We start from the raw sequence: 268,670 nt of genomic DNA, 5'->3' as shown, positions 1-268,670 counted from the left end.
TATTGCTCAAATTTGTTACTCCGTATTTTCATGAATTTATAAGTGGTAGAAGTTAAAGAATTAGTAACTGGTTGGTTCTATGTGAATTATAAAGTTTTGGTGTACCTGCTGATAATATCCACGTGAGGTTAACTGTAAGATACTGATATTCAAGTGAAGCTTACGAACTTTTTACACGGTCTTGACAGATTTTCGGCCATTTCTGACTGCCGGTTTTTGCCTGCGTTTGCTAATAACAATAAACAACTACCGTATTGAATCTCTCGTATCTGTCGTCTGCTAGAACCAGTAGGCCTATTGAATTGTGACGTCGATTAACTGATAACGGTAAGAGAGAGAAAGTGTTATCACTATCTGTCAATAGACCCAGCGCTTCACAGCTGTTCAACTTGTTGTTTGTTACCTCTAAGCTTAATAAATGAGTCAACAGATAGATTTAAAATGAAACTTTTCAACTGGTTAGTGAAAACACCAATGTATTCTATACAAGAGTTCTTGGATTCCAATATGATTATTGATGTTTGATTTCTTAAAGCTTTTCTTTCTTGTTTTAACATTTTGACAGGCCTTGTTTGTACTGTTGTTTGTATAGTGATGAATATGAATTCTTCTGGGCTTACTTTAGATGTAGTTATGTTTATGTGTTTATATTTATGTATATCGTATATACTTTTAATTATATTAACTTATAACCTTCTGACTTGCATAATGTTAGTATAGTTTTGACTTTGTCTATTGCCAATGTTGCTTAATGACAATAAAATGTATTTATTTATTTATTTATTATTTATTGTTAAGTTACTTTACGTTACTCCACGTTACTTACGTTATCTTTATTCTTTCGTGCTAGAACATACATTTATTATTATGGGTCATGGATAGAATTATAGTTTGAGAAAAACTGCATTGAGTTCTAATTTATTATTCCAATTCATTGAAAACACACAAAACAAGGCAAAACCAAATAGCAAAGAATAAAAAAACAAATAAATACAATAAAATGTTACAAATATAGAAAAAACTTTAATGTCATTTATAATAACGATGACAACTACAATTCTCATTTTTCGAATCAAGATTGTCTTTTCCAAACACAACAAATTATCAAATTATTGTCCTTCTGTTTCCAATTGTGTCGATATCAAAATATGAAAAATTGAAGAAAAGGATGTGTGGTTTCCTGAACGTAAATAATAAACTCTTGTCATAATAATAATAAGCGATCGATATGGCTTGAATGAATTTTATATCAATTCCCTGTCTATGAGATCACAACAAACTACGAGATTTTTCATGGGATTTTTCAACCAATAATTCAAAAATCTGGTGTGGCGAACTCACACAGCTTCCCTTGCAAATGCAAATGGATCACTGACGCTAGTGTTCACGCGCATCTCAAGTCTACTTATAAACTAAGATCTGAGCCAGCTGGTGACAGGACAATAACGTGGGAGACATACGAGGTCTGCTATCTCTTCATAGTGAATCATTTTTTGATTAAACATTAATTGTAGAAATTTTCATACTGAATCTTTTTCACTTGAATTTCTGTGTTTAAATTGTATCTGAAGCCTGATAATTGGGAATCTGAAATCAAACTTTGCATAGATGGGGCGGAGCTCCTGAAATTTTTACATATATGGGACTTGTGGCAGTTGATAGAGCTCATTGATGACTTTTTTGGTATGAATTTGATCAAAATCGTTTGGGCCGTTTTCATGAAAATCGCGTAAAACCTTGTTTTTGACAACATTTTCGCCGCCATCTTGAATTACATCTGATCGAAATTGTTCGTGTCGAATGCTTATATTGTAAGGACCTTTAGTTGCAAATTTCAAGTCATTCCATCAATTAGGAGATGAGATATCGTGTACACAGACGCACATAAACCCATACACACACACACACACACTGATGCTCGTGCAATTCTAATTTCCAATCAGGGAAAGAAGAGGATTACATTGATTGAGTGATGGAATCATTGTGAAAGTAATCACAATGATCCTACAAAAAAATCTATGGAATATGATTGAATAATTAAGTGATTACTTAATTGTAACGGGTTAGTGCGTTTCCATACAAACATTTGCACAAAACTCTGGCGAGAGGCAGCACCTATAAAGTCAGTTATAGAGATATATTCTGTACCAATTGCATTGAAATTCAATCAGTGAGCTCTCTACGCATCAAAGAAGGTTTCTTGATGATAAAATTTGCAGAATTTATCTCTTAATTCGATGAAAAAATGTGATCATAGTTGCACCGACGGGAAATCTAGTAGAGAAAAGCTTAATGTAGTTGGAAAGTGGGACGTTAGATGGCACTGGCAGCGAGATACTGTATCATTCGACAAGCAACGGAAAATGAGGTCTTTGCTTCTCGGGGAATCCTAGAAGAAGAAGACGGCTGAAGGAGAAGTGAAGGAGAAGGTGGAGGAGAAGGAGAAGGAGAAGGAGAAGGTGAAGGAGAAGGAGAAGGAGAAGGAGAAGGAGAAGGAGAAGGTGAAGGAAAAGGAGAAGAAGAATGAGAAGGAGGAGAAGAAGGGGAAGGAAAAGCATCAGTTTTTTGTTACTCTGGCTTTGAATTTTTATATGCAGAATCTAGAATTATTAAGATTGAGAAGTATCATCTCTGAGAGACGTTTCTACACTGGAGACAATCCAATCCTCAACCTGCCTGAATCTATAACATAATAAAGGAAAGAACTGGCTTATACGTGCATGTCGCTGGCCCGGCCACATTTGAATTTCACCAAACAAACTATGCCAAGATTTACTACCTATTTTCTACTATTTTCTACCTCCAATAACCGATTTTCTACCTCAAAGATAGCAGAGATATTGAATAAACTAAAGTGCCGGGCCAGGGACATGTTAGCCCGGCCATCTCTGAATTTCACCAAACAAACTATGCCAAGATTTACTACTTATTTTCTACTATTTTCTACCTCCAATAACAGATTTTCTACCTCAAGGATAACAGAGATATGAGCAAAAATATAGAAAGGTCAATGACCTCTCAGCCCGGCCATCTTTGAATTTGACCAAACCAAATATGCCAAGATTTACTACCTATTTTCTACTATTTTCTACCTCAAACCAAACTGAAATCGAATCACGCATAATGGAGATATTGGCTAAAATATGTATAGGTCACGTGCATGTCGCTGGCCCGGCCACATTCGAATTTAACCAAACAAACTATGCCAAGATTTACTACCTATTTTCTACTATTTTCTACCTCAAACCAAACTAAAATCGAATCACGCATAATGGAGATATTGGCTAAAATATGTATAGGTCACGTGCATGTCGCTGGCCCGGCCACATTTGAATTTCACCAAACAAACTATGCCAATATTTACTGAATATTTTCTACTATTTTCTACCTCCAATAACCGATTTTCTACCTCAACCCAAACGGAGTTATAGGGGATTGTAAGTTTTCACCCACCCCCCTCGCCTATCACCACACACGAAAACTCGTTTCTAGTCTTGCCATGATTGAATTTCTGAAAAACTAAATGAGCCAATATGTAGTACACAAGCTCTGCTATCATATTCCACAAAGAACGGAATCGATAGCTCATCACTAGACAAAGTTATTGAGTGTTTAAAGATTACCCCCCCCCCCTCGTAACAGCATGTCTCTGGCCGGCCACATTCGAATTTAAACAAACCAACTATGCCAAGATTTTCTACCTATTTTCTACTATTTTCTACCTCCAATAAAAGATTTTCTACCTCAACCCAAAGGGAATTATAGAGGATTGTAAGTTTTCACCCACCCCCCTCGCCAATCACCACACACGAAAAAACGTTTCTAGCCTTGTCATGATTGAATTTCTGAAAAACTAAATGAGCCAATATGTAGTACACAAGCTCTGCTATCATATTCCACAAAGAACGGAATCGATAGCTCATCACTAGACAAAGTTATGAGTGTTTAAAGATTACCTCCCCACCACATCGTAACAGCATGTCTCTGGCCCGGCCACATTCGAATTTAAACAAACCAACTATGCCAAGATTTTCTACCTATTTTCTACTATTTTCTACCTCCAATAAAAGATTATCTACCTCAGCCCAAAGGGAATTATAGGGGATTGTAAGTTTTCACCCACCCCCCTCGCCAATCACCACACACGAAAACACGTTTCTAGTAATATTTTCAAACTGTCCAAAAATCCACTGTTTCTTACTCAGCCGCCAATTTGTTACTCACACTACTATCTCAACCAAGGAATCTCAGACAGTTTCAAAATTATTTGTAGATTAATTTCGTACCCTGGAACAGTGCCTTGAATATTGGTAGGAAACTTGGGATAATTGGTAGTGGTTGATTTTAAAAATAAGCATGTATTGAACTATGTTTTGAATTGTTTCTGATGAAATACCATATAACAAATAATAATGTTGGGAAATAAACATAAAACAACTTATTACATAAAAAATGCATTGCAAGACGTACCTTTATTTCATCAATAACTATAATTGAACATATGATACACTAATTAATATTTGAAATACCTTTATAAAATCACAACTAATTGTTCACATTCTGCAAACAGAAAGGAGAATAGAAAAAACATCTTTATTTGCAATGGAGGAAAATCGCAAACTATATGAACATATGATACACTAATTATATTTGAACTACCTTTATGCAATCGAAACTAATCGTTCACATTTTGCAAACAGAAAGATTAGAAAAATCATCCTAATTTGCAATGGATGAAAATTGCAAACTATTCGTTCATAAGATACACAAATTAATATTTAAAATACCTTCATACAATCGAAAATAATCGTTCACATTTTGCAAACTGAAAGAATAGAAAAAACATCCTTATTTGCAATGGATGAAAATCGCAAACTATATGAACATATGATACACAAATTAATATTTGATTACCTTTCGAAACTAATCGTTCACATTTTGCAAACAGAAAGATAAGAAAAATCATCCTAATTTGCAATGGATGAAAATTGCAAACTATTCGTTCATAAGATGCACAAATTATTATTTAAAATACCTTCATACAATCGAAACTAATCGTTCACATTATGCAAACAGAAAGAATAGAAAAATCATCCTAATTTGCAATGGATGAAAATTGCAAACTGTTCGTGCATAAGATGCACAAATTAATATTTAAAATACCTTCATACAATCAAAAATAATCGTTCACATTTTGCAAACTGAAAGAATAGAAAAATCATCCTTATTTGCAATGGATGAAAATCGCAAACTATATATGAACATATGATACACTAATTAATATTTGAACTACCTTTATGCAATCAAAACTAATCGTTCACATTTTGCAAACTGAAAGAATAGAGAAATCATCCTAATTTGCAATTGATGGAAATCGCAAACTATATGAACATATGATACACAAATTAATATTTGAACTACCTTTATGCAATCAAAACTAATCGTTCACATTTTGCAAACAGAAAGAATACTAGAGAAATCATCCTAATTTGCAATTGATGGTAATCGCAAACTATATGAACATATGATACACAAATTAATGTTTGAACTACCTTTATGCAATCAAAACTAATCGTTCACATTTTGCAAACAGAAAGAATACTAGAGAAATCATCCTAATTTGCAATTGATGGTAATCGCAAACTATATGAACATATGATACACTAATTAATATTTGAACTACCTTTATGCAATCAAAACTAATCGTTCACATTTTGAAAACAGGAAGAATAATAGAGAAATCATCCTAATTTGCAATTGATGGAAATCGTAAACAATATGAACATATGATACACTAATTAATATTTGAACTACCTTTATGCAATCAAAACTAATCGTTCACATTTTGAAAACAGGAAGAATACTAGAGAAATCATCCTAATTTGCAATTGATGGAAATCGTAAACTATATGAACATATGATACACTAATTAATATTTGAACTACCTTTATGCAATCAAAACTAATCGTTCACATTTTGAAAACTGAAAGAATACTAGAGAAATCATCCTAATTTGCAATTGATGGAAATCGTAAACTATATGAACATATGATAAACTAATTAATATTTGAATTACCTTTATGCAATCAAAACTAATCGTTCACATTTTGAAAACTGAAAGATTACTAGAGAAATCATCCTAATTTGCAATTGATGGAAATCGTAAACTATATGAACATGATACACTAATTAATATTTGAACTACCTTTATGCAATCAAAACTAATCGTTCACATTTTGAAAACTGAAAGAATACTAGAGAAATCATCCTAATTTGCAATTGATGGAAATCGTAAACTATATGAACATATGATAAACTAATTAATATTTGAATTACCTTTATGCAATCAAAACTAATCGTTCACATTTTGAAAACTGAAAGAATACTAGAGAAATCATCCTAATTTGCAATTGATGGAGATCGTAAACTATATGAACATTTTATACACTAATTAATATTTGAACTACCTTTATGCAATCGAAACTAATCGTTCACATTTTGCAAACATAAAGAATAGAAAAATCATCCTAATTTGCAATGGATGAAAATTGCAAACTATTCGTGCATAAGATGCACAAATTAATATTTAAAATACCTTCATACAATCGAAAATAATCGTTCACATTTTGCAAACTGAAAAAATAGAAGAAACATCCTTATTTGCAATGGATGAAAATCGCAAACTATATGAACATATGATACACTAATTAATATTTGAACTACCTTTATGCAATCAAAACTAATCGTTCACATTTTGAAAACTAAAAGAATACTAGAGAAATCATCCTAATTTGCAATTGATGGAAATCGTAAACTATATGAACATATGATACACTAATTAATATTTGAACTACCTTTATGCAATCAAAACTAATCGTTCACATTTTGCAAACTGAAAGAATAGAGAAATCATCCTAATTTGCAATTGATGAAAATCGCAAATACTAATCAATATTTGAACTACCTTTATGCAATCAAAACTAATCGTTCACATTTTGCAAACAGAAAGAAGCAATGGATGAAAATCGCAAACTATCTGAGCATAAGATACACTAATTAATATTTGAACTACCTTTAAAAAATCACAACTAATTGTTCACATTTTGCATACAGGAAGAAGAATAGAAAAAACATCCTTATTTGCAATGGATGAAAATCGCAAACTATACTATCATAAGATGCACAAATTAATATTTAAAGTACCTTTATGAAATCACAACTAATTGTTATCATTCTGCAAACAGAAAGAAGATTAGAAAAAACATCCTAATTTGCAATGGATGAAAATTGTAAACTATGTGAACATAAGATACACTAATTAATATTTGAACTACCTTTATGCAATCAAAACTAATCGTTCACATTTTGCAATCAGAAAGAATAGAAAAAATCCTTATTTGCAGTGGATGAAAATCGCAAACTATCTGAACATAAGATACACTAATTAATATTTGAACTACCTTTAAAAAATCACAACTAATTGTTCACATCTCGCAAACAGAAAGAATAGAAAAAACATCCTAATTTGCAATGGATGAAAATCGCAAACTATCTTAACATAAATGATACAGAAATATTTAAACTACCTTTATACATTTTCAACTTAAACTGTTCTCATATTCTTAACAGCAACAGTATTTCTCAATTTTCAATTACATAATTTCACCTGTTTTTTCGGTTCTACCTAATAATGATAGTTTGTATAGTGCTCAGTGCTCTTAGTGCAGTCTTGTCTCTAGTGCAGATCGTGAGGACTGGTCATGCAGTTTCCACTGAAACATAAGAAGGAATTATCATTGTTGTATCTTTAATTGTATATCTTGCACTTGATAGAGCCTTGATAGGCCCAAAAGATGAAAAAGATCTGAGCCAGAAGTGTTTTCTTCACTATGTGACAAATTCGAGAGCATTTCTAGAAAATTATCTTAGATATGAAAAAGTGTTACAGAAGCAACTTCTAGGTGAATTCATGAGTTTTAATTCTGTATTTGATAAAAAAAGTAGGAAGTTTTTACTTCATCTCATTTTTCAGATGTTCTGACTATTAATGTTATTTCCAAAACAGTGTTAGAAATAAATTTAAAATATGAAATAATCATAATGAAATATATAACTTCAAATAAATATTACCTCAAATTTTTTATTCATAATAAGGTGTGTTTTTATATTAATATGATTTATTCTTCAAAACTGCTAATTTTATTGAATAACTCAATAGTTTGTTATTCATATACAGTCTTTGAAAACTAATTATATTATTTGAAACCTGTTCTAATTCCCCTCTTCAATTGCAACCCATGTATTGAACTGTACTCATTTATTTAACCAATAGTTAACTGTACAGCAACATTCAAATTGATAATTTCTTACAAATATAGGCCCAATTGCTTGATGGAATAGTAATTTATTGATAACATTGAGCAGATGTAAACTTTAAGAAATTTCAAAAAAATATCAATTGAAGCCTACCTGGTATCAAATTGTATATATTAGAAGTTGACACGGAACTGGTTTGTTCTGGGAAACAGACATCTTTGACTCTTTGGTGTCATCGTACAACTCCCATGTCTCGTTGCACCTTCTGACATATGCCACATAGTGTCCAATGTTTGTAATGCTGGACGTCCTCCCACAGAATCCCAAGAACCCTCTTAATGTGTATTTAACATTATCAATATCCAAAACCACAGGGATATCACACGGCTTTGTCTGAAAGTGAAACACAATGAAATTATAATGTATTTATTCATGAATAGTTTCGGTTTTTATTTGAAGTACACTAATATTGGAACTACTGAATTTGTTTGTGGTATACAAAACGCATAAAATGGCTAATATCAATAGAACATTACTAGTTGTTATTAGTTTTGCAAAAAAAAATCAGTTTACCGGTATTATAAGGGTACACTAATATTATTGATATGGATATAATCATAGAAGACAAAAACTTGCATAAGGCAGTTGCACCCAATCTTATTGAGCGGAAGTATCCATAAGAAAACTAAGCACAAGATATTTGATACCATCGTGAGAAGTGTAATGACTTATGGTGCAGAAGTTTGGGTGACAAACAAGAAAACAAAAAGTAAAATAAAAGCTTTTGAAATGGAGTTTTAGAGAAGGTGCTGTGCATTGACTAGAATGGATAAAGTGAGGAATGAGGTAATCAGGGACAGAATGAAGGTGGAGTCTGATAATATAATGAAATTCATACAAGACAAGAGGTGTGTGTGTGTGTGTGTGTGTGTGTGTGTGTGTGTGTGTGTGTGTGTGTGTGTGTGTGTGTGTGTGTGTGTGTGTGTGTGTGTGTGTGTATGTGTGTGTGTGTGTGTATGTCTGTGAACACGATAACTCCATTCCTAATTAACCGATCGACTTGAAATTTTAAACTTAAGGTCCCTATACCATGAGGACCCGACAATAAGAAATTCGATAAAATTCAATTCAAGATGGCGGAAAAAATGGCGGATAATTACTAAAAAACCATGTTTTTCACGTTTTCTCGAAAATGGCTCTAACGATTTTCTTCAAATTTATATCATGGATAGCTATTTATAAGCCCTATCAACTAGCATAAGTCTCATTTCTGGGAAAATTTCAGGAGCTCCGTAATATTCTTGAGAAAAATGGCGGAAAATGACTGAAAAACCATGTTTTTCACGGTTTTCTCGAAAACGGCTCCAACGATTTTCTTCAAATTTATACCATGGATAGCCATTTTTAAGCCCTATCAACTGGCATAAGTTTCATTTCTGGGAAAATTTCAGGAGCTCCGTAATATTCTTGAGAAAAATGGCGGATAATGACTAAAAATCCATGTTTTTCACCGTTTTCTCGAAAACTGCTCTAACGATTTACTTCAAATTCATACCATGGATAGATAGATATTCATAAGCACTATCAACTGGCATGAGTCTCATTTCTGGGAAAATTCCATGAGCTCCGTAATATTCTTGAGAAAAATGGCGGATAATGACCAAAAACCAGGTTTTTCACGGTTTTCTCGAAAACGGCTCTAACGATTTTCTTCAAATTCAAGCCATGGGTAGCTATTCATAAGTCCTATCAAATGACATGAGTTTTTTCCTTGGAAAATTGCAGGAGCTCCATAATATTCTTGAGAAAAATGGCGGTTAATTACTAAAAAACCATGTTTTCACGATTTTTTTAAAATAAATTGACCGATTTTTTTCAAATTCATACTCTGTATAGTTATTTATCAGCTCTATTAACTGGCATGAGTCTCCTTTCTGGGAACTAATGGGGGGTCCACCCCATCCTTGAGAAATGGACTTTGTAACCTCCTTCTCGTGCATGAGTAGGTAGGTAGAGCAGTTCATAAAAAGAACACATAGTCGAGATATTTCATCTGTAGAACAGCTGTTTTTAAGACTTTAAAAAATGACGACTAAAAAAATCATTGAATTTCACAATTTACACAAAGAAAAAGTACTCTGAAAACAATTATATATACACATATACAAAAATCTGATCGTAGTTTCGAATATGAGCAAGGAAAGTTGTGTGAGTGTACCATACCAGATTTTTTGGATTTCAAATAGCCATAAAAATTTATCAATTGAATTTATCAATTGGAACTCATCTGTTCTATATTCAGGTTGACCTCCTCTGCCTAGAACTCTCATATTCGAGGATCTTAAAGCATTTCTCTGTGTTCTGCTGACAAAATACATTTTTCTAGTGGAACTTGGAAGAGCATTTTTTCATATCCATTTATTTCGACTATTTCAATGGAACTATCTTTATTAATCTCCAGGAACTGTAGAACTATCGATTCTGCATCCAGAACTGTCAATTTTGGATGTACTTCTAGGAAATGCTCTTCCAAGTTCACACTGGCGAGAAGCACAGCTTTATTTTCTAAAGCGTTTACTCCTGTTGAATAGAAGCACTCCCAGCTGGTCATTGAGATTGGAGACTGGAAGACTACGGTTGAGTAGTTTTATATTCGTCAAGTCAATTAAATACAATCTGTAGAGTTATGTCAATGGCTAACGGGAGATACCCCAGAGAATGCATTGATAGATTATACGAGTTGGCGCAACAGGATCAAGATAACCAAGGTAACTGGGTGTGTTTGTTGAAGAATCAGTTGCATCTGACGGGTTGCAATCTGGTTGGAGATTGGCAGGACAGAGGAAAGTTTTCTTAAGTCTTACAAGTTGAAGGAAGGAAAACTAGTACAAAACTGAAAGAGAAGGAATATGTTGAGCATTTTCTGTTAAGGTGCCCGATGTATGGTGGAATAAGAAGACACTATTTAGAAAAATTCACTACAAATGTGGTTACTGACGATGACAAACTCATGGTTTTACTTTCGAACTTTACGGAGCAGAAAATCAACCGTTTGTATGGGTATACAATGAAAGCAATCGAAATCAGATCTATGATAATAAACACTTGAATAATGTCCGATAATTATAGTCAGGGACAGAGATTATCATTGAAAATATTAAAAGTATTCGATGCTCATTTTAGACGGTTAAATGAGGAATGCAGTGAGCTGAATAAAGTAAGTTTGATGGGGATAGATTGAGCTCTAAAAATAAGATAGTTGGAAGAGATTATTGTATGTGTGACGGATTATTATATAAAAATGTATTATTGGATATATTTGTCTAGAATTGATTATTGTTGAAGTTAATACTGTTATTACTCGTTCGTTTATAAAATAGGAATAGGTAGATATTGAAAACTGGAATGTTATTATTGTTGATTACTATAAATGGTTTTTTTTAGTATGTGAGAAATGTAGTATTGGATAAATTTTACAAAAATTCATTATTTTTGTAGTTGAACTGTTATTGCACGTTTATAAAATATGTATAGGTATATATATTATACGGGAGTGCTATGATTGATAGATATGGGATTGTTATTACATGAAAATGTACAGATAGATATTTATTTTAAAATTTCAAATTTGTCGAATGTGATAGATCTATTCTTCTGTATATTAGGAACATATATACTTACTAAAGTACTCTTACTTGTGATATATATTTAAAGCATGATTTAAGACATACCAGTAATGTGATATCATAGAATGTAATGACTGTATTCAACTCAACTCGTTTGTATTAGCATATGTGCTTGAAACAAATAAATTTATTCTATTATTTTATTAAATCTTCAATACGTTACTCTCACATACATTGATTCATTGACTTGAATCAAATTTATAATTATACTAGGTAGTTCAAATATTAATTTGTGTATCATATTTCATATAGTTTGCGATTTCCATCAATTGCAAATTAGGATTATTTCTCTATTCTTTCTGTTTTCAAAATGTGAACGATTAGTTTTGATTGCATAAAGGTAGTTCAAATATTAATTTGTGTATCATATGTTCATATAGTTTGCGATTACCATCAATTGCAAATAGGATGATTTCTCTATTCTTTCAGTTTGCAAAATGTGAACGATTAGTTTTGATTGCATAAAGGTAGTTCAAATATTAATTGTGTATCATATGTTCATATAGTTTGCGATTCCATCAATTGCAAATTAGGATGATTTCTCTATTCTTTCAGTTTGCAAAATGTGAACGATTAGTTTTGATTGCATAAAGGTAGTTCAAATATTAATTAGTGTATCATATGTTCATATAGTTTGCGATTTTCATACATTGCAAATAAGGATGTTTTTTCTATTCTCTCAGTTTGCAAAATGTGAACGATTATTTTCGATTGTATGAAGGTATTTTAAATATTAATTTGCGCATCTTATGCACGAATAGTTTGCAATTTTCATCCATTACAAATTAGGATGATTTTTCTATTCTTTCTGTTTGCAAAATGTGAACGATTAGTTTCGATTGTATGAAGGTGTTTTAAATATTAATTTGTGTATCTTATATGTTCACATAGTTTGCGATTTTCCTCCATTGCAAATAAAGATGTTTTTTCTATTCTCCTTTCTGTTTGCAGAATGTGAACAATAAGTTGTGATTTTATAAAGGTATTTCAAATATTAATTAGTGTATCATATGTTCAATTATAGTTATTGATGAAATAAAGGTACGTCTTGCAATGCATTTTTTATGTAATAAGTTGTTTTATGTTTATTTCCCAACATTATTATTTGTTACATGGTATTCATCAGAAACAATTCAAAACATAGTTCAATACATGCTTATTTTTAAAATCAACCACTACCAATTATCCCAAATTCCCCTACCAATATTCAAGGCACTGTTCCAGGGTACGAAATTAATCTACAAATAATTTTGAAACTGTCTGAGATTCCTTGGTTGAGATAGTGTGTGAGTAACAATTGGCGGCTGAGTAAGAAACAGTGGATTTTTGGACAGTTTGAAAATATTACTAGAAACGTGTTTTCGTGTGTGGTGATTGGCGAGGGGGGTGGGTGAAAACTTACAATCCCCTATAATTCCCTTTGGGCTGAGGTAGATAATCTTTTATTGGAGGTAGAAAATAGTAGAAAATAGGTAGAAAATCTTGGCATAGTTGGTTTGTTTAAATTCGAATGTGGCCGGGCCAGAGACATGCTGTTATGAGGGGGGGGGGGGTAATCTTTAAACACTCAATAACTTTGTCTAGTGATGAGCTATCGATTCCGTTCTTTGTGGAATATGATAGCAGAGCTTGTGTACTACATATTGGCTCATTTAGTTTTTCAGAAATTCAATCATGGCAAGACTAGAAACGAGTTTTCGTGTGTGGTGATAGGCGAGGGGGGTGGGTGAAAACTTACAATCCTCTATAATTCCCTTTGGGTTGAGGTAGAAAATCTTTTATTGGAGGTAGAAAATAGTAGAAAATAGGTAGAAAATCTTGGCATAGTTGGTTTGTTTAAATTCGAATGTGGCCGGGCCAGAGACATGCTGTTACGAGGGGGGGGGGTAATCTTTAAACAATCAATAACTTTGTCTAGTGATGAGCTATCGATTCCGTTCTTCGTGGAATATGATAGCAGAGCTTGTGTACTACATATTGGCTCATTTAGTTTTTCAGAAATTCAATCATGACAAGGCTAGAAACGTTTTTCGTGTGTGGTGATTGGCGAGGGGGGTGGGTGAAAACTTACAATCCCCTATAACTCCGTTTGGGTTGAGGTAGAAAATCGGTTATTGGAGGTAGAAAATAGTAGAAAATATTCAGTAAATATTGGCATAGTTTGTTTGGTGAAATTCAAATGTGGCCGGGCCAGCGACATGCACGTGACCTATACATATTTTAGCCAATATCTCCATTATGCGTGATTCGATTTTAGTTTGGTTTGAGGTAGAAAATAGTAGAAAATAGGTAGTAATCTTGGCATAGTTTGTTTGGTTAAATTCGAATGTGGCCGGGCCAGCGACATGCACGTGACCTATACATATTTTAGCCAATATCTCCATTATGCGTGATTCGATTTCAGTTTGGTTTGAGGTAGAAAATAGTAGAAAATAGGTAGTAAATCTTGGCATATTGGTTTGGTCAAATTCAAAGATGGCCGGCTGAGAGGTCATTGACCTTTCTATATTTTTGCTCATATCTCTGTTATCCTTGAGGTAGAAAATCTGTTATTGGAGGTAGAAAATAGTAGAAAATAAGTAGTAAATCTTGGCATAGTTTGTTTGGTGAAATTCAGAGATGGCCGGGCTAACATGTCCCTGGCCCGGCACTTTAGTTTATTCAATATCTCTGCTATCTTTGAGGTAGAAAATCGGTTATTGGAGGTAGAAAATAGTAGAAAATAGGTAGTAAATCTTGGCATAGTTTGTATGGTGAAATTCGAATGTGGCCGGGCCAGCGACATGCACGTTTTGGAGATTCATGGTGTGCCGGTGTCGCGTGATGAGAACGTTACAGATCTAGTGATAGCAACGTGTAAGGCCGTCGGAGTAAATATAGGCGTCACGATGTGACTGTTGTCACAGATTGAAGATGGGATCTGGTCAACCGACTCCTGGTATAGTTGCGAAGTTTGTTCGTCGTGACGTTGCGGATAGGGTGATCACCGGCAAAAAATCAGTTAAGAAACTTTCTACTCGTCATGTGGGGTTACCGTGTGATGATCAGCCTGTTTACGTCAACGTATCATTGACCGCTAAGCGAAGGAGAATTCTGAATATGGCTAAAAAACATCAAAGGGAACGCGACTTCAAGTATGTATGGGTTGACCGAACAGGGAGTGTGAGGATTCGCCCTGTACATAATGGGCAGGTTTTTGTTATTAATACTGAAAAGGAACTTGAGAACTTCATAAATGGATGAGATAAATAAGATTCATTGATTGCTATCGAGTGTTTTTTTTTTTTCCTTTTTATTAGTATAAGTCAAATCAAATCAAGTTTCATATCATATAAGTTTTGTTCTTTGTTATTTCTTTTTATCAAGTGCTCATTTTTCGCTTAATTATTGTTTTTCTTTTTTACACAGTAGTATTTATCTTGTTATATTTCAAAGATGTATTTCACTTGTTTTGTACTCACCTTAGCTTCACTATTTAAAGGGAAATAATTTTGTTTTTCTCTGATTGAGGGAGGAGAGAGTGTTCAGCATTAACTTAACGTATTAGCGTTTTTATTCTTCACTCTAAGTCTAATTGGCCTTATGCTGACTATTCTAAATGATTCAGTGAAGATGATTATCGAGAAATGATTACTTTATCAGTGGTAACGGGAACAGCAGATACTATCTGTTGAAAATTTTAATTTTATAGTAAGCTCAAAGTTTTAACTGTGTTGAGCTTTTTGCAAGCTGATTCTGCTCACCATAGTCTTCCATTATCATTGTTATCTTTCTCTCTTGTTTTTGTCATTTGGTGCGCATTATTGATTTCTATTACTACTTGGCATCACGCTTCGGTATGAAGTATGTCACTATACTTCTATCTCGTCGGCTATATTTTGGCTGTTTTGCTGCCATCTCCCCTCTCAATCAACCGGTTTCTCTCTTGATTTTCTCCTTTGTTTTTTTTTTCTCTTAAATATCCTCTTAAAATTATTGGTTCATAATTATTGGCCTGAATTTCAATTCAGATTAATTTTATCATTATCATTGAATGGTGGTGAATGACTGTTAATTTCGCCTCTTTCCCGAAATCTTTATTTGTCCTAGCCCTCTTTCATATCGTACTTGTATCTTTATTTCACTTATACCTCATTGTCACTTCATGATAGAATAACCAGTATTTTTCATTGGATTTCTATTCACTCATTCTACATTTCTTTCTGCATAGTTATAGAACTTCAATATTTCACTCTCCTCTTTCTTTCATTTAATTTCTATGAAAAATCTCCGTATCCACTCCCCACTCTGTGACAGAGTAAATCATCTTCTCTTTATGGCGTTTTCCCATGCCTCATTCTCATGTTTTTATTTTCATCACATCCATCCACACACTTTTATTCCATTCCTTTCCCATTATTCTTCTCCCCAAGCGGAATCAAAGTCTCCCATTCCACTCACAGGCTCAATCAATTTGCTTACTCGATTTTCCGAACACAAACTCTCTCTTCCTAGCTCTCTCACTATCTATCTTATCTCGAATTGCTACACTCTCTCATTTTCTTTCTTACTCTATTCATCTCTGCTATTTCCTTCCAATCCTTCCAATCAGTCTGCTACTTCCTTTCAATACCATCACCATTTATTCTCCTTCCCACCATAGCACCGACAATTATCATCTCTCTCCATCAATACAGAATCGTTGAAACCAGAAGTTGGAAAAAAGGGGCGAACTGAATAATTGATGCCAATCGGTTGCGAAAGCTGGAGTTGATACGCAGACAATGTCTTTTTTAAAATATTGATAATTAACTCCACCCCAATAGGAATGAGGCAGGCGGCGCTTGTATCTCGAGCCGACAGTTCAATTCCAATTTTTTCGAATGTCTCAGAAAATGTCCCTCGAGCACGCACAGACCGGGAACAGATCAAAGAGTAACCGACGGGACGGGACGGCGGGACGGAACGGCCTCTTACCGGCCGTTAGCTGCTAAGTAGCCTATTTACGGTCATTACAACTTCCTTTATCGTTCCAATTGCTATGATACGCGACCGGCGACCCTATACCGAACACCGAAAACCAACTCGCAAAACTGAATGGAGGGAGTTTGGTTGTAAAGATTGAATGAGCCTCTAATATTGAATGAATAAAACAAAAATTGACCGATTAGTTGATGTCTATGGTGAACTTCGAAAAAATTAGCAAATTATAAGTGGAATATTAGTTTTTGTAAATTGATCAACTAATAAACAAAATAATCAGTGAATTAGAAAATCAATAATTTCAGATAAGGCCTAATAGTTGAATTAACATCATTTTACAGAATTAAAAGCACTGTAGAATGATACAATTCAGAAGATTGAAATTATCTCTATATATAAAAGCGAATAGCACTGATTCATTCACTTACTCATTCATTCATAATCAACAGAACTGGAAATCCTCTGGACCAAATACGTTAAAATTTGGCATATTATGTTCAGTTGGCCATCTAGAGGCGCACTAAGAACGGATTTGAAAAAAAATACGCCCAAAATCTGCGTTTTTCCAGCGTTTTTATGCATTTTCTCAGCTTTTTCACCAACTATTTGTCAAAAATATTCAAACTTGGTACACAGACTCAGCTGAGGTATAAAAATGTTGTATTGGAAGTTCTGCCTAAAGTTCAGAGGCTCAAGTTCCGCCAAAGATCAGCGGTTTTTGAGCGTTTTGCTGCGTTTTCTTGGCCTTCTCAACAATTTATTGAAAAATCATATTCAAATTTTGTACTGATGTTCAGCAGAGGGCTAGAAATTTATTCTTAAGAGGGCTCAGAATTAGGCCAAAGATACGCCAAAGATAGGTGGTTTTACTGCGTTTCCTAGCATATTTTCTGCGTTTTCTTGAATTTTGCATGAACTAATCTATAGAAATTGTTTAAATTCTACACATGCTCAGGTGAGGTATAGAAATACTGTATTGGGAGGTTCTTGGAATAACGCACAAGTTCCGCGGTTTTTGAGCATTTTCCTGCATTTTTCTGCATTTTCTACGCAGAATCAACAAAATTGTGGTGGGTTTATCATCATTCAATAATATATCATGGAATCTTAGGCCTAATCCGTAGTGTGAATCTTATTGTGGATTGTACCCACTAATCCGCTTATCCGAGTTGTAGAGTTATAAGGAGAGATACACTGGTTGAAAGTTCAAATCAAGTTTTATTCAATGATATCGCTCACAAGACAAATTCTATTATACAAATGATATTACAGATCATTGAATACAATACTGTTTGCTTAAGAAAAATCTTGTCTGCGAACAGAAGTGAAATACATTCACACAAATACAGTTGATTGCAATCAATCTTTATTGTTAAGTTACTTTACGTTACTCCACGTTACTTACGTTATCTTTATTCTTTTGTGCTAGAACATACATTTATTATTATGGATCATGGATAAAATTATAGTTTGAAAAAGCTGCATTGAGTTCAATCAACAATTGTATTTGTAACGACATAAAAACCAGTTCATAAAACACCTGAAAAACTGTAATGAAATAAAATGCACAACAGCAAGTCGAACTGATTTATTAGTGAGTTGATGAGAGAATAAGAAACCAAGAATGAATTCTTTTACAGCAATTGGCAAGATTTAATACAAATAGGTTAAAGAACCTGAGATAGTGGTTCAACATTGACTCAACATCTCTGTTCTGAGCTGCAGTCAATAGAATCCAGATTGCATTGATGATCGCCAATCTCCGTCGCGGAGCCGGCATATAGAAGAAGAAGAAGAATACAAATAAAGAAATATAAAAAATCAGAATAGAGAAAGAAAAAGAGAAAGGACGAACATGACTCAGTTTATGAACAAATGACTTCATGTTCATTCAGAACATGACTCATACTCTATGACTCAGTTCGTGATCCAATAATACTTATATCCCCCAAGTATTTCGAAACATAAACTATGGTTATCAATGAAGAAAAATAAAACAGTTATTGATTATCAGAGTTGAAAAATACAATTAATTCATCATTATATTATGTATAGAAGCACTCAATTTCATTCCGATGGTGTCATTTTTACTTCAGTCAGTAAAAATGGTTTGTAGGAGTGGATGTAGAAACAAAAGAAATAAGCTTTATTATCAAAGTATTGGAAATTTGCAAGTATATCCAACACTTTCCAAGTATATCCATAACTCATGTAACTATCAAAATTATAATGATGATGATGATAACTAGGAACATCTCATAATTAGTACATTCTGTTCCTGGCCTACATCCTAATCTCAGGATAGTACAGAGAGCTTTCAACAAATTTAGAATGGAGGTGAACTCCACAATGAGAGGTTGTAGTCTACTCTCCGCTATGAGAAAGACAGCTGATAGAAAGTAAGATTTGTTCGAAAGTAGAATCATTATTATTGCTTGAATCTTATTTGCAGTAGTGCCATGGTTAGTCCACAGTTGAGTTTACAGTAGCCGACATGATAAAAATGCATTGACATTATAATGGTCTACTTCATAGTGACACTTGGGATAGTTTATGGAGCGTATAATCCAGTGATATGGATTGAACGTCCAATGTGAAGTCATAAACTTGTAATTTATTCGGTTTTGCTCCTTCTCTTGCGCGAAAAGCAATTCTAATTTACAAGTTCGACCTACATAATCATGCCAAATGCAAAAGAAACGCTTTATTCAATTTTCAGGCCTTCTGAACTATATTTCAATTTGTTCAAATTCAAACGTAGGAACATTTTGTTCACAAGTAATGTGAACATCTATGTGCTGCTAAACATAATTGGAATATCAGGAATTTTGAATTCAGTGTTCAACAGTTTTGACAGTAATATAAATTTACTGGTGTAGTCTTACTTCGACTCGAATTTGTCAGAGCGCCATATACTCCATTTCCAAACAGAAAAATATTACAGAACTGAAGTTGAAACTTATTACACAACACTTTGTGTTCTATAAACCATTCAGTTGGGATACAATTCAGATATGTAGGTGTACTGAGAGACTTTTCCTCACTTTACTGCATGTCAGTTAATACACAGTGCTATTCCATTGGAATAATTTCCATGCTATTTTAATTAGAAAGTGTCGGTTCTACAATCATGCATGTTTTTGCATTCAACTATATTTCAATGGACTGCATGCTATGTACTGCACTCCGTTCTATTTTCAAACAAGCCATTTATCAAACTGACTGATATTTTGACAATAATTTACTCCAAAGTAATGAAAATTCCACTAAAAAAATATCCATCAAGTAGACGATATTTATATTTATACTGTACTCAACAATGAATAAGCAGTAATTAATATGAGTAATTAAAAGCCAATATTCGTTCTATCACATGCTATATTATTGGTCCATTCTCTCACCATTGGAACATGTTCCAATGTTCTGCTTTGAACGCTTCTTATTCTGCTAGTGCCTATTCGTTCCGAATATCAGCGATCAGCCTGACTGTGGATATCTTATTGACCGAACGTAGTGAGGTCTATGTTTCAACTCGAATTACTTTTGTCTGTCTGTATGTAACACGATTACGGCCAAACACGTTGATAGAATTCGATGAGATTTGGCAGGAATATTCCTTTTTCAACTGCGCGTCGATGTATACACAAGGTTTTTGAAATTTTGCATTTTAAGGATAATATGAAAGAAAAAGGAATTCCTCTATACTCTGATATCACGATATAATATAATTATCATCTACTTTGAAGATAGGATCAATCAGACTATAGATTTATTCATAATCAATCAGCTGACAAGTGGATTATTCATTGCATGCATTACACAGATGTCTGGCCGTGTCTATTTCTATAAGGTAGGGTTTCAATATTTTTTATGATGCGTGCCCATCGGTATCAATATTCTCACGTTTGAAAAACAAATTTCATAGGTGATTGAAAATAAAATAAAAAATGATTAAATGAACTGAATAATTCCGAAGAAATTATAATATTCTTGATTGAAAAAAATTTATTTTAAAATAGTTGAGAACTATTTTTATCAGATGGAAATATTATTACGGAACTGGATAAATCATATGGGATACAAATTCAAACGTGAACTGAGTTTATTAACATAAGTGAATTTTTGATCTTGGAGAAAACAAATAACAATTTTTAAGAGTAAATTATGATTCAACTTTGAACTTTGATTCAACTGAACCAACTAGAACAGGTGACATCAGATACTTGTGGATGAGAAAACTGCGTGAGGTCTACTGTTCACAGAACTACTAGTTTACAGCCATCCTGGAAAGGTATGTTGTAGTTAACAACGCTGATTAGCTGAAATGGATTTTGAAATACAAAAATTTGCAGTATTGATTCCTTACATTCTCAAAAATATATTATTATTAATGAGAGAATATTCGAGTGATTGTGAGTGAGAACAGGCCCAAGTCTCAATTCAATTGAAAGAATGAAACTGAACAGTTCAGCCGTTCTTATTACTTTTTATTTCCCTTGGAAGAAATCCTTTGGGGAGACTTAAATCCTTTTTTCGTGAATCTCTGCAATCACAATACAGTACAAATATAAGGAGCTACTTATATATTTTTAGTTGAGGATTGATATGCGAAATTTCGCGGAACAAGAAAATGTTTACCAGTGTCAGTGCAAATGGTTTCTTGCGGATGGGAATGGATGAAGAAAGGTTTTTATTTACAGGATTTCAGAAAATATCCCTTTCAGCGACAGTGATCTTGAATGTCTCCAAAGAATCGATTAGTTAGGTCGACATTGATCGAACTCTGTTTATCCGACAACAGAGATTTGTTCAAACAAATAGACGGAGTAAACAATCGTGAGAAAGAAACAGAATACGAGAATAGAAGAGCTGAATGATGCTTGAAACAAGCAAATACCAGAAGTTTGGGATTCGTTTTCAAATCCTCTTTGGACTTTTCTACTATCTCTTCAGTGGTAGATACTGAATACACTCAATGATAGTCGATGATTGACAATATCCATCTCTCTTTTAGTCTTTCATTACTCTGTCGAAATCTCACGAGAGAGTTTTGGTGAAGGATTCGAAGTTTACAATGTAAACCTTCTCATTTATCAATGAAGAAAAGGTCCATCAATTAGAGTGGGCGTCTAATTCAGTAGTACTGATACTGTAATAAAAAATATGCTTATCGTTGATATGGTATCAAAAATGAAGTTATAAGGAGTAAATAAAGCATGAGGAGAATCTAAGCATTACATTTTGTTGTGGGGAGGACAAATAATTAAAGTTTATTGATATTCGACAGCAAAAATCTTGAATTACAAATGATATAATCATAATATTAATCACAATAATTCGATGAGTATTTATCACTTGAAATTTGTCTATCAAACTCATATTAATTTCAACTGTTGAAATCATTGATGATCTATCGTTGAAGGCTATTTTTTCTTTGTAAATTTCTACTTTTTCTTATTTCTTACACTGTGCTCAACATTAATATCCTCAACACAAAGCAGACACGTCGAGGAAGGAGTACAATCTTCCTTGTCTTATAATGGCTTCTTTGGGAGAAGCATTGAGTACTTAGTATTGAGTTCTTAGCCAGTACTGATAGAAACGTCAAGTAAAGAGAGGATCTGAGTGAGAGTTGAATCTTATTTTATTCACCTCATCCCACAGTGAGGGAGAAATATTTACTGTGAAAAATCTATCATTAAAGGTGGTAGAGTTCTCCAGCATTTACTTATTCTTGGAAAAGTGAGAAACAACTTTATCTAAGATGTCCTTTGATGAGTAATAAGTGTACAGGCTCGTATATAGCTGCTCTACTTCCACTCCTAAAACAGTGATCCACGACCTGGGGAAGACAAACATTAGACAACAGTGAAACTAGAAATACAGTAACTACTGATAGACCATGACCATATTCTAGCTTTTATAGTCAACAATAAACTTCTATCATACTACAGCATGCAGTTAATACAGCAGACTAAACATATACAAAGTTGTGTCCCGGAAAACATAGAATGTGGTCCGCATACATCCGTTTAGCCACATTTAATACTCTTTAAACGATGCATCATTAAAAATTAAAGCTCATAGGCAGATGCTATTGTAAATATTATGTAGGATGAAATGACTAAATGTTGATAAACAACTCCACATTTGACCAATAAAAGCAAACTGGAAATAGTAATAAAGTAGTAATATTCGTTCATAAAATGAATGTTTTTTCATGAATGTACGTGAGAGCTTTTCTACATGGAATATACAGTTTTGAACTAGATTTTTATAGCGTATTCTCATGAGTGACTTACTGGCGGTAATATACTGGCTATCCTAATTACCATATATTAACTAAAACTCTGTTCACCTTCTAATTTCACAATAATAATGATTTTATCACATCACTTACCTTACTGACAAATCACTCACCTGATATGTTAATATCTAATTATTGTTGTAATGGGATCAGAAATGAACAGCCAATTACATTTTCCTGATGACTATTACCAATTTTATTCTAGCTCTCACAAATACTTTAGAGGTAGATTGTATTTAAAAACTACGAAAGGAAAACAGTGGGTATACATAGAGGAATATCACTTATGAGAATAACAGACTGAAAAGTGTATGTTATCGAGGATTAGAAGACGTTGGAGGGAGAAGAACTAAACCTGGCTGTAGGTGATAAAAGAGCTGGCTGGAAATTGGTGAAGTTCTTTTGAGAATGGATGTTTAGCACCTACAGAGGTGGTTGCTCACTAAATGGGGAAGAAGGTGATCACAGTTTCCCATTTCTCACCGCTGTCTCTTTTTTGCTTGTGTGTGGGAGGAAGGGGCCGGTAGATATCTCGTTGATCTGTTTGACGTCTAAATTAATTTCGAAGGTATACCAGCTAGCCACGAGTGGGGCCTGCAATGGGGCAACTTTACGCCCCTCCTGGGTATTATGGCCGGTCTGTCGGCTGTCTTTCCATTTGGCTTGTTCACTTCTATCTTTACGACAAAGCAATAATATAACTTTGCGATCTAATCTGCGGGCCTGGAACTACCTGGAATTGACTGTGAGCCTTCGTCGTAGATCCGGTATACTGGATGACTGGAACGCCGGCTGGGAGCTGTAGACCGGCTGCCTAGATGACATCATCATTGTTTCAGCTTCTTCTCTATCAGTTTGTTATTGGAATTCAGACAATGCGAGAAATATGTAAAAAAAGTGGAAGAGGCTGTGAATATTTAAATTGTATTACTGCATATCACTACTTGGAGAATCATGCAACTTAAAAACTTGAATTTATTATAGAATGTATGGTCGTGAAAAATCTGCTTTGAAAAACGTGGAATTGCTAAGGTCTACATGCTTATTCTTCTCCTCTCATTTGATATTGTATTGTTTTAGTGATCCTTCTTGTTATTGATCATTTGGCAATGGTTTTTTAGGTTAGCATTGTTTCATAAACAAGGTATTAGCATAGAATAAGCATACCTACAAGAAAAATAAACATACAAGTGTATGCTCGTTTCTCCATGGTATTAAGCTCTGAATCTCTACAGAATATGGGATGTGGAAAAAATTGTTTTTATACCCATTTCATCAATGGAACAAATAGAATTCGAGATCGGAGATGTTCTGAAGCCAATGATTCAGAATTATTCGAATGCAAAATGATTCGGATGTAACGATAGTCATAAGCTGTATTAATTTGATTTATACTCTGTACAAATTAACTTCTGACTTGCGAGGGGGGGGGATCTGCGCAGCAGAGAAGGGATACAACGGCTGCGAAATTGCCGTTCTAACCGGCCAGCATCTTCTAATCTCTCGTGAGTATTCAAGCGCTCATGTTAAACTTAAGGAGTTTCCTGTCTGGAATCCTTCAGTCGACTGACTGTAATCAACAAATTGGCAACTGCGCTTCTATCTATCACTCTATTCTTCACTGTAATTGGCTGATCTCCCTCCATTTCTCTGCGCCGCATATTCCTCCAAGTCTGGAGTTAATTTGTACATACAGAGTATAAAGTAGTTTTGCAGATGAAATACTAGTAATTCACATAAGATCATCCTCAATTAAGTTATAACACAAACGAATGTTATAGAGTTGACCATTCAAAATATTATTAATCAGTGGAATCACCAAGCTGAGTATTATACTACAAACAACAGTTTACAAAAGCTTGGGATGGATGTGAATTCAGTTTTAATATTGTATGTGAGGTTCACCTGAATATATTACACCGTGTAAAGTGGTAAATTGCCAACTATTCCTATGTGGCGCGGTATATTTGATATGGACTGGAGCAATTGCTGAAATCCCTATTTTGCAAATAAATTTGCAAAAACTTAAGGCCGTCCGGCTCGCAAATATGCTGGGTTCAGACCGCAGCTCTAGCTCAGTAGTAGATGCATGAATATTCCAAATATAATTAATCACCACAGGGTTCAATGACTGGTGATCAATAATTCTTACCGCTGCTTCCGTGAAGTTATGGAAGAATACCAATAAGGAAGTCAAAAAGATAGTTGGCGACTGATTATCAGTAACCATATATTCAATCGAGAATGATGAAGACCAACTATGGTTTTTCTAGTTGATCTTTAAAACGCTTGTCATGAATACAGGTATTCTGACGTTATTTTTTAATGAATAACGATTTGCCTCGGCTTGGCTGCAATCGGTAAAGCATGAGAGTTAAAATATATAAGTCTGGTCGTGGTTTTATAGAATACAATTTCGCTAAAATCTTCATAGGCTCGCTCAGGAGTTCCTGCAGTTTATTGCTTTTGAACAATTTATAGAAAATCTTTGGAATGTATTGTTTCCAAAGAATTTAATCAACAATGCAACATACTGTTGTGTAAACCAGCTTATTCCATTACTGATAAAATTGGATGGTAACTCCCTTAATAATTTAATACTGATAATTAATAAATAGATATGAGATTTGTCTTGCGTGGTATTAGGGAATAGAATAAATGGTACACCATAAAAAATTTGATACATATATTGTATGAATAAAATTAAAGTCAGATAAATATGGAAAATATATAGAGCAACAAAACATATACAACAAATAAGAATAAATATATATCAAAATAAAATATCACAGACTAGTACACTATTCTTTAGCTCTTTAGCACGAAACATTACCATGTGCTTTTTTAATTCATTGATAATATGCCTTCATTTGTATGCAGCTTAGGTATCGACTTGCTGTTGCATGTCGATTTAGGCAATCTCACTTTGTATCTTATTCCAAAAATCATAGGATGATAAATTGATAAATCAGGAATTATAAATATATTATTTTTTGTGGTTTTCAGTATATTTCTCAATATATATATATATCTCAGGGCATAAGGTTCGGCCTCTGATGGAAATAGATAAATCAACTTATCCAGTGAACAAGAGCTACATTATATTATTACAAATTATTATATAGAATCAATGATTGAGTGAGCGTTAATATTACAAGATTAGAATTGAATATTCCTTTAATTTGTGTACCTTTGGATATGTAAATTGACTTATTCTTATTTAATAAAATATTTCTTATACCTTCTTAAGACTTGCACAAGTTTTATATTAATTTTTTAATATTTATAACCTTTCCGACGAGCTAGCTTTTATATTTGTTTCACTCGAAGCACTGAGGGCGCCCTACTTTATATATTCGACTATTTATCACTCACGTGCTGAATTTTTATAAGCTGTTGGCGACGATCCGAATTTCCTGGTAGTCCTAGATTTTTGGTGGCCGAAGTCGTCTTCTCCAAGGGATTAGATAAATATTTAAATGACTTTCGCTTTAATGCAGCATCACTAAGTCTTATAGAAAATTAATAAATGGATTTAAACTTTAAGTCTTTAAAAAGTACAATGTAATAAAGGGTTTTGTGCTCTACAAATTTTAGTGTCCTTCCATAGTGGTGTCTCGCAGGCAAGTGGGTAGGTTCTACTTTCATTTCCACAATTTTCATTTCTGACTTGCAAATTTACATAAATTTAAATAATCCATTACTACGCCATTTAAAGGTTCAAATAGTCCGTGCCAATCTATTAAATTATTACTTGTATCCTAGGTCTAATATTTTATACTTTCTCGGGCCATATCCAATACATAAACTGAACAGTAATAATTCATAAAATCTTATCATTTATAGAAATATTTATAAATACATTTGAATCGGCTCTCTATTGCCGCCCGATTACTACAATTTGATTGGTTCATGCAAATTTGCTACAGTATACATGCGCCTATGAACCTCCTACTTCCTTAATATTCTAATTTATTTTTATTTGGTGGTTTAAGTACATTTATTACATATAGTCTATTTTTATAAGGTTTATAAGTTGGTTCTCCCTCTACAACAATTAGCCATGTGCTTTTTTAAAGTCCTCTAGTTGCATACCATTTAAATACAATAAATTTCTGCCAAGGTGTCTGGCTAGATTTTACGTTATGCGACTTGATCGATCAGTATGTCGCCAATCAGTAGGTTTTTTAAGCCTAACCTCAAATTTTCCAATACTTTATATAATATAATATAAGTAGCAAATAACTTTCTATTTCTATTTGGCTGTTCTAATTTTAGCCGTGATACCTGATATTATCTAATCTTTTTATATGTTATCGCATTTGGCGATACTAGACGATTTTTCCACTTCAGACCTATAAAATTCTTCCAAATAGGGATTTTGCTTGCCCATCATATTTTAATATGTTACAGTATGCACCAATTTACCCTTTTGAAATTCCTTGGAACTTACAACACCAGTTCTTGAAGTTCTCTGGATCCCTATATGATATACTGTAGAATTATTAATGTAACTATCAGTAAGATTTTTCTGACTAAATAGTATTACTATCATCAAAGGATGATAAGTAGTAAATGTTCTGAATAAAATCAATATTAATTAATTCACTGATTTTTTATGCTGCAGAAGAATATTGCTTGGTACCAAGACAGCTCAAACTGTATATCACGAGATGAATTAGGAAATAATAAAAAACTCCAAGATTATGTATACTGACATAAAACATGAAATATATTCCCATAAAATAATATATATATAAAATATTCTTATATCTATGATATTCTTTAAATAAATAAATTTTCCTATATTTGAATAATTATCACATGGTTTACTAGCATTCACAATATTGTGAACTGTAAAAATATATATGTATATTTAATACTGATATGTGGACTTCAAGTCAGTTCAGAACTAGACAAATTGGAACCTGTTCAGAATATAGATTCACTAGAACATACTTTGATCAATGAATAATAATTAATAAAAAATAACAATTTTAAAATCTCAGGGTTTATGAGTTCGTGCCGTGCATGGAAATAAGCTTCCTACATATAAAATTCATAAAAAAGTTCTTATAAACGATATGATAGTATTTAACACGTTGCGAATTTCTCAAACTTGAATAAATTTGTATAGCGCTTTGATCAATCCCCCAATTCACTGATAAAGGCCTTATTATTAAATGAGCTCATTTAAGACAAATTTTGCACACTCACTATAATGATGTTCTTGAAGTTCTTGTAGAATAATTAATTATCTTCAATAATTAATTAGGCAGGTCCTTTTCGTCTCCGCTGGACTCGTGTATGGTCCAGATTTCTTATTAATTTCTATCAGTATTAAAAATATATTTACGGGAATAAGTTACAATTAAGAACTCTTTAGCAACACTGAGTTCACAAATAATCAACAGTAATTACATATACTTGACATTTAAAAAGGGATTGGCTTGATGCTTTCAAAAATTAATTGGAAGAAAGAACCCTAATCTCCATGTGCTCCTCACAGGTCGAGATCACAAGCCAGAGAGAGTGATTTTCAGAAGAATTTCATCTCTTCCATAAACAATTTATAAGCTTTCTTCTGATTGGCTTTCTAATCTTAGTAAGACATGATGTAATTGGTTACTTAAGATTCAGGGTTTTCCCAACTTTGTTATACAAAGGTAAATAGAAGTTTCTAAATAAATAAATTATGTAATAGTCTGAGAGTATCCCAATAAATAAATCTCGATATATGATGCTATAATATGATATACATTTAATTTTTTACGTGAGTTTTATGTACTCTTGGTTTTCATACTTTTTTAGATTTCAATAAATACTCGTGTAAAAATAATAGTTGTCCTTATCTATTTACATAAACCTTCCCTAGTATATATAATATATATATTTCATGAGTGAAAAATATAATTCAATTCGTAATAGTTGATTGAGCAATCAGCTGATTTGTTAGGTATCGATTCAAAAAACTGTCAATTGATCCTAGATCGATTGATGTATTAAATCAAAACAAAGGATTCTAACCTCAAAATGTACATGCAATCTTTTATTTTTATAATCTGCCAATAATAAACAAGCCGCTTTATAATTTTATTTACTGCCAAAGAATTCTCATTATTGTTGAATTACAATTTTGCTTGGTTCTCTTATCGCTTTAGATAATATGACTATTCTTTATCATAAATAACATTCGATTTTACCAGAGCGGTACCTTGACTAGGCTATCTATTCTTTCCATTTTACAATTCTACTAAAGCTCAGTAGTTTATTTCAAAAGTATTTTATGGTGCTACAACACCACGTCACAACCGGTTCCTTACTTCAAACTTTTTATAGCATGCTAGGTACTTCTGCATGTGCTGGTGCATCTATGAAATGAGATACAGATAGTGGAATCTGCATTAAAACATAGTGGAAATTTCTGTCTACATTGTAAAGAATACTTATCAATTTATTAGTGTACTCATTAACGTTATAGTTCTCATTTTATTAAATCCTTGATTATCTTTATTTCCACGACAAGATCCTCCCCTCAGCTGACCTGTTGGTAAAGACGATATCAGATCGAACGTTACGTAATCAGCAGATCGATAGTAGAGAACCAGCAGAGATTCCGTGAGTGAATTCTCAGCTCGCAGCTCGCCGGCGGAACGTGAGAGATAAGAACTGGTAAACCACTCACTGAAGTAGGAAAGGAGCAAAGAAACCTGGAAGATTGTCGTGTTTATTTATTTATTCATTTATTATTCAGAATAGGGTGGGAAAGGGAATGGAAATAACAAGCCGGTAATGGCTAATGGCTGATGCCTGGTGCCGTGTCACATTCCACACCAAAATAAGATACGAAGCAGGTAGGTGGGAGGGGAGTGATAAAGGCCACCAAAAGAAGAAGAAGTTGTTGGCCAGAGCTTGGTCAAGTTGTTGCTCTGCATGTCGCAGGGCAGAAGGCCTTCAAGCCCCAGGCGCCTCGTAAAGTGTGTCCAGTTTATGTTGTCGGATCCTGACTCTGCTCTTGCCCGGGCTCATTTTTCTTGGTCAGCGATTGATGACCGTCATACAAAATCCACATCTGCCAAGACTGGAATCATAGAAATCGTATGTTGTGAGATATGGAACATGAAAATAGAGAAGTTTTTAACTGGATGGTGACAGTAGTATTATTGATTATTTGTAATGTCTTGTAAAAATGTTGGCGATGATGATGATATGGCGAGGTGATATGAGGATTAAGATGTTCTCTATGTTCTCTATAGTAAATGGAATATTGTTTGTGACAGTGGAATGCAATTGTCCATGATAAAGTGGAGTGACGTTTCTGATTGATTTTTCTGCTTTTTTTATTGAAGTTGTCTGTGAACGTACTTGAGAGAAAAAATGTTCTTTTTTCAAATTTACCAGATAGTTTACAATGACGCTTAAGGGATATCAATGCGAAGAAACAAGGAACAAGAAAAATAAAGTCGTATTTCATTTCAAATTTACATCTTTATGATAATAACATGAATCACTAGAGCTTCAAGAATATAGTGCAGTATGTGGAATACGATCAGTTCAAGTAGGCTGCAATAATGCGTTTAGGATATTGCAGGATATTCCAATGAATTTATTATACTTGATTTTTGGCTTTTTCTGTTCTATTATCTGTTCTATTACAGAGCCCACATTGGTGCCTGATCCAGAGATTACATTATTTGGAAGAGCTGTTGACTTTCTGGGACTTGAAATATTTCACAGAGGGATAATATAAAAGAAAAGTTACAATGAATAGTACTGAAGAAAAGAAGTAATGTTCTTTTTACAATCAGCTTGGTTCTACTCCCTACTAATAGATTGACAAATATTCAATAATTTACTCCGTGGGTGAATTTAGTAATGATTGAGTCTTAATTCCATTTTATTCCACTAATTGAATAAAGTTCTGATCCACAAATGAAATCATTATCATCATCGTTATTCAGATAATTTCATTTCCCATTAAACTTATTTTTCCAAATGATGACTAATTGTTCTCCACTCAAATGTGTTGCTTTATAGCTTCTAAAATCTTTTCTCAAAAAATTGACGTTTCATAAGTTCGATGATACGAGCACAACAATAATTTCGACGCCGTTCTACCCAGAAGTCTCAGTTGGGAGACCAACAATGTGAATTTATGACGTTGCGTGTTAAATTCTACCAATAATGCGGGAGGGCCTCTCACACTGAAGATGCTGCGACTGAAGATGTAGCTTGGAGAATCTCGTAAATAACACAGATATCCTCGCGTTTAGCGCAAATAACGTTGGGAGCAAGGATGTTCTGAACGCGGGCCACCTGTGGATTGGAGTAAGAAAACCACCTCGAAGTCCTCTGTGAAGTGTATTCTAATTAATATATACTAACGAATACCGCACGTAAGACAGCATATCACTTGGGGAAGGCTCCCAGTGGGCCTGCTCTCAGTCAGCGAGCATCATTTTCGAATTGCATCTCATTTTCCCAGCACCTCTTCTTATTAATATGGTCTCCTGCCTACTATGCTATGACAGCAACAACTCCATTCTGTCTTGTCTTTTTCAATGCTATAAAAATAAATCAAATACGTACCTAGTATTGTTGATCTGGGGAGAAGAATGCTTCTTCCCCTCTTAAATCAATGATGGTGTAAGGTGAAGAGTTATTTTCTGTTTATTGGATATTCTGTAATATTAAACACCCCTGGGGAAGTTCATGTTGAAAGAGTGATGAAACTGAAACTGAGTTAATTATTGCAATTATATTGTATGTTACAATATGTTATTACAATCTAGCTGGTATCGATTCATCTTCAGAACAAATAAAAGCAAATGAATAGAAAAACAACCACTTAAAGATATCGAGCCTAGTAATTTCAAGCGATTGAATCTGTTCATGATTGGATAGAATTGTCCCACTTCAATAAAAAAACTTTTTATTCATAAAGTTGATTACAGTATTGCCTGGAGAGCTTCATGATTGGATTATCGATAGGAAGGATCGAACATTAGATGAAAGAGGAATAAAATAACAAACGAAATAACAGACAAAATACTAACAATATTTTGGAAAATTCATCTACACCAAGTTATTAATACTTGGATTACTGGTAACAATTGGTTTATTTGGTTATTATTAATTACTATATCAATTTCTATAGCCCAATGAGATTTCTCAAATTTCTAAATATATAAAAAAGTTACACTATATGACAGGTTGTTAAGATGTAAATTTTTGCCTGTAAAATACCACGTCACAAGGTATATCAACATTAGATGATGCATTATTTCGATGTATTCATTATAATTGCAAATATAAAATGAACTATTGGAATAATCAAACGTCATAAACTATTGAATCTCCTCACATAAATTATGTATCATTCAATCTCAATACGAACAAATATGTAAGTTCACAGTAGAGTTATTTCAAAATACCGTATTTCAACAGAACACCTTTTTGTTGGAAAAATATAAAAAGAGGCTTCCTCGATGTCATCATCAGAACATTTTTTCGAAGACAACTTCCTCCATGAAGCCTCTCCATCGTCGTCAGAGTTCTTAATTTGCTTGTTTTACTCGATGAATATGCTAGCTGTGAAATTCAACGCTTCCTCAGGATCGAGTGAAGCCTAAGCCAAATCATAATCACTGCAGCAGTCTCCGAAAAAACTCGAGGCAATAAGATTCGTTAGAGAAGATTAGGCAATCAGACTGTCTTCTTAGTAGCTGCACACAAAAACCAGCCGGATATTTACGATCGTTTTTATGACTGTATCAAATGAATTCTCATTCTCGTACCCTGTTCGTGTCAACCCTCGCTTTCTCGCAGCCGCGAAACTCCTATCTGACGATAGCAACCGCCCTCCGCCCTCCGCCCTCTCCTTCTCACGCCCCCTTACACACAATTTACTCACTATTATAACTATATCACATGGATATCTTGGATAAATAGTACAACAGATAATATCCTAGTGTAGAATACAAAACATGAACTGATTCTTTGAACACCCTGCGTTGAATAAGCCATTAGGATAAAGTATTTTGTAAGCTCCTGGAGAGATACTTCTGTTTTCTGTATTTTCTCTCACAGATTCTATTTAGAATCTTCAATGTTTTTGAGTTAATTAGAAGCATTTACTGGAATTTGTGATGATACATTAACATGAACTTTTGTTTAGTTTGAGACTAACTAAAAAGGCTTAACAACGAATATTCCATTTTGCGAAATTTATGTTGGAATATTGTTGATATTCATTTTTGAATTAATCTCAATTATTGGTACTCGAAAATATTTTGAAATTCGAAAAACCTCACTATTATTTATGACACTTTGATTGCTCTCTTGCCGATATGTATAGTTCGGAGAAATGTACAATATTCATTTTTTGTGAGTCGCTCGTATTGGCTTCTCGAACAATATTGTCGTGCACTATATTGTAATAATTGTTGATTACTGTGGAAAATTCTGAATGTAATGTCTCAACACAAACCTCCTTGCTCTTTGACAAATGTGTGGCTTGTTTCGGAATAAGGCTCAACTGGGGATTCTTAGTTACCTTGTAATAATTATATCTGTAACTATGGTAATTTCATGCTTTGTATATACTGTAAAAAATGGAAAATAAATTGATCTATTATTATTATTGGAAAAAATACTATCATTGTGAAGAAATTACAAAGGTTTGAATTGTTTTCGGATGGATTTGAAGTATCTCACATTGTAATATCATTACAATGATTTCCAATTGATAGGTGTTACAAAAATTCAAACGTCGTGATTTTAAATTCGGCCTAATATAAAAGTCCATTCATGTCTTAAGAGCGTGAAACACGACTTCATTGCTTGAGCAAAACAGTTTATGGATATCTTGAATACTGGATGGTGAATATATCATGATATCTGTGTCTTTTTATACATTTTTTCTTCTTTCTCAGCGATAACTTTTATTTTTATCTCCTTTTATTCACATGGAAGAGATGAAATAGCAATAGCAAAAAAATCATTAATTTTGTATGATTCAGGTTCTTCACCATTCACTAGTCCTTATTAGCTCTGAACCTGTATCTCAGAACAGCTTCACTACAAGTATATCACACCTCAATTTTCAAAGTGTGGGACAGTAATAAACTGACCAATAAAATTCATTCGGAAACTACACTCACACTACTCAGCCCGTAATAGGTTGGAGCTGGAAGAGGATTTCCGTGTCGGATGAGATAAAAACAGAAATAACGAGACTCGAATATCACACAGGCGACTAATTGACCACTACAATACACTCCCGCCTCAATGAATCGTAAACGTCGAGGTGTGTTTGTATTTTTACGTCTTACGAAGAAGAAAAAGTAAATTGAGAAGTAGTTAAAGAATAAGACCAGATAGAGGTGGAAAATAATAATAATATCTTCTCAACTTTTATTGTCAAAAGTGGTCTCTGTTGTGTGAGTTGGATTCTTGTACACAGCTATCTCACTCACATGTGCAGGCGTTCAAAATTGCCTTGTTAAAGCCGTAGAAATGAAAATTCCCAAACCCAATCGTCCAAACACACACGTAAATACAAATAAATAAGCAGGTGCGGGATGGGGAACAAGCATGGAATCTGGAGAAGAAGCAGTAATAAAATAAGATGAGGATGGTTATGAGATAGGAGAAGAATGAGGAAAGGAATCGTGGATTGGAGAGCATCGGTGCTTTGTCCATATAATCCCCACGACGAAGATGTTACCCGTGAATGTGAGCATCCGACTTTCCGCAATGCAGGTATCCCCGGTTACCAACCGCTAATCGTCTAAATTTACGGTCCGATCTGGCTTCCCGGGCCTGTTCCAATGCAATAAAAATGTTTGCTATCATCCTCCTCTGCCGGCTGTATAAATGTTATAAGCCTTGTTGTTTATTGTATTCCACTATTAGCACGTTCACCCCTCCTAAGCCCCGGGTTGGCAATTTCTATGTGATTTTCTCATAATATGCTACTATTGTGAGCTGCTGGAGATTTCCTCTGCGGAAAAAGTTTCATCTGTTAGTTTAGTGGGTAGTAGATAGAACTAGAATATATGTGAGGTATTTATTCAGTGGGGAATCCAGTCCCTAGCCACGAAATGTTTCGTAAGTTTGAAATCGTTGTTTGTAGTTGAATCTTGTATCAGCGAACACAAAACCCTCGTGGGGGGGGGGGTCCCAGATCAAATCTGAGGTTGGAGCTAACTGTTGGAGACCATATATTTCAAAGTTGATTTAATCTAGAGAACATATGATTCATAGTCCATTTCATTCCAACACTCAACAATTAAAAGGGAACTCCAGAACAAAGTTTGACTATAATTGCTATGAACTATTTTGATAACTTTTCAATTTTCGGTTTCACACTATATTCATACACGTTTTGGCTTATCAAAACTCTTGAGAATGTAGTTAGGAAATTCGTAGCATATTTGAAACAAGGCCTGATAATATAGTTTTGAACATGGACGTGAAGGAGGAGATTCTATTGAATCTGGATACTCTAAATCGGAGCTGCTCGATTGTCAAAGAACCCTGAAGAATGAGCTTCAATTCAATTTTCACCATCGGACCGGAATCGAGGACACACAGTTCTAGGACCTGAGCGTATGTATTGAAATCAACAAATCATGAAGTGGGAGTTCTCTACCAACCCCTTCACTACAAAACACATTCACCTCCCACAACACTTTTCAAAATTTCCACCATCGCCCCTCGATTATTGACAGCTTGAACAAAAATGTATTATACCTACACCCTGCACAAAAGTGTACTTGGAGGCCGAATGCCACATCTCCCACCACTTTTTGGAGAAATAATCGTGTCATACATCAGTCGGTTTACCAACAGCTGAACACTCTCAACCCCAACCCCAACCAATCACGTGAACGCGGATTGACACGCGTTCAATATTACGCTCCCCCCGCAGCCACCCCTCGCGATTCCAACCTAAATGACGTCATAGCTAGTATTTCAACGACCCACCTCATTGGCCCCCTGAGAGCGCGGCTTGTATGGAGGCCTGGCGTCCTCTTAGAAGCTATTTACATAAAGACACGGACCCTTCGACGTTTATTACAAGAGTTATCTCTCTGTTTCCAACTCCCTTCAACCGGCCGCCATACCAACAAAATTTATTCTACAACTTGTTTTTTTATTTATTAATTTATATTTATTTGTCACAAGTGACGCCTCGACAAATGTGTTTGTGTTTGTGTACAGGCGGGCACTACTAACATACGAGTATGTCTTTATTAAAAGTCAGACGTCCATTGAATACGGCAAATTTATATTGGCATGTAGATGTAGCTCGAGCGTATAATAAACTGTTCCACGCCCAATGTCTAGCGACTTACATTCTAATTGAAGGCCTGACACAATAAATAACAATGACAAACTGAATTGTTTGCTACAAACTGTAGCGGTATGATTTAGAAGAGGCTTGGCGTCTTGCTGCGTTTCTTTCAAATTGAGCTAGTTTGAAGGGTAATTTTTCCAAATTAAATCATGAATAAGCATAATAAATCTTGTCTAGTGAAGAGGCCAGGTAAATAATTAGAAAGAGCACAATGTCAAAACCAGAATACTATCCAAAATGTGGGAGGAATCATGAGTTGAAGAATAAAATAATATCAGTAAGTTGATCGCTACTCTTCTTAGTGCTATCGACAATAATAATTATGATTACTTCTTCAGCAATAACTACGAAATTCAAATTTGAGAAATTATTCCTCATCCTCTACTTTCAGCTCTCAATACCTTTTGTCTCAATATTAGAATTGTAGACGTCTTGAGAGTGGTTGACGTTGGTAGCTGCCGGTCCAGGCAGCTTGTGGACCAGGTCCACTTATATGTATGGACTTCAAAATCATTTCCCGGTGTTCCGGAGGGCTCATTCATTATCATCATTATTCCATTCACTAACCCGAATTTCAAGACAGCAACATTCCCAGAAACAAAATCTAATGGAACAGAAAATATGTGTGTTACATTTATTGTATTTCGAAGATTTCTATGAGAAATATAGAAGTAATTGGTGGAAATTTGAAGAGTTTTACAAAAGTCAATTATTGAAATGTTATCTTGAAGTTTTTTTTCTCGAAAATATGAGTTCTCAATATTGAAGAAGCAATTGGAACAATATATACATACACACTATATCCCTATATTCACTATTGACTTTATAATGTATTTCTCAATAATTATAATCATATTATATTTAAACGAGTTTAGATTACAGCTTTAGACGTTTCTTGCATCTCACTGTATTGACTATACGTCATACTCTATCACTATAATCAGAGACAAAAATAGTGAACAGTAAATTAAACGATAAGAATAATAATTTTCAATTAAATAATCAAACAAGAGGAGAAGAGTTCTTCTCTCTTCCTTAATCAATACAATTGAACGATATCTTTACTCTATGCTATAATCCACTCTTATTATATGAATACATCCCATATTCACTAAAAAAAGTGGAGAACAAGAATCCATACAGACAGAAACTCTCTCTATTAAATCCAGACACTCTGGAGTTGAAATGAGTTTAATTTGGAGTATGGATGGACAGTATATCAAGCGGATAGATGTAACCTGTCTGTTTTTGTTGATGGACTAATCCTCGTCTCCACCAATTTACTTATCTTCTCCAGTTGCTAACGATTGACACCACAAAATCGACTGGAACTGGTTCAATTTTCAACGGTCAATTAATTGCAGCAGCCAATCGTTGATTCAAATTGGTGTCCGTGTCTACCGTCACTCTGCTCCTACTTCTTCCGCTAATACTTCATTACTTCTTCTTTCCTCAACTGTTTATGTTTTTTTTTTAATTCTCACTCCTCATTCCCTTCTCCTTGAGGGAAACTCTTCTACGCTCCTCCTCTTCCTCGTTGCCTTTTTTCATCCTCCTACTCCTACTCCTCCTCATCATTCCCTTCTCTTTCGTCTCTTCCTCATCATCCTTCTTCATCATTATCATCTCCCATCTTCTCCAACTTCCTCTCCATTTCTGATACTCTTCCTTCGCCTCCTTTTTCTTATTTTCCTCCTACTACTCCTTCACCTTCTATTTCCCCTATTATTTTTTCCCTTCTATTTTTTACCTTCTCCTACTCCTGTCTTCTCCTCTCCATCCTTATCCTCACCACCTATCCTCACTTCTACTCTCCACTCCTCTCCTTTTCCCTCCATCATCTTCTTCTTCTCTCCTATGCTTCTTCTTTTATTATCTTATTCTTTTATTCTCCTCTCATCTCCTATCCACTCCTTCTTCTTCTTCTTCTTATTTTCAGCGTCTTAAAATCTTGTTTTCTTCTCCACTTCTCCTCTTCTCTTCTTCTCCTCTTCTCCTCTTCTCCTCTTCTCCTCTTCTCCTCTTCTCCTCTTCTCCTCTTCTCCTCTTCTCCTCTTCTCCTCTTCCTCTTCTCCTCTTCTCCTCTTCTCCTCTTCTCCTCTTCTCCTCTTCTCCTCTTCTCCTCTTCTCCTTTCTCCTCTTCTCCTCTTCTCCTCTTCTCCTTTTCTCCTCTTCCCCTATTCTCCTCTTCTCCTCTTCATCACTTCCCATCTCCTCTCATTCTATTCAGTTCTAATACTGTTGGTCTCTCTGCCACTGTCTTACCACTTCCTCCTCCAATATAGACTCCAGCTAGCTCTTGTAGGCTGTTGACACCGTCAACTGCTCCTTGTAGGCATTTTCACAGCCGCCTCAGGGTGAGAACAGAGTACAGAGCACAGAACGCAGTACACAGAGGAGCATCCATCACACGTCCGTGTCACATTGGCATTAGCGCACACAGCACACATGTAACGCATTTCAATTCGACGACAATCGTCGGCCAGTTAATTTATTCACCAGCAGATAAGATCGATTCCCGCCTGGCCGGCGTGAATTATATTTTAATTGGCCGCCAAATGAAGATCGAAGCGTTGTAAGAGTCACTCTGATTGGCTGCCGGAGAGTTGTAGGCCACCACTTTCTGTTCGCCTGTCGCCAGCTCGATTCATGTAATGTCTGTCTTTGGTGTTCTGGCTGAGTTGTGTAGGAGGCGATTTTTCAATGATCGCTTCATTTTGCTCTTTTTTGGTTAGCTGCTGCCTCTGCAACATGTTCGAAAATTACCCTTCTTAATCAATGCTTACATTTGAAATGAGTTTTTTCATAAACAGCAGAGATTTCTCAATGATTTACTTACTATATTGCTACTCATTTCATACCATCTATATGCCTTGTGTTTTTTCAAAATTTCAGTGATAACTTGTTTTGGAAAATTTTAAAAATGTACTCATTATAACTAACGCTGAATATTTATAACTACCTTAACTAGCTTAAACTGACTAACCACCTTAGTCTTAGCATTAACTGACTATCTTAACTAGCTGTCATAGCTAATAAAAGAGATAGAATCTGTCACGATATCCTTCTTTTTAAGGAACTAAAATTGATAAATAAATTATAGGAAATCAAATTATAGAAAATAGAAATATTTCTATCATGAGAAGCTGCTGTAAACCAATACAAGACCTAGCTAATATAACTACTGCTATTATCTCACCTTATGTTTATAATGTTTCACTATGTATCTTATCTTGTATGTCACTTATAAATAATAATGAATTTATTGTGCACTCTTTTCCATATAAAATTATAGTTATGAATAGGAATTAATAGAAAACTAACCTTATTTAGTCAACATGTTAGTCAATATGTCAAAGGAGCACAGCCTCATAAATTATTCACCTGTCAATAAGACGAGAAGAATGTTCTTTATTTTTCATATTTGAATTTATAAAATATATTGAAGATGTTGAATTAGAAAATATTGAAAGACAACATGCAATAAAATGAATAAATTAAAGTTGTGTTTACTCACCGGTATATAGTAGTTGAATTGTGGTTATAAGCAGACAATCACCTGTCAAGCGCTTATCTTTGTACCGTTATTATCAAATTAGCCTCCTATTGCTTTTTTTTCTTTCGTAGAATTAAAATGTATTTTTTGTAATTATTTTTTATTTCCTCGCACTTCACATCACTGTATAACATAGCTTGTGCCAATGTTATTGTAGGTCAGTGATTCTTGTAATCACCACGTGAATGTGATGTCTGATAAGGGAAAAGCTAGCTTCATACGGTATGTTCTAGTGATAAGAGGTTCGACTTTTGTTTGTATTAAAAAATATCCCAGTTTCAAATTTATGTAAATTGCTGATTTTGAATCACTACATCTGGGAACTACTTTCTTTATTTGCAAACGTCATTGTGACGAAAGCCATTTTGAATTAAATCAACCTATCAGAAGCCCGGATTTATTTATTCAAGGGTGTATGAACTTAAGTATTTTCAAGAATAACCACTTCCCAGATGATCATCTAGCGGTAGACAACCATGGTTGTATGTTCCCCGTTTAATTGTTTTAAATGTTAGAGTAAATGTTCAAAAATAACTGTAAATCAGCACCAAATACCGTCTCTTATATATTTTTGATTAATTACGGAGTGAAGTGAAATATAAAAAATTAAGATGTCACCGAACTTAGCCGCCGACACTCTGCCTGTGCCACAACGTGAGCGATCCATATCCGAGGTCCAGTCAATTTTCATCCGAAGACATCGAGTGAGTAATTTCATTTCATCATTTTGTATTGGGCCCAATGCACAGTGCAGTGCATCGATAAAATATAACAAAGCGCTAACGACGAATTATTTGAAACTGAGAGTCTCCGACAATACATGAAATTTGTATTAATTGTAATCTCATTCCTTGCTTTCCACGCCAGCCCCCTGAGTCTCAGTCGCTCAAGGCTAGTAATTAACTTATTTTTCAAATATTATCAAATCTCTCCAATTCAATATCTGGACTTTGTTCAATCAAATATCCTGCTAAAAACTTTAAATATAGTAACTCTTCAAATTATCATCACAGTGTTGAATGTGTTGTACACATTAGACTGTGATTTTTTGTATAAAGTGTGGATTTTTTGTGCGCATTATATTTGCAGTTTATTATCAACTTATAGCAATTCATTTTATCCCGTGTTTGGCAAACTCACAAGGTATAGTTATAAGACGAGCAAAGGTCTCCCTGAACTATATTCTTGGCTGTGGGAGTCAGCCGGAAGTGTTGAGCTTATTGATATATTCGCAAACGCCACGTTACACCACATTCCATCATTTGTGATTGGATATTATCTTTATATTTTTTTTGAGTTCTATGAAGACGGTGTAGTCGAGTTGAAAGGAGAGAATAACTACCTCCCAGACCGATTACTCCGGACTCATTCCACTCTTTCTTTGTATTGGCCTTCCTGCTCCCGGGCGGAGGTGAACCTCAAACAACGTGGAGATTATTACAAGAGGTAACCCCCCAGGAAGCCCATTACAAATCTTAAAAATGTATTGTGAATATGGATAATGAAGCTATATAAAAATTAATGGGAGGATTAATATTGACGTAGGTGGATTCACACATTTTTTATTGCGGTATATGTCCACATGAGCATTTAGCTTGTGCATGGGAAATGGGGTGAGTGATGTTTATGAGATGATCAAACGTCCATAACTACTAGCGGGATTCGAACCCACGATCAGGTAGTGCTAGCATACTGAAATGTGAAAGGTCTTAGTCGTCTCGTTCAACCTGGCTGGCAAAGGAGGAGCACAATAATTGCATGGCTCATTTGGCAGAAAGAGACTATTGGGAAAAGTGGAAAAATTGTAAAAACTGCAAAAATGGTAAGGAAAGAAACGCTTATTTATGGAGAATTTATTGTGTGTGGTTTCTTGTAACGATTCCCATCCAACAATACCAATATACCTGTCAAAGCTCATTAGACATGAAAAATGTATTTTGATGTCATAGATTTGTGTTACAAGTTACAGTTGGATAATTATTGAATGTTGATACTTCTAGATGTTTCCAATAATTTAGAAGTTAGGAGAAGTACAAATATTCAGTGAAAATTTAACTGTTAATTGCTTTTTTGGATTCAAATTGAATTCATAAACGGTAATAATGTAGTCGAGTAAATAATTGCAATCAACTAGAATCAGCTCAATCTCAAATAAACTGAGTAGGTGATTGAGATGTAGTAGCAAATTGTTATTATCATTACCATCATTACAATAATTTCATAAATAATTATCAAATCAATTGAACTGGATACTGACGTGTATTTTAGTAAAATTTTGAAGGTGTTTTGAATCCTTTAGCAAAGCTCAAACAGGAACTAGTTTCATGGAAACTTGAGGGAAAATTGATCAATATAATGTAGATTATACAGGCTGAAGAAAAATAACAGCTTTGCTGAGAATGAAGCATAACCATTAAATCACTTGTGGTAAACTCATTTTTCTTTCACTCTGTATATGTGAGAGAGTGTTAGTGAGTGTAGGTATGCGCTCAGTACATGCCCAGCCAAGATAGCCGTGTAATTGCAGGGAATTTTCATGCAAATAACTTCATTCCGTCTCTCGCTGACCGATAATTTCAAACAGCAAGGGAACAAACAAAATCCAGTCACGTGCTCACATTAAATTAGATCTTTATCTCGTGAGAGAGAACACCGTCCAAGTAAAGAGAGAGAGAATAAAAGTGAACGAAGAGAGTGAATGAAGAGAAAAGGGGAAGACGAAGATGGGAACAGTAAAGTGGGAGAGGAAGGGTCAAAGATAACGACGCGCTATTGAAAAATTGGAGTCCGTAATTTGGATTCGGCAACCCTCTATTTTCGAGTACCGCCATCGTCGACAAACTTTGTCGTAACGCAAATTTTTTTCTATCATTATACAAACAACTAACAAATAGTAATAGACTTTGTTGAAGCTACACAATTAGATGTCAATAGTGGTTTCAAGTGGAGTTTCATCGCTTTTTAGATTTGAAATCTGTAGAAGTTGTGACGTGAGCCATGAATTGATATTAGAATGATGAAATAAAAAGTTTACACCTTTTTTAATAAAAGTTACTTTTTTCAATAAATTACTACAACCAGTTGACTACAAGGTGGAATGCCAGATGATCGATTCCCATTTGGCCGAAATTATTTTGTCGCAAAAGATCGAAAATTGAAGAATCCCAATTGGTCGAATTGAAACTTGTATTTTCCCAAATGGTCGATTACCAAATGATCAAAAAGTTTTAATAGTACTGTAATCCCATTTGGTTGTAAATGTCAAAGGTCGAAGATTTGATTTCCCCAACTGACCGATTCCCATTTGATAGAAAAGTTCTGTAGTGTGTCGCAAATGATCGAATCAGATCGGCTAGATAGGATTCGACCAAATGGGAAAGTATACTTTTCGACCATTTGGGAATCGGTCAGATGGGACACCACTGACCACAATAGTCCAAACCCTCAATATGCATTCAACAGGAATCACGTTTTATCAAGCAGTAAATAAATGCATCTTTGTAATAAATTATTGTAATAGATTATGAATTATGTTGAGTTTATAGTGATTAGCAACATTATTCTTCTTATTCATATATACAATATATCCCTTTATCCTCCATACTTACTCTATGATATAAAAACCACCATATCAACTCCACTACGACTACGTAAAACTGAGAATAAACTTTCCCAATTCAAAGAACAAAAAAAAAGAGTGGTTTGATTCCAACTCAATCTGATTATTCGTCGGTGAAAAAACGGCAACATTGCAGTTTTTCCAAACTTAGTAAGCCCTCATGACATTTTAATAGCAAATCGCTATTAAACATGATACAACTTCTAATCATTGTTGAAACATCGATCAAGTGACTCAAAATCTTTTCTGTAAGGTATTCATTCAATACACCAGAATACCATGGATATTAGATAGAAACAGATATCCAATTTATCATGATCAGGACATCACTTATGTCTATAGATAACATCACTGTAGCATTGAACTCGCAACTGAAGAGCAGATGGGTAGATCAGGCCGAGCATTGAACAGCCACATAATGTTTCATTTCTTGTACAACTTCTTCCCTGCTCAGCCACAGCGCAGCCACCCTTGCAACGTTGAACAGATCTCACCGAGCGTTAATAACGCGCACATCATTAAGTCTTTATTCTCCGTCAATAAATAAGTTACGTCAAGATGGAACAAGCAAAGGGAACACTCATAACGCCCTTGCAATAGTGACGATAATAAAAATGGCTGCGTTCACATTCTGAGGTTCACAAGCGGTGCTCAATGGAGCGTTAAGACATATGCCTGTAAATGTATGAATAATAGATGCTAAAACCCTATGCTGGTACAGAATCATCCAGCAACCTATCTCGAAATTTACAGACTGACATTACCAGTTCACACGCCGCACAGCACACCTACACACCAGCGAATTTTAGAAAAAACATTGCCTCTTATAGAACATCACACACACAAGATGAACGATGTACCTTCTATCGCAGCTCTGTGAAACACATTAACGAGTAAATTGAACGAATTTACCACTATCACTATACACATAATTTAAATACAACCTGGATGACCAGTTTCCTTGCCGCAGCCGCAGTAATGCTACAAGAGCCATTAGTTTTATTACATGCAGCCATGTGCCAAGTGGAAGTGTATGCATAAAAGTCAGAAATGCAGTCAAAGCTGATTTTATTACTATATACAGTAAAGTACTTAGCTGAGAAATTCATTCGAATATCACCTGTCCGATATGCTTATCTGCCGGTCAAAATATTGCTGGTTAGTTTGAAAATATTTATTGGAAGTTGCTTTTAATGATATTTGTTTTTGAATTCTTGGAGTTTTATGTGTTGACTGTATTTGAATGTCAGTGTATTTATTCTATGTGGAGTTTTCACAGGTGCTTTGTACTAACAAAGTGGTTTCTCAATAATAGCATTAACGTTTCTCTCCTAAAAGTATCCGATTATTGGAGATACATGAAAATAAGTACAGTTAACAGTACCGTAAGAAATGGCACCGTACAAATCATAACAAAAAGATCGAAGATGTTCCAACCATTTTAGCTGTGTGAGCTTTTAAAATTATATTAAGGTGTCTATGAACAACTATACAGATGATTCAAATATCGAGAATAAGGCTCAAGCACCATACTTTTTATTATAGTTGAATAATTTCTACTATGAATTTGTAATTTTTACGTAAGACATATCACTGAGGTTCTTCACTAGAGTAAATAGGACAGGAAGTAGACAAAAGACAGAATTAACTAGTAATCATCTGAGCCATCTTTCAAATAAAATCCGAGACAAATATTGAACCATATTGTCACCAGTTTTAACCTTGTTTCGACCACTTAAAGCCATTCAATCACCAAAATATAATGAAAACCCTGTGAAAAATACTTCAATCTTGATAGGATAAGGAAAAATCTATTAAAACACATACAACTATACAAATTAATGAAAACGTACTTGACAATCCATATTGAATTACTCAAAACGTACTCAACAGTCACCATATTAGCAGCTTTTCTCGCATATTTTAGGATTTTACCATGAATTGGATAAATTCTTCCCTCAAACCTTTTCCATCAATGAACACTCACTCATTTCTTCAAATTAATTATACCAGATAAATTTACTCTTTCTAAAACAGTTCTTGCACCAAATAAAATATAAATTAATATTCATTACATAGAAATAATATCCTCTTTTGATTTGCACTCACGAGTACATGTTCTAGATGCAATGTAGAGTGCACTAAAAGCAAACACGAGGAAACCTCAGATCCCTGTTCTGCCGACCTGAAGGTGGTTGAAGACATAAAACAGAGAGCCGTCACGGACTTTCGACAGCTTCCTTCGTTAGCGAGGCAAAAAGCAGCCAACCACCGACATCGTAATCAAACAACGCCCTGGCCCGTTGTCGGCTCTGGCTGCCTGATGAAAAATCGGCTGCAGTCCAATTATTCGACAAACGCAATAACTCATACAAAACCAACACGGGTTGCTCTGCTCTGCTCCTGGCAACACATTTCTCCAGAATGGGATCCGCTCTGGGGCAAAAACACCGACACCACTGTCGACAAGCTGCACATGTTTCCTGCAAGGAATTGGGAATCTCTCGCCTCAACACCAAACCTAGGTGAAAGGTTCTGCCTATCCGAGATTTATACTCCGATTCCCTGCTCATTAAGTAACCCCACACCGGTATGTTTCTCCCCAGGCTCCTGAGCATTCATTCGCCTATGTGGCAACTAGGGTGTTGAGCAAAGATGCTACATCATAACCTGCTAACCTGCTGCAAGCTATACCTGCATAATATTTTCAAGATATCTCAAAATCATTCATCATCAGTGAGACATATTTTTTGTTGAGAACTTATCATTTTAAATTCCCTAGTCAGAATCTTAGCGTCATATTGATTTGTGATATCCACAAGTTAACATTTGATTTAGCATAATTCTTTTTCAAAATGTTAACTTTGTAGATTTATAGTTAAACAGAAATACGAATTATTATCCTTATTATTTTTCTATTTCTTGGGAAAGAATTTTCTGTATACATGTGGATTGTACTATTCAGATTTATGCATTTTCTACAATGAATCATAACATTAATTGTTAGTGCTGCTTATATGCTTTCAATACAGTATAATAAGTTTTTTTGAGAAATGTTAAGCAAGTGTTAATATTATTCAACATATAAGTAGGCTCAAACCTCAACTCTTGGGTATCTGGCCATAAGCTATATACCTTAAAGACAGGACACTATGACATGATTAGAATTGGAATGAAAATGTTTAGCATGTGACCAAATATGCTGCTTTGTTTGATAATAAATTCATGTTAGCAGTGAAACCCGTCAATAATGCTGTTTGCGTAAGTTATGTGTTTTCACTGCATAACACAATAGAACTCTTGAAAGCGTCTGAGCATCACACAAATCATATAAACTCGTTGGTAGTTTTACGCTCTAGGCATTATAATCTTTATTATATTAAAGCTGCATATGCATAGAAAAACTCACTATTGAGCTCCAAATATTACCTGAATCATTAAATTCAGTCTAGTGTAGTATGTTCCTGAATTCCCTCTCTAGCTCCCTTTCTGAATGAAGATGAATAGAAGAGCAATTTTCAAAACATATTTTTTGTGGAGATTGAGCCTTACAATTTTACAAGGAGAAAACTTTGTGTATTTTGCTCGATCTTGTCCAAAATATACTGAAGTCAGCTTCAAGCATAACTTTCTTCAGAACTATTGACAAGAAAAATGTATTTCCATAAAATTAGAAGAAACACGAGTGTGAAACAGACTTCTATCGGTCGTAACATTTTTGTGACCAACTGCAGACGTTAGAAAATGAAGGGAGAAGCTATCACTATCCACCCCAACCCGGCCATTAATCAAAACCCAAAACAGATCCTCTTACTATCCCTTTTGTGGCGCGGTAACTAACGTCATATTCGCCATGTGTCTAGTCAAAGAAACCGCTTAACAGGAAACCGTGAAGAAGATCTCTATTTTATTGCTCATCAAAGAGCAACCAACTAGATTGGAAACATAAAATTCAGAGGAGTTAACACCTTACAAGCTTGTCTGATATACTGTATAGCACAGATCTTCTGTCGTCAGAGGCTAAACGGTCAAACGCAACAAATCCCGCATGGTTTAATCATTCAAAGAATTATTTTTTTAAACAAAAAACCGGAATTCTTGGAGAACAGGTTGAATTTATGGTAATTCTTTGATGCATTTTGATATTGCTTCCAATGCAGCGGGTTGAATCCAACCTTTCATGCATCCAAGTGAAGACAATTTTTAAGATTATTCAATCAAATGTTGTTTTTTGTGTACAGTTACACAGTCTTTTTTGTGTGTAATTGCGTATGTAATTTGCTCGTATTGAGCTTTTCTTGCCGATGAAATGATTTAATGGAAATCGAGTCATTCTCAATTCCATTAGATTACCTGCAGATTAATACACTAGGAGTGAATTCTTAAGTTTTTTCTATGTGACTGAATCTTATGAATCGACCGAAATCGCGGACATTTGCGATACAACATGAATCAAAACTCGACATTCCGTAGTAGCTAAGAGCATGAGATGAAATATTTTGTTTTAATTTGGAGTATGTTTCTCGGAGAGATCTAGCCTTTAAACTGTGTAAAAAAGTTGTCTTTTGTTTTTCTGAAGGGAATTTATGTGCAAGGTCTCTAGAAAGATTCTCTAGAGAAGTTCTTTAGGAACCTTGATCAATGTGTTGTTGTTCATCCATGAAGGATCATATTTTACTGCGCTAACTAAATCTGACAAAAACTGTCTTGTTTTGTTTCTCAAGTGACCGTTTTATTCTTATTTGGTAATGTTTAACGTTTTGCAAATCTGGGATTCCCGATAGTCTAGCGTTGTGTAATGATCGGAATCATGAAACAACTTCCGGCGGCGGCATTTTCTAAGCGAAACCACCTCGTTAATCGGCCGAATATCTTCTTCGAGTTGGACTTGTGACACGTGAAACAGCCTCCATTCACGAAAGGATACAAATTAAAGCGAACAGTGGAAAAACAGCAAGCTAAATTTAGAAACAAAATCTTGCTGTGGGATGAGACCGCTTTGTTCGAATTGTAATTGGTAACACGTCACTCCAGCTTGTTTGAAAAATAATTATCGACGTCAATATCATTTCCGTTTTACAATCAGTGATGAATCAATCAGGACTACTTTTCAGTATTTTAGTAGAGCTTCTCAGCTTTGATTCGCATTTAAGGCTGAATATACTGCCGATTCTATATTATCATATTGCAGAGTATTATCAGAATCTGAGATTTTGTATTTATCTATCACGAGTGTGGATTATGCGTTTTTTTATCCATTCTGAAAGTCCCCATTAACACTATTACATGAATTTACTCGGAAAAACGATTTCCGAACATTATGTTGATATAATCAATTAAATTGCTGGATGTCGTTTTTGCTAGTGTTTATCGTTGTTGTCATTATCATGTTGCTGTCGAGATACTCGACCAGGTACTGAAGTAACTTGAGAGAAGATGCGCACCGGAGTACCATGTATGAACGAGGTGTACGGAGCTCAGGTATTCGATGGTATAACCTGTTGCCAACCCACTTAAAAGAGTTAGCAGGAAGGAAATTTAGAATTCAATTAAGAAGGAAGCTGCTGACAATTGGTGCATATTCAGTGGAGGAGTTTAATGAATATTAAAAATCTCAAGTTAGAGGTTTAAGAGGATAGCACACATTTTCTTGTGGTATGAATTCGACAAATCCATAAACCCCTTTTGTAGAAGGCCTGTGTATGAAATGAAATAAATAAATAGTATTTTTCTCTAGTTCTCAGCATATCCAAGCTGATAATGATCAATAACCATTCGATTATTTTGAATAAATGCAATGGTTTGGTTAAATTTCGTTTCCAATTCACGGCCACAATCATCTCACTACTTCTTTGATCCTGTTTCAAACCTACACAAAGTTTTTTGGCAGATTATGAGAGTCTTGAAGAGTTTCATTCACCTTGTCTTTACAATCGATATACAGTATTAGAGATACTATGAATATAGAGAAGACTTTGATAAATCAAAATCAAAATTGAATGTGGAGAAATTGTTTGAATATTATTGGTATAATCTTATCTTTGTTCCGAACTACTTGATAGTACGCTTACAGTAGTAAGCGACTAGTAATACTGGACCGAATCATTTCATACATGGATCTATCGAGCTTCTATCTCTATTGAAAGAAGATTCACTGTTGAGCATGGTTGATTTAAGTTTCTACTCTAGACGGGAAAAATGGTCCCAAGTAAGTGGAGAGACATCAAAAATGTTATCATGGAATTTCAACTCGCCGCCATCGGTGTTGTATATTTTGTATGATTGAGACAAAAATGCCGGTCTAGCATTATATAAAGTTGTAGCGTAGTGTTAATTCAAGCACAGACATAGGCCGTCTACCTCCCTACCCGCCTACCTACCAACCTAGCGACCTGTTCAGGTAAAAAGACGAATGATCAGATCCGCCGCGCCGATCTAATAACAAGGACTACAACCTGATAATTACACAGAGAATTGGGGAGCTGCCTTGTTAAGAAGGCCCGCCACAGCTACGGCTGATGTTTGGCCAAAAATCTCGTCAGCTGAAACCGGTCATCACGCATGTGATTGGCCTCATCTATAATGATTCATTTTCGGCATAGTTTACAGAGACAGCAAGCAACTGTCTTGTGACCTAGAGCGATTTAGTATATCAAGGATAAAATAGATAGACGGGAAATACTTTTTTTGGGAATGAGTTGATTTGGGATTTCCAGGATGATTTGAAAGTTTCTAATAGAGAATGAATGAATTCCCAAGATTATTTCACAATAGAGTAATTTCAAGGAAATCTTATAGATGTTTTAAAATTATTTGATGAAGCTCTAGTCACTTGGGGAATATAGGAAAAGCATCAGCGTCCAAACAAACGTATATTTCTCCCGAGTGAAATTACATATTCATTGAAATGCCCTATTACATTGTCTATATCCGTAATTTGAGAAGATAGTAGAGGATTCCTTCGAAAAAAAAGTTATTGAAAATCTATTCAATACTGAATGTTATATTCATATATGATGAGCTTATTATATTATTCCTGATGTTGAACTCTATCTCGTCAACGAATAATGAATAAATGAGTTCCACTCTATCAAGTAACTGTAGATAGAAGCTAAACATAGCCTACATGTTTAGTTTCCCAGTCATCTTGGGGGTATAATCAGAGTAACATTTAGTAATTACCATACACAGTACTAGAAGCAAATCTGTGATAATATTCTTTATTTTTCTCAGTTTATGAAAACGGTTTTCTTATATTTCATATAATATAATATCTCTACTTCCTTGCGAGGAGACTAAACCTCATTGCAGAGAGTATATTTTCATTATAAGTGCATTCCCTGCCAACATCCTTCACACAGCTTTGTGATGCTAAAAAACCTAAAGCATGATAGAAAATATATTCGACTTTTTTAAGATAGCAGCCTGCCTGGTGCACCATAGTTAGTTTCTTTATCACTAAAATCAATTACAAAGATGAAATTTTTTTCTCAATTTTATAAATTTCAAACACAATCTCCAACATTCTAGTAGGAGCTTTTTGGTCCTTGCAGCCATACAACTGAGAGCATGTGATAACAGAATATTCAAAAGCGACTTGTTGAGAGCTCATTCTCTCTCCGTATAACAAAATATCTTCACACACCTTCCATCCTTGGTACTGTACCGTATTGAACAAAGTGAACATTCTTCTCGAAGGTCCATGATCTGATGATGGTGAAGGGGGAGGAGAGGTGGGACCTCTGTGACCGGCCAAGCGTTAAACGAATCTATTTTGGATGGTTTCGGGTTTCGGATTTTGTTGGTTGGCTTCTGCAGCTTGCGGCGCTTGTAAACCGCAGCTCGATTGGCGGCAATTACCGCGCATTACCTGCTCAGGAGACCGCTGGACCTGTTGACCGCAAATGGACCGCCAACGCCAACCCTGTAAGGGGCGCAAAATAATTGACTGGTGGCCAGTGTTTGTTCTCACGTGTCATTGAGATTGTAAGGACAAATAATAGAAATTGTGTTACGGAAAATATGGTTTATTCGTAGTGTGTGTATCCTACAGCTTTCTAATAAACACTATTGGTGTGATAGTTTCAAAAACCAAAATATTATTGGTATTATTACTGAGTTTTGCGTCAATAAATAGATTTTCAATGTGTTGAATTAATGAGTAAATTGATAAGCAGAATAAGCACGAAAATCATTTGCAGACTACATTAGAACCCAGAAAGCTATATATATATAGAAAACATATATATAAAACAAGATATAGAAACCTTTTTACCACGAACGTGGCTAGGAAGGCAACAAACCAACAAAACGTCAACCACCTACCACCAAAACTCCACAATCTTCTTTCTGCACACATCAAGATAATAGGAAACCTATTAATATTCAAAACCGCCGTTAAAAACTGGATTATGACAACTGGAAGACTTAATAGAAAACATAATTTCAAAAAATATGTGAGCTCATTTAACCAATGTATTTTCACCCCCATCCAAAATTTAACACCTGCTCTAGTACATCAGTTTTCCATAGTTGAGTAGGTTAATTTCCGAAAAATTACATCTGCTGTATATTTTGTATTTAATTTCAAATATTATGTACTTTCTATTAATTTCATAGCTTGTTTGTATTTTGAAGGTGATAGAATCTATGTATCAATTAATATACAATAATCTTGCTAGATGAGTGGTGGCTAGGTGATTTTTTTACTACATGCGTAATACAAGTAGTGAAACTATTAAAACTACTATACGGTACATCTGTGACAAGCATAGTAGTGTTCTGCCAGATTTATTCTTTCTATTGAATATCACTTTGTTCACATTCATAGAGTTGTTGTGGAAATGCAATAAAAATAAATACCCAAGATTTATGGTGAATTGAGACATTGTATTGTATATTTTTGCTATTATCATCGTCTTTAATTTGTCTTCGCGGAAAATTGATATGAAATACTTTTCGGTGTCACACGTTTGTTTCTCAAGTCTCTCATTACAAAGATACTCAACCAATTCAACTTTGTTTGTGGTTGTGAAGATGATACACTCTGGGATACTCTGGTAGACATCCATATTGAAATAAAACATTCTCTAGAGATTGATGATAGTGTAACAACCGAGACTACACTTGTAATAAATTTAAAATTACAATAGCTTATGTAATTCAGGTTTTTATAAATTAGTGGTTTTGACAATATAAAGTCGTTCTTATTCAACTCATCAACCTTCGACTGGGATATAAAATTATTATTTGTATTATTCAGAGTTCTTCAACCTATATCTGAGTGCTGCAACCTATAGAGTGCAAAATATCTATATCTTGAAAGTCTATTGGTAAATTTTGGTATAAGATGGTGGAATTATTTCCCACTAAAAGTGTTCCTACTACAGTATCAAATTCCAATCCCCAAATGAGATTAAGTAGATAGTGTGGTAACACATACTCACAGCCTCTTCTAGATCAGCTTATTCAAGTAGCTCCAGTACTACTGTATATTTTACTCGAGAGTGCAGCCTGTAATTTGCTAGTGGCTCTTGTTATTTTCACGGTTGGCATTGTGTTTTTAATTTGCACTAGCATGTGCCACTTCCGGTCACTGCTAACTTTGTCAGGTTTGTTAGTAAATCGCAGAGGCATGTCTGCCTATCTGAAACTCCCAGATCTGAATAACTGAACTGAATAAGGAAGGAGCATTGAGTTGCGACGTGCCAACTTGCAACCTGTGTTTAACGCCAACTACTACTGTTTTACCGAAAGGATAACGATGAAGATTTGCACATTAATCTTCTTGTTCTTCTTCCATTCTTATCCCTCACCTACTCCGGTTCCTTCTTCTCCCCATTGGTCATGGATCTTCTGCCTCACACTAATCTTTTTCTTCCTCCTTCCTATCCTTCATTAATATTTTTCTCCTTCTACTACCTGTTCTTATGCTTCCCATTCTCATTTTTAATTCAGAAAAATATTTTTTATTAGTATATTTTCCTATCTATTCTTTTTCTTCTCCTCCCTTTTCTTTCCCTTCTTCACCTTCATTTTCCAATCCCTCTTCTTGTTCTTCTTTCCCCTCAGTTCCCACTCTGACGATCATTCTAATTCCATATTTTCGTTCTCTACCTCTTCTCCATTGTTCTTCCTCTTTAATTTCCCTGCTTTACGCGTTCTTGTTGTTCTCTGCTTTTTGATATTTTGTGTTTCTTGTTCTCGTCCTATCTTATCATTCTCCGACACGTTTTTCTCTTTGTTCCTCATCTATTTCGTTCTTCAATGACGTATTAGCTCATAATACCCTTTGAATGTTTAAATTTTCTTTTCGATCCCTATTTTATTTCCTCGTCTCTTGATTCTCGCTGTTCTCCTCATTTCCAACGCAAATTCTTTTTTCTCGTTGCTCTACCTCTTTCATTCTTCTATTTATTAGCAAACTGCTTCTAGATCTTCTTACCATACTTCCAAATCAGTTGAAAACGTCATTTCATTGCAGCTTCTGTTTCCATTATTCAGCTCCTTCTTTCCCTACTATTCTACTTATCTTGAAGAGGATGCTCACTTTGAACTTCGTCTTTCATCTCCTTCTCCAGCTCCAACTTATCATATACTTCTTCTTCTTCTTCTTATACTTATTTTCTTTCTCTTCCTCTTTCTTTCCTTTCTCTTTTTGGTTTTCTTGTCTTTCTTTTTCATTTTCTTCTTTTTTTTCTTCTTCTTAATATTCATCCTCTCCCTCCTCTTTTTCTGCTTCCTCTTCTTTCACTTCCTCTTCATTACTTATTCGTATCATTCCTCCCCTCTTTATCTGAGAGACTGTTTTGAATTGAATAGAGTAGCAGTACTGTGGTTTCTGGCAGCAGACAGCTTTGCTCTGCTACCAATTAGACGCGCGTTCCATACACTGCATCTGCGGCTGACATTCAGATAGCAGGGTGCAGGGATCATTCAATTAGATTAACACCACATAAGCCGTATTTTGGACACTGAGAGCTGGATGGACTGAGTGCCTTTCAAGCATCAAGGAACGTTATAATGGTTATTCTATGTTTTCAAGTTACATGCTCATGTCAACTTATAACGTCTCTTCTAAACCTCTAGACACTTGATTTAAATAAACAAAGAAGGAGAAAATGTTGTGGATCTGCATTGCATTGGTTGTTTTGTTGATCGTGATACGGCAGAATGCACGAACATCATGGCATGTTGCTGCCGGATCCTGTGCTTGTTGAAAGCAATAGATTGCTTAGAAAAATAGAAAATTGAAAGTTCAGTTCCGATTCCCACAGGAAAAATGTCTATACATTTGAACTACGCTGATACTGGTAGGAGAATGGAAGTCTGTTTAGTATGTGTGTTTGGTTTGGAGTCTTGTTTGATCTTCTGCGGGTGCATTTGATGTAATTCTGTAAGGTTCTATCGGAAACAGTATAAAGACTCTGAATTTACAAGTAAGGTGCGTTTTGATACAAGTCAGGGATATAAACATCGGAATTCTCTCCTTGATTAGTGCACAAAACAAGAAAGAAAAAAGGTGAAACTTTGATTCCTCGAGGTTCTTCTACAGAATATCCAATGAATCTGACTATATGAATCTTTACTATAATAAAGGAAAGAACTGGCTTATACACGTACGGGATAGGAAAATTATGTTTGACGCATCATCACGTCTGAACTACTGATCTGATTAACTTGAAATTTTGTTTATAAATTCTTTATTAACTGAGGATGGTTATAGGCCTATTTTATATTCTTCAAGATTTCGATAAGTCAAGTTTACAGTTTGACGAGTTTTTAATTTGACAGTTGCGGAGTACGGGTTACCTACCAGTTAAATATAAATCATTCAAAAAGTCAATCTCACAGTGACATTATTATATTGGTCTAATTCCTCCAACAATGTCATGCAATTCAAAGTATCATTTGAATTGAGTTTATCTTTATGGAATTTCATTAATTTTGCAATCAAATTAGAGCCTTAAAATCAAAAGTTCTTGAGAAGAGACGGATAATTCATAGAAATCTATTAGACATTTTACAATTCATGCTATGACAAGAGCAGTAAGGTTGAAATATGAGCATGAATGAAAATGATTATATTGAATGAGTGTGATAAAAAATGAATGCACTGATTAAATGAATAAATTATATTGAATGAGTGTGATAAAAAATGAATGCACTGATTAAATGAATAAATTATCATTATAGTAATGAGTGAATTCAATCTCGTAATCAAAAAATAAATAAACAATAATCAACAATCTCTATATTCAATTACAATTCCTATTTATAAAACCCTATTTATCTCAACACTACTCGATGCCTTTGTATCAAATGAAAAGCTACCAGCGTTGCATATGCATGGTCGCGTATCCAATTTTGTAGCCGAGGAACTCACGTTGTTCGAAGATGGGGCATCCAGCATCCAGCATGCGTGAGCGTGAGCGTGAGTTGTTGAGCGGCCAATTACTGTCGTGGGAGAGAGGCCACAACTGCGGTCCACGGTTCCACAAGAGGAAAAACTGTGAAGAAATGATTATCGTCGCCATCTTGCACGCCTTTATCAGTCTCTCTCATACCCTCTCACATTCCTCTATCTCTCTCAAACTGTCTCTCTCATACCCTCTCATACTTACTCACTCACCATCACCCTCTCTCTCTCTTATCCTCACTCCCTCGAAGTATCACACTGCCTCTCGCAAGCTCTCTCTCACACTCTTCCTTTCTATAACATTATCTCTCTCTTGATTTCGTGTTATTTTCTTTGTTGACCAAAGAACCTGTTGATGAAGACATTCAGAGACGTTGCCTTTTGACTGTCCGTGTACAAGGCTGCTGCTGCTGTTTGGTCCAGGTCCACTACCTTCTCGCCCTTGTATGCCTTTGCCTACACATCCTTATTATTCTCATCAGACTTTTTCAGACTCCCAAGATCCTCCTCATCAATCTTGCCCAACCTGCAGTGACTAGTTTCACACAGCTACTGTCACTACACTGTCATCAGACCTCATTGCACTCCAATGTAGGATTTGGGAGACGAAAATTCACACCTGGAAACAACCGAATATATTGATAGATGAGACTTCTTACTGTGATTATAAAGATCGGAAAAGAAATAAAAAAATTCCCTCATTTTTTTCAGTTTCAACGTTGATTTTCCCAACGAAAACGTGTGACACTCACCTCACGATGGGGAGGAACTAGTGAATTTTTTCACTCAACTACTCTCATTAGGGACTAGATGATTGATCATGAGTGCATGGACAATCATTACCTACTAATAATATGTTATTAGGCACGAATGAATGCATTGTCAAAACAAAAATTAGCTCATATGAAAATTCCTTATTTTTTCAGTCACAATGTTGATTTTCCTAACGAAAACTTGTGACTCACGACGGAGAGGAAATAGTGAATTTTCACTCCACTACTCTCATTAGCAACTTAATGATTGAACATGAGTGCAATGATATTACCTACTAAAAATATGTTATGAGCACTGGCATGGATAAATGCATGGTTGTTTTTATATGGAATCTCCAACTACTGAATTGGAGAACGAAAAACTCTCATTTTCAAATTATCTGAAGATGATTATTTATTTATTCAATCACAGATGAGCTTGAGGTTTGAAAATTCAGAAAATTCTTCTAATTCGCGAATATGCTTTTTACTTTCCTTGCCCTATTACTATAGGTAAGGAAAGTATTGCTTTCCGAAAAAAATTAAGGTAACCAAATTTCTAAATTTCTATACGTTTCAAGGTCCCCTGAGTCCAAAAAAGTGGTTTTTGGGTATTGCTCTGTATGTGTGTGTGTGTGTGTGTGTGTGTGTGTGTGTGTGTGTGTGTGTGTGTGTGTGTGTGTGTGTGTGTGTGTGTGTGTGTGTGTGTGTGTGTGTGTATGAGTGTATGTGCGTCTGTGTACACGTATACCTCATCTCCCAATGGTCATTTCAATATAAGGATCCGACACGAACAATTTCGATCAAATGCGATTCAAGATGGCGGCTAAAATGGCGAAAATGTTGTCAAAAACAGGGTTTTTCGCGATTTTCTCGAAAACGGTTCCAACGATTTTGATTAAAGTTATATCTGAAATAGTCATCGTTAAGCTCTATCAACTGCCACAAGTCCCATATCTGTAAAAATTTCAGGAGCTCCGCCCCATCCATGAAAAGTTTGATAGTAGCTTCTCAATTATCAGGCTTTAGATACAATTTAAACAAAAACTTTCGAGTGGAATAGATTGAGCATGAGAATCTCTACAATTAACATTTTCACCTAAAATTAAAAATAAACTCGAAATTCGAGAAAATGTGATTATTCAATTGCAAACTGTTGGCAACTGTTGATTCATGATTCACTATGAAGAGATAGCAGAACTCGTGTGTCTCCAGCGTTATTGCCCTGTCACCAGCTGGCTCAAATGTTTGAATAGTAGACTTGAGATTCGCGGAAACACTAGCGTCAGGTGATCAATTTTCATAACGGTAAGGAAAGTTGTGTGAGTGCGCCACACCAGATTTTTTCATTCTCAAATCAAATTATTTCCAAAGTGATAGAAGTTATGAGTCATATTTTCAAATTGGCTTTCATACTCCAAAAATTGAATCTATTGGGAGTTTTTTAAAAATTGAGAACTCTACATTGATGTGTTGTTAAATTGAATATATCCAGTCGTATGGACTTGCATAAAAAGATTAAAATTCCACACAAATTGGCAACACCCATATTTTGTTCAAGTCTTCATTTGTTTTATTCAGAGTAGAGATGACGATCTCATTATAAGCTAATTATTGTCAACTTTAATCTGTATCTATATATCTGTATGAATATTTGTCTCCAATAGATATCTTTATTATAACTATAAATGAAAGTATATCAACAACACTCCCCTTCAATAAATCGGTTCTTGGAGAATATTAATTCCAAGTACTCTTTACAGTTTCATGTGGTTTTCTGGAAACGCATGATACCTCACGCTATTGTGCAATTAAAGCAAAAAAGCATAAACTTGAGAGAATCTGGGTATAGTACAAACAAGTGCAATATACTTGTGAACTGTTACCATGAGCTCTACATCTGAATTTCTCCATTCACAATTCCAAAATTATCCGCAAGAGTCTTTGTGGTGAAATACCTTTCTTCTTTGTGGTGTAGTAGCCTACAACTTATTCTTTGATTGTTACAATGAGCCCAATAGATTGTACAATAAGTACAGCAATCAAATTGGTGGATTACACCCATAATAGTGGTAGTGAGTAGGCCTAACTGAATCATACCAGTGATGCCCTAATGGCTGTATATCTTCATGGAGGCCACATTTCCCCAGGGCCCTCAACGAAGGTATACCGTATAACTTTTCATGGCCACCTCGATCGCCGGGCGTTCAATGATTATTACATGCATCTAACCAACCACCTATCATCCAGCAATCGTGCTGGCTCAATCTTCTCCTCTTCTCTTCCGTCTCCCGCTTTATCGTGCTTTTCTTCTCCTGTTCTCAAAGAGGGCCCGCCCAAAAATATCTTCTCGCTGTATCCACATCTTTGCCCACCAACACCATGCACAAAAACATAAACATCAGCCGCCTTGAGAAGAATGCTCAGCTCAGAGCACCACAACTAACCAAAGGATGGATGATAACTATATTAGACTAAATTACTGTGTTACGACGTCAGATTACTTTTTCTCCGTCCCTCATCTTCAACCATCAATCCTCCGTCCTTTCATTTCCACGTCAATTTCCTTACTATGTCTACTACTATCATCAGACCCCTACTCCACGACCTCTTCACTCTCACTCACTCACTCTCTCTCTCTCTCACACACACAGATCCCCTCTTCCCTCTCTAATCTTCTCATGCTGTACACTGAACCCTTATCGTCCCGTCCTCTTGAGTAGTACAGTCGAGATATGAACTCGATCGACTGTGTAGTCGCTCATGTTCCGCTCGCAATACAAATGGTACAGTTACTTGGGATATAAATTTATGAAGTGAGTGTAGGATGGGATAATTTATGTTTCTTGCCGTAAATCATATTATCATGTATCATCATTTGTGTTCGTGGTGTCATTATTATAATAATTTGTGGTTGATCTTAAAATTATTTATTGATAGATTTATTCCATCTGAGGTTTGATTGAAACATTGCTAGTGGCTACACCTTGGAGAGATATAATCGATTATTATAAACGTTGTCACATTTAAATCACCCAATGCAACAGAATCGTGTATGAGAAGTTTACTATGGTACTACTAGATTTACTAGACTCTGAAACTGGGAGAGGTTCGAGGCTTACCCAATCGTCCCAATAATGGAAGTGGTTGACAAAATCTAATTTGTTCTATTCTTTATTAGGAATTACGATAATATTATTCATTCTGTATTTTATTTCTTATTGAGAAATCATTGATAATACACCTAGATTGTACGAAATATTTTCCGAGAACCAATCTGGATGTATCGACTCAGCATCCATCATTCCATTGAACTGGGACTGTGTCCTGTACAAGAGCATAATATAATAACGGTATAAGGGTGTGAATAATCCCAACTTTATTAACGGAAGAAGGAGGAATTAGGAAGATAAAACAACGGACTCTAAAGAGGTAGAGAGGTTGCTCTCATCTAAGTTCGACTTCTACCCACACCTGTTAAATGCGTCTCTCGGCATTAAGTCATTAACAAGCCTTCGGGGGTCGAGAAGAAGTCCGAAAAGAGGAGAACGACAAGGAAAACAGTGGATAACAGAGAGGGAAGACAAGGAAAATAGAAGAAAAAGGGTAGAACCGGTTACAGCTTCATCCTTCCAAAAGAAAATAATATGAATTAGAGGATGAGGAGCAGAGAAAAGGCCCGGCGCAGGCGCGGTTCACGCGCCCAAACTGTGAAGAACGATCGAGATTCTGGTGGTCCACCGCCACCACAGCTTATCCTCATGAAATCTAAATTCAACATTCAACAAGATAGTTTGTAAACAAACCATTCGAGCAAGATTAATAAATTGAAGTTTTCTACGAAAGAGTTTCCACTCACAGCTTACAGTAGAACCTTTAATGAAATACAGTTTTTGCTGGAAGTCTAATTGGAATAGGATTATTACTATACAATAATAATTATATATATTAATAAAGATAATCATGATTAATACTCTGAATAGTACTCTGAAGAAACTAATACATTGTTTACAAAAAATATTTACTCTGGTGAAAGCTGAGGAGATTAAAATACCTGAGATTATTCAGAAAGAGATATTCATAATCCTGAATGATAAGATGGTTGATTATATTTATGGTCAAACCAACAGGGTTATCGAACTATATGTTCTGTACCATTAAATTCTTATTAGTTAACTATAATTTTAATTCCGTAATTTGAATAATAAATTATTATCGAATTTTGTCTGTTTATAGTTCATAAAAGTTTTATACTTTTGTATTTTGTTTTGCAAGTTGGTAAAACTGCGGTTGAACAGCTGGTCTGTTACGCTGTATTCTCGGCTAGATGCTTCTTCACTCACTTATCTTTTGGATTTTGGCATTGTCTGACTCAAAATTTAAGAAATGGTTTCTCCATATCGTTCAGTATTTAATTATCTTCCAATATGAATTTATTTTGCCAAAATAGGCTTAGGCCTTCTTTACTTTATGTTTTGATTGAGTCTTGTTTTTTTAACCCAGATGGATAAGTTTAAAACCTTTTTCTAAATTTGTAGATCCTGAATTAGCTTGTAGATTTTTATTACTTTCTCATGTACTTGTAATGTCATTTATATTAATTTTAATATTTTGTTATATTTCTTTATATTCTGATCTTTATACCGAATTCATTTAATATATTTTATTCTCATTATCTAAAGTCAAATTTACGAAACGTTATAGTTTTTCTATTTTATGACTGGACCTAACCTGTTCTACTGTCCAATGACCTAATTCTCAGTTATTTAATTTTTTTATTATTTTACTTCTGTTCTTTCTTACCTTTATAATGTCTCTAAATTTATTTTATTTTCTGAAAATCTCGCTCTAAATTTAATATGTATCTTTCCTGTAATTGTTACCTTCTGATTTAACAATCTCAACATAGCTATCTTGTTTTAACGAGTAATAAGTTTGTATGTAGAATTATCAGATTGCTATTTGTCCATACAGGTTTTTTGATTTATGTTAAATATGATTATATTGAAGATGTCTTGAAGCACTACCGGCTTGTACAAAATATCTAACTACTGGACCATGGAATTTGAGTAAACTGGACTAAACATCATGAAGATACAACACAGTAAAGTACCTACGATATATATTTCTGCTAAATTCCGGTAAGCTGCATCATCAGATTTCTACATTCTCTTCAACTACATATTCTCTTCTCTTCGCAAATTGATAACTTGGAAATTTTCTCATAACGTCGAGTGAAATATTAAAGGGGTAGCGCTATTTCCTAAATTCATGAACTCTAAATTTAAATCTATATCAATCTTTTGTAATTCTGTACTTTGTAACTATCATAGTTTCTTCTTTATTTCCATATTTGTTTCGTGGAATATATATTATTTTCTTGACTCTCTCAAATTTGGATTTTCTTAACCTTACTTCTTTCATGATGTTGAGCTGCTGGCATGATCCGCCGACTCTGGGGCTCATTGCATTCTTTCTCTTGTTTGCAATTAGTTTATTATTAAACTGGTTGTAACAAAGATATACTTTGTACCCAAAGTAGGGTATAGTCTATCCAAGGTAGATGGATACCTGTCTATCCACCTCCACTCAAACCAACTTCAGTTCTTCTACTCCTGAAGCTGAAGAGGTTGTGTCTTACAAAATTTAAAATTATTTTATTCATTTACATTTACATCTATGGAAAAAGTATAACAACATATTATAAAAATTAATACAACAAAAATATGTGGCTTGGTACAAGACCTACCAATGCTATTGTCAAGCAACTCTTGCTTCAAGCCACAGATATAGGGGCAAAACAAGCCTCATTGAATATTTATTGGCTACAGTACAGAACTAAATAAATAAGTAAGAAATAGGAAAAAATAACAATAATAGTCAGGAACAAAATTAAAAATAGAAAATGACACAAGACAAAATTTTATAGAACAACTAAAAATATAAAGAGATAGTAGATCTACTTGAAGAAAAATAAAATAAATTTGAAAAAAATATTATGGAATTATTGTTTAGTTGAAGTTTGATTATAATAGAATCACTAATACATATCGTTTTTTCCATAAGACCGTAACCGTAACAGATAGGTATTCACCAGGAAATAGTATCATATTAGAGTAGCTCACTAACGTTTATCATAGAGTGATTATCTGAACTATTGTAAAGGCTCATAATACACGACAGATATAATGAATTATTGAAGAGTTTTCAACAAGAAGTTGTACAATGATTGAATGGGGAAAATAAAGCAAATAGAATGTCATAGAATGACTGACTAGATGAGCTGTCATACACTTATTACACTGTCATACACTGATAACACTTATTCTATAGTCATCGCTGGCAATATATCAACAACAGAAATCCATCAACAATCTCTGATAGATGGAATGTGGCTTTTGATAGATGAGCTCTTCATGTCATGTCTCCAATTGACAATCCTCAGAGTCATTGACAGTTGTTATGAAATCTCATATGACATAATATGTAATTGGGCAGAGTCGAAAGCCATCGCAGCAAATATTTCTGTAGTGGCGAATACTGTATATCAATAGGGGCAAGTATTCCATGCCTTTCTAGAAATAAATTTGTAGGAAATAGTATTATTTCACCATTCAGGTGAATGAACGGATAACATGTAAGAATCAAGAGTCATGAGGGAAAAAAATTCTTATCTGTCAATTTTAAAGTTTAAATTGCGTTATTGAACTTCAAGTTTTATTAGTATCCGATATAATTCAATACATCCGATTACAATATTGTATTCGATGAATAGAGTTAAGTTTGGAAGAATTAATGAATGGAACCAATAATGGCACAAAATAAATTGAGCCATCATGAATCTAGTTTGAACAGGATTGCAAACTTTATTAATTTTTTATTTTTCGACTTTATAGAAAACCTATTGAATCTTGTTCCAACATCAGAATTCTGATTAGAAACCAGAATACTTTGGTAAAACATTTCTCAACGGTCTTGGAATAAAAGTCTGGAACTTGAACCGCGAAACCTTGAAATTGTTCCTTTTATAAAATCTCAAACCAGTGCTGAACTATTTTTTTTCATTTCTGGCAAGTAGTAAAGCCTAATTCATTTCACTCAAATTAAGATTGATGGCACTAAAAACTGAATAAATTGCAAATCCATCATCCGTTCTATGGACATTTCCGGTATAACACATTCATAAAATCTTCCATCAGATTCCTGGGGAAATGTCCGTGGAAATTGACTCTCCTCATCTTAGTAGAGACTGTAAATATTCCGAGATTCGGCTTCATAACATTAACCAGGGAAGAGGAAGGCAATCTCAATCTCAGAGCTCAACACTAAAATCGTTTGGAAGCCAGAAAATTTCACTGAAATTGGCATGTTTCGAATGCTTTAACTAACTTTTTGGTATCTCTCGTTCTCTTTCCCTAGTCATTATTTGTCTCTGTCACTCACTCATTATTTCTCCTTTTTCCCTCTTCCATAAACTCATCTCCAATATTTAAGGTCTTTCACTCCAATATCCTTTTACCCTGTCGTGATTGTTCTACTCTTCTATCTTTTCTTCCGCTCTCAAAACATCCTCTATGTTCCCTCAAATTTTCTCCTTTTCTCTCCCTTCATTACTCTAACAATATTATCTTCAACTCTCACCATCTTCACCAACTCTGTCTCCAGCCAAGCTGACTTCATTGAACTTGGATGAAAATGTAGCTATTTATCAACAAATAAACTGGAAAAGAGTATAATATGACCACAGAAGGCAGCTTAGAAAAGCCATATTATCTTTATTAAGATGGACAGAGCGATGGAATCAAAGATGAGAAAAGGCAAGAAGTATTGAAGAGAATTCGAGAAATTCATAAGTAAGGAAGGGAGATGATTCTAGATGAAAGGTAAGATGAGATGAAGTCAGTGTTTGTGAAGAAGGACTACAGCGATGGTAATAAAGATTTAGAGATGAGATTGGATCTGGAAAGCAGTTCTTGAAGCGCTGGAACAAGCGAGTTAACACTGGCTAAGCTATAGCGAGTTTTCTTCAGACTGTCAGCATTATTTCAATTAGAAGAATTGATGCAAGATATTAGAAATGCTGACGGTTTCAAGTGAATCTCACTATAGAAGCATGATAATGAAGTGGTCAGATAGTATGGTGAGTGAGTGAGTGAGTGAGGTACTCTGTACCCTGTCATAACCCCTCAACCACCCGTCCCACCATGAGATACCTCTCAGCTGCCTCAAACTTCCAGTATGCCATCTGCTTCGTTGAAAAGTAATAAACAGAACTTTGCTCCAGAAACTGAGTACTGATTGAACATGATAAAAGATGGTTTTGTTTGAAAATGCAGTGATGGATTTTGAGAGATTCTTGATTTGATAATACAATAGTTACATCATCAGGTGAAATTTATCAAGTAAAATCATCGAGAGTACTTTGGAACAAATATAGAATTAGAGATTGTGAATTATCTAAGGTTCACGTTGAAGTCTTAGTTATTTGGAGCTCAATCCAGTAACAGAAAAAAATTAAATGAGAAGTTCAATTCTGCAAAAATAAGAAAAATATGCATTAGTCAAAACTTGAAATTGGATCATTCTTCATCTCCCTTGAATCACCTCATGCATACTATCAAGTTAATGTGAAGGTCTCGTTAATTTGAAGCTGGAATCAATGTGAATCTATTAAAATTTATGCTGCTAATCGTATTAAAAAGGAAATTTTTGTTCTCTCTGCATTTAATCACAAATATCTTGCCTGACTCATGGAAACGATAGTAGGTATAAAAGCAAACACTATAAACCACTTTAGACTGCTTTTCATCTCTTAACAAAATGAATCTTCATGTGGCTTCTATAAAATTGTGGAATAGAGATCTGACTTCCTATAAATTAACAGTACTTTCAACTCAAGCTTTAAAACTTCAGTTGGCTTTCTTACTCATTATTATAACTTTTTAATCTGTGAAACTTAAAAATTGTCAAATTGATGTCTTAATTTTGCAGAACTTCACTCCCTTACTTTCTCCTTTCACGGTTATAAAATCCAAACTGAAACAGTAAAGTAAGCACAACTGGAAACCAACTATTCACATTAACTTATAGCAGAACAGACCCGATGTGAATACTAGAACTATAACAGTAAATAAATAGCAGGAAAACTAGAACGTTTCTACTTTTATGTCTCAATCAACAAAGCACCGGAAAATACCGCTGGAGAGTTATGTGTAAATATAATATTATTCTTTTAAACTTTAAATACAGTGTAGGAAATTCATAATAATTCTAATTTTGAAAGTAATGCTCAGTAGACTTGATAAGTTTTACTGAGACTCATGTTTATTATCAAAATTAGAACTTGGAAACTACAGCCTCTGCTAGTTACGTTTATGTTGGAGATTGTTTAATGATAATGAATTACTGGTAAAACAGTTATGCTTTATCCTTGTACATGCTTTGATAAATAATTCGCGAGAATTATTAATTTTAAAGATCATAAAATACTATATCATAATTATGATTCACGGTTTTCAGGGTGTTTGATTGTTCACGCTTCACGGTTTAGTTCAACTCAATTACATAGCATTTTATGCCTGAACAGAATGCTAAAAATATTTTTTTATGACTGGAGAACGTGTTTTAAATTTTAAAATGATTGGATAGAATAAATAGGCTAATAGATTAGAATAAAATATTCTAAAGAATAATTTCATCAATTTGAAATATTGAAAGGTTCTTCTAATTTATATTATTATTTTTTTATTTTTTCACTTCTATTTATGATTGCAGTGATGATTTCAGTTCTTTTTTAAGATGATAATATAGACTTCCTATGTTATTGATGGTGGAGCACCTTTATGATTGCTCAATGAATGATAAATGCAACGATTCTATGAAATTTGGATCTCTATTTCATTCTCAGAGTTGATTTCTTATACTGATCATTTCAACTACTTACAATTTGTACTGCTTGCAATTTGTATCTACACTTATTCACAAGATACTGATGGGCGACAAGTGTTCATACCCCCAACAAAGCTGAGAAAAGTGTAAGTATCACTATCACCAAAGATTTCTGGAACAAAATCTAATAAAGCGATCAGCACGTCTTTTTTGTATTTTGTGACCATGCATATTCTCGTCTGAAGGAGAGGAGCTGGAATCAGAATAGATGAGTTTTTGGTTAGAATGATTTTGAAAGAGATAGAATGAATATTAGGGTGGGGAAGTGTGAGAGAGTAAGAAAGAGAAAAGAGTACAATATTTCTGACAATTTGACGACCCATAGTTCCAGGAAACACCCCCAAGGGAGAGCTGCCTTTCTAGAAACTAGAAAAGGCGCTTCTATTAACGACAACCTTGAAGCTTTTCGGGTAGCATCTAAATAATGGCAAAGTCTCCTCAAAGAGACGTGTGATGAAGAGGAGACCATAAAGGACACGATAGAGGGAAGGAGAAAAAAGATGGTATGGGTGCACGGTGACACATTTGTTTGCATTCCTGCGCTGCCAACGATGAAGGCGGCTTCCAGAAAGCACTCAAAGGCTCGGTTGCACAAAGACCTGTTAAATTTTAATCATGATTAAATTCTACAAGAACCAATCAGAGTACGGATTTCTAAGAAGAAGGCTTCTCTGATTGGTTCTCTTGGCATTTTATCAGGATTAAAAATGTTGACAGACTTTTGTGAAACCGGGTGAAAGTGAGATAAAGAGCAACTGGTTTCTCTCGATATCAACTGATAGATAACTAATAGAGCTATAGATCAGGAGGGTTGAGAGCGATATATACGGTATATTATAACTGTACTATATAATTACAATATGTTTTGAAAGAGTGTTTTTTTTTTCATTTCTGTATCTACTAGATCTGAAATATATTACTGGAACTAGAGTTCTTCTTACATTCATTCCAAATCGCATTCGATTTCAACAAACTATTGAAATGATGGAAATTAAAATTTTCAAATGTCATAAAGCCTGAGTAATTAAGTCGCCTGATTTCCTTATTAGTCATGCATCATTACAGTATTGTAATAGTTTGAAATTGGGTGGGTATTATTGTAGTTGTTTTTTGTGTCTTCTATTTCAGTTAAGCGACAAAATTAAATTTTTCAAGTTATTGAAATGGAAATCACTTTGATTCTTACTTCGAGTATTGTGGGAACTGACTACATCTTGTTTGAATTTGCTAATTTGTTGCATAGTTGTCCAATTAATTAAAGTTATTTTCGTGCATTTTCCAAATACAGTTCAATTTTATGTCGATAAAGCTACTACATTTGGTAATTGTACGAGCATTGACCTTTTTGAAGCTTTGGCTTTTTCTCTGGAAGTTGGGCTCAACACTCGTTGAGGGGGAATAATTTTAGTGAAAGGACCGCAGTTCGAATTGAGAGGTAAATGGGGAAACATGTAACGGTGTGCAAGCCTCTGTCCTCTGAATGAGTCTGTTTCCCATCCAAAGGGACGAATTGAAAAGTTTTCCGTTATCAGTAATTTTGATCCAGTGTAAATAGGAAACCAAATTCATAAGAATTAGTAGAAGTAAAATTAGGAGATTAATTGCTTGGGTGAATCTAAGTAAAGTGAAGTTAGTTTTGTATACGTCGTATATTGAGTATAGTATAATAAGTTTCTCATAAGTCGAAGTTAAAATTTTGAAATTTTGAGAGCCGGGCTTCTATTGTTACTTTCCTTGCCCTACTACCATAGGTAAGGAAAGTATTGCTTTCCAAAAAAATTAAGGTACCCCAATTTCAAGTTTTCTATACGTTTCAAGGTCCCCTGAGTCCAAAAACATGATTTTTACTTTCCTTGCCCTACTACCATAGGTAAGGAAAGTATTGCTTTCCAAAAAAAATTAAGGTACCCCAATTTCAAGTTTTCTATACGTTTCAAGGTCCCCTGAGTCCAAAAACATGATTTTTGGGTATTGGTCTGTGTGTGTATGTGTGTGTGTGTGTGTATGTCTGTGAACACGATAACTCCATTCCTAATTAACTGATTGACTTGAAATTTTAAACTTAAGGTCCTTATACCCTGAGGACCCGACAATAAGAAATTCAATAAAATTCAATTTAAGATGGCGGAAAAAATGGCGGATAATTACTAGAAAACCATGTTTTTCACGTTTTTCTCGAAAATGGCTCTAACGATTTTCTTCAAATTTATACCATGGATAGCTATTCATAAGCCCTATCAACTGGCATAAGTCTCATTTCAGGGAAAATTTCAGGAGCTCCGTAATATTCTTGAGAAAAATGGCGGATAATGACTAAAAAGCCATGTTTTTCACGGTTTTCTCGAAAACGGCTCCAACGATTTTCTTCAAATTTATACCATGGATAGCTATTTATAAGCCCTATCAACTGACATGAGTCTTATTTATGAGAAAATTGCAGGAGCTCCGTAATATTCTTGAGAAAAATGACAGTTACTAAAAAAACATTTTTTCACGATTTTCTCAAAAACGGCTCTAACGAATTTTTTGAAATCCATACCCTGTATAGTTATTTATTAGTTCTATCAACTGACATGAGTCTTTTTCCTGGGGTACTAATGAGGGGTCCACCCAATCCTTGAGAAATTGACTTTGTAACCTCCTTCTCGTGCATGAGGTAGGTTGGTACACGGTTTTTACTTTTTCTTCTTCCATATACCGTGGGTAGGTAGAGCAGTTTATAAAAAGAACACAGTCATAGTCAAGATATTTCATCTGTAGAACAGCTGTTTTGACGAATTTCAAAAAAAATCATCGAATTTCACAATTTACATAAAGGAAAAAGTACTCTGAAAACAATTGTATATACACATATACAGTAGTCTGATCGTAGTTGCAAATATGTTGCCATCAATCGTCATTATGTTATTCTCCTAAATTATTCTCGTTTGATAATGAGGCTTATAGTTCAATGAGCAAGGAAAGTTGTGTGAGTGTACCACACCAGATTTTTTTCTTATTAAGCTCAAAATTCAGTTTCATAGGAGGACGAGGCCCAAACTTAAATGCAACAAGTTAGCAAGTTCCCAAAATGTAAAAATTGAATATACTACCTATGAATTCAATATACGATACCTTCTTGTCCTTAATCAATTGCTGAGTCACTTTGTTTGAAAATTTGACATGTGACATGACTTCTATTGATTCGTTTTGATTTGGAGTTCAACCCTTTAAATGTTCAATAAATCTGAAGTTAAATTTTAAAAGTATTTTTCATTGAAGTTCCTGGCTCGTAGTTACTAGTTGCTAAAATAGTTGACAATTAAATATTGATGAGAATCTGTGAATTGGGATGAACGAATCCACTTTAAGCTACCAACCAATCAAGGATTCAAACAGATGTTCAATAGTAATATAATTTCAGCAAATATTACAGAAGAGTAAAATGCCCCTCTCCGTTTACCCAATCATTACTATCCAACTGATAGGTATTGCAATACCTATTGCAATGCCTATCATCATTCCTAATAAACTGTAGAAAAATAATATTTCATTTATGTGATAATATGCATGATCATACAAGATATAAGCCTATGTGCTGAAGATTCTCTTCGCGAAGATGTAGTAAAGATCCTCTATGGTTTTCTCTAGATCTTCATCATGTTTATTATTATATACCATTTTCATTTGAGGGATGGTGTTGAAGCTCGTATCAATCACTTGTCCTGTTCTGGACCTCTTTTAATAATTCACCATGAAACTGTTGACGTTGGATGTGGGTGCTGCTTGTCCTGGTGCTGCTGCAGGCTTTCGGAGACAAGTCACAAACGATTATTTGAGAAGGGTCCACTCCTAGTTGTCGCTACACAGAACTCACTTTCAACTGTCAGCATACCTTGAAAATACCATTGATGCTTTCCATTTAACCAATGCTGACAGCTGAGTATATGCGTGTCTCGAACCGACCCCAGAAAACTTGCGTGAAATCCTAAACCATAACAAATTAAGATTTTAACAGGCCAACCTATTAATGCCAGCTCCAGTACAAACATTAGATCCCATCTTCTGTGGGAGGAATGGGCTACCTGAGGAAAGAACTACCGTCCCTTTCCATCTCAAATGTATGTACTTTTCAAGTAAATGTTCTCTGAAAATTCTCGAATGAATAGTAATATGCAACTCAAGGTCATTTCTTGCAATAAGGCTAGTCAAATTATAATATGATCATTATATTATAAGATCACACATCTAGCAGACTCGGGTCACGTCAGGTCACGTCATGTCGCGTCTCAGTAAGCGACTCGCCTAAATGTAACAGAGTGATCATGTTCAGATCAACTATTCACTCAATTTAACCACGAAAATTGTTCCACCACAAATTTATCATGAGTATTTGTTGAATTCTTTGCACAGTTGTTTGAAAAAAACCACACGGCTCTTCAAGTTCCACTACGTCATCTATGTTTTGTTCATAAATCCATGAGACTTGAATAACTCATAACCTCAACGAATAACTTAAGTTCGTATTTAATTCTTTTTATTTAGCAAAGGTATCAGTTGTTGACGTAAGTACGAGTATAGAACTAATGGAGTTCCAATTTTTGTAATTATAATACTTCTTCAAAATACTCTCAAACATGATGTGTGTCAATCTCCACTCGACTCATTAAGTCGTTTGCTCATCAAATTTCAAATTGATTTAAGATTCAGTTAGCGATTCAATAGAGGTTCAAGCTGGAGATTTATACTCTGTCCAAAGAACGAAGATATTATAATATCCTTTTATTTTTTTAGCTAGAGATTTAATATCTCTCTGAATGGATAACCTTCTATGAACCACCACTGAGAGTAGTATAAGAAAGTAGAGAGAATGAGAGAGAGTGAGAAAAGAGTGTAATCATTATAGATTCATCAAATTTCCACATAAAAATCTCATTGTATGTTAACTCTCAATGTGTATGGTTGGTCATAGATATTTTTTGTTATTTGGAATGATTGTTTATTAATTACCTCCTGGCATTCGTTTGGAACATTTAGCAGCTCCTCAATGCCTTTCAAGCCTAGCTACATTTTGAAAATGAGATTTACTTGAAAATACAGTACATTCTTATGTAGTAATGCTGGGAGTTGTTGGTAGTTTGGTGAGCTTCACTAAAACAAAAGAAGAGATGGCGAAGGAGGGAGAGAAGAAATAAATTGAATGCAAAAGGCGAATATTCTCGTTTTGTATTTGGATGGTGAAGAAGACGTCACCATTTTAGGAACGAGCGGAACCGTCTTTTGCCGCCAAAAGGTTAATACCACGAAAGAAAAGAGAAGATTTCGAGTTGAAGTGAGAGAAGAATATTGAAGATTGTAGAGAGAAGATAGGAAAGTTGGGAGATGGAATGAGACAAACGACAAAGTCAAAGACAGATGTAACAAGAAATGCCTCACTTATCCCAACTCACTGATAGATAAATCCCTGATAACGAGGTCTCAGCTTGTCAAGCATGTCCTCAATCGTCCCACTCCTTCTTCGGCAGCCATTTTGTTGCTCAGCCAGTCACTTCAAACCAGATTGACACGTGCCACTCTCTTACATTTCAAATTAATTGTCCGATTCAGTTTTGACTTTTCTTGCTGGTTTTGAATGTGAAGTAGATATATCAAGTTTTCTTCTCTAATCAAGTTGTATCAAATTTATATTTATGATATTATGTATTACATTATTATACTTTATTAATATTCGCAATGAAACTCAGATTCTACCTTCAAATTGCATTAATTCAGTGAGGATGATGAGCCCATGAGCTATGGACTTGTGCTTAGGTAATAAAAGGGATGATGTATAGAGAACAGTGGAGTGGATATATTGTTACGGGATGCTTCGAAACAATAAAATCAAATCAAATCAAAATTGTTTATTTATCCTTAATAATTATAACAAAAGATAAAAAACTTAGAAATTAGGAATACATTATAATAATAGTACACAGTATTGAACTAAATAATACAATAAAAATGAGGAAGGTCCCCGCAAGGTTAAAAACCTGTGCGCAGAGGCCGAGAGAATCATATTATCAATATGAAGTTTTTCTTAAGAATTAAAAAAAAATTGTAGAAGAGTAGAAATAATTTAATCTGTATTATTGGATGCTCGACTACTCCTTTTACAGTATTTATGGAGTTGTGCGATTGTATTTATTAATTTATAGTATTATATGATATATTTATCATTGAAGAGAAACTGCCTTGTGTTCTAAGATACCTCGCTAAAGTAAGTATTTTCCATAGTCAGTCAGTATACTTTCATTTAATGCAATAGTGTAATGTAGTTAGGACAATGACAAGATGAGAGAGTGGACTTGAGGGATTCTAATGAATAATAATTAAGTTAATATATCATTAAAGTGCTGATGATAGGATAAACTATTTTTTCTACTTATCTGGAGAATGTAACTGTCCGAACTATCCGAATAGTCAGATTATAAAAACAATAAGATTATAGTTTCCATATTACTGAAATTGAGTTCTAGATGTCAAGAGATATTTGTCAATGAAATCAAAGTATTATTACCCGTTTGATCTACCCCAGGTACTATCGAAATTATAAGGCTACTGTATAGGCTACATTAACTACATTGGCCAAATCTAGAAGAATGATTTTTCAACCTCTTATCTAAAGAAGAACGTTCTTGAAACGTCAGGGGTGTTAAAATATAGATTGATACAATATAGAAATGTAGCCTTGACTGTTTCTTGACTTATGATGTGTGAGATGTGCGCATTTTACCTGAAAAGGTGTTGCCAGCAGGGATGAAGTGTTCAACTGTCAATTCGCTGCTTCTTTGAAAAATAATGGAATGGTGAGACGAAGAAGAAAGATAGAATGAGGAGAAGGAATGATTTCGAGGATAAGGAGAAGTGGGTGAATAAAGATGAGAAAACATAGAATAAAGTTTTTGCGAATACTAAAAGAAGAAGAAGAAGAAGAAGAAGAAGAAGAAGAAGAAGAAGAAGAAGAAGAAGAAGAAGAAGAAGAAGAAGAAGAAGAGAAGAAGAAGAAGAAGAAGAACGTGGGGGTGTGGAGGACCGTAGCATGATATTCCAAGGTCAACCTTATTTCCACCCCTCTGCAGGATAGCTCGGTATTTGATGCTTTCAACTAGCAACCTGTCCTCCTGACCTTATTTATAGCAGTTTGTTCCCCCTACAGATATAATCATAGTAGATGAGAGTAACAAACAAAAATCACAAGCCCTATAAGGTCTGGCCTACTTTGAGTGATCCCTCCTGCTAAAATATGATACTTTAGCTTACTGTATGAATCTTGTATTTTTCAAAATGAGGGTACAGTATTATAGCAAAAAGCTGGAAAAATATGATAATTTGATTGAATGCTTGCGAAATTACATGATAATTGATTACTTCATTTGTAAAAGAATAGGAATGGAAATGGCTTTCAATGTCATTCATTGCACTCATGTGTTCCAATTTCCATCAGACTATTTTCGTGCGGTTTACTATTGTATAGTCTCCACACGTTTATTTAGAAATTGGAACAGATGGGTACGGGCGGTGAGGAGGTAGTCAGCCGTTCCAATTTCCATCATATTATTTTCGAATATTATTTATGGTCAATAATTATTATTATTCAATTATTTATGACTATAGTATAGTAATTTCTCATGTGTACTTTTCAAGTAATAATATGTATGCTGTGGGTTTCATGAATAGTTGTTCTTATTCTTACAATCATTTGTAAGAAAAGGTTTGAGCAGTATTATAAGCAATTTTCCAATTTTGTATAAGCTCCTAAATTTTGTATTCTACCCATCCTCTTTTCGAGGGTTACATAGGCGTATTAAAATCCAGTAGAAAGCAATCCATAACAGCTTGATATCCGGCGTTCTGTTACGAAGCACCGGTTAACCTATGAAAGAGCGTGCATGATGGAGCATTTGTTGAGCAACCGTTGGGCAACTGGAGGATGAACGTCAATGTAATTGGGGTAACTAACAGTGAAGACATGTTCTGAAAGGGGAGGCTGACAGAAGAAAAACGTCCGACTATAAAATAACATGGTACTGCCTGCTACCCAGTCAAAGCCAGAGCTAGTCAAATTCCGCCGAGTCATTGTTGAACCGATTGTTAAGTGAGTTACGCTTTGACTGCCTGCTATAATATCTTGTCATCATGTATTTTTTGTCTCCATATTGGAAGTGAAGTGATGCAGTGAGGTGATATTTCATTTAACTTATTTTCGTCTAAGATGATAACAGTCCACATTATTATACAAAAAGTGGTTTCACCAAAATTTTATATCAACTAAATATTTTTGAAAAACTATAAAAACTATCTTTTAAAATCAGTAAGTTTGATTTCAAATCCTTCGTGTTTAATCAACTCAATTCAACTACCTTCAGATCAAGTTTGATTTCGAATATGTTTTATCAACTCGAATCATCTTAACGTATAATTCAGCTTGCTCCAAGTTAAATCGCTTTAGAGATTTGAGCTACACCAAAGCAATAACGCTACAAGATAATTAACACCTCATTTTTTGTGGCCACTTTAGAAGCGATAAAACTAATGAATTAGTTTGAGTGTCATTCGGAAAGATGATTGGGAAATGGTCAACATAATTTACACAATCTGAGGGTCAGGTAGAAACCAAAGTGCCCTTAGCTATGCTAGCCTAAAACGATTCCCTTGTACTTTTGGTCATTTACGCTCACACATTTTCTGCTTCATGTGGCTTTCCCAAGAGCTTGGTCCACTTGTTCAACGTCCGCCCTTCCATATCTCTCTTGTCACATTTTATTACCCACAAATTCTGGCAGTCTGGACATCCAAGATGTCTCTTTCACGCAACCAGAGCTTCACTCATCAATTTACTATCCCTGTTTCTGTTTCTGAAATGTTACCTTCTTCTACTGCTACTCTCAAACAGAATAACTGAAGCTGACTTATTTACTGCAGAGTAACCGATATTTTATAGACAATATGAATTATATTTATAGTCAATTATTGTTCTATTTCTAGTTACAACAAACAGTCCAAATGAACTCAATTTTTTTCTGCTTGTAATTTTGAAAATTATACGAGGTAAATAACATTGCAAGTAACTTGCTTTCGAACTCTCAATAAGTTATTTTTACAGCTTCATCCATCTTTCTAAATTAACAGTCACTCTCACTTCATCTGCTCATTCCCAATAATTTTTCTTATTTTCAGTTGCACCCTGCCACCTCTGTCATTCGTTAGTACAGTGTTTTTAGCTGTTGTATGCTTTTTTATTGCCCAGTTCTAGCCAGAGATCTTCAGAACAGAAGTTTTGTTAGCTGCTGTATCTTTTTTCACCCAGTTCCAACCAGAGATTTTCATAACAGATTGTAAATTCATTTCTGTCTTAATAATTAGTGACTAACAGAATACTAATGTCTATTAATAAGAAATGAGTCTCACCAAAGACATCCCTTTTCACAAGTCTCTCTCACCTATTTCTTTGCACGAACAAGTTATTTATTATTTTTAGCAACACGTTCTCCACTCCCACTAATTCTCTTCTTCTTTTCTTCCAACCCTTCAACATCATTATCTCCACGATTATAATCATCATCATCATCATCATCCCTGAATTAGTGGCACCCTCGGATATCTGTTCCTTTCTAACCTTCCAGGTGATTTACAAACACGTTGGTTGGTTCTAGCCCACAACAATAACAATAGTCGAGCTATATCATCCCAGTTACGGGTTTATGTCTTAATTGAAGAAAGCAGTCATGGTGAGTTCAGGATCAAACAGGTATCGTTCTCTCAATCCTTCTCTTCCTTACACCTCCCGCTCCTCCCAACATTCTCATTTTTGTTGGTTCATCCTTCCTGTCTCAAGATACCTCTAAATCTCTGCTTGATAGCTCAATCGTCATCCCCACCTATTGTTGTCAGCCATCAAGTTCCTCCTTACTTTGATCTGTGATCCTCCACCACTTTAGTTTAGTTTGAGTTTTTTATCAACATATATACCATTAGTCATGGCTCTGTTGTTATGCTCCAGACCATCCATTCTGTTGCAGATGATGCTTGAATGTTTCTTTCCTGTGTTCCCTCGAGAGTGTTCAGTATTTAAAATGGTTGCACGTAGAATAAATTATTGGATCATTGATGTTCAGTTTACTTCATTTGTAAATTATTAAAAAGAACTTTCGGACCATAAAATTCTGGAGTGTGAATTTTAGAAATAATTGAAATTCTGGTGTCAACTATTTAAATATGCAAGTTTCAAAAGGCTTGGATATCAGCGATATACATCGCACATTATTTGTGTATTAGTATTTCCAAGAATAGATTATTGAGCAGTAGAACAGTAGCAGCAGTAGTAGAACAGTAGAGGAGTAGCTTCTATAAGTCATAAAAATATATGAGACATTATAAAAATATGTATAAATAATGAAGATTTTGTGCGATTGATTGGTTCATGCCACACAAAATTAATAACTTTAATGGATTCATAAGTTCCTTCTATCTTTCATCTAAAGACCAATGAAGTTTACTTCTCCCAACATTTTTAATTCAGTATGTATCGAATTTTTTTTAAGAATTGTGATTTGTCAAATCTAGATCATTTACAGGGAAAGTAGTTTCCTTTCACAAACTATTTACTATTTACGCTGGACAAGCATATCGAAATCTGAAGGTAAACTGCTTCCAACAAGTTGCCTTCAATTATTCTCAAATATTGAGTCTACAATCTTTAAATGTTTGCTATAAGTAGACTACCTCTTTGTATTTGATGAGCGAGAAGCCGCGTCTGAGGCAGGGTTCACTTTCCTGAATGAAGTGTTTGTCCAGGACTTGCATCCCAAATGTTTGCACTCATTCAACAAACTGTTTATCGGTTCAATATTAGTTCTACAGAAGATCATCTCAGTTAAACAAGCCAATAGATATGAAGTGAAAGTGGTTTTCTATTGCCACTGTTTGTTCGTGATACGTCTATTGAACAATTAAATATTAGTTGGAAACGGCAACCGGCAGTTCAACTTCTATACATATAGCTCTTTCAAAGGATTGGGCTGTAGCTTTTGCAGATTGAACAAAATTTTATTGAGTGTTTCATAAAAATTACATGTTTGGAACAGTGATATGATAGTAAAAGTTAATACAGCATTATTATAAATGAATACAGCTATAATTATACTGTTTTGAATATTAATGGAATGAAGACAGAATTGTGAAAAATAAAATTGTATTTAGTACCTCATCAGCAAGTGAATTCTAAATAAGTCACTCAATCACTGAATCAAACTCTTATTGACAATGTTTTATAAATTACAATTGAATTTTTATTTTTATTCATGGAATTCTTGAACCGAAGACGTATCCTATTTTATGGTCCAATGGGAATTTGAAGAGAACTTTTTGGGAGACTATCGAAATTTGAGAAAATAACTGTTCAGTTTGTTCTTTCTCGAGCATAAAATCTCATGATTTTCGATTATTCAATAAATAATTAAAATTATAAACAAATCAATTGAATAGGACGAATTTCGTTAGTTGCTTTGCTCTGTGTATTTTGATTTGTGACTCATTATTAGAAATATAGTTTGGATTATATTATTCAAGCCATTGATTAAACTCTGTCGAAATCTTTATTCCCACACAGCCAGACACAACTTTAAAGCCTGTGACCATATTTTATTGTCGGCACTTTTTCAAACAGAGTTAGATCTATTCTAAAATTTGAACGCAAGATGACAAAAGGTAATTGCAGGCTTCTCTAAACGCTCGTTTGTAGATTGTTGCCTGCCCTTTAGCGCGGCTCGGGACAAATAGATGCTTCAAGACTCATTACGGTTTGAACATTTCAATCCGACGATAAATACATTACGGGGATGGAATTCCCATTCAGAGAAGAATAAAATCGAACAAGAGTGGAAGAACAAAGGTTGGTAAAAGGAAAGGAAAAACAAAGACATCGATACCTCGTGCCTTGGACCACACCCTTTCACGATTATTCAAAGGGTAAATAATAAGAATGAGGTGGATTACATTTTGAAAAACGACTTTAATTTCCTCAATCAGCCGTTCTTTGTTTGAAGCTCTCCTGTGGTTAAAGTCTAGTACTGCACACGAATATAAATATTATGAGTAAAAAGGGTTGAGGTTGAATCTTGCTGAGGGAATAAAGATCTGCGGGTTGTCAATGAGAAGTTCTCAGCTAACGACAACACCAGCCAGTAATGGTCCATTGTGTTGTGAGGGGCGGAGGGCGGCCCACTTATCAAGCCGTGATTCTCAGGGGCTGATTCCGATCTGAGCAATGGTCTGGGTCAGGTGAGGTCTACAAAGACTTGAACTGGTGAGCACTGTCCAGGGGGTCATGGGAGCTTCCCTGGTGGACCCTGGAGAGACAGTGTCTCACCTTGACCTCCTAGTGGGGGAAGCATTTCGTTAAATCGTCAGGGGACACAATTGTTCAAAACAGAAGAATGGAATACAGTAGTTGATTTCTCCGACCATCTTACCCTTTATTATGTGCATTCCAATACTGGTTCACTTATCATTATTATTGACACGAATGCAATTACACACAAAGTGGAAAATATGATGGAAGGTAATCTCCTTCCTCTTGTTTGTGAAAGGATCATTGAACAACTTGACGTACCGTACATTCGAAAAGGCGAAAAAATGACGCAATGTGCAGTACACGTGTAATATATTTTTGTGTTGAATAAAATAGTAAGTCATCATATTCCTACATACTAAATGTGAAATAGCTTGATGATTGAAAATTTATCAAATAGTATATTTTTAAGTACTGTGTAATGTACACATCAATTAACAAAAAATGAAAAGAAGAACTCTAATTTGGTTCAAAGCTATAAATGAACTTACTAATATCGCTGGAAATTGTAATTATACACTTGCTAGGAATCAAGCTCTCAATAGTATCTAATTTGTAAGGTGTTTGCTGATCAATTGAATAAATTGTAGAAATTACTCATTTCCCCATGTATACAAGAACAACGTAGCTGCAACTTTGATAAGAATGACTGTCGTCAAGAATATAATGTGTATTTAATAGCATTAAATAAAAATATAACTGTGAACTTAGTATGATAGCTTTTGTTATGGAGGTTTGGAAAAATCTAGAACCTCATAGAGGTTAGTCGGAACTATATAATTCAGAACAAGCCAGCATTATTATTCAAGCCATTGTCAATTTAAGCATAACCCAAGCTTGTAATGAGGTGAATAGGGGTGAAACCGCTTGCAGCCAACTTGAAATGAAACCAGGGACCCTGTGGTCAGTGGCAGTTTCACGAAACACAAGAAACAGAAGGGAATCTTCAGAAACAAGATGGATAACAAAGAACCGCGAAACTAATGTAGTAAGAAAAACGTAAAAGTGACATGATAACTAATGACACTCCAGAAAACGATGAGATGGATGGAAAGAGGATCCGTTCTCGAAATTTGGAGGAAGCAGGGCTACAGGTGTTTGGTCAAAATAATGACACAGTGGCAGTCCTACTATTCAAGAAGTATAGAGATGAAGAAAGAGGAAGAGTACAAGAAGAATAGAAGAGAAAAAGAGGAGAAGAATCAAGAAGAGAGGAGACAAAAGTAGCGAAGATGGCCTTGTAAACTCCTGCTGGGAGAATTTTATTTTTTAAACTAGGCCTGCGTAACTTTCAATGCTCAAATAAATAGCGTGCTGAGTTTTGGGACAAAGACTTTCTGCGTTTTGAAGCAATGAAATCTAAGTTCCTAGAGGCAATTTGGACTGTATCATTCATTTTCTAAACGCTACTTGGGCTACAATCAAATTATATTCAGAGCATATTATTATCATTTTTCTCGAAAATCTCAGCCACTGGTCCGAGATAGCAAAAATGTATTGCTCATGTGTGTTATTCATGGACTTGATTGGCTAATTGATAAACGCGTTTCGAAGCAATGATCTACGTTTCAACTCTCATAACGACATATGATTGGTGTAATGCCTGAACGACACACCTGGTACACCTATAAAATCTCCTTATAGAATAGAATAGAATAGAATGGCTGCCTTTATTTTTACCTAGGAGGGCGGAGTTAGGGCGCAGCCGGCCCTCTCTTACACTCAACCCTCCAATACAACGCTAAATAATTGCTAGATTAAACAAATCAAATTAAGAAAAAAATATATATACAATATATACAAACAAGGTGAATAAACATTATTGAAATACAAAAAATAATCAATGATGAAAAAAAATAACAAAACCTAAATTATAATCAAGATATGAATAGAAATCAAAGAATAAAAACTGAAAAATAATACAAAAGAAGTTACAAAAGAAGAAGTAGAAGTAGAAAAAGAAGAAGAAGAAGAAGAGGAAGAAAGAGAAATAATAAATATTTAATTTTTTTGAGAAAAAGAAAGAAAAACTGGCCAATGAACCATGTACTAGGTCCAGCCTTATAGATAGGAAGGAGAAATTTGAAATCCAAAAGATGTATGAAAACTTAATTCATCATTATCTGAGTAGCTTTTCCCTAATAATTGTTTATCTTTAGATTTGAAATTTTATTATGTGGATTACCAAATTTAGGCAACCATGCCATCAATATTTCAAACAAAATAGATTTTAACAACATGGTGGAGCTGAAATTATTTTGAGAAAATGACGACGGTAGTAGAAAATACGGAAGTTATTAACCATTAAATGGTGGTACACTTTGATAGGTTATGATTGAACAGGATATTATCAATACTACATTCGATTCCATTATCGAATGTGGAATTGACATTATCTTGTTCATTCAACAACTTAACATGGAGAAGTTCAACAACATTCTGTTTCACAGTGTGAAAGTTTGACACTATAGGCCTATAATTCTAAACTTTAATCGGTGGAATTGAAATACATCTATTGCTATATATTCACAGACCTTATCTTGAAATTAAAAACTAGGTACTTTTTATTCAAAAACTTTCAGTTTAAAAAAGTTTTTGAAGAAAGGATACCGTACTTAAATTTTCAATATCAAGATAAATAACAGTATGCTAGACCTCACCAGAAATTTAATATTCATAGATCTCTATGAATAAATCGTTATCTTGAAAAACAATTTGAATCGGATTGATTTTCCACCTCCAAATTAATAAAAAAAGGAACGTTATTGACAACAGGTTCAAATTGATTTCTCCACAAGAATTGAAAGATAATATCTACCTTCCCAAATACTATGTCAGAAAAAGTATGTTTTCATGTGTGAGGCAGAAAAACTGCTTCGTAAAAACAAGGTTTTAGAGCCGCTGAAATTGGGAGGAATCTTAATAGCAGTGATGGGTATCAGCGTGAAAATTGCGCTTCATCTCAAGAGGAAAGAAATTGGCCTGTTAAAATTCTGCTTTTGGCGTTCAAAGAACAAGACATCAAAATTACCGAAGCATTTTAATTGTGCTGCTCAAAAATGCCGACCGGCTTATCGTGTACATCGAATTTGCATAGTAATCACTCGGCTGTCCTGAGATGAGGTGAAGTGTTTGTCCAGTTAGGACAGCTGCGTCAAGTCAACTTTCCCAAACAAATAATAATTATTGAGAGCGATCTCCCCTACACATTATTCGATAATGTATCCATAATATGATCACAATCATGATAATGATAATTATTGTCTACAATGATAACTGTTCTGTTCGTGGGCGTGAGGTCAGTTTTTGGAAATTAAATTAAAGGCGAAGATTTCAATTACTTTGGAATCAACATTACAGTACCCTACATTCTATGGATTATGAAGGCCATGATTGAATTCAATTCAATAAGTTATTTATCCCTTATAATGTACATTGTAGTTTAATCATTATCATATATATTTCATTTTTGAGGATGAGGATTGAGGATGTGTCTTCTATACTTTCATTTCTCTAGACTGTAAATCAATAGAGTATGAAAAGATCGGAAGGCTGATTGGCTGGCAATTATTACTTTCCATTTCATAGGTGGAATTCTTTTATGAGAACTAGAGCTGAGATTTGATCTGTTTTGTCACCTAAATATTGTGATAAATACTTATCTCTAAATATTGAAATTTAGGGATTGCCTGCCAATATCTAGACAAACCAATAAAACCAACAAATCAATATCCACCAGATTGAATCATTTCTCTACTTCTCATAACAGATAAAAATCCATGAAATGGAAATTAGTTTCCATGCTTCAGAAGTTTTCCAGCAATGGTTGTTTGGACTATGAATAATATAAGAAGTGTCTTAATAATCATTATACTACTACTACAGTCTTAGATCTGATTCAACTATAAATTCTTTGGGTCATCATTTCAATTGCATGAAAACCTGGCCTATTTAAATACAATAGAATGACTTTAACTCATTGGTTGAATTTTGACTATATCTCTATTCATATTTTTTGGGAACATAATAAATATCAGTCGTTATTGTCACACTACGACTATAACCTTTATTCTCTTATAACTAATTCTCATAACTAGTACTCTCTTATAGAGAATATACACGTCATGATGAAATTGCATAAGGTCGGAACAATACAAAGCATATTGATCTGTCATTCCTGAGACATTCATGTAGCTCCTCTGCAAATACATGACTATTTTATTCCACTTCGTAAAGTACAGCTTTGCGCACGGCTTTGTAGCCATATATTTCCCTAGAACTTACCTCTTGCAACGAGAATATAATAGGTTTGCGACTAGCCTACCGGTCAGTGAGTCCACATATGCAAGACCGTTAATAAGTAAAGTTCACATATATATGTGACAGTTCTACCATTTACTTGCTTGTATTAGACCACGACTCAGGCCAATAATATTGTAATTTATGTCGAGATGAAGGTCTTGGCTAGACATGGACGTGACTGAATAAATTTCAGTGTTAATAATAGATAAACAATATTTATTTGGACAATAATTCAACTCGTGCAGGACTTATTCTACTGTGCTGGGCCTCTCGATGTTCAATGCAACCCTTAGCCTCCCAGCAGAAACCCTAGGCTTCTATCCTCATTATTATGATTATCATCATCATCATCATCATCATCATCATCATCATATTATAAGTCTACTCATATCAGCAATATCATTACTATAATCTATAATAATGTTTAGCATTAGCTTATATAATTTATCCATCTTTATCGTCTCGAGTTTTCAGTTTTCATATAATACTCGTATGAAATCTGAAATGTGAATACTATAATTCACATGTAGTTTAGATCAGCTTAATGCGAATATATATATATATATATATATATATATATATATTATATATATATATATATATATAGAGAGAGAGAGAGAGAGAGAGAGAGAGAGAGAGAGAGAGAGAGAGAGAGAGAGAGAGAGAGAGAGGGAGAGAGAGAGAGAGAACATAACAGAAGACACTTTAAAGTTTGTAATATAAATTAAAACAGGAGACACGATATAAATAGATTGAAAACACTTAAAAACTTACATTGGAAATGGGGGAAATTTTCGGAGACTGTGTATCCTTTCTCAACCGAGATTAACTGCAGTCTTCTCGGTTGAGAAAGGAGACACAGTCTCCGAAAATTTCCCCCATTTCCAATGTAAGTTTTAAGTGTTTTCAATCTATTTATATCGTATCTCCTGTTTTAATTTATATTACAAAGTTTAAAGTGGCTCCTGTTATGTGCTATATATATATATATAGCACATAACAGGAGACACTTTAAAGGTTGTAATAATATATATATAAATTAAAACAGGAGACACGATATAAATAGATTGAAAACACTTAAAAACTTACATTAGAAATGGGGGGAAATGGACTCAGTCTCCGAAAATTTCCCCTCATTTCTAATGTAAGTTTGTGAGGATAACATTTCTCCACAAAGTGCGAACAACAAGAGGGTTTGGATAGGATCCAGCCAATTTCTTGAAATTGACCAAATAGGGGTTTGATATTCAATTATCTATTGTCAACGACCCAGGGATAAATTGTGAACGAAACCTGTCAATATTATTGGTCTGGCCAGAGCATTTTTGAATTCTAGCGCCAAATCCCAGACTACAGTTCTGCCCGTAGCAGGCTTGCGCTCTAGTGTCGATCGTCCAGCTGTTTTGGTTTGTCGAGAAAAAAAAGCCCGAGTCATTCTTGTTCAGTCGTTGTTCTTGATTTATCAGCCCGTCGTCTTGTGCAAGAGCAATTTTGTATTTTGTCATGTAATTTCCATCGGAAATTTCTAGTAATTGATTGTTTAAGTGTCGTGTGTGTGAATTATAAATATAACAGCGTAAATAGTGTTAAATTGAATTAATTTGCATCAGTTTTGAATTTATAAAGAATCAGTTTGAGCTTCGTTCAAACATAGTACAGAATTACAGCCTGCAAGTTGAACGTGAAAAAACCAGCCTGGAAGCGAAAACCTATCTTTTTCCCAGCTTTCTTCCCACCTCGAATCTGACCAAAACACCTAATAAAGGCTTCGAAGGGCAAGTAGACAAACTTGGATTAAATCTGGTGAGTTTTTGCTCTTTTTATTGTTCATTAATGCAGAGTTTGACTGTACCAATAACCTGGCTCAAATTGAAGACCAAATTTTGCTCCTTGTTAGTATTTGATAAATTGAATAGTAAATTACAGTCCTCTAGTAGCTCTAGCCTGAGCTTTGTTCAGAACATTTCTGGGCCTCCGAACCGTGATGAATTAAATTTGTAATTGTTGATTAATTCACACACATTAGATTTAAGCAGTCTTGTAGTTGTCCAGTGTTGGCATGTTGAGAATGGTCTGATCTATGCTCAACTTGAGTTTGTTGTAGCCTTGTTCAAGAGCAAGGTTTCTTGTCAATTTGTATTTGTCTGAAATTAAATTTATTTCAGTTAAAATTGTAATTTTCCTGAAACTAGGCTCATTGTGCTCTTTTCTCAGGAATTTGTTTGTTGGATTTTGTATTGTCCATTTTGTATTGTACATGTTAGTGAAGGAATCATGCACCTGCATGATTTTGTTTGTTCAATTCAACAAGTTATTGTTTGTTTGTGAGTTTTTGGAAGAACATTATCTAATCATAAGTAACTTGTCTTGTGAATTGATAATCAAAGTTTAACTTTGATAACTTACTAGTCGTGATTCTTCCTTCCATTTAGTTTTTGAACTCATTCTTGTTTTATTGTCTATTGTTTTGTATTGTCGGGGCTGAATTGTTTTGTGTATGAGTTCAGGATGGAGGAAAAATTACAGAAACAAATCAGGGTTCATCGCGCTAAACTGGAACAATTGTATGCCAGATTGCAAAAAATTTATGACCTGTCTAAAAATGTCTCTGATCCAAAAGTTGCTGAGCAATTTTTAGTGTTGTATCCTCGGGTGTCTCAGACCATTTCGGATTATGAAAAGACAGAATTAGTGGTTAATGAGTTGGAACTTGAGTTGAATAAAGACCATGTTGTAGCATTCAACGACTCACATCTAGATCTGTTCAGTATATTGAAGTAGCGGCTAACACTATCAAACAGAAAGAGGCCACTGATGCTATTGCTCAATCTTCGGCAGCTCCAGCAGCTAGTGCACAGCCGGTCGTGTCCGAGTCAGTACTGCCCAAAATCGACCTTCCAAAATTTGATGGGAACCAGACTCAATGGTCGGTGTTTTATGAATTATTTAAGGCATTGGTACATGACAACAAGAGTTTGAACGATCAGCAGAAGGTCCAATATCTTGTAAGTAGACTTACTGGACAAGCAGCAAATATTTGTCGTCATTTGCCACCATTGGCTAATAATTATCTAATAATTTGGCAGGCATTATTGACCCACTATAACGATCCACGAGCGCAAGTCGATGCCTATTTCAAACAAATTTTTGAATTTCGTCCAATAAAATCAGAATCAAAGGCAGGTTGTATTGCGATTTTGGATGGGTTTTGCAGTTCCATCAATGCAGTGAAGAGATTGCGACTCACTGATTTGTCAGACTCGATATTCCTCCATCATGGCTTGAGATTGCTGGATCCAAGTTCTCGTAGAAATTTTGAATCGTCCGTACGTGACAAGGCTATGCCAACTTATGCCGATTATGTCAAATTCATTGAAAAGCAAATTAAGACTCTTCCTTCTGATGAGAAACAGACTGAATCGTTTAATATGAAGCACAAAAAAGATAATAAATCAAAGGTGTTTGTGGTTCAATCCAATGATTCATCTAACGATGCATCTAGTAAAAATCCCAATTGTCTGAAGTGCTTAAAACCGGGTCATCGGTTAGTAGATTGTGCTAGTTTCTTGAAAATGACTCCTTGGGATCGTTATTGTTTGATTAAAGGAAAGTTTTGTTGTTTTCGTTGTCTTGATGTGGATCATTTGAGTAAAAATTGTCGTAGTAAAACTCAGTGTGCTCAATGTCGAGAATCTCATCATTCTTTATTGCACTTTTCCAGATCAAGTTCCAATGAAGGTGTTGCGTCCTCGTCGAACTCCAAGGCAGGTGGCACATCACCTATTAGTTGTTGTTCTACATCCAATGATGTAGAAAATTCGACCGTTGTGTTGTCGACCGTCACTGCACATATTCGAGATTGTAATGGTCAGCTTTGTGATGTTCGTTTCTTGATTGACACCGGGAGTCAGTGTCATTTTGTTACAGCCAAATTGTGTCGGCGTTTGAGACTACCATTCCAGCCCATGAAAACCGTTGTTCGTGGATTCGGTGGTGGTACTAGTGAAGTTCGAGGTCGTACTTGTGTGTCGATTCAGTCGAAGTTGGATCCTACCGTCAAGTTTTCGATGGATGCCACAGTGGTAGATAAAATCATCGACAAGTTGCCTTCTTGTGAAATCGACAGATCCAAACTTCATCATCTTGAAAATCTCACACTGGCTGACGACAAATTCTACCTTCCTAGTAGAATAGATGGCATCATTGGTGCAGAGTTAGTTCCTCACTTGCTACGTGGGAGTCCTAGTACAGGTGAATCGCACGAATTGATGACTGTTAATAGTGTCTTTGGTCACATTCTGATGGGGAGAGCGCCGATTCTCACTTCAACAAAGAATGTGTCGAATTGTTTTACAGCCATCTGTAGTCCATTCGTTAGTAGTCCATCATTGGATAGTTTTGTGGAACGTTTTTGGGAGTTGGAATCGTGCCCTGCACCAAGCTGTCAACTGAAACCGGACGAGTTGGAGTGTGAGGTAAATTTTCGGAAGTCTGTACATCGTGTGAATTCTGGTCGTTTTGTTGTTGCCTTGTCATTTGCGGAGCCGCCCAGCAGCTTGGGAGATTCGTATGCTGTCGCCGAACGCCGACTGCTGAGTTTGGAGAGACGACTAGAGCATGACAGCAATACTCGTATTTCATATCATGAAATATTGATTGATTACCTACGTCAGGGTCACATGTCGTTTGTAGCAGATCAGACAGACCGAGGTGGTTACTACATACCGCATCACGCCATCGTGAAAGCAAGCAGCACTACCACGCCCATCCGAATTGTATTTGATGCTGGTTCCAGAACATCATCGGGTTTGTCATTGAACCAGGTTCTTCATGCTGGTCCCAAATTGCAGACTGACATTTTTGTTTTGTTAGTTAATTTTCGTTTGTTCCCAATCGCACTAACTGCCGACATTAAACAAATGTATCGACAGATATTAGTGGAGGATTCCTGCCGTCGTTATCAGCGTGTATTGTGGAGATTTTCGCCGGAGGATCCGATCGAAATTTATCAGCTCAATTGTGTTGTTTTTGGTGTTTCAAGCTCTCCATATTTGGCACTTCGCACCGTCCACCAGCTTGTAGAGGAGGATGGAAATCGTTTTCCAGCAGCCAAGGCGAGAATACCAAGAGACATGTTCATGGACGACTTAGTCACATCTGTCGCCACAGAGTCAGAGGCCGCGGAGCTGTATCATCAGTCCAAGCAGCTGTTTGAGGGAGGAGGTTTCTCGCTCACAAAGTGGACGTCAAATTCACCATCAATGCTGGAGAAATTCTCGGAGGAAGAGAAATCGTTTTCGTACAAGGATTTCGAAGCAGACAACTCCTTGGCTATCTTGGGATTGAATTGGCAACCTAGTACTGATCTGTTTCAGTTTTCCATCAAGTGTGGTGAGGTCGTCGCTACTAAGCGTTCTATTCTGTCAGTGATGGCTCGTATCTATGATCCACTTGGTCTCTTGTCACCGTTTACATTATTTCTCAAGTGTCTTGTCCAGAAACTGTGGAAATTAGGAGTGGATTGGGACGAGAAGCCGCCTGAGTCTATATGCACTCTTTGGGAGAATTGTCAAAAAGAGTTGCCTCTATTATTAAAATTTGCTGTTCCACGTCACGTTGGTTTGTTTCAGGATTCTCACATCAGTTTGATTGGTTTTTGTGACGCATCATTGTCGGGTTATGGTGCAGTTATCTATGTGAAGTCGCAGAAGGAGAGCGAGGAGTCAAGAGTTGTATTATTGTGTTCCAAGTCCAAGGTAGCACCATCTAAAGTTTCAATACCTCGTTTGGAGTTGTGTGCGGCACTCTTGTTGGCAGAACTCATGAATTCAGTAGTCACTATTATTAGTGAACGTTGTCATGTGTCTCGTATTGTCGCACTCTCTGATTTGACAGTCACCTTGTGTTGGATTAATGCTCCATCCGCAAAATGGCAAACTTTTGTTGGTAATTGCGTCGCAAAAATACAGGATTCTTGTATACAGGAGTGGATGCATGTTGCCGGAATTGAAAATCCCGCTGACTGTTTGTCTAGAGGTTTATCACCAGTTGAGCTTGTGAACTTTCTGTTGTGGCTCTCAGGTCCATCATGGTTAGCAGAGGACGAATGTGATTGGCCTGTCCAAACTCAAATGGAAGAGATCGTGGATCCACCGGAGGCGAAAAAACCGTCAGTGTTGACAGTCACAAAATCTCCTGATTGTAACAGCAATGCAGTATATTCATTGATTGGTCGTTGTTCGGATTATGGTCGTCTTTTGAGAATTGTAATTCTTGTTCTCAAATTCTTACGAATCTTACCCCAATCAGAGGAATCAGATTTCGATGTTGCTGAGAGGTATCTATGTAAAGTGGTGCAGAAGATACATTTTTCATCTGAATTTGTGCAATTGGAGAAGGGAGAAGATTGTTCTATGCGCCTTTGTCGCCTGTCTCCATTCATTGATAAAGGCATGATTCGCGTCGGCGGTCGTTTGTCTCATGCTGGACTGGAATTTGAGACTTGTCATCAGATGATCCTACCAAAATCCGACGCTTTCGTATCGATGTTGATTGATTATCATCACAAGAAGAACTGTCATGCTGGACCTTCGTTATTGTTGTCCTTGATCAGACAGAAATTCTGGATACTGTCTGCTCGCTCTATTATTCGTATTTGTGTGTTTAAGTGTAATCGTTGTTTCCGTGTTCGACCTAGTAATAATGCAATCATTCCAAAAATGGGTGACCTGCCTGCTTGTCGAGTGTCAAAATGCAAACCATTTGAAAATTGTGGTGTGGATTACGCTGGTCCTTTGCGTATTACTATGACGAGACGTCGTAATCCTTGTATTTTGAAAGCCTACATTTGTCTGTTTGTGTGTATGGCAACAAAGGCGGTACATATTGAGTTGGTATCGGATCTATCAACGCCCATGTTTTTAGCCGCATTTCGTCGTTTTTTGTCCTGTCGTGGACCCTGTCGTGTGATGTATTCCGATTGTGGTACTAATTTTGTAGGTGCCAAGGAACAGTTGCGAAAGATATCTCAACTTTTGAGTTCGTCCGAGTTTCAAACCACATTGACTAGTCAACTCGCCGAACACAAAATTGAATGGAAATTCATTCCCCCTGGTTCACCGCATTTTGGAGGTCTGTGGGAGGCAAATGTCAAATCTGTAAAGTTGCATCTGTTCCGAGTAATTGGCAATCAACTTCTCACCTATGAGGAACTGAACACGGTATTGGTGCAGATTGAAGGTGTCCTGAATTCCCGCCCACTGTGTGTACTGAGTGAGGACCCGTGTGAACCACTGGCTTTAACCCCAGCACACTTTTTGACACTCACACCGTTGAAATCGTTTCCCATGCGGGACGTGGACAGTGTCCCTGTGAATCGTCTCACCAGGTACGAATTGATTGGTCAACTTATTCAATCGTTCTGGAACCGATGGCGAAGAGAGTACCTACACGAACTCCAAAGTCGTAAAAAATGGTTGAAATCACCCACTTCTATCAGTGTGGGAACGGTTGTGGTAGTGGACCAACCAAACACACCTCCATTGCAGTGGCCACTGGGTGTCATCGAACAGGTGTTTCCGGGAAGTGACGGCGAGGTTCGAGTGGCGAGTGTTCGCCTAAAAACTGGTATTTATAAAAGACCAGTTACAAAACTGTATCCACTCCCAACTCAATAGTTGTTGTGCTTGTTGCATTTTTTCTTTGTGTTGTTTTTTTTTTTTGTGTTAGTGTTTTTTTTTTTGTTCTTCTTCGGCATGTCTGGATTTTTTTTCCTTTCTTTGGTTTTTCAGTTTTTGTAACTTGGCTGAAAAATAGTTTTTCAGAGGCGGGGGTATGGTCTGGCCAGAGCATTTTTGAATTCTAGCGCCAAATCCCAGACTACAGTTTTGCCCGTAGCAGGCTTGCGCGCTAGTGTCGATCGTCCAGCTGTTTTGGTTTGTCGAGAAAAAAAAGCCCTAGTCATTCTTGTTCAGTCGTTGTTCTTGATTTATCAGCCCGTCGTCTTGTTCAAGAGCAAATTTGTATTTTGTCATGTAATTTCCATCGGAAATTTCTAGTAATTGATTGTTTAAGTGTCGTGTGTGTGAATTATAAATATAACAGTGTAAATAGTGTTAAATTGATTTAATTTGCATCAGTTTTGAATTTATAAAGAATCAGTTTGAGCTTCGTTCAAACATAGTACTGAACCAGCCTGCAAGTTGAACGTGAAAAAACCAGCCTGGAAGCGAAAACCTATCTTTTTCCCAGCTTTCTTCCCACCTCGAATCTGACCAAAACACCTAATAAAGGCTTCGAAGGGCAAGTAGACAAAATTGGATTAAATCTGGTGAGTTTTTGCTCTTTTTATTGTTCATTAATGCAGAGTTTGACTGTACCAATAACCTGGCTCAAATTGAAGACCAAATTTTGCTCCTTGTTAGTATTTGATAAATTGAATAGTAAATTACAGTCCTCTAGTAGCTCTAGCCTGAGCTTTGTTCAGAACAATTATTAAAGAATATTATTTATCTTGACTGGAGTAAACATGTTTATAAATAGCATTGAATTATGGAAAATGGGAATATAATAATTCAAGAAAAGGGAGATTGAAATTTAGAAATAACTTGAGCTAGTTGGTTCCAAAATTTAAAATAATCTAGCAATTGTCTAGTAATCTTGGGTTTGCTCTATAGAAGCGTCAAAACGCCAGAAGAGGAAAAGCGGCATTGAACTGACGGTGAAATTGAAACACTTTTGCTCTACTTTTGCTGTGGATCAGCACCCCACCTGATGGAGGAGTCAGTTCTACCATTCTAACTCACCACTAAATACCACAACGGCCGGTAAGCTAACTGACCTAATAAAAAGAGGGATCTTGCGAATAAAAAACATATCATGACCGGTACAACATGTATTAGCACTCAGGCAATATTATCAACACATACAAATCTCCCCCATAATAGACCCTAATCCATATATGCATGGAGGCTGAATTCGGTATTCTGTATTTTATGGGAATGGGATACAGTCGAATTATTTGCTGCACTATAATACCAAGAAGCTGCCGTCGACATCTCCATCTACGCCTACGAGTATTTTTTTATAGAAATCCTCAGTTCGACACTCAGATATCTATAGATATCTATATCTACACCCAGTCACCTGTAGGCGTCTTTATCTAATTCCGAAGGCTTCGTTTTTTCGTCGTTTTCGACACCTCGGGGAGACGTGTGAAAAGTAGAAAAACACAATAAACGATTGGGAAAATGTGGTACCTGGTACCGAGGGCGACGAACAAAGTCATTGTGTGCGATTTTGTGCCTCTCTTGGTTCTTTTCGCGGCATTAGTAGCCGTGTAAAATGTTTACTGCTGCGCCATAACACCTGGAAAATCTTGAGCTTACGCATCTATCGCATTTTTGTCGCTTCTGCTGTGCCATTGTGGAGCAGCCATTGAACACTTCCTAAATAGGCTGTCGCATACGGTTCACCTTTGGACACCTCGCTAGCATTGATTCGTTACGCTTTGCTTCTGTTTGAATTCAGCACCATTTTTCTCCATGTTCTTATGCTCCTGCTATTTTCTGATATCGAACAAGCTTGTCAAATCCAGGTTAACAATATCCGTTTTTACATTTTCTTCACCACCACATTCATCATATGCAATTTTATCTTTGGTGTTCTAATCCTCTAACGTTGAGCTATGTGTTAGTGATGGGATAAAACTGATGTAAACTATTCTATATTGGGAGAGTTACATGAAATCAAGAGCTTATAGTGAAATAATTACAACGTTTAGCAATGATTAGCAATTAAAATTTAATTTTGTTACAATCTTCAGCATTTCATAATGAAGCCAATAATGGTCAACAAATATAATTGTATAGCTCTTTTGAATCTATCATTTGTATTGAAGCATTGAACATTTGAAAATTGAATATACAGTATCACCACATTCTTTGAATACATTCCTGTTTGGCACACTTCTTCAAACATTTGACAGAAGAACTGAATATTCTATTTATTGGATTATTCATTTGATACTTGGACTCTAATCACTTGAATCAATTCATTGCTATTTATAAATCATTTGATCAAGCTACTGGTTCAGGATGAATTTTAATAAAAGTTTGATTTATTTGGAAGAAGTAACAGACTCGTACCAACCATCGTGGAGAATTAATTGGCTACATTCTTATGCATAGGTCCTGTGGCTCTTATTTTGTAGGCTGCCACAGTATGATTGAATTATTACAAGACCTCCAATCAACAGGCACATCATTTTGATGCATGGCATCAATTTTTTATTGCTTTCTCTTTCTCCGTCCTATCATTTGTTGCCTATCATCTTTCTCTTTCCTGCAGCCTGGAAGGTATTATCCACGCCTGACTGTAGTTTTATTTGTTTTCTTTCATTTGGCTGCATAGCTGAGACGCTGACTGCTGTCTTAATTAACAGTAGGATATGTTTTAATTAAAATCTCAGGTTGCTGTTGTCGAAATGACACCATGGCTTGTTCGCAGCTCATGGTCACTCCTTTGCCCTCTCTCCGCACTCATACTCTTTCTCTTCTTTCTCTGACTCGACACGTCGTTTTCTCTCCCAGCACACCCACAATCGCTGCTGGAGTCCCGAAGCCAAAGTTGCCTCCCTCAGAGACAGAGTAGAAGTGGATGTGTGGTGGATCCTAGCATTGTTGAATTTTCGACTACCGCTGTGATCAACATTGCTAACTTCATCAAAGCACAAGTAGTAACAATGTCGATGAAATGCTTGAAAATCGAAGAAAAAGGAAAGGGAGGGTGTAGCCTAGTAGAAGAAAAACAACTGTAATAACTCTGGATTCACATATAGCTGAGAACTGTAATTTTGATTACAGTACTTAGTTATTCAGTTATGGTAGAAGTATCTCAAATTTATGATGAATCAAGAGATTTAGAATCTCTTAACGGTTGAAGTCTTGAAGATGATAATAGTGTTTCAATTTAAGTAGGTAGTAGTGTAAAACTCTTTGAACTTCGCTGATACAGATAATACTGTGGTGCAGTACAGTAATTTTGTTACAGACAACGGATTATATCATTTACTGGAATATTCATCTATGAGGATTTACAACATTTACTTTGAATAAGAATGCTCAAACCATTCTGAATGATCTTCAAACTATTGTGTTTTATACAGAGTGGTCAATTTTGAAGTGAAATAAGGCTTTATCGATCGATATCTATCGAATTCAAATTAACTTTTTAGTTCTCCATGACTTGTAATGATCCGAAAAAGCATAAACTGTCACACCTACTATTTCTTGCTTGTTATTATAATCATAGACCTAAGTCTTTTTGGTCTCTCCAACAAAGCCATGCGATGGAGAAATTACTAATATTCAGAAATAATATTGCACAATGGAGAAAATAATTCGAATTTTTTATGAAAGAATTCATATTGTTTTTTCCTATGATCTGAATCAAATCTCTACTTTTCCTCTTGCAATATTTTTTTGCTGTCCCAATATTTATTGAATCTAGAAGAATTGTTCAACTGTTGAGGGATATTACTACACGATAATCGAAATTATAGTGCCTGATCTGAATCTATCCACCGCGACCTCTCTCCTTGCGATTTCTTGATATCGTCTACTCCAGATAAACTGTTGAGCTGTTTATGGAAGTCGAGCCAAAGCGACAGTCGCCGTTGTTCGCACTGCTGAAGTACATGGAACCATGGAACCATCAGGCAGGGGCAACAGGGCTGGAGCTGGTATTCCTGTCACGTAACTGAGCACAAATGTACCCGAGGATGCTGTGCGCAGCATCTTAAACCGGTTCTTTTCGGGTTCGGGTTCGTACTCCCGGGGGCTCGAGCACTCCTCAACAGGTGGTGGTAGTTCGATCTCACCTCACGCACTTATGTCTCTCACACTCGTCCTGTCTCCCTCTTTCGCCCCTCCCCCGCGTTTATCATCCTCTCCCTCCGTTTCGCGGTGGCTATAAATTAAGTCACAAATATAGATTCCCGCCGTGCAAGGTACGCTGAGTTAGCCAATAATTTATCGACTCCTCTGGACTCACTGCTTAACAGCTCCCTTGCCCCCCTCCCATAGCTCCCCCCACCCCCTAGGGCACTTAATCCGGCGGCAGGCTTCAATTGATTTGTTCCGGTCCTCTGCGAGGCTCCACGACGACCTCTCAAGCCTCTCACGACCTCCTTCTCCCGGCCACGGCACTTGTGTTCGATCACTTCATCAGCACAAGACGCGTTCGGCGATTGGCGATTCTCCACTTGTGTTGTTCTTCTGACTCAGTACTGATGGACTTCCTCTAAAGAACCTGTGAAAAGTTCAAGACAGTCCAAAATTGTGTTCTGAAGGCTATAAGGACTCTTTTTCATTAAAATGATGTCAGAGTCCTGAACAACAACATGAAGTAGTTCTCTATCATTTATCACCTCCTCTCTTATTCATCCATCTGGATATCACGAATAGATGAGTTTGTTCATTCTTCTACTTCTTCCACCACTTAAAGGTTTGAGTTTCACTCACCAATACTTTACACCACTTGGCTAAAATTACATGTATGAATCGTTTGCTCAATGAAAGCTAAATTGAATTACATAGCACAAAACTAAATTACTAAATGGTTCAATTTTGAAATGAATCACATCACAGCAAATGAGACTTGATATTTATTTAGTCCAGTTTAAGCTGGCACTGCTCAAACGGCCCTTATTATTGTTTTATTCTGAATATCGTTTCTTCATAATTATATAGAATTGTCCTATTGATCATAAAACTTCAATAGAAACCATATAAATAACAATCTTTATTACTACAAAATTAGTGATGATAATGATGTCGCATGTCAATCCATGAGAGTTCATATTCAAAAATTCATATTCCAAGTATTATTGAGGTTAGCATTGGACAAGAAGTCCAGTTACAGACATGCCAATTTTTGGTGCAATTATTCTGGAGTATTGGACAGCTGAAATACAAAAAGTTTCTAGCCCTGAAGCCTTTTCTCCAGATAATAAAATTACGAATGAAATTAAATGAATCGAAGCTCTCTATCGTCATTAAGATTAACAATTTTCCGAAAACGAGTCAAATTTTCGAAAAAAATATCATTGTTCTCACATTGGGATTTAGAATGGTTTACCTGGTCTCAGGATGTGGAGCACAATATTACACCCAGGGGGATTTTGGATCATAAATTCAAATATTGAAATTATGGAGATTTATAGTTGAGTGTAAACGGGAATTCCTCCAAATTTCGAAAATTTAGCATGTTTGTAATTAATTCCCCAAACGGTTCTTTTTCTCAACCTCGACACTGGACCAACGATCTATATATAGGTCTAACAACTAGTATTATATAGATGGACTAAAGCAGAGAAAACTTCTATAAGCTTACTTCTATAGATTGTTCATTCTGAGACTGAAGACAATAAGTTAGTAAACTACCATTTAATACAGTATTTCCTCAAATTTGGAGGATGGAACCGTTGAAAGAAAGAAATGGCTGGATGTGTTATCTGGTAGCTGAAACGGGACATCAAAATGTTTTAGCATCTTTTGAAAACTTTCCAAACCCCTCTCAGAATTTGAAACAAAGCCTAATCCACGTCAATAGTCATGTCTCGCCAAAATGCCAACCTAGTCTAGTCTAGGGTACCGTAATAACGGGTTCCAAACAAACTCTTTCCAAGAACAATATGAAAGTGACTTCTGGACCTTTTCGTAAACTTTTTCGTTCAACTCGTTTTGGAGAAGTCTCTGAATAGAGGGTATGAAGTTTGTTTGTCTTCTTCCAGTAAAAGAGCTGAAATATATGACAGCAATATAACTTAACTGAATTTTCTATGTTGTAGAGAACAAAGACCAAGAAGCAGTTCTCAATCCTATCAGAATAGCTAACAATTCAGTTGTCCAAACTCCAGATACAATCATTATTTTCTCATCCGTTGATATTTGTTTTACTGATAATGACAAATTTTCATGTCAATCCCTGACAAAGTATGTTTAGATTTTCAAAAGCTCAAGAAGTTCGGAAGATTGAGAGAGAAATGAGTTGTTTCCTTTCCATAACAGTCAGTGTAGGTATTAAGTGAATATTAGAGTAAAAATGGGTAATTTGAAATTCATGTTAAAATTTTTAGTTTTGTACTAAAAACCAGGGTGAAAAAATTACAGGTGTGATAGAAAGTATTCTTTAGAAAACTTTGTAACACAAATTTTACCAGTTCGGTCCCACGGGATCTGAATATTAGTGACAACTGAAATAAAGACGACCGACTTGAGAAGGGTCGTCTGTCGGCGACAGCAATAAAAATGACAACAAACCAAAATAAGAAAAAGAAAGAAAAGAGAAAAAATGTTGAAGAAGAAGCTTTCGGGACAGGTCCTTCCGGCTGAGAGGCACTTTTCTGGTGTCAAATTTCGACGACGGGCGCCGTACCATTACATCGTCAGTATGTAAATGAATTTGATGGAGAATTTATCAAACGAACGTTGAAAAACTCGGAAAAATGGAACAAAACTTACAAAAAAACGTGGAGGCGGTCAGCCGCTACACTTAGCGGTCGTGCTAACTGTCCTAAAATTACCTAATCGTTTCAACCACCCAGGGCGGTGTCGTCTTTCAACAGCGAATTCCTTCAAGTAACCTTATCAGCATCAATAGAACCCATACACTAGGTCAGGGCGGTTAATTGAAATGCTGTATGTGTAGACAGTATGAACATCGAGCCTTATAAAAAACATGTACAATATTTCAAATGCACTGCACGATATACGTATTCCATTTTCGTGAAATTCTTTTACATTACGTCATTTACTTCATAGGAGATTTTGTTCTTCTGCCATCATTGTCTTCTAACATTGGATGAGAATTGTTTTGTAGATAATCACAAATAGTTCTTGTTTTCTTCTAATTTATATTTTTTAGTAAAGCACTGGTTCGGATCAACATCATTCTAGTTCTTGTAAAAGTACTAACTATTTTTACGATTAGTACTTTGAAACATGGAAACAATAACGATTACTAAATAATAATAACAATAATTTACTAAATTGAAACCAACATAGGCATACCTTCACCATAGGCTTTCACCATTTATGCCAACAATTCACCCTTCAGGACCAATAACGTGACGGCTTGAAAAAAACTTCAAAATCTGGGGTTTAACTTTTAATAAATTTGGATCTCAATTCAATTGAAATCGAATTGAATTGGAAACGAAATCAAAGGCAAGATGTTAGTTAAATTTCATCCAAACCCAGATCCAGGATGAATGATGTGAATGGATTTTGAAGTTCGTAGGCTAATTCTCTGTATTGTCCAATAAGAATTTTGTTTATTATAAGAATCTTGAGCAGAAACAAATTTGAAATACGGGAATTTAAAAGAACAATCCTGGAAATACATAAACCACTTTTTTGTAGCATAGAATAAAACAATCTTAGGTTTTTCTATATTTTCTCTATAACGTATTAGTTCTCTCTGGATGTAGTTACAGCCTCTGCAAGAACTAAACGGCCACTTGACTATTGTTGGAACAAGTTCAAAACATATTTTTGGAGCATATAGGAGCAAATCATTGGAGCGGAAAGAACACTGCATGAGAAGCTAATGCAATAGCTTTTTATTATTCTGATCATTGTACCGGCACAAAGGCGCTGTCCATTTTGGCATCTCTATTTATAAAATAAGATAAAAACAACACATTCCTAGTAGCAACTCAGTTTCATCTTCGAGGTAGAGTGAGAGAGTGTGAGGAGAATCAGTCATTTAGCGATTTGACACATGCCAGAGTCTGCTACACTCTCTGGTTTGTCTCTTGACTGACAAGAGAACTTCACGCTCAGCTCTCCGGAATGAATAACACCCACTGTTCAATCTGATGGAAGCTGATTTATCAATCCAAGATTTACAGTTTTGTTCCTTGAGCTGCCCGTCATTTAATAGGATCAAAACTCGCCCCATCCATGAAGAATGCTTCTGCATTTTGTCTAGAATGTGCTTGATGCCGAGAAGTTGAAACGTCTTAATCAAAGCAATTTGTTGCATACAACTAGTTATTCCTACTATAACACTAGCTTGATATAGTTGTGAGAATAAAAATCTAAGACTAATATTATAAGACTGAAAATTTGTGGATTGAAAGCACAGTTATCAAATAAGAATAATTTTGATTGCCGGAGATCATCCGAGTAACCATAAGGTAGTGAGTATAGAATGTACACTGCCGTAAGGTGAGAGAGAGGCTTCATAAGACTGTATTATAAATTATATCTCAATTGGGTAAAGAAAGTTTTGAGTTGATCCTGTTAATTCTATCCCAATAATTGATGTGATTTTGTTTGGGAAAAAAAGAGTAAATGTAATGAAATTTAGGGAATGCTTGAAATGTTATTATTTCACCACTCTTTTGTCTACCAAACTGTAAACTGTTGTTGTTTTTCTGCAATTTACAGACATGGATTGACATTGAATAGTAGAACCGTCACTATCAGTTTGAAAGATCAGAAATTCGCAGTAGACTAAAAAACGGTAAATATATTGAGGGGGTATTTCAATAATTTGTTATTGTAAGGTAAATTTATAGGATTGAATACTATATATAATTCTCATTATTTCATACTGGAATATCAAATATAGCCTACTGTGTAGGAAAGGTTTGTTTTAGTTCTTGTGAAATTCATAACTCACGATAAACTTACTGTTCAAATGAAAAAATCTGGCTAGCCTTTTATTGAGGTGCATAGTACAGTACTCCGAGATCACATTGATAGCAAAATATGGTCAATAATTTGTTATTGTAAGGTAAATTTATAGGATTGAATACTATATATAATTCTCATTATTTCATACTGGAATATCAAATATAGCCTACTGTGTAGGAAAGGTTTGTTTTAGTTCTTGTGAAATTGATAACTCACGATAAACTTACTGTTCAAATGAAAAAATCTGGCTAACCTTTCATTGAAGTACATAGTACAGTACTCCGAGATCACATTGATAGCAAAACATGGATGAGTTAATGAATTATTTATGCATCATCTTGATTCTTTGGGATATGATCAACTCCTCACTCACCTTATTTAGATAATGAGGCATTCCATTCATTTTCCAAATTATTATGAGTTAGCATCACCACCATGGGCTTCAGTTGTGACTGAAGCTGTCATTGATGGAAAGCATTTATAGTAAATGCATTATAAGAAAAAAAATAGCATGATTCAAAGTAGGCCTACTGAGCAGAGTTGTCTACTCAAGCAAGTACAAAAGATCTATTCAGTACTAAATGAATAATGAATGATACGAGAGTTCATACTCAGTAGTATTATATTGTATGTCAGGTCATAGCCTCTGACTCAGAGGTCAGTGCAAAAAATATCAGTAGGTGAAAGTTCCCTTGAAAGGTTGTGTTATAGGAAGGACACGCTACTCTTTCTATTACTAACAAAATTATAGGTATATTACTATTACTAACGAATTTCATATTATAAAAAGTGAAGGGGTTCAATGTAATCAATTGCAGCTCTCAGAAAATTATAATAATGGCGGAATCAAAAATCCTGTATTTTGGAATTATGGTGATGATACAATATTAATCATAAGTGAATAGTATTGAAATGCATACTGCAGCTCAAGTTACTAAATTATGTTATCAAAATGATCGAATTATTTTAAGTATCCTTAAATTCTTATCAGAGCATTCAAGCAAACTGCAGTTCAAGAATACTATTAGTTGATATTTTTATCTGTCAAATACAATTTTCTAATCTGAAATCTCCAATATTTAATGGAAATGCTCAACTATATTTGGCTGTGGATAACGGACTGAAGCCATGTGGTTTTTAAAAAAGCAATTTTATTAACTGTATAGAGAGGTTTTATTCCCAAGTACACGGCGGATAGCTTTTGAAGAATGACAATAAATTGTGTTTTATTATAGTAATTAAAGTACAATGAATTCTTCCAAGACGAAGAACAATAATTTCACACTTTGTTAAGGCATGGGGAGTGTAAAATGGTGACTGGTATATGAATAAATAATAGCATAAGAACGCCCGTTTTGTATTATTCTTTGAAATTTTGTTTTTGTTTCCTTATAGCCTCAGCCATATTTACATCAATTTACTACTGAGATATGGACATGGTTCATCGGCGACTGGTAATTTTATCTGAATCCTATCAACATGGAGTGTCTCTGTGCAATGGAAAATAGTTGAGTTACTTAGAATCGATTATCAATGAATATTTCAAATCTTCCTAATAGTGATTGTTTAATGGTTTTCAAATATATACATACCTATGAGCATTTGTGGGAGCATGCAAATATATATCTTTCACTAATACAGTATTCAGTAAAATTCTTCTCAATCGCAAAATTCCCCCTCTATTTTTATCATTAAATAAATTGCAATCATTTTATTCTGATCGATAGGAAACCGGTAGGATATGAGTAGGCCTATGTCACACCTCCAGTCCAACTTATCAAGAAAACATCCACAAGACCACAGCCTGTAGTGAGATCTACGTGATAAAGTCAGCAATAAATTAATGCATATTAGTGTTGCTATCCTTGTCTTTCATTCAGGCACGGTCCTAGGGACTTTGCCGCCCTAGGCGAAATCGACAACCGCCCCCGCCCACCACCAACAGTTGTGCCCCCCCTCTAACTTTGTGTCTCCTCTGGGATGCGATCGCGTCATTCGCACCAAAGTGTCTCAGTAAACTCATAAATAATTATGTACTAGTAGTCCCAAGTGTAAATTGCACATTTTAAAATTATTTTCGCTTCATAAACTGTTTTATGTTTCCGGTTGCAGATATATTTTTTATAAGCCGACATGAAAATTTACCCGAAGTTAAATTGTAAGGGTAAGCTGTTTAAGTTACAATAATTGACATTTGATGAAATATTTGACAAATATAAATATTGGGGAACAGTAACACAATATCTCTGAATAAACTATCTACATGTTCGGAACAGATACACTATAAGAAAGCATTATTAAGACGGTAGTTAAATCAAGAGACTGCAAGAGAGTATTAGGCCTACTTAAAACATTTAAAATAACGGTACATGATCTCACAGCAAGTTAAATTTTGGTGGAACCTGGAATTCCAAGTTTTCACTCAATTTAGAAGAATTAAATAGGTGGAGTGAGGAGTAAATTGATAAAATTATGATCAGGAACTAGGAAATTGACCAATCAATTTCAAATAATGATCGATTGATTGAATTGATTGATTGAAAATTTGATAAATTTATATTTTGGCCTGTAGGCTATCATCAGGAACTCCTATATACCAAAGAAGTCCTGGTATAGTCCTGACAAGGTAGTATGTAGAAAGTCCTGCTATCATGTACAACTATAAATATACAGCTTCTTCTCTATTAAAAGAGAGCTCTTTTTTGTAGACTTTGTAAGATGAATAATATGATTTTCCAATATCATTCATGGACAAAATGTTCGAAAACCTAACCGTAACCAACAATTTAGTGGAGGATATCTGTACGTTTACTGGCATCATTATAAATGCCAGCTATTTTGTAGAAGTCTGCCAAGAAATATTTCATATGAGTGGCAGAGACTCAGCATTTTTGATATCAAGTTGTTGACAATGTTAATGGTTTGGAAACAGGAGCGTACACCTTAATGCCAAATCATATCAAAACAGCGGCTCGTTTCATTAAGTAGATGTCTTTCAGAGTTTCCGAAAAGACTATCTTAGAAAATTATTTCGCGCAATTGCATACTTCTCGTTTTAGCTCAACTATGGTACATCCCACTCCACCCTCAGTTACAGTAAATATAATCTGAGAAAAATGTGGAAACAGAAAAATATAGCCTATATTCATCATAACAGTTTTACCTGAGCAAATACAACAGATGTTGTAAACATATCTTCCAAGCTGTCATTATTTGCTGTTCCTCTGGAAGAAGTGATGTACAGAGTACATTAACTTACTGTTTTAGCTGAAAAATATAAGACTGTTTCAATCCTTGAATAATAAACTAATTGGAAATTGAATTGAACATGTTTTTAGCTTGGCTGATTGTCTTCAGAGGCATTGGCGATTTGGCGCATTACCTCCACACTCAAACTACTAGTCCAGTCAAATGGTCGTTTTCCAGGAAACAGCCCCGAAACAGGGGCGCTGAATTCGAATCTGAAATTTTCTGATACGCCAGAGGGCTTGGCTGATTTTGGCACACCCAAAACCCCCAATCCTGGATGTATCCTTGTGTGTAACCCCCACTGGGAAATACCGAAATTGAATGTATCTAACAGGTGATTTTCATAGAACATAACCCTCGTAAGATGATTTCAGTCGAAATATGTATTTTTCTGTAAAGAAGGCCTTGAAAAGGTATTATAATGAAAAATTTTTATTTTGGCTTTAGAACATGTTTTTGTATTTTTAGGTGTATTCCCCCTCCCCACCACTAATTTCGAAAACTCCTAAGGAATCCAGTTCAGAATTAATTGATCTTTCACGTTATGTGTGGTTTCTTATAACCACAACTTGGAAAAACATCCAAGTTGTATAGGGTAGAAGTGGAAGGTTTGCATAAATTTGAAAACCCCTTGAAAAATACATTTTTTTAATTCGTAGCTCCGGAACCAAAAATGGTAGAGTCCTGTGCGACCACTCAATTTATTAGAAAATTTAATATCTTCAATTTTGTAGAGAATGATTTTTCTTCAAAAACTTGAAGTTTTCGCGATTGGATAGAAAAATTAAGTACAAAATTTTGGGGGTTTTGGGGGTGAAGCCGCTCTCTGGCGTATCAGCAAATCTCAGAATCGAATTCAGCGCCCCAAAATACATATAATACCGTCGAGAAAAATTCTTTCGGCGCTGTTTCCTGAAAAACGACCATTTGACTGGACTATACATTGTATTGTACGGTAATGTTTTCTTGTTACTGAGGTGCTCTCTGGTTAGCATATTCAAGAACATTTCAGTCCAGATGCGATACTGTACGGTTCATAATTATATATACGAAACAATCATGGTTTTAATAGATTACAATGCTGTAATAATTTGCTCCCAATTAGCTCTTCCCATCAGTAGAACAGTATTAGAAATAAATTTGAAAGATATTTCAAGAATTTTCAAAGATTGCAATTCAACAAAAATGTATGCAAACTGCTCAAACTCTCCACCCTCAACAAAGTTCAACTTTCACAAAGAAATTTGAAAATTTCTCCCTAAAGCCCAAGTACATGAGTAAATAAGTTGATACAGTACTTATGGCAGTAGGGGCGGGCACGAGACCAGAGACTGCAGAAGAGAAGAGAACATGTGGCGAAGGAGTTTCTCAAAAGAAACAGGGGATAAGGACAGAAAATAAAACGAAATAAAAAACTGATGAGATGAGGTCCGTGTAGAATATAGACATAGTAGTGAAACGCTCTTCTCACATAGGACGATGAGATGGTTGTATTTGCTGCGGTGGAGGGGATGACTTGTGAGTGTGTGCATCGATGGAAATGGTAATGGTGGGAGAGAGAGAGGAGATGAGAGAGAGACAATTACATGGCAGTGCAGCCAACACGACGAAAATGCGTCCCAAGAGAGCTGAGTGAGTTGTAAGGCAGGCCAACCCCTGTCAAGTCTCGCTGGCCGGAGCTGATCAGTGCATTTTAAACCATTGTTCGATTAGCACGTGTTAATATAAGCATTTTGTCAAGTTTTGTCGTGTTTTAGCGCGTGGTTTGGAAGGTTCAACGTCGCAATTGGTAATCACGTGACTTTTGGTGGATAATTCAGATGCAATCATGTTGTGGATATCGTGGTACTTGTGGTGTGGAAAACGATAGGCATTTTTTGGATTTAACTATTTGGAGATAGCCGGTGCTCGTGCGTTTGACACTCCGCGGATGACCAGCATTGCACCTCAATTTGGTAAGATCACTCACATTCTTACTTATTATTATCTTTTACTCTTAACAAGGTCCTCCATATTGCATCTCAATGATATTCATCACTTTCTACTTCAGAATAATTGGAAAGTGAAGAAGGGAAACCCTGGTTCCCTAGTTGTCATTACATAGTCTTCCAAGGCTATAATTTCGAAAGGGATTAATAATAGATAGAATTATTCAGTCTCAGTCTCAAGGCAAGGTTGTCATTGTTGACTTCCATGGTTTTCAATGATTTCTTGACAAATTCATCAATTCTTTGCATGCTCGAGCGCGGCTATTCGGCGGTAAAGATTTAGAACATCAGCAAATCACCTGTTTCTTATTCGATCCTGCGAGATCGAACTGACTTTGGAATTCGAGATCTTTTCTGCGTTCTACCGCCATGCAGTAAAACTTTAATTCCCAATCAATCCTGGATTTCAAGGTTTTAATATAGCTGTACTAATTTTCACCATAAAAAACGTTCTCACAGGAATAAGTTTCATTTCTCACATTCTGATGGAATAAGTTAAGCCTCTATTTGAATATCTGGCAACTCCAATCGGAATTCAAATTGTAGTTAAGCTCACCTTATTTTTGATACCGGTACCTTAAAATATTTAATCAATTAATTATTCAATATTGTAAATTTGTCAGTTGCTCAGTTCTGAGTTGACCTAATGGCCTATTGATATGATATTTCTTATGGTCTTTTAATATTATCATAATTTCATTATCTGTGTCTCAAATATTCATTGATTATTCTACTTTTCCAATCAGTCATAATACTATGAAACAGTGACTTCAGTGGACACTTCATCAATTTGATTGACAGGGAACATTTGGCAAACACAGAGACATGGGCAAACACTGTGATAGATCTACTATCTTTAAAATATGACCATAGAGGATTTTTTATTTGTCACGCTCAATCAATTAATAAGAAATTTACCTATTCTTCTATTCTCCTTATATTACTAGAATGTCTAGCATTAGTGGCAACTCTTGAATGATTTATAAGGTTTGTCATATGAAATGTGCTTGAATGAGTAATAATAATAAATTAAGATAGGGTTGAAACTTGAATATGTGTATTTATTTAATGGGGCAGAAGCTGATATAAATGGAAACAAATTGAATGAAAATAAATTATCTGGTATAAATTCACAATTTTCGTAAGAAATAATTAATGAGCGTAGAACATAAAAATCCTGCTAAAATTGAGAAGAAACATAATATTTCTTAATTTCTATCAACCTATCATTATTGCAATTTGTAAATTGTAATCTTACAAAAAGGGAATACATTCCAGATGTGCCTTTGCATTCAAAACATTCAATCTAAAATCTGCTTCAACGATTGGGCCATTTCTTGGAACATTCTTTGGCCTGAAAATTTACTTGACTTTTTTTCTCTCATTTTTATTACTTTATTTCCCTGAATTCAGTGAAAATGGAGTAATAAGAATGAGAGAAAATAGTCGAGTTACTTTCAGGGCAAAAGAGGTTGAATGTTCCAAGAAATGGCTCTTAATTATTAATAACGAAATCCCAATTAAACCCCAATTGAAATCCCTGTAAATCAACCCGAAGACTTCTGCTAATGCAAATATTGACAACAGGGTAGACAGCTAGATGGTAAACAGCTATAGTAGCGCTCATCGAATTTCCATCTAGCTGTTTACCCTGTTGTCAATATTTGCAGTAGCAGAAGTCTTCGGGGTGATTTACAGCATTTAATTGGGATTTCGTTTAATAATAATTATCCATTAATTAGCATTTGAACCAATGCAACTTCCAATTTATTTGGAACTTCCAACTTCCATCTGTGAAATGGCTCTTATGTTTGAACATTTTCTGACTAATCATGATTTATGAAGAATTCAGTGAAAATAGGTAAATGCACAAAAAACTACAGTTAGCTGTAATCAGAATTTGTACAGTAAACTGATATTTCATGCAACAATAATGCAATCACTTCATCCCGGTGAAGTAGTGCAATAAGAAGAAATTAGAACTTGAAATTGAATTTGATTCAATGATGGTTGGAAATATATTATAACCAATCCTTGTTGATCGCAGAGGATCATACCCTACACATTGGCATTTGAAACAATATATAGGCTTCAGGCCTAACGAAAATATTAATTCAATGATCAAAGACAAGAACTATTAATTTTTTCATCTTTTAAATCCCAATAATTCTAGAGTAGTGCTTTCATATCAAAATCCAAGCTTGCTTAATTTAAACCAAGACAACGTTACAAATTGAATGAACCATTGCAATTATGCAAATACATTGAACTGCTTTGAGGAGTTTGGTAGCCTATAAGAGATATAATAAGCTTCCTGTACATTTAAAGGGGATAGAAGTGTGTAATTTTAAAAGAACCAAGAAAAAGATTTTAATAGAAATATGTCTATATAGAAAAGAGGAGTTCCTGATTTGAGGGTATTTTGTTTGCTGTTTGTATGCTTGTATTTGAATTTTTATTTCTTTGAATGTAAATCCTTTTTATTCACCATGTTTTATTTATGAAGATGCTATGCATTTGTGTACAAATGTTTTCTGCAATAAAGAAATCTTGAATCTTGAAATTAATGCTGTGAAATGAACATTTTACTGATGTTCATATAATTTCCTTTATTAAATTGTCAGGTTCCCACTTTTCAATATTGAGTGGTCAATAATCAAAAGCTACCAATTTCAATTAGCGAAAACAATAACGAAAAGCAAATGATCACCACACAGTTAATCATGAGAAAAAAATCAATAATTACTTCATGTAACTTATTATTTATTTTCTGACCTAAACTTTGGCAAAAAATAGTTGCGTTCTTTAGAACAATAGATAGATCCTAAATTGTTTCAATGTTGACGTATTATTTTAGTAAATAAATTGGAATAAACAAATAACCGATCAATCTATACAGAACCAGAGTAAAAATAACTTCACATACCTCAATAATTCTCTACGTTTACTGGCATTTTTTTATCTATATTAACTGGCATCTTTTTTCACCTGTGACATTACTATTCCTTAATTCTGTATTCTGCGAAATATTTTTTTGGTATTCTTATCTCCATAATGTTTTATTGCCATTTAATCATTATAATATTTGAAAGGTAATTTACCCTTCATGACAAGAATAGAATATGAAAATAATGAATAGTTGGCTTTAATTTTGTAGAGCAAATTAGAACTTCTCATTCATCAAACACCTCTCATAATTACACCGGGTTTATGAAAAATTAGCCCTCAAATTTCATATATTGATGGCAACTATTTAAAGCAATTAATTTATAGTAATAGTAATAGTCGGAATGGTTGATTCTATCGAAAATTGGACCCTGGCATTGGGCATTAGGTGGAGCAGTTCCGTCGCAAGCCTCTCTTCTTCCTAGAAGAACGGAAATAGACTTGGTTTGGAAATAGACCTTCCAGTGGATCGGCAGTCTCACACCATTCTCTCAAACTGTGACAAATACAAACACACTTAGCTTTCATTAGAAATGAAATGCTGTCATTAGAAATTCCGTCCTTTCTTCAGATTAAAATATTCTTTGTTGCTACTGTTTTCTGCTATTATAAGCATTATAATCAGCTCCTATTGTTTCCTGGGATTAATCTATATATTCGAATATTGTTATGAACATTCATAAATTCTGGTTTTTTGATACTCCTCATACATTCCAAGCATTTACAATCATTTCTGGAACTGGGCCTCTCTGGAACTTATTTTGTGTGATGAATAATCAATCATTTATTGTCATTTTTGAGCTGTTCAATTAATTATTTATTTATATGTTGCATAATGAAATGAAAATCATGACTAGAGAGATCATTATGTATTCCATTTAGATTTTTTTATTTATTAGTCCCTATTTGAAAGGAACCATTCAATCGCATCAGCCTATTATCTGGATGATTTCTCGAGAATAATGGTTTTGTATCAATAAATAGACGAACAAGTTAGCTCTGTTATGTGGACAGAAAATTGTTTTTTTTTTTAATATAGACTTATTGCACGAAAATTACGGTCCTGTACTGACTCATAAATTAACTTAGCTCTAAATAGAATAATTGGAGAGAAAACGATTAAAGTGGTGAATGGTCTTGCATTTTTCTGACCAAACCTGTGGTATTTTAAAGTCATGGATGATGAATCACATTTGATTAGATATTTTCATTATGTGAAATTCCAAGCTATGAGATTAATGACAGATATATTGATGGATATTATACGCATCAGCTTGCCTTACATCACAGGGGCATCTGGATTTATTGAGTTTCCTAATCTTCCATTCAGGGTAATGAATCATCCTCTGTACTCTACAATATTCTTAAATAAACTGTTGGATCTTGGATGGAGTAGAATCGATAATGTTTCAAGTGTACTTCACTGTGCAAAACGTTCCTGTGGAAAATTCCACTTGACTCAAAACACATGACTAGACAGAACATTCCTCTCAACTCCATTTATCACCATCCATCATATGGGCTCAATCATTGTTCCAGTTCCAGGAATTATTCTGATGACAATTGTATTTCTGTGACAGTCACCATTGAACTGTACGTTCCTATTTCTATCTAGTCACTACCTGACCTGTCCATACTACAACACCAACATTGTTCGATTCCACGAACCTGGAGACAATGACCATTTCGGCATTCTATTTCTGGCGTGGCGAACCATGCGTAGTTGTGTTGATGTACGTACGTGAAGTTATTATGAAGATATTAGGCGAGTTGACCTGGCTGCTGTTGGATGGGTGATGATGAAGACATTATTCCGATTGCCTGTTCAGAACACTCTTATGATGGTGGGGGGAAGGGATTGTTGGTAAGGGGGAGGAGGGATTCTGTTGTCTGGTGGCTTGCTCACTCCAGCAGCGCTAGAACCACTTCGCAAACCTGATGTTGCCTTGTACAGAGGCGCCGTCTATGGCTCGAATTTCAAACTAAACAGGTCCTGCGTACTCGACGAAGGATATCAAACAACTACTTTATTATTGGGATACTTGGTAGTGGATGCACTCTAACCAGCGGCACTGAGTGGTTGGAGTTTGGTGCGGTTTAGACATCTGGGAAATCCAAATTTTCACACAATTCTCCTTATCCAATTTGTCTTGTTTCCTTTGAAAAAATTCGGTAGGAAACCAAAACTCCTTAACTTTTCCATTATTCTAATCCCATGAATATTTTGATTTTGAATGTCTTGTTGCACAGTGTAGATTGTTTTTCATGTTTTAGGCCTTATCTACTGTATAGTATAAATAGTGGATAAATATTCTATTCTTTTCAATTCATGTATATGTTCAGTTTTCGCCTGACTATACAGAGAGCTCGACTACTAAAACAAAGATTGACATTCTCATAGCTACTAATAATACCTCCAATATTATTCTCTTCTCCACCGTTTGAGTACTCCTTCTCTTTACTCCTCTTATGTATTTCATATAGGCTTAAATAGAGTTCATCCTTATCCTGGGTTAAGGCAGAGTCAAGTCAAGGATTCGATGGATGAGACATTCTGAAGTTAGAAGTGCACTCAAAACTACTATGGAATCGTCTTTATCCAGAATGCAATGACTTCATTGTTACTCTAATATCGGAATGTTTTTTATACCAAGGTATGATCTCGATACTAATACTGTATTACCTATTGAAAAGTACCGGTTAATTTGTCTCATGAAAGATAGTATTACTCTTTTACTTGGAAAAAATTATTCTTATTCTACTTTCCTTTATAGAAACTTTTCATCAATTGAATCAAACCGCCTTTATTCAGATTAGAGTGACTTTATTGGAAAATGATCATAGATCAGCAAGATAATAATTATTATTAGAATATTCTTTGGAATATCATTAAATTCTTTGAGGCTATCATCAATAATAATGTATACTCATCTTAATAGTTATAATGACGTACTAAATAAGAGTTCACTTTGAGTCTTGCGTTGAAATAAGAAATTTAAATGTATAATAGACTTGACAGTCTCATACCATCATCTACCATAAATTTGAGAAAAGCACACCATTGTGCCTTTGGTGGAGGAAGCACCAATCCGGTGTGAGAACACGACAGCCAATGCACGTTACAACTTTCTCGGCGTGTGTGAACAATAGATATGAATGTTAAATTATTCATAAGCTTGCCTATTGCACAGTATGTTCATGGACTCTGTGGTCATTATGGATACAGCAACTCGCCATAGGTGGACAGAGGCGCACTTGGATACAGGCGCCTTCAGCCACACTTTTCTCTCCAGTTTAGACACTAGAGTTGAAGTTTTCTCTTTGCTCAGTTATACACATATCTCAATAGTTATTATAAGGTTTTAGAAAAGAATCCACCATCAGTCTTGCTGTTGAAATAAGGAATTCTTACGTATAATGAACTTGGAAGTTTCATACCATCATCAGCCACAAATTTCAGAAAATCACACCATTGTGCCTCAGTAGAGAAAGCATTAATCAGGTGTGAGAACAGGACAGCCAGAAGAAGTTATGTTACACTTGAGCTAAAGAATTCCATGTTCTCAAATTTCAAGCATCTTGAATGCTTGATGCAAAAAAAAAAAAATTGCCACATTAATATTGCTCTGTTATTGTTTGTGCTTAATCAATGATTTAAGGATAAGTGTTCTGTTCGAGTTGATCCTAGATATTTATGCTCCAAGCCTTTACTCTGTTGAAAAGGAAGTAGTTTGAGTTACAATTCATTTATCGTACAGCTTTTCAACATTCTAGGCGCTGAAATGTCCAAGAAACGAAATGTTTCTCAGAGTATAGCTTGTAGATGTTCCTCAATTTCTTTAAGTATACCTTAGTAACCATGTACTAAATCTATAATAAAGCATGTCATTCTTCGCTTTTCTCAAATATCTCAATTCTTAAACTAATGAATATTACAACCTAGCATTAGACCTAATATTCGGTTCAAATGAATGCAAGTTATACAAATAAAATACAATTTACCTGAAAGTTGAATGTAAATAGCTTTTGCAAATACCGTATTACATAAATTTAATAAAATATGGGAGAAGAGCAGTTTAGGCTTTTAGGATGAGCCTGTTGCTCTCTTCCAGTGATATCTACATGATTTGTATCAATAAATTAATGGCAATTATTAAAGGGATCTTAGTCTTCTGATTTACAGTTTCTATAGATTAGATTAGTTTCGATAGATTCCTTTTATCAATTGGAATTAAATTTATTGTGCTTATCCCTTATCACAATTCTCCGGTGAAAGCATTACGGTGAATGTTTGTTAACGAGTTTTATTTCATTAGTTATAGACTGGTTGATGAATCAAGGTTGCTGAGCTTATTATTATAGTTTTAAGATTATAATTTTGATGATCTTTTCAGATTGTTAAAATCAGTGAGTTTTTTAAGACCCTTCTCTGAAACTACTCGAGTAGCATTATAAGAAACTGATTGATTGATACATTGAGATTATAAAACAACAATCAACAATTTCTCTTCTGCGATCAAATAGAAATATTATCCAATCATATTCAATCATCAGATCGACAATTTTCTTATTGATTTCTTTGGATTTGAATCAAGCTTCATTGATGCGAATTTAATTGTTTGCCAACATTTTGCAAATTGCTAGTTTGCAGATTGATAATATTTTGTTATGTCTGTTGCAGATATGAACCACCTCGGACTAGAACCTATCCAAGTTGTGATATCCACGTTGACATCGGTGCTTCCCCCTAGCTCACCAACTGCTTTCGTTCAGGCACCAGTGTTGGAATAGTGGTGAACGTGAGCCAGCAATGAAGTGCGTCGCAGAACCGTCGGTGTTGGTAGCAATATTATCTGGTTAGTTTTGCTAGGATTTACGCGTGCGCGAAGTCATGCCGGAAAAAGAGGTGCTTTTCAATGCGATGCCACCGCCCCCGGGGATGACACTGCCTCTGCAGTTCCCGCCTTCGGCATTCGCCGCCTTCCATCACGCGCCGCTCCCCGTCGATCAGCGCACTCACGAGGGCCGCTACCTCTGGGATCCCGCCTCCGGACGAATATTGCATCCGGACGCCGCCCCCACCGCCTTTCATCATCCTGCTCATGGGTAAGTCACCACTCACCAGCTCTAATATTTCGTATAACAACGTTCACAATTTTTCATATGAAGCCACCAGGGTTTTTAACAAAAGTTTGTCATTTTTTCTGTTGGAAACAATTTGAATGTTACTGTGATTTTCAAGAAATTGGCAACAAATTTCCGAAATCTGTTGACAACTCTGTTGTAAACGTGACTTAAGATTTTCGTTCTTCATACAGCATTGACAAATTTCACAATAATAAAATAATTTTTATTAATATGAATTAATTTACTGTAGTATAAGATTGAATACCATTTTGCATTTATTAATGCCATCTATGCCCGGTTGCAGAGTCGACAAATAACGTCGCCCATAGTTAACAGCGCGGACTTAACTAATCGTGCTAATAAATCCACTATACATTCGCGCCAAGTGTATTTTAAGGTTATGTTGACTTGTTTGCATGTTTTAAAAGACAGACGGAAATGGTCCGAAAACATTACATTATAATAAAGTTAACTAATTGAAACTGTAGATGAAGTGTAAATAAATATCATTGACTATTCGTGTAGCTTGAACGAAGATGTAATATAATTTTTAATAAATTGTATAATTTAATAAATTTGAATAATCAATTATTATTAATTTTAATAATAAGCACCGTATGCAGAGTCATTAGAAATATATCTTGTAAACTGACTGCTTTGCTTCCAAGATATATCAAAATGCCAGAAGGCAATGAAATAATTCTGGTCAATTTTTTTTTCTAATTAATATTAGACCTACACAATAATAAATACACTAGTCACTTATTTTACTTCTACCTCTAATTTTATTTTACTTCATTTAGCTATCGAAAATCAAACCAACTGAAAATAATTACAAATGAGTCTGCAGTTTACGATCTTGATTTGTAACCTCCAAACATAAACAACACAATAAGTAGACATCAGTGTTGTGATAAACAAGCGCCATGTTGGGACGTCATCCGACTGGAGGTTTGGAAGAACTGTTCACAGTGATTCTCTCCCCGTAGTCAAAACATTAAGCTTAGTTGGATAGAAGCATACCACGCAAAATGTGGTATGAGCAGCAGTGTGACTTATGTGTGAGCCTTATCAGAGCCATAGTTAAAAGGGGTCTGGCAAACGACTCTGCAACGAACATCTATTTATGGGCAAGTTGTTAACTATTGGCTCTGTTAACTATGGGTGACTTTATGTAGCGTCTCTGCAACCGGGCACTAGAATACCATATACATAGTAACGATATAATTATTGTTGTTGAGTTCAAACTCAAACATGGACTAGTATTTAGTCTATGTCGTTGCGTTCTGAAATGTCATTTGCTAGATATCAGTTATTTATTATGTTGTCAATATAAGTCCTGAGAATTACATTCACTACTAATTATATTTATTACTATCTATTATAATAGACAATCAAAGGTACACAGGCTTAGCCTGTTTTATCATCTTCAATCATTCTTCGTGTGTTTCTACTATTGATAAACGAATAAATAAAGGCAATTGATTGATGTCTGATTGAGTACACTTTTATCTGCAGAAACTACGATAAATAATTTCCAACTATAAGGTTTGCATAGATTATAGGTTTCAATCAACCTTTCAATACTCTCAAAACTTCCATTTTGCGTAAAGTTTTGATCCTACTTGGTCAATCCTAATATGTGGAGTGTTCACTATTAGTAATTAGAGTAATTGGACATAGACTAAATAAACTGTATTATCGGGGTTAAACAGGGTTAAGTGTTATTTTAATTTTTCGTCTGCAGTCTGGAGTAGAAGTTAACCCTTTATCCTTGCCATTCGTGTGTGTCATTGCACTCTGCTATTTCTCATCTTCATGCCAACAAAACGTTATCGACATGTTTGAAAACACTAGCCAACTGTTCACCCAATATTATACTGGCATCCAAAAATCATCAACTAATTTTTAGCACTGGTCAGAGCTGGCCGGACTGCTCTCTTATTCTGAAAAAGAAACAGATTTAGATAACGGATTAAAATTATGATAGTCAGATGAATAATGTTCTCGACAATCTGTTAGTGATAAAAAGTGCCTTTTACTAGTCTCTTTCAAGTTTGGGTGTTGAAGGGGGATGATGAAGGGTTGTGGGAGGAGGATGTAGGATGGAGAAGGGAGAAGGAAGAAGCGAGTTAAAGATGATGAACGAGAGTGAGAAGAGGAGAACATTTATTTGAATTGTGAGGGAGTTGGGAAATGACGAGAGTGTAGAATAGAGGAGAGAGTTAGTGAGAGTGGAAGAAATGAAAAGAGAAGAGTGAAGGACAAATGAGTGTGAGAAGGAAGAATGAGGAAGAAAGAGTGATTAAGAGCAATGACGACTAGAGCTTCCTGTGTTGAACTCCTCAAATAGCGCAATGAACGTCTCCTACACAGCTGTTGACCATTCTTCGATCTCTTTGTAGTCTTCTCCAACGTTAATTAGATTATCGCCCTTCCGAAAAGCATTCCTTTCACAAAAATGGTTTGAGAGAGCAATAAAGCGAACTGTTGTGGAGTATTCGTCTGCAAGATTGGTTCGTGGTGAGCCGAGCTGTTGAGGTGATGAGGAGTTACGGCCACTAAACACTGGCTTCGTGTAACTTTATGACTGGCAATTTCGCCTCCAATCTTTTGCTTATGATTAGAAGAACACTGCGAGACAAAAAGGATTGATGACTTACAGGAACAGAGAAACACCTGAGTGGAAACAGTTGTAGCTGATGTCGGCTCTGGAGTTCTCTGCTGCAATTTGTGAATTGGTTAACTCGATTCTACAGGATTTCCAAGTTTTCCTATTGTATAACAGTCTTGAAGAGTAGACGTTTCGAATTATTCAAGTCTTGTGTTATTTGCCAAAAATAATACAAATATCTGAATATTATATTGTCGTGATATAGATCTGGAAAAAGATTATGGAAGATCACTATTTACTTTGTCGATCAAACTTGCTATGTAGTAGCACAAAGGGCATAAATATAAATTCTAATATACCGGGTGTCTATAAATGAATATCGGGGTTTTAACGCTTTATAAGATTTATTACATTATACTTACATTTATAAATGATATGTCAAATGAAAGAGCAACTCAAACAGTTTTTGTTCGTTGGCACCAGTGGGCATGTGCGTGAAATGTTTCCGCGGCGATCCGCTAGAATGCGGTATAGCAAAGATGGCGACTAGTAAAGAGAAAGCGTTTTGTGTTTTACAGATTGCAAAGACTGAATCTGTAGTTATTGTGCAACGTGCGTTTCGCATTAAGTTCGGGTGTGATCCTCCAAGTGACAGTAACATCCGTAGATGGTATCATCAGTTTGGTGCGCCACCTCACTGTCATAACGAAGTACGCGATTGGTTGAACGTAACTGTACCCGACCGCTGGATTGGCCGCAAGAGGCCCAATGACAGAGCTTGCTATGCGTGGCCTCCACGGTCACCCGACCTAACGCCATGCGATTTTTACCTTTGGTTCTTCATCAAGGATCGTGTGTATGTGTCTCCGTTACCAGCTGACCTCCTTGAATTACGAAAGAGGATTGAAGCAGCTGTTGCAACAATTACAGAAGACACACTACTCAACGTTTGGGAAGAACTCGGCTATAGACTTGATGTGTGCCGTGTGTCAAATGGTGCTCACATAGAACACTTGTAAGCTTGTATATATAACTGTTTGAGTTGCTCTTTCATTTGACATATCATTAATAACTGTAAGTATAATGTAATAAATCTTATAAAGCGTTAAAACCCCGATATTCATTTATAGACACCCGGTATGTGGTAGTAGTTGAGAAGGTTGAATGTGGTTGATAACCACTTTCAATAAAGAGTCTTCAAGTTGTCACAATCCCTTATTACAGTATCTAGAAGAGCTACTACGATTTTAGAAATTCTCATTTGAAGAAGACATGATTCCTTGGAATCGTTTCATGGAGTTTTTTACTTTTCAAGTACAACTCAGCATAGCCGTTTGAAATATTGGATGTACACAAACCCTACTACTATTAACAAAATACTATCGATATCATTCTATTCTCACCAATCTATGCAAGAATGCATAGAATCTATGCAGGTAGAATATTACATGTATATGCAAGTAAGAAGTAGATGCCAGTAAGTGTCTGCTACTCAATCCAGCTTTTTGTGAAGAAAATCTCTCAATTTTTTAATTGCTATCCGAAGATAGCTATTGAAACAATTGGCGGAATGAAGGCAACACAACAGTTGTGGTTAATTGATCGATTAAAATGCTTGTAGTAGATTGGCCGACCTTCGTAATCACTCTGTTTGGTGTGTCTTGTAAACGCCGTATAAAACAAGATCTTTGGAGGAGTCTTTATAGGGGCATCGCCCTTCCAACATGGATTTCTTTCCAGCTCATTTTTATTTTCTCTCCTTCTCTGTCATTCTGGGGGGGGAACATCGCAGTAGAATGAGAGGTAAACAAGAAAGGAGAAACTATTTTTATGACGCGATGAAGTTATAATTTCGGGAACGCTTTTTAATTGGAGGTAGAACGGAGGTAATTGCCCTAAGGGTTGGAGTTGGAAGGGAACGATTAGAGTATAGTTTCAGGGTAGGGGAGAGGTGGAAACTGAGATTCCTTTTTCCGTGTTCTACGTCTTTGTCGATAATCTATAAGCTGTATAGATAATAATAATCCGCTGCAGCTATAACCTTCCTTCAGGTATCTGTCTATTGTATACAGTTACCGGGCGTATATCTTAGAAGCATCATAGATGGAGAGAGAAGACAAAGAAATATTGTGGAAGAGAATATATAAGTAATGTAGTGGAACAGTGAGAGTAAATAAGACTCAGCTAATGATGGGGAGGAGAAGTGAAAATTATATGAGTTGAGGTTGAGGTCAAGCACTGGTCTGGCTTGAAAACAAGAGTTCAACAGCTATTGCTACAAATGCTTGAGTACTCAATCATCCGTGAATGCTTTACTATTCTCAACTGAAACTCAAGTTTTATTATTTCTTGGAGGATGCTGAAGTATAATGGGTGGAATATGCTCTATGCTGGAGTTAAATGCTTTGAGTGGAATGAATGAATTTGGTGTAGGATGCTTCATTTTGGCAGAACAGTATTGGAATAATAATAATTATTTTTCTCAAAAGTAGTGAAGCTGTGAAGGTATTTTTTAGTGGCAATGTCCTTTTTGAATAACTCAACTTTACTATCATTCTCATATTGACAGCGAACAATAAAAATTAGCTTCATTCTTGTATTACTCCTCATATCAAATAACGATCATGTAACAACAAGTATTCTTGCTCACACGTACTAAACATCTCCTTGATTCTATACCTCTGTAATATCCATTCTTCAGTTTTTACATATTTGGTTTTTTTATGACGTATCACATTAATATAGAGTAAAAAGCTTGTATTAGAACCATATCCACATTGTCACTATATATTTTTCAGATCAATATTCCTGACATTAATGGTATCATAATAATAAAATCTAGTCACGATCTACTTCCCAATATCCTAAGCTCTAATATAATCTGTAAAAACAGTTTCTGTGGACTATTCAAGTATGACAATTCCAAAGTTGAGCTTTAATGGAAGAAAAGTTTCAAATCAAACCATTGCACTCATATTTTTTATACATTCACAATGAATACATCTATACAGTACATATCTGTAAATTGCTATCATAATATCGTAGGTATCATACTATCACCCAAAGGCGATAGGTAACTAGATAACTCTTGATACTATTTCAACCAGCCAACCGCAAAGCTGATAGCAGAATTATATCAACGTAACCTTTGAAATATCAAGCCATCCAAGACCAATGGCCACATATTTCATTCAGCAGCTAAGCTATCAGCGTTCTCAGGTTCGACTGTTTGTTTTTGCAGCTGAGTGGTTCGTTAAAGACCCTAGCGAAACTATAGCAGCAGCAATAATTTCGAATTATTTGATTGTATAGATATGTATTTGGAGTATAAACGTATATAATACAATAATCTGGAGTGTACCATATACATCAGTGTGCCTCCCAGGGTTATTTCATCATCAGAACTGGAGTGTTGTTAGCATAGTTGCCCGCATGTTATGGTAGTCAAGAGAGGAAGTTAGAAGAATGATTTCATGCATTGATCAGTAGTTAACGAGGTGATCAAACATAGGACTCCAGCCCGAACTATCAGCCGTGATTGGGAATTATTGGAGGTGGACTCCAGTGCTGCATAAATTCTGGAAGGTACTACTGTACTATTTGCGGTGGCACTCATATGGAGGAGCTCTCTCTTGAATGAGAAATTTATGAGGAAATCTAGCTTTAGTGTCAGTTATCATCACCACAACCATCCTTCCGTTTTCACCCCAAAATAGAAGAAATACTTAATCTTTCTGGAATCTCACTTTGATAGAATATAATGACGAAGCTGAACCAGAACTCATTTCAGGAGTATACAATATGATCCTCAACGCAACCTTATCGTAAGTCAACCACCGATATATACTCAGAATATTGGAAATGCCCCAATGTTGTCTATCACTCACTCCCTAATATGTATCACACTTTGTGAGTGTCTTGAAGACTCAGTTGATGTATCATGAAATAGGATTAGTTTTTCTAAGTTGGTTTAAATTCTAGTTTAATTTTTCACATGACTCGTTATTGTGACATTGTTAGGTTTGAGAATCATGCTGCTGGATGTGACTGATTTTTATTTGTGAAAGATAATCTTTATAAATTTTAATTGAGCTCATAAATTTATGGGTATTCTAGTTTGTTATCTATCTTGGTTGAATGATATAAATATAAATTAATATTCTTCATTGAACTTTTCTTTATGATTTTCATACGAGAATCTGTTTCACGTTGTGTTATCATTGAATGTACCTATCCATTCTGCTCAATCTTTACTGAATTCTCCCAGATAAATATTGCAATAGAAAAAATAGAATCTATTGGAATAATTAAATCATTGTATCTATACTTTACACTTTTTATCGTTCAATAGAAACTCACAGTCAGGTCCTCTTTCATATCCCCAATTAAATACTATATTTCTATAATAGTGTCGAAATCCATACATATTTGACCTTCAATCTTTTATATAGTTCACCTCCGTCTCCGTTCATGAATCCTTCTCACTGTCATGATAAACATCTCCAGTAGTTTCAATTCGTTGACATAATTAGGACGCACTGATCCCAGTTGAAGAAAATATTCATACTTTCAAGAGATACGATCATCAGAAGCGCCTATCTTGTCTTGCATCTTTAGAGAGTTGAGACTTGAATAATAATTCGTGCCAGTGGAGATTAACAATTTATTTCAGAAGCCGGCCCTCGAATACGTTTAGTGTTGGCCACAAATTAAAATATAAATTATCTATGACGTTCGCCACGCTGTTTCATTATCTATCAATATAAATAACAATATTGGGTCCGAAAACGAAGAAGTTTCCCCATCTTTATCTCATTCTTCCCTCTCTTGGTCTCTTCCTCTTCTTCTTCTTCTTCTTCTTCTTCTTCTTCTTCTTCTTCTCTTCCTTCTCTCATCTTCTTCTCCAATCTCTCCAATTCCCTCCTCTGAAATTTATCAACTTTTCTTCACCATTCACGCTCCTCTTCTCCATAAAAATTTTCTCTTTCGCCTTCGTCTACTCCTCCTAAATAACTCTCCCCTCTCATATAATCTCCTTCTTTTCCACCTCTTTTCTGAAATACCTCTTTTCCCTTCTCTCGTCTTCTTCTTCTTCTTCTTCCTCTTCTAAGTGTATAGCCCATCCTCTCCACTCGTGTTCTTCTTCTACTTCTCTTATGACACGTCTTCATTTTTGTTCCCACTCCTCTCCTCCCATCTCTTCTTTCTCTTCATCAGCTCTTCCTCTTATACTTCTTAATCTTCTCTTTCTTTCACTATTTTAATTTCTTCATCAACTTCATTCTATTCATCCTCTAAAAGAAACTGCTCCCATCTTTGTAAAGCCCAATCGTTGCTTAGACAAGCCAGCAACCGTTTATTTGATTAATCAAACTGTCCCTAGCTCTTGAAATTATTTCTCTTAATTGGCCCTAACCATTATGTACTAGTTGGTTGGAAGGATGCGGGATGAATCTCTGGCCCAATGAATAAATTAGTCTATAAAGTTGGACCCACGTGGCAGTCTGCTTCTTCATTCAATTTTGTTTGCCAGTTGTGATTCACTGACTCAGATTTAGATTTAAGGGTTTTATTCTGTAATAACACAATGTCAAGCAGATTTCGTGATCAATTTATGAGAGGAGTTCAAATTATTGAGAGGTTCAATGTGCTTATTTTATTCACATACCGGTAGCTAACTAATACAGGTCAGTTCAAAATGAGACTATTCCAAAAGTATTTTGGAATTTATAGAAATTTGATGTATAGGAGATGAAGGTATAAAGTAAGGTGAGTGAGTGAGTGAGGTAGGTATGTAAGTAAGGTTCCAAGTGAGGTTGGATCCAACTTATGAGGGTCCAACCTTATATGGTCCAAATCCAATTCTCATTGCTTGAAAACCTAACATACCCTGTTAGGTTTATAGGTTATATCTAGGTGTTACTATATTGGAAGCTACCTCTTTAGTATGTCCAAGCACTTATTTGTTGAAGTATCAAGACTTCAGTTTTGTCAATAATTGTGTAACAAACGAAAATAAAATTTTGAAAATTGAAATATGATTCATTTTCAGTGCAGATCTATGATTCTATCATATTCTAATCTTCCCTAGATAAGGTCCACAGTAGTAATCTATTTTGATATCAATTTCAACCGTGCTGGCATGCTCATTGAGGAAATATGAAATATTATTATCACGTTACACCTTGACGATCATGACATGTAATTTGAACCCAGATAGACAGTTATCAGTTAGTCATCATCTCTTGAACTGGATCTAGTCAAGATCTTCCTCAATCAAGTGTTGGGGCAATTGACTTTCTTCGACATTCCTGGAGGTACATAATCTTCCACATAACGATGTCTACGCATTATCACAGAATGGGCTAGACGAAGCCGGAAAACATTTATGTAGGAAACTTGTTGAAGAAGTGCCTAATAATTAGGATGTTGACTGTGATGAAGACGCCCGGCGTGTTCTTTGAGTTTTCTCCGACTTGAGTCGTCTAAATGCCTATCGGGACTTTGTGCAGAACAAGTAGTACAGGAGCTCTTGGATTGGCTCTTCTAGAAGCAACTGCGCGGTGGCTGTAATCTGCTCTGGTGTCTCTGCTACCAAAGGCAATTTTGCAAGCTCTTGTAATATTATTTCTTCTTCTCCTTCTCCTTCTTCGTCTTCCTCTCCTTCCTGTCCACCTCCTCCCCATGCCATTTACCACCTGCTTCTAATCCTTTTTTCGCCCGGGAAATGAGATCCATTAACGGCGACAACAGCAGCAACAGCAAAGATGAAGATTACGGCGAAGAACAAAGAAGGTCTTTTTCCAGGGCAAGTGTCACGGCCAGGTCGCGATTGCCAACACGTGAACGTGCTGACATTAAACAAAATATTGCAAAGAGAAGATATCCCATGTGATGTAGGTTGTTTTGTTAACTCTAGCCGATTACTAGTGTTTTGGCTTGGTGAGAGTGTAAGAATGGCATAATATGAGAGACAGAGTCAGATTGCTTCACGAAAAAGAAATACATAAACGCCCTATACCATAGGATATCTTCTTATGCTTTCCTCTATCTATGATGATACGATACCAGCATTTTCACTGTTCGCACTGGTTCTAGGTGAAAGCGTGTTGTCCTCTTAGTATCTGATTGAATGACGATTAAATAAATATTTGGTGGGTCATTTATACGGTACATTTATATCTCGACTTCAATATTTTACATCTGAACGTTGTGTATGCAAAATATGGATCTTGCATATATCTTTTGAATATTATGCTTCATTCATCTTATGGCCAAAACTTCAGACAATAAACAGAAACCTTCCTTCAATATTGTTTACATGTAAACACAAGTCCAGAACAAGCAATCCTACATCTTTTGTAGCGAGCTTAAGATTTGGAGGGAGTACTTCATGAAAAAATCTAGGTCTCCTCCTAATTTAGCAAATGCTCTTTCAGACATATATCCTCTTGAGAGTCTACCAAACAAATCTCCTCTCAGCGGATGCCCATTAATTATTTTAAAAGGTGTCAATCAACATACAAAATCCCAAACAGCTTTTGAGATTCGCCGTTGATTTGGTCTCAAGACGTTGGCCAAGTTTACGTTTTACTGCATTATGTAAGCTGGCTTTGGGAACACGCCCGTTTACATTGAGTGTTGACTGATGGAAATCTGTTTATTGCTGGCTGAAAAAGTCAGTGACTTGATGAAAACGCATTGATTTTGAATTTGGACTGATCGAAAAACTCTGTTCTAATCAAGGAACAGTACTTCTCTTCTTTTCTGTTGTGTGTTGTGTTTTTCTCACTTCAAAGCTAAATATTGAAGATTGATTCTGGATTTTGATTACTATACACTTTTTGATTTTATCTCAATCTTGAATGGTCAAAATATGGGTATCCATAAATCCATAAATCGATCAATGGAATCAATACAATACTAGAGAAAACAATAAAAAGAGATTTGTAATTCTTTGTTATTTTGTTTTGTGTCTTTTAATAATAAATAATAAATAAATAAAAAATAGAAAGAGTCCAGAAAGGTTTTTTTTGGATAGGCACCAAAGCCAATTCAACTTTAACCGTTATTAAATGCTATGAGAACTAATCATATAAGGTTTTTTTTGGAAAGAAGGCTTTCAAGATTCAAAAAAGCCTTCAGTTGCAAAATACAAAATGTTGCAAAAAAAGCCTTCTCTCTTTGGTACTTGTTGCATTTAATCATGATCGGAATCGTGTCTTTGCAACATGAATGCAAGATCAGTGTTCATTAATTTGTAATACATGAATTGGAATACTTTATATTATACGTTGACTATTTTTATTCAATATTGTATAAGATCTTCATTAGTCCTTTTCATTCTCTGTTAGGACTGTTACTAGGATACCCACAGCCTCATTGCATTAATTCATGAACTTACTGTCAAGTAATTGAATGACATTGAAAATATTGGCTTGGTTCCGCAACTTGGGCTTTTTGTGCTAATAACTACTGACAAATTCTTCTCGTGTCTGTGTATTAAAATGTGTCCATGATCATCAATCAACTCATCTTCAAGTCAGGTCACATGTTATTGCATTGTTCCTTGCCAAGCCAATAGTTCATTCAATTCCTATTGACTAAAAACATCTCCTACTAATTAGATATTCAAAAGCTAAGCCTTGCAATTCATTAATGTTGATCCTTTTCGAATTCAGTAGTGTCCATTGTTCCAGGTGAGAACAAAATCTGGGAACACGTATCATGAATAGAATGTGAAATTTCGCACAATTTCTGATGTATTGAAAGTCCACTGAAAGCTTCTGACACATCTCCACTTTTAACCAATGATTTATCGCGTGACATGCATATTTTATATGTATGTGATATTAGTACATATATTCATTCTTTTTAATTACACTATCCTGTGGTTTCAGTCACGATTTCTCCTCATCAAGAGTTTGAACCTAAATATTCCTTAAGAATATTTCATAGACATGATTTGTTCGACATGAAATGTTTCCAGAAATTTAGGATAAAAATTTCCATTGTCAGAATTTTTGTTCAAAATTCAGCTGATGATATATAGTACTGCATAGATCATTGTAGCAGTTATGAAGAATTCATGATGGTTTGTTCAGAATGAGATGCTCAATAACAAGAGTCCGCTAGCCTTGACTGGGGTTTTTTTTCTTATCATCCAGTACTTTCTTTCAACGTCATTCTGTTTTGAGTTTCTGCTTAGATACTACGTATTTGAGATTTCCTATTGCCATATCAAATCTGTTATCAACTCAAGTTGTTATCAACTTCTATTGATAACTACTGTCTTTCATGTCCAATCAACGTATTCACTATCATAGCTCTGATGAGTTTCCAATGAGGGATTCGCGAATGAAAGCTACTATAAGGTTCATGATTATTCAAGAGTGAAGAAGATGTATTGATTAATATTTAATTCTATTAGCAGCGAGTTAATGTTTGTTTGTGGAAACCTGGAAAGTGAGCAAGGAATTTTGGAATCGTCCACAGCTGGATCAGTCCCTTTGAACTGCTTTGACCTGTCGGTTGGCGTTGAAAAGTTATAGCACTCGAGAGGAAAGAGGAATGTAGTCCAGAACACAAAGGAATAAGGATAGGAAAGCCGTGATGAGAGAATCACGGTTTGTGAGGGAGCACAAGAGAGAGAGGTCTGCGTTGATCAGATATGAACTAGAGTGAGAAAGGAGTGTTTGAAGGAGGTGAACGAAGGGGAAGATGGTGGGACAAGAAAACTAAACGAGTGATGTCCGTGCCCTGTGTAATAAACTGGAATGAAGATGTTGAGTGGCAGAAATGTAAGCTGGCCACGTCTTTATAGCCTTCTCCTTCTTTCCTTCTCTCTCTTCCCGCTCCTTCTCTGTCACACCTCCTCTTCATCCACCTCATCATTCACCTCCTCTTCTCACCACACGGCTCCTTTCTTCTTCGGGCCGAGGGAGATGAGACCAAAGAAGAAGTGAAGAGCGCACAAAGGAGGAACTGGTCAACAGCGAAAGCCCTCTCAGAAAAGGCCGCTGCGTCGTCATGAAAATTCAAACTGAAATCCATGGTCAAGTTTTTGGACCGTGAGGCTTTCTCTTGGTTTGGTTGATTGTTGAGTTGTTCAGCTACAAATCAGGGAAAATATGTTGGTTGTTGGCTTTTTTGTTCAATCGAGGTGAACCTCATTCCGACAACGAAATGTAACTTCTGAAACGTTACGGCTATCCTAACCGAACGAATTACATTTGTCCCGCTGGGAAATGCTTGACTTCAACTGCTGATTATGTCATCAGTGTTGTGAAAACTGATTTCAACTTTTTCACGGGGCTGAATTCATTAGGTTATGACTCGTACTCAGAGCGTTTAGAATATACTCCTTCTACACCAGCGTTCAGAATGTACTTCTGTATACTCCTTGTACTCCATACATTGTACTGCAGTAAATGTTGGCGGGCTTGGACTAGTGTGATGGGAATATGTGACGTTGAAAGAGCTTTGTCATCAATTATCACAATATATCGATAAATATGAGCCGAGAAGAAATATGATCGAAAGTTAAATCAAATTGAATTTGTTTGATAAAATCAAAGCTTGATCCTCGTCAATTATGTAAGATTTTATTTGAATTTTGATCAACGGAACAGTCTGCAATCTTGAAGCATAGCTTCTAGATAAATGTTTTGTTTTATTAGGAGTACATGATATAAGTAGTATCCCATTGTTTAGACTACAAAGTTGAAAATATAATATTGTATGGATATTATCTCTGGTTGAACAATAGAGTGTTTTGTAAATTTATTCTAATATGAAATATAATTCACATGAAGTTGAATCTAATCTTGATTTCTATGATGCTGGGTAGTGTTTCCTTTAAGTTTGTAATATAAACAATCTCTCCTCATTTTGTATGATTATGACTGGAAATGTCTCATTCATGTCTAATCCTGTCAAAAATACAAAATTTCCCAGAGAGTACAGCAATAATAACTTACCATTTATTCCAGTCTCCGAAGCTGCTCCCAGACGCTCCGTAAGCATATTTGCGTGAGAGTATTGAACTTTTCCCGTGACTCATTCCAGATCAATGTTTCCTCAACTTGACAGTTTTTATCATAATACGCTATTTATATTTCATATCATCACGACTATAGTATTGAACATAAACTGATTGTTTATTGTGAAGAATTTTAATATAAAATTTTTATTAAAATGCATTTTGTAATGATGTATTAAATACATCAACCTATATTGGCAGAAACATAAAATTACAACATCTTAGAAATACATAATAAAAGCAATACAAATTTTACAACATGAGTATTTTCATCTCGAGGTACTAAACCTGTTTGAGATGATGATATAAAATTTACAAAACTAGCGCTAAAATGTAGTTACTGAGGCCGACAGTCGCATATGAAGTGACACATATTACATAACAGTATCGATGATTTATCAATTTTAGCTTCGAACAACTAAGTCAACAAACTTCAACGTACAACATTTTGATTAAAATATTCAATAGGAATGATATGAATAGTTCTCTACATGATACGGCTCACTTTAAAAAGATGCTCTTTGCATAATCACAAAACTATTTCCGAAGTAGAACAGGTGAATGACTCTTCAGAGATTGTTTACGTTAATTTTTCTTTCAGTTCACATCTTCGTCCATCATCCACACATCCTGCTGTTTTGAATTTTCTCAGTCGAAAAATACATAACGTACGATTTGTCAAAACCATTTCTACGCCGTCCTTCCCCCCCGTCCTCTCCTTCCCTTTTCTGCCACTTCTCTTCATCCCATGTCATACTTTGACACTCTTCCAGTTCTAATGAGACGTAGCCTTTTGTTGAGTGGACTCCAGAAGAGTTTCAGCTCTGTTGAGAACAATACAATGCACTCCACCTCACTAGTGGAGCGTTGTTGCTTTCTTCACTTTGGTAGTCTCTAGTCTTGTAGTCTGCCACTTGTGTGGATCTTGGAGCATAGCAGCATAGGTAAACTGCTAGAAGAGCATTATTACCTGTCCACGTTCCTCACAGGAATCGGTCAGCTTGACGTTTCCATTGTTGCATTCTGAGGCAGGTCTTTTTTCTAGGTTCTAGCATGGAAGTACCAATATTAACTTTTTTGTTGGAGGCTACTCTTATTAATCTGGAAATTGAAAATCTAGGTACCCTTTTTTCATCCACTTACTTGAAAATGACATTAATATTATTATTTTTATGTTTATTTTATATTTTCCAAATTTTCAACTTTCATTTTAAATTCAGTTTTTTTATTATTTTGGGATCAACATTGAGTGCTGAAGAATCGTAATCGTAATTATTGTTGAATAAATAAATGAAAATTAATGAAGTGAAGTTTTAAAAAAAGCGTACTTGGATTTTTCAATTTCCAGATAAGTAACCAATCTATATTACCCTGTATTTTCTTCATGGCTCTAGGTGAACTGGTAGTATAGACAAACTTGGTTCTTGGTACCTATATTCAAAGTAAATTGTAATAAATCTACAAAACATTTAATTATTTAAAACTTAATCGCTCGAACTGGATTCAAATGTAACATTAGTTTTTTTTCTTTACCAACTATTTGTATTGAAAATTCAGGAAAGAAGGAAATAAACTGAAAGCTTTGAAAATAAAGTCAATTTCCTTTGAAATCATTAGTGCATTTCGAACAAAAACAATCGTTCTTAGGATTTCAGGATACTTTTTTCTTAGGATACTTTTCCTTCTCATTACATTCTCACCATATTCAGCATGGTAATCATGTTCTCCAACATGAATAGATAATATGATCGGGAGGTACGTCTACAGGTTGCCGATTATTCTTTTGAAAAGATGCGCGGATGATCGCATCGTCCTTGGTACCCACGGTTCACTGCTAGGAGCCTGTCAGACGGCAGACCTTTCCAAACGTCTCAATTCGGCATCTCTGTCCGATTACATCCCGAAGATTCTGCCGCTGAATCTCCAATCATATTTGTTACGCCGCATTAGAGCGCTGTTTGGGAATTCAGCTACTGGGTAGCAGCCATCGTCTTCTACGTCAATTTTCTGTGCTGCCAACTTGTATTCTTGTATTGCCTTTCAGAAGCAATCTTTAGTGCAACTGTACCCTTATTATGCGAGCATTTCAGTGTCTCTGTTGATGCACTGTGACTAATAGAAATTGACGGTTGTTGTAATTGTTCAAATATGGGTAGGTTTAGGAGTTGGATAATTTGATGGACGTTGGGAGGATTAGGCTTGATTCAGGAGAGCTCGTAGAAAGTGAGATAGTCGATTTTCACCTGGACAGAACGGTTCCGTAATTAGATTATTGGATCAATTAGCATTGATTTATTCGATTATTGATGTTGGAATTGTTGAAATTATCATAATTTACTATAGAATCTACTGAAACATAAACGGATTATAGTTTTACAAGCTGTACGTGAAATCAAATCAAACTAGTTTAACCTTTATGCTTAAGCTTAGTGCTTAGAATTTGGTGGAATTTGTGTCATTCAATTCAATATCTATAGGATAAGAGACAGGTAGCTAAATCGTTCTGCAATAAATGATAATAATTGATCATCAGAAATGTTCCAACTATACTAGATATTACTTGATGATCAACTTTGTTCTTGAATTACCAGGGTAATATATTTTGATTATAGTCTTTTGTCATGCCTTATAAACTTATAATTTATTCATTTATTTATTCAAAGACAATGGATGCAATCAAGGTGTAATCAACAGGCATTCACCCAAACTGCTTTGTAACAATTTTGGACATGATTATTTTTATCTTGTTTTTCTGTTATTTCGGTTCTAAATTCGATTGTATTATCAGCTTGTTTTTCTCAGTGAGACAAAGATGCACTTATGGGATCGAGCTGTACCCTTCGAATAATCTACTTTCTTGTTCTCTCCAGTTCTTTCTTGCTATTTTCTTTCTCCCTTTTTCTGTCCTTGTTGGTAGCTTTGAGTTTGCATTGCTCTTTCTCTCTAGTTTCTTTGTCTAATTTTGATAATTCCGTTTTGCTTACGTCACTGTCTTGTTTGCTACCCCGTCTTCAACGCTCGATGATCCATTCTGTCTCTGAATTTCGTGAGTGGAGGTTGTAAATTTAACTTTTTCCTTTCATTCCATTTTTATTTAGCTTATGCCAAATTTTTCTATTTATTACAATATGTAGTTGATCAGAGACAGATTTCATACATCACAAGTTGTGATATTATTATTATTTTCTTTACTTTTTTTATTTCCTTTTTAAATATGTAAATTTTTCTTGTTTGTTATTAAAAAAAAAAGAAAAGTAATCATGTCCGAAAATTTAATTGAGTATTCATTCTAGCTGGCCAAGTTATGGCAATTTATTTATATTTGTTGAAAACCTCATTCATCACATATGTATCCATAGTAATTTCTACAATTTCCGCTGTACAGCGGTCGTAGACTCGTTGACTCGTAGTATCACAGGATGTCTTAGTTATGGCCATGGAAGCTGTATCCTTGCTGACCAACTCATCACAAGGAAACCAATATTTCCAGAAAAGATCTAAATTCGCCGTAAAAAGGATACTTCAAGAACTTCTTGTGCAGTGAAAAATTAATAAGTGAAAAATTTGAATAAAGTGTACGGAGGCCTCCTCACTTCAATACACCAGGTATTTACGAAACAACCAATATTAATTTATGGAAAATTCACAGGAAACTACTTCGCAAAAATAAATGGGACAGGATAATAAATAAATTTGTAATTACTTGATTTAAATTTTGTTTATTTTTTGGAAATTCTATTTATTTGATCTATTATGTATATTAAATTGCAAACATGATTACAATCTTATTGTTGATTATTGAATATGCCTAACAATCATCAATGACAAGTAATGAATGGGGTAAATCTTGAATTGTTGAGCTGTCATATCATTCAATTATAAATGTTGCTACTTAGAAGGGGTTGGAAATTAAATAAATGGAATATTTTAGTTAATATATTGAACTATATATTCAATTTATTGATTTAAATATTCGGAGGATTATTTCCTTCCCCATCTCAAAGATTAATTTCAACTGCGGTAAACTGAGGTAACATTTCAGCTTACAACCTTGATTTGAAATAAACAATCCAGTGGTTATGAAGAGTTAATTATTTCATTCACACAATTTCAAGTCCGATAGAAAGTATCAACTAGAATTTTGAATCTATCTGATTAGTTGAAAGTGATATCAAACACGGAACCAAAATTCTCTTTTCATCAATATTTTAAAAGTTTCATAATTTTTAGCATGATTTTATATAATATAGTTTCAAGCTAGTTGACGTTTTCCAATCATTATTTTGACCAACAAACTTTGAAAAATCATATTACAATAATATTGTATCATTTTTGTTCTTCAAGGCAACTTTTACTATAAATAAAAATAAATCTCATTTCAAGACTTGAAAATGGCATTAATGTCCAAAACATGTTGTGATAAAATCATTCAAAAGGGTACTGAGATTTTTATATTTAATAATATTGTAGTACATCAATTCCTTCAAACATTCTCTGAAATCTATAAATAGACCAGACGCATCAAAGTGTATCAGAGATGCTGCAGTGAGTGTGTTGTTTACTGAACCTTGTCCTATGAGACGAAAAGTCATCCCGTCCCCGTCCTGTCCCGTCCTTAAACGGAACATGAAAAGCACATCGGCGCTATTTCTGGACTTAACCAGCAATTAGAAGTCGTTCTCTCCAAGCCTCTTCACCCACTCATCTGAGCACCAGCAACTCTGCCAAACATATTTGTTTGCCGCCTTGATTTACACAGTCGACTCTCATCTGTGCTCCTCTATAACAGTCTATATAACAGACTATAAGTATTCAACTGACTAGCTGTTCATGTCAAAGAACGGCGACCAAGTTAAAAATTGTGCGCTAGTTGGCGCCTCACTATTACTGTCAACATTAGTTTGATAGTCGTGCATCATCCTCGATGCAAGTAAATAATAAATATATACTGTTAAAAATTGTGCTCCACTTGGAGTCTGAGAATTCCGGTAACTGTTCTGATAGTCGTGCGTCAACCTCGATGCAAATTACAGTTTCAACTGATAAATGAATTGTTAGAAAAATATATCATTAGATCACATTAGAGTTCTTTATTTGTGTATGTTACAATATATACTGGCTTATACATTATCATTAAGGGGTAGTAAAAATTGTAATGAGGAGGTAGAGATCAGTCTCATTGCAACCTCAATGCAAGTATGAGTTCTCAAGTTTGAGTGGATTCACATTGAATTGGAAAGTAAGTTCTAGTTGGCCCTTGAAAAAAATTATGCTGGCTTGAATCAATCTAATTTGAGATTTCATTTTTTTTCTTCTATTAAATATCAATGGTAGACTATTAATAGTACCAATATAGATAAGGATGTCAAATGGATAATCATCAGCCCTTGACATTGTCCCAACGATGGAATCAATTCTTCTTCTTGACAGAATTGAACAGAATCTTTTGGTTTATTCGTTGTATTTTTCTCTCCATTAATAAGTTTTTTTAATTTTTCTCTACTTCAATCAATTCACACCTACTAATCTATTTGAGAATCGTCATAATTATTTCTGTCTATGTACTTCATCAGTAGAGCGCTATATTACATACAGTAATGAATACTTTACTTCAAGTGTATAGTAAACTATAAAATAATAGAGTAATGAAGAAGTCCAGCTGTGAGTACACTATGCGGTCAGGCTAGTATTTTACTATTTTAATAGATACCAATTTATGGTTGTTCGTTCCTCCAAGGTGCATTGTACAGAGTTTGTAAGATGGTTGAGTAGATTATGCGCTTTGAGGAGAGCTTGCAACAATAATAGCCACAAGAACAATTATTATGGGAGGAGTAATTCCTACAATTCTTGCAGGATAAGAAGAGGAGCAGTAGGAGGAGGTAAATGAAAATGAGAAGAATAAGGAATGAAGGAGAATTGGATTATGAAGAGAGGGTTCGAAAAATACATGAGAAGAGTGAGTAGACAGTAGCTTAAAGGAAAAGATAAACGAAGAAGGAAAATGAGGAGTAATAGTTTGAGGAAAGAAACGAGAAAGGAAGGACTAAAGATGGATCACAGAAAAAAAAGACAAGAAACAGAGAAGAGATGAACTGAGCGAAGAAGAGGAATGAATTCAGAAGTGACCAAAGAGAGTGGAAAATGAACAGGAGGAACAAATAACGAAAGAAGAGGACGACTACAGAAATAAAAAAGAGGGAGAGCCAACAGGAGGAGAATCGGAAAGCAGGAAGAAGAAGGGAATCACAGATAGTGAGGTGATTGAAAACTTCATTTTTCAAGTGTAAATAGTTGTAGAAAACATAATTGGGGAAGAATAGTGGGGAGAAAATGAAGGAGCGTGAACTAAAATGAGGAAAGAGAGAAGAGATATGGAGGAAACGAAGTGGAATAAGATGCAATTGGTCAGAAAATATATAAGAGAAAAAGGAATATGTAGAAGGATCATGAATACAAGTAGGATAAAAATTGTGGAGGAAGAATTGAGAGAGCAGACATGATTGAAAGGGAACAAGCTGAGAAGTTGTACGACAGAGAAGACAGAGAATTAGGTGGAAAAATAAGGGAAAGAGCAGAAGAGCTTGGGAAGAGGAGAACTGAAACAAAGGAGAAGAAGAATATATTATAACTGAGAAGGATTTGTAGAAGTGATGAAGCAGCATGGTGAAATGAAGGAGAAAAGAGAAACAACAAGAACTAATAATTGAAGGGGAAGATAAGAGATAAGAACAGAGAGACTAAAAAGACCTTTGAGGAATAGCAAAAGGAGAGGAAAGAACAATCTGAGGCTGAGCACAATCTACGGTGCCATCACATCTAAACCGGGTTGTTTACGATCGAGCAGGTATTGTTCTGCATAACCTTATGATCCTGTACCCCCAACAGCCCCCCTTCCCCAACCATGAGACCCTTAATTATGACTTGCCCGGCAGGGAGTTTGTCCAGTTGGCGCGTACTCCACCAAAGAGTACCCCTATAACTTTATACCCGACTGTAATAACAGCTGCTTTATTGCAGTGAAGAGGTGGAGCTGCTTCGATAGACGCAGTTCAATCATTAAACCTGCGTGAAATTCTACGCCAACATTATTGGTGATTGCTCTTATCCTTTTATCCCATAATAGGCCATCAATCAGTGCATCTCATTGTCTCATCCCATTATCTGATGATTGTCTATCAGCCAATAACTCTCACTAGCTTTCAATCTGTTTAGTGAATATAGTAATCTCTTAGCTGTGAAGCTGACAATCTTTTTAGCAGTCCTCATAATCTGTGTTTTCTCATTCCTAGTACATTGGATCATGGCTGTGTAGTGATTATCAATTTCCTGATTTATTTTGAATCTGTATCAATTCATTTCAGGCTCCTTCATTTCTCAATAGAGAGAATAACGTAATCCATAAGGGTTGAAAAATATTCCCATAGTAAACTTTTAAAAAACATCCTTTCTATATAAACTCTAGTTATTGTATTTTATAAAAAAAAAAGTTTTTTAAAAAAGGTTACTGTGAGATTATTTTCCAATCAACCCTGAGAAAAATTCAATTGGTCTTTTCGTCACTGAGATTCTAATTGAGAAATTTACCTTAATTGAATCTTTCAATAAAAGAGGACAATCTTTTAATTTCTCAGTGGAGGGTATTCTTTTAACTTTGGTAAAACATTTCTATTCTAGACACCATAGTTCGAATCTTGTTAGTTTCTCAACTATTTCTCCCACTAATCCAGAACCGTGTCTAGTATTCGATGAAGTGATAGACAAATCGAACTACCACTCCAAACAGACTAAGCAGATTAATAACGCCCTTTTCTCTGAAATATTTTTGATAGAGTCAACTTGACAGAACACTTTAGCTCCACACGCTGCATTCTCTTCTTATCGCTTCTTCCACGATAGTATTTCTAGAATCACTGAGTTCCTCCCACAAGTTCAGTGAGATGTCTCCTATATTGAGAAGAAAGAAAACGTGAAATTATAATAATTGATAATCGGAGTGTGTTGTTCAAGCAAGAGGTAGGGGTAGTAGGTAGTAGGTAAGTAAGAAAGTAAGAGATATCGGAATAATCCAGCAAGCTGACAGGCGGTAAATTTATTCTAATTGCTTAATAATGCTCGGCTTAAATTAATCCATTAGCAGATATGGGCGTAGCAGGTCCATTAATCAATCGACTACTGATGTCGACCTATCGAGTGTCGTATCTGAGGTGGGTAGGGGGTGAAGGGGGACAACGGATGTACCTTGTTGTGCGCCGTTATCATTTGATGGCTTTTAAAAAGTCCATAGCCCAGAGTGGTAATAGTGGAAGTGATTATTTTTTGAGGGAGTGGATCAGGAATCAGATGCATATAAGAAGCTGGGAGAAAAAAGTGGCAACAAAAAGGCACGAATGCTCTCGATCGGTTTCTCCATTTCTTTCTTTTTTTTCGCCTGGCTTTTACCGCAGGTTGTCGTTGTTGTTGTTTCTTTTTTGGTGCTCTGTCTCCGTTGAAATTTATTTCACCAGTTTTCCTCTCAGAATTTACATTTCCACCCTTTATTGGGGGACAGTTGCTGGCTGTATCACATCATTTTTATCTTCCAACATTTCACCCGGTCGTTTTTTACACTGTCCCTCTAATTATTACTGCCTTATGCACCTTTGCTTCTTTTATTCACCTCTTTCTGTCTCCCTCACCTCGTGATTCTTTCTCTGCTGCCCCGTCCGTTTAAAAAGCCATCAACACAGCCGCCTGTAGCCTGTGTCCAAGAGACCAGCCTTGATAAGGCTCTTATTCTTGGTTCTGTTTCCTTCGCCGGTTTATTAGCTTGTTCGTTTTCCACGTATCCTCTCCCTCAATTGGTCACAACGCTGATGCTTCTCTTCTTAATGATGTTGATGATGATGATATTGATGATGATGATGATGATGATGATGATGACATTGTGGTGGTTCCGCCCACTTCAAGAAGCAGCACCGAGTTGCAATCAGTGCACCGTGCGAAGACCACAGACTGACTACTCAGAAAGACGCACAAACGAACTAAATTAGCTCGATTGTTGAGCATTTCTTCCCCTTGTATTGCTTTACCTTTTTTCTCATTGCCACCTCGTCCCACCTGTTTTCTCCCTTTATTACTGACAATACAACAACTGTGTTGACTCTTGTGGTGATTGGCTTGCAAAAAGGTTGCACAGTCACAATATTATGTGGCCTTAATTCAAGGACATGGGCCTCTCTAGACATGGCGGTATTGGATGAAATACCTGTGCAATTAGTTGCAATTATCCCCAGTGGATGTTGATGTTGAGATGTCATCTGTTAATGATCCTCGTCCTCATGTCTTGTTATGGAGACACACTCGTTTGTGGAGACGTTATTATCACTCAATGATCACTTACTTATTAATGTACAATGAGTTGGATGAATCTTGAAGACCAAAAAGCAATGCAATGCGTTCAAGTGCTGTAAAATGTTTTCCGAACGATTGAAACTGGGAGTGTAGGTATCTAAAGGTTTTGATTTAGATTCAGTTAGGTATTCAACTAGGTACAACTCAATATCATGTCAGTCAAAATATTTCTTGGTTCTTCTTAGTACGTCTTTTCTTTTTACGGGTTGTTTCAGTATTTGAAATAATTTTTATCAACAGGCGATCATTTAATTGATAACTAACCGATTCACTAAGGTCATTAAGTTTGTGGGAATGTGAGTTAAGAATGACACACATTTTTTCTGACAATCTTCACAGCTAAAGAAACTCTCCTTTGTGAATAATTATGAATACTGACTGGTACTTTTGAATATTATCCATAGAAATATTTTCCATTCTTAGATTAAAAATTTGTGACAACATACAAGAATTGGAAATAGCTGAAAATCTTTTATATCTTATTGTCGTTGCTTTTCAATAGATTACCTATCAAGTGGAATATGTATGTACATTTATTCTCAACAGATAAGTCTTGAGTTTCTGTATTATCTATTCACTAACTCTTATACTCTAATCTCATCTTGTTGGTTTCACATTAATTTATAGTTATTTGCAGAAAGATCAATTCTCTTTCGAATTCTTAGTGACTTGGTGTGACGATAACATGGAGAAATGAAAATAATCGAAATTGATATTGATGCCAAGCTGTCTGATGTGGAATGAGGATGAGAGATTGCAGTGGTGTCAGTGGAGGACCATGATTAATGGCGTTGAAATTAATCAGAAGCCAGTCAACAGATGATGTGCAAGTAATTACATTGCTTGACTCTCGTCTCCAGCGAAATAAATTGCTGAGAGTGGCAATATGGCGTTCAGGACTCGATTAGAGCTCCGTCCGTCTGAACAAATAAGTTTCGTGTGATGAACAACTTATTTGGATGAGTGTAAGATGGATGATGTGCTGATTTGGTCCTGAGTCATCAGTCAACGGGATTCAAGGATTAAAGTGGCACTGGGTACAGGAAGATATTCTGCAGGCCTCATGGAATCTGTGAGAGTTCTATGAGGAACTAGGAGACTTTTCTCAAAGGGGTCGTTGGTCTTTTGAAGTAATTTCGCATTTTTTAGGAGAGCTTATGCTGAAAGTGTATAGACTATGGCTTAAATTTGTAATAAGTGGGCAATCGCAAGAATATTGGATGATAATATTTGGAAGTCATTGGAAAATGGAATAATCAAATTCTGCATTTTGAAAGGAATTAGTAACATTTAATAAAAGCCAAGTTCAGAGTAAAGAATTTTTTCTCTTTCTTTTGCTTTACACTAACACTTATATTGTCATCGAAAATGCATGATAAATCAATCCTTGTCATACTTCTGTATCTGTAATAATTTATGTATTTTCGAACAACACGTGTAAACAATTATCAGAACTTAGTATACAGTGTTGAACTGTGAACATAAATCGTTTATGAATAGAAAAGGCGGTCCGAACCAAGAATAGTATATAGCTATATACTATTTTTGTGTCCGATCCACGTGATATCCTGGCACATCTTGCATATTGCATACTAAACCCATTGAATACCAATAAATTATTGAACTATCCCTATGTCACAATAGGAATTGAACGCATCTTTATTCTTATATGATCAATATTCTGTAATATCACTAACACTTTCCGTCCATTTTTCTTCAAAAGGAAGACGAAGTTATGTTATAAGTGTATTTCATGGATCTCATCTCTAGATACTTGATAATATTTTTATACATTCTAGCATTAGTAATATTGTAAACTGATTCAGAATTCATCCTAAAAATTTGATTTGTTTCAGTTTATTTGAGTGTTCATTTGTGGAAGCATATTGTATTCCTTTCTTGTTTTCTCTCAAGATTTTTTCTAACGTGTTTTTTTCCATTCTCAATCTGATTCTATGCTTATATAGCATATAGCTATAATAGCTATGCTCATATTTTCCAAAATTCTTCTCTATCTCGAAATCAATGCTTCCTTCTCCAGCTACTTTATCAGCAGATCTTCTGTTCGCCACTTTTTCACTTCTCTGTTATGTTTATTTTCTTTCCATAATCTTCTTAAATCTTTCACTCCCCTTATATTATATCCCCCTTCACTTCGATGAATTCAAGTTTTCCTCCAGTTTGTCGTTCTACCTCAGATTCATTCTTGATTCACGATCTAGAGTCCTTGATAAGTTTTGCCTTTTCACTATTGTTTCAACATGATCTCACATTATTATTTCAAGTAGACTTGATTTCTTATTTGCGATCTATTCCATGGAAGATTTAATCCACTCCCCTCTCTAATGCTCGATTTTTCATCAGCTTATACCATATCTGAATTGGATTAACGATCAGGTTTTCCTCATGTTTTTTCCTTTTTCATTCAGTTTCTCTATGAAATAGTTTCATTCCTCCCAACTCTATACATTAATTTTAGTCAAGGCAACGAATGCTCAAATAAAGGTATGGAGGGAAAAGTTTGGAACACAATTTTCATCTTCACAGCTCTTTTAAGGATAGTAAGAGAATTAACATATCAAAAGTCCTCACCCCTACCCGCTGTGTTAAAGGGGTGGGGTTGATTGGCCATTTTTTCATTTTTCGTATATATCTCGGAAACTATGCATATTATTAACATTTGCATCTGTGCAAAATTGAAGCTTACAAAATTACCAAAAAGTTTGTCCTTTACATTTTTTCCATATCTCTCATAGTTTCTGAGATATCCGCTCTTGAAGGTGAGACATTTTAAAAAAAAAACACTTCTGCTCTCAATTTTTTAATCTTTTCGGCCTTATAATTTTTGAAAGATTGAAGAAAAAAATTCGTGCTGATTATGAGCTGATAGAGCATCAAATTATCTTCAATTTGATGTATATTTTCACTATTTTACGCATTTCCCTACCACTGATGCAGCAGTTTTAGAGTGGAATTTTCGGTTCAGCAACAATAGATCAGTTGACAATGAAATTTGGAGGGAATGTTTGGAACACAATTTTCGACTTTGCAGCTTTGTTGAGACTAGTTTGGAGGTGAGCATATAAAAAATCCCAACCCCTACATCATCTGCTCAAGGGATGTGGGTGGTTTGAAAGTTGCATTTTCCTTACATGCTTATATCTTGAAAACAATGTGTTCTATTGACATAATCAACTGCATAAAAATAAAGCTTAATAAATTTTCTACAAGTTTTGTTTCGTAGAGGTTTTCGATAAATCCGATACTTTTCGAGATATTTATGTTCTAAAGTGATACATTTTCGAAAAACCAATTTTTCTTCCATTTTTTTCGCTCTTTCAAGTCTTATAATTTTTCAACAATTGATGAAACAAGAATGTCCTAGCTACAAGATTGTAGAGCATTAAATTATCTTTCTTTTGATGTATGATTCGACTATTTCACGCATTCCCATACGACTGTTGCAGCAGTTTTAGTTTTGAGTGTCTTTGGTAGGAGGTTTAGAAACGCCCCCTGTGCTTAGTTCCGCAGACGTTCCAATAGGTACCCAATATGAATGTTCATACTGAAGCACAATGCCAATTTATGATGTCAGAATAGTGTTATATTCAAAAAAGTCACTTGTTGCAAATCTTGAGATTTGACACTCAAAACTAAAACTGCTGCAACAGTCGTATGGGAATGCGTGAAATAGTCGAATAATTATACATGAAAATATGCGAAAAATGATACTTTTAAACCACTCCCACCCCTTTAGAACAAGGGGTAGGGGTGAGGACTTTTGATATGTTAATTCTCTTACTATCCTTGAGAGAGTTGTGGAGTTGAAAATTGTTTCTCAAGCTTTTCCCTCTATAATCTTTCGTTGACTGGACTATTTCGCTAGAGACTGGAAAGTGTTCCCTTAAATTACCTGGAAATACACGACAAAATCTCTTCAGGGACTGAATCTGTAATTTCATTAAAATGACTTATCGATTTCAATGCAGAATTTCATCCTATTATTCTGATTTCCTTCATATTTTACTTGTGCTTCCGACTTGTGTAAATATTTCAGATTGCCCTTAATTTTCCAGTACCATTCATTCTCAATCATTTCCCAATCATAATAACAGTCTACAATTTTCAAATAACTGACCATGTATAGTCTATTTTCCACGTCTTGTTGTACAATTGAAATGGAGATCGCTCTTATTTTTCATTCTCAATCAAGCACACATCCACTGCATGTTTCTATCTCACTCGTGAGATTCTCACCCACTACATCAACAGCATTAAAACTGGTTGCAACCAGCAGTAGTAAATCTGTCATTGGATACAACTTTTTGCAGCATCTCTCAATCGACCGCTGAAAAGCTGAACAAGAGAACAAGTCGGGAATTGGACTGGCTCACGAATTATTCAGCAGGCATTGCTTGTCCCCATGTCCTTCCTTTCCATCTTTGTGCTCTTACTTCAGGTCATGCATCCTTCTTCCACAAGGACGGAGGGAATCAAGATTACTTGGATATTCTTGTTCTTTTTTGCGAAGCTGCATGAGAATCAATCCATAGTTGGGATGAGATCTGAAAAGGTTACTTGATAAGAGAGTTCGAATATCATAACATCTCTCTCGAATATCTCACAGGGCTTCCAAGGAAACCTCTACTCAGTGGCCTACTGAGATGATTTCATCATAATATCATTGTGATTGTGCTGTTCATCAAAATTGAGTAATCCAATTTATTATTCATTGCTGCTTTTACTTTATACATCAGCATATAGATATACTTTTTGTAGTCTGTAGTGAATTTTCAGTTATTTAATTATTCCAGCTCCTCTGTTTGAATGAATGATGAACGAATCAGTGATAAATCCTAAAATAGTTGAAATATCCTATTTTATTGTCCTAAATTGCAATATGATTATCTATTATTGTTAGGTAATAATCAATTTTGTAATAGCATGGAGGAAAGAATACTATTATATTTCTTTCAAATATATTTTTGGATGTTATGGATGTTATAATGTTTCTTTCAAATTCCTTCATTTTTATTATTTAATCCAGTAAGACATACTACTAATGGACAGATAGTGGTATTGATAGTTTCATAGTAAAGGCTTCTCCACTAACAAAATCGATCCCTTGGCATTTTTTTTACAATTTCCACTGTTACCTTATAAGTACTATCATGGATTAAATATATGATTGGTTATGTAGAACGGTTATTCTATTGTACTAAAGGCTATAGGGTTATATTGAATAAGAGGCCAGATTGCAGATTGAGATGGAACTGCACTTAATTAAAAACTAATGCACAGGAGTCTTAACTTCGAAACACCTATTTAGATGTTTTGTGAGGGAGAGAAAAAATCAGCCACACTCTAGAAAGCTTCCGATCAATTAAGTCGTTGAAACCGGGTAAATTATTCCGGCAAAGATGAAGAGGTTGATGACAGGCTGGTGGAAGGGGGAATGAGAGGGAAGAATCCGGCTTACAAAAATAATCCCCCAACATATGTTACTCGAATTGCCCTCGAGCCTTTCAACTAAGCACCAGCTCAAGATGACCACCAATTAATCTGCTTAGCTGAACGTATAACAAACGCTCAAATGTCCGCACACGAAAAATTCCTGGTGCTTTGCCATCTTTCTTCTTTCTCTCTTGTCTCCTTACTCATCTCTTCTTACTCCTTCTTTAACATCTTTGAGCTCTCAGTAATCGCCACAGTTTTTGGATGTTACGTCTGGAATTAGTAACAATTTTTCAAACGTGTGTTAGTACTTTATTATGAATCTTTCTTCAGTCTTTAGGACTGCTGGGCGTTTTTTGAGGAGATTTCTTACAGTTTAAGAGTAATTGGTCAACAGAATGTGTTAAAACAAATTGCAAAAAAGTAGTGTTGTGAATGTTACTGATATTTAGTAATATCTTCTACTCTTTGATGCATATATTTTTATGTGCATACAACTTTATGTGCTGTATGGAAAATATGTGTTTATATGGAGAATAAACTGCTTGAATAAATTAGTTGTTCGCAAGTAGATAATTTATTATTCCTTAAAAATATTTTAGTCACTTCTCTGATATTCAGTTATTATTCAGATTATTTGGGCATTCATTCAATGATGAAGATTATAGTAAATACGATATGTTCATGATATAGGCCTACTATGTTTTGTCCACATATCTCCAAAATACAGCACTCAACATTTTGGTATTTTTGGAGTAAGCATAACTAAAAAATAGTGTCAGTGAGACATAGATTATTGGAATTTCTAGCATTATTCAACTTCAATAATCTTAGAATTTCTGACAAAATATTATTGTACGTACATTACATTTTTCTATGGTTTCATTCAATTAATGTTTTTCTTCTCTTTCTTTCAGGTAAGCTCTCTTCCTTCACTTTCTCCGAATTGTTTTATTTTTCGTGTCACATGTAAGTTTGAACATTTTCACTACCAATTCTTGGTTGCATGATTTTCTATTTTTATTCACAACGGTACTGGTATTTCATCATGTAGCTCATAAGAATTAGCAGTAATCAATCCTTATATTTTGTTAACCAATGAACTGAATTACTCTTGAGCTTGATGATAGGAGGTGGACTGTGCTGGACTGGCTTCAAGCCATCCACAAAATTCTTCCACAGTTCTATTTGACTTGAAACATGTGTTTGGTTAGGATAAGCCCTCTTCTACACTATTTTGATGAGGCTAAACTAATATTTCTTCTATGATTGAGCTGACAAGGACTACTGTTACATGGTCTTTGCTTCCATCTCGGACATCCGGTCTTTGTCTCTTGTCCTATATTTCTCTCTCTTCTACTTTTTCAAATTATATTTCTTCTCTTCTTCATAATCTTATTCTTCTTCCTCTTCTTCTTCTCCTTCTTTCATTTCTTATGGTCGTAAAATTCGCCTCCTGACAGCAGCACCGTTACTCGAGCTTCACTCCAGCTGTGTATATCTATATTTATGTAAGCTGGTTTATGTATCTGGCACTGGCCAAGCACGAAATATTCGAAGTGATCACGTTCGATAGTCGATTATTATTATCGATTGTCTGTCTCGAACCAACAGTCGAGAGTGGACATCAGTATCGGTCACCATGACTTCTAAACTAGCAGTAGCAGCGACGTTTAGAAACTAAAACTTTAGTTATAATTCATTCTAAATCTCATATTATCTGTCCATGTCTAGGATTCTTCTTCTTCTCCCCCCTCTTCATACCTTCTCATCATTCCACCTCACTCTTCTCAATTACTCCTCATCCTCTCTTCATCTACCTACCTCCTTCATCAGTGTTCTCACTTCTTTTTCTTTCATCATCCTTCGTGTTCTGCTGATCCTCTTCAATTTCCTCTCATACTTCCCAATTTTACAACTAATAACCTGAAACTTGAGCGAATATTAATATTTTTTATTGATCAATTCTATATCTTGGATTGACTTTAACTGCTCAGTCTTTCGATGTTTTGCTTAGTAACTTCAATCCATGTGATAATGGTATTGAATGACCTCAATAATTGTAACAAACGCAACACCACTTGCAGCAAGTGCAAATAACTCACATGGTCATGGAGACTAATGAGAAGTGACAGCAATGAATAGTGGATACTCGTAAATTGATTTCTTGACTGTGCATAATTGCAGAAATGGATAATTACACCGAGCAGTCGACAGGAGTGAGTGCTTTCAAGGTTGAATTGCTGTAGTTAATCACTGGCCAGCTCCAGTTTGAGTTGAGTTGAATAGATTATTCAAATAATAATACTAGATTATTATCCTAATATCATATTAGAATATAATTGGTATTATAGATACATAAATTTATATATTCTATGAGATCACTTTATCATTAATTCTATGAAGAAACGTGTGTTACTTATTTACTGGTTGTATTTTGATTTTCTCTCTGGAATTCCACTTCACTTAACTGGGCCTTTTCCTGCCCAGGAATAGCTGCTGATCGATTGAAGGAAATGCACATTCTCATCACAATGGATTACGATGATAGAATCTCAACTATTGTGTCTTATGGCACAAATTTCAGCCACTCTAGTAGAATGTTTGCTATAATTGCAATTTGAGTCTTTCAAGGGATAATTTTCATTATTTTTGTCAAAAAATTCTCTACACAACCTTATAAAAATGTATTGTGTTAATGTTTGAATTTCACCTGAACTTCATAAATAATTCACGTGAATTAAAAAAAAAACTAAAAGGTAAATTCAAGTGATAGTTATCTTGTTCCTAGAAAACTGTGAACTGGATATTCTATACAAGCATTCTGCTTTCTGCGAATGGTTCAATAGAGCTGGAAGGGTCAACAGATGCCAACGCTTTAACGTATTCTAAAAACCCTATCCAAAGCTTCTTTTCAACTTTCTATTCTTAATTGTTCCCAGACATGTTTATGACATCTATCCGATGAATGCCCTGTGAATGCCCTATGAATGCCCTGAAAGACAAACCAGATTAAGTCTCCAGTCTACCTGACCCTTGAATGGCACCTTCCAGGAAAATGAAGATTTTGAAAGACTTTTGAGGTGACTGGCCAATTCTTGATTTGCAGCCATTGTTCCATGTGGAAAAATCACAAATGTGTCCTCTATTGATTTATTGCTCTACTAGTTAGAATAGATCTGGTGTTTTTTCTGTTCCTATTGTAAATTCACATTTCTGTTCCTATTGTTATTGTAAGACAATAACAACCAAAGTTTACTTTGATGTAGCCGGGGGTTGAAGACCTTGGGCTTTGCATTTATGACTGCTGAAAGGATGAGAACCTTTCAAAGCTGTTGGAACTTTTGTTCCAACAGTGTTTTGTTGTTAACATTCCCTTCTTGGAACGCATTTTCACGGTACTTTGTTCATTTGTGAAGTTTTGAAGACTGTCTCCTGACCATATTGATACTCTACAATACTGTATACAGGAGAGAAAAACAAATACTTGTTCCTGTTTGAAGTGACTATCCAAGGCTCATATTATGCATCATCTATGTTTGATGCTAATGTGACTTATGGCATTCAATATAATGTGTTATAGACCTAGTTTAAACCAACAGCTGACAAATTCCATTTAAATTGATATGGCGCATATTGCCCCAAGTTGTATTTGTAATACTAGTTCAATCTAGATTTAGATTTCTATCTTCATTCAGTTTAAAATTTGCCAGTATATTTGACTACATTTTTTACTTCATCGTTGCAAACAAGTTATTGTTGCATGAATTATGAATGGTAAGGATGTTGATAAAACGAATGTGAAGTACGATGTAGAGCATGTAACCCACTATTGAAAAATAAATGTATACGTTATATTAGGCAAAATTGGCTTCCGATGAAATGAGAGGCTTTTAAAATGTGTTCTGTTTTTGTGAGGAATCCAATTATGAAATGTGAAGGATGAACAAGTCACAGATGAATTTTGTACAATAAGACCAGCCGGCGTGTTGACATAGTCGTTTTCAACATCTGTAAACAGGGCTTTAAACAGCGAAAGGTCTCACAGGGTACAGTAGCGGGCGAAGAAAAAACAAGACGTAATAGGCTGAAGAAACTGAAAATTTTGAACTGGAAGGGTGATTGTGAACAAGAAGAGGGATAGGAAAGAGTTGTCGATGATGAGAGAGGACAGAAGACATGATGTTGAGATGTGGAGGAAAAGGGAAAAAGAATTTGAAAAAGTGGAACAAAGATATCTTGACGAAGCAATCGAAGATGAAGTTGTGACGGGGTAGCAAGGTGAGGGGAGAGGAGAGATTTATTTTCAACACACTGCAGCAAATATTCTGCACTGGTTTTCGAGGAGAAGGTACGAAGAAGGTAATCAAAGTCGAACCTGGAGAATGCTGGTTCGCTCCATCGACACACACAAAAGGTCGAAAGACTTTTTTCGAGCAATGTGAAGCCACAAAAGCAGCCGAAGATGATGACGATTGCTTGACAATAAAAAACGTTGAGGGGAAAGAATGGAAAAGTCAACAACTGGTTACAAAGAACACAAACGTCGGCAGTCAAAAGTGCAGCGGAATCTCATGATGGTCCTCAAGAATCTGTGAGGTCTCCAAATCTTGGTTTTGGATTGAGACTGTTTTGCCTTAATCATTGAGATGATAATATATGCCAGGAAGTAATATTATTGGATTAATGGGATAGAATTAAATTGAGAGGTACAGAAGATTTAATGTATCAATAATTATTTTCATCATTAAAAGGTTCATTTCATTGGAGTTCAATGTATTCCTTTTTTTCTACAGTACATCTATCTATTTATGGCTTGTTATCGAAAAAAATTGGGGAGGTGATTATTTCCAAATTCTCCATTCAATAAAGGATTTTAGAATCAGCGTGACTAGTAAATACTTGTGCATACTAGTATAGAAGTGGAGCTATAAGTACTGTTCTAGGAGCTTGTATTATTGATCAATTCGCTATTGTATTCACCTTGATAACGTTGTGTCCGAATTTAGGTACCTGGCAGAAGGTGAGTGATATATCTTACCTATTTTCAAAACGCCGACAAGCAGTTGGAAACATTTATACCCTTCCGTAGGGTTTACAATGTCATTATACTCCACACCCTCACCTCTGGGCTCCTTTCAGGTGTCTCATGGTCCAATATATCTTTTTCACATGCTATAAATTACTTTATTTTAGGAACGTTCCAGGAGGTAGGCCTGGATCTCCTATGAACATGCTGAGACTCGAACATCGTTCAACCTCTGTAGTTCTTTGAATAAGATTTTTCATCATTTCTTTGAATAGGTGGAATTTATTATCAAGGGATAGATCTTCATTTCGGAAACAGCTAGATATATGAGTAACAATCAACGAAATAGCTTCTGAATACATATCATCTACAATCTCTCCTAATCTGATTATTGTTCTGATTGGATTCTAGTGAAAAATTATGCAGGCCGTCACGAAAATATTATAATTATTTACTTTTGAAAAAAAAACTTGTTCAGCCCTCATTGCTTTACATTCCACTGGAGAATAAGTTTAGTGTTTGGTGGAAGAACAATGAAATCAATAGATGCTAATAAATTGCATGAAAATGTTGTATTTTATGAGTAGAATCAAGTGATCAGTTGCAACAGTGCCAACTATGTAATGAGTAGGAAAACATGAAGACATTTTTATTTACTTGTGCAGTAAATACTTAAAAGTACAGTCCTGCACTCGAGTCCTGCAAATATGTGAGGACAAGTAAGTGATTGTTTTTACTTTCCTGACTGCCCTCTATGAACGATCTGTATTCTCCTGTTTTACCATTGTTTTTATTACAAAAGCCTTGTTGTTCTGTAGTGAAGAGCTAAAGACAAAGCATAAAATTTTTCCCACTGGAGAGTTGAAACAATGATGTATCCTCTAAGTTACAAACCACTTCTTTTTGAAAATGTTGAGTAAAGTAATTTGAAAAGAAGTTATGGTTTGTGGTGTAGTAAAAGGTGCAACAGTGGAAGGTTTTGAATGTGATGAGTGATGACTCTCCAACGATAGTGAAGCCGTAAAAGCCAACAAATGCAAGTAAAAAGAGGCTAATTTCCCTTTTAGCCTCTGCACTAATTGTTTCTCTGTTTCAACTTTGAAAAACGGGGATAGTATGACTGCTTTGTTTGGGATGATAATGATTCATTGCTATGTCTCTGATATTCAGTTTCATTTTAAAATAATAATAATTTCAGTGTAAATTTAACGCCGTTATTAAAATGGGGGAAAAAACTCCGCTTCAGTTTACTCTATCCTCTCATTACTCTATTTCAGTTAACAGTTGATTGATATGTTGGTAATATTATCGACAAACGTAGCCACTGTAATATACCACCATTATACGCTCTAATATTCGCTTCCATTTCTGATTTAGTGATTATCTTCAACAGTGATACACCCTTCATTGGTCTGAAATCAAGTGGAGAATCGATGAGATTTGAATGTTTCTCACTTCTTAAATTTTACAGTTTTCGCAAAACTTCACTTTGATAAACCTCAGCATTTGCGATATTATCATTCTCAACAAGTGGTATTATTACATATTATATTCTCTCCATAATTAGTACTAGCCACTATCATCCATTAGAAATACACTTTGTCGATTTTTTTCCTGTAGTTTTATTCTATTTCCACTTCAGTCTCTCATGCTTCCATCTACTGGCAAAAAGTTTACGAATCACCTCTAGCTTTGATGTCTGCCATTGGGCAGCTAATCAATTTTTATGTATTTTTTTTCCTCCTGGTGTCGATGGGGATGGGGCCCTCATTCTACATCTTAATTACAAGAAACAAAAGGCTCTGGCTATTAAAGGTGTTCCAATTTACTTCTTCTATATAACCTTCACCACGTATTTCTTCGCATCTCCTTCTCTCAAGAGTTTTATTTTCAAGTTTCTGATTTACTCATTAACCTTCCAATATTTCTTTTTCTCTGTGTATTTCCATCCATTTTTTCTTACACCACGTACTTTCCTCCAACCTTTTAAACTCGACCTCATCAGTTCCACATATTATTCAGTCTTTGTTTCCCCATTTTCCATTCTTCTTTTTTCAAATTATCCATCATATTATCCCTCTCATATTCATTTGTGTTGAATCGTAGACAACTTTGTCCTCTCTGATAATTATATAATATGAGATTCATTTATATAAAAGGATTTATATTTGATATTTAATGGATTTTCTCTATCCCTTCGATCATGGTTACTTTATTGATTGTTTGATTCACACAATAAGTACCATCATCAAAATGATAGGGAGAGAAAAATAAGGTAACCTTGTGCTATTCCTCTTCCAAATTTGGATAAGTTAAAATTAAATTTATTGATTGGTTCAATTTACTCATTCCTTCCTCTCAAACATCCAATACTTCCAATTTTCTCTGTTAATCTCCTCTTTCATTACTTGTTCTCTCTCTTAAAAAATGCATTATATTTTGTCTTATTTTGTTTTTGTTTTTTTTTTGCTCGTTCTAATGGTTATCATATTTAGTTGTCATAGGAAATCACACTTCTATACTGAATCGTAATTTTTCCGTTACATTCCATACTCTTTTTTGGTCGTCGATTTTCCACACTTTTCCACGAGTTCCTTCCATCCTTTTCGTTTTCCATCTTACTCATTCGCTATCCAAAACTATATCTCTCATTCGATTTGTAATTAATCGTCATATTCCCCATATTAATTGATCAACTCTCATCCCTTTATGTTCTTCTTCTTCATCCCTCCAATCTAGAAATTCCATTACCTCGTCATCTACATCGAAACAGAAATCTAATCAATTTCTACTTCTCAATCTTCCTATTCTCTTCCTTGTCTTCTCCACTCATTCTTCCTTATATTCTCTTCATTCTCTTTCTTATCTTCTCTTCATTCCTTCATACTCTTCCCAATCTTTTGTTCATTCTCTTTCTCATCATCTCGCCATTCTCCCCCACTCTGTAGTCGTATGTAATCCAACGCACGAACGAACTGTACAGCTAAGCTCAATTAACTAAATCAAGAACTGAGCTACAGCTCATCTGAACTGCTGAGCTCTGCTGTAAATCCTTCACGAATTGTGGCGCAAGTCCCTTGCACATGTTCAACGCCTTTATGGCCGAAAGATGGAGCTGAAAAAGTAACATGAGCAGTCAGACGACCAGGTAATTAATGTTGTTGTACTGGTCCATCAGCTCAGGATGGCACCGGTAATTAACAGTAGTGGCATTTAATAAGTATCATCTTCTTCTGTCTGCACACATTACTACACAAAGTCCACCTCGCAATCATCTTCATCAGACGGAATAATAATTATTAATGTTTTTAGACAAATGATCTCTGTATAATATGTTGACCCTACTGTATTTAAAATTGACTATAATCATGAGATAAATCTTGCGAGAATACTTTAAATAAGAAATTAACATCTACATTCTTCATTCACTTTTAGGATTAATTTTTTAATATATTCACTTGAATGTAGGCAAAGAAAACATCAAGATTGTTTATTCTATGGTGTGGGTTAGGTTGAGATTGGATGATGACCTTCCTAAAATCCATTGAGTTGTCGGGAGTCGAACCCTTGACTGTTTCAGTTCTTCAAATATTAATATCGTCTATTCTGAATGAGCTAACTGTATCAGTATTACCTGCAGTGATCAATTATTCTTCTGAAGGGTTTACTTGTACGTTATTATACCATGGAGAAAAGATAGCATGAGCCATCTTATGCCATTTTTTCTATATGATTTTACATTATAAATTCGAACCCCTTGCAACCATCTCAAGCATTGAGTGTATTTACCATGGCTGCAACATGATGTTGCATTCTGCTTGCCGTCATCTACAATAAATAACGAGTCAATGTACTTGGATGATTTACACGCGGCTAGACCGACCACACACCACAGTAGCCGAGCTCAATCAATTCAAATTGCTCTATCATGCAGCCAAGTGAGATAGCCAGTGCATCTTTACCAACTATCTCCTTCTCTTTTCCACTTTCTTCACTTCTATTTCTCTCTCTTTCATTATCTTTCTATCTCTCCTCTAATCCTCTATCTTATCTCACTCTCAAATTGATAAGCTGCGCTACAAATAACTTATTATACTTTCAAATTTGTTTTCCCAGCTCTAATTATTCTGTCGATAAATTTTGTGCGGCCTAATTTAGCGGCGATGAAGGCGCGGGCAATTTTATGACGTCCAATTGACGCTACTTGTTCGGAGAAGTTGTTGGGCTAATGGGCCTCACTTTATGGCTGGATTATTCTGCTCATTTGTGATGATTCTTAGAGTAGTCTGAACTTGGTGCAGGCACCTGCGCTATTAAGATGGTTTCAGGTGGTTGGAAGAGCTCAGGCTGCTGATTGGAATAACTCGAGAACATCTTTGAAAGTAGGCTACTCTGAAGTTTTATAGATAGTAGTTTTTATCTTGTAATTTTCTGACCAGTTATCATCCTGTATTCTTGTTGAATTTCAAAGAAAGAAATTGATTTTTTATTGAGTTTGAAGCTTGCCAACCTAATATTGTCTAATGATTCATATTTTAGTTCAAGACTGTCCTTTAATTATTTCCAGATTCCAAATTCTAAGGATTTCCCCTTCAAATCGATCAGTTCCAGGCAGGCACAGAAAAACATTCCAGTCCAAAACATAATGGAAACTAGTTTTATTCCTTCCAGGTCCACTATTGTCACTCAACTTGTCAGTGGGATATTTTGAGGGTATGAAATAATTCGAATACATCATCTCCATCTATTCTTGATTTTTCAATGGTCATTCACTTACCTTGAAGTATGACATACAGTTAATTCTCTTGAGTCATTGATGATTTAATGTGTAGAATAAATAATAATACTGTGAATCTGGTCACAGTGCGATTCAAAAAAGTAACGAATTCTCTAAGTAATTACAGGAAGTCACGAAACATTATTTAATGCAATGAATTACTTTTGGAATCCTATAGTTGAAAACTAATATTGGCTGTCAAATGACCCTGTTAAAAGTGATCTTGAGGTTGGATCATTGTCGGTACAATCTGAGAAATGTACCTATTACCTATCGATTTATCCGTGAAATTGTAGCTGTGGAACTCCAGAGTGAATCGATCTTGTTCGTAGAGCAACGGGTCTCTCTCTCAATTTATGATGGTCGGCTTGTGGAGTGAGCTGAGGATTACCTTTCCGCTTCTATCAAATAATAGGTTCCGAGCCGTTCTGTGATCAATGTTCAGAGGCTGATCAATGCTCTAATAAATGGTGCACGCTCTCATCGATCCTAGACCGTCAACGATTTATCGATTAGTGATCGACAATCGATTATAGATTGACAGTTTGTGGTCAATCGTTGTGTGAGAACTGAATCGTTCTATTTACTCGTTTTTATCACAAAGTTTAGTTTAAATTACTCAATTTTTTACACAACTGTCAAATTAAGATATTTAAAAAACATGGATTTAGTAATAATCAACGACCATTTCAAAGTACGGTTCGGTATAGGTTAAACAGGATCTGAAATCATATCTAGTTCATAGAACTTCCATAAGGTACAAGGTTTTATTTCAAAATGTGGACGATAGGTGTGGAGAAAATCGTGACATTCCCAACTGCGCATTTCGCTCATTATCTCCTCTTTCATTCTCACAGTCTAGGTCTAGAGCAATGAAGAAGAAGCACAAGTATAAATAGAGGGAGATAGTGTGTAATGAAGAGGAAGAAAGGAATAGTTTCTTGGTGATGGGAAGGGAAAGATTTGTCCGTAACATGCTAATTCCCACCTGCAAGGATAAGATACTAGGGGAAAAGGTAAATGAAATAACCACTATTGGCTATCTTCTTTGCTTGTCTTTATTACTCTCAACTATCTGTTTTTTCAGTATCTCTTTCTCGTTGCTCGGTGTGCACTCTCCTCACAAGCAATGTGAACGAGAGAGACATTGGAGTGCGACTTTGCATACAAACATCCATACCAGCTTCGCCTTTTGCGGTAAGAACATGACCGAGGGTAGTTTGCTGGCAGCTTAGTAGTCGTAGAACCGACTCTAAAAACATTCTGCAAAGCTTATCTTTCCCACTTCGAGTCTCACAATCTATGGTTTTCTGCACAGACATCCCCTTCCCCATCGACCACTCTAATGTATCTGCTTATCGGTGACCACTTGCGCTCTCCATGCATGTTTTGCTCGTTGCTCTTCTATGCTGCAACTTCTTCATGGTCATTAGTGCAGCCAAGTTCGAGTTCACACGCGTCAATAGTAGATAAGGTCGTGGGCAAAATGTAGAAGGTATAAGACCTTCAGCAACCGTAACTGATATATTTATTATTGCTGATAGAGAGGTGAAGAAGCGGTAAGACGCTGAAATATCCATTAGGCCAATATCGGTTAGCAGGATACTGTATTGGTAGTATGATCATGTTTAAAATGTCAATAATTACCATCTCTTCTGTGTTATGTCATTTTTTTGACATCATGATTGACACCATGATTCAGTTGCTTAATACATGAAATTGTGCTTAATACAGTAATATTATTACAATAATACCGTGTTTCGGATGCACACGTTAAGTCGTCGGTCCCGGCTGCCTAAAAAGCAGTCGTTAGGTCATGTTAGAGGCCCTGAAATTGATCAGTTGCGACCTGAAAACTCTGACACCAGACCTGAGCCAGCCAGGTCACTCGATATTATTATTATTTTTTTTATTACAATACTTCTGGACACATTTTTTATTGAGGCTTTGGGAAGTATATAAGTTAATATATTCAATAGATGTATCCGATAATTTATAAACATTATTGGGACTATTCGGGAAGAGTCAAATTTTAAAATCTATTAGAAGATGGATGTCGGAAAATTTCGAACATTAGAAGTATGACACTGCTATAACATGTTCAGTACCAAAATAATATTAATCATAATAAACTCATATCATGATGAGCTCTCAATAATAGTCCATTATGAATTTGTGGATAGATGCACAATTTAAAAAACCTTGAAACTATCTTTTATCCAAAATATAAAATCGATTTCAACAAAAAATGAAGATACTACTTGAATGGAAACAATATTAAACGATCATGACAGTATCCATGAATTGTTTCAATATTGAATTTTCTGCTTGAAATTGTATTCTCTCCAGTAGACTAGCCAGCCTTCTCAGGCCAGCCGTGATGATGATGTTTACTGTCACTAAAACGCGGTATTTCAATTCAACTCACATAAACCCTCTCCAACTGTTTATACTTCCGCTCCATGTGTGTTACAACTGTACGCTATTCATTTGGAAACGACGGCTCAAAAGTCTCTTAACGAGCTTCCAGTCAAATGAATATTTCTGAGAAGTGAGCTGCAGCATGTACAGTATGAGTTGTAAGAGACATTAAGAATCAAGAAAGGAACAACAATTCTATCTATTAAAGGAAATATCTTTTTATCTTTGACATTGGAGTCAATAGTTTCAAATGAATAGTAATTGAATGAGAACTTACTTTTTGACACGAGTCTTTAACTTTAACACTTTTTGAGTCACAATGTTGAAAATTTGCCTTTTAACCGGGAGTGATCTCTCTTGTGAGAAGTACTCATAAGTTGCACCACAATGTCAATGATTTAATCAGTTTACTGTGAATAACAGTTCTATCAACAGTTAACAACAGTTGATAGCTATTAGTTAACAACATTAAAATCGAACATCTCATCGATTCCTCTTCAATCACTTGATTATAATCTGTTGAGATTTCTTGAATGTTTTCACTTATTGAAGGTCATGCAAGATAGATTTCTTATTGAAGCCTTCCCGAGAGAAAGTACCCTTGATTCATCGACATGCAACACTGCCAAAAGTGAAGGGAAGTGGGCATGATTGCATCGATTAGGTTTCCAAAATTCTATTGGAAGTTCAACAGTATCGTATTTCAGTGGAAGTGTGGCAAGATGAAGATAAAGACAGATGGAAACGAATGGAGCGGACTGCCAAACAAGTTGAGGAATATAGGCGAAACAAATAATAAGGTGATCAAATGCCAAACGGGAAACTTACAAGTTTAAAAGGTCAGGAGAGGAGAGAAGCTGTGTGCACTAATGGTGGATGACAGTGGGTCCGATCAAGTTACAGTCCTGTCTTCGCTCTTCGGTTATACTCCATGGTGTATGGTCTATATCTATAAATTTCATACTGGAACACAGATATAACAGGTCACAAAATACAGATTCAATGGTTGATAGCAGGCTAGTTTATCTCGCGTTGATTGTGGTATCAGATGACTCTCAGTCTAATTGGAATGAGAAATTATTAATTTTGTAAGAATAATGATCTCGTATACAAAGCTTCGCTCAAAGTGTCAAATATAATTTGTGTAATTTAATATACAATGAATATGTAAAATGAAGTATTTATAATCTACTTGTTTAATCTTCAGTATAAATAATAATTATGATCTGCAGAAATGAATGATGTTGACGGAGATCCTATAGAATCTTCTAACCATCGGTCGATTCCTCTCAACTCATTTCTAATTTGAGTTACATTTTTTATATTCAAGGTAAGTATTCCTTTTTCAAATGGGTGAATTTTTATGAATGACATCGTGAGTGGATAACATAAAATATTGCAAAATGAATGATATTCTTATTTTTAGTTCTTATTCCTAAAGGATTATTCAAATACCCCTGATTCTAATCTTAGATACTTGTGATCTAATCATGGAGGAAGATTATAATTTTATAGTTCAGAGTTTGTTATTGAAGATTATCATTTTGGAACCTTCTTAATGCACCAGGATTGTGTATACAAACGTTCGCTCTTTGCCTCTCAGTGAGAGGGACCATTGTTATAATAATAATATAATTATAATTACTAAATTATAAATTACTGATTATAATGAACATTACATTCTTATTTGAATTTTCAATTTTTCAGAACATTGAATTGAATAGAACGTTGTATTCACAACTTATTCATATTGTATTGGTTTGATATTCTATTCAACAATTATTATAATATATTTCTTAAAACTTCACTTTCTCAACAACACTTACGTCTTACGGTAAGCTGTCACTATTTTAGTTCTCAAAAACTATCTCGATTTTTATCGGCAGGCAAAATTGTTATGCGCCAATAAATATCACTTAGACTGTTAGCATTGCAAATGATTATTAACAAAATAAATCTGATCGCAGTCCTGATATTGCACCAGTAATTTCATCGACAATGCTAATGCCTTCCAATCCAATCTTCCTGATTCTGAGAGGCGTGCAAGAGCTCTCTCTCCTTCTCCTTCTCCTTCACGATCTACACCCCTCCACGTCTACCACCCACTTACCTCCACGATTGCCAGTCGGATGCAGCTTAATTTATCGTCAATTAATGCCGATAAAGAAATTAATTCAATTTGCGGCCGCATAACTCTGGCTGGCGTGACGATCGCATACCATGTGGTGATAGTCTGCATTGAACTCCACTCTAGTCGATTATCAGGCCTCATCTACACCACACAATCTATATAGATGTTATTATGGGTTCATATTCTTCTATAGATATATGCATTTCCAATACCCCACAGTATATACAGATCTGGGCTCGCATTATATTCGATGTTCTACGAACTTCGCGTTCAATCTGAAAATAACAATCTCTTTCGATCGGTTTATTACCTCGCTCACCTTTCCTTCTCCTCTCTTCCTCTTTATCTGATGGTTTCTCTTTCTCTGTGACGGTGTTCTGTGGACTCCTCCCTCTATTTAATCTGGTGAACGCTGGGCGTAAGTTACGCCGCCGACGATACCCTGCAATCAATTTCCTTCCTCCACGATCAAATCTCTCGCCGTTCAATTGCTCCAATGTCAGACTCTGTACACAATCTGCAAATCGAACAACTTTCAATGATTTCATTCCGAATTGATGAAAAACTATATCCATTTTAGTTGAAAGCATTAAATCAAAGGGTTGTGTCAGTTTGATCGAAATAGTAGCCTACTATAGATCAATTATCCACTAATGATGTTAGGTACTCTTTATATATTGCAGTTGAACTTTTATCATGTGAGATTCGATCTGTTCAAAATTTGTCCATCTCTCAAAATCTTGAATTCACGTTTCAAGCTCTGAATTCTCAAGTTTATGAAATTTCAACAACATTAATTTTAATGATATGATTAAGATTATTAAATCATTGTAAAGAGTGCTTTTCAAGATAATTTATTGTTGATTCTGGTTTTTTACTAGGAAAGTATTGGTAAGGAAAGTATTGCTTTCCAAAAAAAATTAAGGTACCCTAATTTCAAGTTTTCTATACGTCTCAAGGCCCCCCTGAGTCCAAAAACATGATTTTTGGGTGTTGGTCTGTGTGTGTGTGTGTGTGTGTGTGTGTGTGTGTGTGTGTGTGTGTGTGTGTGTGTGTGTGTGTGTGTATGTCTGTGAACACGATAACTCCATTCCTAATTAACCGATTGACTTGAAATTTTAAACTTAAGGTCCTTATACCATGAGGATCCGACAATAAGAAATTCAATAAAATTCAATTCAAGATGGCGGAAAAATGGCGGATAATTACTAAAAAACCATGTTTTTCACGTTTTTCTCGAAAACGGCTTTAACGATTATCTTCAAATTTATACCATGGATAGCTATTTATAAGCCCTATCAACTGGCATGAGTCTCATTTCTGGGAAAATTTCATGAGCTCCGTAATATTCTTGAGAAAAATGGCGGATAATGACTAAAAAACCATGTTTTCACAGTTTTCTCGAAAACGGCTCTAACGATTTTCTTCAAATTCATACCATGGATAGCTATTCATAAGCCCTATCAACTGACATGAGTCTCATTTCTGGGAAGATTGCAGGAGCTCCGTAATATTCTTGAGAAAAATGACAGTTACTAAAAAACCATGTTTTTCACGATTTTCTCAAAAACGGCTCTAACGATTTTTTTCAAATGCATACCCTGTATAGTTATTTATCAGCTCTATCAACTGGCATGAGTCTCTTTCCTGGGAAACTAATGGGGGGTCCACTCCATCCTTGAGAAATGGACTTTGTAACCTCCTTCTCGTGCATGAGGTAGGTAGGTAGAGCAGTTTATAAAAAGAACACAGTCATAGTCAAGATATTTCATCTGTAGAACAGCTGTTTTGACGACTTTTGAAAAAATTCATCGAATTTCACAATTTACACAAAGGAAAAAGTACTCTGAAAACAATATTATATATACACATATACAGTAGTCTGATCGTAGTTTCAAATATGTTGCCGCCAATCGTCATTATGTTGTTCCCCTAAATTATTCTCGTTTGAGAATGAGGCTTACAGTTCAATGAGCAAGGAAAGTTGTGTGAGTGTAGGACACCAGCTTTTTCAATTGTTATTTGTATAGTTTTGCTTTGAATTTAAATTTCTCTTCATACTACAATACTATAAGAACTCAATCAACATATATTTAATGTTTTTATAATCATATTGAGAACACCTTTTCAATTTCAATTGAGTACCTTACTTTAATTGCTTAGTGTTTTATAAGTTAACAATAAGATATGTTCTAAGAGTCGAAATTTTTGTTTTTTAATAGTGATTTTAAAATGATTTGTTGATTCCATTCCATTTCATTTAGAGTAAATTCCCACTTTTCCAGTTTCCGATCACAAAAATTGCACTCCCTGAGGTTTTAAGGCTGTGCAAAGGCTAAAAAACTCTACTAGTGGCATTCTTTTTAAGTTTTTCGATTTGTATAATTATAATCAAGCTGTAAACGGAGGGGGTTGTTTCTTCTTTTCTATAATATTTCGCTAAAGTTATGCTATCAAATCTCTAGTTGAATCCTTGATTGGTTGGAAGCTTTTAGTGGATTCGTTCATTTAAATGCACAGATTATCATCATTGTAACCTATTCTAGCAACTATAGTAACTACGAGCCAGGAACGTTAATGAAAAATACTTTTAAAATTCAACCTCAGGTTTATTGAACTCATTAACGAATCAATAGAAATCATGTCAAATTTTCCAACAGAGTTACTCAGTAACTGATTCAGAAAAAGAAGGTATATTCAATTAATTCAATCTATACATTTTGGGAACCTGCTAACTTGCTGCAACTAAATTCGGGCCTCGGTCATTCTATGTACTAAATTCCGAGCTAAATAAAAACAATAGTTTGGCACTCACCATTTCAACAATATTTAAACTTTACTTTTGAGAACACTTAATCCAAAACTCAATAAACTCAGACGTAATGAAACTCACTACGCTCTACTTAAATTCACGCACACAACTAACCTTTTAATTTTACATCCACTGATTCTATCAAAATTTTAGATTACTATACAAACTACAACAAAAGTACTGATAATGAAAAACTTTTCAATTTGTCCCTCTGGATGGGTAACAGACCCATTCAGAGGACCGAGGCTCGCGCACCGTTACATGATTTTCCGTTCACGTCTCAATACCAACTGTGGCCTTTTCACTGAAAATTATTCCCCCTCCACGAGCGTTGAGCATAACTTCCAGTGGAAAAGCCAAAGCTGCAAAAAGATCAATGGTCGTACAATTCCCAAATACAGTAGCTTTTTCGACAAGAAATTGAAACTGCACTTGAAAAATGCACGAAAATTGCTTTAATTTCGACAACTAAGCAACAAGTTAGCAAATTCAAACAAGACAGAGTCAATTCTCAGACTAAAACGCAGGGTTCAACATACAGTAAAAATCAAAGTTCATTCCAGTTCAAAAACCTGAAAAATAATAAGATACACATAAAAAAAAACCACAATACTACCCTCTCAATATCACACTATTACAAAGCTATCAAAATGTAAAAGTTTTCTCAGGAAATATCTTTTTGAGCGCAAAAAGTTTAAATTTTTGGGACAGGTCATTTCAAATTCAGTAAGAAATAAATCCATGAAACTGCGAGGATAAATTCTTCTTAGTATTGCTGATCGAATAAAACAAAAATTTTCTAAGAATATCAATTTTCGAGAAAGTTATTCAGTTCACCAAAAACAATCCATGTTGCTTCAGTTATTTTCTCACTTCTTTAATTGCAAGTTCAGTTTTTTAAATATTGTAAATAGTAAGCCTTTGGGATCAGTTTTTGTTACTAAAGAAAACATGCTATTCTATTCTTAACCTCTTTGATTATTACATTCTATAATTTATATTTTTCTCATTCTATTATCTTCTACATCTACACTACCACTTGAAGGAAAATTTTTATATTAGTCCATTGTCTCTCTCAAATACGGTATCTCTCTTTCAAATACCATCTTCTTGTTTTCATTTCTAGGCGTGCTTATTTATTCTGTTTAATTAAGCGCTCTATGGTCTTAATTGGAACGTTCTGCGGCAGCTCTATTGGAGCTGGCATTAAAGAATGATGGAATAAAGACAAGGAAAGAAGCTGCAGCTCATAGTGAATATCTATATTTTCTCCACACGAAATTTTCATAGTCGACGCTGTCTCGCTTGTATAATCGTGAAACCGATTTACAAGTATGATTTTGGAGTGAGAAAAACATGCATGATGAAGTCGTTCATGTAGGAGTATGGGAGAGAGATATATTCCAGATTAGTAGAGTGAAAGAGATAGGCACATTCAGCCTTGTCGGGGTCATCGTGGTCCATTCGTGGTCAATAACTCACTAATGTTCTCCTTTTTTCTTCATCAATATTTTTTCCATTTGAAAGATCATGTGTTGAATATGTTCATCGCCAGCTTTGAACAGAGTTTTGAATAGACACTTAGCTTGGTTATTAGTACATTGTCTGTTGTCTTTATCATAATATTCATAAGGTAATTGTCTATAAATAGTGGGTGTCAAGGAAGGAATGGAAACTTGAAAATTAATCTATTGAAAAATTGACATAAGAGTTATTGCAACACTGCCTGTTGTTCATAATGAGGATTTGATACAATTATTTATTAAAAACCGGGTAATAAATGAATCAATTGATGTAAATTAAATTTTTGAGCCTAGATGAGGGAGGAGTCAATTACGTATATGTTGGCTAACCACATATTCCACTCTTATTTCTCTATTCCCAATGTCTTCAATCTTTTTATTAATTTCTATCCACCATCTCATTATTCCACTGTTTATTATCATCAACTGTTTTATGTTAATGTTCATTTGTCCTCGCATTGCTTTTCATCTTTTACTTTTTTGTAACACGGTTAGGTTAGGTTGGGTTAGGTTAGGTTAGGTGCTCTTGATTTTGATTAGAATCCTCGTTCCCCTCAAAGTATTTTTTCTCTGACTTCCAATTTTCAATTGTTCTTCTTCTATGGTCCTCAGGAAGAGTCAAGTCAGAGTATTGTGGCGATATTTCACCGTTTTGTGAACCAGGAAACCCATAAAGACCTTGCTCTTGATTTGGAATAGAGATGGCAGGATAAGAAGATCCATCGAAACCAGGGCACGGTCTTACATGTTTGGCACCGTTGTGCTTGCCAGCCCCAGGGCAGCGGGTGTCATTTTGTGCCTTGTAATCGAGAGGACCAAGATCGATATCTGTGAGGCATCGATATATATTTACATCGACGGGTCGTGTGGCAGACGGCCTGCAGTCGGATTATGGAGGGTCGGATTAAGAGAGGTCAATTCGACAGCAGAGTAGATAGTATCGGGTGGGTGTGTGCTTTCTTGAGATTTATGCGTGGGCAGGTTAACATGGGTGCTGTACTGCTCAGCTCCCCGGGGATGCTCGGCTTGAGTGAGATTCTCCCAACTCTGTCAGCATTTATTGCATGGGTAGCATTGAAGTTGTTCATAAGCAATGCTAACAGTGAATCTCGATTCAGTTGTATTGTAGGTTATCCTTAGACAGATCATGCTGGCTGACTGTCTTCTGCATATGCTATAAGACCAGACGTCAACATATCTGGTACAAATATACAAAACATATCTTATAAGAATTATGGAATTATATTTCATGTGAAATATAATATAAATTAATGTGAACTATAATATAGAACTAGTTCTATTAGAGTTTTAACTATGAAATGTAACCTTGCCTTGTTTCTCTAATTTAATGTTTTTTCTTATTGTTTGTTGCAGGTACGTTCCGTTTTTTGCTTCAGTCGAATTGAGGTAAAGTTGATCTGAATGATCAAACTAGAATAAATAAATTATATTTAATAAATATACATAATCAGAGTCAATGAAAACATAGTTCAGTGATAAAAAATATAGATCATTCCTTATAATCGATTCCATACTTTCAAGGTAAATACAAGTAGGTAAGTACCAAGTAATTACACTGGCTACTTTCCTTTTGCATACCCATAATCTAATCTTGTATTAATGCTTACTGCATTTTATCTATCATATTGCATTGCAGGAAGTGCATGTGAAGTTCAGTATTCAGTAGGCTAGTCATTTATCTTAGGAAATGCATTCTGTGTTTGGTGGAAAAATCCATGAATGTTTCTATTTCGAATAATTTGCTTTAGGACATCTTGCAGGGGAATATCTCCATCCTCTACTATCGTTAAAGTCCTTTATGCATCATCCACTCACCTCTCTCACCAATCGTTCGTCACTTATGTTCTTTATTCGCTCTCTATCTCTAGATCTCTACCAGATAGAATGTAATAACCGTGAATATGAGAGCCGCCAATTGCTACACCACCCAGACCCGTAATATTCCAATTTCCTCTTCTGTTCAACTGATCATTACAGTATTATCATTAAGAACTTTTAACTTCTCAAAGATGCGCTTTCATTACAACACGAATATTGTTGTTGGTGATGATGTTGTACCTTCATGTTTTAAAAGGCATCCCAGTCACGCGAATAAGTCGTTTGCGTGTTTTATTTCTCTTTCTCTCTCAATCCTTCTCATTTTCAAGCTTCAGAAGGTGAGAAGACATGGATAGTCCCTTCGATCAGTCAAATGATTGTTTCAGGTTCGGTCGTGGAGTTGAGTCGTTACACAGGCCAGTCGACCACCGTGCTAATTTAGTAGCTTACCTGTTTATCAACCTGTTGTGGGCTTGAGTTTTAGCTGAGCACATAGAGTATCAAACGTTTCTGTGTGGCTCAGCCTTGAATTGAAGCTGAAAAATCACACTTTAGATTTAAGACTGAAACATATTTTTATCTTTCGCAATTCATTTGTGAGGTATCATTTTGGAAAGGAAAAGTTTGGTTTACAACTATCCGAAATGCTCATTTCACTAGGCCTATATATTTTTGATATTAATTTTCTCTTCAATTTTCCACGATATATTGTTATTAATGATATATTATATTTTGAATGTTATGTTATATCAATGTCATTCTATTATATTATGGATGTCATTGACTATTTTTGTTATAACAACACACACCAAATTGCTATACTCAAATTAATTACTCTGCTAACTGAGACTATTTCTCCATCAATTTGAATGATAATATAAGGTAATGAGTTGTATCCATACTAATCCACATGCCACCTTTGTATTATCATCCATTGTAATGTCGTCTGTCAAACTGTCATAACTGTACGTAAACACAAAAGTATCTAGTTGATGTAAACTTTAATAATTGGTATACATTGTGATTGTGTACTGGGACATACTGAACAATCAGCTTTCTAAATCAATAGTTCACCCTTTCGTAGAAATACTTGATAGCCTACTTGAGGGTATCCCTATTATGTAATCAATAATACCGCAGTTATGAAATAACTTTTCACATCAAATCACATCCATAATTACACTCTTATCAAGAAACGACGAATTTATATAATTGGTTGGCTATGAACTACGAACTATCGATTATAAGGTAGTGTTCATGACTGAAGAACCCGGTAGTCCTAGAAGAATAGCAAGTCATTACTTCATATTACTTGAATCACCTGAAATGAATTCACCTCATATCCACATGTCTCAAGTATATTTTGAGTATGTTTAGAAATTTAATATGATTTCTTCTTCAGTAATCCTGCAAATGCATAGAAGTACCAGATAAGAGCGTTTCGATATATCGATGAACGTACCGTGAACATCACATAATATCATAGGTTGTTCTAAGGATAAATGGGAGTAGCTCTTCATATATTGAGCTCTTACACACAGAAGAACATGAAATGGAACTGTTCAAAGACAGAAAGCGTGGCTGAGTGCCGAGTACCAAACATGAAGACGAGTTCGAAAACCTCGCATTGCGGGAGGCCCGGGGCACTCACGAAAAATTGTCGAGCCGAAAAAGCAGTCAGTAGATTGTTATGAGGGGGCAGGTCCATTGGCTCCGAGGGGCAAGCGGGGGGGCTTGAGGGGGGCTTGATTGAGGCAATGGCGATCGTCCCGGTAATAAAGATATACAGCCACAGTGGAAATGAGTACAGCCGAAAAGGTATAGCTGGTTGTACGCTCCGGGCTGTAAGTTTACGATAACGAAATATTTTTCAAACCGATGCTCACTTGCTCTTCGAATGCTGCTTCACTTCGCTAGATTTATTGGAGTCGAGTCGTAACGATAATACAACGGGAAAGTGGATGAACATCGAGACAAGGAGAGCAAAAAGAAGTGATTACCGTTTTTGTAAGAATATTAACAAAAACAAAAGCGCAGCTATCTTTTTCTTACACTTGCGTCCTCTCCTCCTGTCTGATGGCCTCTGAAGTTATTCTGTGAAGTTTGTCTGAACGTATCGCGGACGTTCATTGGCCGTAGCTACAGCTCTGTGCTGTCTGCTGTCTTTTTATTGGCCCATTAACATTGGCAATGAACTTGAGAGCCGCGGGTCTAGAACTCACGCGCCTTTTTGCAATAATAATTGTAATTATGACTGGCCAGGCGGTGCACTTGCCTCGCCATTCTCTTGTTCCAACAAATTTAAAGGTACATTTCAGGAATATTTGTTGCAACCGAGACTGGAATGAGGGTTGGAAAATGGTTCAGGATTGGATGATTGTGAAATTGTTCATGGTGGTTGAAGAGAGATGGAATCACCAGTTGCAACTTATTGCTGGCCTTTCATGTAATTTGTAGCTGTAACAAAGTTTAAAGCTCAATTCCAGAGAACATTCTCAACCACGATCTGTGTTCATCAGGTTTTGAGTAGTTCCTGAAGATTTCTGGATGCATGCATTTATGAATTTTACTGTTTGCATTGTACAATGTATATTATATTGAAGCCTCCAAACACATAATTCTGTGTACATGAGTATGGTAGAGGGTACTGTCAGTATGTAATCTTATAATTCTTAATAATACTGACCTCAATTTAATAATCCAAGTTACTTTCCCAATTGAAGTTTAATTATGCCTCCAGAGTTTAGTCGTATCCTCATGCTATTATTAGAGCCACTTCGTAATAGAAATTGTTTGAGTGACATCGTTCAAGGATCAAAGATCCACCCTAATTTAACCTTGCATGGGTCGTTCATAGTAAGCATTTAGGTTAAATAAAATTTCTTTTGAAAAGAATTACATTTCCGAAAAATATATTTGCTACTCATGATTTTTTGAAGAACTGATCAGCTTTTTGTAGTCTCCCCCAAATCCAGAGGTTAATTTAGGTATGGAAATTATCCATTCTATCCCATATCAATGGCTCCAAATACCTCATTCCTCAACTGTAGCGAATCCCACCAACTCCCAAGCTCTGAGAACCAATAGATCAGTAGCTACGCGCACTAAGTACACAGAAAAATGAGTCTTATTCCAGCAATGGTTGCTTTATCGGCGATCTCAGTTCACTGCGATTCTGCGTGACTCAGTTCGTGATGTTTTAAACAGAGCGCGCTTTGTGGTCAACAACAACAACAATGGCAACAACGATGAGCTAGCAGCTGTTAATATAGAGTGGCCTTGTTTGCAGCGCGCATTGCATCGTGCAGTGCAACAGTAGAGATGCCTACTGGAGATTAGTGCGGCTTCATTAGGTGCCTTTATTTGCTGCTCAACTCTCACCGGTCAGATTCACGTCATACTGGCTGCATTGGTTGCATGGGAAGCTTTGGTATTATTTCATGAGGGATTCTGAACGTTTGGAGTGAATCTTGCTACACATGCACTGCACTCTATGGTGATGCCATGAGATCTTCTCTCATTGCACCTCTGTCCGCTTAATTAGTGTGAAGCGTGATGCACTCCACCCCTGACCATAGAGAAAATATCGATCTCTGATAGAGAGATTCTCCTTCGGGGAAGGGAGAGCGTAATCTATTAATTAGACTTGCTGCGCCTCTTTCCAATGATCACAAATACGGGAGTGTTGATTGGTATCTGAGCCTGACCTGTTTGGAAATGAAGCCGGTATCGGTTGTGGTTAATAACTTGGTTAGACCAATGTGTGCTGGTATGTACTGCTAATTACTGTACCTAGTGCACTAGGAGATTTTGCTTCAACAAAATTAAACTGACATGTTGCTCCTTCCTCACGAGGGAATTTGGAAGGGATTACTGTAAATTACCGAAGTGGAACCCAAGCATATAATTTTCGCATGATGGATGAAATCTCAAGATAAACGTTTTTTTATTTGATTAATTTGTTCTCCCTTGGATTATGATTATGCAGAATCGTCATCACAGCATAATTATTGAATTATATTTCATTATAATAGTATTCTGGAAGTTTCACCCTCTCACCCATATTTCAATTGTTCGAAATATATAGTTCAGCTCTATGTAAAAATCATTTAAGGATGCTCTACTGTTATCAAGAAGAAAAACTTTGAAACTTTGCTCTTATTAATACTAGTCATGATCCACTATTTAAAACTAAATAAACAACAGTCTTTTGCTAATAAATTTATTGATTCTCTTCTATTATTGTGCTCTTGATTTATCCATGTTTGTAATGGGGTACTATATCAATCTCATGATGACTTATGTGTTGGAACATCTCTTAACACGTTCGTATTCTCTTATTATACGTATTCTCATGCACATCTTTCATCTCTTTTCACTACTATATCCCACCTAACTTCAACACATTCATTATATCAATTTAGATAAAAATCAGCTATATCAATATATCATCATATTACACTATCAATCTGATTTTTTGAAGAAAAAACAGCATTTTGTACCACATTTCGCACGTGCAGTGCAGACGAAAGCCTGAATTGAGATCATCTGCGAATATTGTCTTCCATTCTTCGTCTGGCGATGCTATTTGTGGATATGGTCTGAGCATGCGAGAACATTTGCATCTTGATGGCAGACAACAACATGCATGGCAATGCTCTGTACCATACACTGTGTATGTCACACACACACACACACACACACACACACACACCACACACACACACACACACACACACACACACACACACACACACACACACACACACACACACACTCGCCAATATAACTCACTTGTCTTTTCTCTCAGGACATTCACTCTTTGTCTCCTACCTTTCGTCTTTATTGTTTTCCTTTCCCTCTCCCTTCTCACTCCTCTCCCTCTCCCAAACCTTCACACTCTTTCACAGTTACTCTTTTGCTCTCTCTCAGCCACAATAATTACTGCATTCCCTGTCCGAGAAGCAGATAATAGATAAGATTCTTAGCGGGGCTTGTATTGTGGTCGCACCAGGAGATATTATTCTCCCAAAGATGCGAGGGACCCAGAGAACACACAACATTATTGCCTCTACCTTACAGGCTATCTTACCACACTTCTCACCACACTGCCTCATCCACCCACGCTCGACTGCAGCGATAGATGTAACAGATTACTGGACAGCAAAAATATGGGTATGTGTTGTCGGCGCTTCGGAAGGGGGTTGGAAAAGAAAGAGGAGATGAAAGATGCAGAAGGGACGGTTGTAAGGGGGATGGAGAGAAAGAGTTGAAGATAAATAAGAGGGGGAAGTGGGTAGAAGATATAAGGAAGATTTTGGAGAAGAGTAAGAAGATGATCATGGAATTACTGTATTATGATAATGGAAATGTGTAGATGATGGTGTATTAAGAAGAAAAAGGAGAAGAGGGTTAAGAAGAGGATGGAGAAGAAAAGAAGCAGGAAAAGGAAAGAGTGACATAGATAAGAAATAGTGGGAAGAAGGACTTGTAGAGAAAGGAGAGTTAGGTGAGAGCTATGGTGGGAGAATAAGAATGAGAAGAAAGTTGAATTATTAAAAGAGAACGAGAATAAGAGCCTACAAGAATAAGTGAAGTAAGAAAAAGGAGGAAAAAAGAATGAAAATTGAATGAATAATAAGCAATAAGAGAGAAGAATGAATAGTTGATGATGATGATGATGATGATGATGATGATGATGATGATGATAATGGAGATGCACGGAAAGAAGAATAACAAGATGAAGGAAAAGAAAAATTGATAAGAAGAAGGATGAGTTCAGTTCATCAGGATCTACTAAAATAGTAGAGTCATATAGATTGGGAAAGAGAGAAATGGGAGTATGAGAGAGACTGTTGAATAATAGTTTGAAATAAAAGTAAGTAGATTCTACAAGAAAGCAGAAGAGAAAGGAAGAAGTATCTCAACAGGAAAAAAGAGACCGTGCACTGAGATGGATGAAGTGGTGATGGAAAAGTGAGAACGAGGAAGCAAAATAAAGGAAGGAGAGAAGTGGGACAGGAAGGAGAAAAGGATGAAGGGACGGAGCACGGAGGTGGACTTGAGAGATTATGAGAAAGATGAGGAAGACAGAACGAGAGAATGGAAGAGTAAAGTGTTGAAGGAGTGAGGGAATGTGATTACTGTATGTGGATAACATTATGAGCACATAAAACCCACTTGGCCTGTGTCCCACTGCAGTGCACCACATGGTCATCCTTCCATTTGTGGACTTGTTCCAAACCAAACATGATAATCAAGTATGATATTCTTATATTACTCACTTCGTCTTCTATACATCCATCAATGTTCAAATTTTGCATATGTTTTCAAACTTCTCAAATATATGGATTATCGAGATGTTTGTTATAATGATTGATTCTGAAGGTGCGTAAAGACCTTTGCGCCACGAACACACGCATTTTATTTCGCTTTTCATCAGCTGATGCTATGCTCATATAAGTAAGCTTATGGAAAGTAAATGCGCGTGTTCGTGGCGCTAAAGTCTGTACGCAGCTTTAGGGGTGATAAACACTAGATATTGTTATTTCGTTATACACCCTAGAAATATGTTTTTGTTCTATCTGTATTTTTCTGTTTCTTGAATGAATAAAAGTGAGAACTTTGGCTGAGAATTTTCAACTTCAATTGGATTATTAAATTTAAATAAGTTAAGGTTATTAATAACAGCATCACACACACAAATATTTGATGGATTTAAGCCATCATTTTACCCATAATTATTCACTTCATATTCAATGGTAACTGTAGGAAAAATTTAATGTGAAATACGTGCTCAAAGCTCCTCTGCTGCACTCAAGAAGCCAAGTAAACGTTTCTTTCGGTGCAGCAAACTGTCACTTTGCGCACTAGTTGCACAAATAACTATTATTTCATTTTTTCTCAAAAATACATATTACCAGACTTAAAAACTGCTTATTCAATAGAATCCTGATGAAGAATGATTATAACAAATATAATATTAACTTATTTAATTTTATTCTTTGACCCTTTTATTTTCAAGGTAAACTTGAAAAAAATCATTTCCAAATAATACTAATTTTTCAATTACCAGGAAATTGATAGCGTTGAATTAATAGATACGGTAATTGGAATTTTCCGTTTCAAGTTAGTCATTGGTCCATAGTCAAACTTAGTGCTGGTATGTTTCAAGCTACTTAGCATATCAGGAGTTTCTCAGTGATCAGTTTTAAGTCTCCGTGGTCCGTTTCAGGCGTGGGTAGGCTACAAGCTTTACTTTCTCAAGGATACTGCATCAGGCTTACCATCTTCCTTTATTATTATCTGTAATCATCTTTAGATCACCTATTTAGAGATTGAAGTTTAGATCACCTTCCTCACCTGGTCTGTTAAATCGGCCTATCAACTCCTAAATAATCTTTCCAATGATATTTTTTCATAAACAATTATAAATGTCGTACGATACCCAGCACTCAAATGAATCGAAACGTGTACCACTATGATTACGATAAGAATTTACTTACAATTTCTCCGCTCATATTTGATGTTCTAATATTCTTGCTGTATCAACTGAATTACATTTTTCTCCTTAGTGTCTCAAATGACACTGAGTGAATAGTTCCACGATTTAAGCCACAATCCCTCTTGAATACTAAAAATCAATTAGCAAATCAACAGGAATGGATTTTTCCTTCCAAATAGTTTCCCTTCAAAAATGAATATTTTCAATAATCTCACCTTGTTATAGTAAGCATCCACACATACAAAATCTCCCTTCACTTTTCCAATATTTTTATCTATACTTCTTATGAAGATCTGTTTTATTTCTACCATGAATACATAATTCGCATTTTCCTTAGATATTCTCAATTCAAGGTCGATCTCTCTTTATCAGATCTCTTCGTCTTCTTTATCTTGTCTTTTCATCTCTATATTCCTCCTCAGCATTCTTTCTTCTGTTCTAAGTCATATATTTGGTACTTATATCGTATGTTCTTGCTTTATATCTATCTCGCTTGGGGACAAAACAACAGAAGCAACAAGAACCAGCTTGGATAGGCTTTAATAATTTGGGAGCCAATAAGATACGAGTGTCAGACAATGCAAGGACGAGACTGGGAGGACCAGCAGCAGGTCCAGCATTCTATTGGACGAAACGTCACCGAATAAGACAATCAAAGTTATGACTGTCGAGTTATTCCATTTCAATTTCGACTCTTGAAACAATGTGCGGCTCTGAAAAAACGATAAAACCCCCGAAGTGCTCGGGTAATTGAATGGCATTGCTTATTAAGATGGGGAATGAAAATTATGTGAGTAATAAGCATTGTTTTTATTCGATCGGTGTTCCTTCAAGGCTGAATTTGGGATACTAAGCAGAAGTAGATGTAACTATTCTCCCTGAGGCAGATCTCTGGAACAAAGGAGCTACAAAATGGATTCGAAAATATATTTCTACGAATTCTTCACTCATCGATATACTATAAAAATATAACTACTGAAATTCCAATCTGTCCTGGATAATTTTTTTTTTGGAAAACTGCTTGCATATAAATTGTAGAGTCAGAAAGATTGTGGTGCGGTTTTGATTATAACACTTGGAAATACTGTTTAGGTAGAGTTGCCTAAATCATTTCTCAATATTAGTGAGATATTTAATTGATGATATTTATATATGCAAAAATATGTTTACATCGGTGGTGACCATCTGTTACGATATGTGATAATCGGAGAAGCAACTATTCAACATGCTCAAGAAGTGGAAGATGTGGAATAAGAGGCGATTGAGATGATAAGGGCGTGGAAGGAAGAGAGCTGAAGTAGGAAGGTACAGCCAAGTCTAATGAGAAGGTATCAGACATCAGACATTGATGATGAAGTCATGTCGAGGAAGAGTTGTGCAGGAGAGGGGTGGAGAGGATTGGAAGTAAGATGAGACAAAACAAAGGACCAGGTGGAAACAGACTGATGCTTTTTTCTTCATGTACCTTCTCCTCCCCCCTTTCTTCTTGCTCTTCTTACACTGTTCTTCGCTCCATCTTCATTTCGTTGAGTGCATTGTACAGAATGTATTGGTGAGTTCTTCTCCTTCACCATCATCCCTTTCTCCTCCTCCTCTTCATTCTACAGCCGCGACTTTAATTGAACCACCGCTCTTCTTCTTCATGTAGCTGCTATACAGAGACCGCTCCAATGTTACCAATGATTGGCTTGTTTCACTTAATAATTTCATCTAACTTGGCGAACGAGTGAGAGAGAAGCGGGTATGAGGTGCATGGGTTGGAGTGAGACAGAACTAGTTACCCCTCTCCTAGTCGGTGACTGCCCCACCTCCGTTCGTCAGCGGCGTTCAGATTGGTTGGACCATCATGGGTGGTCCGAAGCAACCACGTTTCTTACAGTATCCACCTAGCTGTGGCTCAGGAAACATTGTACTCTTTAATATTCGTTTCTTCATTCGTGAAAAACTTACTATTTAATGTTGTTCAAATTTATACTACATAAATGTTTTAATTGATACCATGCATGGATAATTGAGCACAGCCTGATTAGTGCAAGTAGTGTTTCCAGTTCAAGTCTCGTGTGTGACTCCTGTGCTAAGTGTATGATTTTGTGGTGCGTGTTGTAAAGTGTGAACGAGTAAATTGTAGGAAACTATCAAGTACCCAAGTGAAAACCCCAAGTACATAATATCATTCCCAAGTATTATAGGAGAATCCAGTGGATATGTGATGAGTAGTCTGAGAATAGTTTAATAGGAAACGTGTTTGTTATTCTATCAAGAGGCTCCGTTTTGGAAAGTTCTTACTTTGGAAATGAAGCTATTAAAGTTTGTTGAAATTTTTCACATTTTTAAAAAAAAATACCATCAGTGTTGTGTGCTTGCCTGAAGACCTTCAAGAAAAAAGGATTCTGATTATGTTATCCGCTGGGAAGGACAGCTGGATTGATATCTCAAGAATACAGGTAAATGTCACATTATAATTCAATTAAATCATTACGGTTTAAGGTATTTTGTCCCAGCTGCTACCTTTCAATACTAATCTTATCTGTTGTTCTCTAAAGCAGATTACAAGTATTGTGTTACAGCAATATTTCGAATGTACTAAAATACTAAAATTAATTATTCTATTAATTTCATTCTTACAATCACTAATCATATTATTATGTTTGAAAGAGAACAATAGGCATAGGCCAAACCCGTTTTTGTCACAAATTTTGATAAATTGTAACATTGTCGAAGATTGGTCAGACCATCATGGGTTACTTGCAACTCTTTCAGACTGTTGTTTGAATTCAATGCTTGGATTCAAGGATCTCAATTCCTTGAAATCAGAAATCAGAAGTGTGGTATGTAAAGCTTTTCGTGGAAGATAGTTTGATCTCAAGATACTATAGGATACGATAATTATTAAGAATCTGTCATGATTCTCACCAATGAGAAACCCTTGAGCTCTTGTCAAAAGTCGACGAAGAAGTGGTTGAAGAATAATTTATAAACGAAAATATGAAGGGATATTTCCTGTATTTTCATTCATATGATCGTGATTGTGTTAAATATATGCATAGATTTGGGTGGCAGAGTCAAGAGTCTTTATTGTCTTCATTGAAGGTAATCAATAAATTACCCGAGCAGGATTATCAGTGAAATAATTCATTTTCTCAAGAGTTTGTATACTTTATACAGAAGGAATTCTGATGGTATTTGGAAATCTTGGGAACCGAGAATTCAAAAAGGCCCAGCTATGTTTGACGTTAAATCTGTTATTTCTATAACTCTCTGTTTAGTAGTTCAGTATGGTTATTTCGTATTTCTAATAGAATCTGATCAGTCCTTCACAATTTTCCATCTGACAATTTCTCTCAAGGATCTATCAGGCATTCATGCTATTGATTCATTTTTTGAATTGAAGCATGTTTATTTTCCAACAAGAAGGCTGCTCTTTCAAAAGCGAAATCCTTGCTCATCTATTAAGCAATTTTTGGTGTCGTCAATAATTGTAACACTACTTTTTGAGAAGAGATATTTAAATAACCAATATCTTACCTCTTGTAACAAACTTTATATAGTGGATTAGTTCTTGGTCTGGTGATCATACACTGGTTGGTGACAATAATTGACAAGAATTATTCTTGTCCTTAATCTGTGATTTTACAACCTGCAATTCACTTATAATTCAATTCAAAAGTATCAAAGTAAAAAAAAACTTCTTAAATAACGTTACCAAAGTACCTTGAGAGATTCTTCTCTTGTAGAAAGAGAAAGGCTCTTCCCTTTGTTTGCATTTGTACCATGACTTTGGGTATTCCGATGAGTTTTATTTATAGCGGTACAAGTCTTAGCGGTAGAAGCTAACGAACCTGGTCCCAATCCGAGCTATAATCAGGCCTTGTTCTCATCACAAGCTGTATTTAATTATTTATTCACACCCTCAGCTACTCACAAAGTTATCTTTCCCTCTTCTCTTCACATTCTTTTTTCATTTTTCTCGCCTTACATCATCTTGTCAAGTTCATTATCTCCCTAATCACGTTTATTGTTATAATATTGAATCGTCTTGGTGCATTGATGAGCCTTCAAACTTGATTCTAAGTTGATGAGATCAGGTATACTGCTCTATTATCCTCCACCTCATCAACTATGCTTATATTACTGTCAGTCTTTGGAAGCGCCATGATAAACCATTAATCAACGATCACTATCTACATTAAAGCTGTCTATTGCATCCAGAAATTCGGCCAGAGCTCAATGATTACTGTGGAGTTTATGACAATCGTTCATCCACGGTTGTACTATTTACTTACAACTAATCCTAAAATTATTGTAACTGAGAAATTTTATTGTAGTTGTGGACAATGTCCTGGGAGGTGTCCACCCTGCCTTATCTTGTCCAATTTTACATATGGAGTGTCTTTTTAGGGCTACTTTTGATTATAAATAAAAATAGAAATCCAAGTACCTTTTTTAAAATTGTTTAGTCACAACATGTTTCGGTGGCTATATGATAGACTACCATTATCGAGTTGACTTATAATGCATATGAAGCTATAAAGATTGGAGTTAATTCACTAATGCGAGAAGTGAATGAAGAATGCAAAGTGCAAGATGGCGCAGTGTCTAAACCTTCGGTTAAAGTAAAACATTGGTTATGAATCGTATTGACCAGATTCATCGATATCACACTACCACTTCCATCAATTAAACACCAGAATCAATTATTTGATTAATATGATTGGTTCAACTGGTGTTTGCTACGTTTACTAGGTACAGTAGTTGAATTTGTCTCTTTAATATTGAATTAGGGGTACTTTTGTGAATCTTTTACCAATTCAATGTGTCACTAAGTAATATAAAAAGGTATCGTGGAAAAAGAGTGCACCTCATTTATTGCTTCCAATTCACTGATTGAGAAATAAAAATCCTGTTCCTTTCATTCTCGAAGCTAAAAGTGTCAATGGGTTGGTAACCCTATGTTATTATCGAAGTTTTTCGAGCAGGTATAAAAACTGTTCAAAGGTTTAAGCAGATTTACTTTTTCATGCTCTTGTTCCGTTCATTTTTTAAGAAGTCTGGCTTAGTTTTTCCATGTCTTCAGTGGCAGTCTGGGGATTAAAATTCTTTCAGCATCCGGATTACCGCTTGTTTTAGGAATTATCGAACAAACCTCGGCCTAAGAATGAATTGAAATGTTAGTTCAACGACGAAACAGTCCCAGTTAATCGAATAATGTTATCGAAGGCTTCAAGGAAAAGCTTTTACCCGTTTTATTATACACTTTTGCTGACATGTGAACCGGTATTCCCCATTCTCTTTCTCGTTTGAGAGTCTGTTGCTCTGATTATTCGACTAAAAATATTGAGGGTATTTTAGAGCTTATAACAAAAAAAGTGAAGTATTCCCAGAGACGGAGAATTAATTATTCACATCTTATTGACGTGTCTGTAAATCTCCATTATTCATATTTGAGGATATTACATTAGTGAAGGTGTTCTCTCCAATAGTGAGGATTACAAGAGGAAACAACTCAATATTTATATCCAGTGACGATAAAAGCCATGTCTATCATTATTTTCAATATAAGTGGAGGGGTTGTAGGATATAGTTGTAATCAATGTTGGAATTTACTATACCTGTAGAATCACAAATTTGATAGAATTTAGAAAATACGTCTCATTCATATCTTATTATTGTCCATGAAATATGAAGCACCGCTTTTTTATTAACTGTAGACAAAATAACATGCAAAGAATGGATGATGAACGGTGGCCCAAAAGGATATTGAATTGGAATGCACCAGGAAGAAGGAAGAGGGGAAGACCACCTGAAACTTGGATGAAGCAAGTGAAGAGTGACATGCGCGAGAGGAATTTGGCAGAGGGAGATTGGATGGACAGAGTGAGATGGCATGTGGGATGCGAGAGACGGCTTGAGCTGTAAAAAATATATCGCGAGTTCAATTTTTTAATGAAATTTATTCATTTATTAGCTTAGTGAGACGTCCTTTTCTGAACTGTTTCCTTACTATATATATATATATATATATTATATATATATATATATATATATATATATATATATATATTACATTTGAGTGTTTCGCGGATGGATATATTATATGTAAAAGAATTAACCGGGTACATCCGTTTGTTTTGACTTACTTGAGTCTGACGTTTCGTCGCCATCGCAGACGACATCTTCTGAGGGTGGCGTCGAAATCCACACTGAGTCCTAGGTATTCTTTCGGGGTCGAAGAGCATACCTTCTACCCCCTCCCTCCACTTGCTTGTGCTGGTGCTGTTGGGTGAGTGAAATTCCAGGAATGTTGTCTTGTTTTGGTGACAATGGTGCTGTAGCGGGTTTCATTGTACCAGGTACTGGGCGTTTGGTATTCAAAATTAACTTCCATAAGGGAGACACGTGAGGCTGTCGTCTCTTTTATTTAGAGAGCCTTGCTTTTCGATTTCCAACGCCTCTCTCACAATCCTGACTTGAAAATTTCGAATGCTGGCTATTTGTTTGGAATTCACGAAATTTATTGAATGACCAGTATTTTTCACATGGTTATATAGGGCTGAGGTTGATTGTTGATTTTTTATGCTTAATTTATGTTCATCTATTCTAGCAGAGATTCTCCTATTTGTTTGGCCTACATATTGCTTGTCACAGTTCAGGCAGGGGATACTGTAGACTCCTTGGTTTTCTAGCTCCAGTCTGTTGATGGGTTTTTTTAAGATTTGGGAAATGAGTAGATGGGGTTTGAATAATGGTTTGATTTTGTGGGTTTTTAATACTCTTCCAATTCTGTCTGTGGTGCCCTTGATGTATGGGAGGAGTACTGTTTTTTCAAAATATTCTTCTTTTTCTTGTTGATTCCCTTTTTTAAGTGGAGACAGATTATTTACTATTGATTTTTGAATGATTGTAGTTGGGTAGCCAATGGATTTGAGAATGTTAGTCACTGTCTTTATTTCTTCTTCTCTCCTTTTTTCATTGGTGAGATGAAGAGATCTGAAGATTAAGCTGTTTATAACTGAGGAGGATTGAGCCGGGTGGTGATGTGATTGGAAATGTAAGTACCTGTTAGTGTGGGTGGGCTTTCTGTATACTGAATAGTTCAAACTTCCATCGGTTTGTCTCATCAATAGAACGTCTAAAAAGGGTAAAGATGACTCTTTTTCTATTTCTAGTGTGAATTGGATTTTAGGGTGTATTTCATTTAGCTGCTGTAGAAATTCCAATAGTTTTTCTTCACCATGAGGCCAAATTATGAAAATATCATCAACATATCTTTTCCAGATGCTCGGTTTGAAAAAAGCTTTGTTCAAGGCTTCTTCTTCAAAATGTGTCATGAAAAGGTTTGCTATGGCTGGAGAGAGAGATGATCCCATTGGTGCTCCTTCAATTTGTCTGTAATATTGATTTTTGTGTATGAAATATGTGTTTTTCAAGCAGTGGCTAGTCAACTCTACTGTTGATCTAGAGAAGTGTTTGTTCTGTTTCATGATGGAGAGGGCTTCGTCGACTGGGATGTTGGGGTATAGAGAGATAACGTCCAAGCTGGCTAGTATATCCCCCGAGTTGAGCGTTATATTTTCCACCTGGCTGATAAAATCGTATGAATTCTTCACATAGGATTGGGATTTTTCTATTATGGGCTGGATAAGGCCGGCTAAGTATCTTTCTAATTTTGAGTGGGAGAGTTAATTGCACTGACGATCGGTCTCAAGGGTGTGTTTTCCTTATGAACTTTAGGAAGACCATAGATTTTTGGGGATCTGCTGGATTTTTCTCTTGGAATTAATTTCAATTGGCTGTCTACATCTATGTCTGAGGCTTTGATTTTTGATTTTGTGATTTTTTCTAGGTAGGTGGTGGGATCTCTTTGAACAGGCTTGTAGGCTGCATGTTTGAGGATATTGTCTAGTTTTTCATCATATTCACTCCTGTTCATAACTACTGTGGCGTTACCTTTGTCGGCTGGTAGAATGACTATTGAGGGATTACTGGACAAGTCTTTCAAAGCAGAGAGCTCTGCTCTATCCAAGTTTGGTTGAGGAGGTTTGGATTTTTTCAAAATATGGAAAACTTCTTGTCTTATTTCCTCTGCTTCAAGTTGGTCTAATTTGGTCTAGTTGGTCTAAGCCCAGTCTTCCTAAAGTCCATAAGGAAAACACACCCTTGAGACCGATCGTCAGTGCAATTAACTCTCCCACTCAAAAATTAGAAAGATACTTAGCCGGCCTTATCCAGCCCATAATAGAAAAATCCCAATCCTATGTGAAGAATTCATACGATTTTATCAGCCAGGTGGAAAATATAACGCTCAACTCGGGGGATATACTAGCCAGCTTGGACGTTTATCTCTCTATACCCCAACATCCCAGTCGACGAAGCCCTCTCCATCATGAAACAGAACAAACACTTCTCTAGATCAACAGTAGAGTTGACTAGCCACTGCTTGAAAAACACATATTTCATACACAAAAATCAATATTACAGGCAAATTGAAGGAGCACCAATGGGATCATCTCTCTCTCCAGCCATAGCAAACCTTTTCATGACACATTTTGAAGAAGAAGCCTTGAACAAAGCTTTTTTCAAACCGAGCATCTGGAAAAGATATGTTGATGATATTTTCATAATTTGGCCTCATGGTGAAGAAAAACTATTGGAATTTCTACAGCAGCTAAATGAAATACACCCTAAAATCCAATTCACACTAGAAATAGAAAAAGAGTCATCTTTACCCTTTTTAGACGTTCTATTGATGAGACAAACCGAAGGAAGTTTGAACTATTCAGTATACAGAAATCCCACCCACACTAACAGGTACTTACATTTCCAATCACATCACCACCCGGCTCAATCCTCCTCAGTTATAAACAGCTTAATCTTCAGATCTCTTCATCTCACCAATGAAAAAAGGAGAGAAGAAGAAATAAAGACAGTGACTAACATTCTCAAATCCATTGGCTACCCAACTACAATCATTCAAAAATCAATAGTAAATAATCTGTCTCCACTTAAAAAAGGGAATCAACAAGAAAAAGAAGAATATTTTGAAAAAACAGTACTCCTCCCATACATCAAGGGCACCACAGACAGAATTGGAAGAGTATTAAAAACCCACAAAATCAAACCATTATTCAAACCCCATCTACTCATTTCCCAAATCTTAAAAAAACCCATCAACAGACTGGAGCTAGAAAACCAAGGAGTCTACAGTATCCCCTGCCTGAACTGTGACAAGCAATATGTAGGCCAAACAAATAGGAGAATCTCTGCTAGAATAGATGAACATAATTAAGCATAAAAAATCAACAATCAACCTCAGCCCTATATAACCATGTGAAAAATACTGGTCATTCAATAAATTTCGTGAATTCCAAACAAATAGCCAGCATTCGAAATTTTCAAGTCAGGATTGTGAGAGAGGCGTTGGAAATCGAAAAGCAAGGCTCTCTAAATAAAAGAGACGACAGCCTCAACGTGTCTCCCTTATGGAAGTTAATTTTGAATACCAAACGCCCAGTACCTGGTACAATGAAACCCGCTACAGCACCATTGTCACCAAAACAAGACAACATTCCTGGAATTTCACTCACCCAACAGCACCAGCACAAGCAAGTGGAGGGAGGGGGTAGAAGGTATGCTCTTCGACCCCGAAAGAATACCTAGGACTCAGTGTGGATTTCGACGCCACCCTCAGAAGATGTCGTCTGCGATGGCGACGAAACGTCAGACTCAAGTAAGTCAAAACAAACGGATGTACCCGGTTAATTCTTTTACATATAATATATATATATATATATATACATCTGGCGGCCTATTCAAACTATTATTTATTAGCTTAGTGAGACGTCCTTTTCTGATCGTCTCACTAAGCTAATAAATAATAGTTTGAATAGGCCGCCAGAGGCTATGTGACATCACGAATCGACTTAAAGTGATCAATTGGAAAATAATAATAATAGTATTAGTTAATTAAAAGAATATTTGTGAATTTAATAGGCTAGCGAAATAATTAATATTATGATCGTCACAACTAAAATGACAAATTCATAAAATAGTTGTATTCTCATTGAGTTGGTATTACAAAAGCCATCTGACGAGAAACGAGAAAATTTTGTAATGCTCTGTCTTGTTCCGATGTTTTCCTGAATGGCTGTGATAAAAACGTGAATTGATCTCAACTATTTTTAAATGTTTTATTTGTTTTCTCAATGTAAATTATAGTAGGACCTAAAAAATTAGAAACTTAAATGATATAAAAAAGTAAAATCCAAGTTGAAGTTAGTTTGCTCAAATAATCTATCGCAAATGTAAATTTAGTATGCTATCCCAACACGTTTGAATTGAACTAAAAGCGAAAAAATTAATTTCACTCTTAAACAAAAATTAGACGAAGGGCACGTAAGTAATAGATTTAGTGGCTACTAGTTTTTAAGTCAGGCAGTTAAATTTATCTAAAAAACAAGTCGTTACATGAGACTTAATAATACAAATTTTCTTGTGCCAACTTGTTTGTCGACGCATAATATTCCTATTGAATATTGTCTCAATCACTTTGAGCAAATAATAAGCTGCATATCCGATTCAAGTTGGAAAATATATACCGTATCAAATTTGTTAGAAATACAGTTAAAGATTTAGTGAATATAATCTGTTGTACTGACTTGCAGTTCAAATTTCATTGAATTGAATGCACGTGTCCCCTACCTAGGACATCCTGATTATGGGAATAGAAAGAGTTGAAAATGATGTACAGTATAACATTACATTCTACACCCTCTGGGTTTCACAAATTAAGGTATTTTTAACTAATGGCAGAGTACAATCTTGAAATTCATCCTTTTATGATCGTAAATATTTCCACCACTAACAACGAATAAGAATGCGATTCGTAGACTTAATTCATCCTTTAGGAATCTCATGGAAATTCATCAGAGACTCTACGTCGAAAGTGATCTTAATGAAAATTTTTTATAATTAATCACTCATCCACCTGCATTAGGACTATTTAAATAATTAATCAATCTGGAAAATTCATGCCTCGTTACTTGCCAGTTATGAAATTCCTTGTTCTTGTATTGAATTCCTAGAGTATTATCTATCTCCATATTTCTGGAATATTCAGCCCCAGGACGACGTTTTAAGGAGTCGTTTTAAGGAGTCGTCTTCACAGCTTTTTAAATCAGCTGATTAACATCAGGGTTAGTTGGGGCTAATTAGAACGCAGTTAACCTGGCGGCTGGAAATCAACTCGTTACAGTTCTCTCGTCTGCGTCTGCTACAACCATTAATTGATCCAATTAATTTCTCCGGACAGATAGAATCGTAAGTTTCGCTTTATCTCGTACGACGTGGTTTTTGTTTACACCGAGCCCCTTTTTCAGTTCGGGCGCGACTACCGACCGTGGTGCCGAGTCAATAAATTAAATTAATTATACAAAGTCTGATGCTCCCAGGATAAAACATGCTCTGCAGTGCTATGTAAATCTTTAAGATTGATTGGATGGGGTTCGACCCACGAAAAGAGGAAAAACTATTTTATCTTCCTCTGTTTGTCACTTCATAGCGGTCTGAACAGAGTGGAGATCTACTTTTTCACCTAGAAAACTAGATGCCATAATAATTTACGTGTGGGCATTATCTGTGCTTGATTTATCTTGATGAAATAACTCGGTTCGCTTTTTCAATTTTTCGAGGTAGAGAATGTATTGCATAGTATTGCATGTATTGCTATGTATTGCATAGAGAATACATCCATGAAAATAATGTGAATTCCAAGTTTTGAAAATGCTTGATAGTGAAGTATTTTGAGATATAGGAAAAAATGTTGGAATGTTTCGTTTGATTGTAGATTAGCATTTTAATATGGGATAGAAAATCTTATTTAAATGATTGGAAGAACTCATGATACAATTAGGAACTTCTATTCAACTTCTATTTTCATCAAGTTTCTGTATTGAAGAACTGATTTCTTATAATAAAAAAATTCAAGTATTATACTTACAACTAATACTTATTATTTGGATTGGAAATGAAAGTATTGGTCATATCTTTCACGTTACGTCTTTTTTCGTGAAAATATAACATATCTAAAGATTAATTTCTCAAATAATTGTGCCTGGCATGTCAGTTCTTTCAGACACAGCCATAATATTCCTTCAGAGTGATAATATACTGCATTTTGGTGATATGACCGACAATAGCCTACATATTTTACTATGCAAACAGTAATCATTTAACTTTTCATGAAATTATATACTTATACCAACGGAAATGATATTTTTTCGTGATTTTCACTTGATCTACTGCCAATCTGTCTTAATTTTGAATTCAAGAAAGATTCATTCATTTCTGACGACAGTGCTTTCCGGGTGATTACAAAAGTGTATGGATCAAGTATTTGAATCACAATTCATTTGATCTTTCAATGTTCAGAAAACTAAGATCTTTTTCCCTACTGTTTTTGACTCTCGATTATCAACAAACCGTTGACAAATAAAAATTAAATCAAAATACACATAATGTTTGGAGAGGTGAGTGGGGTGGGGAGCTAAGATGCACTGTCGAGAGCAAAAGTAATGTAGATGTCGTTTCAGCTCCAACGAATGTAAATCTTGTGAGATTGCACCTTGTGATTATATTATGTATTATAAGGCAAAGAAGAGGATTGGTCTTGAAAATAAAACAACGAAAAAGTTGAATCTTGATCTTGATCGACTCCCTGTCCTCACTTCTCTTCTTTTTGGTTTCTTTCATCCATTTGTTTTCCATTCTCTACTCCTTCCAACATTCTTTTTCTCTGTATAATCTAACCGAACTTATCTCTCTTGTATCTCTCGCATTCTTGTTCTTGACCCAGCAACTTATTCTTGTGCCTTCCATGCTGGATCGTTCTTTTATTTTGTTATTCTCTCCAAATTTCTTCTCCATCCATGCCCGAACCTTAAACTCTCGTTTACTGAATCTTATGAGTTTACTAAACTTAATTGAGATAATTTTCGATTGTGGATTAGTATAACAAATCACGAACGGCCCAGCATGATTTATTTCGCATCAATTGTGAATTAGGTTTTGTCAACTAATTGCCAACTCAGTATTTTTGTTCTCCACTGGAAGTATGAGATCACACTTCATATATGATCATATTATCATGTTTTCTCAATATTCATAATATTTCTAGCTAAATGATTGAATAATGAACAGAAAAGAGAGAAAATATTGGATTGTGAGGTTGGAATGAGTGACAAATATTGTAAAAAATTAAATATGATGTTAATCTTCAAATTAAAATTTAAATTAATCTTGATATGATTTTATTTGAACAATTTTAATTAACACAACCGTATATTCCAGCGTTCTTGGAACTTGAACTCCAGAAATCAAGGTTACTCAAATCGTGTGCTGTTTTTGGAATGAGAACAGATTGAAGAAGAAAAACTTCACGACAACCACAGTAATCACATGGTCCATGACCACGAACTGATGATGAGAAATAGAGAGCAGAGGAAAGAATATAAGTCATAAGTGTGAGAATATGAGTGAAAAAGAGAGGAGAGAGAAAAAGATGAGTTTATTTTGATTGTGAAGAAATGGAAGGAAAAGGAAAAGATGGTGGGTGGGTGGGTGATTCAGGATGTGAAATAAATGTATGGAGGGAGAGGACTGGGGAAGGAAAATGTGGAGAAAATAAAGGTAGAACTAGACATGAAAATATAGGAGAGTATATGATGAAAAATAAGGAGAAGTGATAATTGGAATAAAAGGTAATCTTGATATGATAAATTTGTAGGTAAAGAAAACTAAAATTTAATTCTGTAAATTTAGAGATCTTTATGAATGAAAAGAAAAAGCTAAGAATGATAAGCGGAAAAAGAAAAGAGGCAAAAATCAAACTGGAGCAGGTGGAGAAAAAGGTGTCATAGAATGCAGAGAAGAATCATTGATGAATATATGTGTAATAGAAATAAGAGAGTAATCGAGCTAGTAAAGGAGTTAGCAAGTACAAGTTTAAAAGTTGAATGAGTACACTTTACAATGTTTAGTTTTTGTATTAGGAGGTGAAGATGGGAAAATATTGAATGAACAGCTAGAATGGAAAACAAAACCAATAATGGAAACTATACAACGATATTGAGATAAAAAAAATGAGAAAAGAAGAATGTAGGTAGAAGCAGATAGATCAAGCCGATTATGAAGAGGATTATGAATACAAGAAGTGCTTGAGAAGAACAGAGAGCAAAAAGAACTGATGAATATCAGGAGAAAGAAGAAGGAATAGAGGCTAGGTGTGTTTGTGTATGTAGTGAGAAGAATGAGACAAAAAGAGAAAGCCGAATGATTGAGAGTTGTTTGCGCGCGGACAAAGAGTCTCCTCTGGATAACCATGCGCGAGCATACAAGCTGCGGCCCAGGGTCTTGGATGCTGTATGCTGTTCACCTATTACGGTCATTAATAACTCAATTCCCAGGTCTCCTCCACTGGACCCTGCAGGAGAACCACGAGAAGGAGGAGGTTATTCTAGATTGGTTTCACCTCTCTCACTGCTCACTCTCTCTTTCCAGCAACAACATAATCGCATCCTTCCTCCTCTTATATCCTTCCTTCCTGCTCCAACTCATTCAACGCCCTCCAATACCCACATCTTATACATGTATATACAGTCTACTGCATCGACAACAGTATCACCTTCTCACCAATCTTCTTCGTTTTCTCACTCAGTTATTCAACTTTACCAGTCGTCTTGTCCTTGTTGCACTTCAATGTTTTTTATTTTCCACCTTTTGCCTCATCATCATCGTCGTCTGTGATAGTCTTTCTCTCCGTTCCTGTTTCTTTCACTCTATTCTCCACCTTCTCTAGATTATGTAGCATCATTATCAACCGCACGCTCAAGGTATTCTTGTTGGACCATCTTCAGGCGTATCAGACTTTTGGGGGCCCCGAATTTCCTTCAGTCTCCTTTGTTCCACTATTCTCTCTAGTTTCTTCTCTCCTTTATAATTCCTCCTACTCTCCTTCTCCCCTTCATATTTTTCATTTTCCTAAACGTTTTTATTCATCACATTACACAACTTTTCACAATGATAGAAAACAACAGTGATATCGAAATCTTATCCTGTTCCTTTCTGTAAGTCTTCCTTTTCCATTAACTGCTTTGTGCTTTCCCACTCTCATCTTTCTTTTGTTCCTTTTTACTCACAATTTAATTTCTCTTACCTCCTTTAATCGTTAGTTTTCGGCTATATTACATTGACTACTTCTTACCCCTTTTACTCCATATTCTCTTGATTACGTCTTCACTCCTATTTCTTCGTTCCTCCAACTTTAATTAATATCATTTCTCAAACTACTATTTATACATCTATAACCTCTCCTCCAGATATATGATTCCATATATGTTATACACTCTCACACTGACACATAGATTTTATCAATGTTTTTATTTACTTATCAATTTTTTACCTGTTCATCGCTCTTCCCTGAATATCAATGTTTTTCGAATCCCACGCAGTGATCGACAATCTCACTTGTCTGTGTGAACTCCTGGGATGTAATAGTTGAGGAGAGCTTCGACATGGTCAATTTTGTCCTCCTACGATCAAACTCATTTCTCTCCCTCGCTCTCACTCAGTCTCTCACCCTCCCACTCTGTTTCTCTCCACCCCTCACTCACTCTCTCTGTCTCTCTCTTCCTTTCTCTTTCTAATACTCTCTCACTCTCTTCCTTCTCCTTCCTCTATTTCTTCTTCATGCTCGATCGTGTCTTGCTCGTTTTTTCGCCTGCCGCGTCTGGTATCATTATAACTCATCTTTTGTGTACACACCGTATAACTGGTCGCAGTCAATCATCGCTCCTGCCCTAACCGCAATCATCATCATCATCATCATCATCATCAACATCCACTTCATGTTCTCTGCCCCATCATCATCGGAAATATTCGGTTTTCGTATCCTCGAGTAATCATTCATTTTTTCTCTCCACCTTCCCAGCCTTTTGATTCCACCACACCGGATAATAACTTATTTTTGTATCAGCTACTCACATCTCTGTGTGAAATTTCTTTATTCAGCTTGTACAACACATCCAATTGCACAATTTCTGGGTGGTGTCGTTACTGATCATTTTCTGCTCTCAGAATTCTAATCGGACTGATCTCTCGTACTTGAGATCAATTCAAGCAAAAACAATCAAGTTTTTGCTGGGCCAACTATGAGGAAATGTTTACTGTTACAAACCACTTCTATTTAAAGTATCAGCATTTATTTACCAACACAAGACTGATCATTTGTGTCGTGGTTGTACCAATATTATTATCAATCGCTTTGATAGTGTTGTTTTAGTGTTGTTCGTTTATTTTTTCTAGCAAATCGATCTCATCCTAATGAGAAATTGTAGCCTATAAGTTTTCCCATATTTTCTATGAGTCTACTGTATGAGTCTTTCAGTCTTATATGGTCGGGCAAGAAATATATATATTTTTTATCTTTAATTCTTATTTTTCTTCTCAGTACTTTTCTTTTATTTTTCCCTCTTCTTTTATTTTTTCACATGAATATTAAAAGCATCAATAGAAATTTTGATGAATTTCTGTTATATCTGAATAATTTGGATACTAAACCGGATTTTATAATATTGTCTGAAGCATGGATCCAACCAGATGTGAATATTAATTTATATAGTATTGAAGGCTACACTACTTTATTCTCATGTAATGATAACAGATGTGGTGGTGTTGTCCTTTATCACAAGGAGGAATTTTTATGCTGCACAGTGACTAGTGAAATTAATGGAGCCGATTCCATTGTCATTGATTGCGTGTGTGGTGGTTCTTGTTTCACATTGGTAGGGATATATAGGTGGCATGGAGTTCCTGTCGATTGTTTCCTTACTGATTTCTGTGGTTTGTTGGAGGGCTTGCAGAGCTCTATTGTAGTATGTTTAGGTGATTTCAATATTAATGTCAATAAATCTGATCGAATTAGTGTCCAATACTTTGAGATAATAGCTTCATGTGGTTTTGAAAATGTAATTGATATTGACACACGTGTGACTGACACCACTTCAACATGTATTGATCACATACTGGTTAGAGGTCTAGCTCCATCTCTTGCACGCTCTGCTGTTGTCGAGGTCTCTATAACTGATCACAGAGCTGTATGTATATCTATGCATGCTCGATCTGAGGTGGTTTCACATGAATTTCAGGAAATTAATTATGAAGAACTTACTCGTTTACTCAGTGAAGAGGATTGGTCTACTGTGTACAGAGCTCTAAACGCTGATCAGGCTTACAATTGTTTTTGTAATATTTTGAATTTGTTCATTCAGTCATCTACATCCACTAAGCTTAGGCAAAATAACCATAGACAGAGATTGTTAAAACCTTGGATGAGCAGTGGACTTTGTATCAAGAGACAAGTTATGAATGAGCCTGACAATCGTAGGTTGAAGCTCGAATTTGTAACTTTGAGAAACAAAATTAAAAAGTGGATCAAGAAATCAAAAGAAAGATACTACTATGGTCGATTCCAGATGGTTAGAGGAAATTCCAAAAAACAGTGGAAATTGATTAATGAATTGATTGGAAGAGGTACAAAGAAAAGCAAATTCAATTTGATTACTGAAAATGGGATTGTTAGTGAGGATTCAAAAGTGGCTGATATGTTTAATGAATATTTTGTTTCCGCACCCAAGTCAGCTGTTCCTCCTCCTTTCCCTTCAATAGCTTTACATGACTATCACAATTCTTTCAGAGAGCCACGTTGTGAGAGATCCTTTTTCCTGCATCCAATTTCTCCTTTTGAGATAGAGAAAGTGATTTCATCCTTGAAAAAATCCAAGGCCCCAGGAATTGATGGATATTCCTCTGTCCTAGTTGAATGGATGAGCTCTTCCATTAGTCCAGTGTTAGCTTTTATTTTCAACTTGAGCATTTCTGAGGGCGCTTTTCCTAGCAAACTCAAAATTGCAAAAGTGATTCCAATTCCCAAAAAAGGTAACCGAAAATTGGTGGAGAACTATAGATCAATTTCACTTCTTTCTGTGTTTTCAATTATTTTTGAGAAGCTGATTAAAATTCATCTATTGAACTTTCTAAATTCATCCAATTTTTTCTCTAGTAGTCAATATGGCTTTAGGGAGGGCTTGGGAACTGAGTTGGCTCTGAGGAAATTTGTCTCAGAAATATGTTCAAATATCAATAATAAAGAGATTAGAAGAGTATCAGGTTTGTTTCTGGACATTCGAAAAGCCTTTGATACTGTGGACCATTCTACACTTGTCAGAAAGTTGGAGGCATCTGGAGTTCATGGTCTGCCACTTGCTTGGTTCCGTTCATATCTTACTGGGCGTTCCCAGGCTGTAAGCATTGGCTTGAGTTCCAGCCCGCTTCTGATGATCGACTGTGGAGTTCCACAAGGCTCTGTGTTGGGATCAATTTTATTCTTGGTTTACATCAACGACCTGTATCTGGGCCCCTTCAGAGGAAGTTTTACAGTGTTTGCTGATGACACGGCACTTTCTTATGGTGCATGTTCTGATGAGGATTTGTATGATCAGATGTCAAACGACCTGCACTTGATTTCCATGTGGTTCGGGTACAATAAATTAAGCCTGAATCTTGATAAAACCATTTATTTGAATTTTGGAATAGCCTCTTCTTTCTTGCTAACCCAACCTTTAAAGTTCCATCATGTGGGATGTACCAGTCGTGACTGTGACTTTGGTATCATCAATCAGTCAAAAAGTGTAAAGTATCTTGGCATTACTGCGTTGGTTACTGCATAGAATTTTCAGTTTGCAAAATATGTGTCCAACATTTGTTTTGAGAGATCTTTACTTTGCTCTTGCTCAATCTCGCCTTTCTTATGGGCTGGTCTGTTGGGGAAGTACTTCTATAACTCACTTAAGGCCAGTAATGTCTCTGCAGAAGTCTCTAGTTAGAGCAATTGCTAATCAAGAGAATTTTGATTTTCTATTGTCATGCCAGGTTATGAAAATCATGCCTCTGAGGCACCTGTACGTCTTCAAGGTCCTGTCTGAATTCTATTGGTCTAGTGGAAATCAAGGGGCAACTTTGGGACATGAAACTGGAATAATGAGAACAAGGTTCACTGATAGGTTCCCAATCCCTAGACCCAATAGCACTTTCTTTCAAAAATCTTTTTGTTTTTTGCAAGGCAGGTTTTTCAATCATGTGCCACAGGATATAGTTTATGCTAATTATCCTCTTCCTGTTTTCAAGAGAAAAATAAAAAAGGTAATTTTTGCTCTCAATATCGATGTCATTGAAAGCTGGTATCATATTCAGAGATAAGATTATTCATTTATGTGAAAAACCCTTGATAAAATGTTTTAAAATTAGCATGTAAGTCATATTGAGTTATCATGCCTTTTAGTATGTATTCAGTGAGGTTCCCTGCTAATGTTCTACTGTTGTAGAAATTCAATAGGTCTAATCATTTTGAATATCCTCAAATTTTTCAATTTTAATTGTGTAGCTCCATCTCATTTTATACTTTTTTGTAGCCTATACAGTATATTTACAAAATGTTTCATTTTAGCGTAGTATAATTAGTTATGCTCTCGTTTCATATATTATTTGCTTCTTATATTCTTTTTATTTTTGTCAATATTCTAAAATTCATTATATTGTTGTTGATATGATACACCTGTGCGCGGACGGAAAATTTATTTTCTTTGCACTCAGTAAATTTGCCATAATTATTATGATTAAGTTTTAAATTTTTATTGTATTATTGTTTTATTTACAATCAATATTGTGTTTCCAACAGTATGTCTGTATTTGTTTTTATGGCAAATAAAGTCTATTCTATTCTATTCTATTCTATTCTAGAGTGTTTAGATTAGGAATTATGAACTTATGCAATTATGTATTCATTGGGATTAGTGATTGTGGTAATGAATAGATTATGAAGTTTTTTTTTTTGGTTGAATTTGGTCCAAATTGGTTAACGGTCGACCTGATCCACTCAGTGTTTTACAGTCTGTTGCTTCCACATTGATTCATCAACTTATTCTTCCAATATCGGTGACCGATCTTCGCTGTGGAGTACAAAGGCATAAAAAATTTATTACGAAAGAAGAAATTATAATAACATTCATAGTTCATACAGAAATGTTCTATCTAATCACAGTAAATTGGGATTAATTCCCAGAGGAATGCAAAAATGTCCCTCACAAAGGCTCGGTTGCACAAAAGCCGGTTAAATTTTAATCCTGATTAAATTCACGTGAACCAAATCAGAGAGGACCATTTAAAAAATATGGATCTACTAGAATTAATCATGAAAATAACCCGGCTTTTTTGCAACCGGCACTAAGTACCTGATTGACTGATTACAAAAGTTCAACAGCTTATTCATAATTTTGACACAGTCCCACACACATGAACTCGCTCACTCATTTCCATCATCAACAGACGACGAAATAATTATAATCAGCTGTTTTTCTAAGGATGAATAATAATTATCCTTTCAATGTCCTTCAGCGAGTTTTCCCAGTAATGAAACCTAGTGCAATCGAATATTTATATTATAAACCTACTAAGTTCTGAATTTCGTGAGAATCGCTAGAGCCGTTTTCTAGATCCGGTGAAATACAAACATCTAAACATATAAGTTTACAGAAATTTCTCGTCTCATAGTATAGGATTACACTCAAACTATCAACCACATTTGAGATGATGTTTTATTTAATAGGATATGTGACAGATATTGATCCATTGAAATATTGTGTCTTGTAAATTGTCATTGCTGATGCATCATAACCAATTCAATTGACAAATTTTTCAAGAACCAAGGACTCCATTGAATACTAAGGTTATTGATGATCTTGGTTGTTTGTTATTAGCATAAAAGAAAATTTCTTGGAATTGTACCGATTCAAAACCAGTTCAAACTACTGTATAATGGATTTGGGATAAATAAGTACTTTCCGTTATTACATTGCACTAAGAAACTCGTAACCGTAACTTCTATCTTGAGAGCAAATGGATGAGTTTATTTGACTAATAAGTTGGAAAAGAAATTTCTTGGCATTTTACCGATCCAAAACCAATTTAAACTACTGTATAAATGACTTTGGATTAATTAGAATTTTCCGTTACTACAGTGCACTCCGAAACTCTGGAAACTTATCGTAACTTCTTTCTTGAGAGCAAATAGAGAAGTTTATTCAACTAATAAGTTAAATGTCGACGAGAACTATGAAGAAATTGATAGATTCTGATTAAGTGCTGACGTAATATTGTTGAGCAACGGCCCAACAGAGAATCACGAATAAAGAGGTTGATTTTTGAGGTTAGGAAGCTGGTTGCTTCACAGCTGCGACGGGCTTGATACGATCAGAAGTTTGCACGCTATTGGAGAGTTTTTTCTCCAGGAACTCCTTCATGGACAGAGATCAGCTGACCCGTTTGACACAACCAAGCCTGGCTCTGTTCGAGCAATTAATTCCTGTGCCACTCTCTTCAGTCGATCAGCCAACTGATTATTATTAATGACAACGTTCGATTAAATGTAAATATTTATTGGCGCCTGTTACGTGGTCATGCATTTCGTGCTACTTTGACCTTTTGATTCGAAAAATACTGATAAGATAGAAACTGTTCTTTAAAAGGCATGGGAAGGAAGAGATTGACCACCCTTATTTACTTTTCGGGAGATGAAGCACAGTTGACCATCTCTTTTATATTATATGTAAATTACACTCATAATCCTACATTGGAAAATCATTCCGAGGTGATAATCAAAGAATCAACAAGTTACAATCCAATCTCATACTAAATACTAAATGTTAATCAACATCGCATTTGTGACAAAAGAATATAAATGTATAAGGAACAATACTTAAAGGCCTACCATAGAATAATTTGTAACTTGATAATTTGATCGATTTTCATGGTGAGGATGGAGAAGCCGAAGAAATATGTAAAAGTACAGTGGATTGTTGGAAGTGCTTCGATGCCTCTCAACCCTCCAATCCAACTTTCCTTATTAATACAAAGACTATAATCATTTTTCGATTAAGTTTGGTGTGTTTTAAATACAAATTTCCATTTCCCAAAATCAATTACCTGACGAGTGGAAATCTGAGAAGTCCCGGGATCTCCACTTAAGTACTCACTCACCTGAGAGGTTATACTCTTCCCAATAATCTTTTAACGGCCGTTAACATGGCTGAAGAGCATAACAACGTGACAACATGATCCAGTTCATAATTTGATGGGTCACGCCGTTCGCCATAAAGCTCGGCCATTATGGCATAAACTATTAAATGGTAGGTAACCAGAGTCGATGGTCGATGCTGGAACATCGAATATTGGTGATCGATTCCCACGAAACTAGCAGTAAAGGCCACGAGAAGCTCAGAATTGCTGTCAGAATGGCTCTTCATTCGTGGCTCTTCTATAGCTTTTCGTGAAGAATCTCTTCCTTATTCTTCAAATAGAACTATTAATCTTCGCCTGTCATTAGGATTTTTTTCGTGTTTGAGTGAGTCTTGAGGATAGATTTTATTGTGGTCAATGGAATTGCTGGGTAACTCACTAACTGGTTAATCTTGCAGTTTGAGATTGAGGTTTAATTTACACATAAAATGAAAACATTGAGTGAAAATTTATTTATTTATTTATAAATTCAGAATTATATAAAACCAACAGATAAAAATGAAAATGACTGAAGGATTTAGTAATAAACATTTATGTTAACAATATAATATTTATTTTCGTGATTCTACAATTTTGATTGACTCGTACATAATTCATAATTTGCGATCTGTTGAAAACGTATTCACTACTGTTGATCCTTTTGTTCCTGGAATTTGAATGTTTTTCCTAGAGCTTTTTCAACTTTTTTGTTATACTATTTTATGTGAGTTTTGATCAGTCACAATCACTCCAAATAATCTTACTCTTATTCTCATGTATTTCACTTTTACTATATGATCACTATTATATCATGTCACATATACGATATTTCTCATAAATTTTCGATTTTGTTCTTATTGACCGAGCGAAGTGAGGTCTAAGATTCAAGTCGACGGTTTGGCATTTCTCTTAATGTTTAATGGTTATATGTTTTTATGTTGCGCATTTACGGCGAAACGCGGTAATAGATTTTCATGAAATTTGACAGGTATGTTCCTTTTTAAATTGCGCGTCGACGTATATACAAGGTTTTTGGAAATTTTGCATTTCAAGGATAATATAAAAGGAAAAAGAAGCCTCCTGCATACGTCAATATTAGAGTAAAAAACAGACTATAGAATTATTCATCATAAATCAGCTGTCGAGTTGACTATAAATTGCATGCCATGACGCATGCAATTCAATATCTCAATGTAACTTGGTAAAAAATTAACAGCTGTATAGACTATAAATTGTATGCCTCATTGAATGCAATTTTTATGCACTATTAAAATAGGATGCAAAGAACTTATAACAGCTCGTCTGGGCGCCTAGATGTCTTCTGGTTTTCACGCGCTAAATTCCGGAAAGCGTTATATGATAATTAATCTTGTGTAAGCATGATCTGATCAAATAAATAGTTAGTGTATCAGTGTGGATGTGCTTATGGTTTGGGACGTCGTTATAACTGCGCGAGGACTACTATTCACAGAACTACTAGTTGTAGTAGTTCTCCAATATCAATCATTTCCTGTTTCACTGAAGACTAGGTTGATGTTGCCACAAAATATCATCTTGAGGTCAGCATTACAACTGGATTATTAGGCTATTATTCGAACATTGGGTGCATCCTATTGTGTTTATTGTTCCCACTTTATTACTAAAAGCTGATCATAAAACAGATATAATGGACATTTTATTGCATAACCAATGTTCATTTCTTTTGTTACAGGTATGTATTCGAAAACGATGAACGTTCCGACATAAAATAAGGTTCAATATTACTGTTAACACGACAAAGGTGAGATTTTATCTTGAACATTATTCACCTCTTGGATGACAAGGAACTCCTCTACTGGAATTATCTGAAATTCTTCAAATTTCAGTGGTTTGGACACGACTTTTTACTGAGATTTATGTAGATTCTCTCAAATGAGTATTCTGTATCATTCACCATAGTCTTCATATTTGGAAGCTTATTCATTCTCCTTATAATTTGACAAGAATTTCATATCAATATGAACAAATGCTACTATATTTTCAAACATATAGGTGTTGTCTTGATTTATGGTCTGAACCACTATGGAGACTACAACCGGTGTATAATGTATCATTATACTCGTAATCCTACGAAAATCATACTTGTATATTTCATATATCATCAATTTCCTTGTACCCAATTCATAAGTTCATTATTGTGCAAATTTTCCAGCACAATCAACCAACTCAAACCTATTTAGTGTGGGTTACACACAATCTGTTAGAATCCTACAATTTGTATGCATTTTAGCAAATTACTCAACCCAAGGTGGCTTCAGATTGTCTGTAACTCACGGTGTGGAAATTTACGTGACATTTGATGTGACAACTGTTTGATAGCAGCAGGTTTGCTGCTTTTATTATTTCCAACGAGATAGGACGCTAAGTGAAAATTATTGCAAATTGGAGTGAAGATGATGTCCCAGCTCTGTACCGGAGTTGAGGATCAGGTATCATGGTGAATGGTTAAGAGGGGAAGGGGGAAATTAGATGACACACTTGGAGTGGATCGAGGAGGACTGCATGATATCTGAAATATTATTAATACGGTTTAAGCTCAACCCTGATGTATAATAACAATATTATACAGCTTCGTAGTATGATTACCATCGTGACTGCAATAAAGCGAATATTCCTCTCCACATGAGGCAATGATCTTCCCCTTCTGCCCTGCCTCTATTGCTATACATCTATCACTATATATATATATATGTATGTATATGTATTCTCACTACAATATTTATGTATAATATGGTGGTGGCAAGCCTGCCTCATTAGAGACAGCAACGTGCAGGTCGGTGTTGTTTATGATCGTCATAAATTCGGCTTATATCATGAGCGGTTTTACGCATAAAATGCATAATTTATGAACTCGAATAAATAATCGTAATAAGATGCGACCTCAGCTGGGATGCGCGAGTGTGTGAATGCTACTGCTCACGGAAAGTAATGTACATGGTAGAAAACTGAGTGCTTATGTTTCATTATAAAAATTAGGATTCATCATTTGATAGATTGAATAAGATGAAGATATTTCATGAGGTGACAGTATATGATTGAATTCGTATAATCCTATTCAGGCTCATTAGTAGGTTGGTTGTTTGTTTTCTAAAATCATAAAATAGGTTCTATCAATCGATTTTATAGTCTGGTGTAGTGAACATTTTTGTGCACGAATTAATACTTTCTCGTGTATAAATCTTAGCTTGTAGGTAACCAAACTTACATTTCTCTAGAAGCGAGGAATTATTTTATGAAACTCGAAAGAAACATGGAATAATATACTCATGCAATCAGAAACATTTATAAGAAAATTGATAAGAATACATTACAAACATGCGAAATTGTTCAATGACAAGAATAGTCTATGACTGAATGGAATACTTTGTGGTTTACAAAAATTATCACTCCTACAAGATTATAACAAATTAGGGATGGGTAGTTTTCAGCTTTATAACTTTGTGCTTTCGAATGATCCAAATATGAATATTGATGAATTTTCATTTAAAATTAATACAAACAAGTTATAAAATTCAGACTCTCCCTTTTAGCGATGAACAATCTACTAATGATTTTGAGCCATTATAAGAGCTTTTGAACATTCTATAAACAATATTTTGAAGAATATACTCGAAAACTTCAAAAGATAATTTGTGATGTAACGCTTAAGCATGATTGAATGTTGATTACATGATTGATGATGGTTGGATTTTATAAGATTAATACTGCGGACAAGCTAGCATCATTTTTGATTTCAGCTCATAATATGTAATCCTCTACTCCTTTGGTTTGTTAAGATTACGTTGAAGCTTTGATGGAGGGATTAGGGAAGAGTCTGTTTTTGTGTTGATAAAGTGTCGCCTCCGCCTGGACCAAAGCGAGTGAGTGAGCAAGATCATCCTCCCGCATGCATCTTCACCCTGACGACGAGTAGCTATTTCCGAGCCCATTAACACACATGTGCACTGTGCACCCACTTCCTCTTCTCTTTCATCTCCTTCCTCTCTTTTTCTTATTTGCGTCTTTGTTGCTCTGTTTTGGGCCGTTGTCTCATTTGGTCTGATGTGATCCGTTTAGGAGGGCGTTCTGCTGTCAGCGACACCCGCATTTCCGGTCATCATTGCGAACTAGATGGGCAAGAAAGAAGGAGAAAGAGGTGAGAGGAGAAGATGAGAGGAAAATAAAGGAGAGAGAAAAATGATGAAAAGGATAGGGAGGTAGTGATGGTGGTGGAGTAGGACGAATTGGAAGAAACGATGAAAAGTAAGATTTAATTGAAAAGTGAGTAGAATGTGAGAAGTGATGTCAACTAGACTGTCGTATAAGGTGAAAGGACAAGATAGAAATCAATGGAGTAGGGACAATATCTCAATCTAGATTATAAGTGATTATTCTTGACATTTAATTGATAACCTAATATTGGAGTTGAAAAATTGATTCTCGAAAATATAAAATTTTCTAGATATCTTGAAAAATTTCTTGGAAGAGTCAAGAGAAGGGAAAGTACAGATGCATTCCACAAATTAGTTCGCACAAACAGAAGAATACATTAGAAATATAATGCACCTATGCACCATAAATGCAAGCTGGTTCAAGTTCCAAGAGAGCAATATCAGTCATATATATTAGTCCGTAGTTTATTATTGAAAACTTTCAATAGAAAAGTGCTCAAAAGATTGAAAGAGTTCCATAACAGTTCAACGAGATGATATTTTTCAAGTTTTATCCACCAATAAGGATCATTGGACGGTTTGGCAATTGAGAAAGATTCATCATACCTGCATGTTGCTTCTTTTTCGGTTTGACAGCTGCTCCTATCAGTGCTAATAGATCGTCCTCACTGCAACCACTTCTCAGTGCATCTCTCAAAGAAATCTCTGCGTTTCCAAAAAGACAAACTTTCAAACTGCCATCGGCCATGAGTCTGAGCCTATTACAAGTTCCACAAAAGTGCTTGCTCATTGAAGTGATGAATCCGATTTGTCCCTTGAAGCCCTGTACCTTATAAGCTTTTGAAGTGTCGTTAGGATGGTTTTCCATAGTTTCGAGAGTGGAAAACTTATTTGTTATGACATCGAGCATTTCTTTGTAAGAGAACATCTTGGTGTCACACCACTTGTTGCCCGTGAATGGCATATACTCAATGAATCTGACATCCACTGCTCGATCCTCGGTGAAAGACACGAAATCCACAATCTTATCTTCATTGAAACCGCGCATTACCATACAATTCATCTTGACAGGCGAATAACCTAGCTGAATAGCCAGGTCAATGCCAGCAATGACTCTCTTCCATCCTCTGTGGGATCTGCGGGTCACCTTTTCGTATCTGTCGGGGTTCAGGGTGACCAGACTGATGTTGATGTGATCGATGCCATCTCTCTGCAGCTCCACCAAGTGATGAGTCAGGTTGATGCCGTTCGTAGTGATGGCAATATTGAGAGGGGTTACTCTAGACTGCGAAGTCTTTTTGTTGTATTCAGTATATCTTTATGAACGGCTCTCCTCCTGTAAGTCGTATCTTATTCACTCCTTGCCTCACAAACAGATCTGCTAATTTGATGAGTTCATCAGTGATCAGTAAATGGGACTTATTTGTGAGTTGAACTCCATCTTCTGGCATACAATATAGACAACTCACATTACAACGTTCAGTCAAATAGAAATATTGTGCCGCTTCAACAAGTTGCCCACCACGTTTCTACTATCATTGCCGTTACAATATTGCTATTTATAACCACAAGCAAATTGATCAAAGTTTGTTGTTAGTCAGTGACCTTCAAAAACAATAAATATATAACTTACGTAACGTTTTAGTTCTTATGTAATATTGAAAATTGAAAAGAGCTTGCAGATCAGAGATCCCAAAATAATAATAATGCTGGTTCTTCTATATACACTTTATGCTTTTCTTTTACGAGAAGAAAATTGAAGATATCGCATGATATAAATAAAATAAACTTTATATTGCTAAACGTTTGTCCAAATACCAAATCCTAATTATTTCTACTAAATTTTAGTAAACAAAATCTTTCTAACCCTAACTTTAAAACTAAATACAACCAAAACCCAAATACATAATACAACAGCCGAGCAGACTCCAAGAGAGTAATATGGGAGAAATCCTTTGAAGAGAAAGAGGAAGTATTTTTCTGTAGCTTCAAACAACTGCACTACAATATTGTAATATAGTTGAATCCACTCTAATCCTCGAGTTCTATTCCAGTGGACCGTTAAATGACTGCTAGTTGTAGTCACACATGTTGCATCGCACACAATAGACGCGGTTATTTTGTGGATGAAGCCGCCGCTGAATGTCGGAACCTATCAGCTTCGATACCATGCGTAACCTAAATCTGGATCGGTACCCAACAGACTGAGTAGTTTATTGGAGTCTGTTCTCCTTTTGATCTTACCTGCTCAATATCTTTCTTCTCTTATCTTCGGCGAAGGAGCCAACCACTCAACCAGTCTCAAATCAGAGCCGAACTGGTTCCCGAAATATATTTTCGTATCCTCCTTCAGCTCCAATGATTTCTGTAACTCTCCTTTTAGGAGGACAGCATGCTTGCTCGTCGTAATCAGCGGTCATCTCTTTGCCTCCAGCCGACATTTCTATGTCTTTTTCCAGGCTTTTTATCACGAGCACTGCCCATGCCCTGAATTCTAATTGATGTTTGTCTGTATAATCTACTCTCAAGATTGTTGTACGTTCAAATTTGTTGAATTGTAATTATTGTTCGTGGACAATTAGCGAGTTGGACAATTGAATATCGTACCTCGATTGTCACAGGCAATTATATAACATGACTAGCAGGGCACCCGTGCTTCGCTACGGGAATTAAAAGATACAATTATTTTTGTGAAACATTTATAATCTAAATCCTACCAAAATTGTTATAATCGTTTTTGAGCTCAGGCCACAACTTGACATGAAACTCATTAAGTCAAATCATTCAGATATAATTAATTGATGTGTTGGAAGTGCTCTGTAGAAGAGTAGTCTAATTGCAGCGAATTTCGTAGGATATGGGGCGGGGCTTAAGAGTCGCTATCAACTTTATTCATTGGCAATTCATATTTCCCGTTGACAGTTATCAAATTAGCAGTGATCATTTTATTTTTGCTTCGGCAATTGAAGATTAAATTCCAAAGTAGGTTGATTCGGAATTTGATGACTCTGGTATCCATGGATCTCTTGCTTATTCTAGAATTTTTGGCATAGCCTGTCGCTTACTTTTCGTTTCACTTATCCAAAAGTGTAAAAGCAGCCAATCCACTGATTCTTTCTTCCATGGAAGTCCATTCATACATAAGAGTTTATTCATAATAGTATAACTTTTATTGCAGCTGATTTCACATGTCCTAAACTCTGCAATCATAAATATTAAAGTGGGATCATTTTAATGTGAATTTGCATAAATCTGAATAGAGTTTATTCAATCGCTTTGATTATTGACTACCATTATATGATTTCTTCCTTTGATCTCAGCTTGAAACCAAAAGCTTAGGGATGAAGATTTGGATGTGAACTAACATGTAACTCAATTTGATTTCTATCCAAATTGACAACTTTAGAATTTACTTGTTATCTATCAATATCAATAGGTTTGTCTTGTGTCGTAATAACATCATGAAAGGGAATAGGAGCAGCTGATGGAATATTATATTTTTTCGATTTAGTTTCTAGCTGATTTTGAAACATGAAAATATCAGGCCCAGTAGCACAAAAGCATGCTCAATTTCAATCAGGATTAAATTACATGAGAATTAATCAGAGCAGGGTTTTTTTTAATAGAAGGCTTCTCTGATTGGTTCTCGTGGTATTTAGTCCGGATTATGAATTAACAGACAGTGCAACTGTCTCTCTCAAGGCCATGGCTGCGTACAAACGTAGAGCAACAGAGGAACCAATACAACAGAAGCTGAAGAAATTGGTCACATTCTATCACCTCACAATGAACATTATATTCAACTACCATATGTTTGGAGAGATCGATTTCAAATTTATTTCGCTATCATCCGGTCACTTTCTGAACCTATTCTCCCAGATGTTCCATGAATACTGCAATATTTCAAAATAAGGTCACCAAATTTGGTAACTCAACTACAGCGCTTATAATGTTTTTTATTTGCTCACACTTTCTTACGTTTTCAACAGACTATGGAAAACTTTTTTCTGATCAGCTGCTACTTGAGGACCAATAATCCTTTCTCTTGGTAGTTCAACGAATTTTCCCAGACTTGAGACCGGTTCCAAAATAATGTTTTTTGTCGCAAGCACAATATATTCCTGATTTAATCAAAATCGTTAGAGCCGTTTTCGAGATCCGTCCGACATAGATACATATATCCACAAACACACATATTCAAACAAATTGCTTTCTTAGTATAATTATTGACTTCAATGATTATGATTTCATTCAATGAGAGCTTCTTTCACATAATAATAACAGATGGCATCAAAAGCAGAAATGTCAAACATGATTGAAATTGAAACAGTAGCGATCATCAACATTATTTTCTTCACCTGATCTAAGGTAACCAGATTATAGTAAGATTCACATCAATGTGTCAGCATTGTTTGAAAGGGGAGCATTGATGCTATTAATGAGGAATACTGACAGTCAACGAACTGTTATACATATTCTCCAATATTTTTATCGAAAGCTACCTTTGGTAAAACAATCAATGTTTGGGAATAATTGATTCATGGGAAAAGCGCCTTACTTCTATGCAAGATATTTTCACATTAGGAAAAGCAACAACAGCTATTTGGCCGTTTTAATAAATAACCCCTTTCTTTCGCCCAAGTTAAATTTTGGCCGAATTTCCTCATTCTTTACAAACAGATTCCACAAAGGACACTTCTGAAGTTCTTAAAATACCCCTTTAAGCAGTTTTCGCGATCTGTCGGATATACAAACAAAATTAGTCTTGATAGAATAGGATCAACTGATAGAAGCAACTCCCGTCATAGAAGTTTGTTTTATGAAAAATAAAAATTATCTATACTCCCAGGAATAGCTCTGATTGAAGCAGCAGTGCCCAATCAATTTGATCTCGATAAATGCATTTTAATTGATTTTTCAACTTGGTGCCAACCTAATGAAATAATCTCAACTTAATGCCAACCTGACAAAATTATTAATTGGTCGCCAGTTATCAACTGTTTCGAATAGGTACTCTCTCTAGATTATAGTTCTATAGTAACATATGAAATGGACATTTCAATTATAATTAAGAGATTGGGAGAAGAAGAATATGCATGCTTAAAGACAAACTTTAAACCCTTAAAAACCACCCTTAGAGTTGAAATATTGCCAAATATTTCTTAGTGAGCACCTAGGACGTATAAGGAAACTATATTCTAAGTTTTGTTGCAATCCATCCAGTAGTTTTCCAGAAATCGTGATCAGTGAGTCAGTGAGATAAGAATTTTATAAGTATAGATTCTTGGCACTCGCTTTGCTTGTTCATTGATCTGTGATCTCTAGTGGCATATCTCAAATCAAATCAAACTGTTTATTCCTCAAAAAAAAAAAAAACAAAAAAAAAAAAAAAACACAATACATGTTATGACAGCAATAAAACTCAAAAAATATTCACAGAATTATAACATAACTGACTGAGCCTAGTAGCCTATATTTATATTATAATGTTTATAAATAAACATTTGAATAAGTTGAAACTATTAACAAGAGAGAAAAAAGCTCAAGTAATATATAATGTTGTATGTTGCCATACGCTAATAATAATAATGTTTACAAAAATATTTCTTAAAAAAACATGTTCATGATTACAAACTGTGTCTGTTAAATTAATAAACATTAATAATTATTATTATTGTTAACACTCATAGTTGTTAAATAGGAAGAAGGTTTCACTCTTTTTGGCGGGGATTTCATTTTTTCATTTTTTTTCAAATTTGTTAGGCAATATGATGAATTTTTATAATTGAATTTTATGCATAGATCACTAAAAATGAATGAGGGGAAAATTAATTTGGAAAGCTCATATTGTAAGATACAATGAATTGTTTTTCCATTAGAAGGAAATTTTTAATTTTCTATTTTTTGTTTTCATTGTGGAATACATTAATTATTAGTAGTATAGGGTTAATTTCAAACGCTTTACAATTGAAAACGATACTATTTCGAATTTCATCAAAGTTTAACGAAAGTTATCAATTCCATCCCCTTAACTGTGTTGTAATACCAACGGAAATTCTGTTTTACTGAGTTATGTGAAGTACTAATTGGTTGATTATTTATTGTATCTTGATGCAAAAGGCTTTGGAAATATATTTCCAATCAGTTTCATGTTGGATCTAAACAAGCCTCCCCAGGAGCCCCAAGGAGCGGTATCTCCTTTGAAAGTACAATAGCTAAATGCTAGAACAATTTGAATAAGTTGAAACTATTAACAAGAGAGAAAAAAGCTCAATTCAAAAGCTAAAATATAATTTATGTCGAGTAAAAGTTATTATTCATTATTCGTTATAAAAAGGAGGAAACCATATTTATAACCTTTTTGATCCTGAATAATAATATTGTTTTTGGTCTTCGAAAATACAGAAGTAGCCGCTTGTTCTCTCAATGCAGATATGAAAGTCACCAAAAGTAAAGGTCAAAATTTATTGGTAGTGAATTAGTGCTCAAAAATATTTATAATGTGGTTCAAAGTGTGTCGTTAAACTTGCTTCAAGATATCGCTATACGTGGCGCTTTCTTCCCAACTGGCTATAAAAAAACACTTTAAAAGATCTGGAAGTCACTCCAACATTTATTTTATTGGTGTGTTCTTCATAAATAACTTTCAAAGAAATTATATTTATTGGAGTATTAAAAATTGAGTTATTAAGGGATTGAAAGATTCAAGATAAAAACCCGAATTAGAGAAAACCCGTTGTAGAAGACATTATTTTTTCGTTGTAACCAATTTACCTAGAATACCAATGTACCTAGAATGTATTCTAGGTACCTTGTAGTGTACATTTTACTGTAGACTTCATTGTATTCTAAAATAATTCAAAAAAGGGTACTAAGGTTTGTATTTCTATTTATATTACTAGTAGCCCTAAATAGAAAAGAGACAATATACATTGTATTCTAGTTGCATTGGTCCAAACCAAGTTTCCAACTTAGGTACGATCAGCTGATTATGAATCACTTCCACATCTATTCAAATCTTCTGCAATTCTGGCCTTTCGTAGCTGGTGAATTGGATTTCAGAACTTCTCTGTATCAGCTCATGTCCTTCCTAATTCAACGTTGAGTTATCTGATCTGATTTCCATGGGTTCCTCCCAAAACTTCCTTCTCAGCCTATTCGTAACCAGTGAATTATCTTAAAACCAATTCTGTGTCTATAACTTTTGGGTCGATGGTTATGCAAATCTGGCCGTCCATTACTTATTCACGAAGAGATGGGCTATAAATTCAGTCTATTTAGATTGTGAAAAAACGAATCGAGACAATGATTGGAGGAGAGAGACAAAAGAGAAAAGAGATGGACGCGATCACAAATCAGTGAACATTTTTCAAATGTCGACTGGTCCGCTGATTGAGCAAGGATTAAGGAATGTTGCAGTTAGTAGAATGCTGCGAACAGAATTCCTGTCCGAGAAGCCATTAGTTCCGATTTCGCTCTGGACTTTTGATTTATTCATTATGTCGAGTTCGGCCGCCGGTGTCTTCCGATCGAAATTCTACCGACAAAAAGGTACTTGAACAACTTATTTTTTATGACGCTCCGACTGCGTTAATTGAAGCCGAAGCCGTCTTTTTTCGATCCTGTTCGACTGAAACTCACTCCGTTCCCAAAGCGTGAATAACTTCTTTATTACGTGTATAATGGGCTGGATTCGAAGCGAAAACTTCATCAACGCTCGCCGATGCATCATCATTATCCCAACTAATTTCTAGTATACAATCATATCTGGCAACTCAGTCGAAACTTGATTACCAATTCTGTAATTAAATAGATGAATGATTGATATTCACTTTACATTAATAAATCAATTTATATTCCACCTGCCTAATATATATGGATTGAAAAGATTGATTGTAAAATTTCCTTGGAGTAGAGAGTAATCTGAAACTGTATCTAGTATCTTGATACAACCTATCAATTCAAATGGATCATTAAGTTTTGATTCATGATAAATATAATTTATGAATATGAATACTTCGATATATTTTTAGCGTGATAATATTTTATGTTTAATTTTAGATACAGATCTTCCTAATTTGATTATTGACATGTTTTCATTCGCAGAGATGAATTTCTTTATTAGTCAGACTCGCTTTCCTTTAGTCAAAATGCTCTGATAATCTCTGTAATCATTTAATTCAAGTCAATGTCACTGGTTGTATAGTGCAAGTATCAGGCTTTTCGCAAATTGAGACGTGACGTGACCCACAATGTGACGTCGGGTTGCGTCGCGTCGCGTCTCAGTCATTATGCGACTTGTCGAGCTTCAAAGTAGTATGATACATTTCATTGCAAACTCCTGGTAACTTGAGTAAGTTTAAGTGATGATGAAGTGGTGAATAAATCACGGTTCGGCTCTAATCGATAATATTGGCATTTGTAATACTTTCAGATATAGAACTAATGATGCTTCACAAATTGTTGTAAACCACAGACGGGATAGTGATAATAAAATGGAGTAATCCTGCTGTCTCAGCTCTGGTGTCAGAGTTACACTGATCAATTTCAGGGACAGCGTGCTCTTCTAGGCTCTAGGGTTATATTGCCTCTCATGGAAATGGATTAACACTCTCGATAGTTACTATAGAGAGGAATTTGCCCGGGGAAATGAAAGTTCCCTAATTGTGTCTAGTGTCTAACCGTGTTCTTCATGGTCTCTCCAAACACTCGTCGTTTTTATGGCACAGCTGCACTGATGGCAAGTTGCGCCATCCATTGTCTACTTTCCCATTTACACCGATCTGTGTCCGTCATAAACAGAGATGTTTTGCCTGACATAGACTTTTATAGGGCAGCCGTAAAACTGTTTACAAACAGACGCAAATTATCGGTGCTGTGCTGGTGTCATGTCGGTGTCCGACTCAAATAAATGCCGAAAGAAGCCCGAGATGCTTTTATGATACAGCAATACGGCAGCTATTCAACCAGCCTGCAATGGACAAACGTCTCGACTTTTTATTGAAATTGCCGACGTGTCTACTGCATGCATTTCCAGCACACAATAATAACGACTGCAGATGAATGGATAAATATGTTTTTATTTACAGTTTCCTTCTCCATAAACTTGCTTCCAGCCTTCAATTTTATTGCGGTGCTATTCTACAGACGTCTATGGTCATAATTTTATTGAACGTATGGCTTCATCCTCGCCTACAGGTGGTTTTATTCAGCCATATTCCAGAAAAATATCACCGTCTGTCATTTTTCTGCTACTAGCAAGAAGATACTACTTGTCATTCCTGTTTCAAATGCGAAATGAAATTGGTTTCACAGTTGTCGCCAATTTCCTCGTTACGAAAGTAATGTATTCATTTCAAAATTTTTCAACAATTCACTCACAATTTTTGACGTGATTGCAGTTTGCACTTCCTTAATAATGTTTTTTTTTCATTGAGTTATATTTAGAGAAATGTTTCCAGTTACGTGTACCCTCACTCTACCTGTCAAATGATGCAAATATAATAGAACAATACTGCTTTATGATAGGAACAATACACTATTTTTCAATCTGTATGTGTATGAAAAATGAATTGACCAGAAAGTGATGCGATACCGTAGGCAACCAGTTCACCCTAGAAGTCGTCAGAACGTAGCTACTGTTTCATTCAGATTGAAAGTTCGATTTCAACCCCGATTGACATAAAAGTATTTACATATTTTGTACATAATTTGTATCATCGTCGGTCTCACAAATTCTCAATTTTATTTGTAACACTAGTGATAAACTTAAATGTGCATCATGTGAAAGGAAATACAGGGGTCAGAGATATGGAGGAGAAATAGAGGAAGATCTTTTCATTGATATAAAAACAAAGGTGTAAAACCTAGAATATACTAGTTGATTTATAAAAAAACAACTACTTGGAATAATGACAGAGAAATTGTAATTGACCAAAAATAAGTGTTTGAGAAATCAAGAGTCAATTAGGAAGACAAAACACAGGTTCTCATGAGTTTCAAGCTTTTTATCTAAAGAAACACCTGTTATAGCATTTGACTCGAATAATATAATATAATAACATTGTTCTCAATGATTGTGATCTATTTAATGAATTGTGTTTGTGTGATTGTGATCCATTTAATGGATTGTTTTTGTGTGATTGTAGGCTGTCGGGAGCGGTGTCTCGACGGGGTGGTGTGTTGCCACCCCCTCACCACCCCCAGGCTGAGTTCCACCCCGCTTACAGGCTCAACCCTTACATGGAACTCTACTCCTCGCTGCAGCACGCTAGCCCCACTTCCTCTCTACACGGTAAATCTATTATAATTATTTTTGCATGATCTATCAAAGATAATAAAATATATTCTCCATTTATTTCTTTCATTAGAGCTACTGGGCTGTTCAAATACAAAGACCTAGTAGTACTGGTCGTGTCTAGAATAAACAAAAATAAGGGTACTACCTCAGAGTAAAGATACCGTTTACCTTGACTATTTGTCTCTAGTACTACTGTAGTAATTCTGTTCATATATGGATGTTTTTCGTAATATCTATCATTGATACTCACTACCATTCAAATGAGATAGAAGTAAACTACAAAAGAATAGTAATAGTAGACCTAACAGCATACTATTCCTTCAACACATGGTAACAATAGCTAACAACTTTACCGACGTTTATAAATTTGAGATACAACATTTTTCCAAGATATCCATTTTTATCGAAGTTCAATCAGATCTAGTTCAAGAATGGTTGTTCCTTATAATAGTTATACGTGCAGCTAAAGGGTGATACTGTAGAATCAGTAGCCTTTACAATGTTTATAATTTGCAATAATTGAAGAGGATGGTTATACAGTTGCTGAGTTGCTACACAGATTACTGGAATTCTCATTTCAATTTTTGGGATTCGAATTAGATTTAAAATTACTTGGATACATAATTAGAAAAGTCCTAATATTCCAATAAGAATTTCGATATAATATTCCAATTCAAAGAATGAATAAATTCAATATACGTGTGAGATTCATGGCTCAATAGTGATTAAATGAAAATTGATAACTTTGACCAATATTTCCATTCGTGAATTGTCTGGTCCTAGGAATGAATACAAGCTTCAGAATGGTTTATTGCAAGAATAGATAATGTCAGGTTTTTTTAAATCGGATTCTATAATAAAGGAAAATTCTAGGAATGCAAAACTGTCAAACGTTGGAAAGAACAAAATGGAAAATAATGATAGGAAAAAAGGATGAATACAAGAATGGGAAGAGCAGGCATTCAAAGATGGCCTGTCGTGGTGTACCACATCGTACAAGGACACGTTGACAATAGGTGAAAGCTGTTACTTAACGTCTTCTTTGTATGTGCTGAATGCAGTACTTGGACTGGTGAAGACCTCATCCACATTCAACCAAAATGTCGTTCAAGATGTTGTTCACACTTCACACTCCACGTATTGCCTTATCATCACTACACTCAACATCTGCTGTTTGAATTTGAACAACTTCTTTGATTATCATTACTATTGCACTACTTTATAGACCAGAGTATCATCCCGGTTTTCTATTGTTTGAAGAGCTATTGGATGATCTATGATAGCTCTTGGAAGAGCTATGGATTGGGGAGGAATTATGGTCCACTTCTCACAATTACTGAAATTTTAATATTACTCTATAACAAATATTGAGAATGAAAAATGAGGTACGCTCTTCTAGCCACATGGACTTTGGTGGAGGCAATATAGGTTGTGTTCAGCCATACAGTATTTGGGCAAATATATTTCGTTATCTTCACCCGAGATACAATAGTGTTTATTGCATTCATCATTACTGTACTGTAATATAACGGAGTGTTTACCGGGATACAAAAGATACAGTATTTGGGTTGAGTGAAGATAGAATAGGTTTGGACCAAACGTATTTAGAATGTCCATAGTTCGATTAAAAATCTTGAAAGGTCAGCTAATCTCTTAGAAATACTGTTATTGGCCCCCTCTGAGCCGATAAGATCTTGATTGTTAATTTCGCAATTCATGTAATTGATAGATTGTTGTTCCCTTATGTCTCAAATAATTTTATAGCACAGATACAGAGCCTCTGTTGTTCCTGCCTGTCTGTGTTTATAGTTTGTTACAATTCTTCTGAGACTTTATACCAGATTTATATTATTTCTCTGAAAATTGCTCAGACTCAGACCTTTTATATCCTCTTTATAATTGAAAATTGAGTTTAAAATTCTTGCATATGCCTTGATGACGTTTTTAGAATTTATTCTTCTGTTGTTCGTAATTGAAATAATAAGTTTTCTTGTTGATAACAATACTTTTTAGAAGAGTTGCTGCATAATTTAATCGGTAAATGTCTAAGAAATTTCGTCTAACAATGATTCTCGTGTGAAATTCGATCTAGATATCATCAAACATTACCGATCATAATGGCATTGTCCTCGGATTCCCTATCAACTTGGAGCTACTGTTTTGTCACGATCTTGAAATTAATAGCTAAAGCATCCTGTGCTGTTCATTCACATAATAGCCTAGTTTTACTTCTCTCCAGCCTACTGACACGATACAGAGGAAGAGAAAAATAATAGGCGGAAAAGGATGGTGGAGAGAGATAGAAGTACTACTTGCCCGCATACTTCAAACTTCAGATCCTCCGTTCTCCATTCATTCGTCCACCGGAAGCCATTTCTTTAAACTGCACCCTATTCTTTACGCCTCTTCTTTGTAGAACTGATTTCTTACACCAATTGCCGTCTACAATAAAGTGCTCATCAGCTAAGACCTATAATTTGAATTATTGAATCGTTTGTTATGCAGTAATATTTTTAAAGTCTGTTCAGTATCTCAGAGTTAAGAGTTTGTATAATCAATTCGGAAAACGTCAGGGGGATTCTGTCTACAATTCTAATTGGGTGTCTAACAAAATATAAAATATCTGTTGTTTATAAGAAATATGAGACTTGAGTTGTTAAATAATTTATCATTCATTCATATGTTGAAAATACCTTATTCGATCCATATTTTAACGAATCAAAAGGAAAAAAATAGTAATCAAATGTTTTAATATTGCCAATGATGAACGCTTCTTGTCTCTATTCAATTTGGAATTACGGAATATATTAACTTATCTATCTGTGCACTTGGTATAGCTTTACATAGTTGTTGTAAAATTTATCGAATCTATCACCAATCAAAATTCAACCCTAAAAGTATCGAATGCCACCAACCCATTCGTACTATCAAATTCATTTTGTGGCAGACTGTAGTAACATTTATGTGATGTGGCAATCTGAGCATCCCATGATGGCTGGAGTTCAAACACGAGCAAATAATCGAGTTGTTTATGATCCATTTTTTGTCGGTTAGTCGTGTAGAGTGGTTTGTTGATGATCGCGCGTTTTATTTCCTGCTCTTCCAGCTGCGTTTTTAAACGTGACGTGTCAACCACGCTCCGTTGAGCTCTGTGGCTGCACGGTTAGAAGACGAAGGAGAAGGAGAAGAAGAAGAAGAAGAAGAAGAAGAAGAAGAAGAAGAAGAGAATTGGAGGAGCTGGTCCGGGCCCCGAGCCGCAAGTGAAATATTGGGCAGCAATTACTGCCCTGTGTTCCAAGCTGGAGGACAAAGACTTGTTTTGCTCGTGCGGTTTGTTTGACGGCAACCAAAATATCAATTCCGGATTTTCTGAGTCATATCAATTTATTCTTCACGAAATTTAATAATTTATCTCTGTATCTGTAATAAGTGAATACTTCGTGATTTCGCGTGACTATCCAACAACAACTGCAAAAATCCGAGTAGTGTTAGTGTTAGTCAGGCTTTATTTCTAATGTTCAACAAGTAATTGGTTTAAACAGGAAATCAAATGTGAAACCTATAGTAGTAGGTGGAGAGTATTAGTTTATTAATTAAACTATAGGCTTATTAAAATGATATATATTTCTGGACTTGAATATGATTCAAATTAATAAAGTGAAGCAAGATAATCTACTTTTTCGACATAATTCTATGAAAATTCAGAAATGGAACAGTTTTGGGCTAGGCCTATTGCTGCTTTTCCAATCATGTATATGATTTGTTGATTATGAAATGTAAAATGGATGAATAAATAGAAAATATACAATGCATGCATATTCTTTGCTGGGTTGCACCTTATCTAATCTATTCTAATCAGTGACTCACACTGTGGTATGATCAACTGTTCAAGAATGAGTTATCCTCATCCTCATATCAGTCGAATCAAGTCAGCCTACTTAGATAAGAACTAACTGTATATCCTTCCCTTCGTTTTCCAGTACATCTAGAAACTTTCAACATATGATACATCACAAATAAACAAAAACTGATTTGCACTTTGGCATAAATAATTAATAGCACCACTCTCACATGTCACTGACACATCATTACTGGAATGGGCATGACAAATACCAGCCTTGGAATGTATGGTGCTATTCTTCTGCTTACAAATGCTGTTTAACTTCCTTTTTGCATGAAACTTGTGGTCTTTGTAATTTTCCACTTTGGTTGGTGATACCGAAAATGGTGTGAATGGCAGGCATTCCTGATTGGCAATTAATTAACTAAATGAAGGCATAGTGAGATTCCTCAGCTACTTACAATAAATTGAAGCTATTGCAAGTAATACTGATTAGATACGAGGAAACTGTTCTTTGACCATTCCTTACCTTGGTATTTCCAGTTGCTTCTTCTAATCCTCATTCTTCCTTACTTTTTCAGTATTGTTTTTTATCATAAATATTCATTTCTTCTCGATTCATAACTTTACCATATATTTTTAGTCTTCCATACCTCCACTTCACTATCCAAATTGTTCCACTTTTCTCTTTTGCCTTCTTGCATTTTTATATCTGTCCTGTCATTTTCATCCTCTGTACCTTCTCCATTTCCTCTAGTATTTTTTCTGCCTTTTAAATTATTATTGAAGTGAAGCTTCATCTCAGAATGTATCTTTATATTTTCAATGATCATTTCTCTCCTAATGGTGCTCTTATCATCCTTCTTCCTCATCTCCTGCTCCATCGACACTTCCTTATCCATCTCTAACCACTAAAGCATTCAATCTATCTCAATCATTCACTAATTGCTTCTGCTCTCAACATTTCACTCTTAACACCTCACGAATTTCTTCTCTTTATAATATTATCCTCTAATCTATATTAAAAAATCAGCCTCTTTTATTTTCCATTCTCGTATCTTTCTCACTTTCATTTTGTTTTTTTCATTTCTCATAAAATTCTATTCACAGCCAACACGTAGTCTGCCAACCATACACCTCCTTTACAACTCCTGCTCCCAACTTCTTTCTGCCTAGGTATAAACTTCTTTCTAGCTGGCTAGAAACCCAATGCTCTCCCAAGATTGAACTCAGTATGATTTGAGAAAAACGTTGTCAAGTTGCAAACTACGACAGAGATGGAGTAAAAAAGATGATGAGAAAAATAAGAGTAAGATGATTAGAAGATCTGTCGAATATGGATGGAAGAAGACAATAAAGGTGAAGAAGAGGATGAAGAAGATTAGGAAGGAACTCTTCCAATTCCGCTAACTAGCTAGCCATAAATTCTATGATCGACACAAATGATCTGATGTGAGAAAGAAGTTGAGAACTAGAGCAATCTATGAAGAAGAAAAAGAAGAAGAAGAAGAAGAAGAAGAAGAAAAAGAAGACGATGTGAAAGAAGCAATCGCGAAGATGGTCAATTTTGTTCGGTGACCGCCTGACGAGAGGGGAATACAAATTGTCTCATCGCAGACCTAATTAGATCAGAGGCCTGTTTCAGCATCAACCACCAACTTGCAAAGGAAACGTCAATTGAATGGCAATTGTCTGCCCTGCCCCCTGCCTCTGCCTCTGCTGGCTAATAGAGTAATACGTTCCAAGGCGACTTCCTCTCTTTTTGTCTGCTCATTGAAAAATAACAATTAGCACAACTTGTTTGGATTCGGTGGTATTTTGTGCGGTGGTTCTGCAAGGATGTCAGTTCGCTCCAGCACAGAACGCCGATTATGGCAGCTTGCAGCTCTGCTCCCGACAGCCTTGTTTCTTCGCACTTCTTACTCTAGTAATCCACCACCACCTCTGCAAGTGGACAAGACTTGTCTGCTCTTTTTTCTGTCTACTCTTCCACAAATTGGGAAGAGAGTGGAATATTGTACCACCAGAACTGTGCAGACCAAAACTGTGCAAACGTAAAATTATCTACTGATAATAGGAAAATGTTGAATAGTTCATGTAATTGGATATGTTTGAAACATGAATTATCATAGATTTATAAGATTGTTGAAGCACAAGTTGTAAGCTCAAGTGATGAGATCGTTGTAGCTGTTTGGTACATGAATATCATGAAATTGTAAGAATTTTATAGCTTATACAGTCAATGAAGGTCTCACTTTTCCATTTGGAATTGTTAAAATATTAGAGTCGATATTTCTATTCTTAAAATTGAGTAATTGCAAATGTTTTTGTTGCTTTCTCAATATAAACCATTAATAACTGACCAGTGAAACAAATTTGAGAGGAGTTGAAAGGTAGGTTATACATTGTATTTGTGGTGGAGGAGTTGCATTTTATTCGTATTGAATGCCCAACTGAGAAAGAGAAAAATATTCACACAGAGTGAATCTCTGGTTAGAGTAAACGAGGTGGTTCAACCCATGTAATCCACAAAAATAGAAGAATTTGAGAGACCGCTACTGTATTTAGAATTGTCCAGGGTTAATATTCTTCGACATCCAACACAAAACAAAACAATGGTTTCTTTGCTGTTTATAGACTGTGGATACTGATGACGGTGAGTGGAAATAGAAGAAGGAAAATAGAAGAAAGAAGATGATAGAGTGATTTGTGTGGATAAATGTTGAGGCTGCAACGGGTCGTGTAGTCGTGTAGGATTGCGTCGGATGAAGATGGAATGATTGGGAAGGAGAACAAAAATGATAAAAAGAAGAACACGATGGTGAGGAAGAAGAAGAGAGGCAGGTTACAGTGATCAGGCATGCTAGAGCAACTCTGTGGCCTTCGCGCCCCTCCTCACCCCCGTCATGTCTAGAATTCCGGCCCGAAGAAAATGACTTTATCTCCGTAATAAACGGTTAGGTTTTAACCAAAATAATAATTAAAATGTCTTGGCCCGCTCCGTCTGAGTTATAACACACGCCTGTGGTAGTGCTATATACATCCGCGGCATACGATGCTGTACTATCCGTATACTCGTTATTAATTTCTTCCCTTCCCACCTATCCTACTTTTTGTTGGTCTTGTTCCACCTTTCTCGCTCACTCTCACATACACACTCTTGGTCCCTGATTGTCGCTCTCTCCTCTTTGTACTCTACAACCTTTCCTTTATTCACTCTCAATTATCGGCATTCAACTCTCCACTTTCTTTATCTTTCTCTCCTTCCTTTTCTATCTTCAATGTCCAGCCATCTGCTGCTCTCGTGATACAGGATGTCCTCTCACCAGGGAAATTTTCCGGATGAGATTTTTACCTTTTTCAAGTTCACTGCTGATGCCCTGAACAGTTCTGGAGAGATTTGAACGTTTCTTTCTTCATGAAGCACTGTTTCTTTACCGGTTCAAGATTATTGTAGCTAGTTCTTACAAGCTTCTTTGACGGATTTATTGAATGTTTTGTTTTTAAGAGCTTGAATCATCAAGTATAAATCAATTTGCTATCTATTCAAACTGTGCCGTGCTATGAATTTAGAAAGTTAATGTGGAATTTAGAATTTAGAAGCACACACAATATAACTTAATAAAAGGGATACTTGATAAACATACCTAGTGCTAGAGAATGGGAATCCAGAAATGACAAGAGAGACAACGAAATAGAGAGAAGATATCAACTATATTGTCACCTCTTACAGTTAAATTCAACAATTAATAAAACAAAGAAGTTACATCATGAAACCCGAAAATAAAATTACTAAATTTAGAAAGTTATCTCTGATATAGATAATTCGGTAATAACCTACTCTGTATGCTCTACATTGAAAACGTTTTAGATTGAATCATAAGAAGCTTAAAGGACTCTAATTTCAAAAGAAGAATTGAAAATTATCATAGATATGTCTCAGAAGTTAATCATAAATAACAATAGATATTTTCAGAAAAGATCCACATAAAATTCATAAAATTCTTAGAACATTAAATTTAGAATACACTTGGAAACTTTAAAACACTATCAAAACATTATCAAATATTAATGATCCCCAATAATAACTATTCTGTATCTTTATATCATGAAAGCTGCAAAGACAAACATTCCTCAAGTATCACATCACGGAATTCAACATAGGAAGACTATTCAAAAATATGTGTTATCAAAACAAATTTAGAAAGGCTAGGGTCCTTGAAACTTCATTTGATCCTTTACAACTTTAAGATGAGAATTATTTTAAAACATTAATTTATCAATAAGGGACCTTTAAACATTTCGTATACTAATTCAACATTTAGTTGTTTAGTAGATTATCAAATCTAAACTTAAAGAAAACTGAAATTCCCAGCTGGATCCTTACAGAGAAAATATGGCCTCACATTTCAATGTAAAGATACAACCGAAAATCCATTACTCAAACCAAATTAATAAAATTTATAATCTATCCATTCCCAATTATATCTCAAAGTTACGATTTAACAAAGGTCTAATTCCGCACGTTTTAATTGATGGTTAGCACATTTTACACCCCTCCCTTTTTGAAAGTCTATAGTTACTAAAACTCATTCTGTCACATCCGGAGTTCCTGGGACGTTCGTTTAATTTGGAAAAAAGTTGTTACCTCATAGCTGTTTCTTCAATTTGAATCTAGGCTCGGTGATCGAGCTCTACACGTCCAGATGGACAGGAGACAGCATGCCCCAAGCTTCTAGGACGGCCATCGATTCAGAGGCGTCTCAGCGGCTTAAAGACACACGTTCATGAACCCATAAATTGATGGATTCGAACGTTGATCCCATACTTTGATGTTCCCGTACTTACACCGCTTTAGTAGCGGTTATAGGAGGAAAATCTCCATTGTGAGGTGACAATTTGATACTCTCTCTCTTCTTAATTAAAGCAACTACTGAGGCGGAAAAACTAAAAATGCTACTGGAACAAAAGGTTCCAGAGCCAAATACTAAAAAGGCCTAAAGCTGGCATGAGAGCCACGATTAACACAAAGTTCTGATCAGACTACATTTAGTACTGCTTATGACAGAGGACAGACGCTGAGTGAATCCACTTCGCTTTTCTCGTCTTGCCGTGGACAGCTGTGTGATCGTCCATACTAGATAGACCTAACCAACGTTAACTGTGATTGGCAGTTACTATTTTCTAGAAAAATTTCCACCAATAGAAAGGAACGTTACAACTACAATTTAAGATACATTCTCCCACCAAGTGACAGCTATTTTTCCTTGACAGCTATAAATTCCTTGCCTTATAAGGTCGTGAACCAGACTGATCCTCTAGGAAAATCGTTGATCTTCTCAGTACCACAACTTCTACGCACACACTTACAGAGTCGACACTACACAACGCAGAAAAGCAAGGGTCATGAACTAAGCTGATACTCCAGGAAAATTGTTGTTATTCTTAGGATCATAGCTTCTATGCACACACTTACAGAGTCAACACAACACAACGCAGAAAAGCAAAACAGCAAAATCCATTTTCACAACAGGCTAACTTCTCAGGCTAATTCACATAATTCTCATCACTCACTATTGGAACAATAAATATTGTTACAAAACAATTGTAATACTTGTGCTTATAGTTAGTGGCTGTTGTAAAAATGGATCAGATACTTTAATATACACTAAAAAGGTTAACAACTTGAATTTATTCGTAATACAATAATGAACAGTAGTAAACAGCTCATAAAAAATACAGAACTACAATATTTAACCACATCAACAATAACTATAATTATAACTATATCTCATTCAGATTGATAGCCCAATCAAATTCCATGAAAGTTATATCATTTTCACTGCTTTTCACCACCTCTACTGCTTTGCTTCTGAAACATTTTTTCTTGAATTCAGTATCAATCTCAAATTCTGTGTTAGCCTATATCTATTTTTGAGTTTATATTGAACTATTAGTTTCTAAACTCATTATAAAAATGTGTGTATGAATTATTTTTGATGGATCACTATTGATGAACTTGAAGCCAACTCAGCAGTATCAATCAATCTGCTACGTTATTATAGTAAACTATAGACGTCGCTTTACAAGCACATGCTATAATTGCAGGATGTGAATGCTTATTCATTATTGAAGCTCATAAATCATTTACGATACATAGCATTTTGAAGGAGGAGACGTTGTACGCAGGATCAAAAATATTTACTTCTCTATAAACCGTGGGAAATCTAGGACGAGATCACGATTATTACTTGAAAATTCATCTCCCCAGTTACAGATTGAAATGTAAAACACGATGATAATGACGACGCTAATCAAGTTTAGAAATCTTCAATCCTTGAATTGAACCAGTAATGGAATAAGATGTCCAAAGTTGTCTGCCCCGTTTATTTTTCTTCTTAAAATGCTTTTCACGTTACTGCTGTACTCCGGATTATGTGTCGTTCTGGGAACAAGTTGAGAAGAATGTTTCCTCTCTGTTGGAGTGGGTGTAGGGGGGTGTTCCAGCTTGTTTGGAGCTTGAGCACGATGCTTGTGCCTCCCCGCGGGGCACACAGCACCAGCCCTTGCAGTCGCCGTCTTATTTATTTATGACCTGTCTCACGTTCTAATACTGCAGTCCCCCGTGGAAAGGAGGGCTGGAAAGAGAGGTACGTCGTGAACTTGAACTCGTTGGAGAGAGAGCGACGATCGGAGAGTGATAGTGACAGTGATAAACGTTGAGAGGTGCGTTCAGGTGAGAGAAGGAAGTCTGTAGCACTCTCTTTGCCATGCTTCCTTCTCCTTTTCTCTCTCACGCAGACACCACGACAATCTGGTATCTACAGAGAGGAACAAGTTCTCCGGATCTCTTCTCGTAATAACGCATTTTATAGTCCGCGAGCACTCTCGTGCACACGCGCAGGCGCGCTCGCATTCATATTATACACCATAAAAAGCATAGCTCGACCGTAGTAGATGTAGATCCGTGGACCACTCCTCCCCTCCTCCATCCTCTCCTGGCATAATAGACACATTAAAGCTCCTCTCCATTCTCCTCTTGCTGCATGCCTTCTAAATAATCGGCATCTTATTGTGATGTTTTCAGCGAGCACTAGATCGAGGTGTTTGCCCGCTTGATGACTGTTTTTAGCGCATCGCATCTATTGTGTACGAATATGACTCTTTCACAAGTGAAATGATACAGTAATATGTTTTCGCCCCACTTGGATGTAATGATCTGGTTTACGTGCGTCATATGGAGGCCGAAAGTGATTGTTTTCTGACCAGGCCGGTAAAATTTTTTCGCCCCACTTGGATGTAATGAGCTGGTTTACGTGCGTCATATGGAGGCCGAAAGTGATTGTTTTCTGACCAGGCCGGTAAAATTTTTACGGCCCTAGGGCTGTAAAATAACCTTGAAGTCAGCTGATTCTGATTTGATGTGAACGTGTTTACAAAATAGTTTATGAAACGGAATCAGTTTATGCTTCTAGAATTGAATAAAGTTTGTAACATATTAAATCTGGGCAGATCAAAAGCCCTAACAGAAACAGTAATAGGTCTGAAAATAAAGTAACTGGCTAATATCGCCAAATAGATAATAACTAAGATTAGATAGCATCAGCTTGTTCTGGCTAAATGGTACAAGAACCTAAAAAGGATTTGAAGGAAGTTTATTGCTCATAAATAGATTATTATATAAAATATTTGAAGATTGAGGTTATGTACATGTATTCACGGATCGGTGACCTAGAGATCGATCAAACCGAGGAACGTAGAATCTGACCAAAACCCCTTGGCAGAGCTTTATTGCAATCAGATGGTGTGCAATGTGAAAAAACACCTGTCCACGTGGCTAATTATTAGGTAGCATGGAATTAATATTAATGTATAGAATATTAACTAGCATGTAAAGAGCATAAATAAAAAACCAAATAAAAATAATTTAATGTATTCAGGAAATAAGAGTTACCAGGCGCATGAATACCGAATAAAATTTGCATGCACCAATAGTAAAACGGCAGTTAATAGGCGGCAACTGTAGGCCAATTCAAAAATATTTCTATATATTTATATAAATGTACTAGATTTTGTGTTAAAACTTGTATAGTCTATGTTATCGATATGGCTCGAATGCAAAGAAATTATTAATCATACAATCTAAGCAATATTTTGGCATTTTTTTGTAAGATCTATTTGAACCTAATGGCGGAGGACTAAGATATTTAAATTTTATGCTAATTTGAAAGTCGGAAAGAGGATCTGTAAAACTTGAAAAAGAAGAACCAGCACTCGCCAGCCAAATGCCACCATAAGAGGACCCCAAATATTTTAGAGCGTAGTACCTTACTAATGATTTTGTAAAAGTTAAAGTTAAAGTAAATTATTAAATTTCTTAAAAGACTTCGTGATGCTATTGTGAAGCAGAAGTCATTTTCATTTTGAATTAAACTTATAACCCCTTGGAGGAGACGATTCCGGCTACCATATTCCCGGACCACATGGAGTTGGATCGACATCGGCGGCTTACAAGAAGATTTTCGACACGTGAGTGATTAAATTTGAATTAGTGATGGGCGCCCTAGTGCTTCGAATTAATCTGATGGTCAAAGCTAGCTCGCCGAAAGGGTTTTTATTATAAATTAAGAAATTAATAAGAGTAATACTTGCGCAAGTAAAATTAGTATTAAAGGTATTTCATTGAAAGAAAAATATAGATCAATATTTCAGAAATTTCTATTAAATCAAAGAAGTACAAAATCTAGGCTATTAAAACATATGCATATGATATTTAATTTTTTGCAATACAATTTGCGATAATTTATTATAGCTCTAATTCACTAGATGAATGGCTCTACTTATTCCGTCAGGTGCCGAATCTTGCACCCTGAGATAAAAATATATATTCGATACAAATAAATCTACTAAGTACTAGAGATTTTAATATATATATATATTTGGATTATTAGTGGCTAATTTATCAAGCTGATCTTAAAGCACATATTTTTAATTGAATTGTCCAAGTCGACAAGTATTAGCAAGTGCATATCGCAGCTACATGCAAAAGAATGCATATGATTTCAAGATAAAGGCACATGGTAATGATTCGTGCCATAAATCTAGAATATAAAGTTTAGCCTGTGATATTTTACTGATTTCAATTATTGTTCTATTTTTATATTATATTTTTTTTATCGCTCTTTATATATTTTTTGCCTCGATCCATTTTTTGCATTATTTGTTTAATATATGTATGAACGTTCATGGTGTGCAATTTATTTTTTATTCCTCAACACTATAGTATAAGTATCATATTTATATATATTTATTATTTATTGAATTACAAGAGTTATAGGAGAAGCCCATATCTAAGCCTATCAAGATTTTTTAAGACTGAATACTATTAGAAAACCACGACCTAATTATATAATTATATCAAATCTCATGCTTTACCGACTGATGCCAAGCAGGAGGCTAATCGTTATTTAAATATAAATAATAACGTGACATAAAGACATGCCGTACCAACATGGGACTGATGATGAGAGCCAAGCTCATTGAATAATTATTTGAAATTAAGTCAATAACCATATTGAAAATTATAGATAACTTATACGAGTTTTGAGGAAAACTGGCGAAGGGAAATTTGTATTACTTTTTGGGGAATCAATAGCTTTAAATAAAGAGAAATTATATGTTTTAAAGAAAATTTTATATTATTAGTACTGTAAAAAAAAAAATACATGTCTATAGAGAGAGATTATATTTTACAAGCCTAAACTGCTATTACTTTCTAGTCAAAAATATATTATGTGTTTAAGCCGGTTGGAAAATAAGTCACAGCCTGTAAACTAGCCAAGAATAAATCAAAACAAAACATTGGGGGCGCTAGAGCATTATAAAAAACTTAAGTATAAATACCTTGTTGTATGAGTATCCAAACACTTTACACATCACTGTTTCACTGTAAGTCCCGGTTTGTGTCTCTTTTTTAAGCATTTTCGCTTATCATTTTTATCACTGTTTAATTAGCATTTATCATATTTGACATAATGAATCACACTCCCGCAAACTCTGAAGTTTCATATATGTACGGCGGTTGCACAGATCCCACTTTGTCGACTCCAAGCACATCAAACCCCACCACGGTAGATGCCAATACGCCACGAGAAAGGGAACCAGGAAGCGTCGGGTCGATAGTCTTCGATCCACCAGGTCTGCAACCTCTATCATCCACTCGAATCGACGCCGCTGACACACCATTGAATCAACGGATAGTAGAGATCAACTTTGAAGGGGGCGAGGAGCAGCCTGCAGAACCCGCATCGCCGGAGGCCGAGTCACACCTGAGCAAACAAAGTATATTTTCAATCACAGAGTTAGATCCGCTTCAAAAGGTAATAATGGAACAAACTAGCAGTACTTTCAATATTATGTTACAAAAAACAATGGATAATATGATGCAGGAGATTAAAAAGAGATTGCTACAGTAAAAGAGGAAAATAAACAAACAGTGGAACAGGGCATGAAAGAGACCGCAGGCGCTATAAAATCAGTAGAACAACGGTTGGATAATATTGAAACTAAAGTAGAGAATCATAGGGAAGAATTAAAAGCAATGATAACCCTACAAAAAGAAAGTCAGGATAAAGTTACGGCAGGATTATCGGAAAGGTTGGATACGGTTACATGTGAACTCAATGAAAGGATAGATAACCTAACCATACAAATCACTACACCCATTCAGGATATAACCAATAACATTAAGGCCGATTGCCACCAAGAAATCCACAAACAAATTACCGTTGCCAATCAAACATTAACAACTACAGTTGACAAAAATATTAACAGTATTAAAGAAATACAAAATAAACAGATTAATATGTCCACAAAAATGAACCAACTGCAAGGTAGCATCAATCAAAATACTGAAACCTGTAAAGCTTTAAACGGAACTCTACTAATTCAAAAATCCACTCTGACTCAATTAAATCAAGAAATAAACGCAAATAAAATTACACATAATAGTCAATGGCAGATAACACAGGAAAAAATAATAGCATTAGAAAATCATATTCAACAACGACCTCAAGGGATTCAAACAGACAACCTCAACGTACATAGTATATTACAAGGACTGGGAAAATTTGATAATACTGATCGCCATTTGCAACCTCAACCATTCATTGATCAGATAAAATTAGTACAAACTCTTGCACCTACCTCTTGGAATTTTTGGCGTCTTCGTTTGACTAATTTATTGATTGGCGAACCCTTGATGTTCTTTCGGAGTAGAGCCCATGAATTTACATCATTGGATGAGTTTGTAGCTGTCTTCCTGGAACAGTATTGGAGCAGAAGTAAACAGTTGGACGTGCTAGCGGACATTATATCATGCGATTTCAACCCTAACTTAGACGGTGCATGTACCACTTTCGTCACTGCCCTACAGTTTAAAAATTCTCAATTGAGCGAGCCCATTAATGAATCGGCATTAGCAAGTATTATTCTAAAGAAGCTACTGTATCAAGTTAGAATGGCACTCGCCACACAACCCATTACTGATTGCAAGCAGCTGATAAATCATTTATATGGCATACAGTCTGTGATGGCAATATCAAACCACCGTTCAGACCAGAGATACGCACCAAATCTACATAACTCAAAATTTAATCAGTATAACAGCAAAAATTATGAACCGGTATCATATGATCGCTACCGATCTGCTCCTCAATTTGAACGCCGCTATGAGCACAGGCAAAATGGTAACTGGAATAATGAAAAATTTCAAAATCGTACAACCAACCACTATGCCCAGCAGAGCAATCGTAGGAATCACTATGATGGCCGTGATCGATTAAACTCACATAATAATCACACACAAAACAATTACAACAGAAATTATAAACCGCCACCTCAACAAGTAAGTACAAACTACACATTAGCGCATGCAACAGGATTAAATCAACAAAAAACACGGAACCCAGCACCCATTGACCCGCCACCAGATATACAGAAAACTACAGCTAATAAACCAGGACTATATGATACCCCCAATATCCAACCACAAAAAACCGCCGCCAACAATGCAATTAAAACCAGCCGCGAGCATCAATCCCTACTAAGCATCCTATTCCCCGCCGACGATCCATCACCGCAGGTAGAGCAGCCCGCACATCAAGAGACCGCCACCATACTACCCGCTTTGAAAGTCACACTCGCGCATCAAGAGACCGCCACCGCACCCGTGCATCATTCGACCCCACCAAGGCACCCCAAGGAACCCAGGATAGAGGACCAAGAGGATAGCACCAGGGGAGGACGGACTACCAGACAAGAGGGGCGAACACCGCAAGGCCCGGAGACGAAGGCGCCCGAGGACACCCGACCGGCATCAGGACGAGGAGGACGGACTAGCGGACACAAGAGGCATGCATCATAAGGCCCGGAGAAAGAAGCGAAAGAAACGGAGGAACCACGCGCGCGCATACCGGCCGCATGCACGCTTCAAGAGGCAAAGAAGAACACCGGACCGACACCGTGGAGGACAGGAGCGGACCGACGGCGTGCATCCGCGGCACATTCGTTTTAAGGAAGATGATCAACGATGTGACCGGAATAATAGGCCAAAGAAATATAACAAAAACGGATCAAATAAATGGGATAAAACCGAAACATGCATGGGCAACAACAAAATGCACTACTTAGGGAGATTAATTGAGGATAAACGGTGTTTGAGAATAATGGAAGCAATATAAAGAAAGTGGAAGTACCTGGATATTTTATGTTGAGAGATTATATTGTTAAAAAGTTGATAAATGTTTTGATATGGTGTGTAATGTTTGTAATAATGGCTGTGATATTAATAAAAGACTGTGTTGTAGATAGGATGGAAAATATTATATTGTTATTATTAAATGAATCTATGATTGATAATTGGAAATTTAATATTATAAAAATGTTTATTGTTGTAAGCCTAATAAGTTATAATGAGCCGAAATCAAGAATATTAGATGAAAATAATAAAAGGAAGGATGAGTTAAGAGTACAGATTGATTGGAAAAAGAATGGATTAAAAGAAATTATTATTAAAGGAACAAGGAGTTATTTGAAAGAATACACGAGATACAAGGGCTTTAAATTTATGATGAAAAAAATTATCAATAGGACAGCCTCACAAATCAACAGCAGATAACCTAGCCAGCCTACAACAGCTACAAGCAGAAAACCAAAAGATACGGGAAAGCCACGAAATTTCTACAAACCACATCACAGAATTTGAAATAAATATGATAAGAAATAAAGGAAAACATTATTATCAAACCGATTACTGACCTTCCTTAATAAATTTAATCTTGGCATAGGACCGCGTGGCAACAATCCAATGTTTTAATTCCTTCCAGCCGTTAGAAGCCTGCAATAAGAAAAAGAATAATTTTTAAATGTGTAATTAAATTAGCTACATCCACTAAAAAAGGACACAAGCGAGGATAGTATATTTAAAATTTGTAAATTACCTTTAAAGAGAAAAAAATGCAGCAGTTAGGTTAATAATTATGAAATTCGACAGCAAATTATGTAGAACCAGTGACCAGCTGGGCAAGGCCACCTGAATCAAATATGTAACATCTGTTAAACATATGTTTATGAAAAAGCATTGTAACCCAAAAAGTTATTTATTATTGTTATTTATTATATTTATTAATGTTAGTATATTTATTTATATGTTTTATATTTATTACTTTTAATTATGCCACGTTTGTTACCTGAAAAAGACCTAAAGTGAATACATGCTACCAAAAAAAAAAAAAAAAACCAAAGAGCCATTAGCAAAAGAAAAGTATTGTACCTGATATATAGAAAATTATTTATATTAAGACCTAAGGAATACTATAAGATATAAGCCCAGAAGTTTTGTGAATCGAAACTATTGTCTAAAAGGAATCATTTATGAGAATTATGAAATGTGTGTAGTTAGGTTGGCGGCCCTGCAAGCGGCGAATTTAAAAATTACTATGTTTTAAGTGTTGTCAGGAGGAGTGCGTTTAGAAGTTTATATTTATGATATTTTATGTGTGTTGAGGAGGAGAATTTGTTATTGTATTTGATAAAGGTATAAAGGAGATGCAGCAAATATGTCTGCGAACTGTGATAGAAGTATGAGAGTATAATTTATATATAAAGTATAGTGTATATCGATGTATTGAAGGGTGGGTTTTCATTAAAAACATTGTGATTCTCAAATATTTTGAATTCAACCCAGGGGCGCGTGTAACATATTAAATCTGGGCAGATCAAAAGCCCTAACAGAAACAGTAATAGGTCTGAAAATAAAGTAACTGGCTAATATCGCCAAATAGATAATAACTAAGATTAGATAGCATCAGCTTGTTCTGGCTAAATGGTACAAGAACCTAAAAAGGATTTGAAGGAAGTTTATTGCTCATAAATAGATTATTATATAAAATATTTGAAGATTGAGGTTATGTACATGTATTCACGGATCGGTGACCTAGAGATCGATCAAACCGAGGAACGTAGAATCTGACCAAAACCCCTTGGCAGAGCTTTATTGCAATCAGATGGTGTGCAATGTGAAAAAACACCTGTCCACGTGGCTAATTATTAGGTAGCATGGAATTAATATTAATGTATAGAATATTAACTAGCATGTAAAGAGCATAAATAAAAAACCAAATAAAAATAATTTAATGTATTCAGGAAATAAGAGTTACCAGGCGCATGAATACCGAATAAAATTTGCATGCACCAATAGTAAAACGGCAGTTAATAGGCGGCAACTGTAGGCCAATTCAAAAATATTTCTATATATTTATATAAATGTACTAGATTTTGTGTTAAAACTTTGTATAGTCTATGTTATCGATATGGCTCAAATGCAAAGAAATTATTAATCATACAATCTAAGCAATATTTTGGCATTTTTTGTAAGATCTATTTGAACCTAATGGCGGAGGACTAAGATATTTAATTTTATGCTAATTTGAAAGTCGGAAAGAGGATCTGTAAAACTTGAAAAAGAAGAACCAGCACTCGCCAGCCAAATGCCACCATAAGAGGACCCCAAATATTTTAGAGCGTAGTACCTTACTAATGATTTTGTAAAAGTTAAAGTTAAAGTAAATTATTAAATTTCTTAAAAGACTTCGTGATGCTATTGTGAAGCAGAAGTCATTTTCATTTTGAATTAAACTTATAACCCCTTGGAGGAGACGATTCCGGCTACCATATTCCCGGACCACATGGAGTTGGATCGACATCGGCGGCTTACAAGAAGATTTTCGACACGTGAGTGATTAATTTGAATTAGTGATGGGCGCCCTAGTGCTTCGAATTAATCTGATGGTCAAAGCTAGCTCGCCGAAAGGGTTTTTATTATAAATTAAGAAATTAATAAGAGTAATACTTGCGCAAGTAAAATTAGTATTAAAGGTATTTCATTGAAAGAAAAATATAGATCAATATTTCAGAAATTTCTATTAAATCAAAGAAGTACAAAATCTAGGCTATTAAAACATATGCATATGATATTTAATTTTTTTGCAATACAATTTGCGATAATTTATTATAGCTCTAATTCACTAGATGAATGGCTCTACTTATTCCGTCAGGTGCCGAATCTTGCACCCTGAGATAAAAATATATATTCGATACAAATAAATCTACTAAGTACTAGAGATTTTAATATATATATATTTGGATTATTAGTGGCTAATTTATCAAGCTGATCTTAAAGCACATATTTTTAATTGAATTGTCCAAGTCGACAAGTATTAGCAAGTGCATATCGCAGCTACATGCAAAAGAATGCATATGATTTTAAGATAAAGGCACATGGTAATGATTCGTGCCATAAATCTAGAATATAAAGTTTAGCCTGTGATATTTTACTGATTTCAATTATTGTTCTATTTTTATATTATATTTTTTTTATCGCTCTTTATATATTTTTTGCCTCGATCCATTTTTTGCATTATTTGTTTAATATATGTATGAACGTTCATGGTGTGCAATTTATTTTTTATTCCTCAACACTATAGTATAAGTATCATATTTATATATATTTATTATTTATTGAATTACAAGAGTTATAGGAGAAGCCCATATCTAGGCCTATCAAGATTTTTTAAGACTGAATACTATTAGAAAACCACGACCTAATTATATAATTATATCAAATCTCATGCTTTACCGACTGATGCCAAGCAGGAGGCTAATCGTTATTTAAATATAAATAATAACGTGACAAGTTTTTGCAATAAGATACTATCATTTTATTTGGATGAATGAAATACAAATGAGATATTATAAACTATTCAAATTCAATTTTCAGAATATAATAGAATCTAACCTCAAACCTCCTAGTAAAGCGTTTATCACGGAACATGGTGGATAAACGGAATCATTTTATGCTTCTAGAATTCAATGAAGTATTCTGTAATAATATACTATCATTTTATTTAAATGAATAAAATACAGATAAGATATATATTATAAACTATTCAAATAATTCGATTTTCATAGAAGGATAGAACTTCTAACCTAAACTTCCATTGACATTCAGATCACATCAGATTGGCCGAATTTCAAGTGTGCTAAAACAGCTGATCAAAAACTTTTTCAAGTGTGATAAACCAGCTGATCAAAAACTTTTTCAAGTGTGATAAACCAGCTGATCAAAAACTTTTCATTATTATTGTGCTCACCCACCATACCACACCCAGATAATGCTAGGCGCGTACCTACCTAAAGTATGTAACAAGAAGCATGTTTTGACAGTATGTGAAAGTACTGTTGGAAGTGAAACGTAGTATTATACATTGACAACTATGTGGTAACACATTAGAACGCGTAACGTGTGAGTTGTGATTTTTACCACGCCCAAAGTTTGTTTTACCAGCCACTATTTGATTTGATACTTTCGTCTTGATCAAATTCGGTTACGTGTTCTATAGACTACTTGTTGTAATTTCCATTGCAAGTTTGATTTTATGATTGAACACTAGAATTGATTAGCTCATGGTTGTTTGATATTTATGTCTCACGAAAAATTATAATTTGATTCCACTGTAATCAGTGATACAAAATTATTGTATTCTGGACCTCACATATAACACTGTTATTATTTGTTTCATGTGATTTTCACATTTTATTTGATTTATTCCTTAATTATATAATGTTATTTTCTACTGTAAATTATTGACAAATCTGGCAATTATTGGTGCAGAAACAACAAGCGCATCTTGTCTGTTCCTCTGCCAATGCAGCTCCTCTTTATATTTTACTTTTTTTGAACAACTTCTACTCACAGGGTACCAGGTTTAATTGCTTCACATATTACTCATATCTACTTTTGTGTACCAATGCTTGAGCTTCTAACTTTGGTAGGATTTAATATCTACACATGAAAAACTCGCAGTGAATAATTGAGAGGAATATCATCTTTTTTCATCTAATTGAATTCAGTTGTCGGTCAGCTGTGAGTCAGACCATCCATCTTCCTCTGTTCGGTTCATTGCTCAATTGAGAATCCGGCGAGAATGAGAGAGACGACGTGTGAATGGTGGGTGCAACGTAGGAAGGAGAAAAGAGAGAAAGAAAGCGTAGAAGGAAGAGCGGATTGATGTGAATAGGCCTGTCCGTTTTCAACTGAAAGCCGAATGCATTGAAAGGCCGTGCCTCAGGAATGAAAGACGAGTCCCTGTGTGCTGAAGCTATTTCTCGGTTACATTGTTTCTGTTATGGACGGCCGTCTTCCCCGCATGTGCTGGCTGTATTTTCTTTGTCCCATTTCCACTATTCTCCTAATCTATCTTTTACCTTTGTGCTAAAAACCCTCTAAAGTTCTATTCTTCTTGACGTGAGCTGTCCAATGGTCGACGGCCAGGTATAAGTGAACAAGGAGGTACAACTCTGCCCAAAGTCCATCCCAGAAAGTTCAGTGATGATAGTTTGGAGAGCGCTTACATTATTTGGGTGGAGTAGTTGAACATATTGGCAGCAGTAGTGAACAAGGATTCAATAATATTTGGTGTATAGAGTATTTTAAGTTTAAAGTTGATCCATGTCCCTCACTACTCTGTGTGAAAAAGGAAAGATGATCATCAAGGAGTGTACGCTTATTTACAGAAGAATATCAATAAATAAGATAAACGTAAAGAGAAAAACTACGTACATAGGATAACATTATAAGTAAATAAAACCTTATGATTCCATTGGGAGTTTGTAATGAGAGCTACATTAATAATTCTTTTGGAATAGATGTGAACAGGAGGTGGATCAGAAGGATACAATCTAGAGGTTGTTTCTTATTATTCCCGAGATTTTTAGACTATTTAATAGCTGTTCCCACAAAACGTCAATTTTGACAGAGAGCACTTTCTGCACTATCTGTCCAACTTCGTAATCTATCTAATCAGATTCTGATATCTAGAGAACTTCGCATTTCTAGTTCAATATAATTAATTCAAAATATCTTAATACTAGGTTTTGCGAATGTTGAAAGAATTCAGTGGAAGCTGTTGGAAGTTTTCAATAGGCCTACATTCCTTCTAGCGAGCGAACGGATTACTCATTCCACTCACAGATATCTCGCCCCTTATAATTAAATTGTACGCAAACGCCGGACATAAAGACGCCAAGGTGTCAGGGTGTGTAATTAAACATTTCTTTCAACTGGTTGTTGTTAGAGGAGAATGCTCCATCTTATTAACTTCTCTGGGAGTGAGTGGTCTTGCATGGAATCCTAGTGCCGGGCGGAGAAAGGCCTGCAAGAGAGGACGAACGAGAAAAGGCCCCGGGACAGAAGGAGTCGTGAGATGTAACAAGTAAATTTAGTCAGCACCGGTGACAGGGGGAAAATTGAAACAGCTCGTGTATTGGACAGGTGGGCCCGAGGAAACTGGTTCGAGCGGGGAAATTCATCGGCCCGCAGGGATATTTTGACCGGCCCAAAGGGAAAAAACCTAGCTGGCCGGCTCAGTGTCTCCACCAACGTCGAGGGGATGACTTTGTGTCCGTTTTTGTCCGGCTAAAAGTACAATCAACAAATAGAAACTGTTTATTACAATGTGTTACCTGAAATTACCCAATACTAGTCGTGATATTGTGTTCTGTGATGTACCATATAGGATAACTGCGGATTAACTCAAATAGTGCTCAGTTGTGTGGAATTGAGGTGAATGTCTAGGATAAACAAGGGAGTGCATGATGATATGTGAGTAACAATATCTTCTCAATAATTTATTTATTTCATTACTCATTATTTTATAATGCATTGATTTTCAGATGTTGTATTTTGATATAATTGAACTGGTTGGGGCCTCTCGTGAATTATCCACATTTCCACCAATATCCCAGTAAGGGTTGCTTCAGTTGGGATTTGACTTTATTAACATACTCCCACATAAGTTTGGTCATTGTGACAGCTATGTACTGTTACTCATTGATAGGTCAACTTGACTGTAGAAGATTCTCTCAAAAGAAAATATCTGTGTTCTCCGCAAACCATGTACTTTCGTTCACATCATACCTATATGAAGAAGATTTTCAGTTATTGTTTACAGTCAACATGAATTCAATAATTATGAGAATGTACTTTCGTTTACATCATACAACTATTTGGAGAAGATTTTCAGTTATTGTTTACAGTCAACATGAATGCAATAATTAATATCAACTGAACTTGTTGCCTATTCAAACTTCAGAAGTTTGAAATTGAGGTTGGAGGTTTAGAGATTCTCTGTGTTTGAAAGCTTCAAATGTGTTTGTGTACATTGCACATATCATTTGAAGAGAAGATCAGTCTCGCCTGTGGATTCACATTGCTAGTATCAAGTCAGCACTTTTGTTCCATATATAAACTATGGAATTGAATAATACAATATTCTTGAATTTTGTGACATGAAATTGTATTTCCAAACCAACACTCAATCCTATAGGCAGTAATAACATAATGTCTCAATCAAATAGCAGATTCATTGTCAACATGTCAACTAATCTTATACATTTTCAGATCTTCAGTGTCAGAGACAATGATGGAAATACAAAGCAATAGTGTTGGTGATCTATTCATGACTGCCTTTTGTCCAGGGCCTTTCAAGGGGAAAGTTTCTTCCACCACCTGGTGATTCTTCAATAGACTTATTAGGAATACCATTGTATTGAGTTTACTCAGAATCGCTTGGCTTACTTGCTCAGGGTACTATTGTGTCTTGTAATTGGTGTTTCTATGTACTCTGGTACTCTTTGTATACTACGTAGGCCTACTGGGTAGAATTGATAAATTCCAAATGTGTTGAAGTCAATTTATTAGTCCATATGCTTGTCAAGCGGTGCTTTTAATTGATATTCCTTATTCCAGACTGTGTTAAGGTAATGATGGGCGATGATTATGAGAAATTACATAAAAATGCATTAAAATTGATTCACCTATTAAATTTTTTTATAAACCTCAGCTTTATTCAGTTGGGAGACTTTAATGCACCATACATTCTGGGTGTTATAAGCATGTTGTAATGGGTAGTGATCAAGACATTAGATTATGTGACATTTTTTAAGACATTAATTTGGGACACCCCTCACCATAAACTGACCCGTGTGAGATATAATTTATGACATTAAAACTTGATTTAATGAAACTTGGGCCTAACTATCAATCAATCAATTGACTCTCTACTTATATTGAAAAAATAGCCGTTTTACAATCAAGCTGGAAGGAATGTTTCTTTCAAATCAAATAACTTTAATATGGATATGACTTTATGGATGATACCAGAAGTAAATGAGACAGGCTGCTGGTAGACCCTTCTGGTACATAACAGTACTCAACATCTCATTCTATTTCATGATGGAATCAAAGTAAGTGTGCACATTTGACCATGAATCTGCAATTTCACCACTATTAAATTGGATTTGTATGCTCATCGAAGGAAATATTGAATATAATGAATCCTGTATTGATGTTAGGTCTCAGTTTATTACTGTTGCGTCTTCATTACTCCCTTTTAAATTTACTGCTCCTTTTTCTCTGGACGTGCTGTAACTTCATCAAGGGCAGAATATGCATCGACTCTCTCGTTCAATTAAGAAGCAAACCATGTACATTTGCAATTAGTTTCTTTGGTTCGGCTTAGATTACTATTATGTTTATTCTGTTGACTTCTTTATAGTGCAGCAATTCGGTGAGGCTTCAAAGCGCTTAATTATTATGGCAGGAGAAGTTATGATTGGTTGATCGCTGGAAGGCGTTGAGTTAGTGCATGGTAGCCTATCACCCCATTCAAGTTATTGATATTGAATGCAGTATGTACGCGTATGTTGCAAAGCGAATTAACTTGGCAGGAGAAGAAGGTATCACCAGACGATAATTGACTTTTCAGTTAATTAACCCCAGGTTAATAGACCTGCACTACTGCAGAAGCTTTACTTAATCGTTTTCCGGCTACCTTTCAACTCCAGTTAACAACCGAGTAATTAAGTTGTACTTTTTATGGGTATCTCTTGTTGTCATGTGCTTCATACTTCATCTTTCCTCTCATCTTCATCGTACTACTGCTTTTGCAATTATTGTTTTCATGAGTGTCACAATAATCCCATCTTCAGCTATGTTTTGAAAATATCTGGATGGATCTGGCTGTTTTGATAGATGTTGGTGTGGGACATAAATATTAACTTGTGTTATCAATGTAAGAAAGTTGAGATTAGTAGACGAATTTCAAATAATCTTCTACTGTCTAGTGCTTTTGCATACTCCATTATTTATGATAATGTCATTAGCAGAAAACAAGAATCATCAACAAAAGCATATTGGCGCAGAATCAATCTACAAAACTCTGAAATAGGATTGTCATCAATTCTTATCACTATTGTGAAATTGTGACAGAATTTTTCAGTTTGATTTGTAGTTTTTCATTATCTGATCTTTTGACTTAGAATATTTATAAGGGTGGTTGTGAATTGAATGACATCTGCTACAACACTGTTTTTGTTTATAACATGATCATACTACCAACGTAGCACTGCCTAATTTCCCCGCTATTCCCTTTCTGGTCCCATCCATTCATTTGAGCGGCTCAACGAGGACAATCTGGGATTTCTGTTCGGATGTTTCTTTCCCTCTCACTCCAGAACAGAGACTTCTCAAGGTCGGTCAAGTCGTTTCGACTTGAAAAAAGGATCTTCTCATCATTCTTCTTCCCCCTCTGCTCTGCTCCCGCTTGGTCTTCCACCCTCTTTTGAAACACTCAATGAATGGAGGATGCTACAGTCAGGGGTGGAAAAAAAATAAAGGGATAGTTTTGGAGAATGATTTGTCGAAAGTGGAGTTTGCTGTGAGAGGGAACTCAGGGAATTCAAGAAGACATTAAACATTTTTCAGAATATGTTCACTTGGAATATAAGTAAGCAATGACAAGATTTTCATAATCATGAGGGAAGTTTTCCATTTGTTATAACACGGAACAAAAAAATTGCATGTGAAAGCTTCTAAAATAGCTAAAATCGTTGAAACAACATAGTAATAAACCTTTCAGTGCACTGAGATACCCTTTTCAACACAGATTGACTTCTTTCTCAGATTATGGGACAATGATTATACAGAAGTGTTTATCTCCTGTAATTTGGCTTTTTTCATATTCCATCTAACATTCCACACTCTACAGAACTAAAGAATGTTGAGTTTTCTTCTTAAAAAATTGGAATCTTCCTAATTTTTCGTTTCAATGGATGTGAAAAATGTAATGTTAAGTTCACAGTCGAGGATCATCAAGAACTAATCTTTCTACTGTGACTGTAATGAGTATATCATGAACGAAATAAGCATTAGAAGAAGACTATGGCTTTCCGAATAACTTGTGAATTGATTGATGGACAAAATTGCTTCTGTGATCTGGTTTCTGGTTGTTTGTACCTGCAAAATGTACAACATAGTAAAGAATGACTAATCAAACTACTCTGACGACTAGAGTCATACTTTTGAACTCTTATTTGCATTATAAGTCAGCTTCCATCTGTGAGAATGAAGCTTACATGGTGAAATGAGTAGTGAATTCAAGTCAGAGGTAATTAACTTGAGTTGCCAAGAGGAGAAACTTTGATAGACCCATGCAGTGAGTGATTGGGCCACAAGTGGCCATCCATCAATGGAATGAAATTCCTCTGTGACAACTCTCATTAACCAACAACACTGTTACTAGAGTGTAATTCACTTTGAACTGTCAGCATGTCCCTACCAATAACATTAATTTTCCTCATACAACAAATTCTGACAGTTGAATCTCTCTAAAGTGGACTGATGATGTGCTGAGAAAATATGCGTTAAGAAAAAAGAATAAATAATCGACAATATAAAAAGAATTGCGAGAGGAAAAGAAGGTGGAGTAGAAGAAACGAAGTGAGAGGAACGAAAGCTAGCGGAAGACTGGAGAGTATGCTGAGTTACTTGGTGTTCTATCATTAATCAAGCCATGTTTTTGTAGAATCATTAGCTGGTTTCGTAAACATTTATTTTACTTGTCAAGTCAAATCTGCTTGTCCATCTCTGAGCATGAGATGAATTGATCTGGACAGCCTTTAAAAGGCAGAAAATGTTGATGGGGTTTGGTCAATGTACCTGTAGGAGGGAAGAAGCTGGTTGTAGTATGCAATGCATTACAGAAATTATTTGAAATCAAACCGGCTATGATGTGTAACAAGATTCGGGGTTTAGAAATATGGAAATACATTATCTTATAAAAAGAATTTATTTTGAAAATGAATTATTATCATTTAGCTTCCGGTTCAAATTGATGGAGAAATAAGTTATTGTGTTAATGTCAAGGATGCCATTACTTCACTTCAAGAACTATATCATTACAGGAAAACGTTGACGTTTTCAATAAGTTGAAATTATTTGTTATTAATGGAAACCTCATGTGACTCATATTCTTCTGATACATCAATAAAATAGTCTAGTCAACAACTTGACCATACCATATTGACTTTTTATGTATTTCGATAGCTTTTACAACAACATTCCTGATTACTTTCCTATAAATGTAATTCTAAAAACAAGGCATTGCCAGGAAATCACTTGAATTGCATTTTCAAAATTAGGAAGATAATATTATCAAATAATAATAACGTGGATGGCTAATATTAGCAAGTGTTCATGAATATTAATTCTATTTGTCTTCAAATACAGAATTTAAATTGTTTTAAAATGTTCTATTTGGTTTAAAAGTATGACAACTTGACAAGATAGTATAGGATGTAACATTCTATGCTCTCTGAGTAGAGTGGAATTAAATCGAACTTTATCCAATCAAAAGAAAAACTTGATTTAAAAGTAAATATACTTGATTCCTGAGGTTTCTGTATCAATAATAGTATTTTTTCAATCAGTTGACCTAGTAGGCAATTTATTTCCTTGAACTAACAATGTCAAATTATCAATGAAAGATAACCACCAGGTATAGTTAATGAGCTCCTGCCATGTATGGATGAAGTAATTTAATGATTTGTTTTTGTCTTTGTTTACGTTCATTGCCCTATGCATATATAAACAAGTAAACAAATTATTGTCCCTTGGGTTGAGTTGTAACAGTGGTAAATTTTGTGTTGCAGGGTTGGCATTGCCTCCGGACTACCTGACTACTAGGACGCTCTCTGACCTGCAGCAACCCCCTCCACCCCTCACCAGTTCAGAATTTCCCTTCTCTCTCAATGGTAAGTGACGAGCGCCACCCGTAATAACTATATCCCGCTAACCGCAGTGTATTGACAATTCTATCATTATTTATTATACTCTTTCCCGACCAACCTTTTCTCATAGCTCTATCCTCTTGATTCCTTCCATCTTTTGCTGATGTCTCTATCATCAACAACTCTACACAGCAATAATATTCCACCTTGAATTATTTCATCCAACTAACGTACTGTATTCTTGAAACGGCAGTTAAATGTATGACATTAATATAATGTTCTATTGATTCGACTTCTTTATAAAATTGTCCTACTTTATCTTGGAAATATGAGTTTAATATAAACTCAGTATTGTTGCGTGGGTAATTGAGGGATGGGAATGAAAAATCAATTTTCGGAAAAGTCAATTTCTCGAAAGTATAGCGACCAATTACGAGAGTTTAGTTCTTTGTTACAAGTTTGTAGTATTTGTGGTTGAACTGGTTTATAAGTTGAAACGGCAACATGCTTCCAACATAATCTCACATCAGAGATGAGGAGTATGGCCTTCCCAAAGGAATTGAGCGGTGGCAATTTGCTACAGAGGACAGCGCGACAGAATCGGGGAATGCTCGCCTCGCCTTGTTGCCGAGAGGAGCACGACAGCATCGATTACTGTACTGGTTGGTGACAACGTCCTTCCTTCACTGCACTCGACTATGATGCGTTGCGCTTGTCAATGGCACGAAGATGAGCGCCAAACAGAACGGCCGATAATTGTTGTCGGTCGCCGTGCGACTCGCGAAGCAACGTAGGAGGAAGCAAGGAGCGAAGCGTGGGAGCGAGAACACCGATCAACAGCGCAGCGGCCGGCCGGCTACAAGTTTATGAACACGACAAGAGTGAAAAAGAGTTGGTTGATTGCTACAGCTGAGGAGACAGGACAGGACAGCAAGAAGATGACAGTAGCATTCCGAAACCAACCACTTTGTGTGCCTCTCTTCTTTTATCTGTTCTGTCGTCGTTCCGGTTATCCGCATGCCTAGACACTTTTAATAGTTCCGCAAACAATTATTCCATCTGTAGAATTTGAATTGCCAAATTATGGCTGGAGCCAAGAGCAGACTGCAGAGTGCACAGATTGTCAAGCGGCAACACCGATTCGAAACGCTTGAGGTGTGCGTGTGTGCTTGCATTGATGTGTAGAGAGCCGGAGAGCCTTGTTCGGCAAAGAATGTCGTGTGAAGTTTGTCAGTATGTGACAAAGTATGAAATCCAGCAGGTGAAAAAGTGTGAGCTCTGAAGGCAGGAAAGAGCACCTTCTGAAAACTTCAAGCTCGTTGATTAGAATTTTCTGTTTTTACAGTACCTATTTAGTTTTAAGTATTAACACAACTAGATATTGAGATGAGTGACTCCTCTGAATAATACAAAATAACTTGCATACTGTTATTTTTTCTTTTCGTTATTTAGTTTTTTATTGACTTAAAAAAATTTGAATTCATTTTATCATGCATCCATCTTTTTCACTGTTTGCGATTATTATTCCAAATCTGACTCCAAAATCAATTTCTATATTTTGTATTTCTAATTAATTGAATTTGTTGAAGGTTCGCGGCTCGCCAGCCCGCGATCGAACAGCGTGCTCCGTCAGAGCCGCAAGCGACCTCTGTCAGTGTCACCCTACTCGGACTCACCCCACGCACTCGACATCAACTCCATGATTCGCTTCTCGCCAAACTCACTCGTCTCCGTTGTCAGCTGCTCGAGAAGTTCCAGTGCAAGCGCCAGCGGCTCCTATGGACATCTCTCTGCTGGTGAGTGCACCACTAGCTTAGAGAAAAATCCAGTTAGGGTCGTTTGCACAGTGCCAGTTTAAATGGGATCTCAGCTTAAATTGGATTAAATATCACACAGTTTTTATTTGCACAGTAAACTAAATTTAATTTTAAACTGGATTAAATCCATATCAAGTCTCGTTCGTTATAATATTGTTCATTTTTAGTTTTAGCCACTAGTTAATTAATTCAATTTAACCTTTCAATTAAACCAATTTATTTTGAGATTGAACCAGCAGCTGATTCAATACAGTCAAGTTCACACTGTGCAAATAGCCCTTTCATTATCAAAACCATAACTATACTACAACTCTCCTTCAATTCTATGAATTATTACTATTACAAATCATTTTGTTTCAAGTGGTAAGTCTTATTTGAAACTTTCTAGCATGGTTAGCTCATAAAATGATTGGCAATGTAAGTTACGTTTTGCAAATATTCATGAGACGACTTCAGTTGTTTCTATCACAATTTGAATGTGACTCTATTATACGACTTGTTGATATTCCACCCACAGATTTCCATCGCCGTCATCATCCTCACAACTTAAAATATGGCATTGCTTGGTATGCTTCAACACGTGGGTGTACCACTGTAGGTATTATTGAACAATTTATATTCACAAAGCTGTGTTGGAGGACTCTATCTCGTAAATATAAAACTCTCAAGTATCACAGGGAGAAAATATACAATAAAAATGTTTATTCATGCCAGACACAAAAGAATCATTCCTATAGAAAAGTGGAATAAGATATCCTGTCATGGAATGAAGACATATCAATAGGATCATTTGCTTATAGATTTAATGATTTAATTTTTTCTCAAATTCAAACTAAATCAACTGGACAATAGAAACACAATATTGAGCTATTGTGTATTTTTCAAGATAGAACTGAGCAATTATTGATTGATTGCAAAGAATAATAATAGTGAGTAATGAATCCATTCCTTCCAGATGATATTAGAATAATAATTCAAAAAAAACTATAATTCACAATTGTAGTAATTAATAATTGATTTGGTGTGTTTTCAGGAGCGATCAGCCCTGCGCTAGGCATGCACCCGACTATGGCGCCGCACCTTCAACAGCTTCAGGCGCACCTCCTCAGGTCAGGGGGTCTTCTGCCCCCCCTTCACCCACACACACCACCCACCGCCCTCTACCCGCACTCCCTACCTCCTACCGAACTGCTCTCGGCTAAATCTGAAGTAAGTATCGATCATCTTTCACTTTTCATAAGATATTCAACATGCTGTATCAGTGAGAAAAAATCCTTTTGAATGGTAAAAAATCATCAACTTGTAAAATAGTGCAAAAAAAGTTGAGATGCAAGATGAAATTCGTGTGATCCATTCATTATGAACCGTAGGAATGAATCATTATTGAACTACCGTATCTATATGGGGTTCATTTGGTTCTTTCTTTCCAATGAATTAAGATCCTCAAGTGGTAATGCAACTATTTCCCTTGGACCACTGAAGAATCAATGTTTTAGGCTATATTGGAATTGAATGTTTTGAGCTAAACCATATGAATCTTATGAAATGGCACATCAATGTGAATCTCTTAATTACAATTAAAACGATAAAATGAGAAAATTTTCAATAATACTGCTGTTCCAGGCGTTCCAGCATTATTTGGAACATTATTTTCAAACCAAACTTGCATATTTGGTTTGCATCATACTATTCAAAATATCTTCATTCAACATTCCATGACCCTGTCTCTGTGAATATATTCTCATAGCTGCAATTCCAAAACATATTCCCATGTAGTTTAGTTTAGTTTAATTTTCGTCATATAACACTACAGAATCAAGCAAAGCTTGGTAGTATATGACTCGTCAAAAGTATTGAGTACAGTACTCAAACTGTATTATACACTAGTATTACAATTTTTTTAATTCAAGTTTAAAGAGATAGTTCCTGCAAAGGCAAAAGCCTGAGCGCTTTCATACTCGTTATATTATAATACAAAGAAGCTAAGCTTCCTCAATGTATGACTCTACATTTTCCGAAGTGATAATCATCAAGGTGATAAATACTACAAAGCTGTATTGATATTCACTCCACCACAATTTCTACTCCTACCAAATGTGTATCCACTGCAATTAAAAATTGAATTAACTTTGATTTTCAATCAAAAATATTAGCACGATGAGCTCAAGTTGTGGAATTAAACCAAAACAAATCAGAAGACTAGTAACCAGCAGGGAAATTTGTTCATTACCTAATCGATATTTTAAATTTATAAATCGTTAATTTATAATCTTTCTAATCGATTGTGTGCAGGTACTGAGCGAACCATGCAAGAAGTCGGACAAGGTGCGAGCGGAAGCGGACACCAGTGGCGGAGGCGGAGGTGGTAGTTCGTCGCGCAAGGCGTCAAAAGTGAAGCGCGAGTCGAAGCAGTCGCAGTCGTGGCAGCCGCCAGCCGCGTCGCTCGCACAGGCGACAGACTCGCCCGAGTCGGCGGGCGGCGACCTGCGGGACGAGCCGGGCGACTTTGTGGAGACCAACTGCCATTGGAAGGGCTGCGGCGTCGAGTTCGCCACCCAGGACCACCTGGTCAAGCACATCAACAACGACCACATCCATGCCAACAAGAAGGCTTTCGTGTGCCGCTGGCAGCAGTGCTCTCGCGAGGAGAAGCCGTTCAAGGCGCAGTACATGCTCGTCGTGCACATGAGGCGGCACACCGGTGAAAAGCCACACAAGTGTACTGTGAGTATCTCACAATTACAAGATTCAGGTGCTTCTATAGTTATCACACTAGACAAAATATGAATATGACAATTAGCCTATATTCACCTACATGAATCCTATCATTCACCTACAATGAAGTCAGTTACACACACATCGATCCTTGGACGTATGATTTTTGCCGGTCTAAGCTCTATCAGATTGAACATAACTTGGCGAACACATGTGTTTGCTAAGCTCCATTCAATCTGATTGAATTTATGAGGACGGCAAAAAATCGTACGTCCAAAAATCGATGTGTGTGTAAATGGTATTTTTGTAGATGGATGTTAGGATTTTGGATCATATAACTCTGATTGTGGTTTTATATAATTCTGATAAAATAAATTAATAATTGTTTTGGAATTCAGCAATGTTTCTTCATTGAGAGAAAATTGACTAATTAATTATTGAAGAAGAATTGTTGTTTAATAATATAATTTCGGTTTTCATTAATGAGTCAAAGTAAAATATATGAGCATAAATATATTCATATTCAAAACTAACATGTTTCACAATACACAGTGAAAAGCTGGACAACAAAAAGGTATGTTGAGGAAAGGGAAGTGAATTAGATACTCTTTCAACTACAGTTACCCATCAACCAATGTCTTATAATTATGTTAGGTTTGTTTTTTGGGTTTTCAGAATACATATGTATGTATGAACATTATGTTTGCTCCGAAAGAAGAAGCACCATCACAGACAGTAAACCATGATATTGTAATGAAGTTTAGGGGACTTGCATTTCACACTAAACACTTCAGACAATAAGAGAGCCTTCATTTTTAACAGTACCACTTCCATTACATTTTTAACTCTATTTTATATTCTATAAATTGTACTACATTGTGTAAATTGTATATTGCTTGGGGAATCCAATGATTTCAAGTGTATTCAATGACATTTGTCTTTTAAGGAATGGAATATAATCGATGCCTTTATTTTAACACAGGAGGGTGGAATTAGGGCGCAACCGATCCTCTCTTGCACTCAAACCTCCTCAAATGAGGGGTACAATATAAGAAGTAAAAGAGAAGGAATAAGTCGTTCGCTATTCATTCAATTCTGTTACTAATGACTTGTATTTTTTCAGTTTGAGGGATGCACAAAAGCATATTCGCGGTTAGAGAACCTGAAAACACATCTTCGATCTCATACAGGGGAAAAACCGTATATGTGTGAATTCCCTGGCTGCAGCAAAGCCTTCAGCAACGCATCTGACAGAGCAAAACACCAAAACCGAACACATTCAAGCGAGGTAAGAATAATTCATCTTGAATTTCTACATTTTATGGAAAAGTTCTCAATGACTTTGATAAATTTTTAAGAAATTTCCATCAATTTCCCAATAATATCATCAGTTACTTGGTCTGCGAGTGTAAATGTTGGCAATAATATTAGGGCAGAATTTTCTATATAACTGATGTTTCTTGTAAGCTCTGGGACGACTAAATAACATTAATATTACAAATATGTATAGTTGCTAATCAATTATTCAAACTGAAATAATGGTATATTATGAGATGATTCAGAAATTGCAATCATGCTTAATAATTCTATACCTTGGTTACTTGAAAAATTTTACTATAAGGCTAATACTTGGATTTGTTTCAAGCCTTAATGTTTTGGACAGAATGAAGGGGTAAGTTGATATAATAAAATACTATCTTTAATCATTTTCAAACTTGCGTTATATTTTGCTTCCCTTGATCATATCTATCAATATCGAATATTCAATCGAGCAACATATTCAATACTGAACATAATATAATCGAGCAACCAGATTATTCTAATACACAATCAGCATAGAACCTATCATTTTTTGTTCAATAATTTATCAATATGATACCAATGAACTGTTACACTAAGCTATTAATGTTGGAGAATACTGACTTGAGTAGATGTGGTTGGAAAGTTTCCCATATATTTTGTAATCGTACAAAAAGGATTCAACAATTATTTAAAATTAATTGTTGATTGTTGAAAAGTACCTCATATTATCAATATTATTCACTCCAGTTCAGTTGGAACGATTGAGAATAGTTACCTACAACTAATAACACCAATTCAGTAATTTTTGAAGGAGTAGGAAATTTTATTGAATGTTATTTGATATATTTTATAAATGATATTTTGATATAATATTTTGAACTTGTAATCTCAAGAGAAATTAAATAATCTCATAGTAATCTCATTAGAAATTAGTTCTCTTTTTTATATGGAAAAAAGGAACTCCAAAATACAATAAACAATTTTGAAAATTCTAAAACCCTCAAGTTATAACTTGTATAGAAATCAATTATAAAAGCAAAAGCAAAGTGAGTGAAGTATTTTTTGAAGATATTACCAGCAAGGAAGAAACTAATGTAATCAGACTAATTCAGGAGCCTAGTAGCATAGAATAAAACAATCTTGAGTTTTCTTCAATTTGTAAGTTTTTCTGCTACTAGTCACTATACTATAGATTGTGTTTTTAGTTTGTAGCTATTTTGTTTTTGTTAGCTCCTATTCAACTGTATATCAATTACACATTTTTCATTCACACTGAACACTGTGCTAAACAACCCCTCTATTTATAAATTTGAATACCCAATCATATTTTATATTATTATACCATAAATTATTTCAATAGGGCTAATAGAACGGTAAATTAATAAAGAAATAATTTCATAGTAGGTACCCTTTTTCAAAACTTTCCTGTATAAAACACAACTAGTTTCGGCTTTCAAGCCATTTTCAATTTTTTTTCTAAAATGAATAATTTAATTCGCATTATTATCCATATTATTATATGTATACTCATAATTATTATAAAAATATAATATTTTCAAAATGTTGAATTCAATATATGTAAGTCTTTGAACTTTCAAATTGAATTTTCTCGAATTAATCTTTCATGGACCCTCATCTTTTTCCCCTGGAATCTTCATATTATATTATAATATTATAGTTTGAGGCTCTCTAGATAAATGAAAATGAATAAATGAATTTGCAGAAACCGTATGCGTGCAAAGCGCCCGGCTGCACAAAGCGCTACACGGACCCGAGCTCCCTTCGCAAGCACGTGAAAACAGTTCACGGCGCCGAGTTCTACGCGAACAAGAAGCACAAGGGCGGCAACAACCGGAGCCCGGGCGAAGGCAGCGGGGGCGGTACGGGAGGTGGTGGATTGTCACCGTCTCGTAGCGAGGACATGCCGATGAGTGCGAAGACGGTGAGCGTGTCGTCGCCCAGTGTGAAGTCGGAGGAGACGGGTTCGCCTCCCGCGCCGCACGGCAGTCCCGCATCGGTGCAAATGCACCACGCACCCTTCTGCGACGAGCCGGTCAGCGACTCCAATGTCAGCACCGAGTCGCATCCCAACATCGACGACAACTGGGTCGAGGAGGCTCAGGAGCATGATGTGAGTCATTCAAATGTTTTACATTTTTTTAATTTATTTACCATATGCATATTGAGGTTAGCTTCAATCAAGGCAATGGTTCCAGCTTTAATCAAGGCTTTGACTTTAGCTTCAATTTAGACACTGATTTCAGCTTCAATCAAGGCATTGGTTTTAGCTTCAATCGAAGCAATAAGTTCTGTTGATCGTGATAAATGAGACAGTCGAGGAGCTCACAATTCAAAGTCTTTATTTTGCAAAGGCTATATTGATTATCAGGTCTGAGACATGAAAATTATGTTTTCTATATCTTCAAAGATGCATCATGATTTTGAATTAGTCGTGTTTCTGAAGAGGATATTTCTGAATTGGAAAGTCTAACTTCAAATGTTTGAGCCCTCTACAACTTTTCAAGTGTTAAAAATAACAACTTGGATCATTGTTTGTTTGGAGCATTGTGAGTTGGAACAGCAGTTTCATTAATAACAGCATCAACAATCAATTTAATTTACAATTGTTTATATACAAAATTGTTGAGAATTCTCTCTATCACTCGTTTAAAGATAATAATCAATTTGTGATGAATGTTTTTATTGTCAATAAGAGACTTCGAAAACAAAACTCAAGGGGACAATAAATATAAAAATAATTATATACTATATTCGAGATTGAATAAACCTCTACAAAAAACCCCGATTTTACTTTGTATTAATTTCTATCAAGTCCTTCTACTTAATAGAGTTTTTACTGAATAGAATACAATATTGTATCTCATGGGAGAGAATCAATCATTGGCAGACCATAAATGTTTGAACATTTTCATAATAAGCAATAAGATTATATTTCTTTCCAGCAGAGCAGGAGTTTATTGGAAAACAGGGCTTTGGTCTAGAGATTGATAGTAGCATCTGTTTTAGTCTCCTATTTTATTGATTCCATAAATTAACCAATACCAATTGCAAATCTACAGTTTTGGGCTTTAAGCCTGTTGTTCCTTTACCAATCATTTATGAGTTATGAATGATATTGTATCTATGAATGTATGAATATATAAATAAGTTTCATTTGCAGCTGTACGACCTGCCAGTTGAGCTGCAAGCGGTGGTCGCCCTGGCTCCTCCACCCCCCGCACCGCGGCACCACCTCCACCACAACTTGAAGGCCAAACTGCAGGCGAAGCCCGGGGGCGGTGGTCACCGAGGAGGCGGTGGTGGCGGAGGTGGTGTAGGTGGCCGACTGAGTGGCCTGACTGACATCAGCTGGCGCATCAACGACCTGAAGATGGGTGGAGGCGGTGGAGGTGTCGAGGCCAACGTCAGACGCGACTCCAACTCGACGGTCAGCACCTACTATGGCAGCATGAAGTCCACCGATCTCGACTCAAGTCGTCGTAGCAGTCAGGTCTCTCATGTGAGTCACATGACCAGTCAGTTGACCAGTGATTAAAGTAGTGGTGCATTATTATGAATGTATCACAAATGGAGTGGAATATTGCAGGATTCTGGTATAGCTTGTCATATTGACTGACAAGAGTGATAAATTTTCATTTCTAAAACTAATTCAAAGTACAATTGAGAAGTTTTATTGATTAGGAGGAATGCCCACTAAAGACAAAAATATATTCATTCAAATCCAACATCATAATATTTAAGGTCAAAGTTCCTCATCTTTCTACGTAATTGATTCTGTAAAATAATATCATTTGTTGAATTACCCCCTTTAATATGATAAAGTTTATTTATCTTTTGTAACTGGGCATCCGCCCAAAAACCTTTTGGTTTGGCAGGACCCTCAATTGTTTGAATTGCGGATAAAAATTGTGATTTGATTTGATATCATTACTTTCCTACTTGTATTATTTATAATTCATCACTTTTGAAGATCGTTATTGATACTGTAAGATAATATCATTTGTTGAATTATTCTCTTCAATAAATTAAGGTATAATTACTTTTCTACTTGTATTATTATATTTCATCACTTTTGAAGATGAAGGTGAATTCATCACTTTTTTATGCCAAAATCATCAAGGATTTTGGAATAACTTGTCAGAAAAAAATTGGATGAAACTAACTTGAAATACAATAAAAATTTATATTGATTAGAAAGAATGTCTACTAGAGACAAAGAATGAATTATTCAAATTCATCATAAAAGCATTTATGGCTAAAATTTATCATATATTTATGTCATTGAATCTGTAAAATGACATCTCGTGTTGTTCGCGTTAATTTTCTACTTGGATAATTGAATTCCTATTCATAACTTGTAGTTTTATTCCTGAACGGAATATTTTACATTTCGTATATTTTTCTAACTGATACCTCAGTTCAAGCTTCAAGGTGTGCACGGATGTGAATGTTATGATGGTAATTTTGAGATCAAACAAGATATAAAATATGATGTTATCCAATGAATTTTGATGATTTGTGTAAACTGTGGTCCACTTTTGCAACAAGAATCTAATCAAGTGTAATTTTGTATTGAGCAGGTTTCGCATAGACCCAGCATGGGATCTTTGTATGATCCGATCTCAGTGGGCTCTTCGCGCCGCTCCAGTCAGCTCAGCACCAACCTTGTTCTACAGGTCAGTCAAACTACCAATATTCCACATTTATTTGAATCATCTGAACACCTTTATTCTTGTATTTTACCTAATAAGTCAACTTGTAGATTGACTCAATCACAATGAAATGGAAAGTTTAGGTCCATCGAGGGTTATTTCCCAAGTGTTTATGAAATGAGAAACTACATTTCTTCCTTTATGTGGAGGTCTCACGGACCAGATCAAACATTTTAATAAAAGGTTGACTGAAGTGTATTATCTTATTTTATCACTAGCATATATAGGTTGTTTTCTATTCACTTTCTAAACCCATTATAGATCATAGTTTACAGCAAAGAAACTTTCAATTTTTTAATGAATTGGTGTTAGCAATCGTTTCAAAACTCGCTTCTATAAAATATCAATCATTTTCATATATTCAGTACTTTACACAATATTGTACTCTATTTTTATGATTACCTACATAGAATACAATATTCATTGTGCAATTCTTCACATGTACAACTTCATGCCTAGCCTGAAGAAATAATTCACAAAGCTCTGCTTGTCAGATCAAACCAAATTCTTCAATTTCTATAATGAAACTTCCAGAAGAAAAATAGCATTCAAATACTGACCTATTGTTATCTTAAACTTATGATAAATGTATTTTCTCAATACAACCTCACAGGAGTTGCCAGCAAAGGTGTTGTGCTGCATTCAGCTCAATAACGTTCGTTGATTATTTACTTGTCATATTCAGGTTATTTACTACACTTCAATATCTACTCCAAGGAGTATCAATATCCAAAAATCTGGTGTGGCGCACTCACACAACTTTCCTTGCCGTTATGAAAATTCATCACCTGACGCTAGTGTTCCCGCGCATCTCAAGTCTACTTATAAACAAAGATCTGAGCCAGCTGGTGACAGGACAATAACGCCGGAGACATACGAGGTCTGCTATCTCTTCATAGTGAATGATTTAATAGAATCAACAGTTGCCAACAGTTTGCAATTGGATAATCACATTTTCTCGAATTTCGAGCTTATTTTCAATTTTAGGTGAAAATGTTACTGAACATTAATTGTAGAGATTTTCATGCTCAATCTTTTCTACTCAAACATTTTTGTTTAAATTGTATCTGACGCCTGATAATTGGGAATCTAAAATCAAACTTTGCATAGATGGGGCGGAGCTCCTGAAATTTTTACAGATATGGGACTTGTGGCAGTTGATAGAGCTTATCAATGACTATTTTAGGTATAAATTTAATCAAAATCGTTGGAGCCGTTTTCGAGAAAATCGCGAAAAACCCTGTTTTTGACAAGATTTTCTCCATTTCAGCCGCCATCTTGAATTGCATTTGATCGAAATTGTTCGTGTCGGATCCTTATATTGTAAACACTCATACACATACACACACACACATACAGACCAATACCCAAAAACCACTTTTTTGGACTCAGGGGACCTTGAAACGTATAGAAATTTAGAAATTGGGGTACCTTATTTTTTTTCGGAAAGCAATACTTTCCTTACCTATTAATAGGGCAAGGAAAGTAAAAAGCAGTACACATCGATAATTGAAAAACTCAAGCAATGATATTGTTTCTCTATAATACATACAGAAGAAAAACGTAAAGGTGCGTACAGACGTATGTGCCACGAACACGCGCCCTACGCTCTTCATCAGCTGTGCTATGATTATTATATCTGTATCTTACTGTGACTGTACCGATAGGTCCTATACAGATATAATTGGCTGATGGAGAGTGCAAAGCGCGTGTTCGCGGCGCATAAGTCTGTAAGCACCTGGACATTTTCTCTTCTCTACTCTATTATTTGTAAAGTATGTCTATTGATGTCCTATTCTTGTACAATAAGTATTTACTCTATATTAATATGAGTAATTCTTGAATGATCAGGTTCCAAACTGGGGCCAAACGATGACGGCGGCAGCGATCAACAGTACACCTCCCAGCAGTGCAGCGCCGACCACCTCCAATGTGCCTTCGGACAGCCGACGCATGTCAGAGCCCTGCCAGGCGACCAATGTGCGCTGCCCCTCACCGCCTCCACGGCCCCGCAGTGCCCTGCCTCCCCACCACCACCACCCCAACCAGGAGGTGGTGCTCGACGAGGTCGGCGAGGGAGAGATGCTCGAGAGTCGCCTTGTGCTGCCTGATGACATGGTCATCTATCTCAACCAGGTAGGCGACTATCAGTTATTTAAATCAATATTCAATCGACTAATCGACTATCAATATTCAATCAAATACTGTTTTCTTTGAAGATTATTACTAATTAATTTTACCTTGTTCAGTGTAGCCTAGTACTTGGAAAATGTTGTTCATCTTAGCAAAAATTCTATGCAGTGATTGAAGTGTCTCACATGGAAAGCTAATGTGATCCTGTCTGATAAACGTTGCATTTTATTGTTGTCCGATTGCATGAGGAATGATTTCTCAAGAACCACAGAAATAGTTGAATGTGTTAGGCTAATATCGACTGGGAATAAACTGATTACTTTACTGGATTCTGGCTTTATATTTACAGAATACTCAAACAACATTGAAACATTGATGGATGTATAGTTATACTTCGTACTTATACTCCTCTCATACATTCATTTGCGTGACATATTGATAATAGGTTATTATCGGAACATTTGTCATCAAATATAATTAGATGAATAGTTGTCATTGCATGATAACTTTTATTGTATTAAAATAATTACGGTTGACCCATATCATTACACCTCTCAGTTGTTCTCAATAGAATATTATAATGTCCTTTTCATCACCATGAACAAATCATAACAATCATTGTTCCCTTGTGAGTTTATTTTAATCAATTGTTTCTCGTTTACAGATGGCTGAAACTGGCAATCAATCAAGTAGTGCCAATGAAAGCAGCCGGCAACCGGGCATGTCTCCACGGAGCCAGACCACTCAACAGGGCATTGCTCGCATGAGTCCCAGACCTGCCACCTGCTCGAACATGAGTGTAGGCAGTCCTCTATCGAACCCCAACAGTCCTCTACAAAACTTCCCACTTGCGGCTAGTCCAAACCGTGCCAATATGAGGATCAACAATGCTGGTGCTTCCACTCATCAAAATAACATGCCACCTGTTCATCAGCAGATGAATCGACCTGCCATGGGAGGTCAGCAGGCAAACTTCATTCCACCGACAATGAATCAGTGTCGATCATTCCAGAATGTTGGATCTCAGCAGAATAATATGCAACATCATCACCTCCACAATCAACATCAACAGCATCATAATCACATGAATGCAGGAAACCAAGAGTGTGGAAGAGCGATGAGTGTTGATCAAATGCAGCAACCCATGCAACCGAGAATTAATCAAATGTGCAATGATAACAATAGGCCACCTGTGATGTCGCCTCAGAGGCCGAATGCCAATCAAGGTGGCATTGCTCGCATGAACCAGATGAGTCCTCGACCTCCCACATGCTCCAACATGAGTGTTGGCAGTCCTGCTCATAATATGTCAAATCCCAACAGTCCTCTTCAGAATTTTGCTCAGCAGCGACCAATGGTGTCAAGGACCAATCCAGTGCTCAGTCCTGGCCTTCATGGAAACCATCCACAGCCCATGCCGAATATGAACTACAACATGCCAAGTCCTGCAATGATGCAGCCTGACCACCAGATGAACCATCGACCAACTCCGGCAGCTATGAACAACTTTGGAACAATGCCAGCGATGCATAGTGGTAACCAGCAGCAGAATGGCCACCACATGAATCAGCCAACTATCAACCCCATCCATCATCACAACCCGGATGGCATGAATCAAACACAAAACAGTCCTCTCAGTCCACCAATCAGAGCAATGAGCAACTGCTCAATGAACAGTCCCCAGCACAACATTGCTCCTCCCCGACAACAACAGCCTGAACACGTCATCAGTCCAATGAGTGCAGGATGTTGTCAAACCTACAACAACAATGGAGTGAATCAACAACAACCTTTGACTAGTCCTGCCGCAGCAGCAACCGCTCCCGTCCAGACACAGAACTTCCCACAGACCAATCAGATGGCGAGGACTTGCAACTGCAACAACCACCATTGTGCGGCGCATCAACAACACCAGGGGGCAATGATGCAGCAGCCCCACGAACAGGCGGCCATGTGCAATACTAACAACAACATGATGCCGATGGGTAATCATGTTCATTGTGCTACTGGTAATGCTGCGATGATGAGGTGTTCCAATCACACAACGTCTTGTGGCAACCAAATGAACAGCAATTGTGCATCGCAGCAAATGATGTGCAACACAACGGTTCCACACAAATGCAACAGCAACCATCAAGGAGGCTATTGTCAGCCGCAACCCTTCTGTCACAATGCGGCGCCGGCCTATCCCAACGCAACTGAAGTGAAGGAGGAGATCCAGTGCGGTGTAGTTAGCCAAAGTCAAACCCAGAACCACATGCCTCCCGAGGCTTACCGGCGAACCCTCGAGTACGTGGAACAGTGCCAGTCATGGGCTGTCTCCAGCTCCACGCATCCAGCTGCCAACTCCAGCAACATGGTCATCAACGACATGACGTCATCACTCAATTCACTCCTTGAAGAAAATCGCTATTTCCAAATGATTCAGTGAGCGCCTTCTACAACCTAATTCCACCTTACTAACAAACTATAAAATGTTTCCTAATAAACACACCTGTTCGATCTCAAATAAACCAGACACTTTCCAATTTGACAAATATGAATGAACATTGAATCTGTTAGATTGAATCTACATGGATCCTGATCAACAGTTATATTTTTCACTGCTCTAATCTTTTATAAGTTGTATGTCCGAGAAAAATACTAGAAAATATTTTGAAATTGATTAAACTTAGCAGATGAACTCCAGATTTTTAACCAGTCTTTTTTACATATACTAGCCACATTTCAACTTATAAACTGAGAAAGGTCTGTGTGAACTCATATAATAAGTTGAGCATTTTAGAATAATTATCAACTACTTATTTTTCATCTCCATTAGCCAATAAAAGCATTTCATATTTCAATTCTCACGCATTAAAAGGTCGCTTGATTATTTCTAAATAGCGGAATACCTATTTTGTTTTTCTTATCAAGTATAATAGTAATAATAATATCTATTATTATTTTAAGTACCTATTATCATTTTTGCTTATCATAGTTTATCTATCACAAAATGTTTTATAATTATGACTGCTAAGGACAGTTAAATCCTTTCTAATTCTCTTTAGATTTGATTTCCAAACAGAAAATTTTCCTTGTTTCTCTCAAGTTGGGTCAAACTATAAACCACTCAGTAAATGACAGTAAACGAGTTCATAATGATCATTAAACATTGATGCCCGATTGGACAAATGATTGTTCAGTTTTAATCATTACTAAATGCCACGAGAACCAATCAGAAAAAGCTTTTTCGAAAATAAGGTCTCCCTGATTGGCTATCTTGGAATTTAATATCCAATCCCGATTAAAATTTAACTAGATTCCGTGCAACTGACACTGATACTATCACACTTAATCATTGAATTAGGTTCTTATGTTGATTGGATGTCCGAATTTATTGAATCATGTTATTTCCTCCTGTACAAAAATTCATTTAATAGAGTAGTGTATTGTAAATGTTTCCAGTCTCTTTTCGAAAAACGAAAAATATATTGTATATAATTCTGACTCCAAGTGATCTAAAATTATTATAATATTGTTTTGTACAGTAAATATGTCGTTTTAGTTGTGAATGAATTTCAGATCATTTTTTATGTAGGCTAATAAGGTATTTTCCAAGCAATAACGAGGCAATCTATCTTACTTAGTTGATCATGCATTGATACCGAAAGGTGTTGAAATCTCTTGTTACCGTAAATTCAAGTAAATCGCAAATTTTAAAGCTACTTGCTCAAACAATTCAATGTTGCGTGCCTACGATATAATTTTGATCGCTGAAATTTGTGATTTGAAGCCTATTTCATTAATGTTTCAGTCTCAGTCTCAAGTTAAATAATTTGATTTCATAATCTTTATGTTATTTTTGTACTGAATGTTGATCATTTTGAAACGTGGAACACCATGTTTTTTAATTCAATCAAGTGAAAAGATAGTTTTATATGTTTTGAATTTTAATAAGCTCTTGCTTTTTATATTTTTGGTTGTGAATAGGTAAATTATGTAATATTGACCTTACTCCTTAATTGTGGAAACAATTTCTGTCTTTCAAACAGTTTTTTTGTAAACTAGTAAACAAGAAATATTGTTTTTCCAAATTTTCCTAATTCTATCATTCTAATGTTATATCAATGATGTATTCTCATAGTGTTATTTCTCGTGTTTATAAAATGTCGATCATTTTGAAACGTTTTTTATGAGGAAGTCAAATAATAGAAAGATATTTTTCCTCTGCTATGAATTAAAAAAGATCCATGTTTTTGTATGTGAATAATTTTTCAATTGAGATTCTGAATTGTAATAATTGATCTCTCTTTGATTGAAAAATTAATTTTTTAATAAATTGGTTTATTGATTTTTCTGAATATAATATTCTCTAGATGACGTAGTCTATTTTTAGATCGATTAATTTTTCCCAGATTCGTATTTAGTAGGTACGTTTGAATGTATTAAATATATTCATATCATGGCCGCAACATTATAATGAAAATTCTATTCAGCACCAAAAATTGGGAAAAATATGAAATGTTGATGTAATTTAGGAAATTTGGAACCCATTTTACCTAGCATGCAAAGATTTTTGCCTAGCGATCATTCAGAGTATATAATTATATTATTTGTATGTGTATCATCTATTTATAAATCTTAAATAGGATAATGAATATAATTTATTATCATAGAGTGTTGTAATGATTGGAATGTTACTTTGTGGTACAAATTTTTAACATATTTAAATTGCCTGTGTCGAAAATTTCATGTACTATCTACTAGTATTAAAGTGTGTAAATTTATATGTGTTTAATTTACATAGCAGAGAACAAAATTTTGTAATATTTGTATTGTAATTCGTTTAATAGATTGTGAAACTAGAGCTTAAATATAGTATTGTTTCAAATATATGAACTGTCTTTCCAATACGTGATTACTTATTTAAACTTCCCTGCTTCAATTCATTAAGAGACTCAATTCAATTTATTTTGGGAACATTCTCCAAGGAATGTTAACAACAACTTGAATTGAATGTTGTTCAATAATTTATTGAAAGTTGATGCTAAAATATTATTCATAAGTATTAGCTGAACGAGATTATTAATATGATCTCAAATTACATCTTTGGCTATAAATCACAATAAAATTGTTTCACAACCCACAATTGATAGGTGATTGAAATCAATATTATTCTCCTCGGCTTGTACAAAAAAGCTTGTTCTTGGTTCAAAAGCTTCCGATATAAAAGGGACTAGGTCCAAGAGACTTTTCCTGTCCAAACAGTTCGCCTTACGAAAAATATTTTACTAGAGATTTTCAAGGGTACAGGAGAATAGGTACAAACATAATTGAATAATAACATGTAAGCTCATGTAAATTCAGAACAAAATAGTTTTTGAGAAATAATTTGGACCAAACTTGTCTACTAAGGTGCATTTACATTGGTCAAGTTTACTTGACTTGAAGTTTTGTAGGCCTATAGAATGAATGTATAATTATTTTGAAAACGTGAAGTCAAGTTTGTAAGAACAGAAACCTGAATCCACTACACCAATGTAGACCCTTCAAGTTTTGTAAATGTTGAACATATTTGACTTATAATCATTCAACTTGTAAATTGAAGGTACAGTGCAAAATACGACTAAATCGGGCCTTTCAACGATGAATTCTCTGGAGAAATTTTTCTGTGATGAAGATTTTTCTATAATACAGTGCACCACTGAATAGGATAGGGGAGAAATATAGGCTACAGCGATTTTTTTATAAAAATAAATTTTATTGATAGAATAAAAATATTAATACAATTTTATTCATAATTCTCAACATTAATTACCCTTTGGAATACCTTCCTCCATTATTATAATGGATGATTTTTCCTAATAAATAATATAAATGAGTATTCTGGTACCATGATAAAAATCCAATTTCTACAAAATTATTAGATATTTTCTTTGTCATACTCATAATTCCACGCTCGGGGAGTGGTGATAAATCTGCAGGCGTGTTTTCAATTTTGCTCCGATATATCTAAAAAAAAAAAATATCTGAGTGATGCTTGCGTTAATGAAGTATATTATATAAATCATTATTTTAAAATATTATGAGAAGTTTGGGAGCAAAGACTGCATAATAGTTCAATAAGCCACCGCTACCTCACTCTTTGACAATATTGATGAAATGTATAAAATTTGACAGAATGCTGCATACTAATAGAAGGCATGGAGTTTATGATTATATTGGTAGAATAATTTAAATTGTATACATCAAATTCACTTCAGAGTCCAGATTCTAACTAAGCAGAGTTACAATGAATAATAAACACATCAAACCTAAAATATAATGAAACACTAGTAATGTGAATGGAACAAAAAATATTTTTTGACATTTGTCAAAAGTTCTAACAAATTACATTACAAAAAGCAATATATATTACAAATTACGTTCTTACAAAATGACAAGAATAATAACAGCCACTTAGGCTGTGATATTGGATTAACTCATAATGTGAACTTGGGAGAAACAAAGGCTAGGGGTCCTACCTATGTGCTGATATTATATTGTATTTGTATTTTGAAAAATCAGGGAGATTTGAGTGAAAATGGATAATTGCGCAATCAAACAGATATAGGCATATTGGAAAAAAATTACACGACTATAGTATGGATAAAAGTATAGTATGTATAGTTTGTAAATAAGTTGAGACTTGGCGCTCCATCCGAAGAAATTACAGGGTTGCCAAATCGTGTAAAATTGCAACATTCTCAAACTCAAATTTTCAATCTAATGTCATATTAGAAATTCCTATTCCACCCTCTAGGTTTTCTAATAATTGCGAAGTATTGCTACGACGCGGACTAGCTACAGCCGGGTATGGGTCGGGGTCGGTGACCGTATTGACTGGTGGAGATACTGGACCTACACTTCTCCCCCTGTCCTGATTCTTTACCCTCTGTCTTTGGCGGGAGGTATTTAATTTGAAGGGAAGTGTGTGTGCCCGTGCCGTTGTTGGCCGATTCGGCCCTCGGCTCTTGGAATTCAGGTTGGGTGATAGGGAGAATTGAGGTAACCTTAACCAAGGATACGGATCCGGATATCAGATCCCCACAAATAATATATTTGTAAAGGTAGTACGCAATCTGAACCAACTGCGAGTTGACGGCGAGCAAAGCTGTACCTGCAAGCCCGGAATAAAGGTTGTAGGTGGAGGAACTCGGGATGGAGTTTAACAAGGAATGATATAGAATTTTTGTTACGGTTTTCGCAATCTGAGACTGCGGGCTGTCGGTGTGCAGACTGAATCTGCGCACCCGGTATTAGATCAATATGATTGGAGGGGCGTAAGAGGTATAAGGTACAGGATATGGTATACCGAGTTTGAGGTATAGGGAATATTTTATCGGGCTTGGGAAATGGAGATTCGTTAATAGGATTGTTCCTTCCTGTAACTAATGGGGTTTTGTTCAATAACTCGCGATCTGTGAATCGCGATATAATTCTCAGCAAGCTGAACCTGCTAGCTAAAGGTAGTATATCTATTTCAATTTTATGATCACTAAAGCTCAAAGGATGAGGTTTCGGGTGTCGGATTTCTGAATCGCGAGCCTGCAGCTGCGAAAGGATTTTCAGCAATTCTGAAACTGCTAAATAGGATTTCCGCGCTAGTCTGATGACAGCGCGCCGGTTATTAAGGGCCAATCTGTAACTGCCCTTAAGGGTATGGGAATCACTCTCAATCGTCCGAAACGCTTTTAAATTAATAGTCAGTATGTCGACTATTATGAGAGGATAGAGAAGGGTTTACAAGGATTCTCCCAAGCTTCTCGCTGGTCTGAGAACCGCGACTGGGACGATCTCTAATCTGTGACTGAGATCTCGTGCTATACAGGGTAGGAAAATTTAGAGGAAGGAAGAGAGAGGATGCCGCAGTCTGGGGACTTCGGCGAGGACGTTCTCAAGCTGTACCTGAGAGCAGGAAGTGTTGCAGTCTGTGACTTCAACAAGGACGTTCTCAAGCTGCACCTGAGAGCGGGAAGCGTCGCAGTCTGTGACTTCGACAAGGACGTTCTCAAGCTGTACCTGAGAGCAGGAAGCGTCGCAGTCTGTGACTTCGACAAGGACGTTCTCAAGCTGTACCTGAGAGCAGGAAGCGTCGCAGTCTGTGACTTCGACAAGGACGTTCTCAAGCTGCACCTGAGAGTGGGAAGCGTCGCAGTCTGTGACTTCGACAAGGACGTTCTCAAGCTGTACCTGAGAGCAGGAAGCGTCGCAGTCTGTGACTTCGACAAGGATGTTCTCAAGCTGCACCTGAGAGTGGGAAGCGTCGCAGTCTGTGACTTCGACAAGGACGTTCTCAAGCTGTACCTGAGAGCAGGAAGCGTCGCAGTCTGTGACTTCGACAAGGAAGTTCTCAAGCTGCACCTGAGAGTGGAAGCGTCGCAGTCTGTGACTTCGACAAGGACGTTCTCAAGCTGCACCTGAGAGTGGGAAGCGTCGCAGTCTGTAACTTCGACAAGGACGTTCTCAAGTTGTACCTGAGAGCAAGAAGCGTTGCAGTCTGTGACTTCAACAAGGACGTTCTCAAGCTGTACCTGAGAGCTAGAAGGATTATAGAATAGGGAAGGTGAAGAGAAAGTAAGAAGAAGGATGCCGCAGTCTGGGGACTTCGGCGAGGACGTTCTCAAGCTGTACCTGAGAGCTAGAAGGACTATAGAATAGGGAAAGTGAAGAGAAAGTAAGAGAAAGGATGCCGCAGTCTGGGGACTTCGGCGAGGGCGTTCTCAAGCTGTACCTGAGAGCAGGAAGCGTTGCAGTCTGTGACTTCAACAAGGACGTTCTCAAGCTGCACCTGAGAGCGGGAAGCGTCGCAGTCTGTAACTTCGACAAGGACGTTCTCAAGTTGTACCTGAGAGCAGGAAGCGTTGCAGTCTGTGACTTCAACAAGGACGTTCTCAAGCTGTACCTGAGAGTTAGAAGGATTATAGAATAGGGAAGGTGAAGAGAAAGTAAGAGGAAGGATGCCGCAGTCTGGGGACTTCGGCGAGGACGTTCTCAAGCTGTACCTGAGAGCTAGAAGGACTATAGAATAGGGAAAGTGAAGAGAAAGTAAGAGAAAGGATGCCGCAGTCTGGGGACTTCGGCGAGGACGTTCTCAAGCTGTACCTGAGAGCTAGAAGGATTATAGAATAGGGAAAGTTAAGAGAGAGAAAGAGAAAGGTTACCGCAGTCTAGAAACTTCGGCGAGGAAGTCCTCAAGCTGTACCTGAGAGCTAGAAGGGTTATAGAATAGGAAAAGTTAAGAGAGAGAAAGAGAAAGGATGTCGCAGTCTAGAAACTTCGACGAGGACGAGCTCAAGCTGCACCTGAGTTCTCTAGGAAAAGGATTGGGCTTTTCCTACTTGGAATTACAGCAAGTCAGAAACTGCTAAGCGAATTTAAAATACAGGGCCACTCTATAGTATGAAAATTAATAAGGAAAATACACCCCTAAAAACTGAGATTACCTTATTACAGAAGAGGAAATGCACACAAGTGACCAGTCCTAACATACAGTTACCTGAATCACTGCAGAATTAAATACGGAGAATAGCAAACCAATTCCCGCACTAAACTTAAACGTCGTGAAGCGACAGAGTCGAGACTTAAGAATTAAGCCCTCAAAAATAATTTGCTTAAGAGCCTAGCTAAATTTCCCCACTCAACTGTTTGTAGCTCAAACTTGAGATCCCTTACAGGTTTCAAAACCAAGAATAATTCGTTCACCCCCAGTGATACGAATTCGGGAAAAAAATAGCTGACAAGAAAGAAAAACCACAAGGGAATTCTAACTCCGAGTTGTTCGGAACTCGACCTACAATATTCTACGTTAACACAAGATAGAATAATAATTAGTGTCGGTAACGTCGTAAGGAGAGGAGATTCGCGACCCGATCTCACGCTCAACCACCGAACAACTGCTCTCTCCCAGGTCTCCTTGAAGCCACACCGGGTCGCTGAAAGTTAGGAGGCCGGGGGAAAAGGGGCTTGCTGACCAATGGGAGTCTGAAAAGCCGATCACGCCACTAGTCATGTGACAGGGTTTGAATCCACTAGTGCTGATGATAAGGGTGCAGCTAATGACGACACTGATACTAATTACTACACTAATTCAGGCCGGTAACCAATATTTCTATTCCAGAAATTTCATGAAGAGCGATACTGACCCGACTCGGTAGCCGCTTATCGTTTAGATGATACGAATGCTGCTAATTTAAAGGGGTTGACGGCGATAGTGATAATGTATACACAACTACAAATCTAACAGAATATATCCGGCAGACGATCCTGTTCCTATTCTAAAATAGAATAATTTCGCTAATTTTATGCTGGACGACGGTTCTCTATCCGTCACAAAAATTCACTTTGTGACACCCCACTCCTACTAAGGAGGGGGGGGGGGAATTGGCGTTGAACGTACAAGGCGACGTCGGGAATACCGGCTACAACCATACCACATCCTCCCTACTTTTCACATTACGTGAACGCATTTCAGCGATGGATAAAAAGCGATCAAGTAGACCAAGACGAGGCGCCATACTGCTAAGAGAGTCGAAGCACTACTGAAGCAATAGAAAGACGACTAGATGGGCTTATACAAAAATATTCAGGTAACGACAGTGTAGAAAGACAAGATTATCATTATCGGGAACGCGATAAAAGCAACCCTACAATAAACAGATAACAAAAATATCCTGAAAGAAAAGGTTCGAACGTCTTATGCGATGCGACAACGAGAGGAGTAATAAACCAGTGAATCAACCCTGTCGCGGCATCTAACGGGAAACGTAATAACTAGTTGAATAAAGTGCTTCTCCCGTACCTTGCGCCGTCTAAGGCTAGCATAGGCAACCCGCACTTCACTCCACCAACGCAATTTGCGTTCGCCTGTTCTTCGGAGCTAGATTCCTCCTCCGCCTCCTCTACACATGGGGGCAACAACTTAATGTCTTTCACATGAACAGTCACTAATTTATTCTCTGCTACTTTAACCTTCACTACTGTAGGACTCAATATCTCAACTACCTTCCAGGGGCCTGAGAACTTTGGGGCAAGTTTCGCGGCGAACTGGTCAACTCCCGAAGATAAATAATGTTCTCTCTTATATATCAACTGACCTGGGGATAACTTAACATCTCGCCTCCGAAGATTATAATAACGGCTAGCATCCCTATATGCTTTATCCAAATTATCCACTACAATTTTCCTGGTTTGAATTAATACCTTAATATTTTTCTGTAGCGTGGCCTGACTACTTTCAAAACCCTGCGTACGTGGATCGTCTTGAGACTCGAATGCGGACTCACCTGGAGCCCTCAATTCCCTACCGAAGTTGAGATAAGCTGGAGTATATTGGGTACCTTGATGAATAGTTGTATTCATCGCAAAACAAAATTCTCTTAAATATCGGTCCCAATCCGAGTGGTTCTCTCCTACAAAGATTTGTATCATAGTTTTGAGTACACGGTTTACTCTTTCAGTAGGATTACAACTAGGAGAATATGGGGGGGTGAAAAACACATTCACGCCATTATCCTCACAATACGAGCGAAAATACTTGCTAGTGTATTGGGTTCCATTGTCACAAATGAGCGACCTAGGTGCTCCATACCGTGTGACAATCAGTTCACGGAAAGCTTTCGTGACTCCTGCGCTATCTGCCTTAGATAGGGCGGCCACTTCCGTCCACTTAGTGAACTGATCTTGAAACACGACTATGTAACGGTGTCCTAACTTGGAACGGGGTAACGGGCCGACTAAGTCAGTACTGACAGTCTCCCAAGGGTGAAACAATTTACGGGGATTTTTCATGCGACCATATGGGGTCCTCTGTTCTACCTTAATCTTAATGCAGTCATCACACCTCCGTACATAGGTGGCAACATCATTAAACAATCCAGGCCAATAATATAGGCGCGCTATCTTGTCATATGTACGATATATGCCAAAGTGACCCGCGGTAGGAGCATTATGATTTTGTTGTAAAACTTCAGAGCGACAGCTCACTGGGACACAAAGCTTCCACCCCTCAGCACTCTGCTCTTCCTGGAGTCGCCTCCTAGGCCAAATGTGTCTATACAACAACCCATCTCTAACTGTATAGTCGGGGAATTTCTCGGGGTCTGCAATCAGTAATGATTTAATTTTCTTTACCCAGCTATCGTCGTTCTCTCGACCAATAGCGATAGGGGCCACCCCACCCTCGGAGTTCGTTTCTCCCGAAGTGAGCTCCTCCTTACAGGGGGTGCGTGAGAGTACATCTGGGACTATGTTGAACTTCCCTTTCCTATATTTTATTTTCAAATTATATTGTTGCATTTCCATTACCCATCGTGCTAAACGACCAGTGGGATGGGGAATGGCATGCAACCACTTCAAGGACTGATGGTCGGTAATCACAGTAATTTCGTAACCTTCCACATATGACTTAAATTTTCTCAGGGCATATATCACAGCTAGACACTCTTTCTCGGTTGTGGTATATCGGACTTCGGGACCTCTTAAACCCCTACTCGCATAAGCAATAACTTTCTCCTCACCATTAATCTCCTGAGTCAAGACAGCTCCCAACCCTTCGTCGGAGGCATCGGTCTGAATCACAAAGGGCAACTCAAAATGAGGGTAGGTTAATACTGGGGCACAGGTTAAAGCATCTTTGATTTTCTGAAATGCCGTTTCCTCCTCTTCTCCCCACTGCCAATTCACCTTCAACTTTAACAAACGATGTAACGGATTTGCTAGCTCTGAAAAATTAGGGACGAACCTACGGTACCAGGAGGCTAACCCTAGGAAGCTCCTGAGAGATTTAACACGCTGCGGGGTAGGGAAATCTCTAACAGCCCTAATCGTTTCCGGGTCGGTACGGAGGCCTTGCTCTGTCACAATATGACCTAAGTATTTCAGCTCAGATTTCAGAAAATTGCACTTATCTTTATTTATAATTAGACCTGCGTCTCTCAACCTCTGGAAAACCTCTGCGAGATGTTCTCTATGGGATTCAAGAGTCTCCCCTAATACCACCACATCGTCTAAGTACGCGAACGCATATGGTTCGAGTTTAGGCCCTATCACCTGATCTAGCAAACGTTGAAAGGTAGCTCCAGCTGAGTGTAAGCCGAAAGGCATCACTTTAAATTGAAATAGACCTCTGCCCGGCACTATGAAAGCAGTCAATTCTTTACTCTCCTCATCTAACGGAACTTGCCAATAACCACTCTTCAGATCAATAGTAGATATATATTTAGCATCGCGAAGCCTGTCTAAAATACCAGTCATATTTGGGAGGGGGTAAGCATCTCTATGAGTCACAGAATTAAGTTTACGAAAATCAATACAAAACCTTATTTTCCCATTCGATTTTTTTACTAATACGATAGGAGAACTCCACGAGCTACAGCTGGGTTCTATGACTCCCTGTTCAAGCATTGTATCGACTTCCTCATCGATCACTTTTTGCATGATAGGGTTCCTGGGATAGGGACGAAGTCTGAAGGGTTCAACTCCTTCCTGGAGTTTTATTTTATGTTTCAAGATATGGGTCCGTCCTGGGAGTGAAGAGAATTTCCGGATTTCTTCTTCCAGAAAATTATCGAATTTCTCCTGCTCAGAGACAACTGATAACCTACCTTCCCCTTCCCTACTCCGTAATCGGACTCCCTGGGGTTGCATTTCTAATACAGCTCCCATCTTACGCAGATTTTCCACTCCTAAAATCATACGAGGTTCAATATCTGGGACAACTGACACTTGCCACTTATACTCCTTGCCACATACAGTGACCGGTAAAGTGGTCTCTCCTTCTATCTTAAGACGTTTCGCGATCTCACTAGAAACGTATGACTTTTGAGATGAGGTATCTATAGCGGCATTCAGGTCCACCCCCTCTACTCCTACGTACATGTACACCCCGTTATCTCCGACCTCCCTACTTGGTCTAACGGCAGCTACAGTCGACACCTTAGAAGTATTCGCTGAACTCTTACTACCACGTATAGCTCCCACTATCTCTGGTTCCCATTCTACTCTATTATGCCTCATATTGATAGTTAAATTATGCTGAATCATAAATGACACTCCTAGCAACACGTCAGGCTTAAGGCCTTCCATCACTACAGCCTGGAAAGAAACAGAAATATTTTCTATTTTCAATTGGGTAAAAACTTTTATCGAGAGGAGAGCAGACTTCCCATCAGCGAGTATCGCTTTATGTGTGCAGTTTTCTTTCTTTACTGACCCCTCACGTTCTAATGCTCTCAGAACTTGTGTACTGATGTAGGATTTTTCCGATCCTGTATCAATCAAAGCGACAAATTTCTGGTTCGCCAAACTCACATCAATGAAAGTCCGTGTATCTCCTGACACGGTTCTGGGGCTTAAAATCTTTGTTGAATGAATTACTGAATTTCCCGACGATCTTTTACTCTGGGACTTACAGTTACACTGATCATGATTTTTCCCACATTCCTTACACTTAGAAAGCTCGGGGCAAGTTGACCTCCAATGTCCTGTCTTTTTACAATTCCAGCACACAGGACCCTGACTAGTACTACTCTCTTCTATCACTTTAGTCTCCCGTGGTTTAGTAGTTGCCTTAGCTGAATTTTCTCCCCGTTTATTGTCCTCGATTTTAGTATTCCGTGAGGACAACCTAGAGTGTTTTTCCTCAGCACGGATTGCCTCATATTCCCTAGTTATATCTAACAGCTGGTCTATGTTTTGGGCTCCTACACTTCGGACATGTAACTTATATCTGGGTAATAAATTCTGATACACCCTCTGATATATCCTATCCCCGTCGTAACTTCCTAATCTCCTCATTAAAGTGAGTAGGGCTTCGGCATACTCATCAGCCGGTTCGCCCTCCCTCTGCTTCCTTGCAATGATTTGACTTTCAAGATCGTCACTATAAGTATGGGGATAGTATCGGAGTTTAAACGCCTCTACAAAGTCAGCCCACGTCCTCCACTGGGAGCGACGATTCCGCATCCAGAGTAGGGCCCCTCTCTCCATCAGCTCTGGTAGGGCTATAAGAGATTGTTCCCCGGATATCCCATATGCGCTCTGAAGTTCAGTGAGCCTCTCGATAAAACTGGGAGCATCTGATACACCATCAAAACGTAAATTCCAACTTCTTACCTTATCACATACAGCGCCCTGACTATACGTGCCTGAAGAGCGGTGTGGTGCCGGCTCTATACCTGTTGGTCGATTCACTCTGTTGTGGAGGGACGGCTCGGAGTAGACACGGCTTGTGCCTGGGATAGCATCGTCCCGGCGAGTCTGAGAGGTCGCAGCGGTCCGGGACCGATGGTGTTCAACCATCCTCCTCCTCAGCTCCGTCAGAGTCCCCACTGCCGACAGGCCAAGACTCTCCAGGTAGTTGACCGCTTCCTCCTTACTCAGCCGGTACACCCACGACACTCGAGGGTCGGTTTCTCGCTCCGTGGTGTCTGTCTCGTGATCTCCCTGGTCCTCCTCGTACTCTTGGAGTGTAGACTCCTCTCCCCGTTCCGACATCGTGCACTGGGGTTTACTTAACCTTTGCTCACGATCTACTTGGGCGCCAGACGTCTTAGCCCCACGTTGGGCGCCAGTTTTATTAGAAATTCCTATTCCACCCTCTAGGTTTTCTAATAATTGCGAAGTATTGCTACGACGCGGACTAGCTACAGCCGGGTATGGGTCGGGGTCGGTGACCGTATTGACTGGTGGAGATACTGGACCTACACTTCTCCCCCTGTCCTGATTCTTTACCCTCTGTCTTTGGCGGGAGGTATTTAATTTGAAGGGAAGTGTGTGTGCCCGTGCCGTTGTTGGCCGATTCGGCCCTCGGCTCTTGGAATTCAGGTTGGGTGATAGGGAGAATTGAGGTAACCTTAACCAAGGATACGGATCCGGATATCAGATCCCCACAAATAATTATATTTGTAAAGGTAGTACGCAATCTGAACCAACTGCGAGTTGACGGCGAGCAAAGCTGTACCTGCAAGCCCGGAATAAAGGTTGTAGGTGGAGGAACTCGGGATGGAGTTTAACAAGGAATGATATAGAATTTTTGTTACGGTTTTCGCAATCTGAGACTGCGGGCTGTCGGTGTGCAGACTGAATCTGCGCACCGGTATTAGATCAATATGATTGGAGGGGCGTAAGAGGTATAAGGTACAGGATATGGTATACCGAGTTTGAGGTATAGGGAATATTTTATCGGGCTTGGGAAATGGAGATTCGTTAATAGGATTGTTCCTTCCTGTAACTAATGGGGTTTTGTTCAATAACTCGCGATCTGTGAATCGCGATATAATTCTCAGCAAGCTGAACCTGCTAGCTAAAGGTAGTATATCTATTTCAATTTTATGATCACTAAAGCTCAAAGGATGAGGTTTCGGGTGTCGGATTTCTGAATCGCGAGCCTGCAGCTGCGAAGGATTTTCAGCAATTCTGAAACTGCTAAATAGGATTTCCGCGCTAGTCTGATGACAGCGCGCCGGTTATTAAGGGCCAATCTGTAACTGCCCTTAAGGGTATGGGAATCACTCTCAATCGTCCGAAACGCTTTTAAATTAATAGTCAGTATGTCGACTATTATGAGAGGATAGAGAAGGGTTTACAAGGATTCTCCCAAGCTTCTCGCTGGTCTGAGAACCGCGACTGGGACGATCTCTAATCTGTGACTGAGATCTCGTGCTATACAGGGTAGGAAAATTTAGAGGAAGGAAGAGAGAGGATGCCGCAGTCTGGGGACTTCGGCGAGGACGTTCTCAAGCTGTACCTGAGAGCAGGAAGTGTTGCAGTCTGTGACTTCAACAAGGACGTTCTCAAGCTGCACCTGAGAGCGGGAAGCGTCGCAGTCTGTGACTTCGACAAGGACGTTCTCAAGCTGTACCTGAGAGCAGGAAGCGTCGCAGTCTGTGACTTCGACAAGGACGTTCTCAAGCTGTACCGAGAGCAGGAAGCGTCGCAGTCTGTGACTTCGACAAGGACGTTCTCAAGCTGCACCTGAGAGTGGGAAGCGTCGCAGTCTGTGACTTCGACAAGGACGTTCTCAAGCTGTACCTGAGAGCAGGAAGCGTCGCAGTCTGTGACTTCGACAAGGATGTTCTCAAGCTGCACCTGAGAGTGGGAAGCGTCGCAGTCTGTGACTTCGACAAGGACGTTCTCAAGCTGTACCTGAGAGCAGGAAGCGTCGCAGTCTGTGACTTCGACAAGGATGTTCTCAAGCTGCACCTGAGAGTGGGAAGCGTCGCAGTCTGTGACTTCGACAAGGACGTTCTCAAGCTGCACCTGAGAGTGGGAAGCGTCGCAGTCTGTAACTTCGACAAGGACGTTCTCAAGTTGTACCTGAGAGCAAGAAGCGTTGCAGTCTGTGACTTCAACAAGGACGTTCTCAAGCTGTACCTGAGAGCTAGAAGGATTATAGAATAGGGAAGGTGAAGAGAAAGTAAGAAGAAGGATGCCGCAGTCTGGGGACTTCGGCGAGGACGTTCTCAAGCTGTACCTGAGAGCTAGAAGGACTATAGAATAGGGAAAGTGAAGAGAAAGTAAGAGAAAGGATGCCGCAGTCTGGGGACTTCGGCGAGGGCGTTCTCAAGCTGTACCTGAGAGCAGGAAGCGTTGCAGTCTGTGACTTCACAAGGACGTTCTCAAGCTGCACCTGAGAGCGGGAAGCGTCGCAGTCTGTAACTTCGACAAGGACGTTCTCAAGTTGTACCTGAGAGCAGGAAGCGTTGCAGTCTGTGACTTCAACAAGGACGTTCTCAAGCTGTACCTGAGAGTTAGAAGGATTATAGAATAGGGAAGGTGAAGAGAAAGTAAGAGGAAGGATGCCGCAGTCTGGGGACTTCGGCGAGGACGTTCTCAAGCTGTACCTGAGAGCTAGAAGGACTATAGAATAGGGAAAGTGAAGAGAAAGTAAGAGAAAGGATGCCGCAGTCTGGGGACTTCGGCGAGGACGTTCTCAAGCTGTACCTGAGAGCTAGAAGGATTATAGAATAGGGAAAGTTAAGAGAGAGAAAGAGAAAGGTTACCGCAGTCTAGAAACTTCGGCGAGGAAGTCCTCAAGCTGTACCTGAGAGCTAGAAGGGTTATAGAATAGGAAAAGTTAAGAGAGAGAAAGAGAAAGGATGTCGCAGTCTAGAAACTTCGACGAGGACGAGCTCAAGCTGCACCTGAGTTCTCTAGGAAAAGGATTGGGCTTTTCCTACTTGGAATTACAGCAAGTCAGAAACTGCTAAGCGAATTTAAAATACAGGGCCACTCTATAGTATGAAAATTAATAAGGAAAATACACCCCTAAAAACTGAGATTACCTTATTACAGAAGAGGAAATGCACACAAGTGACCAGTCCTAACATACAGTTACCTGAATCACTGCAGAATTAAATACGGAGAATAGCAAACCAATTCCCGCACTAAACTTAAACGTCGTGAAGCGACAGAGTCGAGACTTAAGAATTAAGCCCTCAAAAATAATTTGCTTAAGAGCCTAGCTAAATTTCCCCACTCAACTGTTTGTAGCTCAAACTTGAGATCCCTTACAGGTTTCAAAACCAAGAATAATTCGTTCACCCCCAGTGATACGAATTCGGGAAAAAAATAGCTGACAAGAAAGAAAAACCCACAAGGGAATTCTAACTCCGAGTTGTTCGGAACTCGACCTACAATATTCTACGTTAACACAAGATAGAATAATAATTAGTGTCGGTAACGTCGTAAGGAGAGGAGATTCGCGACCCGATCTCACGCTCAACCACCGAACAACTGCTCTCTCCCAGGTCTCCTTGAAGCCACACCGGGTCGCTGAAAGTTAGGAGGCCGGGGGAAAAGGGGCTTGCTGACCAATGGGAGTCTGAAAAGCCGATCACGCCACTAGTCATGTGACAGGGTTTGAATCCACTAGTGCTGATGATAAGGGTGCAGCTAATGACGACACTGATACTAATTACTACACTAATTCAGGCCGGTAAACAATATTTCTATTCCAGAAATTTCATGAAGAGCGATACTGACCCGACTCGGTAGCCGCTTATCGTTTAGATGATACGAATGCTGCTAATTTAAAGGGGTTGACGGCGATAGTGATAATGTATACACAACTACAAATCTAACAGAATATATCCGGCAGACGATCCTGTTCCTATTCTAAAATAGAATAATTTCGCTAATTTTATGCTGGACGACGGTTCTCTATCCGTCACAAAAATTCACTTTGTGACAGTCAGAATTGGATGTTGAATATCATCCGCGATAGACATAGACCAATAGTGCTAAACAAGTTTCAGAGTAGAATGATTAAAAGGAAATTTAACTTTTCTGATGAAATGAAAAACATCGCGAAATTTTGTTTTCCTTTTGAATATCACTTCTCTCAGAATCATGGAGCTTCGTAATGCGTAAGAATTTCGTATCAAAATTACGGAGAGAATGTCTCTTTTCTATTAGTGTCTGGATAATTTTTATCCAACCTATAGTTATTTTTGATTAATGCTAAACCTATGTTCGTCAATGTCGAGACATTTCGAGCAGAAAACAATTTCAAATTTTAAAAAATTTGACTTTTTTATGTCAAATTTTTGACATAACTTCTATGTTTCAAAAGATAAGTGGGTGGTGGAAGGGAGAAAGTTTCTCAGAAATATTTGAAATTATTTTTGCAATTGTCAAAAGTATTAGGAAGATCGTATTTTGGTCTCCAAGGAATTTTAAATTTAGGAGAGCGGCTGCATGGTTTGCATGTACTAAATTGAATGCTAAAGGCTTGCAATTTACAAGATATTTGACTGGATTATTTCAACTGCAAGCAGCTGGTTGCCATGAGAAAGACTGCAATACAATACTACTTGGATTATTTGAGGCGAGGTTGTCATTTTCACTATTCATAATCATGTGGCTTGCAGTCACTAAATTTTTCAAGCGTCTGTATTTTGTTTTTGTCGATCCCAGCTATTGATCGCATAAATTAATGGTGACACACTATTCAGCCGCTATCCTTGACTTTGAAACTCCTGAGAGTTGCTATCATTTCGCATCATTCCATATATGCTTTTCAGAGAGATCCTGAATGAACAAAATACAATAATAATTACAGCTATAGTCAGAACAAAATACAATATTAATTACAGCTATAGTCAGTAATCTTACAATTGAATTAGGATTGAAAAATGTTTACCGGTAAACAATATTCTGAATCAAGCTCATCAAGTAAATCTTGAACAATAAAAATTATACGACATTGATGTTGTCAATTCCACTATATTGTGTATGTGTCTTGTTCTTTTTATTATGGAGAAATACCACAACATATTTTCACTTACAGTCAATTTTTTTTATCTTGAAAAAAATTGCGTCCAATTCGAATTTTTCATCAAACTTTTCTATTTTCACACCACATTCAGTAAAATTACTGAACTTTCAGAATAAACATAAGATAGGACAAGCCTATGGTCAAGTATAGGTCTAATCTATAAGTGGTAGTATTGATCGATTATTAATCATCTTTAATATTAGCAATGATACAAAAAAATATAAAAATAAAAACAAAATTCAGTCTATCATTAGAATTACAAGAAATGATCAAGCACAATGGAATGGCAAATATTGAATATTTTTGTATATTAGATATTAAGTTAATAATTATTGTATAATGTAT

General features: G+C 35.9%; 2 protein-coding genes across 4 annotated transcripts; one reads left to right on the top strand and one right to left on the bottom strand.

Moving 5' to 3' along the window:
• Nucleotides 1–105,187: 105,187 nt before the first annotated feature.
• On the top strand, nucleotides 105,188–252,919 carry LOC111048341 (transcriptional activator cubitus interruptus). Of its 3 annotated transcripts, XM_039434552.1 has the most exons (13): nucleotides 105,188–105,506; nucleotides 113,167–113,591; nucleotides 206,650–206,795; nucleotides 235,249–235,350; nucleotides 236,916–237,122; nucleotides 238,177–238,352; nucleotides 239,436–239,867; nucleotides 240,982–241,146; nucleotides 242,884–243,291; nucleotides 244,342–244,680; nucleotides 245,762–245,857; nucleotides 247,745–248,029; nucleotides 248,691–252,919. In XM_039434552.1, exons 2-13 carry the CDS (start codon nucleotides 113,377–113,379, stop codon nucleotides 250,455–250,457), a joined length of 4,338 nt encoding a protein of 1,445 aa, XP_039290486.1. In that variant the 5' UTR covers nucleotides 105,188–105,506; nucleotides 113,167–113,376; the 3' UTR covers nucleotides 250,458–252,919. The 3 variants fall into 3 exon arrangements, with proteins under 3 accessions (XP_039290486.1, XP_039290487.1, XP_039290488.1); XM_039434553.1 differs by lacking the exons at nucleotides 105,188–105,506; nucleotides 113,167–113,591 and adding an exon at nucleotides 172,041–172,594 and having other exon boundaries at nucleotides 248,691–252,903; XM_039434554.1 differs by lacking the exons at nucleotides 105,188–105,506; nucleotides 113,167–113,591; nucleotides 206,650–206,795 and adding an exon at nucleotides 229,631–229,861 and having other exon boundaries at nucleotides 248,691–252,903.
• Nucleotides 252,920–258,820: 5,901 nt separating this feature from the next.
• LOC111046770 (transposon Tf2-1 polyprotein) lies at nucleotides 258,821–263,542 on the bottom strand. Its single transcript, XM_022332395.2, has one exon. It carries the CDS (start codon nucleotides 263,540–263,542, stop codon nucleotides 258,821–258,823), a length of 4,722 nt encoding a protein of 1,573 aa, XP_022188087.2.
• Nucleotides 263,543–268,670: the final 5,128 nt, after the last annotated feature.

The sequence above is a fragment of the Nilaparvata lugens genome, chromosome 8 (assembly GCF_014356525.2).
Source record: "Nilaparvata lugens isolate BPH chromosome 8, ASM1435652v1, whole genome shotgun sequence".
Classification (NCBI taxonomy): domain Eukaryota; kingdom Metazoa; phylum Arthropoda; class Insecta; order Hemiptera; family Delphacidae; genus Nilaparvata; species Nilaparvata lugens.
This window is presented reverse-complemented; position numbering and strand designations above follow the sequence as displayed.

Bases quoted from the DNA above. Each gene is read 5' to 3' on its own strand.
- LOC111048341 (XM_039434552.1), top strand. From the start codon at position 113,377: ATGCCGGAAAAAGAGGTGCTTTTCAATGCGATGCCACCGCCCCCGGGG. The intron at 238,353-239,435 runs GTAAGTATCGAT...GATTGTGTGCAG, and splicing joins TGCTCTCGGCTAAATCTGAA to GTACTGAGCGAACCATGCAA. The intron at 239,868-240,981 runs GTGAGTATCTCA...GTATTTTTTCAG, and splicing joins AAAAGCCACACAAGTGTACT to TTTGAGGGATGCACAAAAGC.
- LOC111046770 (XM_022332395.2), bottom strand. From the start codon at position 263,542: ATGTCGGAACGGGGAGAGGAGTCTACACTCCAAGAGTACGAGGAGGAC.